This window comes from Maniola hyperantus, chromosome 20 (genome assembly GCF_902806685.2).
Source record: "Maniola hyperantus chromosome 20, iAphHyp1.2, whole genome shotgun sequence".
Classification (NCBI taxonomy): Eukaryota; Metazoa; Arthropoda; class Insecta; order Lepidoptera; family Nymphalidae; genus Maniola; species Maniola hyperantus.
Genome location: NC_048555.1, coordinates 12,769,801 through 13,058,158, shown reverse-complemented (window position 1 = coordinate 13,058,158; position 288,358 = coordinate 12,769,801). Strand labels below are relative to the sequence as shown.

General features: G+C 39.7%; 18 protein-coding genes across 29 annotated transcripts in view; 8 read left to right on the top strand and 10 right to left on the bottom strand.

Annotated features, from left to right (window-relative positions):
• The window catches only part of LOC117991625 (protein prickle-like), a 363,781-nt gene extending 295,284 nt beyond the window's left edge, over positions 1-68,497 (top strand). For all 4 annotated transcript variants that reach the window (XM_069505430.1, XM_034979220.2, XM_069505428.1 and 1 more), the window contains 2 exons: positions 50,672-50,875; positions 65,069-68,497. In XM_069505430.1, coding sequence (XP_069361531.1) covers positions 50,672-50,875; positions 65,069-66,103 — 1,239 coding nt within the window. In that variant the 3' untranslated portion in view covers positions 66,104-68,497. The remainder of the gene's footprint in view (positions 1-50,671; positions 50,876-65,068) is intronic.
• LOC138403756 (uncharacterized) lies at positions 21,168-25,364 on the bottom strand. The gene is made up of 2 exons (XM_069505539.1): positions 23,230-25,364; positions 21,168-21,354 (listed from the first exon to the last, which is right to left on the bottom strand). The coding sequence occupies exons 1-2, from the start codon at positions 25,299-25,301 to the stop codon at positions 21,168-21,170; spliced, it is 2,259 nt and encodes a 752-aa protein (XP_069361640.1). The 5' UTR covers positions 25,302-25,364.
• A 15,472-nt stretch (positions 68,498-83,969) lies between the features above and the next one.
• On the top strand, positions 83,970-184,174 carry LOC117991744 (small ribosomal subunit protein uS4). 2 transcript variants are annotated; one of them, XM_069505478.1, is made up of 4 exons: positions 83,970-83,975; positions 181,916-182,144; positions 182,632-182,818; positions 183,966-184,174. In XM_069505478.1, the coding sequence occupies exons 2-4, from the start codon at positions 181,922-181,924 to the stop codon at positions 184,138-184,140; spliced, it is 585 nt and encodes a 194-aa protein (XP_069361579.1). In that variant the 5' UTR covers positions 83,970-83,975; positions 181,916-181,921; the 3' UTR covers positions 184,141-184,174. The 2 variants fall into 2 exon arrangements, with proteins under 2 accessions (XP_069361579.1, XP_069361580.1); XM_069505479.1 differs by lacking the exon at positions 83,970-83,975 and adding an exon at positions 180,662-180,774.
• Positions 118,018-119,316, bottom strand: LOC117991687 (protein spitz-like). Its single transcript, XM_034979286.2, has one exon. It carries the CDS (start codon positions 118,976-118,978, stop codon positions 118,331-118,333), a length of 648 nt encoding a protein of 215 aa, XP_034835177.1. The 5' UTR covers positions 118,979-119,316; the 3' UTR covers positions 118,018-118,330.
• Positions 121,594-130,337, top strand: mrn (general transcription factor IIH subunit 4 marionette). Its single transcript, XM_034979284.2, has 11 exons — positions 121,594-121,848; positions 121,929-122,033; positions 122,808-122,939; positions 123,355-123,540; positions 124,049-124,121; positions 124,204-124,311; positions 124,618-124,701; positions 125,417-125,607; positions 127,125-127,239; positions 127,901-128,041; positions 128,920-130,337. Exons 1-11 carry the CDS (start codon positions 121,688-121,690, stop codon positions 129,061-129,063), a joined length of 1,440 nt encoding a protein of 479 aa, XP_034835175.1. The 5' UTR covers positions 121,594-121,687; the 3' UTR covers positions 129,064-130,337.
• LOC138403741 (cleavage and polyadenylation specificity factor 73-like) lies at positions 130,636-132,562 on the bottom strand. Its single transcript, XM_069505485.1, has 2 exons — positions 132,403-132,562; positions 130,636-132,037 (listed from the first exon to the last, which is right to left on the bottom strand). The coding sequence occupies exons 1-2, from the start codon at positions 132,508-132,510 to the stop codon at positions 131,918-131,920; spliced, it is 228 nt and encodes a 75-aa protein (XP_069361586.1). The 5' UTR covers positions 132,511-132,562; the 3' UTR covers positions 130,636-131,917.
• Positions 155,616-172,152, bottom strand: Cpsf73 (cleavage and polyadenylation specificity factor 73). Its single transcript, XM_069505560.1, has 14 exons — positions 171,960-172,152; positions 171,162-171,225; positions 170,329-170,426; positions 169,316-169,444; positions 168,568-168,745; positions 168,159-168,248; positions 167,157-167,307; positions 166,634-166,809; positions 160,794-160,923; positions 159,591-159,766; positions 158,811-158,951; positions 156,828-156,936; positions 156,157-156,341; positions 155,616-155,765 (listed from the first exon to the last, which is right to left on the bottom strand). Exons 1-14 carry the CDS (start codon positions 172,031-172,033, stop codon positions 155,616-155,618), a joined length of 1,851 nt encoding a protein of 616 aa, XP_069361661.1. The 5' UTR covers positions 172,034-172,152.
• LOC138403726 (delta(24)-sterol reductase-like) lies at positions 162,451-166,160 on the top strand. The gene is made up of 4 exons (XM_069505380.1): positions 162,451-162,794; positions 163,249-163,450; positions 164,529-164,796; positions 165,002-166,160. Exons 2-4 carry the CDS (start codon positions 163,262-163,264, stop codon positions 166,147-166,149), a joined length of 1,605 nt encoding a protein of 534 aa, XP_069361481.1. The 5' UTR covers positions 162,451-162,794; positions 163,249-163,261; the 3' UTR covers positions 166,150-166,160.
• LOC117991736 (protein KRI1 homolog) lies at positions 172,395-180,196 on the top strand. The gene is made up of 11 exons (XM_069505486.1): positions 172,395-172,663; positions 173,068-173,271; positions 173,730-173,857; positions 174,466-174,614; positions 174,824-174,968; positions 175,347-175,556; positions 176,218-176,353; positions 176,731-176,822; positions 177,284-177,565; positions 178,225-178,394; positions 178,786-180,196. Exons 1-11 carry the CDS (start codon positions 172,549-172,551, stop codon positions 179,912-179,914), a joined length of 2,760 nt encoding a protein of 919 aa, XP_069361587.1. The 5' UTR covers positions 172,395-172,548; the 3' UTR covers positions 179,915-180,196.
• Positions 184,175-185,225: 1,051 nt separating the features above from the next.
• On the bottom strand, positions 185,226-188,722 carry LOC117991741 (pyroglutamyl-peptidase 1). The gene is made up of 3 exons (XM_034979341.2): positions 188,362-188,722; positions 187,475-187,710; positions 185,226-187,057 (listed from the first exon to the last, which is right to left on the bottom strand). The coding sequence occupies exons 1-3, from the start codon at positions 188,581-188,583 to the stop codon at positions 186,847-186,849; spliced, it is 669 nt and encodes a 222-aa protein (XP_034835232.1). The 5' UTR covers positions 188,584-188,722; the 3' UTR covers positions 185,226-186,846.
• Positions 188,723-188,899: 177 nt separating this feature from the next.
• LOC117991735 (dnaJ homolog subfamily C member 2) lies at positions 188,900-194,305 on the top strand. Its single transcript, XM_034979332.2, has 3 exons — positions 188,900-190,036; positions 191,022-191,801; positions 193,823-194,305. The coding sequence occupies exons 1-3, from the start codon at positions 189,167-189,169 to the stop codon at positions 194,033-194,035; spliced, it is 1,863 nt and encodes a 620-aa protein (XP_034835223.1). The 5' UTR covers positions 188,900-189,166; the 3' UTR covers positions 194,036-194,305.
• Positions 194,306-198,254: 3,949 nt separating this feature from the next.
• LOC117991737 (uncharacterized) lies at positions 198,255-203,020 on the bottom strand. The gene has a single exon (XM_034979335.2). The coding sequence runs from the start codon at positions 202,619-202,621 to the stop codon at positions 201,335-201,337; it is 1,287 nt and encodes a 428-aa protein (XP_034835226.1). The 5' UTR covers positions 202,622-203,020; the 3' UTR covers positions 198,255-201,334.
• A 1,515-nt stretch (positions 203,021-204,535) lies between these two features.
• Positions 204,536-210,028, bottom strand: LOC117991740 (glutathione S-transferase 1-like). Its single transcript, XM_034979339.2, has 7 exons — positions 209,970-210,028; positions 207,415-207,553; positions 206,981-207,039; positions 206,539-206,680; positions 205,312-205,505; positions 204,710-204,807; positions 204,536-204,630 (listed from the first exon to the last, which is right to left on the bottom strand). Exons 1-7 carry the CDS (start codon positions 210,008-210,010, stop codon positions 204,536-204,538), a joined length of 768 nt encoding a protein of 255 aa, XP_034835230.1. The 5' UTR covers positions 210,011-210,028.
• A 614-nt stretch (positions 210,029-210,642) lies between these two features.
• On the top strand, positions 210,643-212,579 carry LOC117991743 (glutathione S-transferase E14-like). 2 transcript variants are annotated; one of them, XM_069505229.1, is made up of 5 exons: positions 210,643-210,754; positions 211,273-211,429; positions 211,589-211,786; positions 211,932-212,051; positions 212,206-212,579. In XM_069505229.1, exons 1-5 carry the CDS (start codon positions 210,684-210,686, stop codon positions 212,398-212,400), a joined length of 741 nt encoding a protein of 246 aa, XP_069361330.1. In that variant the 5' UTR covers positions 210,643-210,683; the 3' UTR covers positions 212,401-212,579. The 2 variants fall into 2 exon arrangements, with proteins under 2 accessions (XP_069361330.1, XP_034835234.1); XM_034979343.2 differs by having other exon boundaries at positions 210,737-210,867; positions 212,206-212,576.
• A 270-nt stretch (positions 212,580-212,849) lies between these two features.
• Eps-15 (Epidermal growth factor receptor pathway substrate clone 15) lies at positions 212,850-256,095 on the top strand. 4 transcript variants are annotated; one of them, XR_011237924.1, is made up of 19 exons: positions 212,853-212,932; positions 213,371-213,415; positions 215,139-215,273; positions 223,870-223,968; positions 226,353-226,511; positions 227,913-228,023; positions 228,281-228,517; positions 228,990-229,186; positions 229,799-229,955; positions 231,124-231,150; positions 232,168-232,329; positions 232,859-232,948; positions 234,430-234,627; positions 235,727-235,897; positions 236,452-236,595; positions 237,081-237,170; positions 237,921-238,091; positions 243,813-254,588; positions 254,659-256,095. XR_011237924.1 is itself a non-coding variant. In XM_069505424.1 (18 exons), exons 1-18 carry the CDS (start codon positions 212,906-212,908, stop codon positions 244,638-244,640), a joined length of 3,030 nt encoding a protein of 1,009 aa, XP_069361525.1. In that variant the 5' UTR covers positions 212,853-212,905; the 3' UTR covers positions 244,641-253,521. The 4 variants fall into 4 exon arrangements, 3 of the variants coding, with proteins under 3 accessions (XP_069361524.1, XP_069361525.1, XP_069361526.1); XM_069505424.1 differs by lacking the exon at positions 254,659-256,095 and having other exon boundaries at positions 229,008-229,186; positions 243,813-253,521; XM_069505423.1 differs by lacking the exon at positions 254,659-256,095 and having other exon boundaries at positions 212,850-213,415; positions 243,813-253,521.
• Positions 256,096-256,568: 473 nt separating this feature from the next.
• On the bottom strand, positions 256,569-276,392 carry LOC117991738 (uncharacterized). 4 transcript variants are annotated; one of them, XM_069505463.1, is made up of 4 exons: positions 276,369-276,392; positions 259,117-259,881; positions 258,358-258,588; positions 256,569-257,517 (listed from the first exon to the last, which is right to left on the bottom strand). In XM_069505463.1, exons 2-4 carry the CDS (start codon positions 259,870-259,872, stop codon positions 257,335-257,337), a joined length of 1,170 nt encoding a protein of 389 aa, XP_069361564.1. In that variant the 5' UTR covers positions 259,873-259,881; positions 276,369-276,392; the 3' UTR covers positions 256,569-257,334. The 4 variants fall into 4 exon arrangements, with proteins under 4 accessions (XP_069361564.1, XP_069361563.1, XP_069361560.1 ...); XM_069505462.1 differs by lacking the exon at positions 276,369-276,392 and adding an exon at positions 267,320-267,442; XM_069505459.1 differs by lacking the exon at positions 276,369-276,392 and adding an exon at positions 261,166-261,248 and having other exon boundaries at positions 259,117-259,898.
• Positions 263,902-267,384, bottom strand: LOC117991739 (uncharacterized). Its single transcript, XM_069505464.1, has 4 exons — positions 267,324-267,384; positions 266,200-266,964; positions 265,726-265,956; positions 263,902-265,014 (listed from the first exon to the last, which is right to left on the bottom strand). Exons 2-4 carry the CDS (start codon positions 266,953-266,955, stop codon positions 264,832-264,834), a joined length of 1,170 nt encoding a protein of 389 aa, XP_069361565.1. The 5' UTR covers positions 266,956-266,964; positions 267,324-267,384; the 3' UTR covers positions 263,902-264,831.
• LOC117992041 (nose resistant to fluoxetine protein 6-like) lies at positions 269,541-285,993 on the bottom strand. Its single transcript, XM_069505441.1, has 13 exons — positions 285,860-285,993; positions 284,818-285,163; positions 284,626-284,737; positions 284,278-284,362; positions 283,760-283,926; positions 283,528-283,606; positions 282,929-283,032; positions 282,174-282,347; positions 281,315-281,465; positions 279,802-279,994; positions 278,804-278,946; positions 277,522-277,688; positions 269,541-269,658 (listed from the first exon to the last, which is right to left on the bottom strand). Exons 1-13 carry the CDS (start codon positions 285,980-285,982, stop codon positions 269,655-269,657), a joined length of 1,848 nt encoding a protein of 615 aa, XP_069361542.1. The 5' UTR covers positions 285,983-285,993; the 3' UTR covers positions 269,541-269,654.
• Between the last annotated feature and the right edge of the window lie 2,365 nt (positions 285,994-288,358).

Sequence of the window (288,358 nt, the reverse complement as noted above, 5' to 3'; positions counted from 1 at the left end):
TGACAGTTGACACTTGACAGCTCTCTCGGGTCAATGCGCGGCAGATTCAAATTATGTGATCATAGACATAGATAAGTGATGACATTGACATAGACAAATAAATGAAGAGAAATAAATGGGCTTCCTAAGGTCATTTATATATATAGATAAAAATGAAGAAGGTTTACCTACGTAAAATATTCATACATATTTAAAATAATCTAGTTTGTGCGAAACCAGGGCACTGTACTTATTCATAGGTATATATATATATTCATTTCAACATTATTCATTTTCATTTATTTAGCATTATTATGTAAATATATTCTTAAAATTTTGCTTAACAGATAAGAAAAGGGAGCCCTATCTGAAAAAAAACTACATTACATACTTATTAACTTTTGAACGTATCCTAAATAATTTTCTATAGAGATTGTTATCGTAACTTAAGTTGTACAGTCTGCACGTCCGTCGCGTGTACTAAACCGTTCGGCGGTGAATGAGGGTAGCCTATAAAGCATATTGGGGTAAGGTAAAATATTGAGAAAGTTCTTAAAAGATACAAAATCAAAGATAAGTACTTAGCTTTTATTTGATCGTAACCCGTAATGTTTGTTTCTTTGCGCATTGCTGGCCAAACGCGGATCTACAGACTTCACACATCTTTGAGAACATTATGGAGAAGTCTCAGGCATCCAGGTTTCCTCACGACGTTTTCCTTCACCGTTAAAGCAATTAGTTAGAATTCCCGGGATCGAACCCGCGACCTCCCAGAGGCCGACGCGACGTCTGAACCACTAAACTACGTACTGTTTTTTTCAGATACAACTACATTTTTAAGAAAATTATGATTATTTTAGAACTTTGAGCCAATTCGAAATGTCTATCGAACTGAAACGAGATAAGGCATAAATTATGATATAAAATATCACCTAAATAAATAAAAGGAAAAGGTGAGTGACTGACTCACTGATCTATCAACGCACAGCTCAAACTACTGGACGGATCGGGCTGTTTGGCATGCAGATAGCTATTATAACGTAGGCATCCGCTAAGAAAGGGTTTTTGAAAGTTCAACCCCTAAGGGGGTGAAATAGGGGTTTGAAATTTGTGTTGTCCACGCGGACGAAGTCGCGAGCATAAGCTAGTAATTATTCATAAAGTAGTAAAAAATATCTTTCATGGTGAACTGTTACAACTAATAAACAACTCAGTATATAATTTTATTATAATGAACTAATAAGGCGGTAAAAAAGCTTTAATGGTTAAAATGAGCAGCGATAAGCCATCATGTTGTGGGGCGAGGTTACAGGTTACAGGTTACAGGTTACAGGTTACAGGTTACAGGTTACAGGTTACAGGTTACAGCTACACCACGGCACATTTAATATAGGTTTTAGTACATATTTAGGGCTTAGAAAATGACCTGTAATATAATAGGGTAGATTAGTATTGGCCATCTAGATTCTACTAGAATCTAGAGGTATGTTTATGTAAGAATAATATGAGATGAACACTAAATAATCTTAGCTTTTAATTCCTGTTCATCATTATCAACCGAGACGTCCACTGCTGGACATAAGTCTCTTGTAGGGACTTCCACACGCCACGATCTTGCGTCGCCTGAATCCAGCGGCACCCTGCGACTCGTCTGATTCGTCCTTCCACCTAGTGGGGGGTCTTCCAACGCTGCGCCTTCTCGTGCGAGGTCGCCATTCAAGCACCTTGGGACTCCAACGTCTACGGTCTAACGGTTTTTCGAACTATGTGCCCTGTCCATTGCCACTTCAGCTTCGCATTTCGCAACCCGTTGAGCTATACCTATCGGTTACTCTAGTGCTAATGCGGATCTCCTCATCTCTGCATTCAATCCAATTCTCCTCCAAACTCCGCGCATAGCTCTCTCCATCGCCCGCTGAGTGACTCTGAGCTTTCTTATGAGGCCCATAGTTAGCGACCATGTCTCGGATCCATATGTCATCACTGGCAACACGCACTGTTCGAATACTTTGGTCTTCAAGCGTATTTGATCACGTAGAGAAACTTCAAGCATTACTCTCTCCCGTCCATATGGTCCCAAAAACATAATTAACTTTCCTAGGAAACGACCAATACTCAACATCAGTATTGTACGTCGGCTAGGCAGAACGGCAAAACGCCGTAACGCACGCTACCCAGCAGGTACCTACCCAACTAAGTACTACCGCATTGGCACCCTTGGCACTGTGCCAATATGCTGTTTCGTAAATCTCATGTTAATCTAACTTACGGCCTAGCCTGACGGCCGTGCTTCCGAAATTGTTTTTCTGAAGGTCCTGATTATTTTAGTTATTTTTTCCCTCATTTCCACATGATATTCTTCAAAACTTTAAGCAAGAAGTAGGTAGATACGTCTTAAAATCCTCAGTTGAATCTAGCGAGTAGATTTTGGTTTTTAAAAATTTCGTGGAAACTTAGATTTTCCGCTTCATTTTCCTGGATAAAAGCAAAATAATAGGTACCTACCCCATATTCATAAGATATATTATTAGGTACTAGCTAGGTAGGTATGTTATTTCCATGACATAACGACACATACTATTTACTTATTATCACGTCATAAACACAAAATAACCTACCCATCATAGCTACCTGATGATCACCAAACGTAAGTAGAATAGAAACTGTTAGAACCAGATGGCAACTCAAATTCACCGAGGAAGACAGTTAAATCATTTTTTGCAACGACTTGTATGAACTTGTAACACCTTGAACCGTATCCATAGGAATTGCACCCCAAATGCACCATAGGTTAATGCATATTATAACTGCAGTGTAACATCAAAATGTTCCTAATAGGTAGAGAGCCAGTGACCATAATCATTAAATGTTGCTAAAAATAAATAGATACAAAATTCTTCATTACCATACATAACAAACATTAAAATACAATGGTAAATTAACAATATAATTAATGTTTAACAAATTAAAATATAATAATACTTTCGTAATTTAGTTGTAACTAGCGATCATTCATTTCTATGGGAATTTCAAAAAAATCAGCCTTATTCCTTGTCTACATTATAAAATGAACCTCTGTGCAAAATTTCAGCTTTCCATATAGCCAAGCCAAGGGCTAGGTCTGGACGTATATGAATCAGTAAATGAGTTCTGGACTTTTCTTTTCTGTTTAGATTAATATTAGTTGTAACACGGATTTTATAGGATGTACAAATGAAACGTACTTTGTAGTTACTCATAAGGCGAGAAAAGTCAAGTCACTTTTCAATCTTTTTGTATCGTATTATCTTTTACCTGCGTGAAGTACAGAATATTTCAAAAGTTCTGTAGTTTTTAAATGACTTATTTTATATCACTCGATAAAGAATATTAGCTATAAATTACTAATATGTATATTTTTTCTCCGCCAACTAAGGGAATTTTAGTCTTCTCCACCATTTCATTGACTTACACCAAAAGCCATAAAAATTCCATGCTGTTTTCGATTGAATATCATTATTATATTTGCTTCACCTCTAATATCTATAGTATGTCTTTTGCACTATTTTTGTTGTCTGGAAGAGATTGCTAGGTAGCGATAAGGCTGCCAAATTGTACCTGCATATATTATTGTTTTGCTTTGTAAGTATGTGTTTCTCTGTGTCTACTAATTTTGTGGGATATAATCTAAATATATAAAAGGAAAAGGTGACTGACTGACTGACTGACTGACTGACTGATCTATCAACGCAAAGCTCAAACTACTGGCCGGATCGGGCTGAAATTTGGCATGCAGATAGCTATTATAACATAGGCATCCGCTAAGAAAGGATTTCTGAATATTCAATCCCTAAGGGGGTGAAAATAGGGGTTTGAACTTTGTATAGTCCACGTGGACGAAGTCGCGAGCATAAGCTAGTAAAAGTATGAGGCTGAGGATGATCCGGTGTCGGGGCGAAACGTGTGTCGAGTGTGTTTTGGGATTTGTGTGGTGCTGCGTGGTGGTGTTGCGTATTGCTTGCCGAGTGGCTGCTTTGCCTGCATGGTTAGCAGCGGGAGGGCGGGCGGTGCATTTCGCATGCTGCATGTTGCATCATACAGATTCGACCTGTTTCAGCGGATTACAGCAAATGAAGCTTTTGGTTCATTGTATATCATGGACTTCCGCAAAGTAACGCCTGCTTCTATACAACAGTATATTCATTCATTCGTCAAACAAAGAAAAAAATTTATGTATCTAATCGTTCAAAAGTTTCTACCACCGCCTCTTGGTCTACAAGGTGTAGCAGTAGGTGGTACAAATGATACAGTTGCGGGTTCGCATTCAGTTTGCACCTTTCGCGAATTAATTCCACCCGCTTCCATCCATCTACCACCTGGTCTGGTCTGGTCGGGGGTCAGTCATTGCTTTTGTTGAATGTTCTAATATTATGGTGTTTTTTGTTACAGGTAAGCTTCGATTGTTGGTGAAATGATGACCGTAGTAGTATGTATTGTAGTTTTTAGTTTTTTTTTGAAGAAGAAGAATAATCTTCGTGGATACCATAAGCTGATGCCTGACTTCATTAAAGGTGGTTTACAGAGACATATGAAACCTTCCTTCAGTCTTCGTTCATTACTTCGGTTTAGGCACGAATGGTTTAGGTTCTCAAAAAATGACATTTAACTCTGTTCTCTCTGATTTTATGTTTCCGCTGCCTATAATGTGCTTTTTTGTTAGTTCAAAAACCCGAATGTAATAATTCAGTCCTTAATGGTGAAAGTATTTTCAAAATCGGTTCAATAGGTCCATTGATTACTTCCTACAAACAAACTTACAAACTTTTCCACTTTATAATATTAGTATAGATAACTACTATGATACAGTGTAAGTTTTCACAAGAGCATATAGGGGGGGGGGGGGGGGGGGATCTTAGGCCTACTATTAGCAATTGTTTAGTTTTGAGCGAATAATTTTGCTGCAAAGCGTAGCAACCAGCAACACAGACATCATTACGCAAGCCAGCGACCGGCGCGCAGTCTGCGTGACGCAGGTGCATCAAGTACCGCCAGCAATCACTGTAATCGAGTGTGAAATTACCGGGACTTCGGCCGCTGGGGCACGGGGGGTGACGGGGGGGTGACGGGGGGTGACGGGGGTTGCGATCGCAATCGTAATAGCATACTTTGACGTTGAGCGCTTATTACTAACTAACCTAGACATCTAAAACAATCTTACGCGGCTACTGGAGGACTTAAGAAGATTCTAGTGTACCTAATCCTACTTGTCATTATCATGTTCAACCCATCACCGGCCCACTATTGAGAACGGGTCTCCTCTCAGATGAACTACTAAGTACTACCTACCTATAGTACCTACTACGTTACGTAAAACGTAACTAATCATTTTTTGAAAGTCGGTTAAATAAGTAGCCTATATTACTCCTTGGTTAATCCTCTACTTGTCCGTAAAAGTCCCGTCAAAATAGGTCCAGCAGTTCCGAAGATTAGCCCGTTCAAACAGACAGACAAAAATTAAAGACAGACACTTCAATTTTATTGATTAGTCTAATTAGTCTAAATATATAAAAGGATTGACTGACTGACTGATCTATCAACGCACAGCTCAAACCACTGGACGGATCGGGCTAAAATTTGACATGCACATAGCTATTAAGACGTTGGCATCCGCTAAGAAAGGATTTTTTGAAAATTCAATCCCTAAGGGGGTGAAATAGGGATTTGTTTGTGTAGTCCACGCGGATGAAGTCGCGAGCATAAGCTAGTAAGTATATAAGATTTGATCACGTAGGTCGTAGAGAAACTCATAGCCTTTGAGCTTTATGAGGCCCATAGTTTAGCGACCATGTCTTGGATTGGATAATTATAATAATACTTACCTATTTATTTTCCATAGCGTGTTTTACACTTTTTTAATTGGTTAATAAATTAACGTTTTTCGTGGAATTAAAGCAATTTACTAAAGGGTAAAAATCAGTTGTTAGTCCAATGTATTTGAATTACAGTTATTGTATTGCTTACAAATACAAATATTAATGTAATAAATTAATGGTTTCTTAATTCATTTAATCTTTAATCTAATCTTTACATCTTGGTAGCAAATAGGTACTTGATATAATTAATATTTTGATATAAAATAAATGTTTTTTTATTAATGGTATGCAATAAAATAGGGTGAGATTATAAGAGCGGCCAGCGAGGCAAAACTCAATCTATGCAATGTCCTAGATAATGCACGTAACATCGCGGCAACCTGAGATTAGTATATAGAATATAGATGTACCAAAAAATAATGAGCCTCGATGAGATACCCAAGTATCTTTATAACAAGAGTGAATAGGCATCTTCTAGTTAAACGCATCCTATCTTAGGCCACATCATCACTTTCCATTAGGTGTAATTGTGGTCAAACGTTTGCCTATAATGAATAAAAAATGCCTCGTAGCTGTGTTACCCGTGGGCAATATTATGAGGAAAAAGTCCAATGTGACAACCCTGCTAACAGCTGATCGCGGTAATGAACTTGTAAAAAACGTCTGTGAACTAAACGCTTTTCAATCGGAAAAGAGATCGCATGCCCGATAGTGGGCCGGCGATGGGTTGAGCATGATGATGATCTTTAAATGCAAGCCACGAATTCTTTCAATTGTTATTCAATTTATATTTATATTAATTAGGATAAGCATAAAATTGTTTCATGTTTATTTTCATCTGATAACATTTAAGCCCATAAGGAATACCTAGATTGTGCGACAATCAAGAAATGGCCCCACTATACATTTTTGAGATTTCAATATTAAACGGCCAAGCCACTTTTACCAAAATGTAGGAATTGTAGAATCAGGGCTTATAAGTATAGTTATTTGTTATTTAATATTATAAATGTGATACAGTCAAGAGCACTTAAGAGCTATATACTTTGGACTTGGAACAAGCCCATGGGGGCAGCACAAATCGAAGCTCAGCTAGGGGCTTGGCTCTACTAGAGATCTCATAATCTTTAACATTGAAAGCTGTATGTACTTGTGAGTCTTGGCAACCTTTACATGAAAGTTTTTGGTGGGATACCTACATATTATAATTGTAGGTGCCACAACATGTGTCAAAAGAAAAAAAATTAAACATTAAAAAGTTTGCTGTGTTGAAGTAGAGACATTAAAACAAAATTAAAATACTAAATAATTAAAATTGTCACTAACCTCTCCTAAAATGTCACCCCATTCGGTATACTATAAAGTATTGGGAATGAAATGGGATTATGTTCATGTTACATTCAAAGCTAATTGGGTCTAGAACGTGTAAAATGGCGGCTGGTTTGGGCATTTGGATCGCAATTCTAATAATTAACCCTCGTTAAAGTTGTATGCTTGTAATGTGTTAAGGCTTATTTCGAGTAGGAACCTAATACCGTTTGTCACGAAAGGAAACGCTATGAATCTGGTTATTTTCAATTTCCATGCTACGTATTCTCGGTAATAAGACCCGCAACAGGGGTGCGTGGTTTATCGAAAATATTATAAGTACTTACCTACATTACGTGCTCTAATTTAAATGTAAAAAGTAAAGTACATAAAAGTAAAATTATTCTTTACTAGCTGCTGCCCGCGACTTGTATTGAGGTATCACTAGTCACTACCCATCTATATCTTCTTCTAAATATATAAAAGGAAAAGGTGACTGACTGACTGACTGACTGACTGAATGACTGACTGACTGACTGATCTATCAACGCACAGCTCAAACTACTGGACGGATCGGGCTGAAATTTGGCATGCAGATAGCTATTATGACGTAGGCATCCGCTAAGAAAGGATTTTTGATAATTCAACTCCTAAGGGGGTGAAATAGGGTTTTGAAATTTTGTAGTCCACGCGGACGAAGTCGCGAGCATAAGCTAGTAATATATAAAATTCAAAGTCCTGACTGACTGACTGACTGACATATATATCAACGCACAGCCTAAATCGCTGATTCTAAAGTCTATTCTTTGTAAAGAATAGGTATCCACAAAGAAAGGATTTTTCGAAATTTCACCCCTAAGTGGGTTAAGTGGGGGATGGAAGTTTGTATGAAAGTCCGTCATTTTTCAAGTTATTTGCATGAAAATTGGTATTTGGGTTTTCGGTCACAAATGAAGAAATACGTGTTTCAGGATTTTTGGAAAATTCGCCCATAAGGGTGGTAAAATAGGGGATGAAGTTTTGTATGGGAAAGTTTTAACTATTGATATTATTAACTTGTGGAAAGTAGGTTTTTTCTTGAGATTATGTGTCAGCCGAGAAACGGCTATGAGAAAATCCCCCCCTAAAGGGATGAAACGGGGGTTGGAAGGTTATATGTGTTATTCGGTGCTGTTCAGGGTGCGCGTCCTGATGTTATAATGTTTGTTTCTGGAAAAAAAATGCCATTTGTTTCCTGTAGGCCAGAAGCTAGTATGATTATAAATGCGAAAGTGTGTTTTTTTTGTTGGTTTGTCCTTCAATCACGTCGCAACGGAGCAATGGATCGACGTGCTTTTGCATGGGTTTAGTATCATGTAGATTATGAGAGGGACATAGGCTACGTTTTATCCCGGAAAAATTAAAAAGTTCCCACGGGATTTTTAAAAACCTAATTCCACGCGTACGAAGCCGCGAGCATTTCATATAAGTTTCCTTAATAAGCGAGCGTTTTGACGTTTGATAAAAAGTCGCTGATTTGACTAGTAGAATCGGATCATTAGTTCCGGAGATTACCTCTTAAATCCAAACTTACAACTTTTACCTCTATACTGTTGTCTGTTAGTGTAGATTCTTTTCATTTTCTACCTTTTCGGATAACTTTACGTGTTGTTGTTTGATCCAGTCTCCAGATCCGTGTTTTGGATGTAAACAAAACAATTACGTAGTCTGTCTGATAACTGATTGGATGGAAAGGGCCCGCTCTCGATAATTTGACGAATCACGCACATCGAATGAGCGGAATTATAACAATTTGCTATATTATTACAAGAATTACCTGCCAGTGATTATGTCTGCCTCAAATATTTTTATGTTTCTAACCTCCCCTACATCTTGCGATTCTACATTTTTAATGATCTGACCCGCCACGGTTTAGCTCGAGTGGTTTTTATGGTTCCGTACCTCAAAAGGAAAAACGGAACCCTTATACTTTATAGGATCACTTTGTTGTCTGTCTGTCTGTCTGTATGTCAAGAAACCTACAGGGTACTTCCCCTTGACCTAGAATCATGAAATTTGCTTGCTTCCGTTTGCAATGAATGCTTTTGATTCAGTTTTTTGCTCCTTCTGTAAAATTAAAATAATAGGTTTAACTGTAAAATATGAAATCAAATCAAATCAAATAATTTATTCAAAATAGGTACTTAATAAATTACACTTTTTGATTGTCGGTTGTTGGATTTGTAAGATTATAGTGGTGATAATTTTTACGCAAACTTAAAACTAAAGCTACGAGGGTTCCAAACGCGCCCAGGTCTGAGAAGAGCCCACAACAAATTTTTAAATATGAATTATATTATGCAAATATAAAAGTAAGTGGGTACAGTAATAATTATTGTGTGAATTATTATCGCATCTAAACAAATCTAAACGCATTATTTCGCTTTAAAGTCCGATTTAAATCCCGAATCAGAGTTAATAAACCTATATTTTATTTATCAAAACAAACACCTAAAGAGTTAAAAGGCAACCTAACACAACCAACTTATATTTGCAGTCAAAACAATTCAATATCAATACAAATTGTATGGAATTGATAATTTCGGAACCGCAAAATAAAAATTGTTTCGTAGCACAGTACAAAGTTATATTTGCAGACGTATTTTCGAGTGTGTGATATATTTTGTATGAGGTTTTTATTTTGTGGACGGTAATTAAAGGATAGTGTTGTTATAATGAGTGATACACTAACTAAATGGGTCAATCCATTATCTGTGGATCTGATAAGGGTCGGTCGAGTTTTGTTTTTGTTTGTTTTAATCGACGGTGTTACATTCCGATTGGGACGCGGAGGTGGGAATACTTTTGGATGTGCCATGATTTAATATGAGTTTTTTTCTCTTCTTTTCTTAATTTTTCTAAACTCTTAATTACCTACTTTATAGTAAAACTAGCTTTTCAGCCCGCGGCTTCGCCCGCGTAGCCTACAGGAAACAAATGGCATTTTTTTTTTCAGAAACAAACATTATAACATCAGGACGCGCACCCTGCACCGGCAAAACCTTCCAACCCCCAAACCCCCATTTCATCCCTTTAAGGTGGGGTTCTCATACTCGTTTCTTAGCTGACACCTAAACTAAATGAAAAAACCTACTTTTCCTACTTCCAAGTTAATAATATCAATAATTAAAACTGTCCCATACAAACTTTCATCCCCTATTTTACCACCCTTATGGGTAAATTTTCCAAAAATCCTGAAACACGTATTTCTTCATTTGAGACCGAAAACCCAAATACCAATTTTCATGCAAATAACTTGAAAAATGACGGACTTTCATACACACTCCCATCCCCCATTTAACCCACTTAGGGGTGGAATTTCGAAAAATCCTTTCTTAGTGGATACCTACTCTTTACAAAGAATAGACCCTCCTTTCATGTCTTTAGGACCAGCGGTTTAGGCTGTGCGTTGATATTTATATGTCAGTCAGTCAGTCAGTCAGGACTTTGAATTTTATATATATAGATTAAATGATTCCCGAGACTTTGTCCGCGTGGATTTAGTTTTTTTTAAATCCACTAGGAACTCTGATTTAAAAAGTTGCCTATATAAATTTCCGGGATACAAGCTACCTCTGTACTAAATTTCATATAAATAGATTAAACGGATGGGTCTTGATTATCCGGAATAAAAAGTAGCCTATGTCCTTCCTCGGGATGTAAGCTAACTTTGTACAAAATTTCATCAAAATCGATTAAACTGTTGAACTAGCAGACAGACATACTATCGCATTTATAATATAAGTATGGATAATGAAGGTAGGACGTACGTTATAAGTATTGTAAAATGCCTCATTTAACTCAGGATTTTAGAATTATCACTATTGTAAAGTGAGAAGATTATTGAACTTTTATAAAAAGGCAGACTGTAATTTTTGAACACACTTATACCTGCATACCTATCTATCTATAGCAACTGCTAAGCAACTGCTGAGTTTCTTACCGGCTTTTCTCAGTAGAATCTACATTCGAAACTGGTGGTACCTCTTGCAATTCACGAAGACGAGTGTACTTTACTTGTGTTTACGTCGTTTACACGGGCATTGCGTAAGTGTGTGTGCATGTCGGACCAATCAGTCGCGAGCAAGCGATGTCAAACGCACACATTTAGTGTACCTTACCTATACCGATACGACTTATACACAAGCATGAGCCACTCATCTTCGTGAGATGCAACAAATATAGTCACAAACGTAGCATAAGAGACACTAGTTGTCCTACATGAAACAAATCAATTTCGATCTAGATTTTTACCTCATCCACATGATTTTGAATCGGTTGCATTTCCAAGAACACAACACAATGATAGTCGCTTAGGCCGGGCGGGCGGCGGCGGCGGCTGGCGGGCGGCGGCGCGGCGGCGGGCGGCACCGCGGACCAAAACGAAGAAAAAAAACCAAAAATCCGACCAATCCACCATCCAAATGTACCTACAGGCGCCGGGCCCTCATCACAAACATGTAGACGCACTGGAAACGACATAGAAATAACTACGCTCTTTTTAACCGACTTCAAAAAAAGGAGGAGGTTCTCAATTCGTCGGAATCTTTTTTTTTTTTTTTTTTATGTATGTTCCCCGATTACTCGAAAACGCCTGGACCGATTTTGAAAATTCTTTTTTTGTTTGAAAGGGTATACTTCAAAGTTGGTCCCATTTCAATTTGGTGAAGATCTGATGAACATCTTCGAAGATAGATACTGGAACTCCTCAACGGATAAGAGTAAATTGCTCGCGATCAGTGTAATAGCTCAGTAAACAGTAGATTTTTAACCAGTCATAGCATAATTCCATGGGGCCACTAAAAATTGTGAAATAAAATTTTTTTACAAAAAAAATAAAAACCGACTTCGTTACACAAACACTAAAAATTGAAAAATAATTTAATTTATTACCGATTATATTATGTATACAAGAGTTAATATAGTTCCATAATAATATTTTTTGGGGTCGGTGCCAATGAGGTGCCATTGTGGAGTCCCATAAAAATATGAAGTCTAGACGATTCGCGCAGCTAAAGCTAATTGGCACCGGCACCAAAAAGTATTATTATGGAAAGTATTATGTCGGTTAAAAATAGGTAGCTGCCATTTGTACACTTTTTGATTGTCTATTGTTGGATTTGTAAGGTAATGATGTTATGGTGATAATTAATTATGTAAAGGTTTCAAACAAATGTTTTCAGAGTCTGTATGTGAGTTTATTTATTCCACCATAACTTCTAAATATCTGAACAGATTTTGATGTATACGATAGATATCGTTAGAATCCTTACAGTACGCGGCAGAAAATAATGTACATTGGCCTTTATAATGACATTTCGGCTTTGTAGAGCGTTGCCTCTGTCACTCACTCATACCTATGTGACTGTTTGTCGGTCTCAACGACAGAGACAATGCTCTACAAAACAGCTATCTCTTTCTAAAGGTCGATGTACATTTTCTTCTGCCGCGTACTCTGTTGTATGTACATACACTACACTGATAATTTATTTGAAAAATATTGATATGCCGGCTGTTTTTCGAATTTTCATTTTCACTTTCAAATGTGAAAAAGTATTTTGTGTGATAAATCAATTTAGCCTATTCCATAATCTGTACATCTGGGTAGAGCGTGCGGAGGCGCCAAGTTATCACAGCCCCGCCGTGGTGGTCAACTGGTCAACTGGTCAACTGGTCAACTGGTCAACTGAGATTTCGTTTACGATAACGATATACCCAGATACTGCCCGATACGACACCACTCGCTCTTGCCAAATATAAAACAAATACTTTCACATATTTTAATGTATATAACAGGTACATACATACCATGATTAATTTTTGTTTTTATTGGTCGATATTTCAACCCAATTGCACGGGTCTGGTGGTTTTCCAGCGAGAAGAACAAGAAAGAGGGTAGTTCGAGTAGGAGGGCCCTTGACAGCTCGAACTGCATCTCTCACAGCACCGCAGCCCCGTCGTGACCACGACCCGTGCAATTGGCTTGAAATATCGACAAATACAAACAAGAACCGGCCAAGTGCGAGTCAGGCTCGCGCAATGAGGGTTCCGTACTACAGTCGTATTTTTTCGACATTTTGCACGATAATTCAAAAACTATGATACATAAAAATAGATAAAAATCTGTTTTAGAATGTACAGTTGAAGACCTTTTATATGATACCCCACTTGATATAGTTATCTTACTTAGAAAATTTAAAATATTAATTATTAGTTCATGACCACAATTTAATTTTTTCCCCACGTGTCAGCTATAAGATCTACCTACTTGCCAAATTTCATGACTCTAGGTCAACGGGAAGTATCCTGTAGGATTCTTGACAGACAGACTGACAACAAAGTGATTCTATAATGGTTCCCTTTTTCCTTTTGAGGTACGGAACCCTAAAAATTAATCATGGTATGTACCTACCTGTTATATACATTACAATATGTCGTTAAACCACGAAATATGGTTAAAATACTTTTCATGTCAAATCGGTACTGACTACTGACTATTTTACCCCCTTGGGGCGATTACGCACTGCACTTCTGTCATCCGAGTTCTCTCCGTCATCCGTGAGAATATCTCGGATGTACCTCGGATTCGAATCGGACATTATATGACGTAGATATGTCAAACATGTCCATGGAATAGCTTTCATACAATAATAATGAATGCAAGAGTTGATATAGTTCTATGATGATATTTTTTGGGGTCGGTGCCAATGAGGTGCCATTGTGGAATCTCAAAAAATATAAAGTAGGTATAGATGATTCGCGCAGCTAACATACTAGCAGTGCTAGACAGAGACTCTGGTTACATAGACTAATTAAAATCTACATTAATAGGCTACTTGACAATTTTTTAAAGTTGGTCTTAAATGGTTAATATTTGTCCTATTATATCAAAAAAATTAACACTATATTTTTTTGCGCCCTAAAAACCGTAAAACTTTAATTTAAAAAAATATTTTTCTTAGACAGGTGAAAACACTGTCGGCCATGTTTGGCCGATAGATTATCTGTGCTCTGACGTCATGCATTTGTAAACAACAGTATAACCCTGGGTTATGCTGTTGTTTAACCCTGGGTTATGCTGTTGTTTACAAATGCATGACGTCAGAGCACAGATAATCTATCGGCCAAACATGGCCGACAGTGTTTTCACCTGTCTAAGAAAAATATTTTTTTAAATTAAAGTTTTACGGTTTTTAGGGCGCAAAAAAATATAGTGTTAATTCTTTTGATATAATAGGACAAATATTAACCATTTAAGACCAACTTAAAAAAATTGTCAAGTAGCCTATTGAAGTGATACGATGATACGAATAATGAAGCGAGTGTGATGAATGAATGAAAGTTGTAAACAATGGCTGATTATCCGCTGTCCCCTCGCCAGTCAATCGCATTGTCTAGTCTCTATGCCTACTCAATTACAAATGTGTCTGCTCCACTGACCTCTACTACACAAGTACGCTGGAACTGCGATTGCCGACCTATTTTTGGAGCAACTTGATTTTTGTTATTTCGACGACCTTCCTGGCGCAATGGTCAGCGCATTGTCTTATAAGTGGGAGGTCTCAGGTTCGATTTCCGGCAGGGTCAGTTTGGTCTGGTCTGGTAGGAAACTACGGCTGTGGATACCTGGATAATTACCACCAGCAAAGCCTTGCCGCCAATCTATTACGATGCTGTATAGAAACTGATAAAATTTAGTTATGAGTTTAATTAAACTGCCATACCCTTTCCAAGTCAGCTCGCTTCCATCTTATACTTCCATCTTATATTATAGGCTGCGTTATCACCTACCACCAGGCGAGATTTCAGAACTCGGAACTTTAGTTCCGTTAGTGATAAGAATCTGTCAATATAGAGTCAACACGAAGACCATTTGACACCGTGTTATTTAAATTTCGTTACGCTCGTTGGGGCGCCTTCGAAAACGTATAAAAAAATAAAATATATAACAAACAATAGGTAGAAGAGGTGTCCCATTTAATATGGCACACCTCTTCTAGCGTACTCGTACATATACATTTCAGTGGTCTGTTCGGAAGTTGGCTACGACTCGTGATGGGAATACACACCATACATACACCATACAGATTTATTGATCAAACTCGCTGCTGTCCATTTATAGACATTTGCTCGATCCTACTATTCTCAAACATGTTTTAGAGACAATAGGTACTAAGAAGATCCATTAAAAACCGGCCAAGTACGAGTCAGACTCGCGCACCGACCTACAGTCGTATTTTTTCGACATTTTGCCCAATAAATCGAAAACTATTATGCATAAAAATAAATAAAAATCTATTTTAGAATGTACAGGTAAAGCACTTTCATATGATACCCCACTTGATATAGTTATCTTACTTCAAAAATTGAAAATACTAATTATTAGTTCATGACCACAATTTAATTTTTTTTTGTAACGTAACCACAAATTCACGGTTTTCAGATTTTTCCTCTTATGTCTGCTATAAGATCTACCTACCTGCCAAATTTCATGATTCTAAGTCAACGGGAAGTACCCTGTAGGTTTCTTGACAGACCGACAGACAGACAGACAACAAAGTGATCCTATAAGGGTTCCGTTTTTCCTTTAGAGGTACGGAACCCTAAAAAGTGATTAGTAGTTAAAAATAGTGCATAATAATATATCTATCTATCTATCTTTAGTTCTAAGGTGATATAACGATTAGTCACAAATCACAATAGATCAAATTGGCAATAAAGTGGTTTCCTCCGGCTAACGGAAGCCCATGCAAATGTCGTCGCGTCGCGTCGCGTCGCGTCGGTGTCGTCACGTCCGCAGTCGCGCACCCTGGTCCCTGCTACACTTGTAAAATGATCATGAGCAGGGCATGACGGGAATCCGTAACTAATAGACTAGAGCCCGGGAGGGCCAGGCCTTCGGTACTTTATAAAATACATACAAGCTTCCTTACTAAGCGAGCTTTTGACGTTTGATAAAAAGTCGCTGATTTGACTAGTAGTCATCATCCCTATTGATTCGTAAAGAGCACTAGATTATTATTCCATCTCCTGATGATTGCTAACCTTTAAAGGAAAGGGACGAAGAAGAACTATGTATAAATAATAATTGATCTGCCAAAGGGAACCTACTAAGTCATTGTAACCACGTCCGTCAATCCGTAAACACTGAATTTCCTGAGAATAGGAATCAGAATGACGACTGCGCGATGACCGGCCAGGATAAGGGGCTATTTCCTATCGTATTACCACTCAATGCACTCACTATCGCCAGTTTCCGCCGCTGAGTGGCCGTTGACGTCAATCGCAAGACACCGGAATAGGGGTGACTAAGGCGGGATACTACGGACCAGTGTTTCCATGTACACGGTAATTACCGTAGATGCACCGTAATTCAGTCCTAATCTACCGTCAAGGTAAACATGCCATTACCTTGACCGTGTCACCGTCATACAAAAATCACGTTAAAAATTCATAATATAGTGCGTAATACGAGTACGAATCTCAGTCACGTTAGCATATTTCGTAATGGCAACATTTCTCTTGCTCTCGGTTAATCTCAGCAATCTATTTTCGTCCTTATTCAAGCAATTAGGGAGGAGTGAAATGTAAAATTATTGAGATTTAACAAAATATTAATATGAATAAATCCGTTTATGAAAAAGATATTGCTATGCTAGGAGAGTCAGATTCAGAATAATATTAATAATTGATTAAAAAGCAAATTCGTGACTTTTTTCTTTTAAAAATGACACGGTAATTTACACGGTATTCTTTTAGCTAATCCACCGTAATTTAATCTAGAAACACCGTAATTTTAACCCTTCAACACGGTAATTCTCGATTTACATATGGAAACACTGCTACGGACTACCTTTTCTAGGTTTTCAAAAACTATAAAAAGGGCCTATAGGGATAGCCTAGTGATTAAGACGTCGGCTACTCTACCATTCGGACGAGTTTCTGTCGGTCGAGATGTTTCCCAAGTCTACTCTATTCGGGTTATCCGGGGATCGATCCCGGGCAAGAACCTCTAAGTCGGAGTTATTGTGTTTTAAGCAATTAAGTATCACTTGCTAATGGTGAAGGAAAACATCGTGAGAAAAGCTGCATGCCTGGAGTTGTCGATAATGTTCTCAAAGGTGTGTGAAGTCTGCCAATTCGCATTTGGCAAAATTTAAGCCCGATATGTCCAGTAGTTTGAGCTGTGCGTTGATAGATCAGTCAGTCATTCAGCATTTCCTTTTATATATTTAGAATTTAGATGATGGACTGATTTAGATAGCTATTTAAAAACATAAACAAAAATTAATGATAAGCACCCTATAAACACACAGTGAGCACGAGCTACAATATCCTGGACAAAAAACTACTTATCAGAACATTTGTGTAAGACGCGTGGGGTCTTATCAATACCACCACTGTGCGTGATAAGGGGGGTGCATTCGACAAAATATATAATTGATAACCGTTGTGATAAGATTGCGCGCGCAAGGTGCATGGCATCAACGCGATTAGGATGACAAATATTGGTTTTTCTTTAAGTCACAATAGATGATTATTTAGTTGGATTTTTGTTTTTGTTATGTTCTGTAAAAGGCAGGTGCATTTTATATTGGTATCCATATTTGTACAGGCATTTTGTTAGAGGTTTGTTAAATTAGTTTCTGTTATTTAACATTATGTTATAAGGTTTCCCAAAACTAGGGTTTTAAACATTATTACAATTTACAAGACCAAGATTTGAACTATATTTAGGTTTATAAATCGTTATTACAGGAGGAGAGGTAGTGGCTCTCTCAGTCGTATTTCTCATTGAGGGTTAGGTTAGAGTTTCCTCACGATGTTTTCCTTCTCTGGTAAAACAAGCTACATCGCCTAATTCCTTAAAAACTTTTTAACGCCCAGTCCAAATTCTTGGACTTAGAAAATTGAATTTTTGTACAGTGATTGCCTATAAAATGTAGAGAAGAAATACGGCCAGATTTTTCGAAATATCGCAGACTAGTGTAACGTAGACTTAATCTTAGATCAGATCAGGTCCTAATTTGAAGATATTAACAAGTCAATGTTAGCAATAAAAGAGAAACCTGAACATTGAGGTATAACAGACATCAATTCACGTATGTATTACGATCCGCGTAGGTACATTATTTTTCACCGACGATAACTTCCCACGTGTCTGTCGATAGTAAATAGATACTTGCAGTTTCACCTAAACCAATCGAATACATCCAGCATAATCTACAACGTGCCCAGTCATAAAGTGTATAAACGAAAGGACGTGAAACTAGGCTCAAATATATCGTTAAAAAAATAAAAATAAAACCGAAAAAGATTTGTTTGCTAATACTTAATAGTATTCTTTTCCGATTTGTTTATTTTTGTTTTATGTACATGTTATCAAGTTATGAAATTTAAAAATCAATTTGAATATATAAAAAAACACGGTTATTTCATAGTTTTAGTTTTCACTTCTGTAGGCAGTCCACACTGACTGCCAAATTTTTATTACTTCTGATAGATATACTTTACATTTAACATCACAGGTATTTATTAACTCAACACATTGGGGCAAACAGGCTTATCTCATGTCCGAGATTTTTTGCACAGTGGGTCAAAATATCCGGGTGGACAAAACCCGTGGCGGACACGTAAGGGAATAATTGGACGCACAGGAACCTTGTCAATGTTTCCTTTGTGATCGCCGCCTTCCATCCATCACGGTTGTTTGTCAGAGATCAGGGCTATTCTGGTGAAATGGGCGTAAAATCTGTCGATACATCTCAATGGTTTGATGCTGTTTAGGGCGTAATTATTTCAGGGTTTTCGATCAAGCGAGATAATGATAGAGTAATCGTGCTGTTGGGTAGACTGTTAGGTTTATAGAATTTGGAAGGATAATGTAAAAATTTATGGATGAAAATATTTTTTTTAATTGCAGGATAGGCTTGCGCTTGACGACAGTTATGCAAAAAGGAAAGGCATACGCCTTACGTACGCTTAGGTAAGGTACGCTTACCTAGAAGATGCCTATTCACTCTTGCCTTGGTTTTTTATTCGATTACAAGTTAACCCTTGACTTTACTTAAGTTATACCTAAATCTATTTGTAGAAAATATGTGCTTGTTCCAATAAAACTAGGACAAATAAAAAAAGGTTTTGGCCAAAGATATGGTCTTAACATTTTTTTGCATTACATATTATTTGCGACATATGGCATGCTTTTAAATATTACTGTAGAGTGTAGAGTCTTCAGTAATATTTAAAAGCATGCCATATTATGTCGCAAATGTCGTCCACAGTTTAGAGGAAATGACACATTAGGTATGGTAACTAAAATAAGTACCTACTCTAACTAAAACATCAAGTTTTAGTCAAGATTAAACTATAGGCAGTAAACCAGTACCTATATAACAAAAAAAATATGTAGCTACCTATGATTTTTTTTCTTATTTAACAAATATCTAAACACTAGCACACTTGAACACTGTTGTTCACAGAAGTTCGGAAATTGAGTCACACGGCAAGTTACTGTTTCCGAATACTTTTAAAAGTTTTTTTTACGTTCGGTTACGGCCTTTTAACTCACAATTCTATTGAATTGGAGGTGTAAATTCAATAATACAGGAGTGTTACTACAAAAGGAATTTTGTCCATGCATTCCGTTATGGGCTTAAGCCCTCATAGCCCACCGGGGTATTTCTCCGTAGTTTTTAGGGTTCCGTACCTCAAAAGGAAAAACAGAACCCTTATAGGATCACCTTGTTGTCTGTCTGTCTGTCGGTCTGTCAAGAAACCTACAGGGTACTTCCCATTGACCTAGAATCATGAAATTTGGCAGGTAGATAGTTCTTATAGCAGACATAAGGGGAAAAATCTGAAAACCGTGAAATTAACATCACACGTGTTTAACATCACACAATTTAACGTGTAACATCACACAAAAAAAATTACTAATATAATTAGTATTTTCAACTTTCGAAGTGAGATAACTATATCAAGTGGGGTATCATATGAAAGGTCTTCACCTGTACATTCTAAAACATATTTTTATTTTTTATGCATCATAGTTTTTGAATTATCGTGCAAAATGTCGAAAAAATACGACTGTAGTACGGAACCCTCATTGCGCGAGCCTGACTCGCACTTGGCCGGTTTTTTAATATAGTTACAGATTTCTGTTTATTTACACATTATAATTCAATGTTTATTTACGGAATACATAGATGATACATAAGTTCCGCAAATTGCTATTGCGCTGGAACCATGTCTCATTAACATCGAAATTACCTACGTCATTTTGACGTCAGCTGAAATAAAAATATACCATCAGCTCGAAACTTCAGTCGTGCTGACGTCACTAAAATGGCGGCCACGCGCACTAGAAATTTGCGGGACTTATACCCGCAAATCGTCTACGTTGATTTAGGTTTTTAAAAATCCCGTGGGAACTCATTGATTTTCCAGGATAAAAGTAGCTTTCTATGTAACTTTCCAGGTGTTTAATACCCATGCAAAAAATGACGTCAATCCGTTGCTTCGTTGCGACCCGATTGAAGGATAAACCAACATACAAACACACTTTCACATTAAATTAGTAGTGATAGATTGACAGATTCTAATGGGCAGATTACACCTACCGAGTACACAGTGGCGTGCACAGGGTTTGAGGCCAGGGTAGGCATTAGTTAGGTAGGAACCTGTTTACTGGCAGGTCATAATGTAAAATTTGCATTAAGCTATTACAACTGGGGTAAGCACTGCATTTATGCCTCTATGACCGGCACGCCACTGCGAGTACAGTGGCGAGTCAGTGTCCTCGGCCGAGTACTCGGTTGGTATAAACACTTTAACGAGTGCAATTTCGCCGCAATTTCTCAGCCACAGCACTGTCTCGGCCGAGTGACATTTTACTGTCTCGCTTCACTACTCGGTAGGTGTAATCTGCCCATAACGATCGCCATCGACCGAGTTACCGGGCGACTGGTCGACCGTGGGTAGTAGCCATTATCTCAGCAACATGAGGCTAGAAGCGACGTCATGTGCCTGCCCCGAGCGCTGCGCGTGCGCACAGCTCCGCTGGTGCAGCTCGCAGCAGTAGGCCCGCGTGAACCCTTGCCCGCAGAACTTGCACTCAAACAGCTTCGGCAGTCTCCCACGTGCGGCCAGCACGTGTCGGCAGATGCAGCAGTCCCTGAAGTTAGAAAGACACGAAAACTACACACTCAGATTCTACTCCTGTGCTCAGATCCTAGATCAATCAAATTATTTATTGCTTACTAGCGACTTCGTCTGCGTGGAATTAGGTTTTTAATAATTCCGTGGGAACTCCTTGATTTTCCGGGATAAAAAGTGGCCTATGTCACTCACCAGTTCTTTATTTATACCCATGCAAAAACCACGTCAATCCTTTGCACCGTTGCAACGTGATTGAAGGACAAACCAACAAATCAACAAACCAACAAACAAACACACTTTCGCATTTATACTGATTTAGATTTAGGGGTGGTTCTTAGACATATTGCAGATATTATATACTTACACCCAAATATCTCATATACTAAGGCATGCAATATTTTCAAGGTGTACCCAGAACGCTAGTTAAAACAAAGACAGGTGGCAGTACTGATTATTATTGATATGATACCACAAAAAGAATAAACGCGAAAAAAATGTCTTATACTTTGTAAAAATTCACGATATTATATTGCAAATAAAACATCTGACTGACGCTAGAGGTCAACGAACGTTGCGTAAGTAGGCCACAAGGAGTCAATGCCGTGTCGTAGGTGGGGCATCGACCCCAGTTTTGCACGCTATACATTGCGGATTTGAAAAATACCGAATCACTAAAACTACAAAATGAGGCAAATGGTTATTGGTATTGGATTGTGTTTAGATAGTACTAGCTTATGCTCGCGACTTTGTCCGCGTGGACTACACAAATTTCAAATCCCTATTTCACCCCCTTGGGGGTTGAATTTTCAAAACTCCTTTCTATAATAGCTATCTGCATGCCAAATTTCAGCCCGATACGTCCAGTAGTTTGTGTGCGTTGATAGATCAGTCAGTCAGTCAGTCAGTCACCTTTCCCTTTTATATATTTAGATAACAATAACGCAACAATGCATTGTAGCCAATAGTGAGCGAGCGTCAACCAATCAGAGATGATTGCGATCGTGACATTGTAGCTGTCATTCTGCCGCAATCGAGCAGCAGTTCAAAGATACACATTCAGTCTGACGTGTCATAAACATCATTTAATATGTCACGCTTGTGTTAGCTTTACAGAAATGAAGACCTGCATTATCTACTAATGTAGTTTGTGTGTCTGTATTTGCATAATTGCCCCAAAGCACATTACAGATCGGGCGATAATCTCGCTGCGCAGGAAACAAGAAATTATAACAGCATAATACAATTCACTCGTTAATTTATATGATTTATATTTTATTTGTTTTCCTTCGCCGTTAAAACAAGCGATATTTTAATTGCTTAAAACGCACTTAACTCCGAAAAGTTAAAGGTACGTGCCCGGGATTGAACCCCTGAACCTCCTGAATAGGAAGCCGGCTTGGCTATCACTGCTTTAGTCTAGTTGTAAGGAATCCTGTAGCCTGAGAGTTCTCCATAATGTTCCCAAAGATGTCTGAAGTCTGCCAATCCGCACCGCGCCAGCGTGCTGGACTACGGCGTAAACCCTTCTCATTCTGTGAGGAGACCGGTGCTCAGTAATGAGCTGGCGATGAAATGATGACAGTGGCGACAATCCAGATCTGTTTCTATATAATGCATAAAAAATGACTTCTCACGCGCCATTTTAACTTTGTGTCAAATTTCATGTGAAAAGTAAGATTTTAATCCCTATTTAAAAGGTGAACCGTACTTTTGACATGACAGTTGACCCATAGAGTTAAAATGGCGCGTGAAAAGTCGTTTTGTATGGATTATACATCTAGTTGCCGACTACGGCTTAAGCCCTCATTTTGAGAGGAATCCGTACTCAGTAGTGGGTCGGCGATGGAGTGACCATGATGATGAATTGACCATGTTTTTTTTATTTACTTACCTCGTCTTTCCTAGATTGTGCTCTTGGATGTGGTCGCTAAGTGCAGACGGTTTATCGAAGGCGGTACCACAAATATTGCAAATGAAATGCGACTCCTCTTTTTTTACCGTTTGTGGAAAAGGGAGCAATGCTAAGTAGGAATGGTAGCTAATATTCTGAACATTAGATAACAACCGCATTAGCGCCTCCGTAGAAACTCTCAGCAGAGACAAGAAGTTAAAAGGATCTGTGTTCACAGCTATCGTCATTTTCTGCATAGGCATATGCTCTGGAGTACTGATCTCTTCGATTATTTCATTATTACCACCAGTGTGTTGTTTAGACAGAGATTTCGTTACTTCTGTAGAACAATCTCTTGTAGGAACTTCAAATGTTATATTTACAGAACACGGCTGGCTTTTAAAGAGCCTTTCTTTTGAGCAGAACTTGTCGATTTCTTTGAGTATTTCATCTATTTCCGATGGTTTTGGCGCCATACAAGGGTAAAAGTTAGAAGCTTCAATTGTACTTTCAGAACTGTCATTTATTTCACCACTAAACAATTTATCTGGTCTTGCTGTTTCAATCTTGCCAATTGTATCACTTCTATTCATATTAATTTTTTTATTTGTATTGTTATTTAATTCACAAGTTACAGGAGCAGCTTTGCTTTTTCGGTTTGACTTTTTGTTCAATTTGATTTCATCGATAAAATTATTTATACAGTCAATTAGGGTTTCGAGTTTATTTTCTATATTTACTAAAGAAATGGTTGTCACGTTATTTTCAGCATCTTGCTGTTTTTCTTCAATGTTGTTGTCAGATTCAAAAGTTTGTATCAATGCATGTATTACCGGATTTACGGTTTTATTTGTAGCCTTATTTTTAAATATGTTTCCATTCAAATAATTATCTGTTTGAACTGTGGCACTTTGAATACAAGTCTTTACAATATTTTTATTATTATCATTCGTAAATGAATGCTTCAAATTTTGATTTTCAGCTAAATGCCTCTTGTAGTAGTTTTTATTTATGAAATTATTTTCATGTCTGAAATTGTTATTACTGAAACGAGTATTCCATTTTTTTAAATATTCATTTCTCTGTCTCTCTCGTTCCAGTATAATAATTCTGCCTTGAGATGCAGTGGGATAGCAGTATGAGTTCGTACTATAAGGTGAGGAATAGTGATTTGAATATGCTTGAGGTTTACTTACATGTGGTCGTCGATCAGTGTAATATGTTGGTTGAGGTGGAACATAATATCCTTCATAGAAATCTTGTAGTAAATTGTTACAAGGTCTAGATTTTCGCCAAGCAAATCTGGTATTATTATAATCGTCAGTAGTATCTGGGGTTATATACTTTTCTGGTTCGTGTTGCTGATGGATCCACTGTGGTTCATTGTAACTAGCACCGTGCTTATTTTTTAAGTCATTTATGAAATTGTTCCACTTCACATATTCCCTTTCTCGCTGTCTAGTGATTGCTAAATTTTTGACTAATCTCTTAAGTCTAGAGTTTCTTTCCAATGTTTTGTATATAAACTCTCCATTGTAGAGACTTGCAACTGGGCGGCAATACGTCGTTTTATCAGCATAGAACTTTTCTCTTGAAGTTAAACCTGTTTGCTCATAAACATTTTTAAGATTGAAATTATTATGCTCTTTAAATGTGACTGTATGTCCAATATTTTCATTTAATGTAACATTTGGTTTCGTTTCGTTACTATTAATTACAGAACCATAATTATCCCTTTTGGGAGAGGCTGTATAATACTTGGGCTCAACATAATTATAAAAATTGTGAATAGATTGTGTAAACTCTGCGTTTTCGTTGAACAACGCTTGTTCATCCATTTTCTTCATTAAATTTTGATCGCCTTTTGTTTTTAACTTTGCATCTTTATATTTTTTTATAATATCATCTACATCTACACTATTATGAACTTGGTTTGTAAGTCCTCCACTATACTCTCCTCCCTCGTCAAATGTTCTAGGGGTTACATTATTATCTCTTACATTATAATTTTCAATAGCAATTGAGTGTAGTGACGACCTTTTCTGTGTATTTTTTCCACTTTGCGTATCCATTTCTAATCAAAACAAAGTAAGAATTTAAAATTCATCACAGAAAATTTTATGAACTAATTTTGGCATGGTATGGTCAGTTTTGAAGTGACTTTAATGACAATATTTTATTTATTATAAATGAGTTTTGAACAGCCATAAATTAAAATGAATTCTTTTTTGATAATACTTTTTCAAACAAGTCTCCCGTATTAGTGCGGATGGCCCAAGAATGTTGATATGGTAATAAATTGAGATTTTTAAGTTATAACAAAAATGCAAATAAACACGTCGGAGTCCTAATGCGCCGCTAACGAAACAATGTATTGGTGTTAAGGACCTTCACATTTGCAGAGGTGTGTGTGGCCCGAGTTTGGCCTCATCGTGATATGTTCAAGGTACTTAAACTAAGTCCGCAAGAATTGTCTAGGTTCCGTATGGTATTACCAACATAATTTAAAAACAATTCAAAAACTCATTCTTTATTGTGATATCAGGTTCAAGACGTCATTGCTATGGCACCTTCTTTCAGTCATCCTCGCAAAATCACAATTGTGATTTTGCGATGTATAGATAGATAGATAATGTATTGTGATGGATAGAAGCAAGCATAACTTTGCGGAAGTCCTTGATATGTCGGTCTCAACGACCGAGACAACGCTCTACAAATCTGCTATCTGCTAAAGGTCGATATACATTACTTTCTGCAGCGTACTGTACGCTTTCTGATGGTCACTTGCTGAATTTGCAACACAATGATGTAGTGGTGATGATTAATTACGTAAACTTAAAACTAAAGCTACGGGGGCTATACTCCCGAGTACTTTACTTAGTTCACCACGGTCCCCTAATCTGTGATAACACAGACCACCTAAAACTGGGCCCATAAAATAAAAATAATATGATAAAAGCTGGGCACTCGTAACTTACGCCTTATCGCCCGCTGTCGAACCGAACACTGCAGGAGCGAGCTGCCTTAATTATAACATTAAATTAAAATACCTACTGTTCATTTAAATTCCTTTTACCTGCTGGTGGCATTTGGTTATTGCTTTATCTTATCAATACCATTCGTTTGTTTATATTACAAGATAATTTTGATCTTGAACAATAAATGATAAGAGATTTGGATGCCAAATTCTAGTCTAAAAGCAATGCTTTGCCCTTGCAACGTAAATCTTGGTCGTCGCATTTATGACTTTCTTTTTCGAAAATAACAATTTTGAAAAAAGATAAATCTTGGTGGTCATTGAAAGGGTCTAAGCATTGTTCAAGTTTAGCTGAAAATAGTGGAAATTAAATTACGCAGAGATACTCTCTACATTTTCTATATATCTTTTCAATCAATCAACCTGCTTGCGTCTACTGGACATAAGCCTTCTCGAGAGCGCACCACTACACAGTCCTCCACCTTCCTCATCCACCCACATCCTTCTTGAGGTCGTCAGTCCAGCAGACTGGAGGTCATCCCACACTGCGCTTGCTGGTACGCAGTCTTCACTGTAGAACACATCTGCCTCAGCGGCCGTCGTTTTTACCCACTCCCAGTGTCATTTTGTTACTCCAACAGATTTCCTCGTTACGGATTTTATCTTTTTTATCACTTTTAGATTGTACGTACACAAACTTACTAACATCAAATCCTTATATGCAGACAAGTTCAGACTTGTATCAGACTAAAAAGATTCTTCAAGTGTAAAAAATATTTCCATCTCTATTCATATACCATGATAACTAGACAGGAGTCCGATCCCCATTCAATAACGTGTTTTTATTTTATTTAGATTGTAAGTATGTTTGCATTTTTATTAGATCCCTCAATGACACGCCTCGTTCGCAGGTTGTCATACGATTATGTAAATGCTCCAACAGAATATTCATTGTTAACCAACCCTTGTACGTTAACTTTATTTTCATTGTCCCGGGCTGTCTCTTGAACTTTTGAGGTCCGACATGACATCCCCGACGAGTTCCCGACGATGTCATTTCATTTTCATGTTCTATTGTCATCTAAATATTCTGGCAGTCTGTGAGCCTTTTCATTATAAAAATGTTATTTTATTATTTATTGCACATTGTACCTACCTACATCATCATCATGATCAACCCATCGCCGGCTCACTACAGAGCACGGGTCTTCTCTCAGAGTGAGAAGGGTTTTGGTCATAACCTACCACGCTGGCCATGTGCGGATTGGTACACATCACACCTTTGAGAACACTATGGAGAACTCTCAGGCATGCAGGTTACCACACGATGTTTTCCTTCACCGTTAAAGCAAGTTAGCGATATTTTAATTGCTTAAAACGCACATAACTTCGAAAAGTTAGAAGTGCGTACCCAGGATTGAACCCCCACCTATCGAATAGGAGGCGGACGTCATCACGGCTCCTCTATCAGGCATCAATAGTTTAACACAAATTATTCAAATGATTTTCAATTATTAGCCTATAAAATTTTATATAGCCACATTGCGTCATAATCAAACTGCTTTCATTTGAATTGCAAATTAGGTATCTAATTCAATAATCCCTTTCTATTATGCTTCCATAAATCAACCCAAGGCAACACCATAATTACAGACACTCATACATAAAAACCCCTTGTAGCTATCCAGCCGATTTCCCCTCCGCGACTTCAATAGTAATTCAATTACCCTTCTTGATGAACAAAAGTCATGTAAACAACTCCCGAGGAGAATAAAGGACGCCCTTCAAAGGGTCACCTTATAAAGTAGATGCCCCAATAACTTACCCTGCGGTACCCCCGTGGCCCGTACCGTTTAAACTGCTTACCAATTACCATGTTTCTTATAATCTTATTATGTTCGATATACATTACGTCTTTATTCAGAAGAAATAAAATACGTGGACGTATAAAAACTCCATTGGAATTCCAAGATTTATTACTGTTATACACAATCAAAGGCTTCTTAGTAATCAATTAGTAATTTGTTCCTTACCAGACGGAGCCGCTACGCCAAGGTGAAGGTCGGAGCACGCTGAGAGGCGTTGCCATAGTGAACCTCGTTTATAATGATTGCTGATTTATAATGATCTACGTATTCAATCCACTCTAATATTATAAATGCGATTATTTGTCTGTTAGTTACCTTTTCATTGCGTAACTAGTATTGATGAAGTAATGCACATAACTTGCATTCTATTTCCTGTCTGTAGAGCGTATAGCCTAAGGCCCTGACTAATAGAGCGTTCGATTAGAGCTATTTAGGCTAGATCATCTTTCAAGCCTAAAAAACTAAAGATTTGTAGCGAATATAAAGTCATACTTAGGTGTTTACTCAACAACCACACGGTGGTTTGTTGTATTTTAATTGATCAACCGCTGCACTGATCTAGATAAAATTTGGTTGTAGGCTGCTTTTTGTGGATCCTCTTTTGACTTTGCACTTGTGGATTTTAAGGTCTACAATTTACATCTCCTGAGGATGCTCCGGTGTCGGGGCAAAACGTGCGTCGAGTGTGTTTTGGGATTTGTGTGGTGCTGTGGCTGGTTTTTCTTGCGTGTTTAGCAGTGGAAGGACGGGCGGTGCATGTCGCATGCGGACAGCGGATTATAACAAATTGAGCTTTTGGTTCATTGTATATCATGGATTTCAGCAAAGTAATCAGTCAGTCTTCAGAATATTTTTTATAGCTACATATGCTTAGCATAATATGTAGCTATGCTTGCGCTCGATGCGCGCTGCAATCACTCGAAATAGTAGGTAGGTAATGATGCACTCTGTGTTAGGGTCATATACTATATTTGTATCGGATAAATTAGGTACTTAGGGTGAGATCTATAGAGCGCACTCTGACTTTGCTTAGACTTAAGACAGAGTTTAAAACGAGACAGAGCTATATCTCTCACATAAGTCTGTCTCGTTTTAACTCAATCTTAAGTCTGAGCAAAGTCAAATTCAGACTATTTTTTTTGATTCTATACACAATACACTGTTTTCTTGTAAAACTAAGGCTGAAATCTATACAGATTTCAGCCTTAGTTTTACAAGAAAACAGTCGATTTGAAAAAAACATGAACTCCACGCAGCTGAAGTCGCCATCATCATGTAGTATGAAGTAATTGTATGAGTACTCCTTGGATCTATGAGTACTTTGGCCAATAATTGGAGTAATTTGCTTATTGGTTGGCAATGTATGTAGATTCTAGTATTTGTAGAGACGTCTATTGAAAGGCAATAGGGTGAAGGCATTTGGAGTACACATCGTGAAACTTAATGAGCACAATGATCCAAATGTATTTCTAAAAACTGTAGTTATGACTGACTAAAACTACGTTTACTTAGCAACAACAACATGTCCCACTAGCATCTCTTTCTTTTTATACCCGACTTCGTCCGCATGGGTTTAGGTTTTTGATAATCCCGTGGGAACTCTTTGATTTTCCAAGATGAAAAGTAGCCTATGTCACTCTCCAGGTTCTCAACTATACCTATGGAAAAAACCAAATCGATCCATAGAAAGAAAGAAAGATTTTGCACGATAAAACAAAAACTATTGTGTACAAAAATAAATAAAAATCTTTTTTAGAATTTGCAGATAAAGCCCTTTCATTTCATATGATACCCCACTTGGTATAGTTATCTTACTTTGAAAATTGAAAATACATTTTAATATTTTCTTAAATGATGTAATCACAAATTGACGGATTCCAGATGTATTCCTTTACTTGTGCTATAAGCCTACCTATCAAATTTCATGATTCTAGGTCAACGGGACACACCCTAAAAATCATAATTTAATTCAACCGAATGAAACGAAAATGAAGAAAAAACACGACGTTAGGTTCGGCGCGACCGAACGAGACGAAACTATGTCATTGTATTACCATAATGGTTTGTCTACACGCTTACACGATTGTGCTCTAGTCGGAGGGGTTTATTTGATCTTATTATTCATAGGTAAGCACCATTGTATCGCGCCCAGCTTTAGGGTTCCCGCAACTTGGCGCCCAAGTCGTTGACGTAAAGAGTCTTGGTGGTTTAGTAGGTAGGACAGGACATAATATAGATTTTCACCAAGAGGTCACTGGTCATGTTCCCCTTCAGACATTTATCTAAATATCGTATATTGGCTGATCTGATACTTATGTAAATATCTAAAAATATAAATGGAAACGGTGGCTGACTGACTGACTGATCTATCAACGCACAGCTCAAACTCCTGGATGGATTGGGCTGAAATTTGGCATGCGGATAATTTTGTTCTCAAAAACTATTTTATCTCCTATTCCAAAATGCAAGCTATAATCTCTGTGAAAAAATCTATCAAAATCGGTTCAGCTGTGAGAAAATTTCCAATCATCATCATCATCATTGTCATCAACCTATCGCCAGCCAACTACTGAGCACGGGTCTCCTCTTAGAATGAGGAGGACTTAGCAGGCAATAAACTGCCACGCTGATCCAGTACGGATTGGCAGATTTCACACACTTTTGATTACATTATGGAATACTCTTAGGCATGCAGGTTTTTCACGATGTTTTCCCTCACCGTAAACACCTTAGTCAGTCAGTCAGTCAGTCGCCTTTATATAATATATTGGGTAGTATAAATACATGCAGAACCCATTCAGCGAAGGCGGTGCTGACAAAGTTTTTTCACACCATGGGCTTATGTGAGGAATGCGAAGTCGAAGAGATTACCGGAGTCCGGGCCGGCTCGTTGCCATGGTTACCCATTGTCATCGCCATGAATGAGTACAGCCATTGTGAGTTTTTTCGACAACCGAATGTAAGATATGGGGCATCATTTGTACTTGTTTATTAATCGTGCCGGCGAGTTGTCGTGGATTGTTACGTGACATGCTCTATCCATGCGATGTTTTAGCCTTCATGGCATTCCGAAAAGCTATTTTTGATTTGGATAGAGAGGACTATGCTTGGAGTTTCTCTACGTGTTCAAATCAGAAATGAGAGAACTAGAGTAACCGACATAGCTCAACGGGTTGCGAAACTGAAGTGGCAATGGGCACGACACATACGAGTAGTTAGTAAAACCGATAGACGTTGCTATCCCAAGGTGCTGGAATGGCGACCTTGCAGCGGAAAACGCAGCGTTGGAAGACCCCCCACTAGGTGGAAGGACGACATCAGACTAGTCGCAGGGAGGCGCAAGACTGTGGCGTGCGGAAGTCCCTACAAGAGAACTATGTCCAGCAGTGGACGTCTATCGGGTGATGATGATGATGATTTTTGATTTATAATGGTACCAGTAGAAATAAGTTTCTACACACTTCCTAGGTGGCAGATAGAGTTGGTTCCTAACACTTTTCAGTTTTCAAACTGAAACCGGAACCAACTTCCATCGCTTGAACTTCTATAGGTTTTCCGAAGTAGATATATGAACTAGGAACTAGGACTTTATAGATGTATGATCTCCACGATCAGGTGACCTAGTGTAGAGACGACTAGTAAACGACGCCGTTAGAACCTTTTTTGTTATTTCAGCTTCACAATCCTTTGAGCTATGTCGTCTACTCTGATTCTCCTACGGATCGCCTCATTTCTCATTTGATCACGTTGAGAGTTCTCTTCATCACCCGCTGAGTGGCTCCGAGCTTTCTTATGAGGCCGTCAGTTGGCGACGGTGTCTCGTATCCATATTTCATCACTGGCAAATGTTACTAAAGTAATGACGATTTAAGAAAACAAGGGGAAAACCATAGATGTCACCATAGCGTCACAAACACGGCTATCGGCAGATAAGCTGGCTCCCACGGCCCCTGACGCCCTGACCGTGCACGTGAAACATCACTGTTTCAGCGAACGAGCTTATCTTTCACTAGCTCGTGTCTTATTTACCTATACGTATATACATTAAAGCTATGCCTACGTCATAATATCTGCATGCCAAATTTCAGCTCAATCCGTCCAGTACTTTGAGCAATGCGTTGATAGATCAGTCAGTCAGTCAGTCAGTCACCTTTTCCTTTTATATACATATTTAGATGAGTCTGATTCCTAATTCCGTGGTTATACCTACGGAAATCTCCACTGGAGGCTTTAATTATCCATATTCATTAACAAACTTATCGAAAAGAATTCATCCAATTTAGTTTGTAATTACAGAACTCAAAATCAATTACGTTTCCAAAGTCAAGGTCGGGTCGGTACAGACTACAGATGCTGCGCATTCCACGCGGCGAGATAAATCTCCACACAAATAAAACGCGTCCCTAACACGGAGTACGTTTTAGCTGGCCTTATAAAAAGGAAAAGGTTTTTAGGGATCCTGGGCTAAACAAGAAAGACTCTAACATGAGAATTCATCCTCCATACTAATATTATAAATGCGAAAGTTTGTCTGTCTGTCTGTCTGTCTGTCTGTCTATAGGTGTTGGTCGGATGAATGGGATAGGCAGAAAAAAGATAACGCCTAAACTCTAACGACAGCCATCTTTCAGATGCAATGCAAAGGTTTTACCTGAAAGATAGAGCGGAGGGGGGAGGAGGTTTTTAGTCCGTAGGCCATTGTGGAGTCGGGCATGCCGGAGGCATCCATGAGGATTTTCTCCTCCCCGAACGAAAAAAAAAAAAAAAGGTGTTGGTCCAATAGACAGCCACGGAACCCTACCGTACGTGGGATCCGACACAACTTGACCGGTTTTAGTAATATACCTACCCAAAGGTTTGGTGCTTCGCCACGCCCACTAATACTAAGTTGAACTGCGTAAGATAGTTGGATTTATGGTAATTAGGTTTTCCCTTGTAACCCATGGTGGCATCAAGAATTTACAACATTGGTTGAGGGTACGAATTGGCCTCCTACAGAACACGGGTCTCCTCTCAGAGTGAGAAGGGTTTCGGCCATAGTCTACCACGCTGGCCATGTGCTGACGGCAGACTTCACACACCTTTGAGAACTCTCAGGCATGCAGGTTTCCTCACGATGTTTTCCTTCACCGTTAAACGAGTGATATTTTAATTACTTAAAAACGTACATAACTCCGAAAAGTTAGAAAACTCCGACTTCCGATTGGAAGGCGGACGTCCTAACCACTAGACTACCACAGCTTTATAACCCTTAATAAAAGGTAAAAAACTGTCAAAATAAATCATCAGGTAAGATTAGCAGCTTTAATATCTATGTACCTATGTACCTAACTACCTATTCAGGGAATGCGATCCGCAAAAACTCTAAAGAATTTTAATCGAAACTCCAAGGGTCTGACCTCTAAAGGATTGTGTTATCAATTATCATAATTTTGAAGATTGCTTTTGGCCCCACAATTGTAGGTATACCTTCATAATTCCGTATTTGACAACTAGTCAAATCAGTAACTTTTTATCAAACGTCAAAACGCGCACTTAGTATGCGAGCTACTATGAAATATTGAAATGTGACGTCACAATCATTTGACGTGCCTTTTTTTAGTTTAATCGATAATTTAAAATGGTTATTACACTCAAAACTAACAAAGGACGTAGATTTTACATATTTTGGAAGACCCTGTATTTTAATAATCACTGAGAAATAATTTATTTTTGACACAGGCAAATACCCAATTTGAACAGAAACAAAATTTCAAATTTCTGATTTGTCATCTCAATTACCACGCCACGGCAAAATAGCACGGCATTCTCACCACTGCACTATAAGGGTTAACCTATGGACGATGCTTTGTTTATGTAATGAAAATGATAAAACTAAATCAACACCAAACCAATCAATTAGTAACCGAAAGATCCAATTGGATTAAATTCCACACAAAAAAGGCCTCCAGACACTCATCCCATCTTTAAAGCAAAACCAATCTTAACAGCAAAAACATAAAGTTGATTTTTCGTTGAATTTGACGGTGAACAAAAAACTAATAGAAAGGCAATAGAGCCTCCACTTTTAATTATCGTTTACCGACCATTGTCTAAGCGTAAAAGATACTGATAAAAAACTGGCCAAGAGCGAGTCGTGTTCTGTATGAGGGTTCCGTGTCACCATGACATAATAGCGGTCTTGGACTAGGTACCTACCTACTTAATTAAGATTTTAACTAAATAGTGTTAAGAGGAGGAAAACACTTTAATTGAACATTGTGATCATCTTGTTTCTAAATTCAAATGTCATAATAATATATCCAGTAATTTTCGATAAAACAGAATTATGGTTGTGATAGAATGACAGATGCAGATGGACAGAAAGACGCAAGAGAAATCCAAGGGCAATCTAGGGTATAAAATGGAGAAATAAATCGATATCTATAGCTTAGTTTTCGATCTAGAATAATCCATCCATCCATACTTCCATACCATTCCATTCCATACATAAATGCGAAAGTGACACAAGTGTGTCTGTCTGTCTGTCTATCTGCTAGCTTTTCACAGCCCAACAGTTTAACCGATTGTGATGAAATTTGGTACAGAGTTACCCTACATCCCGGGGAAGGACATAGGCTACTTTTTATCGCGGAAAAATCAAAGAGCACCCACGGGATTTTAAAATCCACGCGGACGAAGTCGTGGGCATCACCACTTAATAAAATAATTATGTCGTTAGGATGGAAAAACGCGTGAGAAGTGTAACCTGTTGCTCGATTTCGGTAGATGACAGCTACAATATCACGATCGTAATCTCCTCTGATTGGTTGACGCTTCCTTACTATTGGCTACAATGCATTGTTGCAACAAAAATCGCACAAATTCAGCCAATCACAACAATTGGTATTGTAATAATGATTGATGCAGTTTTTACGAAATCTACCTACTGGACACACAGGGTCCCGTTTTTTTCTTTTTGAGGAACCCTAAAAATGTCCGAGGAGGAATATAGTTGTCGGTTTGGACGGCAATCCATTTAAAGGCGTAGATAGTAACTCTTTTTTGTGAACGCTTGAAAAAAGTGACGTCAGGCATTTGTCTGTATCGTGGAGATACGATTTATTTTCGTCATTTAGCGAAACGGATATTTTTTTTTTCAATTTCAATAGATTAGTCTGATTGTGTGCAAATGTTTTTGTATGATACTCTACAAATACAAATAAATAACAACTATCTATCTTCTTCTTCTTTCTGATATATAAAAGGAAAAGGTGACTGACTGATCTATCAACGCACAGCTCAAACAACTGGACGGATCGGGCTGAAATTTGGCATGCAGATAGCTATTATGACAGACATCCGCTGGGAAAGCATTTTTGAAAATTTAACTCCTGAGGGGGTAAAATAAGGGTTTAAATTTTACGTAGTCCCCGCGGACGAAGTCTCGGGCATAAGTGCGACAAAGGTTTTAATAATCAACATAAATTTTTACACTACTACCCAAAAAAGGAGTGTTATGTTTAATGTTTTTAGGGTTCATGTATGTCTGTATGTGAGTTTCTTAATTTCACTGGCAATTTTTTTTTAAATTTTAATATGGCGGCTCTATGGCGCCATTTTTAAATGTGTAAAAGCCTTCTTGGCAGGGCAAATAAATTATTTCAAGAAGAGATATAAAGATGTTAGATACAGCTAAAAAGTAATACGGCAATCGTATCGGGTCATCTAAAAGCTCTCGCTTAGTGGTCGAAGTGTTTTTTGTAAAAAAAGCGTAGTTTCGTAGATTTCATGGCAGCGCCGTTCCCACACGCGCCCGAGCCCGACCCCCGGGTTCGATCCCCATTTTTAGGGTTCCGTACCTCGAAAGGAAAAACGGAACCCTCTTATAGGATCACTTTGTTGTCTGTCTGACTCTGTCGTGTCTGTCAAGAAAACCTATGGGGTACTACTCGTGACCTAGAATTATGAAATTTGGCAGGTAGGTAGGTCTCATAGCACAAGTCAATCTATTGTTTTTTATTTTTATTTGGTCCATTTATAGCTGAAACCTGTTTTGTGTGCCTTTATAATAAAAATAAAAATAAAATAAAATAAAACAAGTAAAAAAATAAAAATTGTTCATGAACAAATAATTAGTATTTTCAACTTTCAAAGTAAGATAACTAAACCAAGTGGGGTATCATATGAAAGGGTTTTACCTGTACATTCTAAAACAGATTTTAAATTATTTTTATACATAATAGTTTTTGATTTATCGTGCAAAATGTCGAAAAAATACCAGAGTACGGAACCCTCGGTGCGCAAGTCTGACTCGTACTTGGCCCGTTTTTTTTTTGACTCCCTCCTCCTGTCCCCGGGATATCTTTTAACACGTTCATACTTGATTAGATTTCTTTATCATTTTCTTTTTTTCGTTTGGAGAGGAGGAAAATCCTCATGGATATAAGTCCCGCAAATTGGGTATTTTCCTACTTTTTAATTTGATAAATATTATTACTTTATTATAAACTAGTAAAAATATTTAAAAAAAAAAGTATTAAAATCCAACAAAGATTTATAAAGTTACCTACAGGCATTTTAATTTTGGAGTGGGAACTATCCCTTTCTCACAAAACGAAAATTTGTATGAAACCGCACGTAGCTACTATGGCATTAGTAGGTGTGACGTCAAACTGCTGTATCGCTATCTCTGTCTAATCACAAATATTTAAATGCTTATAACTTTTTGTTATTTGATCGATTTAATTAGTTTTTTTCAGTTTACGCCATTATTTTTATTCTAGTTTATAATAAAGTAATAAAAAAATTGGAGTCAAATACCAAATTGTTATTGAGTTGGAACCATATCCGTCATTTACTATATACCTTCAGCTCGAAACTTCAGTCTAGTGCTGACGTCTACCGTCTACGACTAAAATGGCGGCCACGCGTGTTAGCAATTTGCGGGACTTATACCACGGCGTTTCGGGCATGCCCAACTCCATTGGGATGCTGCCAATGGCCTACGGACTAAAAACCTCTTCTCCTCCTTCGCTCTATCGTTCAGGCAATACCTTTGCATTTAATGTGAAAGATTCTTTATCAAACTAAAAACATACCTACAAAAGCTTTGAGCTCTCAGTGTAATTTTTTTATTCCATTACAAGTTAACCCTTGATTGCGATGTCATGTGGTGGTAAGTGCACACAGGTGAGATCTATTGAGCGCACTTTGCTTTGACTTAAGATTGAGTTAAAACGAGACAGATTTATGTGAGAGATATAGCTCTGTCTCGTTTTAACTCTGTCTTAAGTCTAAGTCAAAGTGATATAGATCTCACCCTTAGATGGAAACGGGCTAGGGAAGGCGTGTGCAAATTCCATTAAACCCATATCCCTGATCAGTTCTTACATGGCATCCTACTGGCATGTTCTTGCCAGTGGGGTGGTGCCAGAAGCGTCGCACCCACCATGTTAACTTAAGTTAATTCTATAGTAACGTTAACCTGAAATATTACAATAGACTATAGAGCCCCTGAGGACTTGAATGAACTTAGAATTATAAGTCTTAAAAACAAGCATTTGCGATTTGAAGCTCGAAATATGGACAACTAGCTGATGCCCGCGACTTTGTACGCATGGATTTAGGTTTTAAAAATCCTTCTTTTTGATTTTCCGGGATAAAATGTAGCCTATGTCACTCTACTATATCCATGCAAAAAATCATGCATGTCTCCGTTGCGACGTGATTGAAGGACAAACCAACAAACAAACACACTTTCGCATTTATAATGGGGGTAGGTAGTGATACTTGAGAAACCTATGTCGTAAAAAATCTATATAAATCTCTTATCAAGTCCTCTCAAGTATTCCATTGATGAAAATCTCTTCTCTACATAGTACAAAATAAAGTCGCTTCCCGCTCTCTGTATGTATGTATGAACGCGTAGATCTTTTAAACTACGCAAGGGATTTTAATTTTCATTTCGATTTTCATCTATAGATAGAGTGATTCAAGAGGAAGGTTTAAAGCTATAGTTTAATTCACAAAAAATTTGAGATCCCTAGACAAATTGAAATAATGTGAATTAGGTCGGAAAAAATTCCTCTCATTTGAGAGTTTCCGAGGCAATGCCACCTCACTGACACCACATTAGCATCTACATTGCACCCATGCGAAGCCGGGGCGGGTTGCTAGTTTTAATATAAATTACAATTAGTGTGCAACAACATATGAAGTTTAACACGATGGGAAATATGAATATTTAAAGAGTACCGTTTTATTTGCGGCCATTGTATCCGAGGATATTAAACTTTGTATTACAATTGAGAATATAAAACACTAGCTGATCCCCGCGGCTTCGCCCGCGTAGATTTAGGTTTTTAAAGATCCCGTATAGCCTATGTCACTCAGGAATAATGTAGCTTTCTACTGGTGAAAGAATTTTTAAAATCGGTTCAGTAGTTCTAAAGATTACCCCCTACAAACAAACTTAACGACATTACCTCTTTATATAATACTAGCTGATCCCCGCGGCTTCGCCCGCGTAGATTTAGGTTTTTAAAGATCCCGTATAGCCTATGTCACTCAGGAATAATGTAGCTTTCTACTGGTGAAAGAATTTTTAAAATCGGTTCAGTAGTTCTAAAGATTACCCCCTACAAACAAACTTAACGACATTACCTCTTTATATAATACTAGCTGATCCCCGCGGCTTCGCCCGCGTAGATTTAGGTTTTTAAAGATCCCGTATAGCCTATGTCACTCAGGAATAATGTAGCTTTCTACTGGTGAAAGAATTTTTAAAATCGGTTCAGTAGTTCTAAAGATTACCCCCTACAAACAAACTTAACGACATTACCTCTTTATATAATAAATACAACGGGCCGTGCAGCAGAAATCGTAATATTTTAATTTCGCCATAACTTCAAAACCAAACGTCCAATTTTAATCATTCAAAGACCAAATATTATCTCCATAAACTGTTCTTAGTGATGAAATCATTTATTTTGATAAGGATTAATAGCATGAGTAAAATAAACGCGTTTAAATGTAGTCCAAAAAAAATTCAAGATTTTTAAATAAAAAAATGGTTGCTGTGCCTCACTCGACATAGATGGGTATAGTGTGTCGCGGACTTTTTTGTAGATATTTATAAGATCTACAATTAATTAGAACATTTTATGGTTCTATCTTTTATAGTTTAGGCAGCGTACGCAAAATAAGTAACTTTTCTGGTTGATTTTTTACACCTTGTGTCCGAAAAACCCAAATATCTTACGGAACCCTATTTTTTTCCAAAATAAAATATAGCCTATGTTACTCGTGGATAATGTAGCTTTCGAATGGTGAAAGAATTTTTAAAATCGGTCCAGTAGTTTTTGAGCCTATTCAGTACAAACAAACAAACAAACAAACAAACAAACAAACAAACAAACAAACAAAGTTTTCCTCTTTATAATATTAGTGTAGATAAGTACCTATATCTATCTAGCTTTGTTTAAAATCATCGTAAATGCATTTCAGTAAATAAATGATAAAAAAGAGTAATTAAAATTTAAAGAGTAATTTATTTTCTATTTTGAATAGGTAAATCATTTGACTTTGACTTTTTTTTTAGTTTTTTTTTAAAGAATATTAGCCATGTTAAATGACTAATATTCCCCTTTCCTCTCCAACTAAGCGTAAAGCTTGTGCTAGGAGTAGGTACGACAATAGTGCAACGGGCGGGGTTTGAACCGTCGACCTTTCGGTTTTCAGTCCACTCCTTTACCGGTTGAAATAAAGCTTCTTTTTAAAATCCTAGGCAACTTTTTCTCAATATATTTAACTAGTTTATACTCGCGACTTCGTCCGCGTGGACTGCACAAATTTAAAACCCCTATTTTACCCCCTTATGGGTTGAATTTTCAAAAATCCTTTCTTAGCAGATGTCTTTGTCACAATAGCTAGGTATCCGATCCGTCCAGTAGTTTGTGCTGTGCGGTGATAGATCAGTCAGTTAGTCAGTCACCTTTCCATTTTATTTATTTAGATACTCGTAGATAAACTCATCCATCACAGACTCTTGAGTTCTTTATAATATTAACACATCAAACTAATTATGGAAACATTATATACAGTTTTTTCTACTACCTAGAAAACATATGGTATGGTATGGTGGTTAATTAAAACTACCTGACTATTCATAAACACTTGTAAAAAGTTTACATGAATAAAAAAACATTCTATTCTATTCATAATGGTTATTATGAAGGTACTTAATAATATTCTTAATATGATGTGTCATCATTCATCACGGATTCATGTCTACTCGTATAAAAAGTTCATCAAACATGACCTATTGAATATTTTACATAATAATATAATTATCAACATTTTTAGCGGCACTCGAAATCATGGGGCCTTTGACAATTTCATCGTTTCGTCATTTGACATGGATTAGAGTTTTTATGGTTGTATAGCCAAGTAAACTGAATAATTAGCCCTCTAACAAATAAACCTGGAATAGCGGTGGAATAGTTATACTCTGTTTTGTCTTTTTCCTTCAAATGTCAAATTACTGATGACAGAGAAAGACAAAACAGAATATAACTATTCCACCGCTATTCCAGGTTTATTTGTTAGAGGGTAAGAGTATAGTTAGAAAAACAATAAAAGTATATAAATACAAGTATTAATAAATTATTTTTAAAAGTTCTTTTAAAAATAATTACGTTTTGATTAATTTTTTAAACTCACAAGTTATTTTAAACTCTCTTTCAATCCAGTTATATCAGCATAGTACAAATCTAGCTTTCCGTGATTTTTTCCGAATCTTTACTTTGCGTAATTTCACTGGGTTATTCTATAATATAATAAAAATGAATCACTAAATGTGTTGCTGATCGCAAATCTCGAGAACAGCTGAACCGATTTGGCTAATTCTTTTTTCATAATATTCCTTGAAGTACGGGTATGGTTCTTACGGAGAGAAAAATTTAAATAAAAATCCTGAAGAAGAATAGACTGTTAGGCGGTACGAAGTTCGCCGGGGCAGCTAGTAACATAATGTGGCTAATTCCTTTGTACATTTCATAATGTTGCTTGCGGAAAAGGAAAGCACTAGATTTAGACCTGTTAATTTAGTTTAGTTTAGCGATTGTGTACTAGAGAATCGGCCCCAATATTTCCAAGTAAAACTAGGTACCTCTCTACAACATCGACCACGCAGGTGGTCCGAACTGTTAGATAAATTAGCCAAACTACAATATTTGCGCAATAATTCTTCACGTATCACACAAACTCTGCCCTGTCATTACGTCGCCGAACTGTTTGTTATGTGCCGCGACTACACTACCAGTTTTTGCCAAATCTTCATCACCGACATCACTTTTGGAGTTTACACCTTAACTTTCAGCATATAGAGTTGATATTTCTTTAGCTTGGATACTAGTTTTTACTGCGTGCATCGTCAACAATTTTTAGTATTTCCTCCTTAATTTTTAGGACATAGAGTTTATTTTTCGTTAGCTTTTGTATTGTTATGATTGTCTTCATTCGTAAGTTGAACTGGACTAAGGGCCAGCGCGTGCCTGACCTTTGTTATTTTATAAAAGCTGAAAAATTCTCTGAGTATCGTCCCCAACATAGGGAGGAACGATCAGCGACTATGAAGTTTGGATAATGGTGGCTTTAGGAAATAACAGGTAAAAAAATCTTACGTCAAAAGATAAAGTCTAATTTTTTATATTTTCTTCGGAATAGTATTAGAAATCACGTCATGCATTGCCAGACATAGTGTCGTGGCAACCCCTTGCCAGACACCCTTAAACTCTAACAATTTATTAAACTTTAACGGCATCTAGCAGGGAGTTGCCACGACACTGTCTGGCAATGCATAACGTGATTTTTAATACTATTCCGATGAAAATATTAAAAAAAAATTAAGACACTACACTTTGACGTAAGATTTTGTACAACTTTGTTACCTGTCATCTCCCAAAGCCAATATGATCCAAACTTCATAGTCGGTAATCGTTCCTCTTTGTGTTGGTGACAATACGCAGAGAAACTTTCTGCTTTTATAAAATAAAGAAGGTCTGGCACGCGCTGGCTCTCTCGCTATGCGTCGGTGTCTTTTAAGTGATGGCTAGTTGGGAGATGGTCAAGAGGCGGGTGTTCGGAGATCAGTGTTTGAACTGTTTGATTTGCCGCAGTTTCGACAGATTAACGCCGGCAACCTAATAATCTACGTGTGATTAGTTTTTTGTATTATTATCTAAATACGGTCATTTCTCTTGTATCTCTACTGTGTGGTCCAGGGTCCTGCATCATCAGGCGTATTTTCAATCATCTTGTAAACGATAGATTGATATACTTTTTAGGATTCTATACCTCAAAAAGAAACAGAAACCTTTATAGCATCACTTTTTTTCTGTCTATGATCTGTCCGTCTGTCTGTCGTGTCTATCAAGAAAACCTAACCCGTTGACCTAGAATCATGAAATTTGACAGGTAGGGAGGTTTTATAGCGCTCCACCTTAGACTGCATCATCACTTACCACCAGGTGAGATTGCAGTCAAGGGCTAATTTGTATCTAAATAAAAATAAAAAATAAGTAAAGGAAAAATCCGAAAGCCGTGAATTTGTGATTATATTACATTTAAAAAAAATAGTGTTCATGAGAAAATAATTAGTATTTTCAACTTTCAAAGTAAGATGATGATTTCATATGATACCAAGTGGGGTATCATATGAAAGGGCTTTACCTGTAGATTCTAAAACAGATTTTTATTAATTTTTACGCATTAAATGGGCCCATGCCCAATTATTAATTTTTCACCGCTTCATAGAACAATATTTCTGCTGCGAGTAGCCGTCGCGTTCCAGTCACACCGAATAAACCTTAGTTGGCGATTAAAACTAACTTTATGAATTAAAATAGTGTAAGTCGTAGCGTAGACATCCCGTGACGTCACGTCCGCTTCCGCTCAGCTGATGGCGGCATGCACCGGGCACGTCCGTCACAACGCAGTGAAAGTCAAACAACCTGTGTTAGTCATAACCACATAACCTAGTGTATCTCGTCTTCCCAATTGAACAGTTCATTGGCACTCGCACAATCCGGTTGCTCGCTATTCATGACATGTTTACCTAATTAAAATGTCGTCATTGAAATCTTCTATCTATACTAATAAATAAAATTGAAGTGTCTGCATGTTTGAACGGGCTAATCTTCGGAACGGCTGAACCTATTTTGACGGGACTTTCACAGACAAGTAGACGATTAGAGGAGTTGTGTTTATCTACTCCGAATCTCCGAGATTTCTGAACCGCTTTGTGTAATTCTTTTTAATCGATAGAGAAACTTTGTGACATTGTCCCATAAAGAAAATAGATTCGATCCTCCAAAATGGGGTATCATATAAAAGAGCTTTACCTACTTGTACATTCTAAAACAGTTTTTTATTTATTTTTATGCATAATAGTTTTTGAGGTTTAGTGCAAAATGTCGAAAAAATACGACTGTAGGTGTAGTACGGAATCCTCGGTGCGCCTGTTGACACTTAGCCTGTTTTTTTAAAAATAAAGTCAGACAATAAAAGAGGGCCCACTATATTCTGCCTACAGCATGATATGAGGTTTGATTTTTGCTATTCGCTAATCAATTAATCATACATTCGCATAAGCGTATTCTTTTTCAACCTCACACAATAATTTTATTTTGTTATCTAATAGGTAATTATTACTAATTGCAGAAATTAGCATAGACTATGCAGTTCTTTTACCTAATAATAATAACTTACATCGTCTATATTAATGTTAGGTATGTTAGATGCATTGAGATAAAATTAATTAGAATTTTGTAGTGATATTACTCGTATTTAATTATATTTGGAGTTAATTTTTATTACAATTTTATGTACAAAAACAATACAATAGCTACAACAATTAATTAATTTATTTTATTGCTTTTTTATTGTTAAGTAAATTAGTTATAAGTATTTAAAGAAAAATGAATAGAATACCTCAAAATTAGCATGTAAAAAGACAATAATTTGAAAATTGTGTGCTGCAAATTTTATCTAAATTGAATATCTTTGAATGAAATTGTGTTAGATATAACTAATTAATGTGAGCATTTAAATAAATGGTTTTATTGTTCTTGTTTTAATTAGCATTAAATGAAAAACAAATCTAGGTAGAGTCGCAGTGGGAGACTGACAAAGGTCTGACACATCTACTTACGTCCATCGGCTGCATCATTTCTTGTTAGGTGTGATTGCAGTCAAGCCCGAGCCTATATTATATTTTTTTTAAAGTTCATGAGTATTATTAGCCGTGTGTCCGCCTCATATACGGGTGGTTGGAGGTTCGATCCCGGCCACGCACCTTTAGTTTTTAAGTTTCGTGTAAAAATTATCACCACTATATCATCTTACAAATGCAACAACGAACTTGCAAAAAGTGTAATTTATTACTTACCTATTTTGAATAAACCATTTAATTTGATTTGATTTGATTTGCACCTCTAACTTTTTAAGTTATTGTGCGTTTTAAGTATATAAATATCACTTGCTAAATAGCTTGCTTGCGTTAAAATGGTGAAGGAAAACATCGTGAGAAAACCTGCATACCTGATAGTTCTCCATAATATTTTCAAAGGTGTCATTCTCAAAAGTCTGCCAATCCGTACATAGCCAGCGTGTTGAACTATGGCCAAATCCTCATTCCGAAACGAGACCGGTTCTCAGTAGTTAGCCGGCCGGCGCAGCGACGTAATGATCATGATGATGATGATGGTCGTCCCATCGTCGTCACACAAGTCCGCAGTAGAGCAATAAAGCCACGGACGTAATGTCCAACATCACTTACCCGCTTGGCGCGCATCCAAATCGATTTTCCCGAGACGCTCCGATTTCGAGCGATTCCATTCTTTACATTCCAATACGCAACTTGGAGGGAAGCATCATATTTCAAATTGCCGTACAACTTTTTAACCTCACTGATGCATCGATGTGCTTTGCACTTCATAAATTAAAAAAAAAATGTTTTAATTTGACCAGCAAAATGATCATATTGGTGTTAGTAAGTACACGAAACTTAAACCTATATGTTAGTAAAATATCTATAATCGATTTGCGAGCACGTAAATCGATTCCTCTGCTTCATATTCCTCATTGCTGAGAGTAGTGACAACTTCGCTTTTCCATGAATTTCATAACGGGTAAGGTTTTTTTGGGATGATAATGCGATGAGCTCTTAGATCCTTCCGCATAAAACCTCTGCACATTTCTGAAATGACGCTGTCAGTGTGTACACACCTTAACACCAATACGGGGCCCACCATTACAATTAGACCTTCCCAGAAGGCCGCTACGTGTCTCGGGACGCATTGCGCGCATCGAAGTGCCTCGCGAATCCAAATTATACGAAAAAAACAGAAAAAGTGGAAAAAACTGACACCCATACGTGCCTGCCGACAGCCGACAGCCGGCCTCGTGGTGTTTGGGGAAACTTCATTCGTTACGCTCTACTAGATACCGCCCTACCTAAGAACAAATAGCTCCCAACTTATTGACCTAGTGTGTATTGTCTATTTGCAAAGATGCTTGTGTGCTATAAACAATAGTGTGACAATGGCCCCGATTCTCTAGTCTCTCTCTAAACTAAATTTAGAATATCTGCATCCTTTTCTTTTTACTAATGCTAAAAAAGGAACGGAACATGACTTTCACATTTAAAGACTCTAAATTTTAGTGCACAATACAAATTTAAACAGTAGGTTCGCGAGTGCGTGCTAAAATCACGGGTTTTACCATCTAAAAATTAAATTTGGAAATGTCAAACTGCTTCTGTCCTTTTCATATTACAATAGTAAGAAGAGGGTGCGAATACTCTAAAATTAGGTTGTGCTTAGAATCGGTGCCAATGACTTCATGTTAATATATTGTGCTTGTAAAAGTTTTGACATTGCGAGGCCTGCAACGTGAAATTCTTCATTCTTTATAAACTTATAACCTGTTTTTTTCGGTTCCGTGCTTATAACATATGTAAAGTTTGTCCATCTATTTCATCTCTACTTTCATCCATCCTATCATCCTACATCCTATTTTTTAACTCTCTCTTTAAACTTGGCGACTTTTGATCAAAACCTATTATAGCTTTAAGTTATCTAGTTATAATTATACACTAGCTTATGCTCGCTTCGTCCGCGTGGACTACACAAATTTCAAACGATTAAGTTCACCCTCTTAGGGGTTGAATTTTCAAAAATCCTTTCTTAGCGGATGCCTACGTCATAATAGCTATCTGCATGCCCAGCCCGATGCGTCCAGTAGTTTGAGCTGTGCGTTGATAGATCAGTCAATCAGTCAGTCACCTTTTCCTTTTAGGTATATATTTAGATTTAATTTGTGAATTTGTTCTGATTGGTCTTAGGCTTGGCGCCACATTAAACCAGCCTCACCGTTGCCACTGCGGGGACTGCGTTGACGCCTTCGGCCACCATGGGCTCTCCTGTTCGAGAAGCGCTGGACGCTTCTCCCGCCATAGTACCCTTAACGACATCATCCGGAGGTCCCTTGCCACCGCCCATGTGCCAGCTGTACTAGAACCTATTGGTTTGCCACGCAGCGATGGCAAGAGACCTGATGGTATGACGCTCGTACCGTGGAAGATGGGCAGGTCGCTTGTTTGGGATGCAACTTGTGTAGACACTTTAGCTGCATCCCACATTCAGGCGACCTCCTCTATGGCGGGTGCAGCGGCCATCAGCGCCGAACAGGCCAAGAGGCGCAAATATGAAAACCTCGATGGGAGCTTCGTATTCGTGCCTTTTGGTGTGGAGACCTTGGGGCCGTGGGGTCCGGGGGCTCGAGCTCTTTTTGAAGAAATTGCGAAAAGAGTTATCGAGTCAACCGGGGACCCGAGAGCTGGCAGCTACCTTGGTCAAAGAATTAGTTTGGCCATCCAAAGGGGTAATGCTGCCAGCATCTTGGGTACAATGCCTCGCTGCGGTGGTCTCGATGAGGTTTTACATTTAATTTAATTTATTTTAGTTTTATTTAATGTGGTTTTTTTTTAGATTTAAGTTTATTAATAGTTTATTTGTTAACCATTGATAATAAAATTTTACGTAAATAAAAAAAATATATTTGTGAACGAGGTAAATTGTGAACACTCCATACCTACTTCATCACTACCGATTATACCTAGGTAGTAGGTACGGAGGGTATTGGCTATTGCTAATATCTCAAGTTTGCACAACAATGGGTGTATTTTCTGATCGCTACAATAAACTCGCGCCTGTGCGATCGTACGGAATGTATGAATCAGGCTCGATCTAAAACACACGTGAAAGGGATTCCGCTGTGTGAGACACCACCTACCACCTACCACCTACCACCTACCACCTACCACCTACCTGCCTCTACCACTCATACCATACAAGAAAATGTTCAAAACATGATACTTTTTAACCGACTTCAAAAAAAGGAGGAGGTTCTCAATTCGTCGGAATCTTTTTTTTTATGTTTTATGTATGTTCCCCGATTACTCGAAGACGCCTAGACCGATTTTGAAAATCCTTTTTTTGTTTGAAAGGGTATACTTCAAAGTTGGTCCCATTTAAATTTGGTGAAGATCTGATGAACATCTTCGAAGATAGATACTGGAACTCCTCAACGGATAAGAGTAAATTGCTCGCGATCAGTGTAATAGCTTAGTAAACAGTAGATTTTTAACCAGGCATAGCATATTTTAATACCATGGGGCCACTAAAAATTAGAAAATAAAATTATTAACTCTTGTTACATAATAAATACAGTAATAAAATAAAATCAATTTTTAATTTTTAGTGTTTTTATAAACTCTTATGCCTCAAATACAAATAAACCTGTTCTTCTTCGTCCGTCCGTTACGTTGCAGTTGCGACAGCAACGCGACAGCAGTAGCAATGCGACAGTTTATAGCTCGATTGCTGTCTCTCTTCTTCTTCTTCTTATTTTGCTTTGTGATTGCTGTCTCTCTGTAGCCCCTGTTACATGTGACGTTTGACAGCAATGATAGCGAGATACGTAATCATCACCCCGCCGGTATCTTGAAGAGATTACCTCCCCCCCCCCCCCCCCCACGTCAACAAAAAAAAAAAGGCTATCACAGCTTCAATGCACAATCGCAAAGTGACTTTAGCTTATGGGTAGTCATAAGCATAGTATTATAGTAGTGGTTTTCCAAACTTGGTGAAGCGGGGGTCGAACCCAGGACCTCTAGCTTGTAAGGCCATGCTCGTCACATGGTGCTTCGGATTAGGAGCGAGGCCGCGTATTGTTCGCGTGCTCAGCCAAAATGATGTTTATACTTTATATGCTCTAATAAATAAGGCCGAGTACGCCGCATGAATTGTATATACTCGTATTTATAACAATACTTATTAAAAAGTCTGATTAAATATCCCAGGTTCAGCCCTTGATATGGCATCTTTTATTACGAATTAAACTTCAATAACTTAGCTGTGAATGGACTGTGTTACCTATACATGATACATCGATGTACCTATACATGATACATCGATGTACCTATACAGTTAAAACGAAACGTACATCTAAAACATAGTGAACAAATATGCAAGCCTGAGAGTTGTACATAATGTTCTCACAGGTAGGTATATGAAGTCTGCCAGTCCCAATCTAACCAACCTATGACCCGTATTTAGTAGTTGGCATGCGATGGGTTTACTTGAGATGATGATGATGTATATTTGTGTTGCACAATGCACAACCGTGCTGGTTTTTAGAACACTAGCTGATGCTCGCGACTTCGTCCGCGTGGATTTAGGTTTAAAAAATCCCATGGAGGTAACTCTTGGATTTTCTGGGATAAAGAGTAGCCTATGTCACTCTCCAGGTTTCAACTATACACATGCAAAAAATCACGTTGCTCCATTGCGGCGTGATTGAAGGACAAACCAATAAACCAACAAAAAAAAACACACTTTCGGCAAAATGCAAATTCACATGGTGGAAATACCTAAAACTTTTAAACGAACATTTTCAGGGATTTTTTTTTAATTTTGAGATAATCAAGATTTTCAAGTCTTTTTTTCAGGGCATTTTGAAAGTTCATGGGCGCAAGTCAACCACCTTAAAATTAAAAGCTTAATTGTTTTTAAAATATTGCCCCTTAATAGGTTGTTAACACTTTAAAGTCACGCTACGATTGTTGTAACAGTCACGAAACAGTGACTTGGCGATAAATCGGTACAAAAAGTTAATCTGGAAAACCTAGTCTGGTAGCTAAAGCCTATGAAATAATACACTCTTTATTTATTTATCCAGATACAAGTTAGCCCTTGATTGTAATCTCACCTGGTGGCAAGTGATGATGCAATGTCTAAGATGGAAGTGGGCTAACCTGGAAGGGGTATGACAGTTTTTTTTTTAAACCCACACTCCTTTGGTTTCTACACGGCATCGTACCGGAACCGCTTGGCGGCACGGCTTTGCAGGTAGGGTGGTAGCTAGCCACAGCCGAAGCCACTAGAATGATATACTACAAAAACCCTTGCCATGAATCGAACCCGGGACCTCCCACTATAAGACAACAGCGCTTACCACCAGGGAGGTCGTCAAACATTCATACCTAATAAGCTAACTAAAACCTACATTGTCAATGGCATTACTTGGCTTTTATAAACAACGATTTCTTACAATGTTCTTACGATCAACTGAAGCCAGGTCAGTTATTCGTAAGAAATACAACTAGAATATCGTACCAATTTCAAGAAGTTTCTTTCGCTAAAATTGTAGGGTTCAACAAGATGACGTAGTTTTTTTTTTTTTTTTTAAAGAATTTTAGCCATTTTAAATGACTAATATTCCCCTTTCCTCTACAATTAAGCGTCAGGCTTGTGCTAGGAGTAGGTACGACGATAGTGCAACGGGCGGGGTTTGAACCGTCGACCTTTCGGTTTTCAGTCCACTCCTATACCGGTTGAGCTATTGAGGCTCTAAAGTAGAGTAGTTATTAGGACGCATTAGCTATCCAGCAAGTACGAGTACGAGATTACAAGTGATTGTATTCACCGATTTGTGGCCGTAACACTAAAGTTAAAGTCAAAGCCAAAGTCAACTAGTTTATTCAAAATAGGTAATAAATTATACTTTTTGATGGTCGGTTGTTCGATTTGTAAGATGATGTAGTGGTGATAATTTTTACGCGAACTTAAAACTAAAGCTACGATAACCGCAATCATTCGTTTTTAACCGCTATCGTAAACAAATGCAAAAATGCATTAAAAAAGTGGCTGTCGCAAAATGTATTTTATTCTGTTGATGAGTTTTTAGAATTTAAGCACAAGAATTAGAATGAATTTGATTAAGTTATTAATATTATTGACTGACAGACATTTATATCTTTGACACAATATTATATTCTTATCTGATGTACTGCCTACTTTGTCAAAACATTTGTACGTCTGGGTTTCCTGACTGGATATGTTGGCAACTCTCTATTGTAAACACCTTGTCTTCCCATATTCACACAAATAAATTATTTCATTTCATTTCATATTGCATTTCATTTCAATATCTTTACATTGTCTAACTTCCAAAAAATTCCTTACGAGTTCGTTTGTTTTCTGTTGTCCAACAGTGTGAAGAGTCGATGTCAGCTGGTGACATGTGCGTGTCAGCGGCTCGCGCGGGCCCCTCCGCGCGCTGGCACCCTGCCTGCTTCGTCTGCAGCACCTGCCAGGAGCTGCTGGTGGACCTGGTCTACTTCTGGAAGGACGGCCGGCTCTTCTGCGGGAGACACCACGCTGAGACTCTGAAGCCACGCTGCTCAGCGTGTGATGAGGTGAGAATATCTAAATCATTTTAAATACATATTAAAAATTGCGGACCGGCAGGATTCGAACTTACGTCTTATGGGTTCGCGCCCGACGTCATGACCTCTAGGCTACGGTTCGCTTACTGCCAGTGACGAAACTTGTGATATGTAATATGTTCACTCAGTACGGAAGCGACTGTTAATGCCATCTAGTAGCGACGCTATGCAGCTTTCGAAAAAGGTGAGAATACTTATACTTGTAAAGAGGATATTCGTCGTAGATAACATCATCATCATCATCATCATCATCATCATCATCATCATGATCAACCCATCGCCGGCTAGTGAGCTGGCGTCTATAGTGACAGAGCACGGGTCTCCTTTCAGAGTGAGAATGGTTTTGGCCATAGTCTACCACGCTGGCCATGTGCGGATCGGTAGACTTCACACACCTTTGAGAACATTACGGAGAACTTTCAAGCACGATGTTTCCTCACGATGTTTTCCTTCACGCACATAACTCCGAAAAGTTAGAGGTGCGTGCCCAGAATCGAAACCCCGACCTCCGAATAGAAGGCGGACGTCCTAACTACTAGTAGGCTACCACAACTTAGATCTAAGTCCACAGCTCGTGCCACAAGCTGTTTGTGGATCTGATGTACACCTGCTCGTTGATTCGCTAACTCAGTGTCTAACACTAAATGATAGCCACCGAGGTTGGTTGGTTTTACATTGCTGCTTCACCGGGTGATAGTAAAATATTTTTTCGTAGAAAACCTTCAACGGATTAAAAAATGAGCATTCCAATATTATAAATGCGAAAGTATGTCTGTCTGTCTGTCTGTCTGCTAGCTTTAGACGGCCCATCCGATTAACTGATTTTGTTGAATTTTGGTATAAAGATAGCTTGCATTCCGGAGACGGACATAGGCTACTTTTGATCCTGGAAATTTTCAGAGTTCCCACGGGATCTTTAAAAACGTAAATCCACGGGGGCGTCGTTTAGTACACCATTATTTTTTTCAAAAAGACAATGGATAAAGGCGTAATCGTTTAACGATTTAGGATGAGCGCCAAACAACTCGTTCAGACATACGTTATGTTGTCACGTGCTCGATGGCCCCTACGCACTACAGGGTGGAGGGTTCCGCGATAGTATCGCAGTTCCGCAGGATATACCGCCAATTTCCTTCACCCTTCGCGAACACAATGATTGCCCACTTCACTACTTGATAGGTTTATCGATTAATAAGCAATCTATCCGTAATCTGTCGATAGCGACGTTGTTACTTCAGATTGTCTTAGATCATGAAATTGTTAGAGTTCCGTACCTCAAAAGCAAAAATAACCCTTGTAGGATCACTTTGTTGTCTGTCTGTATGTCCGTCGTGTTCGTCAAGAAAACCTATAAGATTAAAAATTAGTTAACTACTAAACAACTTAATACTACTAATAAACTTAAAACTCAAGACCGGGAGCCGCAGCAGAAACAGCTGAAAACGGCAAGCGGCGCAAGTAAGTATGCCTCTCTTATAGAGAGTTACATTTTTGTGCCGTTTGCCGTGGAGACCCTGGGGCCATGGAGTCTTAGTGCTAAAAAATTTTTACGAGACATTTCACCGCGATTAATAGCCTCATCTGGTGACAGAAGGGCTGGCTCATTTTTTGCGCAACGGATCAGCCTGGCTGTCCAGCGCGGAAATGCAGCCAGTATTCTTGGCACCATTCCACGCGGTCATGATTTATATAGTAATTAGATAAGGCTAGCTTTAAGTTTTATTGTAATAATAAAATAAAAAAAACTTAATACGTGTAAATTAGGCTTTATTGATAATAATAAATAACGTTTTTTTTATAAGAACATGATAAATTACAGATTGTATTATCTATTAGAAATTAAAATTAGTATTACTAATAGGTAAGTAAAAGTCTTAAAGATATATTGTTAATTACAGTCATAAATTTAAAGAATATCCTTTCGTCCGAAAAAGATCTGGCTAACCTACTCTCAAGTCGCGCCTAGCAAAGTTTTACTTCATCAAGGCAATTGTGCGTCCATTATTTAGCTGTCGATGTATTTTATACACGAATTTCCATGTCGAGTCCCTTGACCCCAACAGTTGCGGCCAATAAATCAAGTGGCCTATCAAACTGGCCACGGAGGGCTTTGTGAGTGGCCCGGGGAGGAAACAGCCCCCACCGGAAGCGATAAGGATTTGGGTCGAAAGCGGTTAACCCTCTTTTCACCCGACAACTGCAAATCCAAAGGGAGGATTATGGTTTTAACAGTCTTATCTATGTATGTCAATCCGCACTAAGCCCGCGTGGCAGACTATGGCCTTAACCCTTCTCTTTCTGAAAGGAGACCCGTGTACCAGTAGTGGGCTGACGATGGGTTGATCATGATATGATGATGTAAGTAGGTATGTTTTTATTTATGTGACGCCAAAACTATTGAGCCGATTTTCATTAATGAGATTTTGGCATGGGTGTAGTTAAAGACCTGGAGAGTGACATATATGCTACTTTTTATCCCGGAAAATCAAAGACTTCCCACAGGATTTCAAAAACCTAAATCCACGCGGACGAAGTCGCGGGCATCAGCTAGTAATAAAATATACCACGCGAAAGAAAACAATTTTAGTGTGGATATGAGAAAAAAATGTACAAGAAAAATCTATATATATATAAAAGGTAAAGGTGACTGACTGACTGACTGACTGATCTATCAACGCACAGCTCAAATTACTGGACGGATCGGGCTGAAATTTGGCATGCAGATAGCTATTATGACGTAGGCATCCGCTAAGAAAGGATTTTTGAAAATTTTACTCCTAAAGGGGTGAAATAGGGTTTTGAAATTTTGTAGTCCACGCGGACGAAGTCGCGAGCATAAGCTAGTCTATAATATATTGTGTTGCTCATCGCAAATCTCGAGAACCGCTGAGCCGATTTCGCTAATTTTTTTTTATAATATTCCTTGAAGTACAAGGATGGTTCTTACGGAGAGAAAAATTTAATTCAACCTCCCCCTCAATTTTCTAAACTCCACCCGAGCGAAGCCGGGGCGTGTCAGCTTATCAGTTAGTTATAAGTATTTCACAGTTTATTAAGAGTGATCGGGTTTTAGTTCTGATTTTTATCGGAAAGCCCTATGTTGACGTAAAAGCGCTAGGCAATGTTATTGATGGTACCAAATTTGTGGGTAGTTGTAATGAAATTACTAGGTTTTTTGTATAAACCTAGATTGTAAGAAAATTACTACTTACTATATTTCGTGTAAATATGTTTTAATTTCGGTCTTTCCTCGTAATTTCGTATGAACTCAGGCCAGGAACTCGATTATGATTGGGCTTATGGGGCCTGTGATTAGAGCTGTATAAAGTGGGCTTTTTATTATAATTTTTATAGCGCTAGAATTAAGTTTCATAAAACGTTACTAATTTAGCTACACTACTTTTAATCTTTATTAACAGACTGGTACGAATAACTCTTCAAATATAGTTTATATACCCATAATAAATAAGCATTAATTTACTAGTTCCGTTTTATTTTATTCTCTTACTTCGTCCGCGTGGACTACTCAAATTTCAAACCCCTATTTCACCCCCTTGCAAAGGATTTCCAAAAATCCTTTCTTAGCGGATGCGTACGTCATAATAGCTATCTGCATGCTAAATTTCAGCCCGATCCGTCCAGTAGCTGTGCGTTGCTAGATCAGTCAGTCACCTTTTCCTTTTATATATTCAGCCCCCCAATTGTGTAATAATAACCATTTCATGGCTATCGCAATCGTCAAGAATTCTGCCCTTTGATTGGCTGTGAAAAAATGTAAACAGCGAATCAACCAATCAAAGGGCAGAATTTCTTGACGATTGCGATAGCCATGAAATGGTTATTCTTACACAATTAGGGGGCAGATTTTCGCTATAACCACAAATAATAAAAATTTCAAAATGACAGCCATTAAAAAGTACATAATCTTGTACGATGGTACGGACGTGATTGAAGGACAAACCAACAAACAAACACACTTTTGCATTTATAATATGGGTACTGATATTGTCGGTAGGTATTCAAAATTACAAACAACTCAAGAAAATAATAATTAATGACTTTTTTTTTATTATTATTATTGACATACAAGAAAATTTACATATAATAGGTAGTACGCATTGTAAAAAAAAAACCACAGAGGTTTGACCCTCAATGCGTACGTCTGCACATTACATCATGCCTACTTTTGTCAAAAAACAAAATTTATTTCGATTTTTACAAAATTTATTCGAAAGCGATATGCAAATACAAAAACGATTACATGATGTAATTATTAGCGATGTCAGTTATTATAACACGGTACTTAGCAACTTTAAAAAGGCATACAAATTTCCCGGAAGAAAAGTTATTTCACTCAATTAGCTATAGAAATGCAAAATGCATTTTTGCGCGAAAGTAATTTTGAAATGGTTAAATTGTTAGCACACGTGAACGCATATATTCGGTGGAACATCATATTTGCATAGCTTTGTATTATTACGATTGTAATCTTTTGCTGATTATAATCTGTCTGATTCAAAGGGCTTTGTTTATTGGCTCACATATAGAATGTTGTATATTATACTTTATGTATACAGAAAGTATTCTGTATACATAAAGTATTGAGTTTTTATGTTTAATATTATATATACAGAAAGTATTCTGTATACATAAAGTATTCAGTTGTTATGTATATTATGTATACAGAAAGTATTCTGTATACATAATACTTTATGTGTTTATATTTATATTTGTATTCATGTACCTACTTTACACAAATGCAACAGGCAGGTGACAGGTGATTACTGATATGATACCACAAAAAGAAAACACGAAAAATCAATTTAAAAAATCCTATATTTTGTAAAAGTTCACGATATATTGCAAATAAAACATCTGACGGACGCTAGAGATCTGACTGATTGACTGACTGATCTATCAACGCACAGCTCAAACTACTGGACGGATTGAGCTGAAATTTAGCATGCAGATAACTATTATGACGTAGACATCCGCTAAGAAAGGATTTTGAAAATTCAACTCCTAAGGGGGTGAAATAGAGGTTTAAAGTTTGTGTAGTCCACGCGGACGAAGTCACGAGCATAAGCTAGTAAAATATAAAATAGTTAGGGGGAAGTAAGTAATATAAAGTGGGTTATAGCGGCCATACTGCGGGCAACCATAAATAATAATTAATTTCACAAAATTGTGTTATGCCGATGAGGAGCGATAGGTATGCGCGATTGTGGGCTCGTGGTGCTCGTGGAACATGCGACAGGGAACCCTAGCCAGCACGCTACACCTAATGCCCGCGATTAAACTATCGGTCAAGCGCGAGTCGGACTCGCACACGAAGAGTTCCGCACCATCATACAAGAAATAACACTTTTTAATTTCTGTTAATTTTCATGGCGGCAATTTTGAAATATTTATTACTATTTATTTATACTTCGTCCGCGTGGATTTAGGTTTCTTAAAAATCCCGTTGGAACTCTTTGATTTTCCGGGATAAAAGTTAGCCTATGTCCTTCCTTCTCCAGGATGCAAGCTATCTCTGTACTAAATTTCGTCAAAATCGGTTGAACGGATGGGCCGTGAAAGGCTAGCAGGCAGACAGACAGACACACTAGATCAGTCAGTCAGTCAGTCAGCTTTGACTTTGATAAATATATAGATTATATGTGGACTGTGGACGTATATGATGATGAATAAAATTATCTGAAAAAAATGGAATCTTTAATTATTAAGGTGTCACTTTTGTATTTTATTGTATTTTAACCTTGTATTTTATTTAGAAACAAAATTACTCGTACTTACATCGTAATTTAATGGACGAAACAAGGTCATCCGTTATGTAATTGACTCAATAAATTGATAATTTGTAATTAGCAACAAAATATTACGATGTTCACAATAATTACTGACCGCAAAGAGACCGCAAGTAATCTCATTAGTTAAATAAACGTTTAATTTGTGTTCGGCATACACGGCCATTACATACTAACTTTTTTCGGGAGGTCGTGTAACAAAAACCGGCCAAGTGCAAGTAGGACTCGCGCACCGATGGTTCCGTACTCGGGTATTTTTTTCGACATTTTGCATGATAAATCAAAGACTTAAATGATGCATAAAAATAAAATGTATAATCTGTTTTAGAATGTACAGGGCTACCTATATGATACAAAGATATGAAAGGGCTACCTGCACATTCTAAGTTGGTATAGTTATCTTTTTTATACTAATTATTTTATCATGAACACATTTTAGTTTTTTTGTGATGTAACTACAAATTCACAGTTTTTGCATTTTTTCCTTTATTTGTGCTATAAGACCTACCTACCAAATTTCATGATTCTATGTCAACTCACTAAAACTCTGTAAACGTACGGTGTATGAATCCATGCATTGTCGCTGCCCGGGATCGAACCCTCGACCTCCCGAATAGGAGAGGGGCGTCTTAACCACTAGGTTATCAGTCATCACCAATTTTTTTAAACGCGCCTAGTAACAAGAAATTATTTTATGTGAAACAAGTAAAAAGGTACGTGCGATCGCGGGTAGCGTGTCAGACGATCATAAAGCACGCCCCACACTAGCGACACGCGATGACAGCTCGCGATATGTGCGCCATAGGATTTATGCAGATATTAATTATCTTTTAATCTAAAACCATTTTTATCAACAGCAATTAGCTGATACCCGCTCTTTTAAAAATCCCGTGGGAATTCTTTGATTTTCTGGAATAATAGGTAGCCTATGTTCCTCTCCTTTCATTTATGTATGAAAAAGATCATGCCAATCCATTGATCCCATCTATGTAGATTTCTCAGTGGCACACGTGATTGAAGGACAAACCAACAAACCAAGAAATGGACACACTTTTGTATTTTATTTCAATTCAATTTCGATAAAATTTATTTCATTGATGCCCCTTCACTTAGCCCGCGCGGGGTTTTAAAAACCACGTAGGAACTCTTTGATTTTGAGTAGCCTATGTCTGTCCCGGAGTGTATACTGTAAACTAATTCTGTACCAAATTTCATTAAAATCGGTTAAACGGATGGACCATGGACACCATTTCGTATTTATAAAATTAGTAGAAAATAGTTATGAATTTTAGCATCATCAGCCTTTGACTTCGCGTGGATTTGATTTGGATTTTGGACTGCAACTCTCGTGAATAAGTAATGAATTAAAGTAGTTTAGCTATGAAACAAGTTTCGCCTGAATTGTTGACCCCACTGGGAACCTAGTTTTCGCAATCGAGCCCTTAAGTGTGTGCCATAATTTGCTAGAGGTCAACAATACTATTAGAAACACTTCAGTCTGTTAAACAAAACCTTAACCTTTTAGACACCTGGCTATAATTTTTCACCAAAATGTCAAGAACAATGCAGTGCAGGCGGTGCAGTGTAAGTACAGACAGCAATGCGGTATTTACTTATCACACACGGTGGTCTAGCGTAGGTAGGTACTCAGGGCATATAAAAAAACTAGTTTATGCTCACGACCTCATCCGCATGAACTACACAAATTTCAAACCCCTATTTCACCCCCTTGGGGGTCTAATTTTCAAAAATCTGCTGTCTGCATGCCAAACTTCGTGACGTGTTTAGTCGGTAGGAGTCCGACATAACCCCGGTGGCATCCATGATGGATTTTCCTCACGAGAAAAAAAAAAGGTAAGGTCTGTGAGAGTTCAGTCCGATAACGAAACAAACAAACCGTTTACTTACGTATTATATTATATTCTTACGTCAATTTGATTGAAGCTACTTTAAATAACTACACTATTTCTGCTTCAGTGATTAATAACCATTTACACAGGTTTTCCTGTACAACTTTAAAGGATAAAGTGAATATAATGAAAATTGGAATAAATAGGTAAAGCAATGTCTATGAATATCAACTACATACATACTTTAAAAAATGGTTGAAACTTCTAAAAAAGAAAAATACTAAGTAAAAGCTTACGTTTCGGGGGTGGACTAAAGTTTTTTGAAAATTATAGTGTTCTAGCGACCCGCCCCGGCTTATATTACCGCACGGGTAGCTTATTACAATTTTCGTAGCGATCTCTATTTTTAAGGTTCCGTAACTTTTAGGGTAACTTTGTTGTCTGTCTGTCTGCCTGTCTGTCGGTCTGTCAAGAAACCTACAGGGTACTTCCCGTTGACCTAGAATCATGAAATTTGGCAGGTAGGTAGAGCTTATAGCTGATATTTGGGGAAAAATCTGAAAACCGTGAATTTAGGGTTAGATCACACAAAAAAAATTAAATTGTGGTCATGAACTAATAATTAGTATTTTCAACTTTCGAAGTGAGTGACTATATCAAGTGGGGTATCATATGAAAGGTCTTTACCTGTACATTCTAAAACAGATATTTATTTATTTTTGTACATCATAGTTTTTTAATTATTGTGCAAAATGTCGAAAAAATACGACTGTAGTACGGAACCCTCGTTGCGCGAGCCTGACTCGCTTCTGGCCGGTTTTTTTAAATAATATACTAATACTAATTATTTGTTCATGAACACATTTTAATTTTTTTCGTGATGTAACAACAAAATCACGGTTTTCGAATTTATTCCTTTACTTGTGCACTTATAGGTTTTCTTGACAGACACGACGGACAGACAGACAGACTACAAAGTGATCCTATAAGGGTTCCTTTTTACTTTTGAGGTACGGAACCCTAAAAAATTAGAGATCTCTGCAAAAATTGTAGATGCCTGCAAAAATTGTAGTAAGCTATCCGTGGGAAGCCGGGGCGGGTCGTGCAGTCATATAGTCGTCCTATTATTTAATAATCACACACAGAGCTAGATCCGTGTAACAGCACACCATGATTCATACAAATTCCATCACAATCGGCACCGGCACGTGAGGAGCGCCTGCGTTGCGCACACGGCACACGGCACACGGCACACGGCACACGGCACACGGCACACGGCACACGGCACAGTGCAGCGCGACCACGTGGCTGGTGTTTCCTAAACACTCCTCTGCCACTACTACTATGTTTCTACCACGTGTCAAATTATAATGTCTCCTATCCGGATTTCCTGAAGCTGCGACAGCTTAGTGAATAGGAGATCCGCCTTCTAATCGGAGGTCAGATAAAATTCAACCCCTAAAGAGGTGAAATAGGGGTTTGAAATTTGTGTAGTCCACGCGGACGAAGTCGCGAGCATAAGCTAGTTAAAATAATTAACATTGCAGATATCTGAACACAGCGGTGAACTATTTATTAAACTGCGTTTCTCGAAATTATATTCGAAAGATCAATTTTGAGAAATTCTGGGCCGCGCGCCGTTGAAAATCAAACATACACATCATGCCTGACGTCACAATATATTCAAAACGGTGTTCAAAATTTCTCAAATATAAATTATAATTATAGTTAAAAGTTAAAGTAATTGTTGAAACTTCAGCGGTAGACAATAACCGCTTGATAGTGAGAGAGATAACGCGGCTCCCAGCGCCGGCATGCAGTGAGAGACAGGCGACCTATTGGCTCTAACCCAGGGAACAAGCCTCTTACAGAACTACTATAGTGTAGAGGTGGACTATTTCACAATTAGCATGTGAAAAATCACGTGAAAAGCCTTTTCATATTACGTAACACTTGCTACCTTACTTAAAGTAGCATAGCATGTGAAAAATCACGTAGCAACATCATTTATTACATTTATTTTAATTCCGCTTAATGGTTAGAGGAGAAGGAGATGAAGATAGAGCGTACGAGTGAGAACTCTCGCATTGCTAGATACCCTATTATAATAAGCCATTGTTAGAAAGTGTAGCAATAAATCGTTTGCGACGTTTCACTAAATGTGAATTTTCGGATCATAAGTGCAAAAATCCTTTTCAGTCAAAAATCGCCTGTGAAATATCAGCACTATTAATTAGTACCCTTATTATAAATGCGTGTGTGTTTGTTTGTTGGTTTGTCCTTCAATCACGTCGCAACGGTGCAACGGATTGACGTGATTTTTTTTGCATGGGTAGGTATAGATAAACCTGGAGAGCGATTGGCTATTTTTTATTACGGAAAACCAAAGAGTTCCTACGGGATTGTTAAAAAACCTAATTCCACGCAAACGAAGTCATGATCATAACTCAACAAACGATTGTAAGCGCGAAAATTGAAAAATCGCTCCGTGAGAAATCGTTTATGAAATCATTGTTAAGTAAAATAATAACTTCAACAAATGAAAATGATTTGCCAGTAAGTCCATCTTTACAAAATACACTTCGTTACTATGTAGTGTTACTGCGTTATCTAAAGTTAAATTAAAACCCATGTATGAAATGTGAGACCTAGATTTTTAGCACGAAATAACCATTGTTATATTCTAAAAGCCTTGTTTTTTCTGCTACACTGTCATCTCACATCTGTCAGACAAAACCACGTTGGAATTGTGTATTTAAGTACCTACTTAATTTTTGAAGAAAATAGTCAGATTCTAGCCGGCTCTCTTCATTAGGTTTAGGTAGTTGTAACTATTATATGGATTCACTATTAGATATACGGATTAGAAAAGATTGAACGTAAATTTTAACTACATAAATGAGAAAAAATATTGTAAAGAACAATTATTACAAGAACCTAAAAAATTTGGAATCACTACTATTACAAATGCGAAAGTGTTTGTTGCTTTATTGATTTGTCCTTTAATCACGTCTCTATGAAGCAACGGATCGACTGACAGACTGATTTATCAACGCACAGCTCAAACTACTGGACGGATCGGGCTTAAATTTGGCATGCAGATAGCTATTATGACGTAGGCGTCCGCTAAGAAAGGATTTTTGAAAATTCAACCCCTAAGGGGGTGAAATAGGGGTTTGAAATTTGTGTAGTACACGCGGACGAAGTCGCGAGCATAAGCTAGTTGTGAAAGAAAAACTCACATACATGAAAAATTACTTTTTTTTTGGCAGTCGTTTAAAAAGCAAATTTTAACATGTAGTTTGATAAATGAAAATGTCTGATATTCCTTATCATTCGGAACACGGCCAAAACAAGCCCTAATTCAAAACTACACACGTCTCATAATGTTAGCGCCAGCCGGCAGCCAGTTAGCGACAGGTACCGTTTTAAGGGTTCCGTACCTCAAAAGGAAAAACGGAACCATTATAGGATCACTTTGTTGTCTATCTGTCTGTCAAGAAACCTGTTACTTCCCGTTGACCTAGAATCATGATATTTGGCAGCTAGGTAGCTGCTATAAAGCAGACATTCGGGGAAAAATCTGAAAACCTTGAATTTGTGGTTACATCACACAAAAAAAAATGTGGTCATGAATTAATAGTATTTTCAATTTTCGAAGTAAGATAATTATATCAAGTGGGGTATCATATGAAAGGTCTTCACCAGTGCATTGTAAAACAGGTTTTTATTTTTTTTTATTTTTTTTATGCATCATAGTTTTTGAATTATCGTGCAAAATGTCGCAAAAATACGACTGTAGTACGGAACCCTCGTTCCACGAGCCTAACTTGCACTTGGCCGGTTTTTAAATATTAATAACTCTGTAGGCCACTAACGAACGTACGAAATGTATAACCTCGGCGTGGGAACCCATTGTGTCCAGGGAACTTTCCTGGGGTCGACCACTGAACCTAGTGATAACGTACAAAGCCCAATTAGCCATGTTTACCGGCTAATTAATTAGCCGAGCCGAATATGGATTAATTAGAGGGGGGCTGACCGAGCGCCGCGGTGAAGCTGACCCGATTTTGATGTCACTTTATTAGGGTGTTGAAAGTATTTGATTCGCTTAATTTCAAAGAGATGTGACACTTCCTTGGTTAAAATAGTTTGTTTTATGGTCGTTTCCCTTTGATTTGATTCTAGCTAATTTCTAAAATTTCCAAGATTTCTTTTAAAAATGTTGTTTATAGAACATCTGAGAAAATTACTTACATCTGGGAAATCTTGTATAAATATTAATAGGCACAGAGAATTCAACCTAGGTTAGTAGGTACGTTCATTTAAGCTGTGATAGCCTAGTGGTTAGGACGTCCGCCTTCTAATCGGAGGTAAGGGGTTCGATCCCGGGCACGCACTTCTAACATTTCTGAATTATGTGCGTTTTATGTAATTAAATATCACTTGCTTTAACAGTGAAGGAAAACATAACCTACACAGTTAATGCAATAAAATGTATTTTATTCTATTCTATTCTATCGTGAGGAAACCTGCATGCTTGTAATGTGACATGGTAGTCCTTATACGAACTTCAATTCCTACCTATTTTCCCTACCTACATAGTTCAACTTTTTTTTATAGTACAGTAGTAGTTTTTAGTATAGTTTTTATACTTTTTACATAGGAACACGGCGTGGAATCTAGTAAATTTCCGTGTTTTAACTTTTAAAAAACAGTGAGAATTAGTCTGAAATTAACATCATGTATCTAGATTGTAGATTTTTTTGTTATAAGTTATAACAGCTAATTTGTATAGTTGCTATAAACAACTAAGGTATAATGACTGCGAACGTGACGTCAATAACTTTAGGTCTTTGCCCCAATAAGTAATAGCGAAAATTCATTGTTATCATAATCACACAACTAACATTATAAATGGGTAAGTGTGACTGTGTGTCTGTGTGTCTGATAGCTTTTTACAGCCCATCCATTTAACCGATTTTGACGAAACTAAATACCTACAGCGGTGATACAGTGGTTATGCCTATGAGTATGACGTCCGTCTTCTTTTCGGGAGATCGGGGGTTCGATTCCGGGTACGCACCACTAATTTTTCGGAGTTATTTAATATTACTTGCTTTAACGGTGAAGGAAAACATCGCGAGGAAACCTGCATGCCTGAGAGTTCTCCATGTTCTCAAAGATGTGTGAAGTCAGCCAATCCGCATTGGGCCAGCGTGGCAGACTATGGCCTAAACTCTTCTCACTCTAAGAGGAGACCCGGCTCAGTAGTCGGCCGATAATGGGTTGATCATGAAGATGTACCTACAGAGATAGCTCGCATGTCGGAGAGGGACATAGGGTTACTTTTGACCCTGAAAATCAAAGAGCATCCAGGGGGTTTTGAAAAACCTAAATTCACACCGAAGAAGCCGCGGACATCATGACAGCATCCTGGAAACTGATATTGGCTACTTTTTACATAACTGCGGCGAAGCCCAAAAGGAGGGTTATGTTTTTAATCTGTATGTATGACCGCTTATAACTACTCAACGGCTCAACCGATTTTGATAAATGATAAGTCAATAGATTCGTCTAGATGGCAGAAGTGTCACTGGGTACATAAAAATCTTAAAATCAAAATGGCTGATTTTATACGCTTTAAGTAATGTGAACCGTGTGACCGTGGCGTGTGGAAGTCCCCACAAGGGACCTATGTCCAGCAGTGGACCTCTATCCGTTGATGATGATGATGATGATGAATGTGCAGGCTAAGGCAAACCGCAGTCGGGTTTTTTTGAATTACTTGCCATTCCAAAAAATCAAAAAGTTCCCACGAAATTTTTAAAAAACCTAAATCCACGCAAACGAAATCGCAGGCAACATCTAGTAATTTTATAATGATTACTATCGCCTTACTAATATATGCAATCTCCGCCGTCGACGCGCACATCTTTCGTTAGTTGCTTAATTGTGTATGAAAAAAATTAAATCGTTTCGAAACATTGCATAAAAAGTTCACAATGTATTCAAGAGGGTAATTAAGACCGAATTATTGTCCACTGTCATACGATACGACAGTCGTTACGCGGGTCATTTGTTTGGGTTCCGTACCCGAAGGTTGCCAACGGGACCGTATTACTAAGCTTTCGACAGCCGTCCGTCCGTCCGTCTGTCTGTCTCGTGACCCAGGGACATCCCTCCACCTCCCATGGCCCCACCAACTTCTCTGCTCTCAGGACTCCCGTTTGGTCTTAGTATTTTCCCGGGGCGCCTTCTTGACTCCCTATAAATTATTTTATTTCTACTGTGAACTGTAATAAACTGAGGGTTAAAATTATGACAAAATGTGTTTGTTGTCGTTATAACAACAAATAATAAAAATTTCAAAATGGCTGCTATGACAATTAAAAAAATTAAAAGAGTTATATCTTGTACGATGGTACGGAACCCTTCGTGTGCAAGTCCAACTTGCACTTAACCGATTTTTGTTCTGTTGCCTAATTGGAGCGTATCTTTCGCAGATCATCCTGGCCGACGAGTGCACGGAGGCGGAAGGCAGAGCTTGGCATATGAAGCACTTCGCTTGTGCCGAATGCTCCAAGCAGCTCGGCGGACAACGCTACATCATGAGGGAAGCGAGGCCCTATTGCTTGCCGTGCTTCGACAACTGCTTCGCGGAGTATTGCGACGCGTGCGGCGAGCCCATAGGCGTCGACCAAGGTCAGATGTCCCACGAGGGGCAACACTGGCACGCGACGGAACGATGCTTCGCTTGCCATACCTGTCGAGCGAGCTTGCTAGGTCGCCCGTTCCTACCACGAAAAGGAGCCATCTTCTGTTCCATAGCGTGTTCCAAAGGTGAGCCTCCCACACCGTCCGACTCCTCGGGCCCCGGTCCGCGGCCGCCTCGAGTTCCTCGACCGAGAAGGATACCGTCACCAAAATCACCGACAAGTAGATCGCCACAGAGAGAACCTTCCCCACACAATATAGATGCCGATTCAGAGCCAAGCGGCTCCATGGCGTTAGAAACCCCTCCGCCCCACCCCCCACCGCCACACGCTTGCCTCAGCCTAGATAGAGCTTTAGCGGATCTCAGGTTGGAACAATCCATGACGGAACACCAAATACAGCCTTCCCCAACTTCCGAGGAAATAACTGACGTTCCCGATTTGAATTGGAAGCCACCTCATCCTGTAGAAGCACAAACTGTCGTCACTCCTGGGCACTCCACTTCAATGCCGGAGCTAACGCTGGTTGACGGCAAAGCTAGGAAGCCTAGAGGAGGCAGAACGGTCAGGTTTTGTGGGGACGACAATGAAGCGTTTGAACCTGATGAACCGGTCAAAAAAGAGAAGGTCAGAGATGACGACGCAAATAGCTACTGCAGTACCTGTTCTTCGTCTTCTTCGTCGACGGAGTCGTATACCTTGCCTACTAGAAGAGCGTACGGGGGAGTTAGGATATCGTATGTTCCGAATGACGCCGTGGCGTGTGCGAAGCGAGAGAGGCAGAGGAAGAATGCCCAACACGATAAGAACTGCATCATTTCGTGATCTTGGCTCCTCATCGTGCCTCCCTCCTAGTGACATCAACCTCCGAGCGAAAGACTGACTTTTTGATAATTTTAACTCTATCCACAGAAAGAAGTTGGTATAGCGCTCTCTCTGTTACGTAATCACATACAAAAGATAGAGACAAAAATCTCAGTGGGTGCCGACTATTTTGATAACCAACTAATCACAAACGAAACTATGTTTTCTAATTTGAATTTCGAATGTTTTTGAAAACGTTTTCGAATTGAATTTCGAATGTTTTTTGAAAACATGTTTATGAGTTTGTGATTGGTCGGTGACCCAAAATGGTTAACGCCCACTAAGATTTTTGTCTCTATCATTTGTATGGGATTACGTAACAGAGAGAGCACTATACTACTTTCTTTACGCGGATAGCTAGTATCTACATATAGTTGTTGTAGCCCCCCCTACATGCCATAGTATATAAATAAATAGCATTATGTAAGAAAAATGTCTTCCTTGGAAAAGGGGTGTAACTGACAAATAGTATATTAAGCAGATGGCAATCGCAGGCGCATGTCGGTAACCATGTTTTGACATACACGCGGACATTATGCCTTCAGTATAAAAGGCGAAATTAAAGGATTTCGAACAAATCTATCTCATTCTATAATTGTATACTTAATCCGTCGCTGAATGCCATCACATTCGCCGGGATATACCTTTTCTATTGACGGATATCGAAAAGGGTTATTTTTTGCAAACATTAAATATTTTGCAAAAGGGGTTTAAAACGACCTCGGTGGTCGAAAATCCAGCTTTAAATTACCGAAAAATTATATATAAATATATAATTTTTTTATTTACATATCTATTCTAAGCTGAGCTGTGATAGCCTAGTGGTTAGGACGTCCGCCTTCTAATCGGAGGTCGGAGATTCGATCCCGGGCACGCACCTCTAACTTTTCGGAGATATGTGCGTTTTAATTAATTAAATATCGCTTGCTTTAATGGTGAAGGAAAACATCGTTAGTAAACCTGCATGCCTGAGAGTTCTCCATAATGTTCTCAAAGGTGTGTGAAGTCTACCAATCCGCACATGGCCAGCGTGGTAGACCATGGCCAAAACCCTTCTCACTCTGAGAGGAGACCCGTGCTCTGTAGTGAGCCGGCGACGGGTTGATCATGATGATGGTGACGATGATTCTAAGCTTCTGTAATACGTATATATACTCATATCGTGTTTGAAAAACGTTTAATTTAGGACATATCCCACTTTGCCAGTTAGATGTAAGGGTTTGTAATTAGTAGATAAGAGATTATTATGAAAATGTAAAGAGACTCAGTACAAAACTGCCTTGTATTATTTTGTAATACAATTTTTGTATGTCAGGAATGTGTGTTCAAATTGTAAATACGTTGTAAGAATAATAATTTAAGCTAGAATTAAGATTGCCTTAAGATTAGTTACAAATTACAACACATATGAGTTAAAATGTAAAATGAGAATTTTCTTCACTCAATCTGCAAATAATGACAATATTAGAAACAATACATAAAATCTGTTGACTACAATCTACTCCTCGTGCTCATATTTATGTTTTCCAATAATCTTCTCTATATATAAAAGCGAAATACCACTCGCTCATTCATACTGACTGACTAATCACGAAATCTCAGAAACTATAAAGCTTACAAACTTGAAATTTGGAAGGTAGGTTCTTTCTAGAACGTAGGTGTCAGCTAAGAAACGGATTTGAGAAAATCCGGCCCTAAGGGAGTCGAAATTGGCATTTAGGTATTCTGGGTTCCGTGCACTGACTGGGTGAGACTGAGTGAGTAGCTAGTTAGTCCTTTGCAGCGGGAAAATTTCTGATCTCATGAGAAACCAGATATTTTACGCGGACGAAGTCGCGGGCAACTGCTAGTTACTTATATTATGCATTTGTGGTAAATTAACTTAACACTATAAATTAATTATTAAATGCGAATATATTTAGAACTGGTTAGTGAAGGATTTTGTTGTGTTGTTTTTCGAGGAGTTGTTTCGTTTTCAATCTATATGCTTCCTACGTACCGTACAATAAGTAATTACTTGCGAAATATCTTCATTTATGTACTATTTATTTATTGCATCCACATTATTGTATTTTATAACCAAGCATTTAGAAAAACTACAAAGGTTTTCCAGTTACAATTCTCCCAAATTATCACTAAAAACTACTACCTAATTAGTGGGACTTTGAGATGAAAAACGTATGTAATTATTTCCTTCCTTTTTTTCTACTAAGTGTAAAATGTTCATCTGTGACTATTTTTGTTTTCTAAGTTAAATAGGTATTCAACTGTAACTATTGTAAAACTTGAATAAATATTACGTAAAGTTTCTAAGTTATTTGTAACTTCGAGAGAATAAAATGTTTTTGATAAAATGTCTATTTGTTTATTTAAATATCCTATGTCACTCGGCCCATAACAACGAATCAATTGACGCCTCATTCATCAAAATCGGCCCATTAGTTTAGCCGCTACATTGGAACACCCATAAATACAAACGTACATACATACATAAAGTGCCAAAATCATAACCCTTTCTTTTGGCTTAGCCGTAGTCGGGTGAAAAGGAATCGAGCGTTTTCTCTCATTATTTTTGATTACGACTTTTATAATACAGGGTGTAGAAATATGCATCATCATCATCAACCGATAGACGTCCACTGCTGCGAAGGTCTTCACAGCACACGTCACGGACTTGCGCCGCCTGAATCCAGCGACTCCCTGCAACTCGTCTGATGTCGTCCGTCCAACTTGGGGGGGTCTTCCAACACTGCGTCTTTTGGTGCGAGGTCGCCATTCCAGCACCAGGAATATGCATGACAAATGATAGTAAAGAGTAGGCAAGTACAGAGGGTACAGCTGGATTGGTCGCCATGGCCCGTATATAAACTGTTATCATTATGCGACACGACAGTTAGCATGTCCTGTGATCTGAGAAAGCGTTCCTCATTCAATACTGTAGGGCTGGCACACATTCAACAAATCAATTTATAATTTTAAGAGCTAGCGCGCATCAGGGTAACTTTCCGTATGTTTTTTTTTCCGCAAAATCTGTGAACTACATAGAAGCGCACGCACTGCGGATTTAATTCCGCACCGGATTTTGATACATTTAAATTCAAATTTACGGATTTCGTGGTGCGCGCTATAGCTCTATTTCAAACGTGAAACCCTTGTGAGAGTTTCATCATCATCGTCAAAACCCATTGCCGCTACGCTACGGGCTTTCTCTTAGAATGAGAAGAGCTTAGGCTGTTTAAGTGTAGATTTCCAAACTTCACATACCTTTGAGAATATAATGGAGAATGCCCACAGGTAATCCTCCCGAGCGATGTTTTCCTACACCGTCAAAAGTGCTTAAAAGCTTGACTCAGCTGGGAACAACACGACGTTGTTCCCAGCTGCGTAGTCTGCAAAAAAGGTTAGCATTCTTTTTTGCATTTCTTTTTTACTTTAAAAAGTGAATGTGGCAGCCCTATTGCAGAGCTACGGTGGGAAAGACGAATAATCATATAATGGCAGGCGGAAGACACGCGGAACCGCGCTGGGAGCTGACCCGTGGCCGCGCAGCTTAAGTAGCTGTTAAGAGCTGTTGTGTAACTACGTAATAGCTTAGCATGCAGATTGTGCCTCTAAGTTGTTCTATGAAGTGATTGCACGCTAATAAATAGGCCGTAAGTTGAAGATACACAATTTGAATAGAATAAGATAGATAGTAAGTGTTGATAGATTTTAGTGGTTAAGGGTTTAGTGGGAAGGTCGGGGTCGGGCACGGGTCTCCTCTCAGAGTGAGAAGGGTTTTGGCCATAGTCTACCACGCTGGCAATGTGCGGATTGGTAGATTTTACACACCTTTGAGAACATTATAAAGAACTCAGGCATGCAGGTTTCCTCACGATGTTTTATTTCACCGTTAAAGCAAGTGATATTTAATTACTTAAAACTCATATAACTTCGAAAAGTTAGAGGTGCGTGCCCGTGATCGAACCCCCGACCCTCGCTTAGAAGGCGGACGTCCTAACCACTAGGCTATTACAGCTTATTTACTTAAGTTCACTATTATTTATTTAAGTCCACTTTCAACCCTAACTAAAGCGGTTGAAGGGGTAAAACCACCCCGAACGTTTGTCAATTAATCACACGCTAATACCCCTAACGATGTGACAAGTTCATCAGGCCCGCCCGGCTGAAGGGTTAATTGTAATTAAATGTTGGGGGGTGCGGCCCCAAGGTCGCCGCGCCCCGAGGGTTGGGGCAGGTTGGGGATCATTATGTCTCTCACGCAGAAAATTACCAGGTAATGTTTAGAATGTGTGCAGTATTAGTTTAATTCAAAAAGATAAAAAAAATATTAAAGATACCTACAGTCAGTGTTTCCATGTACACGGTAATTACCGTAGATGCACCGTAATTCAGTTCTAATCTACCGTCAAGGTAATATGGCCATTACGTTGACCGTGTCACCGTAATACAAAAATAGGCCTTAAAGGACTGTTATCCAGGGCTGTAAAATAAATTAAAAAAAATAATAATACAAAAATCACGTTAAAAATTCATAATATAGTACTGCGTAATACGAGTACGAATCTCAGTCACGTTAGCATATTTCGTAATGGCAACATTTCTCTTGCTCTCGGTTTAAGCATCAAATCTCAGCAATCTATTTTCGTCCTTATTCAAGCAACTAGGAAGGAGTGAGATGTAAAATTAATGAGATTTAACAAAATATTAATATGAATAAATCCGTTTATGAAAAAGATATTGCTATGCTAGGAGAGTCAGATTTAGAATAATATTAATAATTAATTAAAAAGCAAATTCGTGACTTTTTTCTTTTAAAAATGACACGGTAATTTACACGGTATTCTTTTAGCTAATCCACCGTAATTTAATCTAGAAACACCGTAATTTTAACCCTTCAACACGGTAATTCTCGATTTACATAATATGGAAACACTGCCTACAGTGTATAACCAGAACGTTGACAAACGAAGACAAGTGATAGTACTGATGATAACTGATATTATGATACCACAAAAAACCGATTTTTTTTTTAAAATCCTATAATTTTGTAAAAGTTTACCATATAGGTATTGCAAATAAAACATCTGAATGACGCTAGAGGTCAACGAACTTTGCGTAAGTAGGCCACTCGGAGTCAATGCCGCCTCGTAGGCGGGGCATTGACCTGAGTTTTGCACGCATTGCGGGTTTGAAAAATACTAAATCACTAAAACTACACAAAGAGGCAAATGGTTATTGGTATAGGATTGTGTTTAGGTAGTATAACAATAACGCTAAGATTTGCTAGCGTTCTGTTCTGGTTACAACCTGTATACTAGATTTAAGCGGTGTTTAAGACTAGTGGTTAGGACATCGCGTCGTCTTTCTTTTCGGAAGGTCGGGGGTTCGATCTCGGGCATGCATCTCTAATTTTCGGAGCTATATGCGTTTAAACAATTAAATCGTGAGGAAACCTGCATGCCTGAGAGTTCTCCATACTGTTCTCAAAAGTGTGTGAATTCATCTACTGCGCCAGCTGGCAGACTATGGCCCAAACCCCATTCTGAGAGGAGACCCGTACTCAGGATATAGTCTACCACGCTGGCCCAGTGCGGATTGGCAATGTTACCCTACCCTTATAAAATGAAACATCATCGCCGTATCGCACGGTGCGCACAATTTAATGAGCTATCATTGGATGTGGCAGACCCCTCGCCGCAGCAGTCACGCTGCAGCACAGGTGGCGTCACGCTGCTGCACTCACCTGATCGAGCGAGCGATCGACCGGTAGGTATCGACTATCGATCCACTGTTACTCGATACTTTACACTACAGTCACTAGATCTACATCGGATTTTATCAATTTAAACTTTTTTAGGGTTCCATACCTCAAAAGGAGAAACGGAACCCTTATAGGATCACTTTGTTGTCTGTCTGTCTGTCTGTCAAGAAACCTACAGGGTACTTCCCGTTGACCTAGAATCATGAATTTAGGCAGGTAGGTGGGTCTTATAGCTGACTTTAGGGAAAAAATCTGAAAACCGTGAATTTAGACTTAGATCGCACAAAAAAAAATTGTGGTCATGAATTAATAATTAGGATTTTCAATATTCAAAGTAAGATAACTATATCAAGTGGGGTATCATATGAAAGTGCTTTACCTGTGCATTCTAAAACAGATTTTTATTTATTTTTATGCATCATAGTTTTTGAATTATCGTGCAAAATGTCGAAAAAATACGACTGTAGTACGACGGAACCCTCAGTGTGCGAGCCTGACTCGCACTTGGCCGGTTTTTTTCTTAAGTACAACCACTTCAGCACTTAAATATATACTGGTAGGTACTAGCTGATGTCCACGACACTGTCGGCGGGAAATTAGTTTTTAAAAATCCCGTGGGAACTCTTTGATTTTCCGGGATAAAAAGTAACCTATGTCACTCTCTATACTCATACAAAAAATCACGTCAATCCGTTGCACCGTTGTGACGTGATTGAAGGACAAACCAACAAACAAGGTGATAATAAAGTTGTGGGCTCTTCTCAGACCTGGGCGCGTTTGGAACCGTCGTAGCTTTAGTTTTAAGTTCGCGTAAAAACTATCACCGCTATATCATCATCTTACAAATGCAAACCGACTATCAAATAGCGTAATTTTTTTACCTACTTTGAATAAACGTTTTGACTCTGACTTTGAAGATGTGAAAATTCTAAAATATTTTATAATGGCTAGAGTCAAATGAGTAGAGGCTTTATCCTGTGTTTGAGAAGTACAAGCTTAAATAAATTTTGGTGGGTAGTTGTTAAAATTTGCCTAATACATTTTCGTGAGATATTCTAATAGTGAGCGAAATGCCTTCTTTATAAATAAATTTATAGGTTAGGAATGTGAGTCGCATGTAGATTGTAGATTCATCAGAACTGTGTTTTCATGTATTCTTTGGTTCTTTATCATCATAGTTTTAGATAAACAGGTTTACAATCTAGTTTTTCTATTCATTAATCTTAAATCGCTTAAAACTACATCATACATTACCACCAGTACCAGCCACTAGCCCATTTAGCACGAAAGTTGTATTCATTACATTTCTACACTTGTAATTGATGTGATTCTCTTAATTTATGGTATGCTTGTTGAATCGGAACTATTTCAGCCAATAGTGAGAGAGTCCGCCAATAAGAGGTGATAGCGATCATCTCTGTAGCATTTCAAACTTAAAATAGAAAGAGAAAAAATATTGTGGCTAACCCATCACATGCAATAAAATCCTCTTGACAGAGCCTATACTTTAGAGCCTCAATAGCTCAACGGGTAAAGCAGTGGACTAGAAACCGAAAGGTCGACGATTCAAACCCCGCCCATTGCACTATTGTCGTACCTACTCCTAGCACAAGCTTTACGCTTAGTTGGAGAGGAAAGGGGAATATTAGTCATTTAACATGGCTAATATTCTACTGCTTTGGTACTCAGACGCTGTTCTTGCACTTAGTTACGAAAATAAGCTAATATTGGGGCTGATTCTCTTGTACACAATCTCTAAACTAATCTAAAACGACACATCTAAATCTATTGCTATCCCTGTCATAATGTCGCTTGCGGAAAAGGATATCACTAGATTTAGACCTGTTAAGTTAGTTTAGAGATTGTGTTCAAGAGAATCGGCCCCAATGTCGGAATAATATTTTCAAACAAAACTCGAAACACCAAAAATAGCAATAAATAATAAAACAGCAAGTATTTTGTAATGAGGAAATATGTAAAGCATGTACTAAAAGTATTCTATGAAAATATGTTAGTTTGGCAGCAGTTAGTACTAACAATGAAATATTTGGACGGTTGCGGCAAGATTTAGCTCCTTGTATGCCAAGAATATTGCGCAACAATTCAAGGCATTTCGGTCTGAAATTATTTCTCACATTTAAATATTATTTTTAACCGTTGATTGCAGAACTCGGTGGCAACAAGGTTTAAACGGCTTTATTCACTAATCTCTTCTAATACAAATTCACTGGACCTGCAATTACTGAGCTGTATTTGAAGCAACTTGGTTTTCGCCATTTTGACGCTGATAGCAGTTGTGATATTTCCTTCTACATGCACGAAACGTTTTGCATCATCATTCTATCTAAATATATAAAAGGAAAAGGTGACTGACCGACTGACTAACTGACTGACTGATCTATCAACGGACAGCTCAAACTACTGGACGTATCGGGCTTAAATTTGGCATGCAGATAGCTATTATGACGTAGGCATCCGCTAAGAAAGGATTTTTGAAAATTCGACCCCTAAGGGGGTGAATTAGGGGTTTGAAATTTGTGTAGTCCACGCGGACGAAGTCGCGAGCATAAGCTAGTTTCTCATACGCATAGATAAGGTTTGAAATACTCTCCTGCAATTTGTGTTAGCTAACAATAGGGTCTTGGACTGTAGAAATAAAATGACATGATTTTTTGTATACGGTAGTTTATGTTGCTAAATCACATCATTTTATTACTACGGTCCAAGACCCTATTATACAATCCGGATATCCTTAAAACAAGAGTGAATCTTCCAGTCAAATGCGCCCATAGAGATAGTATACATCTTCTGCCGCATCATCACTATCCATCAGGTGTAATCGTGGCCAATAAAACACAGAGTTGTAACAAGCGACAAGTTCCACCACAGAGGTAGAGCTTGTCTATGAGTGCCCCTGATGTACCGTTGAGTTCCGACCACAGGGGATCGCATTACAGGGGGTCGACCTGTATCGATTCGTGTCCGTTCGCTTCCACCTCGCTATTTGGGTTTAATTATTAAGGTTTTAAGAAGAAAGTTCTACTGTTTTGTTTTCTCATTTTGTACGAACTTAAGTATAAATTACTGGCTCAAGTTACTACAAGAAACAGAAACAAACCAGCTAAGTTAGTGCTTACTAGTAGAGATGCTAGAGTCGTAATCGGATATAGGTACCACCACAAGATATTTAACGAAAGAAACGGCCGACTTTTTCAAGTTTCCTGACATTTTCTATACCTTTCCGTTACCATTTTTTTATTCAGGCCACTGTGCAAACACTTGACCACAATCATACCTGATGGAAAGTGATGATGTGGCCTAAAATGGGATCACTCTTGTTTTAAAGATTTCCGGATTCTGGATTGTAATTGGTAGGAAACAAAGATCGTGGAAGAGTATTCCATTACCTTAGCCATGCGTATGAGGAATGATGACGCAAAACGTTTCGTGCGTGTAGATGGGATGACGACGACATAAGGATGGAAACTCGCCCGACGTCTTGCGGTTCGGTGGTGAAATGGTGAAGAGGGGACAAGGTCGAGAAGTTCCTGAGCACACTCTAAGAAATATCGAATGTCCTATCGAATTTTTTTTTTCACAATTGTTAGTGACCGTATATTGTATTAAAATATGCTATGCTTGCTTGAAAATTCTACTGTTTACTAAGCTACTACACTGATCGCGAGCAATTTACTCTAATCCGTTGAGGAGTTCCATTATCTATCTCCGAAGATGTTCGTCAGATCTTCACAAAATTTATATGGGACCTACCTAAGTACCTACCTTGGAAGTGGAATTTTCAAAATCGGTCCAGGCGTCTTTGAGTAATCGGGAAACATGCATAAAAAAAAAGATTCCGACGAATTGAGAAAATCCTCCTTTTTGAAGTCGGTTAACACCATGACGTCAACCTCTGGTCATCGTCATCGCCGGATTATTCCACTGACAATGTTTCCACGGAAAATGCCTCGAAAGTATTTTGGAAAGACTAGTCAGGTAAAATATCAACATGGCTGTAGGCAGGCGCGTAAATACCTCATTACGTTCCAATTAAGGCGTTTAATTATACTAAACTAAAGTTTCTTTAGATTGGAAATAGCTATTAACATAATTGGTTCACAGAGTTCTCGAACTTTACTTACCTACTAAGTAAAGGAAATGGAGGGAGGGAAAGAAGTAAAAAGCTGTGATAGCCTAGTGGTTAGGACGTCCGCCTTCTAATCGGAGGTCGGGGGTTCGATCTCGGGCGCGCACCTCTAACTTTCGGAGTTATGTGCGTTTTAAGTAATTAAATATCACTCGCTTTAACGGTGAAGGAAAACATCGTGAGGAAACCTGCATGCCTGAGAGTTCTCCATAATGTTCTCAAAGGTGTGTGAAGTCTATCAATCCGCACATGGCCAATGAGGTAGACTATGGCCGAACCCTTCTCACTGTGAGAGGAGACCCGTGATCTGTAGTGAGCCGGCGGCGGTGGGTTTATCATTTAGCATTGCATGAATATGTCATTCAATGTTCTCAGCGTACATATTCAAAATTCTTTGATCTTTTATCGTTTTGTATTTTATGTCTTTTTTCTTGTACCTTTATTTGTATTTAAATTTATTATTAATCATCTAGTTAGTGTAAGTGGCATTGCCGTTCTAATTAGATATAAAATAAATAAAATAATAAAATAAAAATCATGATGATGATGATTAGTCATGTTTGTTATTTATTTTATCTTAATTCATTTTATTGGAACCTGCAATAAAACCATTCAGTCACCGGCGGTCAATCGAGTGCGCGAATTCCAAACAACTTGTCGCTTAGTTGGACAAAGTTGCAACTGACACAGCACGAGAATAAACGTGGAACCGTGTGGAAGTGAGTGGAGCCCTCACACAGTAGGTACTGCACCCGCAAGGACGTTCGGAAATGACTCAACTCACATCTTGTCTTGATAGCACAGTCCGGGAGCTGGCGACTGGAATATTTTAACATTTTTATATCATTTAATAGAAAGATGACATTACCTAATATTATATGAATAACATTAATAAAGAAGTAATTAAACTATTAATAAACTTAAATCCAAAAAAAAAAACATTAAATTAAAACTAAAATAAATTAAATTAAATCTAAAACCTCGTCGAGACCACCGCAGCGAGGCATTGTACCCAAGATGCTGGCAGCATTACCCCTTTGGATGGCCAAACTAATTCTTTGACCAAGGTAGCTGCCAGCTCTCGGGTCCCCGGTTGACTCGATAACTCTTTTCGCAATTTCTTCAAAAAGAGCTCGAGCCCCCGGGCCCCACGGCCCCAAGGTCTCCACACCAAAAGGCACGAATACGAAGCTCCCATCGAGGTTTTCATATTTGCGCCTCTTGGCCTGTTCGGCGCTGATGGCCGCTGCACCCGCCATAGAGGAGGTCGCCTGAATGTGGGATGCAGCTAAAGTGTCTACACAAGTTGCATCCCAAACAAGCGACCTGCCCATCTATATCATTTAATTTGTTTTAATTTTCAATATTTTTATAGTGTTGACTAATATCTATATAACATTATTCTTTTTTTGTAATCTACTTTCTAATATTTAAAAATAAATAAACTTATTTTAGGCATAAAACCCTGTGTTATTGAAATTTTGTGTTAGTATGGAAAATCACTTAATCTGTGTATTAACTACTTAGGTATTACCAGAATCACCGAAACTGCTGACGCCAGCGTCGCTACACCTCTCTAAATTACCACCAGTTCCGTGATTACGAAAGTTGACAGCGGGAAGCGGGACGAAAACGGCGCGAAAATGTTTACGATACTGTGACCCTCTGTGACCAAAGTGTGACTCATGTCATTCATAAGCATCAAAGCTTGAGACGTGAGCCGGGATTAACTAAGTATTTGCAACTTTTTTGGCGGTGAAAATACTATATAAAGTAATACATTAGAATTCCTACAACGCAACGTCCTTCATGATTCATCGCATCGATATCTCGATTTGCACAAGACAATATATCGTTAGGTATTTATTTAAAAACTGGCCAAGTGCGAGTCAGACATTCCGAACCAGTGGTAGATGCATCCGTCTATTCGAAAGTAGATACTTGTAAAAGTTTATTCAAATATAAACTTTTACAAGTATCTACTTTCGAAATGAAATAAAAATCTTTTTTATTCAAATAAAAAAGATTTTTATTTCTTTTTATTTCAGGCTCGCGCAACGAGGGTTCCGTACTGCAGTCGCATTTTTTCGTCATTTTGCACGATAATTCAAAAACTATGATGCAAAAAAATAAACAAAATATAGTTCCATGATAATATTTTTTGGGGTCGGTGCCAATGAGGTGCCATTGTGGAGTCTCATAAAAATATGAAGTCTAGACGATTCGCGCAGTTAAAGCCAATTGGCACCGGCACCAAAAAGTATTATTATAGAATTATATTAACTCTTGTATACATAATATATTCGGTAATAAATTAAGTTATTTTTTAATTTTTAGTGTTTGTGGCTAGGTATTGAAGTCGGTTTTTATATTTTATACTATGTAGAGATATTCAGCGTACTTGTAGTAGGTAGGTACACGTAATAGGCTACTTGACAATTTTTTTAAGTTGGTCTTAAATGGTTAATATTTGTCCTATTATATCAAAAAAATTAACACTATATTTTTTTGCGCCCTAAAAACCGTAAAACTTTAATTTAAAAAAATATTTTTCTTAGACAGGTGAAAACACTGTCGGCCATGTTTGGCCGATAGATTATCTGTGCTCTGACGTCATGCATTTGTAAACAACAGCATAACCCTGGGTTATACTGTTAAACTGTACTGTAAATTAAAGTTTTACGGTTTTTAGGGCGCAAAAAAATATAGTGTTAATTTTTTTGATATAATAGGACAAATATTAACCATTTAAGACCAACTTAAAAAAATTGTCAAGTAGCCTATTATTGAATAGCCAACTAACCACAGTGCGGCAGTTAATGTCTGGATTCGAACCCGCATCTGTCGAGAAAGATAATAATTGGGTATAACAAACGCACCGGTTCGCAAGTACTAGGCTTATATGCAAATGTTTTACTCATAAGTACAAGAATAGCTCAAAATAACCTCTCAGTAGGTCACACCTTTGTGTTATTAGGGCATGTGCATATTGTAACCTAATGTAGAAACGTATATTAATAGAAATGTGTTCTTCTTATTCCATTACAAATTATCCCTCACCTGATGGTAAGTGATAATGCAGTCTAAGATGGAAGTAAGGAAAATTGTTGTTTTATTACCATACCTAGCCTTTGTCGATTTCTAGCAGAAATCGATTTTCTACACGGCATCGGCATCGTAATGGAATACTAAATCGCTTGGCGGCACGGATTTGCCGGTAGGATGGCCTTATCGTCCCACCAGACCAGACCAGAGACAATTTAGAAATTATAAGTTCCCAAATTATAAGGGGCCGGAATCGAAGAAAACTTTTTAAAAAACGTTTTCCCCAAACGTTTGAAGGCATTATCTTACTACGCGTTAGGCGCCAGCGGTGAGTCAAGTGGCTGGTGATTGCGTGATTGCCCTCGATTATATGATTGCTTCTCGCTATGATCCACTCGCCACTTGGACACATCCTGCTCCCGTGCTCACGTGCTCACGTGCCCGGCGGCGCACGTAGCACGCGCGGTACTTGCCCGTTGTTATTGTACTCGCCCAAACCCTACCTCTGTGGGTTGAATAATGTTATACATACATTCAGTGTGTTTGCTGGTTTATTTTCAGCTAGCTGATGCCCGGGACTTCGTACGTGTGAATTTAGGTTTCTAAAAATCCCGTGGGAACTCTTTGATTTCCGGGATGAAAAGTAGCCTATGTCACTCTCCAGATCTTCAACTATACCTATGCAAAAAATCACGTCTATCCGTTGCTCCGTTGAGACGTAATTGAAGGACAAACCAAAAACCAATAAACAAACATACTTTCGCATTTTTAATAAGGGTACTGATTAATTTGGCCTCGCCCTCCAAAAAAAGATGATAGATGGGATTAGGTTTTTAGCACAGACCACCAAGTTAAATAGTGAGATAAGAGAAATGAGGTAATTTACCCATCTTCACAAAATATTGGTGACGCAGTGACGGATGAGTGTGGCTTATCTGTTATTCAGTTATTCACACGTGGGAAATGACCGAATAGGTACCGCACATATCTAGACTTTGCTCCCCAGACATTGCGTAAATCCTACTTCTTAGTACCTTCTACGTTAATCTGAACTGTGAATCATTTCTTACTATTTTTATTGATTTATCAAATTAACAAATCAAATGAGTATTACAATAAGTAATTAATAATTAATTCTATAAAATAAACAATTAAATTAAAACTAAAAAAATTAAATAGAAAACCTCATCGAGACAGCGAGGCATTTTACCCAAGATCAAACCATCGCCGTACTCACTATTATATTATCTTCTGTTCGGGTCTCCTCTTAGAATGAGAAGGGCTTAGGCCAAACTTCATCACGCTGACCAAGTGCGGATTGGCAGAGCAGACCTTTGAGAACATTATGGGGACCTTCATACAGGTTTCTTCACAATATTATCCTTCGTCGCTAAAGAAGTGATATTTAACCGAAAAGTTATAGTTGCGTACCCGGATAGACCCCCAACCTGCCGACTAGGAGGCGGACAACTTAACCACTAGGCTATCAGGCTCACCTTACAGATACTACAATAGAAAGTAATAAAATAGAAAGAGATCACCGCCATATGCAATGATCGTAAATTGTCAGATTGGTCACACAGCAATCACAACTGAATCAATTGGACGATCTGGGTTTGGCACGCTGCGCTGATCTGTTAAACATGGCTATTCTCACGTCGAGTGTTGCTATGCATCATCAATTCACCATGCATCATCGGTGACTGCGGTGGCGCCTCGTGTTGTTGGAATCGCTATTTTTAACCACTTTCTCATCTACACTAATCTACATCATCATCATGTTCAACCCATCGCTCGCTCACTACAGAACACGGGTCTCCTCTCAGAGTGTGAAGGTTTTTGACTATAATCTATCTAACACGCTGGCCATGTGCGGATTGGTAGACTTCACACACCTTTGAGAACATGGTAGGGAACTCTCAGGCATGCATGTTTCCCCACGATGTCATCCTTCACCGTTAAAGCAAATGATATTTAATTAATTAAAACGCACGTAACTCCGAATAATATAATAATAATATAACAAAACCTACTTATGTAAATAATTTGTAATACTAACATACTAACCCTAATTTTATTTTATAATATTAACTAACTACTAATCATAATTATTTTAAGTACTTACTCAGTGTAACTTTATGTCAAAAACTTTGTATGGAATTAAATAAAGCTTTATTATTATTATTATTATTATTATTATTAACTCCGAAAAATTAGAGATGCGTGCCCGGGATCGAACCCCCGACCTCCGATTAGAAGGCGGACGTCCTAATCACTAGGCTATCACAGCTTTTTTGGTATAGTGAAATATATTATAATGTTATTATGCGTGTGAATCAAACCTGCGATACCCTATTATGGCAACGGAAAAGCAGACATTTTTGATGACTATTATGACGATTGTAAGGACTTTTGCACCTAGAATGGTACTTCTCGTAAACAACACTAATTATTTCAACGAACCGCCGGTTTCCGGCAAAAAGATGAATAACGAAATTACGAATGCAGGTCAATAAAGTTTCAATAGCTAATAGCTGGTTTAGTGCGGTGATAGAGCCTAGTGGTTAACATTGTAGCCCTTCCATTCGGGGGTTCGGATTTCGATTCCGGCCACGCACCCTTAACTTTTCGGAGTAATGTGCATTTAAAAAGAAAATTAGGTAAGTAAATATTTATCACTTTCTTTAACGGTAAAGGAATACCTACATCGTGAGGTTTGCATGCAGGTTTCCTCACGATGTTTTCCATAATGTTCTCAAATGTGTGTGCAGTATGCAACATCTACACTTGGCCAGTGTGGTAGACTATGACCTAAACCGCCGGACGGTGAATTGATGATTAGTGTAAGGACTGAAACTAGAAATGTAGGTAGTAACTACATATTATTGCCTATTCCTGGTTTGTAACTAAAGCGGCACTTCTAATAGGAGCTAAGCCAAAACAGCTGTCTATTTTGTACACTTTCATCATCATCATCATCATCATCGTCGTCAGCCCTCTACTGAGTATGAGCACAGAATATACATATAATAGGGCTAGTATGAGTACGCACTTAACTCCGAAAAGTTAAAGATGCGAGCCCGGGATCTAACCCCCGATCTTTCGAGTAGGAGGCCGACGTGTTAACCACTAAGCTACCAATGCAACGCTATCGTACACTTTATTATTTACTAGCTTATGCTCGCGACTTCGTCCGCGTGGACTACACAAATTTCAAACCCCTATTTCACCCCCTTAGGGGTTGAATTTTCAAAAATCCTTTCTTAGCGGATGCCTACGTCATTATAATAGCTATCTGCATGCTAAACAGTCCGATCCGTCCAGTAGTTTGACCTGTGCGTTGATAGATCAGTCAGTCAGTCAGTCACCTTTTCCTTTTATATATTTAAGATTTTAAACTTCCTAGATTATCTGCTGCTTTTTTTGATTAGATTACATGTACCAGATGTGTTCAGCAGGCAGCAGGCAGGTACAGAAAGCCCGTAATCTCCTTTGTTTCCACCTCTGGGCACACGTGGCCCATTGTCCACAGTATTGGTGGCGCTAGGCGTCCACAGATAACAGCGTACCGTTGTTTAAATACAAGATAATGGCTAATTGACAAAGATTAGTAAGTGGAAACACAGTTTGTTTCACAAAAAGGCTTTTGATTTTATCTTTATAATCTGGTACAGATGTGGCGCTTAAAATCTTAGTTATTGGTATTATAATGGAATAAATCAAAAACTTGGACCTACCTATCCTTTTTGTACTAATAATTCATTTTGGTAGTCAAAAATCTGGAAATCTTATGGTGACCAAAGTCAAAGTCACATCATTTATTCGAAGTAGGTTCCACTTTTTGCTTGTCAATTGTTATCATTCATTAAGACGAATGGAATTTTCACTTTTCGGAGTTGTGTGTTTTACTTTTAAGTAATTAAATATTACATACTTTAACGGTTAAGGAAAACATCGTGAGGAAACCTGCATGTCTCAGAGTATTCTCCATAATGTCCCAAAGGTGTGTGAAGTCTGCCAATCCGCACTTGACCAGCGTGGTAGACAATGGCCAAATCTTTCTCACTCTGAGAGGAGACCCGTACTCTGTAGTGAGCCGGCGATGGGTTGATCATGATGATGATGATAATGATGACCAATATACAAATCTATCCAATTCTTCTTTTTCGTCGTAGCACTCTTGGCAGAGCGGTCGTGGTCATCACGAAGCAACGTGTTTGGGGGCAGATGTTATATGCCACACGAGCCAATTCTCCCTGCTGGCCGACAGCCTGGTACACTCGTGCAAAGGGCCGCCCACAACAGAGTTAATTTGGTCGGTCCATCGCATGGGCGACCTTCCCCGCCCTCTGGTGCCCTCCACCTTGCCATGCGCGACAAGTCATGCCAAGACGCTCGATGGAGTCACTCTCACGCCGGGAGACGTGTCCGAAGAACTTTAATATGCGACTCTGTTCTATCCGATTACCCATTCATAAAGTCAGAAGCATTCAATGAAATCGCCTCATTCACAAAATATTGCAAACATTTTTTGAGTCATCAATGAATCCTTTGCCCTACAATCTACACATCTACACCGCAACCACACGAGTAGTGCCGCAACACCGCCACACCGTGCGAAAACGCCATCTTCACCAGGGCTGTCAAATTTTGTTTATTTTCATGGAAGCGATCTAATCTTGACTCATTTTCCTGTACAAAAAATATTCTATGTCCTTCCCTGGGATGCAAGCAACTGTGTAGGTACCAAATTGTGTCAAAAGCGCTCAAACACATGAGCCGTGAAAAGCTACGAGACAGACAGACAGACACAATGTCATATAAATATAATATGCGAATTCATTGTTTTTTTTCCATCGAGTTACTAGTTGCAGCTTGTTTTAAAACTTTATTCATTGTAATTCCCAACGAGTCACACTGTAGCTTGGGTGTGACTCGATGGGATATTTTTTCGATCGATTCCCAACGAGTCACAGTATTACACGATTGGGTGTGACTCGATGGGATATTTTTTCGATCGATTCCCAACGAGTCACAGTATTACACGATTGGGTGTGACTCGTTGGGAACCCAGCCTATGCAGATGGGTACGGATTGGGGTTGTCAAATGGTCAGGAAATTATGGAAAATTGCTCTAACAGACTTGACAATGACAAAAGCTCTTACTAAAACCTAGTTATATTTGGAAATTGCAGCCATAGTTTCTTAATCTAGCTTTTTATTAAATTCGTAGGTAAACAGGTATTTAAACTTTGAAATGATAACCTAATTTTGATACCCTCGAAATGGATCTCGTGTACCTGGTAACCATTTATCCCAGAATTGTCAGACAGGTTTGTTTCGTTTGTCTAGTGGGTACAATAGATCTGTCACCTGCGGTTTGGAGTTGGGCCAATTAGGCGAATCCCATTGTTCTATTTACTAGTATTTTAGTGTTTTCGGCGTGGGAACGGGTCTTCTAAATACATTCCTTGCCATTGTACAGTCACGTCGCGATGAGACAATTTTACGGACAGCGCCAGTTCCTATTGTTAGTTTACTCGTCCTAAGTATTTCATACTTCCATTCACATAGTTTTTTCGAAGGCTTTTTCTAATATCCGTTTTTTTAATTCTCTGACAGGTTTGCGCATGACAACAATCCCGAACCTGTATGTAACCTGTCGATAAGTTAATTCGACGTGACAGATAACAACATTGCTTAAGTTTAATTTATTTTAAGGCCTAGATAGACTTCTTATAGGTGTTGCTGTAATGTGAAAGTAAAGAACTACATATTTTTGTAATTTTTTCAGTGGTTTCAGGAGGTAAGGAAACCTAAAAAAACTAGAAGAAATATTTGACTATACTATCTTTACTCTGTGTGTGAATATAGTTAGGTAGGTAGGTATAACATAAACAAAGGTGTTTCTATGAGTTGCAATAGGAACAGCGCGAGCTGACCTATATTGCGTAGGTACAGACTAGGTGTAGATAGTCCAAGAGACAGCAGACACATTTACAAGTCATCGGATACATAAACAAAACAAGTCGTAAATTAATAAAAAAATTAAAAACACCACTGGCCAAAAAATAACTAAAAAGTAAAAAATCACGTTTGGAAATAGCACCATATAGTCACCAATTTCCAAAAAAATTCAAAAATAATAATAAATAACAACGTCACTTGGGATGATTCTAAAATAAAATCCCGTGGGAACTCTTTGATTTTACGGGCCAAAAGTAGGTAATATCCGTTCCCTGGGATGTAAGCTAACTCTGCGCCAAAGGAGACCGACCATCTCCCATACATCATTGGGTCCAGAACTTGAACCGTTACAAGTTCCAAATTACTTAGTGTGATTTTTTTGATAAAAATATCTCCTTTTGACTGCTTTAAGTTCAGTTTGAGTGACAATTGCATAATCAAGATATAGGTATGGGCGCAAATCCATGGTTGTCCAAGGTTAGGTTGCGTTAGTTAATGCGTTCTTTGAACACTATCTTTGCATAATTAGACGACTAGTGAACTGTTTGAATTGATTTCCGTTAAATACATAAAATAATCTATCTATATATATAAAAGGAAAAGGTGACTGACTAACTGACTGACTGACTGACTGACTGACTGACTGACTGATCTATCAACGCACAGCCCAAACTACTGGACGGATCGGGCTGAAATTTGGCATGCAGATAGCTATTAATAAAAGGAAAAGGTGACTGACTAACTGACTGACTGTCTGACTGACTGACTGACTCACTGATCTATCAACGCACAGCCCAAACTACTGGACGGATCGGGCTGAAATTTGGCATGCAGATAGCTATTATGACATAGGCGTCCGCTAAGAAAGGATTTTGGAAAATTCAACCCCTAAGGGGGTGAAATAGGGGTTTGAAATTTGTGTAGTCCACGCGGACGAAGTCGCGAGCATAAGCTAGTCCAACATAAAATTATAAAACATATCCTACTGTACACCATCCCACTATACAATCTACATTTCGACAAAAACACAGACATTTCCGTCAATATTTTTCTATATAAATATAGAGAAATATTGCTAAAGCAACTGCATTTTTCTAATTATTTTTTGTGATTTTGGTTTACCATAAAATAAAGGATTTTTCCAATTTTTTTTCTGTAACAAGACTGGGCCCAAAACTCGGCGGTCTCCTTTCGTCTGAAATTTGGCCGTGAAAAGCAAGCAGATGGACAGTCAGACGTGACACTTTCGCTTATTTTATACAATTAGGTATACAATTAGTATTATTTTAAATTGGATAAAACTTACAGCAGTCATCTCTTGCGCCATAGACAGGTAGTGTCGTAATTTACGTAGACGCCCTTACAGAGTACATTCACCACAATTTACTATTTTAGTTATTCTAAAGTATTTTATAATTTAGATATTGCAGTTTTTACAGTCGCTGTGCGTAGGCAGACTTGTAGCTAATCAATTATTATATCTGACCTAGACTACGTATTAATTATTACACGACTGCCAAAAAAGGAGTGTAATGTTTTGAATGAATGAATGATTTATTTATTCAATAAAATGCAGGTACAATAGGTTGAAATAATGTCTGATGAGCCCAGGGTGAGCCTTAAACATTATACCACTGTAACTGGTGTTTGAATACCTATTACCTTAAATTAAATTAAAAATATAAAAATAAGTAAGGATTGAAATATAATGTTACTATACCTACATATTTTCAGGGATCGTACTTATATGTGATTTTTTATTCCGCCATAACTTCTAATATTCCTGAACAGATTTGGATGAATGGGTTGTCGTCAGAATCCTTACATCATCCCAAGATACAGTGCGACAAGGCTATTTGGCGCGTGGCGAAAATCGGAACTAACGTTGCCGTCAAGTCTCCCCTTTGTTCTTCTTCTTCTAAGCCTTTCTTCTCTAACAGCGCCCTCCTGTCAATGTCATTCAAGTGCCAAGAGAGCCTTGTCGCACTGTATATAATTTTTTGAAAAAAAATCAAAATGGCGGCTGTATAGCGCCATTTTCAAAATATGTGAAAAATTTTACTCTTGTCAGTAGGATTCAGGAGTTCAAGAAAAATTTCAATTGCAATGTCATATAATTTATAAAGTACTAGGTACCTACTAAATAACAAGATTTTCCGCTTCTTTCCAAACAGCTGGAGCCCCTACATCGGTGTCGGCGGAAAACTCCTCCTACGCGCTTCCTTGTCTAGTGTGGTCTAGTAAGGAAGTTAAGTCATCGAAATCCACATTTACCAAACCAACATAATCTGTAGGTAATATCTATTACAAAAGGGCTAGGTACGAGCAGCTGATGCCCGCGGTAACTCTTGGATTTTCCTAAGTAAAAATTTTTTTTTTTTTTACTACCTACCTACATAATTATGTATTTTTAACATTAATGTTAGATATTAAGTACAAGATTGTGACACTTAAATACCTACCATTGTAATTAATGTAAACAGTTGTAACTCTCGATATTTAAGTGAACTATTGTGTTCTTTATTGAGAAATAAATGTCTTTAAACCGAAAAAGTAGCCTGTGACCCTCTCCAGGTCTTTAAATATATTTATGGAAAAAAAACCGGCCAAGTGCGAGTCAGGTTCGCGCACCGACTACGGTTAGGTACTAGGTACCTACCTAGGTACATGGGGAATTTCATTCAATAGGTAGGTTCAATCGTCAACAATATAATCGTCGCCTCTATAATGGGGAGTGCTCTGAAGAGTTGTCTGATCTCATTCCAACCTCCTTTTTCGACAACCGCCCCGCACGCCACCGCAAACAATTCCACCCTCACCACCTGGGCGTCTGGTGCACTTGATCACCCGTTGTGCCAGATCCTTTTTTCCACGCACATGCAAACTGTGGAATCAACTCCCTTCGACGGTGTTCCCATTACATTACAACATGGGGTTATCCAAGGGGCGGACCAACAAATTGCTGAAAGGCCGGCAACGCATCGGTGGTTCCTCTGGTACAAATGTTCATGGGTGGCGGTAATCACTTAACATCAGGTGACCGGCTGCTCGTATGCTCACCATTTTTATTAAAAAAAACCGGCCAAATGCGAGTCAGGCTCGCGCAATAAGGGTTCCGTACTACAGTCTTATTTTTTCGACATTTTGCACGATAATTCAAAAACTATGACGCATAAAAATAAATAAAAATCTGTTTTAGAATGCACAGCGGAAGACCTTTCATATTATGATATCCCACTTGGTATAGTTATCTTACTTTGAAATTTGAAAATACTAATTATTAGTAATTTATTACCACCAATTAAATTTTTTTGTGTGATGTAACCACAAATTCACGGTTTTTAGATTTTTCCCCTAATACCAGCTATAAGACCCACCTACCTACCAAATTTCATGATTCTAGGTCAACGGGAATTACCCCTCAAGAAATCTACAGAAGACAGCCGACCTAGACCTAGACCTAGAGAAGACAGACAGACAGAGAGACAGACAACAAAGTGATCCTATAAGGGTTCCGTTTTTCCTTTTGAGGTACGGAACCCTAAAAATTATGTTATAGTTGATGATGTAAGTAAGTAACAGCGTTTCCCTAGATGTGCCAAAAAGTTGAGGCCGCGTGAATCATAGAGTTTATAGTTACAGTGTAGACGGTGGTCCGTAGGCAAATCGCCGGCATCCTGCTTACGACAATTGGTGTAATGGCGCCGCTTCCCGCGCAAAAGTGACGCGCGACCAACATGGCCGCCCGTGCCGCCGACAAAGTGACACGTTCGGAAATTGAATAATCATATTATTATTTTGTCAGCTACACTCCTTGCGTAAGATAAGGATACTAAGATAGGTATAGATAAGGAGTAGGTACCGAAGTAAAAAAACCGGCCAAGTGCGAGTCACGCTCGCGTATCGAGCGTTCCGTAGTACAGTCGTATTTCGACATTTTGCACGAAAAATCAAAAACTATGATTCATATATATAAATAAAAATCTGTTTTAGAATCCACACGTGAAGCCCTTTCATAATATGATACCCCACTTGATATAGTTATCTTACTTCGTAAACTGAAAATAGGTAGGACTAATATTATTAGTTCATGACCACAATTTAATTTTTTTTGTGTGATGTAACCACAAATTCACGGTTTTCAGATTTTTCCCCTAATGTCTGCTATAAGACCTACCTACCTGCCAATTTCATGATTCTAGGTCAACGGGAAGTACCCTGTAGGTTTCTTGACAGACCGACAGACGGACAGACAGACAGACAAACAACAAAGTGAGTTTTTCCTTTTGAGGTACGGAACCCTAAAAATGTAGGAGTTTTGTATTCCGTGGACACTTCTCTCCGCACCGCCCGCTGCGGGCGATAAGACGAAAAAGTTGTATAGTATAGTATATTGAAAAAAAGTTGTCTAGTGCTGACGTCACTAAAATGGCGGCCACGCGCATTAGCAATTTGCGGGACTAAATACCACGATGGCAATCAAGCGCGAACGTCACATAAATAAAAGTTATGTCATAATTTGTAATCGTTGTGAATGTTTATGGACAGACATCCCACGAAGGCGATTAAAATCGCATCACCAAAACAATCAATATCGAATGAACTAAAATATTTCCAATACGTTATTCAGATAACAATCGGATGTATTTTAATAGAATTTTTATTGGATTCCAAAGTCAACTAGGTCGTTATTGTTAATGTTCCGTACTATGGAATCACCTCCGTGTCTGCCTGTCTGTCTGTCACAGAAAAGCTGTACATCTGAAACTAAGCACATATTATTGTACCTACACAATTCTTAACACATCTAGGTACCTACATCAGAGTCGGCACAAAAATCTAGTTAAATCCTTTTCCTCTGGGATAATGCTCCCTAAGGGATAGCAATTAGCTTATATCAGTAGATTTAGATTAGACTAGCCTATTCCCGCAGCTTCGTCCGCGTGGACTACACAAATTTCAAACTCCTATTTTATCCCTTTAGTAGTTGAATTTTCGAAATTTTGGTTTTGGTACAATTTATATAATAGGCACAGTAAGTTTGTTTGTATAATGAGTAATCTCTGAAACTACTGACTCGATTTTGAAAATTCTTTCCCCAGTAGAAAACTGCATGACATATAAGGCTATATTTCATTTCAAAAATTAGAGATCCCTACGAAAATTGCAATAAGCTACCCGTACGAAGCTGGGGCGGTTCGCTAGTAGAGAAAAACAGGTCAAGTCGGAGTGTAGTCAATGAAATAATGAATGAAGTCATACATAAAACGTGTTGTGTGATTGTGGGCTGTGGGCTGTGGCCTGTGGCCTGTGGCAGACGCGAGTCGAGTCGAGCGCTGGAAAGCATCGGGCACCGCGACTCCGTTTAGAAAACTGAGTAAACAGTGCGAGCTAAATCTCTCACGGCAGAGGCTTCGACTAGGGTGACCACGACTAGAGGATTACAATCACAGAAATCTTAGACTAAGTATAGTATTGTATTTCACGAAGGCCAGTGACTCATGCTTGTGTTTAAGTCGTATCGGTATAAGTAAGGTACAGTAAATGTGTGCGTTTGACAGCGCTTGCTCGCGACTGATTGGTCCGACATGCACGCACACTTACGCAATGCCCGTGTATTTGATGTAATCACAAGTAAAGTTCACTCGCCTTCGTGAATTGCAAGAACTGTAAAATCTAACGGTTACTTACTACGGGCACAATACATATTATAACTAACTAGCTGATGCCCGCGACTTCGTACGCGTGGATTTAGGTTTTTAAAAAATCCCACTGAAACTACTGTACCGATGCAAAAAATTACGTCGATCCGTTGCTCCGTTGCGACGTGATTGAAGGACAAACCAACAAACAAACACACTTTCGCATTTATGCCCAGAGAGAAAGAAAGAAAAAAGAAACGTGAAAAAGAAAAGATGACGTGACGCGAGAGCTCAGTGACTCGTCAACTTGTGACTTTTTTTTTGTATAACCTGCCGCAGCGTGTAGATATAATCTATGTTACTGAAGCCTTTCGGAATTCAGCTTTTCGGGAGCCTGGAAGTCGTCGAATCTACAGCAGGCGGCAAGGAATATTGTACATCGAGCTTTAGAAAGCGATAGCGGCTTCGTAGTTCGTAGAGCGGTGTCTCTGTCCTTGAGACCGACAAAACGTCACATAGTTATGAGTGATAGAGACAACGCTCTACGAAGCCGAAATGTCGTTTCTTGCCGGCTACTGTACGAGCGTTGATGTTGCCAAGTGGCTTATTTATTTTTATAAAGTTTAATGTTTTCAAGGGTTATGAGACAGTCCGCGAATGCCGTGAGGGCTGGTCGCCGCAGCTCCACCGCCAGCCTCGCGTGGGAGACACCATGGGCCGTACAAGGCGCGGTGACGTCACCACCGGACTGGCTGCGGCCTGTGACGTTGCACATGCTTCCATGAGATGATGCATCGCTCGAAAGTCGAGAAACAAATCATTCTATATCCCAACTGGTTGTAATGTACCTATAATTACTATAGTACGCGACAGGTCGAGATGGTAATCGGGGTAGGGACGCCCCACACACCCGCTGCGCAAACCTGGTGCGTGATAACGCGGGTGTCGGGCGGGTGTGCGGGGCGTCCCCCCACCTCATACCCTGATTGTCATCTCGACCTGTCGCGTACTATAGGCACCACAAGCTACACCGTCACAGTTCAGAACAGTTATAGAACTAACAAAACGTCGAGGCTTCGACGTCACTGGCAGGCGTCAAATGTTAGTACATATTTTGACGCAGGTAGACCTAAAGCCCTATTTTTCTTTGATTTTACGTTACCATAGCCTAAATATTTGACATATCGTCGGTTCAGTATCAATACTTCTGTTAGCCAAGCCTGAAACTATCCCTGTTTATCCTGTTACAAACCAAAGATAAAACCTTTTAAAAATGCAAAAGTATGGCGAAAGTGTGTTTATTTTCGGGTTTGTCCTTCAATCACGTCGCAACTCAACGGAACAACGGATCGACGTTTTTTTTTTTTTTTTTTTTAATAGATATAGCGAGCAAGCGAGCAGGCGGGTCACCTGATGTTAAGTGATTACCGCCGCCCATGAACATTTGCAGCACCAGAGGAGCCGCCGATGCGTTGCCGGCCTTTTAGGAATTTGTTGGTCCGCCCCTTGAATAACCCCATGTTATAATCTAGTGGGAACACCGCCGATGGGAGTTGGTTCCACAGTTTGCACGTGCGTGGAAAGAAGGATCTGGCGCAGCGGACAGTCGAAGTGCACCAGACACCCAGATGGTGAGGGTGAAATTCCTTACGTGATTTTTAATGAGTAGGAGAGTGACATAGGCTACTTATATCCCGGTAAATCAAAGACTTCTCCACACATAATAATAATCACTACCCCTATTATAAATGTGAAAGTGTGTTTGTTTGTTGGTTTGTTGGTTTGTCCTTCAATCACGTCGCAACGGAGCAACGGATTGACGTGATTCTGTGCATGGCTATAGATAAAGACCTGGAGAGTGACATAGGCTACTTTTTATCCCGGAAAATCAAAGAGTTCCCACAGGATTTTTAAAAACCTAAATCCACGCGTACGAAGTCGCGGGCATCAGCTAGTGAAGAAATAATAACTAAATTCCGACATTCCGCTCGATTCATAAAGCACAAACAAAAGATAGAGTCTATGCCTACTAGAAGAAAGAAAAATAAGAAAATAGCTCCTGAGAAAATTAACAGAAGAAACAGATTTCAATCATTAGACCATCATTAGACCTCCTAGAAGAAAGAGTAGACGACGAGACAAAGCTAACCAAATCTTAAATTTGTGTCGTGCAAAAGTGTTAAATGCGATGAACGTGCGAAGCGATTTTGTGAACAGTTACTTGAGACATTTTACGCTAAATGAGATTAAACTCTCCAATTAAATATCGACTCTACATTACTATAGACGGAGAATTCATAATAGATAGCTCCGTTTTCTTGACACTGGGCTTACCACTGTAAGCAAATATAAGGAAAACGAAAAAATACTTGTATAACCGAAAGATAATTTCAGTAGAATTATAAAAAATAGCAACGCAGGACCATAACATTTCATTATTGATTGATTTTAAGTTTTTGGGATCCCACAAAGCGTTGAAAGCTTACAAGTTAAAATTACTAACTAGATGATGCCCACGACAAGTAAAATTGTGTCAAATTTAATGTCAAAAATACGATTTTAGTCCTTATTTTACAGGTGAAATCAAGGGTGAAATCCTTACTTTTGACATTTTGACAAGACAGTTGACACATAGAGTTAAAATGGTGCGTGAGGAGTCATTTTGTACGGACTATACATTTTTATAAGTCCCGTGGGAACTTTTTGATTTTATGTCACCCTCCACAGGTGAGTTACTGTACCTACATATAAGTTCTTTGTTGATTATACTAGTTAGGAAGGTCAAACCACTAACCAGTAGTAAGATATTTTTAAAGCTTGTGTCGAAAGTTTAATTTTTCTAGAATCTAGATGTTCAAAATGTATGGCTGTGGAAATACTTGCGGCATTCCGAACCAGTGGTAAATTAAAACTACCTGACTATTCATAAGCACTTTTAAAAAGTTTACATGAATAAAAAAACATTATATTCTATTCTATTCAAGAGACCTATGTCCAGCTGTGGACGTCTACTGGTTAAAACGACACGGATGATGTCAAATAAATGACAAATTTACTATGAAAAAAAAACTACGACACACGAATTTCAGATAGAGCAGTGGTATTTCGTAAATTCTAAACAATATTTTCCAGACAATAAAGTGTTTATGTTATATCTCGATCACAATCGCTGCCCGCTGTAAACAAAATAATGTCAATGCCTTTGATAGATTGTTTACAACTACCGCTGCCCATTGTACAAGACCTCTAAACACTAGTTTTTTCTTAAATAATTGTCTACAAATCAATCCATAATATGAAAGAAAAAGCTGACTGATTGCCTGATTGACTGACTGAGTAAACGCATTTTCCAGCGATTAAAAAAAAGCTATTATGACGTAGGCAGCCGCTAAGAAAGGATTTAAAAAAAATTCAACCTTAATCTAAGGGGATAAAATAGGGGTTTAAAATTTGTGTAGTAGGTACATGTGGACGAAGTTGAAACCATAGTAGTTGAATTTTTTTTTTAATGCAGCAGGGGAAAATCCTCATGGACACCCGTAGGTAGAGCCGGACTCTTACCGGCTAAAAACCCCTGCTGTCTTCTTGTTGACCGTGTACCCGCCTTTCAGCCTACAACACAGCAACATTCTTGTCTTTTACTCTTTTCCTCTTCTTTTTTCTTCGTCTTCCTTTTCCTTCATTATTATTTCAGCAAAGTCTGTTATAGCTGTCCAGTTTTTCTCATTTTCCAGCATTTTTTCTATTAGATTTTCTACTGTTATGTCTCCCATTCTACTGACGATCTCTCTTCTCTCTTTTTCCCACTTTGCACATGCAAATATTGTGTGCATCGCATCATCAACTTCGCTGCAGTAAAAACATCTAGCATCTTGTCTTTTACCAATGCGTACGAGGAAGTCCATGAATATCCCGTCCCCTGTTAGAAGCTGCGTCAGTCGGTAAGACAGTCGGCCATGTTGTCTATTTGTCCATTTTTCCAGGTTTGGAATGAGACAATATGTCCATCTACTTTTGGTCGAGCTATCCCACTCTCTTTGCCATCTTGCGAGGGTTTCCTTTTTCGAGGTTTTGTAGTATCTGTGTATAGTAGTTGAATTACATTTTACCTTAAATGATTAGGTAGGAATTATAAAGACTTAATGTCTTTGATTATGAATCATGGGCGTGTACCTAGGAAGTACCCTGTAACTAAACCAGTAACTACACAAATGTTGTTATGTAAGTGTTCTCTGGGGTGGCCCTGAAGATTCGACCTTAAAGAAGGTGCTAACGAATACCACAGATAACAAGGTACTAGGACACAATAACGAAGCAGAAGGTAAACGAATATTGATCTAACATAAATTAAGTTAAATTTTGAAGGGAACGCAGGATCATTGAACCTACCTGATCGCGCCTCGCGCCCGCATCGACTCAATCAAAGGGAGTCATATCATGAAGATATGCTAATTCACTTCGCGAAGACAAACCTAACGAACGTCTGGTAGGTAGCTACTAGCTAGTAAGGTTATTATTATTGATTGCAACATGGAAGAAAAACTACTTTAGTCCAGGTGTAACTACTAAAAGAAGATGCGAATTGCGAAGGCATAGTTAAGTAATCATTAAGAATGAATGAATGAATTACTATGCTTTATTGTATCCCAAGAGAGAAATGCATATATGCAAAATAAAATAAACATAGTTCAATTGGCGGCCTTATCTCTTTTTTATCGATCTTGAGGCAACCAAGTCAACCGATAGACGTCCACAGCTGGATATAGGTCTCTTGAAATGACATCTACTCACCACGGTCTTGTGCTGTCAGAATCCAGCGGCTTCTTGCGACTCGTTTGATGTCGCCTATCCATCTAGGTCCTAGTAGGAAGTCTTCCAACGCTGCGCTTTCCGGTGCGAGGTCGCCATTCCAGCACCTTACGGTTTTTCAAACTATGTGCCCTGCACATTGCAACTTCAGCTTCGCAAGTCGCAACCCGCTGAGCTATATAAGTTAAACTACTACATATCTACTCAATCTCATCTATGATCTATCTACTAGTTATTACTTAAACTTAGTCAAATGATGTTCTAAAGTACCGGTCCCCTTACAACCTAATAAAATTTTACCTACGTAAGTACTCTAAAAACGCCGTAAAGGAATCATTTTATCTCGTTACACAAAGTAGATAGAGGCCGATTCTCTTGTACACAATCTCTAAACTAAACTAAATTAAGAGGTCGAAATCTAGTTGCTATCCGTTTCCGCAAGCAACGTTATGAAAGGGATAGCAATAGATTTAGACGTGACATTTTAGTTTAGTTTAGAGTTTGTGTACAAAGGAATTAGCCCCAATGTCCTAGAAAAATGAGCTAAAATATAATTTCCTTCGCCACTGAGTCACAGGCCACAGTCATAGTCCGCAGCCTAGTTAGTAGCTAGTTGTAATACCTCAGCTATGTGACAATGTGGGCCCTAATTGGACATAGCACCGAGGTATATCCGTGGCCCTACCGCGGTTGTTTGACAGCTACAATGTCACGATCGCAATCATCTCTGATTGGTTAATGCTCGCTCACTATTGGCTACAATGCATTGTTGCAACAAGAATGGCACAAATTCAGCCAATCAGAACAATTGAGATTGTAATAATGATTGATGCAGGTTTTAGACAATCGCCCTACAGATCTCTACGATATAGTCACGCGACTTACTGGCACTGGTCTCTCTTTAAAAGTACTATGTGATCTATTGCAAAATATACTTAAGTAGATATTTAGGTGCTGTCTACCTCATCGTCGTGGAAATTACGGCCATCTCACACGTTTCTATTTTCACGTGGAACAAGCTTTTTCGGAGAAATTTAATAAACAGTACCTAATGTCAAGCTCCAAGTGGCAAGCTATCTCTGTGTAATCAGCGACGAAGCTTTTGCTTCATAATTATTGTCATAGAGCAATGAAACGATGACCTTCGAAGATTTCCACAAGAGACGATAAGCTTTAGGAAAGACTTCCTTGTTGTACTTGTACAATAAAACTGTGTTTTTTTTAAAAAGCTCTGTAACTTAGGCAGCTGTTGTCTCTCCGCTGAGGAAAAAGATTCTAAGTATACAGGGTTAAATAAAAAATAACAGAAAGCTCTCAGCACGTAATTGTTATCATTACAACTAACAACTTATGTTCTATGACTTTTTTGAAGGACAAAAACCCTAAAAATAGGTAAACTCGCTCAGCTTAGGGGAATAGTTAGGTTCCTAAAATAAAAATAGTCAAGATATAAAACCACGACAAGAATAGACTCATTAAATCATCTTCAGCTCTCTAAAAATGTGCTAGCACTAACAAGGTGTTACATCGCAGAACATTCCTTCAACGACTACTTAGCAGGAAAGTTGGAAAGGAAACAATCGGTAAGATCTGAGGCCATCTGAGATGCTATGTGCTGTTAGCGGTGACGCGGCGTGGGAACGATGAGGCTCCAGGCTGTCTAGATTGAGGCTGAAATATATGCTGACGTAAGTAGCCGACTTCGGGAAAGGGCTTGTCTTAGTTGTCCAAGTATCAACCCTTTTATGCTATAAGTCCCGCAAATTGCTAATGAGCGTGGCCGCCATTTTTGTGACGTCAGCACTAGACTGAAGTTTCGAGCTGATGGATACGTTAGTATAATATTCTGTGCTGATGGTATATTTTTACTTAAATATGACGTCAAAATGAGGTCATTTCGATGTTAATGAGACATGGTTCCAGCGCAATAGCAATTTGCGGGATTTATATTAGTCAATATCCGCGACTTCGGGATTTACTAGGTTTGTAAAAATCCCGTAAGAACTCTTTGATTTTCCAGGATAAAAAGTAGCCTATATCACTCTCCCGGTTTTTGGCCTTAGTTTATATTTTGTCATCCTTAATTCTATGGCTTGCCTTGGTTAATTACATATTTTAACCAATTTTGTATGTTTTTAGGGTTCCGTACCTCAAAAGGAAAAACGGAACCCTTATAGGATCACTTTGTTGTATGTCTGTCTGTATGTCTGTCGGTCTGTCAGGAAACCTACAGGGTACTTCCCGTTGACCTAGAATCATGAAATTTGGCAGGTAGGTAGGTTTTATAGCAGACATTCGAGGAAAAATCTGAAAACCGTGAATTTGTGGTTAAATCACACAAAAAAATTAAATTGTGGTCATGAATTAATAATTAGTATTTTCAATTTTCAAAGTAAGATAACTATATCCAGTGTATCATATGAAAGGTTCACCTGTGCATTCTAAAACAGATTTTTACTCATTTTTAAGCGTCATACCGTCTATGGTCATACAGTAAGATTGACTTAAAACGAGACAGATTTATGTAAGAGATATAGCTCTGTCTCGATTTAACCGGATAGTTTTTGGATTATCGTGCAAAATGTCGAAAAAATACAACTGTAGTACGGAACTCTCGTTGCGCCAGCCTGACTCGCACTTGGCCGGTTTTTAGGGTTTTTTATTTAAGTCATAAAGTTTAAATTAAACAATATTATGATGTATTTTTAATATTTTATTAGGTATCAATATTTGGCCGACGCTCGTCATATGATACGTCCATGCATTACCCCATGTGGGTAGACGAGCAGTTATGTGGCCGTAAACGCGGCGCTTACGTCACTTGCTCCTTCCTCACTCCTCAGCCTCCATCACTTGATGGCAACGTATACGACCTCCGTGGCGCAGTGGTCTTATAAGTGAGAGGTCCTGGGTTCGATTCGTGGCTAGTTACCACCCTACTGGCAAGGCCGTGCCAAGCGATTTAGTGATCTGATACGATGCCATGTAGAAACCAAAGGGGTATGGATTTAATAAAAACTGCCATGCCCCTTCCAGCTTAGCCCGCTTCCATGTTAGACTGCATCATCACTTACCTCCAGGTGAGATTGCAGTCAAGGGCTAATTTGTAACTGAAGAAAAAAACCGGCCAAGTGCGAGTCAGGCTCGCGCACCGAGGGTTCCGTACTACAGTCGTATTTTTTCGACATTTTGCACGATAATTCAAAAACTATGATGATGATAATTTATACAAGAATACATTACCAGCGCTGTGGTCTTATTAGTGGGAGGTCCCGGGTTCGATTCCAGGCTGGGGTTTGGGCTAATTAACACCCTACCGGCAAAGCCGTGCCGCCAAGAGATTTAGTGTTCCGGTACGATGCCGTGTAGAAACCAAAGGGGTATGGGTTTAATAAAAACTGCCATACCCCTTCCAGGTTAGCCCGCTTCCATCTAAGGCTGAATAAATAAAAAAAAATTGGTCTTAGAAATGCATCGTCTCCTTAGTATGTAGGTACTATCAAATGAGATCACAGTCAAGGGCTTGTAATCGGAAAGAACACACACTTGTTCCTAAGGAGCTATCAAAAAAACCCCTTTTTACATGGATAATTTCGCTGATGACTTTCAAGTTCGACAACTCATCTGGACCAATTAGCTTTTTATAGCAGCGCATGCTGGATGAGGCCACTCGGCTCAACAATGGCGTGTCAGCGCGCAGGTGTCACGTGCGAGAGGATTTTTTCATCCCTCCTGCGAGCTCGCGTTCGAGGACCTAAAAACTGCTACAGACAGACGGTACAGCCACGGTAATGTTATCTATATATTACCGTGGTGCAGCTTCACTTTTCTTTTTTTCTTTTCAGCGTTCCGTACCCGATGGAGTTGTGAATAGTGGTTAGGACGTCCGCCGACTAATCGGAGGTCGGGGGCTCGATCCCGGGCACGCACCTCTAACTTTTCGCAGTTATGTGTGTTTTAAGTAATTAAATATCACTTGCTTTAACGTTGAAGGAAAATATCGTGAGGAAATCTGCATGCCTGAGAGTTCTCCATAGTGTTGAAGGTGTGTGATGTCTACCAATCCGCACTTGCACCTGTCGGGAATCAAACCCGAGACCGCACACTTATAAGGCCACAAGCGTTTTTTTTGTGAAATGGTGATAATAAAAAGAATACCCGGCTGAGTTTGTTGTGGGTTCTCCTGAGACTTGGGCGCGTTTGTGGGTTCTCCTGAGACTTGGGCGCGTTTGGAATCCTCGTATAGCTGTAGTTTTAAGTTTACTTACGTAATTAATTATCACCAATTTTTTATTTTTATTTTTAATATTCTTTATTGTACACCAAAAAGAAAAGACACAAAAAGAAACATGTAAAAGAAGAACATACAATCAGCGGCCTTATCGCTGTGAAGCGATCTCTACCAGGCAACTAGGTTGAAGAGGATTTAAGGGCTAGTGAAAACTGGGTTTAAGGTGTACGTAAGTTGTTAGGGAACATAAAGATAATAATTATAATATAAGTAATATGTACCATCTAATAGTGTACAATAAATAGTACCTACTGTAAATAGATGATTTTAATTTTTTGCGTTCTACCACTGCGCCAGGGAGGTCGCCGCCGGCGCCGGTCGGTGTATAAAACAACATGCCCACAACCGCACTTGCAATATCAGCATGATCTATGTTGGTGTTTGTCGCACGTGCCGCCATCTGGCGCAGGAAGAGGCACTCGAGCGCGCAGGGCTTCGCCACTCCGCACTCCACGCCGATCGACAGGCTGACGCTAAACGAGCCAAGGGGGCTCGCGAAAAACGCGCACAACTGCAAAAACTAAGTTTCGAGACTAATCCTTTAAAATGCAAGAATTAATTAAGTCTATGCTATTAAGACTATGCTATTTGACGACCTCCCTGGCGCAGTGGTGAGCGCTGTGGTCTTAATAGTGGGAGGTCCCGGGTTCGATTCCTGGCAGGGGTTTGGAATTTTATAATTTCTTTTCTGGTCTGGTCTGGTGGGAGGCTTCGGCCGTGGCTAGTTACCACCCTACTGGCAAAGCCGTGCCGCCAAGCGATTTAGCGTTCCGGTACGATGCCGTGTAGAAACCAAAGGGGTATGGGTTTAATAAAAACTGCCATACCCCTTTCAGGTTAGCCCGCTATCTTCTTAGACTGCATCATCACTTACCACCAGGTGAGATTGCAGTCAAGGGCTAACTTGTATCTGAATAAAATAAAAAAAAGCAGCATTAGACATTTTTAGGGTTCCGTACCTCAAAAGGAAAAACGGAACCCTTATAGGATCACTGTTGTCTGTCTGTCTGTCTGTCGGTCTGTCTGTCAAGAAACCTATAGGGTACTTCCCGTTGACCTAGAATCATGAATCTTCCATCTTAGACTGTATAATCACTTACCACTAGGTGAGATTGCAGTTAAGGGCTAACTTATATCTGAATAAAAAAATAAAAAAAAGCTTCATGGCAAGAGTGGATAGGTATTAGGTATCTTTTTTTTAAATCACAGGATAGACTTGCGCTTGACGACAATGCGTTAAGGAAAACAATAATGGTATTGGAGCGCGCTAGCTTAGAAGATGTCTCACTCTTCTTTCTCTTCTTTGTAACTCATAAAATAATTTAAACTCAAAATCAGCCGTTGACGGGTTAGCTGCGTTTACTTGCGCTGCAGCTCGGCACTCGGCAGTAGGCACAGGTGCTGAAGGAAAAACTGACGCGACTGGTTTGTGCACTCGGAGATATTGTTGCGGGATCGATCGCCGCATTGTATCGGCTATTTGTGCGCGTGCTTGCCGCCCGCCACTCGCCAGCCGCCACTCCTACAGGATCATGGTATATTTTAGAACTTTGCCCTGTGCGTGAAGTAAAAAGTTGTACACTTATAAGTAACCAATGACTTCTATGTACATATTTTATTATACATACATAACTTGCAATATGCCCGCAACCTATCGTCTGCGTGGACTACACAAAATTCGACCCCTCTTAGGCGTCGAATTTTCAAAAATCCTTTCTTATAAGTACCCGTAGTACAAGATTTTACGTCTCACCAAACGAAACCAAATTCGAGAGTCGAAATACTTCCGCGTTACAGTAACCTGGATCTTAAATTCCTTGTTTTAAAGCTCAAGTTTGTCTACACTTCTACAGCCAGCGCTCCAAGCGGAAACATTGCGAAATTAAAATCAGTGGCATTGAATATTTGACTTCAATTCAAGGCTGTTTAGGTCCATTTTACTGTAACGCGGAAGTATTTCGACTCTCGAATTTGGTTTGGTTTGGTGAGACGTAAATTTTGTACTACGGGTACTGCATAGAAAGAGGGTAGTTCGCTACTGGCCTTGACAGCTCGAACTGCATCTCTCGCAGCACCGCAGCCCCGTCGTGACCACGACCCGTGCGATTGGGTTGAAATATCGACAAATAAAAACAGAAATTAATCGTGGTATGTATCCGTAATATTCATTAAAATATAATCCATTATGATCATGATTAACTCATCGCCAGCCCACTACAGAGCACGGGTCTCCTCTCAGAATGAGAAAGGTTTGGCCATAGTCTACCACTGGAGAACTTTCAGACATGCATCAAACCGTTATAACCTAATTCGAAGGTTCATACTTCATACTAAGCATACTTAAGTATAAAGGAAGATACAGTTTACTCAATTATGGATAAAGTGTACCTACCTATATAAACAGTAGTGGCTGAATGTCTCACGAAAGTGGAGCATCCAAATGAGCCATTTGTCATGCAAAGTCGCCGCCGCCATTAGTGTGCTAATGATGAAATCATGCCGAAAATTAACCAACTACAATAATTCAATAAAACATCCGCAAACCAGCACTTCTGGTTAAAGTGGCTGCAGATGTGCCAACAAGTCGGCAGCCGACATGGTTCCTATAATAGCTTTATACTCTATCCCATACAAATGACATAGACCATTTTGAGTGGCCACCCAATCACAAATGAACCTATGTTTTCTGTACTACTCTATTAGAGAAACTATGTTTTCATAAAACATTCGAAAACAGTTTCGTTTGTGATTGGTTGGTGACCCAAAAGAGTTAACGCCCAATGAGTTTTTTGTCAAGTTGTCATTTGTATAGGATTACATAACTGAGAAAGCCCAATATAACTGGTCTCCGTGGATATAGTATAGTCTAAGGGGCAAGGGCTAAGGAGTGGATACAGAAGGCAGTATTTATTGAAAATGCACCTAAGTTTAACGAGCTTTACCCTTGAGCTTTGATTTCCGGTGGCCTAGGTCCTGCCAGAATGAAAGAAATATAATCTTCGGTTAAGTAGGTACTTAAAAACATTATTCGAAGTCCAAGGCGGTTAAATGTAGGTGACCCCGCACCGGAAAACGCGGCGTTAGGAAAGCCCCATCTGGGTAAATGTAAGAAAGAAAGAAAACTGGTTTATTCATCTTATGCCTAAGGTACAAACACACTTAAAATTAATAGTTAGTAGATAGTAGTTAGTAGATAATAAGAAGTACTTAATAATTAATTAAATCTAAAATGTGACGAATAACGATCGATCTTAATCGAGTGGATGGGAGCTGTAGTACTTGGAAATTCTTTCATCAGTGGATGAATGGATATCAAAGTGATAGCAATGAGGAAATAGGGGGTTGATATGAATTTTACGCACAACAGGTGCAAACGTTTAAGTGCGGAAACCAACCCAGAGTGAACAAGTAAGAAGAGGAATGAGTCGAACCAACTGATAGCGTTGGAAGTTGGCACGTCTATAGATGCTACAGTAGCCAACATAATGGATTCTCCGGTTGGATTTCACCAAGCGACTATCAGCGCTGGGTTTAGTGTAACACGGTGCACTATGGCTTTACTTGTTAAGGCTTAGGATGTTCAGCGATGGGCCACGACTATCGTACAGCGAATATCGTAGTATGTACCTCTGAAGTCTGAAGCATTAACGAATCATTGCGTTTGATAAGATATTTCTTTACAGACTTAGATATGGTAGTCTTCTTTCATGAGGCAACGAAGAAGGCAGTCAGTGAGGAGTGAGGACGTATTTTCAAACGTACCACACTAATGTGACGATCACGGCACTAGCGATTCGATTACTTGAAGGATGGAAAAGGATTTTTAAAAATTCAAGCTTACTGACTTTCTATCAACGCACAGCTCAAATCACTGCATGGATCGAGTTGAAATTTGACATGCAGATAGCTATTATGACGTAGACATCCGCTAAGAAAGGATTTTTAAAAATTTAACCCGTAAGGGGGTAAAATAGGGGGTTGAAATTTATGTAATCTCGAGTTTAAGCTAGTAACAAAATAAAGCTTATTAAATAAATAAATAAAAATATTTTTCATTCAATTAAACTTTTAAAGGGTCTCTTGAATCGTCATAATATATATATATAAAAAAAAAAAATGCATCTACCACTGGTTCGGAATGCCGTTCCTACCGAGAAGAACCAGCATATTAGAGTGTTGTAATGTAAGACGCTGGTACAAGAAGGTCGTGGCCGGCAAGGTAAGCGGTTACCGGTGATGTAGTAGGAAGCTTTTCGCGGAGCATAATGACAAAGTGGGCCAGACACGTAGGCATGTTAATTGTGCTATAGTGTTGTAAGCCGCTGCTACATGAAGGTCGTGGCCGGCAAGGTAAGCGGTTACCGGTGATGTAGTAGGAAGCTTTTCGCGGAGCATAATGACAAAGTGGGCCAGACACGTAGGCATGTTAATTGTGCTATAGTGTTGTAAGCCGCTGCTACATGAAGGTCGTGGCCGGCAAGGTAAGCGGTTACCGGTGATGTAGTAGGAAGATTTTCGCGGAGCATAATGACAAAGTGGGCCGGACACGTAGGCATGTTAATTGTGCTATAGTGTTGTAAGCCGCTGGTACAAGAAGGTCGTGGCCGGCAAGGTAAGCGGTTACCGGTGATGTAGTAGGAAGATTTTCGCGGAGCATAATGACAAAGTGGGCCGGACACGTAGGCATGTTAATTGTGCTATAGTGTTGTAAGCCGCTGCTACATGAAGGTCGTGGCCGGCAAGGTAAGCGGTTACCGGTGATGTAGTAGGAAGCTTTTCGCGGAGCATAATGACAAAGTGGGCCAGACACGTAGGCATGTTAATTGTGCTATAGTGTTGTAAGCCGCTGCTACATGAAGGTCGTGGCCGGCAAGGTAAGCGGTTACCGGTGATGTAGTAGGAAGATTTTCGCGGAGCATAATGACAAAGTGGGCCGGACACGTAGGCATGTTAATTGTGCTATAGTGTTGTAAGCCGCTGGTACAAGAAGGTCGTGGCCGGCAAGGTAAGCGGTTACCGGTGATGTAGTAGGAAGATTTTCGCGGAGCATAATGACAAAGTGGGCCGGACACGTAGGCATGTTAATTGTGCTATAGTGTTGTAAGCCGCTGCTACATGAAGGTCGTGGCCGGCAAGGTAAGCGGTTACCGGTGATGTAGTAGGAAGATTTTCGCGGAGCATAATGACAAAGTGGGCCAGACACGTAGGCATGTTAATTGTGCTATAGTGTTGTAAGCCGCTGCTACATGAAGGTCGTGGCCGGCAAGGTAAGCGGTTACCGGTGATGTAGTAGGAAGATTTTCGCGGAGCATAATGACAAAGTGGGCCGGACACGTAGGCATGTTAATTGGACGCAATGACCACTGCGCGAGCGCCATTTAGGAAGCCGTGTGGGCCGAGCGACGCTGCGTCTCTAACCGCCACCAGCCTCGCGGACCCGTCCAACTGTACCGTGCCTGTTTGTTTGTTTTTGTTCCGTCATATCTACTAAACAAGGTATTCATCATCATCATGATCAATCCATAGCCGGCACACTACGGAGCACGGGTCTCCTTTTAGAATGGTTTGGCCATTGTCCACCGTGCTGGCCAATTATGGGTTTGTAGACCTCACTTACCTTTGAGAATATTATGGAGGACTTTCAGGCATGCAGGTTTCCTCATGGATGTTTTCCTTCACCGTGCAAAACTTGAGTCAATGCCCCGCCTACAACGCGGGATTAACTCCGAGTGGCCTACTTACGCAACGTTCGTTGACCTCTAGCGTCAGTCAGATGTTTTATTTGCAATATATCAAAATTTTTTACAAAATTGTAGGATTTTTTCATTTTTTTTTCGTGTTTTTTTTGTGGTATCATATACCACAAAAAATCATATATCAGTAATCATCAGTACTATCACCTGTCTTCGTTTTTGGCCGGGTTCTAGTTACACCCTGTATACAAAATGTTAGTTAGTACTCAGAAGAAGCTTTAGGAGGTCAAGTGACGCTGGCGGCAGCGACGCTCGATGTGTTCATTCACGGTTCCGCCGCAGACCTCATCAAATACTTAATGTTTTATTTCCTACGTTTTGTTCGGATAATGGAGACGAAACGTTTCGATTGTCTGCTGAGTGCTGACATACCTCATTTGTGCTAATTAATTTTTTTTTTTTTTTTTTTATTGATCACGTAAATTTCAATAATACATTTTAAAATAAACAGTTCGCCATCCTCTAGAAACTGTTAAAGTTTATGTGAGGATGGCGAGTTCGCGTTATACAAATTTAATAAAATCTAGGTAAAAAACTGTTATAAAAATTAAAAGCTGTTAATTAGTGCATATTTGTACATATAAAATATCGTTACATGAAACACTTCCTAGACCTAGACTAGGCATCCAAAGAGGCACCTAGATCCAGGAAGTGCCTCTTACAATTTCTTATAAAAATCGCTCTTTTACTGTAGGTATTTTGCAGAGTTACAGGTAAGTTATCTACACTTCTACACTAATAATATTATAAAGAGGAAAACTTTGTTTGTTTGTTTGTTTGTTTGTTTGTTTGTTTGTTTGTACTGAATAGGCTCAAAAACTACTGGACCGATTTTAAAAATTCTTTCACCATTCGAAAGCTACATTATCCACGAGTAACATAGGCTATATTTTATTTTGGAAAAAAATAGGGTTCCGTAAGATATTTGGGTTTTTCGGACACAAGGTGTAAAAAATCAACCAGAAAAGTTACTTATTTTGCGTACGCTGCCTAAACTATAAAAGATAGAACCATAAAATGTTCTAATTAATTGTAGATCTTATAAATATCTACAAAAAAGTCCGCGACACACTATACCCATCTATGTCGAGTGAGGCACAGCAACCATTTTTTTATTTAAAAATCTTGAATTTTTTTTGGACTACATTTAAACGCGTTTATTTTACTCATGCCATTAATCCTTATCAAAATAAATGATTTCATCACTAAGAACAGTTTATGGAGATAATATTTGGTCTTTGAATGATTAAAATTGGACGTTTGGTTTTGAAGTTATGGCGAAATTAAAATATTACGATTTCTGCTGCACGGCCCGTTGTATTATATAAAGAGGTAATGTCGTTAAGTTTGTTTGTAGGGGGTAATCTTTAGAACTACTGAACCGATTTTAAAAATTCTTTCACCAGTAGAAAGCTACATTATTCCTGAGTGACATAGGCTATACGGGATCTTTAAAAACCTAAATCTACGCGGGCGAAGCCGCGGGGATCAGCTAGTTCATTATATTTGCTAAGATATATGAACATGTTCTAGTTCCATACTTATTATTATTCTTAGGTAATTTAAACTTCTTGTAGTTTGGTAAGATGCGCAGCTTTCTGTTTCTCTCTTTACATGTTAGGTGCTTTATGTTATGATATTCTTCTTTCAGGATCGCCAGGCTAACCTTACTTAGCACTTACTTACGTACTTCAATTTGCCAATTCTAATTTGGTTAAAGAATTAATGTAGATGCATCATTCACCTACTTTTTTTTATTCACGTACAAGTTAGCCCTTGACTGCAATCTCACCTGGTTGTAAGTGATGATGCAATCTAAGATGGAAGCGGACTAACCTAGGAGTATGGCAGTTTATATTAAACCCATACCCACACACACACACGTACGTGGTGTCTACACGGCATCGTACCGGAACGCTAAATCGCTTTGCGGCACAACTTTGCCGGTAGGGTGGTAACTAGCCACGGGCAAAGCCGCCCGCCAGACCAGAAATTTAGAAATTATGAAATTCCAAACCCCTGCTGGGAATCAAATCCAGGACCTCTCATTAATAAGACTACTTACTTTACCACTGCGCCAGGGCGGTCGTTAAAATATTGTATCTTGACTTACCTACTTATTACTTTATCTGTAGTCTCTACTTGGTTGAGAGAGAGGTCGCCAAAGACACAGTGATTGGACAATATCACTACACATATTATAAATGCGAAAGTGTCTTTGTTTGTTGGTTTGTCCTTCGATCACGCCGCAACAGAGCAACGAATCAAAGTGATTTTTTGCATGGATGTAGTTAAAGACCTGGATAGTGACATACTTCTTATCCTAGAAAGAGAATTAAAGAAGCAGCTTTGACCGAGTGTTAACATAATTCATTTGGAAAAATAACGGTTGATAATGATGATGATTTATGATGATATTATTATCTAGATTCTAGTACTTAAGTATCTCACTAGATAATAATAGATTTAAGTACTTAGGAAAGAGCGAACCTTGTTTCGCACGCATTTAATATTACCCAAAAACCTGTCTGTGACAAATTTTTCGTCGAATTGTTCTTCGCGCTTATTATTTATAGGATTTTTATAAGGATAGCTGATACTAGATGAACATAAATTATATCTATACGGTCTGAACTCTAACTTAGGTACTTATAGTGCATTCAATATTAACTGGTGTGTTTCCACTTGAGACCGTCGTCGTGGCGGGTGAATTCAAAGTATCAACACTGGTTGGTTTGCAACAAAATATTTATGGTTGAATCGGCTCCTTTAAAACTGAATGGGCTCTATGAGTGTTTGGTTTATTACCCCTATTGTTTACGTGGCATGTTTAATGTAATTCTATTGTTATTGTTAACGACGGTCTCCAGTGGAAACACGCCAGTAAATATTGAATGCACTATACCAAGTGACGGAAGAATTTGAAATAGACGAAGACTGAAGTTGCCTGCATGGGCTTCGAATATGGAACCAGACATCTTATAACGTTCCACGCGTTCACTGTGTATAAAACACAGTTATAAAAATCTCTAAAATTGTATTTACCTAAATGTTAATTGCAACCAATTTAACCTATTTTGAGGCTTGGATTTAGTCAGTATAATCTGAGGCGGTTCTGCTTGGCTTCCCCCGAAGCATGTCGAGTATTTGTTGGCCGTCCGTCGTTCCTCGTTACACAGTGTTACGTAATTTACCACATTGCTGCCGATCACAACATTAACAAAAAATATGACGTAGTGCTAGATTATTCATACAAATATTTTTATCTCCGCTTTTCAACACATTAACCTATATTTTATGTGAGTAGATTACAACTAGGATTAATGATTGCGTATGTGATAGTAAATTATTTATCATGCAATTTTTAGGTGCATTGCAACTCTACCAGTCTAATTACATAGGTAATTACCTACCTGATATGATGAAATGTGGTGAAATTCAAGAAAAGTGCAAATTTCCAGTCTTATGGGCATTTCTTACAATGTTATGACTACATTATGAAAAATTAGGCAATAGGTATCTCCTTTCAATTTACTGTAGAATATTTTACTGACTCAAGAGTCAAGACTAGTCATCTTTTCGGACTAATGGTAAAAAGTCTTGCAATAAGTTTTCATTTTATTTCATTGCAAATATTTAAGTAGTAGATTAGATTAGCGCGATAAATAGGGCCAAACTTGGCGTCATTAATAGATCTTATTAATTTTATTCACAGTTAGGTTAAGTTTTGAACTGTATACAATTTATTATGGCAATAAACAGCTACTTTTCAAAGTATATTATGCCGTAAACTTTTTAATCCCTATTCACGACACGTCGACATCCTGCCCGCTTCCAGCAAAACGTTCCTCCTTCATAAGTATAGCTGTTAGTTTAGTATTGAACTCCGAAAAGGGCTTTAATCTACATAGCTCGTCTATTTCGGTCGTTGTCCATGAATCGGGATGTAGTGAGCATTTTGTTCGGGTATTTCTGGCGGGGCGCGGCAGGTTTTCGGGGAATGTCAACAAACAACGGGCACTCATTCAATGAACTCTATGCTACGCCGGTGGCGGACCGGTCCGAGGGTACCTATTCATAAAAATGCAGCGGGATCTTCAATGGACTGCCGAGTGTAGAGCGTCGAGAGACGCACGTACTTGATCCTTTGTGTTTTGTAGGGATATTCGGTGAGATTTGAGATTATTGGAAATCTAAGACTATAGATCAGATTCTGTATTCTGAGGACTATAGTAAGAAACCATAGAACTATAGAAGAAATTTATTGTAGGTATCCCATGTATTGTTAGATTAAGAACTTTAGCTCATTAATTTTTGCCAAAATTCGACTATTGATCTGGTAAACACCTACGTAGGTAGGTACTATAAAAATCAATCAATACTTATAATAAAACTGTAACAGGTCAAATTCTGTACATTGAAGATATTTTGAAAATTTTTTTTCGAGGGCACTCTATAATCGATACTGAACCCAAAACTGTAATTTTTTTCATTTTTGTCTGTCTGTCTGTCTGTCTGTCTGTCTGTCTGTATCACGGCCGCGCATCACGCTGAAACTACTGAATGGATTCCAATGAAACTTGGTACGATTTGAGGCCATACTATGAGGAAGAATATAGGATACTTTTTATCCCGAAATTCAGCATGGTTCCCGTAGGAGAGGGGACGAAAGTCAAAATGTATACTGAGTTGTAATTCATTAACGCGTAGTCCGATTTCATTCATTCTTTTTTTGTTAGAAAGGGGATATTTTAAAGATTGTTCCGTAAATATTTCAAGGTCATCGGTTTTTAACCGACTGTCAAAAAGGAGGTGGTTCTTTTTTCTACATCGATTTTTTCGAGGTTTCTGGACCGATTTGCAATTTTTTTTTTAAATCAACAAAAAAAGTTTACGTCGTGGTCACATAAAAAATTCTGGATTCAGCTTCTTAATCCTGATGCTGCAGGGTTACTGCCCGCCTGGGTTATCAAGATTCAGGAAGTGTTCATAGTGAATTCATATTGTAGGTACCAAGCAACGACTTTATTCTCAGACTTCAAGTCTCAACTCCTCAATCCTGATGATGTAGGGTACAGCACTCCTAAACTATAATGTTTCAGGAACTGCGGATGATGCAAAATTATTTTAGGTACCAAGCATAGGCTACATCATTGAACTTCGGATCCTAACTCCTCAATCCTGATGCTGCAAAGTACTGAAGTCCTAAATCGTGGGGATTTTAGAATTTCTGATAGTGAATTTATATTTAAAAAAAAATTAAAAAATTTGAATCGACTGTTAGGCGAAACGAAGTTCGCAGGGTCAGCTAGTACTTATCTATATTTATTAGGTAGGTATTGCAACTTGATTTTTTTTATATTAAGACAGCAGGCGGGTCACCTGATGTTAAGTGATTACCGCCGCCCATGAACATTTGCGGTACCAGAGGAACCACCAATGCGTTGCCGTCAACGCATTGGTGGTTCCTCTTCCTTTCCTTTCAGGAAATTGTTGGTCCCGTCTTGAATAACCCATGCTGTAATCTATTGGGAACACCGCCGATTTTTTATACATGCTTTAGGTACAAAAGTTCGTCCGAGTTCTAAGTTTTCAAACTATGTTTTGTACCTACTGTAGTCTGTACACTCTGTACTGTGTACTTTTTTAAATACTTAGAACGTTAGATATAGATTAACTTTAAGTATAAAATGTAAGCCCTACATTGGATTTCAAACAGATTAATTATTGCGGTAGATTTGTACGCTTTCATTTGCGTGTGACTCGCGTAGATTGCTGTCACGTGACACTTATATCAGGCCGTGATTTCCCCCTGGTTTTAGTAAGAAATAAATAAAATCTACCTACTTAGTTGTTTGTTTGTCTGAAAAATGTCTTTATTAAAAACTAGATGATGCCCACGACTTCGTCCGCTTTGGATTTTGCATTTTAAAAATCTCGTGGGAACTCTTTGATTTTCCGCGATAAAAAGCCTATGTCTTTCCCAGGGCTAACTAAGCCAGCTCTGTACCAAATTTCGTCAAAATCGGTTAAACTGTTGGGCCGTGAAAAGCTAGCAGAAAGACAGACAGACAAACAGGCAGCCACACTTTCGCATTTATAATGTTAGTATGGAAGTATGGATGAACAATAAAAATACTTAAATACATAGTTTATGCCCTTGGCCAGCGTGGCAGTCGGCAGACTATGTTCTAAAACCCTTTTCATTATGACAGGAGACCCGAGCTCAGTAATGGGCCAGCAAAGGTTTGTTGATAATGATAAAGCAATTGAATTTAGAAAACAAACAAAATTAGTAAGAGTTAACTACGTATACTTTCTTAATTGTGTAGAGACAAGTTCCTGCTTTGATTTACCTACCATAAGAACACTCGTCACCTTTTAAACAAAAAAACAAAATCAAAGTTCATTCGTTTAGGCGCTACGATGCCACAGACAGATAAACAGCTTATAACACCCCTCTGTTTGCGTCGGGGGTTAAAAAGAGATGGATTACCTGACTTTTGACCATTCATAAAAATATTCTTCTTCATACTTTGCTTAGTGTGGGACGCCCTCCAGCACGATGGACCGACGATATAAAGAGGCTGGCGGGAAGTGGCTGGATGAGGAAGGCTGAGGACTGGGTGTGGTGGCGCTCTTTAGGGAAGGCCTATGTCCAACAGTGGACGTCCACAGGCTGATGATGATGATGATGATGATGCTTTGCTTTGGCTTTCAGTATAATTTCCGCAAATTGCTAATGCGCGTGACCGCCATTTTAGTGGCGTCAGCTTTAGACTGAAGTTTCGAGCTGATGGTATATTTTTATTTCGGCTGACGTCATTTCGATGTTAATGGACATGGTTCCAGCGCAATAGCAATTTGCGGGACTTATAGTATTAAAATATTAAAGTGTGTGATAATTTGATAAACGTTATCTTTAAACTAATAGAAATAACCAGCGATATTGCACAATACACCGAAAGCTGTAGGCGGCGCGGCGCGGCGCTGCGCCGGCGCAACTCGAGCCGGCCGCAAGGCAGTGACGTCGGCGGTTTACCCAACCACTCATTCAAATATTTGCACAACTTTGATTTTATTGATAGATGATAGAAACATGCTACCTATGTACTCACATGTTATAGTCCCCGACAGCTTGAAATGGCAACCGGGGTATGAGGCGGGGGAACGCCCCGCACACCCGCGCTCGCCTGCACCGAGTTAACGCGGAGGCTGTGCAGGTGTGCGGGGCCGGGGCGTTCCCTCCCCGATTGCCATCTCGACCTGTCGCGTAGGTTCTATATGTACCCAAGACGCGATGTTCCCACTAGATTACAACATGGGGTTATTCAAGGGGCGGACCGACAAATTCCTAAAAGGCCGGCAACGCATCGGCGGTTCCTCTAGTGCTGCAAATGTTCATGGGCGGCGGTAATCACTTAACATCAGGTGACCCACCTGCTCGTTTGCTCGCACTATTAAAAAAAAAAAAAAATAATAATAAATAAAATAATAAATAAAAAAAAATAAAAAAAATAAAATTGATTTATTTCAGGTTAACATACCCATAATAACAACTTTGAAATTAATAAAAGTAAAATAACAATACATAAAATAATTAATAAATAAAAATAAAATTAAATATCTAGTACCTTCTCTCCGGCATTGGTACTGGAACATGTCTTTCACAGCAATGCCGAAGATAAGGACAGTCGAGTCGGGCTGCAATCATCTGCAGAATGGTGTTGGGGCTGTCCCGCACTCTGCGCACCAACGACGCGCACCGCTTGCGAACATTAGTATAGAAGCAGTCGATGCGCGCGTCCGCAAACATGCAACAAAAAAGACGCGACGAAAGCGGTGATAGCATAGTGGTTAATACTTCAGCCTCGTATTCAGGTACCTGGGACAGGTTCGATCCCAGTCATGCATCTGTTTTTCTTCACCATCAAAAAACAGACAGACAATAAACTGATCCTATATTATGGTTTCCTTTTTGCTTTAGAGGTACGGAACCCTAAAAGCGCACATACCACTTAAAAGTTAGACATGCGTTCACCCGGAATCGAATCCCGAATCCCCCGAATAGGAAGCCGAAATCTGAACCACTAGGCTATACCTACCTGGTTTTTATATCTATTAATGTAACTAACAACTGTAACAGTTTTTAACTAAAGCAGTTGTATTACCGACTACCGTCCTTTACTTTTAAGGCAATCAATAAAATTAAGATAAGATAAAAAAGAAAGATTTTTTCATTCTAATTACCTAATCGTAATAATTAACTCTTGAGATGAATGTTAGGTAAAATATCGTAACACAATTATTATCTACTTCAATACCTATTTCTAATTAGCAAAAAGAATCTTTCGGTCTTTATTCCAAAAGCAGGTCAAGATTAAAATGATTATCGAAGAATCTGTATTGGTACCTACGTTAGTTTTGGTATGATGGCCTATAGTCGTTAGAAAGCGTACATTGTTACCTATAAGGTACCTGTTCAAATCCTGGATAGAGGAAACTTTTGAAATCTTAAAACCCATTGCCGACCCGCTATTTAGCACAGGTCTCCTCTCAGACTGAGAAGAGTTTCAAGGCCATAGTCCTCTGCACTGACCAAGTGTGGATTGGCAGTCTTCACACATCTGACCCTTGAAAACATTATGAAGACCCTCAGGCTCGCAGGTGTAAAATGTAACTGTTAAAAAATTAAACGCACAACTCCAAAAAGTTAGATGAGCACGTGGGATCGAACGCCGGACCTCCCGAATTGGACGCCGCCGATGTTTTAACTGCTGGGCTATCAGGATCACCGCTTTGAAATAAAAAGTTGTTTGTCCTTCAATCACGCCACAACGGAGCAACGGATCGACGTAATTTTTTTGCATGGATATTATAGTTAACGACATGGAGAGTGACAGGCTACTTTTATCCCGGATAATCTCCTAGGTTCCAATGGGATTTTTTTAAATCCTAAATCCAAGCGAAATCACGGGCATCAGCTAGTAAAATGTAACTACATATATGGACTTGGAGTGATTGATACATCTAAAGGTAAAGGTGATTGACTGACTGATCTATCAACGCACAGCTTAAACTACTGGACGGATCGGGCTGAAATTCAGCATGCAGATAGCTATTATGACGTAGACATCCGCTAAGAGAGGATTTTTAAAAATTCAACCCTTAAGTGGGTAAAATAGGGGTTGGAAATTTGTGAAGGCCACGCGTACGAAGTCCCGGAAATACGCTAGTTTTAAAATATAAGATCTTATAAGTTCCTAAGAGTCACTTTATTTCGATATCTTTGATCAGAAGTGGGATAAAAGAAACTTCACTTCACTTTCAGTACTTGTAAGTACAGTAAAGTTGTTACATTAAAATCTCAATCGAGCAGTGCTTTATTTCGGCAAGTTTCACCAGAAGAGATCAAATATTTGTCGAGAAGCTTCGATATACTGTACAATTCAACGCATCTTTGTCCATTCACGGCAGATATAGCATTATGGCGCTAAGGTGTAGGTGGAGACTGGATGGAGGTGCTCGGCCGGACCGAATCAAATACATTTTTTAAGGATTTAGTTTCGTATAATTTTCTTTTAACAAATAATGATCAATAGAAAACTGTATAATTAACAATGTAGGGGTAAGTCCCATTTGTTCTACAGAACTTGAAGTCACCGGACAAAATGGGACAATTTTATCCTAATTTATTCCATAGAACAATTGAGATTTTTCTGTCAATTTTTCTATAGAACAAAGTAAACAAACTTTTTTTTTTGCTGAACGGGACTCTAAAAATGATCCTGATGACTATCCGCCACGAAAAAAAAGTTTTTTATGACGTCAATGACAAGCAAGTTCGAGGTGAAATGCTAGTATGTAGACTGTAGTTATGGAACAAATTAGGATAAAATTGTCTCATTTTGACCGATGACGTCATATTGTATGGAACAAATGGGATTTACCCCAATGTAGCGTCTTAACACGTATTTCAAAATTATTAGCGATGTAGGTAATATTTTACATAATATACTTTGGAATGTTCATATAGACGATCTCATTTGAACCGACATACACGAGGACTTTGACATACATCAGAAACACAACATACTTGGGAACTGACACGTCGGACGATACAGTCAGTTAGTTAAAATTGCCATATGGTCTGGAATAAAAACAGACCCAACTTGTCAGTTTCCAAATATCACTGAAATAGACAAGTACAAGTACGCTGGAAGAGGTGTGCCACACAAAATTTTATTTTACAGTTATTTGTTGACACTATTTTAACCGATGCCTCGTCAGTCATCTCTAACATTTAGTTCCGTGTACGCTCACATGATATCATTGCTGTTACCAGCGCCTAAATGACGAATTTGTTGCTTCGAAAAAAAAAACTCGAAAAAAAAACTTGCCGAATTGAGAACCACCTCCTTTTTGGAAGTCGGTTAAAAACAGGTCGGCAATCGCAGGTCCAGCATACTTGTATCAGTAAGAGGTCAGTACCAAAAATGCATTCGAGGACACAGTACAGAAACGAATTTGCGATTTTTTTGTGTCGCCCTGCAGTGCGAGCCCGGGAACATAACGACAGGTAACAGAGCAGACAGCTGACATGAGCGAGACACAGGCTGAGATGTATAGAGCGAACTTTGACTTTGCTCAGACTCAAGACATGAGTTACATTGTTGAAATAAATCTGTCTCGTTTTAACTGAAACTTAAGTCTGAGCAAAGTCAGGCTGACATATAAGCTAACTTCGACTTTGCTCAGACTTAAATCCAAATTGCTGACAGAAATCCTTGGGTTTGCCTGGTAGAGATCGCTAATAATAAGCACGCCTATCGCCTATCCTACTTGTCTGTTTTTTCTTGTGTTGGTACAAATAAAGTACATAGTAATAATAAACCTGTCTCGTTTTAACTGAAACTTAAGTCTGAGCAAAGTCAGTATGCCCTATATATTTCTGAGTAGCGTCAGAAACGGAAACAGAAGCGGCGCTCGCATTGCAGGGTTACAGTTTAACACCATCCAATGTTTTACGATTTTTACAATAGGCGAGATTCACAATGAGACTACAATAGGGAATACGATAGCGATGCCGTGCTTAGCAAGGTTTAGAGCAACCGTTAATGGTTATTAGCATGGATACATACACCCATGGATACAGCACTCCTAATACCTATTGGGACCAAAAACCTACTTATCTCTTTCCCACTTCGACCGCTCGCTGAGCGAAAGCAAGAGGTCAGACACCAGTAAGAGTGCCAGAATGGTACTAAATTCGTATTTTTTGGATCATGTTCATACCTTCGTATTCGTATTTTCGTATCCTTGTCAGACTTAATTAGGATTGATTTTCACTTTTTTACACTTTAAAATTTCGCCAAGGCAAATCCTAAGTATCCACAGTTCAAAATTCAGCAATTAACTGTTTTTTGACATTTTGTTTCTACATAAGGCGCAGCAGCGTCATATCTTTTTAAAGTTTTTCTATCTTTTAAGGGTCTTGTGCATAGGATCTGCCACATATTCATCTGGCAACGCTGAAGTCAGACCTCTTGCTCTAATTTGTTAGTCAAAGTGAGATAGGGTTAAATAGGTATGTGCTCCAAGGGGGTATTAGGACCGTCGGATCCACCTTTATCATACATTCATGGTATTAGGCGAGTTGGATGCGGCTGATGGGTGATCATCGAGTTTAACTAAACAAAGCAGTCAATAAATAAACGTTCATAAATATCTAATAAATACCTACACGGGCTATATTTACAAGAAGCCTTCCATGAGGGCACGTCTCAGCCTTTAAATGAATATAATACAGCGCTATCCCACCGGGATATCAGGTATAAATTAAAAAATAAAGTAAAGCTGCCGGCTTAACACTCGTATTACAAATAATACTGATCCGCTGATGGAATGTGCTGCGGCTAGGAACTGCGCCACGGGGCTCTGCAGCCAATTCATCACATTATACAACTATAGTACACCACCACGCCGGGCGGAGGCCGCGCCCGGCACACTATACAATGTACACCGCCGGCACCGTGCAGCGGCGCCGGCCCAGCGGCCCCACGGACCTTTAAACATTTGCTACAGTACAAACAATAACATGCAGTGGAACCAGAGGCACCGCCGCCGCCGCGCCCCTCCCGCGCCGCCCTACCCCTCCGTCAGCAGTTCCATGATGCACAATCCAATAAGAACTTTGCACCACTAACTGACAGCGAGACTGGCATCACAGCACAGGAGGGACGTGGCTGCTGCCCTGCGTATGGTGCCAACAATACTGCCCGCCTATATCTAACAAGCAGTGTACTGCAACAATAGCTCGAGTTATCTGCATCATTTGTGGGAATTTAGAAAAAATGTTTCTAAAATAAATTTACTACGTAGGACCAAATAAAAACCTTGGTTCTACGTAGCATTCTTTTTTAGAAACATCAGTTATTGAAAATTCTCACATTTTGAAGGAAGTAACTCAATAACTACTTGATGCACTTAACTGCTTTTTAGATATAGGGCGGCAGAATATACAACTTAACAGCTCTGCCTTGAAGCGAGTAGCATAAGTATAGGGTCCTCCCTAACCTCACGAGTCCAATACACTGAATACCAACAAAATAATACAGATTACATTTCACAAACACCGAGGAGAGGACTGGAATTTGACAAACGCAACACTCCCGAACGGCTCGGATTCATATGTACAAAGAATTCCTTCCAATAAATTATGAGCTCCGTAAATTAATTATCACATAGATTGAACCACCCGTCTCCACAGGCTAACTGTAGGCGCACAGCGCGTCGGAGGCGCACAGGCGCGCCGCGCCGCGCGGCGCCACCGCCACCAGCTGCACGGGGCCCGGCAGCGGTGGAGGCGCCTTGCCGCGCCGCAGCCGCAGCCACGCGCCCACGCACACCAGGATGGCCAGGAACACGGCCACCGTGGCGCCGCCCGCGATGGACGCCGTCTCCATCAGCAGCTGGCGGCTCGTCAGCACGTACGAGTCGTCCAGGTCCTTGAACTCGCAGCGCGGGCCCACGAAGCCGCTGCGGCACTCGCAGTTGTAGATGGGGCTGTCGGAGATCACCACGGTGAAGCACGCGCCGCCGTTGAGGCAGTAGTACTCCGAGTAGTCGGGCTCGCACTTGAACGTGGGGAAGGTGACGTTGAGGCGCGGCTGCGGCGGCCGCGGGCGCGCCGGCCGCGCGGGCCGCTTGCTGATGCTGCTGCTGCAGGCGCCCGCCGGCGGCCATGCGCCGCACAGCACGGCCAGCCACCACCACGCTACCACGCAGCGCATCGTCCGCTCCGTCCGACCGGGAGGCGCGAGCGACACCACTTTGACATTGGACGGTGACTTAGACGAAATCCGAGAGGCGATGACATGACCGCTTTCGAATTTCGAACTCGAACCCTTCGCTCGCATCCGCGTCGACGGGCCGCCCAGACATGTTTCCTGTGTCAACTTTTTTTACGTCGACGATCACTCGCTCATGACGGAGGCGCGGTTTCTACGAGCGCCAGAGATATCGCATCGATCCCTCGGCGAGCATGTCGCAAGTTTAAACACTGAACTGCTTCGTACACTTTGTTCGTGGCTTATGATCACAAACACACAATGTCCCGTTCGAGATGATACACACAAAATGGTGCTAAGCGAAACAAAATAGCACTGTGCTCGGCGAGTTGTCTATGCGCGACTGACGGAAGGCGTCTACTGCATCCGCCATCTGCCGACGAGAATGAATGCCGTGAACTCGCCGCGGCCCGCACTGCGTCGCTCTGTGTGCGCGCCGTGTTTGTATTTGGAAATATACTAGTGTGCGTTAAAAGCTAACATGTGTGCGTACACTTTTTTCTTTTGTAGGGGTCGGGACAAAAGAGATTAAAAAAATCCCATTGGTGTAGGCTTTTATACGGGCACTATGTATTTCATATAAAAAAAACTGGCCAAGTGCGAGTCAGACTCGCACACTGAGGGTTCCGTACTACAGCTAAATTTTTGGACATTTTGCACGATAAATAGAAAACTATTATGTATGAAAATAAATAAAAATCTGTTTTAGAATGTTCAGGTAAAGTTCTTTCATATAATATGATAGCCCACTTGATATTATGTTGATCTTACTTTGAAAGTTGAAAATACTAAATATTTTTTGACGAAGATATTTCAATTTTTTTGTTGTGATGTAACCACAAATTCACCGTTTTCGGATTTTTCCCCTTACCTACGTGTGCTATAAGAGTTAAGACCCTACCTACCTACCAAATTTCATGATTCTAGGTCAACGGGAAGTACCCTATAGGTTTCTTGACAAACTTTTAATGACACTTTAAATTTTTAATTCATCAGCAACTGCCAACATCTTTATAGCGAAAAGCTTGAAGAGAGTTTAAAAAAATATAGAAGTAGGTAGTTAGTTACCAGTAGTTACCTACCTACCTAATTATAGATGAGTGCTTGGTGCTACCTACCAATTAGATGCCCTATCAATTTGCCGTTATTAAGCAGCTTTCGCTGATGCATCTTAAGCCCGGCACTGACGATACATCCAAAAGGACGTGGTTAAAATGAATACGTCCAAAAGGACGGCGTCCAATTATTTGGCACACTCACGATGGATCCATGATCACGTCCTCGTGCTTCGAGTTTTCCAAATGTTTGTCTAATCTATTAGATCTACGTTAGGTACATAACTGAGAAATGAAATAATTCGTATATTTTCATCAGTCATATTTTTTTATTTAAATGGTTTCTCAAAACTTTAACTATCTATAACCCGCCCTTTACCTGACATCAATATTCGATGTACTCTGTGCCTGACATTGGCTAATCTGTGTAAAGCCAGAAAAAACAAAAAAAAAAAAAAACCCCCGTCCTTTAGTTTGGCTCGTCTTGGCGTCTGATATCACGTTCTTTCTGTTCCGTGGATATGTGAACCTGTGATCACCACGAACTACCCAGTACCCGCAGACTTTTTATCAATTACCTACCCATCCATCACAGCTGTGTTTATTATTTTGTTTGCTTATGAACGGGACTTTATTTTTCAACCCAAAGCTATGGTTATTCATCAGTGGTAAAAATACAAATTTAAGTATTCTAGAATCCGGAGCCAAAAACCAGTTAAAATCTATGGATGTTGTCTACGGTCAAGGTTGTCAATGTCAATGAGATTGACAAGTAGTGATGGGATGGGATTAGGTCGGGATCTGTACCAAAATACCAGAGCGTCAAAGTACAAGGTGGTACAACTACAAAATATACTTGGGCCAAATAGTTACTAAGGCTTAAAATACTTGCTTGAAGTATTTTGATCTCTTGATACTGGAGTCGAGTCAACCCAATTTGGGTGGGGTCGTGTGGGTTCGTAAATTATACCAGCCCTCCGATTGTGTAAGAAAAATGTATTCATCGTTATCGTAATCGTCAAAAATTCTGCTCTTTGATTGGTTGATTTGCTGTTTACATTTTTTCACAGCCAATCAAAGGGCAGAATTTGTTGACGATTACGTTAACGATGAATACATTTTTCTTACACAATTGGGGGCTGGTCCACCCTTGGATGAAATACTTAGCTCCAAATTCGAGTCAATCATTTATGTGTGCATGTGTCAGTTTGTCACTGTGTGCATTATCTAGGGTTGGGACGACGAATTTAGGGATATCGATATTACAGCTAAATAACTTCTCTATTTTCAGATGATGGAACACACTCATTAAATTTATATGAACATAGGTATTTAGAAAAAACATTAAATCTATTCTAATATTATAAATGCGGAAGTGTGTTTGTTTGTCATACCTAAAACATAGAGGTAGCAGAGGTAGCCAGGCTACCTCTATGTTTTATACTATATCTATGGGTGCGGCTATATTTTTTACAAACCAGGGTAGGTAATTTATTCTTTGAATCTCATCAAATACCTAATCGACTAAATACGTCTGAAATCTGAATACGCCCATCCCATCCCTAGACAAGAGAGAATGACATTTTCTGTTGGTTATTGTCAACTTCATTCATTATTTGTTTTTTTAAAGTTTTTAATGCAATTTTGCAAATTACAAGCGCACTGATATTATATTTTGAAACATAAATTCAGCTATAATAAATGAAATTCATGATTTGACTCTATGTCCATCATGTCCGAGTCGTCTAAATCTTCGAAGTCTTCGAACTTAAATTCGTCGCCGACTCTTCAGTGCAAGGACCTCCACGAATATTTAAAAAGCCGCTCGGCTCAGTTTTTAGAAACTCTGTATAATTATCCAACAATATGCCTTGCAGTTTACCGGTAAGAATGTAAACCTGTATAATTAATGTAATCAATATATTTTTAAAGGTTAGATGAAATGGTATCTATCATTGTTGCAGGGAGCTTCCAGAGCTAGCGCGACACTTTGTAATAAGGCTTCTGTTTGTGGAGCAACCTGTGCCACAAGCTGTGGTGGCTTCGTGGGTGTCACAGACACATGCTAAGTATGAACTGAGATAGCTAAGTACAAAGTAAGAGTACATGAGTAACTTGAGCATTTGATTCTCGAACACTGTAAAAATCGCTAGACAAATGCTAGCAAAATCCATGAGAGGGATAACTGCTCTAGAATTGGCTAAATGTCCATATTTGCAACATCTAAATATATAAGAGGAGAAAGTGACTGACTGACTGACTGATCTATCAACGCACAGCTCAAGCTACTGGGCAGATCGGGCTAAAATTTGGCATGCAGATAGCTATTATATGGCTATTATGACATATGCAGTAGGAGTTGTAGGAAAATTATACAGTTTAAGGTTCTGTACCTCAAAAGAAAAAACTGAACTCTTATAGGATCACTTGACACTTCGTTGTCTGTCTGTCTGTTGTGTCTGTCAAGAAACTTACAGGGTACTTCCCGTTTAGCTAGAATCATGAAATTGGCAAGTAGGTAGGTCTTATAGTAGGCATAAGGGGAAACATCTGAAAACAATGAATTGGTCATTACATCACAAAAAATGATTAAAATATGTTCATGAACAAACAATTAGTATTTTCAACTTTGAAAGTAAGATAACTATATCAAGTGGGGTATCATATGAAAGGGCTTTACCTATACATTCTAAAACAGATTTTTGTTTATTTTTATGCATAATAGCCGAGTAGTAGGTCTAGGAACCCTCGGCGCGCGAGCCTGAATAGAATAGAATAGAATAGAAACACTTGGCCAGTTTTTTACCATTTCCTTGCCATAATCAGTCTTCATTTTGTTCCAGGGAACAGAGCAAGGCATGTGAAGCATTGTCGGAGCTGTTTGTGTGGCAGGAGGCACCCATACCCGGGGGACTGCCGGGCTGGATGCTCACACAGTCTTTCAAGAAGAATCTCAAGGTGGCTTTACTGGGAGGGTGAGTTATCTATACCCATGTAAAAAATCACGTCAGTCCTTTGTACCGTTGCGACGTGATTGAAGGACAAACAAACACACTTTCGCATTTTTTTTTATAAAAAGAATATTAGCCATATTAAATGACTAATATTCCCCTTTCCTCTCCAATTAAGCGTCAGGCTTGTGCTAAGAGTAGGTACCACAATAGTGCAACGGGTGGGATTTGAACCGTCAACCTTGCGGTTTTCAGTCCACTCCTATACCGGTTGAGCTATTGAGGCTCAAGGCTGAGGCATTTATAATAAGGGTACTGATAGTCACAACATTCTCTGTACATTTCAGATGGGTAGACTCACTTGACAATCTGAAGGCACTCAAAAAATTGTCTATTCCTACAATTTGACTGATTTTTGTTAATTTGTGTTCCATTTCAGAGGTCGCCCATGGAGCATGTCATCCTCCCTAGAGCCAGATGGCAAAGCGCGAGATGTCGCTTTCCTGGATGCATATGCACTGGAGAGGTGGGAGTGTGTGCTGCACTATATGGTGGGGTCGGCACAGACTGAGGGCATCAGTGCTGATGCTGTGAGGATTCTGCTGCATGCAGGGCTTATGACCAGGTATGTACAAAAGTTGTTGCTGGAGCATGTCATCCTCCCTAGAACCGGAATGCTCTAAGGTGAGAGTGTAGCGACTTCAGACTTCACACACCTTTAAAAACTTTATGTAGGACTTTCAAGCATGCACGCTTTCCTCGCGATGTTTTCCTTTCATGCAAGTCACATTTAATTTCTTAAAATGCACATAACTTTGAAAAAATAAACAAAATAAAAATATTTTATACTCAACTAGCTGATGCCCGCGACTTCGTCGGCGTGGATTTAGGTTTTTAAAAAATCCCGTGGGAATTCTTTGAATTCCCGGGATAAAAGGTAGCCTGTCACTCTTCAGGTCTTTAACACCCATACAAAAAATCACGTCAATCCGTTGCACCGTTGCGACGTGATTGAAGGACAAACCAACAAACCAATAAACAAACACACTTTCGCATTTATAATAAGGGTACTGATTGTCTGTGGCTATTTTGTCTATGATCAGTGTTGCCAATTCTTTTTTGTTTGTTTTCAGGGATGCCGAAGATGGCTCCGCAGTAATAACTAGGGCTGGTTTCCAGTTTCTACTGCTCAGTACTGCTAAACAGGTATTATAGCCTCTTCCTATTGTAATATTCTGATATTCTATTAGAAAACACTACATGTTAATTATTTCTAATTTGTATGTAGGTGTGGCTTTTCCTTCAACACTATCTTCATACTGCGGAGAAGAGGAGTTTGAGCGCAGCAGAATGTCTGGCGTTTCTGTACCAGCTCAGTTTCAGTACTTTAGGAAAGGTACGTTTATTTATATTACGAAATGTCACTGTTGAATGTAATTAATCAGTACCCTTATTATAAATGCGAATGTGTGTTTGTTTGTTGGTTTGTCCTTCAATCACGTGGCAACTGTACAACGGATTGACGTGATTTTTTGCATGGATATAGATAAAGACCTGGAAAGTGACATAGGCAACATTTTATCCCGGAAAAAGCCAAGGGTTCCCACGGGATTTAAAAAAAAACTTAATTCTCACGCGGATGAAGTCGCGGGCATCAGCTAGTAAAATATAATAATTAATTTAATTTATATTGTGTTTGCAGGACTACAGCACAGAAGGCATGAGTAACAACATGTTGGTGTTTCTGCAACACTTGAGGGAGTTTGGTCTGGTGTACCAGAGGAAGGTGAGGACGAGGAGTTATCTAATAGAGTCATCGCCGAAAACGTGGGAATTAAAAAAAAACTAATGTTTCTAAAACAGATTACTATGTAAGACCAAGGTTTTTAGTTTGGTGGTACATACTAAACTTTTTTAGAAACATCAGTTTTCCTAAAATCCCGTATTTTTAGCGACAACTCTTAAACTATTTTGATTTCATTAATTTATTTGTATTCATGTACCTATTTACATAAATTCATATTTTGCATATACATATTCGGATGTTGTGCAGTTAACGATTCTTGAGAAAGGACGGCAGTCCAGTTGGCTGGTTTTTTGTTAAATTCAACAGAGTAATAGAAATTCTTCAGGTAATATATTTAACGACCTCCCTGGCGCAGTGGTGAGCGCTGTGGTCTTAATAGTGGGAGGTCCCGGGTTCGATTCCTGGCAGGGGTTTGAAATTTTATAATTTCTAAATTTCTGGTCTGGTCTGGTGGGAGGCTTCGGCCGTGGCTAGTTACCACCCTACCGGCAAAGCCGTGCCGCCAAGCGATTTAGGGTTCCGGTACGATGCCGTGTAGAAACCAAAGGGGTATGGGTTTAATAAAAACTGCCATACCCCTTCCAGGTTAGCCCGCTATCATCTTAGATTGCATCATCACTTACCACCAGGTGAGATTGCAGTCAAGGGCTAACTTGTATCTGAATAAAAAAAAAAAAAAAAAAAAATGTTGCAGCGCAAAGCGGGTCGCTTTTACCCCACGCGACTCGCCCTCAACATTACCTGTGTAAAGGACGGCATCGCCCCGCTGGACACCACGACCACTAGTGGGTACATCATCGTGGAGACCAACTACCGAGTGTATGCATATACGCAGAGCAGTCTACAAGTGGCCTTATTGGGGCTTTTCACTGAACTCATATACAGGTACAGTCCTTGCAATTCACGAAGGCGAGTGAACTTTACTTGTGGTTACGTCGTATATACGGACATTGCGTAAGTGTGCGTGCATGTCGGGCCAATCAGTCGCGAGCAAGCGCTCGCAAACGCACACATTTAGTGTACCTTACATACCGATACGACGTAAACACAAGCATGAACCACTCTGCCTTCGTGAAATGCAAAAACTATAACAGCAAAGCGTGTCGCTTTTACCCCACACTCAACAAGGTTTTAGAAAAAAGTAAAAAATAGAGCATTTCTTCTATGGCAATTAACTACTCAAGGTGTTTTATTCACTTAGAACGCAAAAAGGCAAAATACCAAAATCAAAATGTTTTGCATTTTGATTTTGGTATTTTGCGTTTTGCATTTCACGAAGGCCACTGACTCATGATTGTGTTTAAGTCGTATCGGTATAAGTAGGGTACACTAAATGTGTGCGTTTGACAGTACTTGCTCGCGACTGATTGGTCCGACATGCACGCACACTTACGCAATGGCCGTGTATACGACGTAACCACAAGTAAAGTTCACTCGCCTTCGTGAATTGCAAGAACTGTAACTGCATAAGTAATCTTTAATTGTCACGGATTCGGATTGGATAAGTTTGCTGTGTACAGTGTGCCAGCTTTGTGTACAGGAAGGCTAAAGTTACTAGAATATGGAAGACTCCTGATATACAAGACAATAATAAAGCCGATATGGTCATATGGCATAGAGCTCTGGGGATCAGCATGTGACTCCAATATTCAAATCGTAGAAAGAGCTCAAAATTACATTTTGAAACAACTATCCAACGCGCCGTGGTTCTTGCAGATATCGGAACTCCTAAACTCTTAAATATCAACACAGTAAAAGAAGAAATTAAAAGCTATAGTTGCAACTACAAAACAAGACTTACTAACCATCCAAATCGCCTGGCAGTGCAGTCGACTAAGAGCCCTCGCCCACGGCGACTTTTTGTAGCGATGCTGTCGCGCGTTTACTAAACGCACGCCAGCATCACTACTAACGCGTGTTAGTCGCATTTGCAACGTGCTACTGCATCGCGACTGTATCGATGCAAACGCGCGACTTTGTCGGATGACATCGGGGGAAGAACGGAGGGAGGGTGGCGCGTGAATAGAGAACCGAGCATCAGTGCAACATTTTTTCTCGTTTGCATCGACACAGAAGCGCGACAATATCGCGTTTGCATCGCGACTGAATCTGAGACCGTGGGCGAGGGCACACAGCTAGCGACCGCTTCGCGACTGTATCGATGCGGACGCGCGACAGCATCGCTACTGTATCGCTACAAAAAGTCGCCGTGGGCGAGGGCTCTAAAGAGAAAGCATATACTGGATAATTAGCTGAGACTCATGGAGTTTTCCCGCTGGGGAAGTTGTCTCCAATCACGCCAACCTGTCCTCCAACCAATCTGCTCATAGTCCACCGACTGATCGCATGATAAGGCTCTAAAAAGTATATGGAAGACAACATAATTTAGTCCGGTTTGGCAGGTTCCCAAACGTGGTGGTGGGAGTGCTGACCCGCGAGTCGGTGCGCGCCGCGCTGCGCGGAGGCATCTCGGCGCAGCAGATCATACGGTACCTCGAGCAGCACTCGCATACGCAGGTACCTGACTAACGTCATGTAAAACTGCCATTAAAGAGGTCAGGTCACGGTCAAGCACGTACAGTACGCGACCGAAAATAATGTACATCGACCTTTAGAAGGTGATAGCAGATTTGTAGAGCGTCGTCTCTGTCGTTGAGACCGACAAAACGTCATATAGATATGAATGACAGAGACGACGCTCTACAAAGCCGAAATGTCATTCAGGGCCGATCTACAGTGCGACAAGGCTCTTTTGGCGCGTGGCGAAAATCGGAACTAACGTTGCCGTCAAGTGTCCCCTTTGTTCTTGTTTGATTAGTCTAACCCTTTGGTCTCCAACAGCGCCCCCCTGTCAATGTCATTCAAGTGCCAAAAGAGCCTTGTCGCACTGTACATTACTTGCCGCGTACTGTACGTTTTTATTTTTTACTAGCTGATGCCCGCGACCTTGTCCCCGTGGAATTAGGGTTTTTATAAATCCCGTAGGAACTCTTTGATTTTCCGGGATAAAAAGTAGCCTATGTCACTCTCCAGGTCTTTATCCATACCCATGCAAAAAATCACGTCAACTAATTGCACCGTTGCTACGTGATTGAAGGACAAACCAACAAACAAACGCACTTTTGCATTTATAATATGGGTAGGGATTTGTGTAGTAAGACCGTAATCGTGTGTTTAGATGCTGAAAGCGGACACGGGCGGCGTGAGGACGGCCTCGGTGCTGCCGCCCACGGTCGTGGACCAGGTCCAGCTGTGGGAGAGCGAGCGGAACCGGTTCACGTACACCGAGGGGGTTGTGTACAACCAGTTCCTGTCGCAGGTACTTGTGACTAAACTACTTGATTTGCTTCAAGTGTAGGTAAAAACACTATCATAAAAAAATATATATAACAGAACTCTAGGATCGTCTTGTTTCCTTCTATTGGGCGTTTATCTACAGGGTTATTATGTTGGCTAAATAGGAACGCGGGATACGATTCTACGAAAGTCTTTTCTCTTACCTTACCTTTGCACAAGTTTAAAAAATCTATTAAAAATATGCTCCTGAAAAAAGCATATTACACAATTGAAGATTATCTAAATGATAAAAGAGCGTGGATTTGACCTGCAGCTCGTTCCAGCAACGCACAAGACTGCAAATACTATTTTATACATGGCATAATCTTGTACCTATATCAAATATTTGAAAGGAGCAACCGCCGAGTTTCTTGCTGGTTCTTCTCGGCAGGAATGGCATTCCGAGCCAGTGGTAGATGCATCCGACTATTCGTAAGCACTTGTAAAAGTTTATACGAATAAAAAAGATTTTCATTTCATTTCATTTCTTACCATATTGATTTTCTTACGTCTCCTTGGTAACGCGCAGACTCCATCAACGTCGCTAGATAACGTTTGCGTTCTGATTTATACCGAATCAACTCTGACATATAAATATGTATAATTCAACTTGCTTATGTTCTCGACTTCGTCTGCGTGGACTACACAAGTTTCAAACCCCTATTTTACCCCATTAGGGGTTGAATTTCCAAAAATCCTTTCTTAGCGGATGCCTACATCATAATAGCTATCTGCATGCCAAACTTCGGCCCGATCCGTCCAGTAGTTTGAGCTGTGCGTTGATAGATCAGTCTGTCAGTCAGTCAGTCAGCTTTTCCTTTTATATATTTGGATAAAAATTAATAGTTGTATTATTTGCAGGCAGAGTTCGCAGTGCTGCGCGACTACGCGAAGGGCGCGGGCGTGCTGACGTGGCACAGCGAGCGAGCACGAACCATGGTGGTGACGCGCGCCTCGCACGACGACGTCAAGCGGTTCTGGAAGCGGTACTCCAAGGCCTCCTAACCTGACATACCTCTATCCAGTAGGCTTTATCTAGTAGTGACTCTAAAGTCTCTACCTCAGTGTGCTCAGGAACTTTTCGACCTTGTCCCCCCCTTCACCATTTTACCAGCGTACCGCAAGACGTCAGGCGAGTTTCCATCCTTATGTCGTCATCATCCCATCTACACGCACGAAACGTTTTGCGTCATCATTCCTCATACGCATGGCTAAGGTTTGGAATACTCTTCCACGATCTGTTTCCTACCAATTACAACCCGGGTATCTTTAAAACAAGAGTGAATAGGCATCTTCTAGGTAAACGCGTCCCATCTTAGGCCGCATCATCACTTTCCATCAGGTGTGATTGTGGTCAAGCGTTTGCCTATAACGAATTAAAAAAAACCTGATCAGATCCTCTTCTAAGCAAGCGCGCTCCAACCTAGACCCCATCATTGCTTTTTATCAAGCATGATTGTCGTCAAGCACCTATCATGTGCAATAAAAAATAAGAAATGAGGAGATCGGTAACAGTAACAAACAACTCAGCGGGCTGTGAAGCTAAAATGGCAATGGGGAGGACACCATGTTCGAAAAGCCGATAGTTGTTGGGGTCCCAAGGTGCTAGAATGGGGACCTTGCACCGGAAAGTGCAACATTGGAAGACCCCACTAGGTGGACAGATGAAACGAATCGAGATTTCTGGAAGCGATACTCCAAGTCCTAACTGACCTACTTCTACACACTAGATTTAGATTTTTACCTAGTGACCCTAAAGTCTAAAACTCCTCAGTGCTTGAAGACCAAAGTCTTTGAACAGTGCGTGTTGCCAGTGATGACATATGGTTCCGAGACATGGTCGCTAACCATGGGCCTCATAAGAAAGTCACTCATGCGGGCGATGGAGAGAGCTATGCTTGGAGTTTCTCTACGTGATCAAATCAGAAATGAGGAGATCCGTAGACTAGTCGAAATTAAATTTTGCAGAACGCCAAAAAACTAAGTATTAATATAATCAATATCTACGGTTCCGTACCCGAAGAGTGCCAACGAGACCCTATTACTAAACCTCCGCTATCCGTCCGTCTGTCTGTCAGCGGGTTGTATCTTATAAACATAGTAGGCAGAGTTGCAATTATCTGACTGTATTTATTGCCGCCATAATAGTAAAAAAACCCAAGATAACGAAATCGGTCGTGATTATGCCGAAATGTATGTAAAGAATATTGTTATAACTTTGTTAAGATTGAGTAAATAAGCAAGACTGTAAAATAATGTAAATATATTTTGTTTATTAATTTGGAGTTTCATTGTTCATAACTAAATTGTCCGCGACCTACATCCCCTCGTGGACTTATTTTAATATGGTACAGGTCTTGCAATTCACGAAGGCGAGTGGACTTTACTTGTGGTTACGTCGTATACACAAGCATTGCGTAAGTGTGCGTGCATGTTGGACCAATCAGTCGCGAGCCAAGCGCTCGCAAACTACCGATCCGACTTAAACACAAGCACGAGCCACTCGCCTTCGTGAATTGCAAGAACTGTATCTATTTTATTATGTTTCAAGTCCAGGATATAATAAAATAACAAGTGCATAAGTTATCAATTTAATCATTTCATTTAACTTATATTTACACTTAAAAGTTAACCTATACAAAATGTGTACAAACAGTATCATTTCATTCACTATAAGGGTCAATTCATATTGATAGTCGAAACGAAGCAAGCGCAGGCCACATTGGGTGCGAAGCGAAACGAAACTATGTTCGTTTCGCTTCTCTCATGTCGCTACTGCGTTTTCATACTTCGGTTTACATCACGAACTACAGAGCTAAACTAAGCCAGCGATTCGTTCCTTAGTGAGCGAACGAAACGAACTTAATTTCGTTTCGTTTCGCTCCCAATGTAGCCTGCGCTTTATCTAGAATTTTACTTATATTGATCTCTATTGTTCTAGTTTCTTGCTGGTTCTACTCGGTAGGAAAGGCATTCCGAACCAGTGGTAGATGCATTTGACGATTCAAAAGTACTTGTAAAAGTTTAATAGAATAAAATATATTTTTATTTATTTATTTATTGGCTTCGATTCTGCGTCGATGTGAATCAACCCTTAGCATGTAACAGTACAGAGCTCTTGTGCACTAGAAAATTATATTTTACTAGCTTATGCTCGTGACTTCGTCTGCGTGGATTAAAGAAATTTCAAACCCCTATTTCACCCCCTTAGGGGTTGAATTTTTAAAAATCCTTTCTTAGCGGATGCCTACGTCCTAATAGCTATATGCATGCCAAATTTCAGCCCGATCCGTCCAGTAGTTTGAGCTGTGCGTTGATAGATCAGTCAGTCAGTCACCTTTTCCTTTTATATATTTAGAAGATTTTTGTTAAAACTTTGTGACACATGCATATAGGATGCCTTGGTCGTGCATGATGTTTTTTTTTTCTCCCGCATGAAATTATAAATCATTCATCCATCCATTTAATCTTTAGAATCCATAGTCTTTTTTATATTTTATTTGTTTTTTTAGTCTTCTTTTGCGGGGACCGTAATCTTTGGTAACACCAAGAAAAATTGGACTATAATGCGTAAAAATGACTTCTCACACGCCATTTTAACTTTATGTGACAGTCATGTCAAAATTACGATTTAATCCTTAACCCGTACTTTTGACATGTCAGTTGACCCACAGAGTTAAAATGGTGCGTGGAAGTCATTTTTACGGACTATACACATATTTTGCTTTGTGGCTTTTAATTATTGGCTTCAATATGTTCTTGGATTCTGCTGGGCTAAGTACACAAACGCTTTAAATAGTATCACATCACTCCACTCCACTCCCCTTCGCTCCGCGTCGCGGAGGTGGGGGGAAGGTTGTCAGGAGGTGAGCGGAGTGGGGGGCGGCGGAGGTTTGACCGGCGCAAGCGCAGCGTATAGCTTGCTGAGAGCCGAGTACACTGTTCGCTCTAGGCCTTCATCTTCTGTGCATTTCACTTCCTGTAAACAAGGGACCGTCTATTATTACACATCATCAACTACCATCGCTGGCCCACTACTGAGCAAGGATTGTAACAAAGAGATACTATACTAACTTTTTTCCATGGATTTGATAAAATCTAAATACATATATATAAAAGGAAAAGCTGACTGATCTATCAACGCACAGCTCAAACTACTGGACGGATAGGGCTGTTTGGCATGCAGATAGCTATTATGACGTAGGCATCCGCTAAGAAAGGATTTTTGAAAACTTAACCCCTAGGGGGTAAAATAGGAGTTTCAAATTTGTGTAGTCCACGCGGACGAAGTCGCGAGCATAAGCTAGTTGAATCATGTATTAGGTAAGAGTTTAAGAGTGTTACCATAGCGAGGAGGTCGATGTAGGCGCGCTTGCCGTCCACCTCCACATGGAGCTTGTCTCCTTTGAACATCTTTGGTACGGAGTCTTCGCCGAACATCTCTTGCAGCATCTCGATTACGCACTCCTGTCCCAAAGTACAAAAAAAATATCAAAACAGTAAATCGATGCCGTTTATGTGGGCATCGTAGCCTCCCACCAGACTAGAGGAAATTTAGAAATTATTAATTCCAAATTTCTCCTGCCGAGAATCGAACCCGGGATCTCCCACTGGTAAGGTCACAGCGTTCACCACTACTGCGCCAGGGAGCACTTGTTTTGTAGGACCTGTAGTACTCTGAGCAGAGTAAGTCGGCTGGGGCCGCGGACATAGGCTCCGGCATCTTCTAGGCAAGCGCGCTTCATCATAGGCTGTATCATCACTTGCCACCAGGTCTGATTGCAGCCAAGCGCTAGTCTATAATATAATAAAAAAACAGGTCGGCAATAGCAAGTCCAGCGTACTTGTGTCATTAGATGTCAGTACTTGGCAGCCTTACAGTGCGACAAGGCACTCTTGGCACTTGAACAACATTGACAGGGGGGCGCTGTTGGAGAATAAAGGCTTAGACTATTCAAACAAGAACAAAGGGGGCACTTGACGGCAACGTTACTTCTGATTTTCGCCACACGCCAAGAGGGCCTTGTCGCACTGTACATTGAACTCCGTCCAACCCGTTGCACGTTACCTTGAAGTGCATGCGGTCCAGCTTGGGCGCGAGCGGCAGGTGCGAGGGCGCGGGGAGCGAGGACGCGGCCAGCACGGCCGCCACCACCGCGTCCGCGTACATGTCCGACACGGGAGCGGCTTGCCACTGTATACACAGTTGTGAGACTAGTCGTCCAACCCGTTGCACGTTACCTTGAAGTGCATGCGGTCCAGCTTGGGCGCGAGCGGCAGGTGCGAGGGCGCGGGGAGCGAGGACGCGGCCAGCACGGCCGCCACCACCGCGTCCGCGTACATGTCCGACACGGGAGCGGCTTGCCACTGTATACACAGTTGTGAGACTAGTCGTCCAACCCGTTGCACGTTACCTTGAAGTGCATGCGGTCCAGCTTGGGCGCGAGCGGCAGGTGCGAGGGCGCGGGGAGCGAGGACGCGGCCAGCACGGCCGCCACCACCGCGTCCGCGTACATGTCCGACACGGGAGCGGCTTGCCACTGTATACACAGTTGTGAGACTAGTCGTCCAACCCGTTGCACGTTACCTTGAAGTGCATGCGGTCCAGCTTGGGCGCGAGCGGCAGGTGCGAGGGCGCGGGGAGCGAGGACGCGGCCAGCACGGCCGCCACCACCGCGTCCGCGTACATGTCCGACACGGGAGCGGCTTGCCACTGTATACACAGTTGTGAGACTAGTCGTCCAACCCGTTGCACGTTACCTTGAAGTGCATGCGGTCCAGCTTGGGCGCGAGCGGCAGGTGCGAGGGCGCGGGGAGCGAGGACGCGGCCAGCACGGCCGCCACCACCGCGTCCGCGTACATGTCCGACACGGGAGCGGCTTGCCACTGTATACACAGTTGTGAGACTAGTCGTCCAACCCGTTGCACGTTACCTTGAAGTGCATGCGGTCCAGCTTGGGCGCGAGCGGCAGGTGCGAGGGCGCGGGGAGCGAGGACGCGGCCAGCACGGCCGCCACCACCGCGTCCGCGTACATGTCCGACACGGGAGCGGCTTGCCACTGTATACACAGTTGTGAGACTAGTCGTCCAACCCGTTGCACGTTACCTTGAAGTGCATGCGGTCCAGCTTGGGCGCGAGCGGCAGGTGCGAGGGCGCGGGGAGCGAGGACGCGGCCAGCACGGCCGCCACTACCGCGTCCGCGTACATGTCCGACACGGGAGCGGCTTGCCACTGTATACACAGTTGTGAGACTAGTCGTCCAACCCGTTGCACGTTACCTTGAAGTGCATGCGGTCCAGCTTGGGCGCGAGCGGCAGGTGCGAGGGCGCGGGGAGCGAGGACGCGGCCAGCACGGCCGCCACCACCGCGTCCGCGTACATGTCCGACACGGGAGCGGCTTGCCACTGTATACACAGTTGTGAGACTAGTCGTCCAACCCGTTGCACGTTACCTTGAAGTGCATGCGGTCCAGCTTGGGCGCGAGCGGCAGGTGCGAGGGCGCGGGGAGCGAGGACGCGGCCAGCACGGCCGCCACCACCGCGTCCGCGTACATGTCCGACACGGGAGCGGCTTGCCACTGTATACACAGTTGTGAGACTAGTCGTCCAACCCGTTGCACGTTACCTTGAAGTGCATGCGGTCCAGCTTGGGCGCGAGCGGCAGGTGCGAGGGCGCGGGGAGCGAGGACGCGGCCAGCACGGCCGCCACCACCGCGTCCGCGTACATGTCCGACACGGGAGCGGCTTGCCACTGTATACACAGTTGTGAGACTAGTCGTCCAACCCGTTGCACGTTACCTTGAAGTGCATGCGGTCCAGCTTGGGCGCGAGCGGCAGGTGCGAGGGCGCGGGGAGCGAGGACGCGGCCAGCACGGCCGCCACCACCGCGTCCGCGTACATGTCCGACACGGGAGCGGCTTGCCACTGTATACACAGTTGTGAGACTAGTCGTCCAACCCGTTGCACGTTACCTTGAAGTGCATGCGGTCCAGCTTGGGCGCGAGCGGCAGGTGCGAGGGCGCGGGGAGCGAGGACGCGGCCAGCACGGCCGCCACCACCGCGTCCGCGTACATGTCCGACACGGGAGCGGCTTGCCACTGTATACACAGTTGTGAGACTAGTCGTCCAACCCGTTGCACGTTACCTTGAAGTGCATGCGGTCCAGCTTGGGCGCGAGCGGCAGGTGCGAGGGCGCGGGGAGCGAGGACGCGGCCAGCACGGCCGCCACCACCGCGTCCGCGTACATGTCCGACACGGGAGCGGCTTGCCACTGTATACACAGTTGTGAGACTAGTCGTCCAACCCGTTGCACGTTACCTTGAAGTGCATGCGGTCCAGCTTGGGCGCGAGCGGCAGGTGCGAGGGCGCGGGGAGCGAGGACGCGGCCAGCACGGCCGCCACCACCGCGTCCGCGTACATGTCCGACACGGGAGCGGCTTGCCACTGTATACACAGTTGTGAGACTAGTCGTCCAACCCGTTGCACGTTACCTTGAAGTGCATGCGGTCCAGCTTGGGCGCGAGCGGCAGGTGCGAGGGCGCGGGGAGCGAGGACGCGGCCAGCACGGCCGCCACCACCGCGTCCGCGTACATGTCCGACACGGGAGCGGCTTGCCACTGTATACACAGTTGTGAGACTAGTCGTCCAACCCGTTGCACGTTACCTTGAAGTGCATGCGGTCCAGCTTGGGCGCGAGCGGCAGGTGCGAGGGCGCGGGGAGCGAGGACGCGGCCAGCACGGCCGCCACCACCGCGTCCGCGTACATGTCCGACACGGGAGCGGCTTGCCACTGTATACACAGTTGTGAGACTAGTCGTCCAACCCGTTGCACGTTACCTTGAAGTGCATGCGGTCCAGCTTGGGCGCGAGCGGCAGGTGCGAGGGCGCGGGGAGCGAGGACGCGGCCAGCACGGCCGCCACCACCGCGTCCGCGTACATGTCCGACACGGGAGCGGCTTGCCACTGTATACACAGTTGTGAGACTAGTCGTCCAACCCGTTGCACGTTACCTTGAAGTGCATGCGGTCCAGCTTGGGCGCGAGCGGCAGGTGCGAGGGCGCGGGGAGCGAGGACGCGGCCAGCACGGCCGCCACTACCGCGTCCGCGTACATGTCCGACACGGGAGCGGCTTGCCACTGTATACACAGTTGTGAGACTAGTCGTCCAACCCGTTGCACGTTACCTTGAAGTGCATGCGGTCCAGCTTGGGCGCGAGCGGCAGGTGCGAGGGCGCGGGGAGCGAGGACGCGGCCAGCACGGCCGCCACCACCGCGTCCGCGTACATGTCCGACACGGGAGCGGCTTGCCACTGTATACACAGTTGTGAGACTAGTCGTCCAACCCGTTGCACGTTACCTTGAAGTGCATGCGGTCCAGCTTGGGCGCGAGCGGCAGGTGCGAGGGCGCGGGGAGCGAGGACGCGGCCAGCACGGCCGCCACCACCGCGTCCGCGTACATGTCCGACACGGGAGCGGCTTGCCACTGTATACACAGTTGTGAGACTAGTCGTCCAACCCGTTGCACGTTACCTTGAAGTGCATGCGGTCCAGCTTGGGCGCGAGCGGCAGGTGCGAGGGCGCGGGGAGCGAGGACGCGGCCAGCACGGCCGCCACCACCGCGTCCGCGTACATGTCCGACACGGGAGCGGCTTGCCACTGTATACACAGTTGTGAGACTAGTCGTCCAACCCGTTGCACGTTACCTTGAAGTGCATGCGGTCCAGCTTGGGCGCGAGCGGCAGGTGCGAGGGCGCGGGGAGCGAGGACGCGGCCAGCACGGCCGCCACCACCGCGTCCGCGTACATGTCCGACACGGGAGCGGCTTGCCACTGTATACACAGTTGTGAGACTAGTCGTCCAACCCGTTGCACGTTACCTTGAAGTGCATGCGGTCCAGCTTGGGCGCGAGCGGCAGGTGCGAGGGCGCGGGGAGCGAGGACGCGGCCAGCACGGCCGCCACCACCGCGTCCGCGTACATGTCCGACACGGGAGCGGCTTGCCACTGTATACACAGTTGTGAGACTAGTCGTCCAACCCGTTGCACGTTACCTTGAAGTGCATGCGGTCCAGCTTGGGCGCGAGCGGCAGGTGCGAGGGCGCGGGGAGCGAGGACGCGGCCAGCACGGCCGCCACCACCGCGTCCGCGTACATGTCCGACACGGGAGCGGCTTGCCACTGTATACACAGTTGTGAGACTAGTCGTCCAACCCGTTGCACGTTACCTTGAAGTGCATGCGGTCCAGCTTGGGCGCGAGCGGCAGGTGCGAGGGCGCGGGGAGCGAGGACGCGGCCAGCACGGCCGCCACCACCGCGTCCGCGTACATGTCCGACACGGGAGCGGCTTGCCACTGTATACACAGTTGTGAGACTAGTCGTCCAACCCGTTGCACGTTACCTTGAAGTGCATGCGGTCCAGCTTGGGCGCGAGCGGCAGGTGCGAGGGCGCGGGGAGCGAGGACGCGGCCAGCACGGCCGCCACCACCGCGTCCGCGTACATGTCCGACACGGGAGCGGCTTGCCACTGTATACACAGTTGTGAGACTAGTCGTCCAACCCGTTGCACGTTACCTTGAAGTGCATGCGGTCCAGCTTGGGCGCGAGCGGCAGGTGCGAGGGCGCGGGGAGCGAGGACGCGGCCAGCACGGCCGCCACCACCGCGTCCGCGTACATGTCCGACACGGGAGCGGCTTGCCACTGTATACACAGTTGTGAGACTAGTCGTCCAACCCGTTGCACGTTACCTTGAAGTGCATGCGGTCCAGCTTGGGCGCGAGCGGCAGGTGCGAGGGCGCGGGGAGCGAGGACGCGGCCAGCACGGCCGCCACCACCGCGTCCGCGTACATGTCCGACACGGGAGCGGCTTGCCACTGTATACACAGTTGTGAGACTAGTCGTCCAACCCGTTGCACGTTACCTTGAAGTGCATGCGGTCCAGCTTGGGCGCGAGCGGCAGGTGCGAGGGCGCGGGGAGCGAGGACGCGGCCAGCACGGCCGCCACCACCGCGTCCGCGTACATGTCCGACACGGGAGCGGCTTGCCACTGTATACACAGTTGTGAGACTAGTCGTCCAACCCGTTGCACGTTACCTTGAAGTGCATGCGGTCCAGCTTGGGCGCGAGCGGCAGGTGCGAGGGCGCGGGGAGCGAGGACGCGGCCAGCACGGCCGCCACCACCGCGTCCGCGTACATGTCCGACACGGGAGCGGCTTGCCACTGTATACACAGTTGTGAGACTAGTCGTCCAACCCGTTGCACGTTACCTTGAAGTGCATGCGGTCCAGCTTGGGCGCGAGCGGCAGGTGCGAGGGCGCGGGGAGCGAGGACGCGGCCAGCACGGCCGCCACCACCGCGTCCGCGTACATGTCCGACACGGGAGCGGCTTGCCACTGTATACACAGTTGTGAGACTAGTCGTCCAACCCGTTGCACGTTACCTTGAAGTGCATGCGGTCCAGCTTGGGCGCGAACGGCAGGTGCGAGGGCGCGGGGAGCGAGGACGCGGCCAGCACGGCCGCCACCACCGCGTCCGCGTACATGTCCGACACGGGAGCGGCTTGCCACTGTATACACAGTTGTGAGACTAGTCGTCCAACCCGTTGCACGTTACCTTGAAGTGCATGCGGTCCAGCTTGGGCGCGAGCGGCAGGTGCGAGGGCGCGGGGAGCGAGGACGCGGCCAGCACGGCCGCCACCACCGCGTCCGCGTACATGTCCGACACGGGAGCGGCTTGCCACTGTATACACAGTTGTGAGACTAGTCGTCCAACCCGTTGCACGTTACCTTGAAGTGCATGCGGTCCAGCTTGGGCGCGAGCGGCAGGTGCGAGGGCGCGGGGAGCGAGGACGCGGCCAGCACGGCCGCCACCACCGCGTCCGCGTACATGTCCGACACGGGAGCGGCTTGCCACTGTATACACAGTTGTGAGACTAGTCGTCCAACCCGTTGCACGTTACCTTGAAGTGCATGCGGTCCAGCTTGGGCGCGAGCGGCAGGTGCGAGGGCGCGGGGAGCGAGGACGCGGCCAGCACGGCCGCCACCACCGCGTCCGCGTACATGTCCGACACGGGAGCGGCTTGCCACTGTATACACAGTTGTGAGACTAGTCGTCCAACCCGTTGCACGTTACCTTGAAGTGCATGCGGTGCAGCTTGGGCGCGAGCGGCAGGTGCGAGGGCGCGGGGAGCGAGGACGCGGCCTGCACGGCCGCCACCACCGCGTCCGCGTACATGTCCGACACGGGAGCGGCTTGCCACTGTATACACAGTTGTGAGACTAGTCGTCCAACCCGTTGCACGTTACCTTGAAGTGCATGCGGTCCAGCTTGGGCGCGAGCGGCAGGTGCGAGGGCGCGGGGAGCGAGGACGCGGCCAGCACGGCCGCCACCACCGCGTCCGCGTACATGTCCGACACGGGAGCGGCTTGCCACTGTATACACAGTTGTGAGACTAGTCGTCCAACCCGTTGCACGTTACCTTGAAGTGCATGCGGTCCAGCTTGGGCGCGAGCGGCAGGTGCGAGGGCGCGGGGAGCGAGGACGCGGCCAGCACGGCCGCCACCACCGCGTCCGCGTACATGTCCGACACGGGAGCGGCTTGCCACTGTATACACAGTTGTGAGACTAGTCGTCCAACCCGTTGCACGTTACCTTGAAGTGCATGCGGTCCAGCTTGGGCGCGAACGGCAGGTGCGAGGGCGCGGGGAGCGAGGACGCGGCCAGCACGGCCGCCACCACCGCGTCCGCGTACATGTCCGACACGGGAGCGGCTTGCCACTGTATACACAGTTGTGAGACTAGTCGTCCAACCCGTTGCACGTTACCTTGAAGTGCATGCGGTCCAGCTTGGGCGCGAGCGGCAGGTGCGAGGGCGCGGGGAGCGAGGACGCGGCCAGCACGGCCGCCACCACCGCGTCCGCGTACATGTCCGACACGGGAGCGGCTTGCCACTGTATACACAGTTGTGAGACTAGTCGTCCAACCCGTTGCACGTTACCTTGAAGTGCATGCGGTCCAGCTTGGGCGCGAGCGGCAGGTGCGAGGGCGCGGGGAGCGAGGACGCGGCCAGCACGGCCGCCACCACCGCGTCCGCGTACATGTCCGACACGGGAGCGGCTTGCCACTGTATACACAGTTGTGAGACTAGTCGTCCAACCCGTTGCACGTTACCTTGAAGTGCATGCGGTCCAGCTTGGGCGCGAGCGGCAGGTGCGAGGGCGCGGGGAGCGAGGACGCGGCCAGCACGGCCGCCACCACCGCGTCCGCGTACATGTCCGACACGGGAGCGGCTTGCCACTGTATACACAGTTGTGAGACTAGTCGTCCAACCCGTTGCACGTTACCTTGAAGTGCATGCGGTCCAGCTTGGGCGCGAGCGGCAGGTGCGAGGGCGCGGGGAGCGAGGACGCGGCCAGCACGGCCGCCACCACCGCGTCCGCGTACATGTCCGACACGGGAGCGGCTTGCCACTGTATACACAGTTGTGAGACTAGTCGTCCAACCCGTTGCACGTTACCTTGAAGTGCATGCGGTCCAGCTTGGGCGCGAGCGGCAGGTGCGAGGGCGCGGGGAGCGAGGACGCGGCCAGCACGGCCGCCACCACCGCGTCCGCGTACATGTCCGACACGGGAGCGGCTTGCCACTGTATACACAGTTGTGAGACTAGTCGTCCAACCCGTTGCACGTTACCTTGAAGTGCATGCGGTCCAGCTTGGGCGCGAGCGGCAGGTGCGAGGGCGCGGGGAGCGAGGACGCGGCCAGCACGGCCGCCACCACCGCGTCCGCGTACATGTCCGACACGGGAGCGGCTTGCCACTGTATACACAGTTGTGAGACTAGTCGTCCAACCCGTTGCACGTTACCTTGAAGTGCATGCGGTCCAGCTTGGGCGCGAGCGGCAGGTGCGAGGGCGCGGGGAGCGAGGACGCGGCCAGCACGGCCGCCACCACCGCGTCCGCGTACATGTCCGACACGGGAGCGGCTTGCCACTGTATACACAGTTGTGAGACTAGTCGTCCAACCCGTTGCACGTTACCTTGAAGTGCATGCGGTCCAGCTTGGGCGCGAGCGGCAGGTGCGAGGGCGCGGGGAGCGAGGACGCGGCCAGCACGGCCGCCACCACCGCGTCCGCGTACATGTCCGACACGGGAGCGGCTTGCCACTGTATACACAGTTGTGAGACTAGTCGTCCAACCCGTTGCACGTTACCTTGAAGTGCATGCGGTCCAGCTTGGGCGCGAGCGGCAGGTGCGAGGGCGCGGGGAGCGAGGACGCGGCCAGCACGGCCGCCACCACCGCGTCCGCGTACATGTCCGACACGGGAGCGGCTTGCCACTGTATACACACTTGTGAGACTAGTCGTCCAACCCGTTGCACGTTACCTTGAAGTGCATGCGGTCCAGCTTGGGCGCGAGCGGCAGGTGCGAGGGCGCGGGGAGCGAGGACGCGGCCAGCACGGCCGCCACCACCGCGTCCGCGTACATGTCCGACACGGGAGCGGCTTGCCACTGTATACACAGTTGTGAGACTAGTCGTCCAACCCGTTGCACGTTACCTTGAAGTGCATGCGGTCCAGCTTGGGCGCGAGCGGCAGGTGCGAGGGCGCGGGGAGCGAGGACGCGGCCAGCACGGCCGCCACCACCGCGTCCGCGTACATGTCCGACACGGGAGCGGCTTGCCACTGTATACACAGTTGTGAGACTAGTCGTCCAACCCGTTGCACGTTACCTTGAAGTGCATGCGGTCCAGCTTGGGCGCGAGCGGCAGGTGCGAGGGCGCGGGGAGCGAGGACGCGGCCAGCACGGCCGCCACCACCGCGTCCGCGTACATGTCCGACACGGGAGCGGCTTGCCACTGTATACACAGTTGTGAGACTAGTCGTCCAACCCGTTGCACGTTACCTTGAAGTGCATGCGGTCCAGCTTGGGCGCGAGCGGCAGGTGCGAGGGCGCGGGGAGCGAGGACGCGGCCAGCACGGCCGCCACCACCGCGTCCGCGTACATGTCCGACACGGGAGCGGCTTGCCACTGTATACACAGTTGTGAGACTAGTCGTCCAACCCGTTGCACGTTACCTTGAAGTGCATGCGGTCCAGCTTGGGCGCGAGCGGCAGGTGCGAGGGCGCGGGGAGCGAGGACGCGGCCAGCACGGCCGCCACCACCGCGTCCGCGTACATGTCCGACACGGGAGCGGCTTGCCACTGTATACACAGTTGTGAGACTAGTCGTCCAACCCGTTGCACGTTACCTTGAAGTGCATGCGGTCCAGCTTGGGCGCGAGCGGCAGGTGCGAGGGCGCGGGGAGCGAGGACGCGGCCAGCACGGCCGCCACCACCGCGTCCGCGTACATGTCCGACACGGGAGCGGCTTGCCACTGTATACACAGTTGTGAGACTAGTCGTCCAACCCGTTGCACGTTACCTTGAAGTGCATGCGGTCCAGCTTGGGCGCGAGCGGCAGGTGCGAGGGCGCGGGGAGCGAGGACGCGGCCAGCACGGCCGCCACCACCGCGTCCGCGTACATGTCCGACACGGGAGCGGCTTGCCACTGTATACACAGTTGTGACACTAGTCGTCCAACCCGTTGCACGTTACCTTGAAGTGCATGCGGTCCAGCTTGGGCGCGAGCGGCAGGTGCGAGGGCGCGGGGAGCGAGGACGCGGCCAGCACGGCCGCCACCACCGCGTCCGCGTACATGTCCGACACGGGAGCGGCTTGCCACTGTATATACAGATATTTTTTGAGTTCTGTACTATGAATGAAAAAACGGAACCCTAACGGCCTGCGTGGACGAGGGACTATATAGTCCGCAAAGGACAAAAAACCGGTCCGGTCAAGTGCGAGTCGGAAGAGGAAGAGTTCCGTACAAGAAATATACAAGTTGTTCGCGCCACAGGCATTTAGTGACGTTTGATTTTGTGTATGACAAAAGTCGTTAGTCATTGTAAAATCATCGTCAAAAAAAGACAAATTTTTGTGCAAAATAAAGTAGTGTGAACCAAATCAAACTAAATATACAATTTTAATTATTTTAAAACAAAAAGTTTTAAAGTTATTTAAGAGAATAGATGAAAATTTTCGTATGCGGAAGGATCTGGACACCCACTATTATTATCCCAAAAAAAAACTCCACCATTATGTGATCAATGGAAAGAGGTCGTTACCTCTTTTCAATCTCACTCTCTCAGTAATAAAACAAAATACAAGTAAAAGAAAACGGTATTTTTTTATTAATGCAAATATTTAAACTAGATGGCGTTGTATTAATTTAGATTGCGGTAGTGTACCACGTTCGCGCTTCCATTACTTCGTACAGCTTCTTGTAGTGTGCAAGTTTATTGGCGACAAACGATAGAAATTTATGAAGAGATGCTTAAAGAGGCATCTTCCAGACTTCCATTGCGAGTCGACATTATTGTTGATTTGAGATAGGGATGAGACATACTTGCTAAATTCAATACCAGGGCTTCCAAGTATACGTAAAAATACCAGGCTCTAAAACCAGGTTTTAAAATACTTTAAAGTATTAAAAGCATAGAAAATCGGACCGTGTTTTCATATGTATTAGGTGCACAATCCTATTTGTGATGAAAGACTTGCAAGTTCGAAGCCCCGGCCCTTCTCATAACCCTTACAGTACGCGCGGCGAGAGTTTGGCTTTGACCGTTATTGCGCAGAAATCAGAAATTGGGTATCAACGGGCAATTAGTGGGGTGCGGGGCGGGTGTGTAGGCGCACGCGGTGCTCTGATTGGCGCTCCACTGCTCCAGTCGTTCCCTGCCTCTGTTTGTACAATCACGTTCACAAGTGAATTGCTATTTTCGTTAATTGTTTATTATATAAGAATCTGAATAGCACTGCTGCTAAGACTTTTTTTTAATGTTAACTTTTGTATTTAATAATTATTTTAAGTTTTCTTTTGTTTGTATGTACCAATTTTACATGTATCTTGGAATAAATAATTTTATTAAAAAACAATTATTTAGAATTTTCATCGCTGTCTCTGTAAACTTTAAAAGGAAATAAACATTTTATATAAGTAAAATAACTATCAATAGTTTTAATAAATGAAGAAGTTTATCTATTTCGTATTATTTTCTAGCATTATTACCACTGTACATGAATTTTGACCCACTCAAATATCCAACCTGGTACATAAAAAAGGAAAAGTATTGTGTGCGTGACAGTACCCATGCGCAGTAATCCCCTCCACCCGAAGGTCAAAGCCAAACTCTCGCCGCGCGATCTGTACTTTTGGCTTTGCCGTACTCAGGTAAAAAATACGTTGAAGGTCGAAGTCTTTTTATGGCATATGAAATCGATCCGTGTTCTCATACATATAAAGTCCACAATCCTATTTGTGAGAAATACTTGCAAGTTCGAAGTTTTTTTACTGCTGTAAGGGTGGTAAATTGGGCGGAATAGAAATATACCCGGATACGGAATAATCTACCACCTTACAAAGATTAGAGGAAAAAAAAAAATAATTTTAATTTACTTTACTTGATCTATCTACCTAGTAAAGAATAGAAGCTAGCCGTCGACTCCCTTGTAATGCATATGAGGTGTTATAAATGAAATTTGCTAGATGTTAGGCAAAATTGTTTTTAATGTAACTTTTACCGGGGTCGCTTAATACATAATGATGGCTAATAATGCTTAGTTATTCTAGCTTAATGCCAAGACTTAATTTAGATACATTAGAATGCCTTAGGTAGATAGTACATAAGATCTATGTTTTAAATTTAAGATGCCATTGGCATGGAATAGACAATGACACAGTAAAATTCATAAAATTGTTTCAAAATAAAAGCTCAGTAGTAAAGACAGGGTTCTTACTGTACACATACACTAAGAAGGTTCACTAAACTGTTCCAGGATACAAACATTTGCTTACTTGTAGGTGCGAAGACTGCAAGGTAGCTGGACGGCATCGGCCAAGCTCCCAAAACTCGATTTAACTTGATTCTTCACAACCGAAATGTTTCATTACAAAGATTTTCACCAAGTCTTATCCATAGAAATTAAGTTGCCAACGTGAATGTGCAAAAGAAATAAATACGGAAAACGAAAGCAAAAAAAACGGAAAACCGAAAACTAAAAACGGAAACCCTGCAACAAAGAAAAAACAAGATTATAATTTGTGCTGTGTGAAAATTTCGACACGTGGAATTTTCCCGATCAAACACAACTCACCTATTGAACTCCTGGCCACCAATGGTTTTCAGGAGTCCACCCACAACCCATTATCCTCATTTATTTGGGAAGGTAAAATAACTGGAACTGAAAGGGAAATCATGAAATTAGGATTTTCTCTAACCAAACCGCCATTTTGTCGAATCCACATTACTTGATTTTTCACTCACCATAATTGATGAAACATTGAAATACGTTAGGATGACTAAATTTATAACTATTGTATTTTCCCAGGCGAAGCCATGGGCGAAAAGGAGTGAGATTTTCCTGGAACGAAAAAATTCGTCTTCACATGTTGACTCCAGAAAAATTCTAAATCTCACCAATCGGTGTTGCCAGACGCAACCCGAGTGTGGCCGCTCTCATTTAGTTTGATCATGAAGCCAATTCATTTTGAATATTTGCGGAACCTAAGGATATATTATAAGAACCGTTTTGTTAATGACTTAACAATAAACAAATGATATTATGGTTTTATTTAATTATTTTGTTTTATTTTTACGACAATTGACAACGAAGCAAACGCCATCTATTGTGGCTCGAATGAACTCTGAACATCGACCCACGCGTAGTTCTGCACCTTGATGCTAGGTGGCACCAACATACTTTGAACAAAATTGATTTTTATTAAAAACGAAACGCTAGTTAGTAGTTCAAAATTTACAACGTCACAATACTTCCCCTCCTACGAAAAGGTTCAACAGGTTGAACCACGCTGCCCTCAGCGTCATCCAACAACTACTAACAATTTGCCTGAAACAAACAAGAAAAACACAGAAGTTACGCGTGAACGCACATCTACTACTAACAAGGAAAATTGTCTAACAAAATAAATATACTGATAACAGTGTAAGGTTTTATACATTATACTTAACTACACAACCCTAACTTCTAAAAAGAATATATACAAAAAACTTCATGGTGTCTAAGACACTTGAGTGGAAACATCTTGGCATCATTCTTCAGCTGACTGATAGAATGCGTCTAGGCCTACGGTGGTTCACTCTTTTAAACTACCATCGTAATATTTGTTACTCAACAAATACGGAAAATCTGGTTGTGAACGGGTCCATCTGATATGGCAACCGTTCTCTATCCCATTCGGAAAAATAAAACCGAATCAAAATCGGAATATGAGAAAAAAAAAACGAAATAACTCTCCTAGAAAATAGATCTCGGAACAGAATCGGAAAAAATAACAGAAATGATCCATTATCTAGAAGGAAAACGAAAACAAAACACAAAACCCCCCCTTTTCGTTATCCCCAAAGTACGATATTTGCATTTTTACTTTCTCAACCGGTTGGTCTACCACAAGCATTCCAATCATCACATATTCATCCCTACATACATCCACTACATTCCTCCTCAACTGAACCATGGTAATGTAACTGTTAACTCAGAACATCACTACACTCATACGAATTCCTAATTGAATATTGATAACTTAAATATTCAAACAGTTTAGACCAAACTAAGTAATGGCAAATATCTACTTCTTAATATCCTTAATATGCCAAGTGCCTATTGGGTGGTTGTCAGCTACTCTAACTAGTTCGTAAACCAAAGGTGACAAAACCTTGACAACCCTGCACTTTTCATACTTAGGTGCCAGCTTAGCTGCGAAAAAATTTGTAGCGTCGCTTTGTGGATAGGTCTTTTTCCACACTATATCCCCAACAGAATAGCTTGCAGACCTACGCCTTAAGTTGTAATGCGTTGCATACTCTGCATGAGCCTGAAACAAATTTCTCCTAACCTGACCAAATATGTCCTCCAAAGTTCCAAACTTTCCTGCGTATTCCTCCCTTGGAATTCCGGCCTCGTACTCCTTATCCGTGTCCTTATAGAAGGAACCATTTAAAACCGGTTCTCTAGCGTGGACAAGGAAGAACGGGGAGAATCCAGTGGATTCATTAACCGCACTGTTTATGGCGAACTGGACCTTGTACAGGTTTTCGTCCCAGGACCTGTGGTTATCTTTCACAAAAGCGGCTACAGCAGTCATAACAACCTTATTGTACCTCTCAACAAGGTTAACTTGCGGAGTGTACAGTGGTGTGTAGTGTAATTTCGGAATATTATAACGCTTAATGAGATTACGGAATTCAGATCCTGTAAATTGGGACCCATTGTCCACAATCACAGTCTCTGGAACACTATGGTTCAAAAATACAAAATTCTCTAGCGCTTTAACAACAGCGGCACCTGTGGCACGCCGTAACGGAAACAACATTGTATATTTCGAAAAACAACACGTCACCACCAAAAGAAATGTAAATCCTGATTTAGACCTAGGCAAAGGTCCGACTAAATCAGCCGAAATGACCTGAAAAGGTCTCTCGCAGACTTTAGGCTTCCCAAGCAGACCTGGAGTGGCTGATGTCGTGTGTTTATACGCAGAGCAAGTATCACAATTCTTAACGTACTCAACCACGTCCTTATACATACCACGCCAAAAATATCTGAGGGATAATCTGCGATGAGTTTTGAACACACCAAAATGACCTGCAGTTGCATCTGCATGGTTTTGTTGCATAATTCTAAGGATGTCGTTCTTGTGGACTACCTCTTTCCAGTCGAACTCACTGAGAAGCTGGTATTTACATTTACTGTAACGATATAGTTTATCGTTCAAAATACAAAAATTCGGAAAATTTGCTGGATTGATTTTACAGCCATTAAATGTTTTGTCATACCAGTCATCTACCAAAACTTGTTGACTAGAGTTATCATTACGATCACCAACTACATCTACGTGTATGAGTCTCGACAAGGTATCCGGAACTACATTATCACAACCCTTCCTATGTTCGATAACAAAATTATACTGTGATAATCTACAACCCCATCTGGCGAGTCGTCCTGAGGGATTTTCTAAATTTAAGAACCACTTTAGGGATGCATGGTCTGTGATAATTGTGACTGGCTTGGAACCAAAATAAGCCTGAAATTTCTCCACTGCAAAAATCACAGCTAGAGCCTCGCGTTCCGTCGCGCTGTAATTCCTTTCGTTTTTATTTAGGCTCCTACTGACATACGCAATGGGATGATCGCAACCATCGGTTTCTTGCGTCAGCATACCGCCAACACCATATGCAGAAGCATCACAATGTATTTTGAATGGTTTTTCAAAATTCGGTACCGCAAGAACAGGTGCGGTTACCAACGCATTCTTCAATGTATTAAATGCTACCTCTGCCTGTTCGCTCCACTCAAATTTAGGTGCGTTCTTTCCTTTACTCGTTAGTCTATTGAGTGGTGCAGCGATGGTTGAAAAATTCCTAATAAAGCGCCTGTACCAAGAACAAGTGCCTAGGAAAATCTTTACCTCCTGTGCAGTTTTTGGGGTCGGAAAGTTCAAAACTGCGGCAACTTTTCCAGGATCTGTGCGTAAACCAAATTCATCCACTATATACCCTAAATATTTCAAAGAGTTTCTAAAAAAATTACATTTTTCAAAATTTATGGATAGTTGAGCCATTTTTAGTTTATCCAGAACTCTGTTTAATAAAATTAAATGGGTTTCAAAATCAGCAGAACAAATAACAATATCATCTATATAACAAAATACTATTCCATTTTCAATATCACTACAAAAATTTTGATTAAATAACTGGTCCATTAACCTCTGCTGTCGTGCTGGTGCACCGCATAGGCCAAACGGCATGACTTTAAATTTGAATAACCCTCTACCAGGAACTGTAAAACTGGTTTTTTCCTGAGAGTCGTCAGCTAACGGAATTTGCCAGAAACTTGAACTTAAATCAATCGATGATAAAAACCTTGCCTCTTTCAAGCTATCTAGAATTTGTGGAATGTACGGTATTGAGTATGAATCCCCCTTTGTCACTGAATTTAATTTCCTGCAATCTAGGCAAAATCTCCAGTCTCCATTTGCCTTTTTCACTAAGATTGCTGGGTTATTCCAAGGGCTTTCACTCGGAGTAACTACGTCCATTTCCAGCATCCTATCTAACTCTTTGCTTAAAGCTTCCTTCTTTTCGGGAGAAAGTGGATATTGTTTTATTTTTATTGGCAAGGCATCACCGGTGTCAATAACATGTTCAATTAATTTTGTTCTACCCAATCCAATTTTCTCTGAAGAAATATCTAAAAATTTATTTACTACAGATTGGGCTAATTCTTTCTGTTGAGATGATAAGTTTTCAAAAGAAGTGATGGTATGAATTTGTTCATTATCAATCGCACAAATATTGTAAAATTGAGAAGGTGCCTTAATTAATTCTAAATTATCAAAAATGCCAGGGGCTAACTGAAATGTTTTCCAAAAGTCACAGCCAAAAATAACATCCGCTATTATAGAGGGTACTACAAAAAATTTTATTATGTGAGTTACGGAATTATAAGTAATCGGAATAAACATATAACCCATGCAATCAAGTTTGTCTCCATTTGCCACTGAAAATGTGGTATCAATACTGCTATGCAATTTATAACCGAATCTCAAAAAAACCTTGTGCGCCTGGTTACCCAAAATTGACGCGCAAGCACCGGAATCTAGTAAACCTGTAATCTCAAAACCGTCAACAAAAACCTTTAAATATGGCCTAAAGTCTCGTTTATCCACTGAATACAGAACTGTGTCAGGTAAAAGGGATGTTTTGTTGTTAATGACCAAGTTCTTTACTTGTGTCTCTGCACAGTTCTTACTAATTAGTTTTTTGAATTTTTGTCCGGAGCGGGTTTACTAATCGCCTTTTTACTACAACTTGGACATGTCTTTACTGTAAAGTTCTGACGTCCACACGAAAAACATCTAATAAATTTCGGAACTGTCCTGCAAAATTTAAAGGAATGGTTACCCTTGCCGCACTTGTAACATAGTTGTTTATTTGTTTTCGTAAAATCAGTGCCTTTACTTGTATCAACCTTAGGTGCAGGTGTGACTGAAAGTGTGTTTATCTGTTTTGTCACTTGTTTGTAAGCAAACTCTGAACTTAAAGTTGCCTTACTGTTAGTAGGCTCAGAAAATAAGGCGGAACGCTGCCTCGCAGCCTCTAGTTTGCGACACTTTTCCTTCAACATTGCGACAGACTTAATGTCAACAAGAGCTAATTGTTCTGAGTAAAAAGGGCGAATATTATGTAATAAAATTTGTAACTTTTGTTCTTCGGAAAGTGGTGTTGACAACCTTGAAAACATGCCAAACATTACAGCGAAATAGATAGACACAGGTTCTTCAGAGCCTTGTGTTCTTGCTCGAATTTCACCTAGCAACCTGTAGTCATAATCTACTGCATCAAATTCCTCTAAAAATAAAGTTTTCAATTCTGACCAAGACGAAACTTGACATTTGTTGCCTCTGTACCATAACAATGCTCGGCCTGTAAAAAGATGAAATGCAGAAAACAAATAATTTTCCATCTGAAACGCCATAAGATCTTTTATATTCCTCAACGCGTTCGATGAAACTGCGCGGATCACCCTGTCCGTTGAAATGTAACTTCCACTTGGCAACATTTTTATCACCAGTGCAGTCAACGGCGGTACTCTCGGAATCCAGTGATTCGTCGTGAGACGACTCATTGTCAGCATCTAATCTGGAAATCAAACTCTGCAACTTTGTATGTAATTCACTCTTCCTACTTATTAAGCTGAGTTCGGAACACTGTATTCTCAAAATTCTAAAGTACAAATGTGAAGCTAAAGCTTTAGACCTACAGAGGGCATGTCTATCTTTAGTGTCAGAACACTTTTTTAATAAATCTTCTAAGTCTTGAAGTTTTTTAGTAATAACCCCTAACTCACTTTCAGAAGAGAAATCTGTCTCTAAAATTGATTCAGAAGGAATTTCCTGAATTAATTGTTTAACTGTTTCTTTAAACCTAGCACTGTAGGTGCTGGAGTTTCGGAACGAATGGATACCTCATAACACAATTCGTCCTTCAAAAGTGAATGAAACTGGGCAAAAGTCTGTTCCATTGTGTTAAGTCAAAACACATTTAACAAAATATCGAGCTTGTGTAACTGTCTATGTTTAGCCTTATACCAATTGGTTAAACACAAACACAAAAGAAGTTATTTAAACTATTAAATATACACAAGCAAAATACACAACAAAAACAATATTCTTAAGTCTATCCTAACCTATTTTATCAATTATGTTCCTATTCCAAAATATTGTTAATAATACAAGCACATATTATTACTATAGTAAACAAAATATAACAAAATAAACTTCCCAAAATTGAATAAATGATTGTAAGGTGCAGTATCACCTTTATGAGTACACAGTGTGTTACAACCTTTACAATTACAAAAGTAAACAGGCAGCAAAGTTGCAATGAACTCTGACTAGCATATTATCTTTCAAAAAAAAACAAAGAGATTGTGCAATGGTTTGATGGCTGTTACTTTACACTTTTAACACATAACCTAAAATACAACAAAATCTGTTTCTAAATGTCACTTTAAACTACCAGCATTCAATTAAACTTAACATGTTTTGTGTGTGAAGTAGCTTTTATCATAACCTTAACACAGCTCTAAACAAAATTTCAACAAAATAATGAAGTATCAAGTCACTGACAAAAAAAAATTGTTCATAACTTCATACTTAAACTTAATGTAATCTCTGAATATAGTTTATATATTTAGTTTCACAAGTTGTAACTCTTAGTATTTATAAATGTATGTGTGTAACTAGTTAACAGGACATAGCGTTTCAAAACTTTAATTATACTAGGTTACCGGAATTTTCAAACATAAGATGTACTTACTATTGAAAGCAATACCCAACAACAACTCAGTTAAGCAATGTTTATTACTAAACTGAAGGCAAACATTCACTTATACACCTCCAAGGTAAGTCGATAACATAATTAAACGGCATAAGCACCATTTATAATGTGTTAATTAAATAAGAAAAAAAAACCAATGTTGGACTATACTCAGAAAATTACTTAAACTATCAAACAAAATTTCTAACTATTAGTTATTATTTAGTTAGTTAACCATAAAAACAGCTTAGTGCTCTTTGCAATGTGTCACTACTTAGAAAATTGTACAATCAGCGGAGTACATTTCATAAAATTCACAAAATTTCTCAAAATATACTGAAATAACTATATAAAAAAAACGTTCGGGCGCCATTTGTAAGGGTGGTAAATTGGGCGGAATAGAAATATACCCGGATACGGAATAATCTACCACCTTACAAAGATTAGAGGAAAAAAAAAAATAATTTTAATTTACTTTACTTGATCTATCTACCTAGTAAAGAATAGAAGCTAGCCGTCGACTCCCTTGTAATGCATATGAGGTGTTATAAATGAAATTTGCTAGATGTTAGGCAAAATTGTTTTTAATGTAACTTTTACCGGGGTCGCTTAATACATAATGATGGCTAATAATGCTTAGTTATTCTAGCTTAATGCCAAGACTTAATTTAGATACATTAGAATGCCTTAGGTAGATAGTACATAAGATCTATGTTTTAAATTTAAGATGCCATTGGCATGGAATAGACAATGACACAGTAAAATTCATAAAATTGTTTCAAAATAAAAGCTCAGTAGTAAAGACAGGGTTCTTACTGTACACATACACTAAGAAGGTTCACTAAACTGTTCCAGGATACAAACATTTGCTTACTTGTAGGTGCGAAGACTGCAAGGTAGCTGGACGGCATCGGCCAAGCTCCCAAAACTCGATTTAACTTGATTCTTCACAACCGAAATGTTTCATTACAAAGATTTTCACCAAGTCTTATCCATAGAAATTAAGTTGCCAACGTGAATGTGCAAAAGAAATAAATACGGAAAACGAAAGCAAAAAAAACGGAAAACCGAAAACTAAAAACGGAAACCCTGCAACAAAGAAAAAACAAGATTATAATTTGTGCTGTGTGAAAATTTCGACACGTGGAATTTTCCCGATCAAACACAACTCACCTATTGAACTCCTGGCCACCAATGGTTTTCAGGAGTCCACCCACAACCCATTATCCTCATTTATTTGGGAAGGTAAAATAACTGGAACTGAAAGGGAAATCATGAAATTAGGATTTTCTCTAACCAAACCGCCATTTTGTCGAATCCACATTACTTGATTTTTCACTCACCATAATTGATGAAACATTGAAATACGTTAGGATGACTAAATTTATAACTATTGTATTTTCCCAGGCGAAGCCATGGGCGAAAAGGAGTGAGATTTTCCTGGAACGAAAAAATTCGTCTTCACATGTTGACTCCAGAAAAATTCTAAATCTCACCAATCGGTGTTGCCAGACGCAACCCGAGTGTGGCCGCTCTCATTTAGTTTGATCATGAAGCCAATTCATTTTTGAATATTTGCGGAACCTAAGGATATATTATAAGAACCGTTTTGTTAATGACTTAACAATAAACAAATGATATTATGGTTTTATTTAATTATTTTGTTTTATTTTTACGACAATTGACAACGAAGCAAACGCCATCTATTGTGGCTCGAATGAACTCTGAACATCGACCCACGCGTAGTTCTGCACCTTGATGCTAGGTGGCACCAACATACTTTGAACAAAATTGATTTTTATTAAAAACGAAACGCTAGTTAGTAGTTCAAAATTTACAACGTCACACTGCATAGAAAATTGGACCGTGTTTTCATATGTTTAAGGTGCACAATCCTATTTGTGAAGAAAGACTTGCAAGTTCGAAGCCCCGGCCGTTCTCATAACCCTTACTTTTGGCTTTGCCGTAGTCAGGTAAAAAATACGTTGAAGGTCGAAATCTTTTTATGACATATGAAATCGATCCGTGTCATCATACATATAAAGTCCACAATCCTATTTGTGAGAAATACTTGCAAGTTCGAAGTTTTTTTACTGCATAGAAAATTGGACCGTGTTTTCATATGTTTAAGGTGCACAATCCTATTTGTGAAGAAAGACTTGCAAGTTCGAAGCCCCGGCCGTTCTCATAACCCTTACTTTTGGCTTTGCCGTAGTCAGGTAAAAAATACGTTGAAGGTCGAAATCTTTTTATGACATATGAAATCGATCCGTGTCATCATACATATAAAGTCCACAATCCTATTTGTGAGAAATACTTGCAAGTTCGAAGTTTTTTTACTGCATAGAAAATTGGACCGTGTTTTCATATGTTTAAGGTGCACAATCCTATTTGTGAAGAAAGACTTGCAAGTTCGAAGCCCCGGCCGTTCTCATAACCCTTACTTTTGGCTTTGCCGTAGTCAGGTAAAAAATACGTTGAAGGTCGAAATCTTTTTATGACATATGAAATCGATCCGTGTCATCATACATATAAAGTCCACAATCCTATTTGTGAGAAATACTTGCAAGTTCGAAGTTTTTTTACTGCATAGAAAATTGGACCGTGTTTTCATATGTTTAAGGTGCACAATCCTATTTGTGAAGAAAGACTTGCAAGTTCGAAGCCCCGGCCGTTCTCATAACCCTTACTTTTGGCTTTGCCGTAGTCAGGTAAAAATACGTTGAAGGTCGAAATCTTTTTATGACATATGAAATCGATCCGTGTCATCATACATATAAAGTCCACAATCCTATTTGTGAGAAATACTTGCAAGTTCGAAGTTTTTTTACTGCATAGAAAATTGGACCGTGTTTTCATATGTTTAAGGTGCACAATCCTATTTGTGAAGAAAGACTTGCAAGTTCGAAGCCCCGGCCGTTCTCATAACCCTTACTTTTGGCTTTGCCGTAGTCAGGTAAAAAATACGTTGAAGGTCGAAATCTTTTTATGACATATGAAATCGATCCGTGTCATCATACATATAAAGTCCACAATCCTATTTGTGAGAAATACTTGCAAGTTCGAAGTTTTTTTACTGCATAGAAAATTGGACCGTGTTTTCATATGTTTAAGGTGCACAATCCTATTTGTGAAGAAAGACTTGCAAGTTCGAAGCCCCGGCCGTTCTCATAACCCTTACTTTTGGCTTTGCCGTAGTCAGGTAAAAAATACGTTGAAGGTCGAAATCTTTTTATGACATATGAAATCGATCCGTGTCATCATACATATAAAGTCCACATTCCTATTTGTGGAAAATACTTGCAAAAATACTTGCATAGAAATTCGGTCCGTGTTATTCATATGTATAAGGAGCACAATCCTATTTGTGAAGAAAGACTTGCAAGTAAATTCCACCCGCACCAGGGCGCCCTACTTCCAAGCAAAGCCCTGGTTTTAAAACCTGGTAGCGTAAATACGTCTCATCCCTAATTTGAGAATTGGGATTTGGGAGTCGCACAGGCATTGCGTTAAATGTTGATGCGCCCGCCTTCGTTCTCTCTGGTCCTAAAAGTCTGTACGGACCTGAGCTGCGCTGCGCTGCAGAGTGTCAAAATATTATTTCTATCCTTTAGTATGGTGCATATCGCACTAGAGCGGCGCTGCACAGTGCTTCACCACGCGTTGCTGCGCGTACGGCTGGAGAGAATATTGTGAAGCGCAGCGCAGCAACGCGAAGTGCAGCGACGCTAGTGCGACAAAGCCACCGGCGCGTCGCGTTGCTTCAGTACGCGTACGTCGCTCGAATAAGATACACGCGCATCGTGTTATATATATAATACGTGATTTTAACTTTTGGCACATGCCGTGTTCCTATGCAAAAGTCCCAACCCCTAGGAGGATGTCGATTTCTCGCCCTTCCCCTCTTCACTGTCGCTCATCTTGCGACGTTGTTGCTCGGACGCGATCGGGTGTAGAAGTGACGCGCAAGTTACGCGAGCTGCCGCTTACTGCAGTTGTAGTGCGATAGGTACCGACGCGCCGCCTGAAGTGACGCGTCTGCAGTGCAGCGCAGCGCAGCTAAGGTGCGTACAGACCTTAAGTCTGCCTGACGCATGCCATGTGACGTGGTACAGAGATTTCTATGTACACCGCCAACGCAACGCACCGTGTGGCTTCACTTATATCTCACCTCGAGTGTCACGATAGGTAGATCCAGTATGAGATCCAGACATCCGTACAGTCTCCAGCGCGAATCGGTCAGGAACTCCACCGGGCCGGCCAGGCGCAGCACGGCGTGACGTAACAACGCAGCGGAGCCGCCGTACGACACCGACACTCTCTGCGACACCTCCGACTGAGAGAGCTCCGTGTACTCTAATAAAAAAAAATGCTTAAAAATATTTTTTCCAAATTGCGTATAAGTCCCGCAAATTGCTATTGCGCTGGAAACATTTCTCATTAACATAAATTAAATGAAAATACTAATATGAAAAAAAAATTATAAAAAAAAATTTAATTAAACATTGAAATAACGTCATCTTGACGTCACCGAAATAAAATATATACCATAAGCTCGAAACTTCAGTCTAGTGCTGACGTCACTAAAATGGCGGCCACGCGTATTAGCAATTTGCGGAACTTATAGCAAAATAATCAAAAAGTTGGTTTAACATATTTTTTCCATTAAAGCGCAGTTCGGCCTGCTTCACGGCTCTGGGTTCTAGTTATTTGGAGTCATGGCAGCAAATTCACGGGTCGCTATTGGCCGTTTACGTAAGACGTATTGTCAATGATCTACACGCACGCGCCATTCGTGGTGGACTGTTACCAAATTATTTTATAGTTTTCTCGAATACTCACTGTTGAGATCTGAAGGCGCCAAGATGTGGTAGTTGAAATTCCTCTTCACCAGGATTCCTTGCAACTCTTTGCCGGGCTCGGGGGGTTCCATCGCTAGCGACCCCATCACCTGTGGAAGTACCACCGTAGGTTTGAAGAAGGATTTGGTTTGAAATAAAAAAAATAGGTCTCAACAGCGACGCGTTTGCGAGCTGAGTCCCTGTGAAAAGGGACCCCGGATGGGTTCGAAACTAGTTGGGCTTAGGTCGACTAAATACGTGAGTAAAGCTGGAATAACCTATACTTATACCATAATATTATAAGCTGTCGAAACCTGGTTGCATGAACTATCACTAAAAGAACATTCTAAACTATGGGCTAACACAACAGACTGTAGGCAAGCCAAAGAGGCTTTTCCTAACATAGACAAACGTCAAACTAACAAACTACTCCGCCTGGACAGAGGTAAACTTAGGAAGGTGGTGGGACTCATAACAGGGCATAGCCCACTAAACAAACACCTTTTCGTTATGGGTGTCACCGACAGTCACATACGACATATGGGGTAAAGCGGCAGATATTGGGAGAATTTTTGTATTACAAAAAAGGGCAATACGCGCAATTTATAACTTAAGACCACGCGATTCCCTTCGAGAGAAATTTAAGGAAATAGATATCCTTACTGTAGCCTCTCAATATATTTATAATAACATAATTTTTGTAAGACAAAATATTCTTAGTTACAAGAAAATTGGTGATCTACACAATAGGCTAACTAGAAACAGAGACAAACTTGCAGCTCCTGCCTTCCGCCTCAGGAAAGTCCAAAAGTCATTTGTGGGTATTGGTATTACCTTTTATAATAAAATCCCGCAAACTATTTTGGACTTACCTTTGCACAAGTTTAAAAAATCTATTAAAAATATGCTCCTGAAAAAAGCATATTACACAATTGAAGATTATCTAAATGATAAAAGAGCGTGGATTTGACCTGCAGCTCGTTCCAGCAACGCACAAGGCTGCAAATACTATTTTATACATGGCATAATTTTGTACCTATATCAAATATTTGAAAAGAGCAACCGCCGAGTTTCTTGCTGGTTCTTCTCGGCAGGAAAGGCATTCCGAACCAGTGGTAGATGCATCCAACTATTCGTAAGCACTTGTAAAAGTTTATACGAATAAAAAAAGATTTTCATTTTCATTTTCATTTTCAGTCCTCTATGCAGGGTCTGCATGGAGGTCGATGAAACACCGATGCACGTGCTCCTGAAGTGCACGGGCGTAGCAGATCAACGCGAACGCCATTTAGGTTCCCCGACCTCACTCCAAGAAGCCCTCGGCAACCTGGGCGGTCTACTCGGCTTCTGGAGCGAGCTTGGATGGCTGGAGTGAAGACTTCGGCGGGGAGGGGCGATGCAAGCACAACAGACGGAAACGTTTAAGTGCGGAAACCAGCCCAGAATGAAGAAGAAGAGGAAGCTGTCGAAACTTGATCCAGTGTTTTGCATGATTGAGATAGTGATAATTTGCTGGCAAAGCGTAAAATCAGATTTAAACGTCCAAAAGTTTATTAAGAACTAGCTTATGCCCGCGACTTCGTCCGCGTGGACTACACAAATTTCAAACCCCAATTTCAACCCCTTAGGGATTGAATTTTCAAAAATCCTTTCTTAGCCGATGCCTACGTCATAATAGCTATCCGCATGCCAAATTTCAGCCTGATCCGTCCAGTAGTTTGGGCTGTGCGTTGATAGATCAGTCAGTCAGTCAGTCAGTCAGTCACCTTTTCCTTTTATATATATAGATACCAAAAATGATTTAGTTGAACCACAGTACCCGGCAGAAAAGTTTCGTCCGCGTTGAACACAAACTTCAAACCCCCTTAGGGGTTGTGTTTATCTGCATGCCAAATTTGAGCCCGATCCGTCCAGTAGTTTAAGCCTTGCGTTGATAAATTATAGTCAGTCAGTCCGCTTTTACTTTTATATATTAAGGACCCACCTTGGCAGTCTTGTCCCCGCGGAAGGTGAGGCACAGCTGCTGCGTGTTGCGCGGCGTGTGTATGGCCAGCTTGCCGCGGTGTTCCCGCTGCAGCGCCGCCTTGAGGCGAGACATCTCGTTCTGTTCCCCGTGCACTAGCACCTGACAATACCGATAGATTTCATCTTAATCAGTGTTGGAAAAGGTTTATTTAATGTTTAGCGACAGAATATCGTCATGTAGCGATTTGGTAACAGCATTAAACCTCGATTGCGTTGCCTCCAATCCTTCAACCCAAGAATCTGTACCAAAACCTAGCGCAGTATCATCTGCATATGATATAATTTGAGCCATTCTTAATAAGAAAATCAATATAAACAAGAAAAAGAGTGGATCCCAGTTAGCTGCCTTGAGGCACCCCATGCGATCTTTAATAGTGTAAAAATCTACTCTTACACATTGGAATAGGACTGATAGGTAGTCATTAAATAGTTACAGCTGAAGGCCTCTGATACTGATTCATTAAAGCTTATTAAGTAAGACAGGGATATATACACTATCAAAGGCCTAAGCTAAATCTAAAAAGATACGCATGTCTTAGCCAAAGTATCCAGTCCAACACTTTGGAATCAGTCTGATAGGTCATTAAATAGTTTTAGCTGAATGCCCCTGATAACGATGCATTCAACCATATTAAGTAAGACACAGTATACAATAATAAAGGCTTTAGCCAAGTCTAAAAAGTTACACATATCTTAGCCAGAATACCTACCACATCGTAGCCTGCATATTAGCACTCACCACATGCGGCGGCTTCAATATGTTGATGAACTCTGACGTCTGCTGGTAGTCCGTGTGCGCAGAGAACGAGATGTAGTCCACCGACATGCGCAGCGGCAGCTTCTGACCCGACATCGACGTGATCTCCTCCGGCTCCGACAGAATCGTCTTAGCCAGGGTACCTTCCACGCAGTATCCTGCAGAGGGAACATCACTACCGATATTATAAATACGAAAGTGTTTTTGTTGGTTTGTCCTTCAATCGGAGTCACAACGGAGCAACGGGTCCATAGAATAGGCATCTTCTTGGCAAGCGCGCTCCATCTTAGGCTGCATCATCACTTGCCATCAGGTCTGATTGCAGCCAAGCGCTAGTCTATAAAAAAAAATCCACTACCAGGGTCAATACTTATACCATTCCATTGTTCAAACGGTCATCTTCATAGTTTCTTACTTAGACTAAGGAGATTTCTTATGTTGACATAAAATAATGGCGTTTTACAGTTCAGTACCGCCGGTTCCACAGATGGTACTACAGTGCGACAAGGCTATCTTGGCGTGTGGCGAAAATCAGAACTAACGTTGCCGTCAAGTGTCTCCTTTGTTTTTGTTAAGAATAGTCAGCCTTTGTTCTTAAACAGCGCCCCCCTGTTAATGTCATTCAAAGATTCAAAGATTCAAAGATTCAAAGATTCTTTATTTGCGGAAACATTTTACAACGAGATGTTATTACATAAAATTGTCCAGTAGAAATGTTTCGCCTTAAATATTAGGCATGCAAAACAATTAGTAAACCTAGTAAAACAATAACTATAAGTAATTTGACGCACGTTGTCTTTGTCTATGGTAAAATTCAAAATTTAAAAATGTCTAAGTTGAAAAAAATTCGTTAATGTTATATAATGTCTTGTCTATTAAAAAATCATGCAATTTATTCTTAAATTTATTTATATTATTACATTTCCTTATCTCCCCTGGTATCTTATTATATATCTTTACCGCCATGACACAAACACTTTTGTTAAGGAATGAGGTTTTGTGAGTGGGAAACCGAAACCTGTCTTTACAGCGTTCTCGGTTAATTCGAACAAACAAATTTTCGTTATTTCTTAAAAATAGATTCAGACCTTCATTCAAGTGCCAAGAGAGCCTTGTCGCACTATACTACGGCCGGTTCGTTCATGCGCCATCTGTTGGGATAAATTGGTAATAAGGTATTCTCACCTGCAATGATGACGCCGTTCTTAGGGTCCGTGCACCACGACTCGAACAGCTCCCGAGACAGCCCCGACTGCATCATGCCGGGGGACGCCATGATCACGCAGGGGCCTATGTCCTCAAAGTGGTCGATACCCTGGAAATATACAGGGTGTAACCAGAACGCTGGCAAAAACTTAGCGTTATTGTTATGCTACCTAAACATAACCCAAAACCTATAACCATTTGCCTCATTTTGTAGTTTTAGTGATTTAGTATTTTTCAAACTCGCAAAGAGTAGCGTGCAAAACTCGGGTCAATGCCCCGCCTACGACGTGGCATTGACCTCGAGTGGCCTACTTACGCAACGTTCATTGCCTTCTGGCGTCAGTCAGATGTTTTGTTTGCCATATATCGTAAACTTTTACAAAATATAGGATTTTTTAATATTTTCCGTCACGTTTTTTTTTGTGGTACGGTATCATATCAGTAATCATCAGTACTATCAGCTGTCTTTGTTTTTGCCAGCGTTCTGGTTACATCTTGTATGTTATTGAAACTAGTAGAGATCCTTCGAATCACAAACCATTTTGTATCACCACTAACATTTAGTTCTGAGTATGCTCACATGACGCTCACTGCTGGTGTCCGTGCCGAAATAGATCAGCAATAGCAAGCCCAGCGTACTTGTAATAGTAGAGGTCAGTGACTTGAGTAGATCAACTTTTAAAGATAGAATGATGTTATAATATTATGTATAGCACGTGACAGGCCGAGATGGCAATCGGGATATGAGGCGAGGGGACGCCCCGCATACCTGCAAGTCACCCGCACTATCCCGCAACGGGTTAGTCACCCGCACTATCCCGCAACGGGTTAGTCACCCGCACTATCCCGCAACGGGTTAGTCACCCGCACTATCCCGCAACGGGTTAGTCACCCGCACTATCCCGCAACGGGTTAGTCACCCGCACTATCCCGCAACGGGTTAGTCACCCGCACTATCCCGCAACGGGTTAGTCACCCGCACTATCCCGCAACGGGTTAGTCACCCGCACTATCCCGCAACGGGTTAGTCACCCGCACTATCCCGCAACGGGTTAGCGCAGCTGTGCGGGTGTGCGGTTCGTCTCCACCCCCATAGCCATCTCGAATCATCCATACTAGATATACTTCCATACTAATAGTATGTTCCCACATTATAACATGGGGTTATTAAAGGGGCAGACCAACAAATTCCTAAAAGGCCGGCAACGCATCGGCGGCTCCTCTGGTATTGCAAATGTTCATGGGCGGCGGTAATCACTTAACATCAGGTGACCCGCCTGCTCGTTTGCTCACTATATCTATTAAAAAAAAAAAAAAAAAAAATTATAAATGCGAAAGCGTCTGTCTGCTAGCTTTTCACGGCCCATCCGTTCAACCGATTTTGACGTTTGGCACAGAGATAGCTCCATCACAGGAAAGGACATAGGCGGCATACTGTTATCCGAAAATCAAAGAGTTCCCACGGGATTTTTAAAAACCTAAATCCATGCTTAGGTACATCATCTAGTACATATATAATATAAGCACAGTTTATCCTTGACATTGCAACCGAAGCACGCGATACATCTCTGAATACATCTAATCAAACCTCGAATTACAATCAAGGTCAACTAAGGTTTTAGCAGTCGACATATTATTTCACGCCTGTATTTACCGATTGGTACCTAATTTCATATAGCTTTTTAACCACGGATTTAATTGTGTTTATTTAAGTAGATATAGTCCATATTAGTTCAAAATCTTAGTTTAATAGATTTAAATCGATTTTTTATCTTAGTTTACTAATTAACATTGTGGTAGCCGGCGCGATATGCAAAGTCTAGCATCTATTCGCTATTAAAATTATCTTCAGTTATCAATTGAATTTTTCGTGTCTTTAATTGTGATTATTTTATCACAGTTTCGAATTCGTAGTGTCAATGCCAAGGTTTAGTGATTATTGGGAATGTTTTTGAGGTTATAAAGCCAAAACATCTTTATGTAAGTACAGATTTACAAGATATTTAAATATATAAAAGGAAAAGGTGACTGACTAACTGATCTATCAACGCAGATAGATCAGTAAGTCAGTCAGTCACCTTTTCCTTTTCTATATTTAAATTAGACTAGCTTATGCTCGCGACTTCGTCCGCGTGGACTACATAAATTCCAAACCCCCATTTAGCCCACTTAGGGGTGGAATTTTGAAAAATCCTTTCTTAGTGGATAGCTTCCTACTCTTTACAAAGATCACATTCTCCAAATTTCATGTCTCTACAACCAGCGGTTTAGGCTGTGCGTTGATATATAAGTCAGTCAGTCAATCAGTCAGTCAGGACTTTGAATTATATATATATATATATATATATATATATATATATAGATTTAAAGGCAACTTGGTACCTAAAATAATTTTATCAAAGTTAAATATAATTAAAAGAAAGTATATTTTCAGATTATCCACAACCATGTTACCGGGTTGGGTCAAGAAACGTTTAATCCAATGGTTAGAAGACCATCGAGAGTTCGTAGTGTGCGCGTTTTGTTTGCCAGCGAGTTTCCTGTTCACTGTACTTCTACAGTTTCGAGCTTTTATAAGACGACTGACCAGCGATCCGCAACGCCATGACAGTGCAGTGCGGGAAATACAATCAAAAGTGAGTCAAGTACGCGACAGGTCGAGATGGCCATCAGGGTATGAGGCGGACCCCGCACGCCCGCACAGCACCAGAGCTCGCCCGCACCGGGTTAGCGCGGGGACTGTGCGGGTATGCGGGGCGTTCCCACCCTGATTGCTATCTCGACCTATATACTATATTATATACTACTTCTATTCTTCAGATCATGATCAACCCATCGCTCGCCGCGCCGGCTCATTACAGAATACAGGTCTCATGTCAGTATGAGATGGGTTTGGCCATAGTCCACCACACTGAAGAACCACCTTTGAGAACATTATGGAGAATTCTCAGACATGCAGGTTTTCTCACGATGTTTTCCTTCACCGTTTTCACTTGCAACAAGTCATCTGAAAATTTTCTATACTAAAAAAATTCTGTTGTCTTTCTCTTAATTAAATTTAGAGTATTGCATCTTTTTCTTTTTTAGTGCATGCTACAAAAAACAATAGGCTCGCGCCTGGCAGCTAATGTCACGAGGTTTGACAATTCTAAATTAACTTTTAACCTGTCAAACTGTGTCTGTCCCTTTCATATTATACTACTAAGTTGTGCTCAGCTGCTCGATTGCTGTAGAATGACAGCTACAATGCCACGATAGCAATCACGTCTGATTGGTTGACGCTCGCTCACTATTGGCTACAATGCATTGTGGCAACAAGAATCGCGCAAATTCAGCCAATCATAACAATTGAGAATTGAGATTGTCATAATGATTGATGCAGGTTTTACGAAATCGACCTACAGAATCAGTAATGACTATCCACAGATATCTTCAATGTCGATATTTCAGTGTCAAACACAATTCATACTTATTGTATGATACTTAGAAGATCCGTAGGAGAACTAGAGTAACCGACATAGCTCAACGGGTTGCGAAGCTGAAGTGGCAATAGGCAGGGCACATAGTTCGTAAAACCGATAGACGTTGAGATCTCAAGGTGCTGGAACGACCTCGCACCGGAAGAGACGAAGAAGGGCAAGAGACCTATGCCCAGCAGTGGACGTCTATCGGTTGATGATGATGATGTATGACACTTTTGACACTTTGTTCAAGGTCCAAAACTGGAACAATCTATCTCCAAAAGACCGTCGCCTCCTATGCACATCGCGACCCAACTGGTTATCTCTAAGCACCACATTCTTCGAGAAGCACCTTCACCACCAAGTCGCAATACCGCTGTATGACATATTGGAGCTGGATGAAGAGGCGATGACCGTGCGGGTGGAGCCCATGGTGACCATAGGGGATATAACGGAGTATCTGATACCTAGAGGATATTCCTTGGCTGTTACTATTGAATTGGTTGATGCTACATTGGGAGGTACGGCATTTTTTTGTTAAATACTCTTCCACGATATGTGTTTCCTACCAGTTACAACCCGGGTATCTTAAAACAAGAGTGAATAGGCATCTTCTAGAACTGGTGGCAAGTGATGATGCAACCTAAGATGGTGCGCGTTTTATTCTATCCCGTTTTTCATCAGGGAAACAATCTATTAATTGCAATTTTGTGTTTAACATTACAGGTCTTGCCTTCGGAACTGGCATGTCAACACATTCGCACAAAGCGGGGCTTTACCATGAAACCATTACAAGCTACGAAGTGGTTCTAGGCGATGGCTCCCTGGTTACCGCTACAGCAACCAATGAGCACTCCGACCTCTACAAAGCTTTACCCTGGTGCCATGGAAGCTTGGGCTTCCTAGTCGCTTTGACCTTGAAAATTGTCAAAATAAAACCCTATATAAAAATCAAGTACATCCCAGTCGAAGGACAAAAGACCTACTGTAATATGCTAAGAGACATTTCAGGGGCTAACCAAGCTGAACCAACCTACCATCCCGATTACGTAGAAGGGACTATATTTAGCAAAGATAAAGCAGTTATTATGACTGGGGATTATTCAGACTATGATACGAAAATCACTGTAAACCATTGCTCAAGATGGTACAAACCCTGGTTTTACAAACACGTTAAATCTTTTCTCAAAAAGGGAGAAAAGGTAGAATTAATCCCTTTAAGGGACTATTTGTTAAGGCATAACAGACCAATTTTCTGGGTCGTAGAAGACATGATAAGTTTTGGGAACGATCCAATTTTCAGAACATTATTCGGCTGGCTTCTACCCCCTAAACCAGCATTTCTTAAATTCACGACCACCCCAGGCGTCCGAGCGTACACTTTTACCAAACAAGTGTTCCAAGATATTGTTCTACCTCTACAAGAATTAGAGAAACAAATTGCAGTTGCGAGCGAATTGTTTGAAAAATTTCCTCTCCTAGTTTACCCGTGCAAAATAATTGATCACGGTCCAATGTCGGGTCAGTTACGTCGACCTCAAGGGAAGTACATAGTTCCTCAAACGAATTACGCAATGTACAACGATCTAGGGGTCTACGGCGTTCCTGGGAAGGTAAAAGAGAAGAAACCGTACAACCCAGTTGACGCAATGAGGAAGATGGAGAAGTTCACACGCGATGTTGGTGGTTATTCGTTCTTGTACGCGGATATTTTCATGACAAGGAAAGAATTTGAGGAAATGTTCGATTTAACGCTGTATGAGGTTGTGAGGAAGAAATATAAAGCGGAGGGTGCGTTCCCGCATCTGTATGATAAAGTCAAACCGGAAATTGATGTATTCGCGATCGGTGAAGAGAATTCTATACAAGGGTAGTAGTGATTGAATAAAAATATTGTAATAATCAACTCGTATTTTTTGCAACCAGAAAACCAATTTTTTTTTAACTACTTCAGCAGCTTTAGCAACAATTTTTTAAGTTTTATCAAAAGCAAACCCGGATTTAGAAGGTTGGCGGTGTTACACCCCTATACAGTACGCGACACAAAGTAATGTAATCGACCTTTAGGGTGACATTTCGGCTTTGTAGAACGCTGTCTCTCATACCTATATGACGTTTTGTCGGTCTCAACGACAGAGACAATGCTCTACAAATCCTTATCTCCTGCGTTATTCTGCCGCGCACTGTAAATAGCTTGCATCCTGGGAACAAATATAGGATACTTTTATCCCAAAAGACAAGGAGTTCTTACGGGATTTTTAAAAATCCTGGCTGGACAAGAAAGGCTGAGGTCCGGATGTGGGAGACCTATGTTTAACAGTGGACGTCCGCTTGAAATAAAGTTTAAATGGCACTAACCTTCAGGTTGGATATATGGCGGAACACGAAGGGGTTGTTGACGGCGATCTGGCGGCGGATGCGGTCGTTCATGGCGTTGACGTAGGTCTGGTACACCGCCATGCACTTCTTAGCGAGTGATGATGCGTAGTAAATCGGGATGTCTTGGAGCTCCGGGTGGAATGACCAGAATTCGTCTGGAAGGGAATCATCAAGTTAAAGGGTAAATAGTTACCCTTCATGACTTCAATTAGTATAATAATTACCTAGTATTGTCAATTTTCAAAATAAGGTTACTATACCAAGTAGGGTAATCATGTACATTCTAAATCGATTTTTATGCATAATAGTGTTTGATTTATCGTGCAACGACTGTAGTACGGAACCCTCGGTGCACAAGTCTGACTCGCACTTGGCCGGTTTTTTCCCCACTTTAAACAATTAAAATCCCACCGCTGCCACCATGTTGTGTTAATGAAACACGTATCGGATGACAAGTAACTTTGTTGTTAGATACCCACAACGCTTAAATCACTGTTGTTACCCAAAATAAGCAGCAACTCCTGCGCACGTCCCAAAGCGAACACGGGAATGAGGCACCGCCCTCCGCGCTGCACGATGTCGCTCACGAGCCCCGTGAACCGACTCTCGCGCTCTTCGCGCTTTTCGTGAATGTGTGTTCCGTATGTTGATTCCTGAACACATAAGTGTACCATTTAGGCCGTCTATTATCAGAAAATGTCTGCCAGAAAAGTTGAAAATCTACCGCCCACCGGAAAGAACTCAACTCTAACATTTTGTACGACCCCTTAGACTCTAAGTTTGAGATTTATAGAGCGTATTTTGACTTTGCTCAGACTTAAGATTGAGTTAAAACGAGACAGATTTATGTGAGAAATATACATCTGTCTAGTTTTAGCTCTGTCTTAAGTCAAAGCAAGTCCGAGTGCGCCCACAGATTTCATCCTAAGTGAGTACTCTAAGATGGGAATCGACCGAAATGCGAATGTTGAGATGGATGAGTGGTATGACAAAAATGGATAAGATAATGTGGAGAAATTTGAAAGTAGCGCCAGTGGTGGAAATTATGAGGGGTAATAGGCTGGCATGGTATGGGCATGTAATGCAGAGAGATATCATTAGAAGATTTTTTTTTTTTAAAAATAGAATATTAGCCATATTAAATGACTAATATTCCCCTTTCCTCTCCAATTAAGCGTCAAGCTTGTGCTAGGAGTACGTACGACAATAGTGCAACGGGCGGGATTTGAACCGTCGACCTTTCGGTTTTCAGTCCACTCATATACCGGTTGAGCTATTGAGGCTATGAAGAAGAATGTTTAATATGCATGTGGAAGGAAAAAAGAGTGGAGGAAGACCAAAGGTAGATGGATTGCATGAAAGAGGGGTTGATAAAATAGATGGGGTGGCGTGGCGTTGACGGATGACAGAAGAGAGTGGAAGAAAAAATCATGTTGTGCCAACCCTACAAAGCGTGGGATAAGAACAGGAAGAAGAGAATTTAAAAAAAATTTAAACCACTTACAGTAATAAGAACGTCTGGATGTACGGTGGGGATTTCAGCCGCCATTAAATGCCGATCTTCTTGTCTTGAGAAATCACCTGTGTATAGTACCTGAGGGCAAAACATAGACCTTGGTCAGGTAGTCGACCTAACATAGGCCGCTCTCTCTTGCACAATTGTATAGAAGTGAAAAGGACACACTATGATCGTGATTGGTCAGAAATCTTCAATGATTAATATCGTTTCATTACAAGCTGTGAACCTTATAAACGAAAACAAATACCGTAACACTAGCAATTTCGATCATAAACATATAGGCCGCTCTCTCTTGCACAATTGTATAGAAGTAAAAAGGACACACTATGATTGTGATTGGTCAGAAATCTTCCATGGTTAGTGTTTAAACATTTCAAGCTGTGAACCAAATTACCTTAACACCAGCAATTTCGATCATAAACATGGCGGCTCCCAGCACATGGCCAGCGTTGTAGGCCCAGAAGCGAACTCCGCGGACGTCCTTCTCCTCGTGGAAGTTGATGGTCTCTATCCGGTCCATGGAACCTTCCAGATCCGACTCTGTGTACAGCATTTGCTCTGTTGAAATGTTGCTGCAATGAGAAAAAAGTTATTTAGCACAAAAAGTGATATGAAAATACAGCTAAAAACTTTTTTAGGGTTCCGTACCTTAAAAGGAAAAACGAAACCCTTACAGGATCACTTTGTTGTCTGTCTGTCTGTCTGTCAAGAAACCTACAGGGTACTTCCTGTTGACCTAGAATCATGAAATTTGGTAGGAAGGTGGGTCTTATAGCTGGCTTTAGGGGAAAAATCTGAAAACCGTGAATTTGTGGTCACATCACACAAAAAAATTAAATTGTGGTGATAAACTAATAATTAGGTAGTATTTTCAATTTTCAAAGTAGGATTACTATACCATGTGGGGTATCATATGAAAGCGCTTTGCTTGTACATTCTAAAACAGATTTTTATTTATTTTTAGGCATAATAGTTTTTGATTTACCGTGCAAAATGTCGATAAAATACGATTAAAGTACGGAACCCCCAGTGCGCGAGTCTGACTCGCACTTGGCCGGTTTTTTTAGATAAGATACTTTAGGAATTATAAATTTCTGATGTCTGATTTGATTACATAGATTAGTTACTCATAATATACTCACCTAACTTTAATATAATCTGACACCAGCCACCGGTAAATGGCTTTAGTGGCGTGGGTCATGAACACTCGACCCTTGAACGAGGTCTTGGTGAGGAACCATGGCAGAGCGCCGCTGTGGTCCAAGTGGAAACTGAAAAACAAACAAAATTTTATTATTTTGAACTAAAAATACAAATGCTTAAATGGTCAATTTTTTTTTTTTTTAATAAGAATATTAGCCATGTTAAATGACTAATATTCCCCTTTCCTCTCCAACTAAACGTCAAGCTTGTGCTAGGAGTAGGTACGACAATAGTGCAACGGGCGGGGTTTGAACCGTCGACCTTTCGGTTTTCAGTCCACTCCTTTACCGGTTGAGCTATTGAGACTCTTAAAATATGCATGCACTTGCAATTATGGTCAAAGATAAGTTTATTTGTAAAAATATGATTACATAGGTGGTAAATATGGAACCAAAGTTCATCATATTTTACCATTTCTGATCATAATCAGCATAATCATAATCATTTATTGACTGATGTACAAATATTTATCAAAATATTAAATTACAATTCAAACTAATAATCAAGAAACAATCAAATAAAATAAACTCATCCAATGACTAGTTAACATCTAATGATTTTAAGCTTATTTTCGCGATTTAAAGACAGAGATGATGAAAAGAACTAGAAAGAGGGTAGTTCGCTACTGCCCTTGACAGCTCGAATTTGATCTCTCCCAGCGCCGCAGTCCTGTCGTGACCGCGACCTGTGCAATTGGGTTGAAATATTGACAAATAAAAACTTAATTAATCGTGGTATGTACCAGTTATCTAGGTACATTAAAAAAAACTAACATCTATTCCATACTACTATAATCCTAGAAAAAATAGCTGTTCGGTTTAAAATTGCATTTATTATTTGTGCATGTAAAATAGTAAGTCAGTAGCCAATAAACGATGAACTAAAGTAGACGTGTTTTCTTTCTCCTGAAGGCCAACTCAAGTGAACCTTATTGCAATAACGAATAGCCTACTGTGAAATTAATAGCAAATCCACTTCATCAGCCTCTATTAAGTCCACAAAGGGCAACGCATCCATTCCAGATAGTCCAGGGTGGATTCCACAGTCCAACTGGAAAGAAAAGAAATGTCTTTATTTCATGTAGGACAAAGTGGGGCACTTATGATATACCTATCAGGAATCGACTATCACCATCATCCTCATGATCAATCCATAGACATCTCACTACAGAGCATGGGTCTCCTCTCAGTATGAGAAGGGTTTAGCCATAGTCCACCACCCTGGCCAACAGATTGGCCGACTTCAATATACATACATGAATTAATTTTTCACCACTAGCTGATGCCTGTGACTTCGTCCACATGGAATTAGGTTTTTAAAAATCCTGTTGGAATTCTTTGGTTTTCCAGGATAAAAAGTAGCTTATGTCACTCTCCAGGTCTTTATCTATACCCATGCAAAAAATCACGTCAATCTGTTGCACCGTTGTGACGTGATTGAAGGACAAACAAGAAACAAACACACTTTCGTATTTATAATAAGGGTACTGATAATCAACCCATAACCGGCTCACTACTGATCATATCTCCTCTCAGAATGAGAAGGGTTGGCCATAGTCCAAGTACAGACTGGCAGACTACACACACCGCCGAGAATATTATGGAGAACTCTCAGGCATGCCGGTTTCCTCGCAATGTTTTCCTTCATTGCTAACACTAATGATATTTAATTGTTTAAAATGCACATAACTCTGAAAAGTTAGAGGTGCGTGCCAGGGATTGAACCCCAGATATCCCAGAAATTAGGTCAAAGTCAGGCTATCACAGCTTCTGTTGTCATGCTTACCATTATTTTCTTTCCTTTGAACTCTAACATAATACAAGACCGACCCACTTCTTGACCAGCCCCTCTGCAACAACAATATTAAGTTAGTATATCAGTAAATCATTTTCAGTCAGGTAGTAAATCATTTTGTCTGTCTCAATGACAGAGGCAATGCTCTACAAAACCTCTTCTACAAAAAATCTTTGTTTCTATAGGTTGATGTACCTACATTATTTTCTGTTACATACTGTAGGTTTTTAAAGGGTTTAATTTTCACAACAGAGAGAGAAGTGAGAGTATCTGTTAATGTGACGCATCCCTGCATATATCTGATGTACCAATGTACCCTCAAAACTATATGGGAAATTCAATTGGTGGACAAATTCCTTAGACTCCAACACATTTGCGGTTCAGTTTGTCCCATTCCTATTTCGGGTGGTCACAGATGAAAATGTTACATTAATTGTATGCTTTGTTTTTATCTGTGATTCCGACAACAAATAAATGCATTTTCTTTCTTTCTTGTGATGATTAGCAGATGTTCATCAGCAGCGGTAATCACTTAACATTAGATGATCGCCTGCTTGTTTGTTTCCTGTTATTTAATACATATTAAGCAAAGAATTAAGTAATTGGAATTCTTTTTCAAACAAAATTTGTTAACATTTATTAGTCTCAAAAATAACGAAATTATTACATTAAACCGCTATTTTTATAATAAGTCTTATGTATCCGGTCTTCGTTATTATATTAATACAACAAAAAGGAATAGTTGTGTAATTTCTATGCAATAAAATAGAGAAAACACAAGTTATTTACAAAGGTCTGATTGTGAGTTGATCGCTCTCCTCCAGAGGCGCAGTGTCGGTCCCCTTCCGTGGATTAGTAGTCATATTAATAATATTTGATTACACTTTCTTTAAAACAATCAATACATTTGTTTTAACAATATTTTAGTAGAAAAATTAAATTCCTTTTGAAAACAACACGAACACGCTTCCCGGCAAGTCATCACACACCAAAGAGAAAGAGCAACCATCAACGAGTAAACCAATACATTACGTTCACTCTAGAATGACAGCTACAATGTCACGATCGCAATAGCCTCTGATTGGTTGACTCTTGCTCACTATTGGCTGCAATGCATTGTTGCAACAGGAATAGCCTAAATTCAGCCAATTACAATATTTGCAATCGTAATAATTATTGACAGCAGTCGAGATCTATGGTCGAGACGATTTTTTAGGTTGCTTTTGTGTTGTGACTTGTGAAGTTGTGTTATTGGTTATCATTTATCAAAATTCAAAGGACCGTGCCTGTGCCATGCTTTGGAGTTTTCGGTTTACTAACAATATTATGTTGTCACAATTTATTATTATCCAATGGTGAATGGAACAGTTTATAAAACATGTCTAAAAAGAAACTCTTTGATGAAGACTCTGAGGAGGAATTGGCGATCAAAACTGAGAACGCGTATGCCAAAAAGTACGATGCTTGGCGAGAAAAAGAAGAATTGCATAAATGTAAGTGGATCTTAATCCTATTTCTTTGATTTACAAGCCTTTCAAAGTTCCTCTACTCCATTTTTCTCTCGTAACATAAGGTGTAGGTAAACAAACCCTACCAATCATAACAGCCTGTCTATTTTTAAGGTTCCGTACCTCAAAAAGAAAAAAAGGAACCCTTATAGATGTCTGTCTGTCAGTCTGTCCAGAAAACCTATAGGGTACTTCCCGCTGACCTAGAATCGTGAAATTTGGCAGAACTTGGCCAGTTTTTTATTTATTACTATGTAGTGGTGGTGGGATTCCTCTTTTTTTACAATCATCTCAAGAACCAAAGACCAAAACCCCTGAATAGGAAGCAAAAGTCTTAACTAAATCCTTGTAGTATCACCACTCATTATACTACTATGGAATTCTTACAGTGGAACAGAAATATGGCTCAAAACCTTTGAACTCGGATGCCTCTTCATCGTCTGATAGTGAGGATGAGAGTGATGAGCCAGTGGAGGTCTCCGAGGAGGTGGAGAAGCAGTTCCTCAAGACCCTGGCACTGTTGAAGACCAAGGACCCACGGATATATGACCCTAACTATAAGTTCTTTGATGAACAACTTGAAAAGGAGAAAGGTAACATTACTGTTTGACACCAGAGTGAACTAGAGTGGGGGAACTCTCGGTTTGATCCTGAATCCATGATATGCCAAATATTAGGCTACTAGTTGATGCCTGTGACTTTGTTCTAGTGGATTTAGGTTTTCAAAATCCTGCGGGAACTCTTTGATTTTCCCGGATAAAAAGTAGCCTATGGCACTCTCGAAGTCTTTAACTAGACCCATGTAAAAACTCACGTCAATCCGTTGCTCCGTTGCGACGTGATTGAAGGACAAACCAACAAACACTTTTGCATTTATAATATGGATTGGGATGATGATGTGAAATCATAGAAAAGTTGGGCTACCTGTGTCAAATGTATTTATATTAATACTAACTTGATGCTTGCCAGTGACGTCGAAGCCTCAACGTTTTGTTAGAAGTTCCCTAACTGTGGTGACATGTTTGTTTGATATTATTTTTTTGGCTTACAGAGAAGGAACCAGAAACTAAAAAGTTGACATTTGGTGACAGTGATGATGAAGATGATGAAGATCCAAACATATTCAGCATTGAGAAGAAAGCTGAGATTGACCAGCCTGATGATGACAAAGGTGCTAAAGTAAGACAAGAGTCAAATCGTAATGTTTTTTCCACATAGTCTGTGACAGGTTGAGATGGCAATCAGGGTATGAGGAGGGGTGATTCCCCTATTGCTATAAGGGTTCCTTTGTTCCTTTAGTTAGAGGCACGAAACTAAAAAACTATTTCACAGTATCACTTAAACTATCAAAACTGTTGGAGCAACTCATTCCGAAGCTGATTCAAAAGCACTTTTAGAATAGAATAGAATATATTTTAATCAAGTAGACATATTACAAGTGCTTTTGAATCGTTAACTAGTTTAATTTACCACTGGTTCAGAATGCTGTTTCTTTTTAAATGTTTACTTGATTAAAAATCTTCTATTTCAAACCATTAAGGTGGACTGTGGTATGCAACAGCGACACGCGATAGTAAGGAAGAGATCTATAGAGCGCACTCAGACTTAGCTTAGACTTAAGGCAGAGTTAAAACGAGACAGAGCTACATCTCTTACATAAATCTGTCTCGTTTTAATCTTAAGTCTGAGCGCTCTATAGATCTCAGCCTAAGTGTCATGTGATGATTTGTGTCGCGCGTCGCAGTCGCTTTTAACTTTTGACGCAGTTAACTTTGCATGGATTTCAGGAAGACAAGCTGAAAGACTACCTCATTGGGAAAGCAGAGCACGTAGATCAAGAGTTAGAGAGTGACCTGGCGCCGCTGCGGGCGTTGTGGTCCGACCCTAAGATTAATGATGGAGAAGCTTTCCTTAGAGACTATATTCTGAACAAAAGGTAAGGCTAAGCTTTCATTTAACTTCATACTATACCAATATACTAAATGTGAAAGTGTGTATGTCTGTCTGCTAACTTTTGACGGCTTATCTGTTTAACCGATTTTGACAAAATTTGGTACAGGGATAGCTTGCATTCCAGACATTTCAATATTGTAACTGGCCAAAATTCAAACCTATTAAGTAGTAAAGTAATTATAATATTTGCAGGTATTTAGAAGATGGCGATATAGGTGAAGCAGAAGATAAGGTCAGAGATGATGCAGATCTGGAGGAAGATGAGAAGCAAGTGGAGGAGCAGGGCAAGTTCGAGCGCGCTTACAACTTCCGCTTTGAGGAGCCTGATGACGAGTATGTGAGTATCTAACAAGACCGAGACCTGGTGAAGCAGAAGACGAGATCAGAGATGATGCAGATCTGGAGGAAGATGAGAAGCAAGTGGAGGAGCAGGGCAAGTTCGAGCGCGCTTACAACTTCCGCTTTGAGGAGCCTGATGACGAGTATGTGAGTATCTTACTAGACCGAGACCTGGTGAAGCAGAAGACGAGATCAGAGATGATGCAGATCTGGAGGAAGATGAGAAGCAACTGAAGATAGGTTAGTATCGCCGACAGACACGTCAGATAGACAGACCGACAGGCAGGCAGTTGCTCCGTAGGGACAGGATGAAAGAACTAACTAACAAACAAACACTTTTGATACAGATGTAAACAAAACAACATTTTGTTTCCAGCTGAAACGTTTCCCGCGCACAATGAACTACATCCGCCCCAAGGACGAGCGGCGCTCGCGCAAGCGCGCCGACCTTCGCACCAGGAAGGAAGAGGAGAAGAAGCAGAAGATGGAGGAGATAGCGCGGATGAAGGCGCTCAAGCTGAAGGAGATCCAGGAGAAGATCGCTAAGATCAAGGAGGTCACTGGCAACCAAGATCTGGCTTTCCAGGTGAGCTTCCGGGGGAGCCCCCCCCCCCCCTCCCCTCACCTTTATGCATCCTCCCGGAAGTGGCGCAGATGAAACACGTTGCTTCCCAAATTCTCAACCTCGGACGAACCTCCATAACTCTTTGAGTTTTTAACCGAGTTCCAAAAAGGAGGTGGTTCTCAATTCAGCCCAATTTTTTTTAAATCCCATGACTTAGATGAACAGTAACCCTGCAGCATCAGTGTTAAAAAGTGGGATCCAGAAATTTTTTGTACCATCTTCTCATCAACTTGCTCTATTGAGTAAATTTTTTTTCAAATAGGTTCAGAAATTTTGGAGAAATCAGTGCATGTCAAAATTATTGGTGACATAAGTGTGCATTAATGTATAACGTGTACATTACTTTATACATAAAAAATAAAAATGATACCTAGGTGTATTTCTTATACATTTTTTTAAATATTATACACCAGCGCTTGGCTGCAATCAGACGTTTATTATATTTATTTTATCATAATAAAACCTTCTTGAAAATATATAAATTACGTTACCAAAATTGGTTCAATTAGTCTTTGAAATATTCGCGGCCATATGTACATACATTTATACGTTGAACTGGTTGAACTGGTTGAACACAAACCCTCTTTTTCGAAGTCGGTTTAAAAACTATGTTGGATTCCAGGATGCGGACATAGAAGGCGACTTCGACCCGGAGGAGCATGACAGACGAATGAAAGCACTGTTTGATGAGCAGTACTACGGGGATGCGGATGACCAGAAACCGCAGTTCCCCGACTTGGATGATGAACTGGAGATTGGTGAGATAGCCCTCTCTGCACCGTGATTCTCATTGCTGAGGGTCATGACCATTTTCGGTCGATTCCCGCATGCCCTAGAACCCTGCGTAGATTTAAGTATTTTGAAAACCCTGTGGAAACTGTCCTTCCCCTTCTGTCTGTGTACCAGTAATTCTATCATCTAATTAATTATATCAATTGTTGAATTTGTAAGATAATTGATGTAATGGTGATAATTATGTTAACTTAAAACCAAAGGATTATGGTTTCAAATAAACAAACCCTACAACAAACTCAGCTGGGCTTTTTATTATCATCATTTGACAATATACATTTTCACTAGTATGGATTACAAGATTTTTATGATAAGCTGTCAATCGATTTTTATAAAATTTCAGAAAATTGGGAAAAATACGATCACCAGGAATACAGTAAACAAAACAAAGATGTGGATGAAGACGATCCTCACTGTGAAGATGAAGATTTTAATGTAAGATATATTTTTAATTTTATTAACTAGCTTATTCCCGCGACTTCGTCCGCGTGGACTTCACAAATTTCAAACCCCTATTTCACCCCCTTAGCTTAGGGGTTGAATTTTTAAAAATACTTTCTTAGCGGTAGGCGGATGCTTACATCATAATAGCTATCTGCATGCCAAATTTCAGCAGCCTGATCCATCCTGTAGTTTGAGCTGTGCGTTGATAGATCAGTCAGATAGATAGGTCAAAAGGTGACAGACTGACTGACCGACTGACCCAGTCAGTCAGTCAGTCAGTCTGTCACCTTTTCCTTTTACATATTTAGAAGATTTCTTTTGGCATAATATGTTGTGACACCTATTAATAATGTGTGTGTGTATAGATTTAAATATGGTAAAGATCTAACATTTTTATGGTTGTCCTAATAAAATATGAATTGAAAATATTACTATACAAAAAAAATTCACAGATGGACGCAGACTACGACCCGAAGCAAGCAAAACTGGATCTTCTAGAAGAGTTAAAACGCAACATGGGCAAAAAACGCCGGAACCGAAAACGGAAATCCAAATTGGCCCAACTTCTGTCGGACGACAAACCCAAGTTTGTGCCCGACCTTCAGAAGAAGTACTCGGAGTTCATGGAGGAGTACTACAAGATGGACTGCGAAGATGTGATTGGAGGAGACCTGCCTACTCGGTTCAAGTATAGGGACGTTGTTCCTAATAACTTTGGGTTAACTATTGAAGAGGTAACTTTATCTATCCTCTTTTTTTCTTCTTTAGTACCGTTGTGATTTGAAACTCACCACATCAAATGAGTCCGATTATACTATTTTTAATAAATACATTAACTGTATAGAAGCAGGCGTTATTTTGCAGAAGTCCATGATATACAATGAATCAAAAGCTTATTTTGCTATAATCCGCTGAAACAGGAAATGCACCGCCCGCCCTCCCACTGCTAAACATGCAGAGAAAACCAGCCACCAGGCAATACGCACCACCACCACGCAGCAGGGCGGGCGGTGCATTTCGCATGCTGCATGTTGCATCATACAGATTCGACCTGTTTCAGGAGATTATAGCAAAAATAAGCTTTTGGTTCATTGTAAATAAATTAACACTTTAATTGCGGATCACCCACTATCGGCCTTACCCACATAGTGTGCCTAATTACATTTTCATAATGTTGCTTGCGGAAAAGGATAGTACTAGATTTAGACCTGTTAATTTAATTTAGTATAGAGATTGTGTACAAGAGAATCGACCTCAATGCTTAAACATTATGTGTACATTAAAAACTATGTCTCTCTCGCTGTTTTTCTACGCATTTAACGTGTTAATAATCTTATGTCGTTTCTAAAACATCAGTTTAATAGTAACGCTACAATTCATATTTTGCTTGTAGATCCTTCTAGCAGACGACAGAGAACTAACGCAATGGGTGCCTTTGAAGAAGATCGTCAAGTATCGGCCGGAGAATGTGGAGAGAGGGGATGTGAACACGTACTCGCAGAAGGCGGCCGACGAGAGGCTCAAGAAGAAGATCCTGCCCAGTCTGTTTAAGGAATTGCCTCAGTAAGTTTGTGATAGGAATATTATTTATATTTGTAGTAAACAAGTCGTAATTAAAAAACGGAACCCTAAAAATTAACTTCAATGGCGCCGTAAAGCCACATTGATTTTATTTCAAAAAATTATAGCCAGTGTCACTCGGGATGATGTAAGGATTCTAAAGATCCACCATACATCCAAATCTGTTCCGGCATTTATAGCGGTATGAAGCGGGGGACGCTCCGCACTCTCGCACATCACCCGCGCTTTCCCGCACTGGGTTTGCGCGAGGGCTGTGCGGGTGCGGGTGTGTAGGATTGCTATCTCAACTTAACTCCAAAAACCCTATTGTTGTCTACAATGATATACATTTGTAATTTTTAATATTGATAAAAAATACTTTGACTAATTGCAGAGAACCAGAAATAGTAGTACCACCAGAAGAAATTAACAAAAAAAGAAAGAAGAAGAAGAAAAAGAAAAATAAAGAACAAGATAATCCAGACGAAACAGACGATAACATTATTGGTGAGGACAACACTGCTATCCAAGACATTGAAGAAAGTGATACGATTAATAGAAATGAACAGGTATCCAAGAAAAAGAGCAAAACTAAACATAAACATGGTTCTAACAAAGAAGGCAACGATAATGAAGCTATGGAGTGTTCAGTAAATGATGTTTATAGAACAGAGGACAATATTGAGAAACCTAAGAAAAAGAAGAAACGAAAACATGATAGCTACTCTTCAGAAAATATCTTCGCAGAGTTAGATACTGGCAACATCAACCAAAACTATATAGAAGATGGAATTAAACGAAAAATAGGAGAAGAGCCTGCAAATAGTGCTGTTAGCAATGATTTAAGTAAAGAAATCAACTTAAAACTTAATAAAAGTAATGGATCTAAAGAAAATAAAACATATAAAGAATTCACTACTAGTGAAATATATAAAATTAAATCAAAAGATAAAAAACAACGAAAAGAATCTGTAAATAGTCAAATTAGTAACACTTCAGATATTAATAATGAAAATAATACACAACTTACTAAAAAGAAAAAGGCTAAAAACTCTTTTACAGTGGATACTGTAACCAATGAAGCTCCGACTAAAGTCACAGATGAAAAAGTTAATGGACAAAAAGGCGATAGAAAGAAAAATAAACACGAAAGTTCTTTCATTGTTGAAACATTAAATGAACAGAAGGATCAAAGTAGTGTAATTAATAGTCAACAAGTTAAAAATAATGGAGCGAAAGGTGCTGATATAAAGAAAAATAGTTTGAAACGTAAATTAGAACGTGTTTTAAGCACCAACATTCCCAAAAAGAAACAGAAGAAAAATAAAAATAAACAAGAAAATAATTCGCAAGTTAACATGAGTAAAAAAGATAGTCAGAATAAGTTTAAGAGAAAAAATAAAATGTCCAGTACAAATGAAAAGTCAAATAATCCTTTGAGCAATTTATCTGATGAAAGACTCAAAGCTTACGGTTTGAATCCGAAAAAGTATCGAAACTTCTTAAAATACAAGAAATTTTAAATTATTTTGTACTGTTTTAGCGTTTAAACTACCGTGAGTGATTTCCATTATAAATAATATCTGTCCCGGCTTACTCACGTGTGTAGTCGACGTTAGCCCGACTAGTTTCGAACCCATCCGGGGTCCTTTTTCAAGAGAGTTTTTATTATTATTTTGTACTGAACTGACAGTACCTGAAAAATTACTGATTACATGATTGATTATAATAATTAATAATTATCTTAAATTACATTGTCAGAGATATTGAGTATATTTATTAATTAAAATTAAAACAATCCTGTTCATTTACACTTTATTTATTACTAGATGACGCCCGCGACTTCGTCCGCGTGGATTTACGTTTTTTAAAATCCCGTGGGAACTCTTTAATTTTCCGGGATGAAAAGTAGCCTATGTCCTTTGCCGGGATATAAGCTAACTCTGTACCAAACTTCATCAAAATCTGTTGAACCATATAATATTAATAGTATAGATTGAAAAAAATTCATCCTCAAGTCAAATGTGATTATAATATATATTTTTTTTTAATTTGATAATTAATTATGTTTATACTTGATTATTCATTTTTCAAGACTAGGAATAGCATCGTGATTAGAAGTAAATTGTGAAGAAATTAGAGAAATTCAAAATCGATCTTACGAACATTTGAAATTGATAGTGTCAATGAATTGCTGTGATGAATTGAATACAGTGCACAAACGCATAACCAGTGTAACGAATACGTTTTAGCAGTTGGCTGCATTGCTAAACAGGAAATGAGTGAGAATGTATTATGATTAAGGACCATAGACAACGTGAAATACATTTTGATTCTGTCATTTTGAAATTTGTTCTTTTTCGGCGGGTGGCGTTAGTTGCAGGTGTGTTTATTTAATAATTTCGTATTTCCTATTGTCCATTATTTAAAATATACTTTCTTTTGAGGCTGTCTATTTATGTATGAATGAATAGAGCAGAATATTAACCCAATAACTTAATTTATCTCAGGATGAAAACTGATTTCAAAACATAACCTCGTAATGTACCTATCCATGTATTTCATTTTGCGATTTTAGCTTATTTTGTGGTTTAACGACATTATAATGTAGATAACAGGTACATAGACATACCACGATTAATTTGATATGTATTTACCTACCCGTTACCCACATTAAACCTAATATAAGTACCTACTTAAGCTTAAATTTTATATTATGCCTTTTAAAAGTAGAACCGCAGCCTCCATAGGTTGATGTTTGGGAAAAAAAGGCGACAGTAATGCCACGTGCTAATATTCCCAAGCGTATTAATCCAGGTGCTTTCTTGTTCATTGTCTCTGCACCTGGTATTTGACGTTTGCAACGGCTAGTGGCGACATACTCTCCCCAACAAAATATAAATCTATAAATTTTTTGGTTAGATGATTCTATCTATGCATTACACGCTCAATATTTGTCATGATAGGTATTTGAAATAGGTATGAGATGTGTTGTGAAAGAACGTCAGTAATCTGCTTAGCATAAATGCCATGAGCAATATGCATGACAATCATATAAATATGCAAAAGGAAAAGCTGACTGACTGACTGATCTATCAATGCACAGCTCAAACTTCTGGACGGATTGGGCTGAAATTTGGCATGCAGTTAGCTACTATGATGTGGGCATCCACTAAAAAAGGATTTTTGAAAATTTGACCCTTAAGGGTGTGAAATAGGGGGTTGAAATTCATGTAGTCCACACTGATGAAGTAAGTTGTGGGAATATTAATGATATTTATGTCAAACTTATTAGCTACTAGCCTTGACTGCTGTTTGCGTGGACCATACTCAAATTGCCATTGACCTCAAATTGGATTGCTATCTGTTCAGAAAGCAGATTCTACTGAGACAAGCTGACAAGAAATTTTGCAGTTGCTCTTTTCAAATCATAAAAGTTACAATATTATCAATCTACTAACAGCAATAATGTTGTGAGTAACGCTTGTTGCTTGTAGTAAACGTTCTATTTATGTGTTGACTAGCTTATCATGGTTAACAACCGGGTGCCCTCGGTCTTCTCGAAGACCTATGTAACCCCCCGGCGTCCATTCGAGAAGGCTCGTCTGGACCAGGAGTTGAAGATCATTGGAGAGTATGGGCTGAGGAACAAGCGTGAAGTGTGGAGGGTCAAATACACCCTGGCCAGGATCCGCAAGGCTGCCCGGGAGCTGCTCACCCTGGAGGAGAAGGACCCTAAAAGGCTTTTCGAAGGTATTTATTTCCACAGGATTATAGTAGGATCACTTTGTTGTCTGTCTGTCAAGAAACCTATAGGGTACTTCCCGTTGACCTAGAATCATACAAGGCAGGAAGGTACGTAGTATAGCAGACATGAGGGAAAAATCTGAAAACCGTGAATTTGTGGTTACATCACAAGAAAAACAATTTTGATTTATTGTGCAAATAGTCGATAAAATACGATTGCAGTACCTTAGTGCACAAGTCTGACTCGCACTTAGCCGGTTTTTTCTAGGCAAGCGCGTCTTATCTTAGGCTGCATCATCACTTGCCACCAGGTCTGATTGCAGCCAAGCGCAAGTCTATAAATTTAATTTAAAAAAAACGAGTGATGAAAAAAGAACTGGCAAACCTCTTGGCAGAACAACCCTGTTGAAAAATATTTACTGATGATCAAATACTGTTGCACCTTATACAACTTTAGTTATATAATCACTAACATAACTAAACTATGAACCAGGTAACGCGCTGTTGCGTCGTTTGGTGAGGATCGGCGTGCTGGACGAGAAGCAGATGAAACTTGATTACGTTCTGGGTCTCAAGATTGAGGATTTCCTGGAGCGTCGCCTCCAGACTCAGGTGTTCAAGGCTGGGCTCGCTAAGTCAATCCATCACGCGCGTATCCTGATCAGGCAGAGGCATATCCGGTAATTATTCTATGTATTTGTTGTCATTTTTGAAGTATGACATTTTGGACGCGACTTTCATATCATTTCTTGGACAGAAGTAAATATTATGTTCGCGTTGATTCTGTTCATATTTTTGGCATTTCGTTAGAAACTTAGAATTCAGTCATTTATTTCTTTTGAACTTACTAGTTCGCCCAACTTAAAATTTTAGCACATATTTCTTATACAACAGTTAGCAGAAAGTCTTTCTTCTGTAGTTACTAAAAATCAGCCCTTAATATATTTCTTATACAAAAGTTATTAGAAAGTCTTCCTTCTGCAGTTCGTTGAAATCAGCCATTAATGGTATTATTTGTAAAAACATGATAATAAACGCAGGTAACGACGTGGCAGCTCACTCGACAGCTGCTGGCTTTACTGATTTGTTCCTAAGACCACTTGATCTTCAAACCTGCTTTGAGATCAATGTCTTGAAATTTATGAGCTCTTTATGAGTAATTCTCAGGTAATGTATTTGCATTCCATTTAGTAGTGACGCTAAAAACTTTATAGTACAGTACGCGGCAAAAAATAATGTATATTAACCTTTAGAAAGAGATAGCGGTTTTGTAGATCATTGACGCGTCGTTGAGACCGACAAAACGTTACATAGGTATGAGTGACGTGAGACAACGCTCTACAAAGCCGAACTCTCTTTCTAAAGGTTGATTATTTTCTGCTGCATACTGTAACAGTGATGGAAATAATATGCTATGATAAGATAGAGCTTGACTAATAGCTGTAATCTGTTGACATTCACAGATTTCCGATAGATTGAAAACTTAATTAGCTGTGGCCAAATCTAAGAGAAACAATTAGCTGTGGCCAAATCTAAGAGAAACTTTTAGCTGTGGCCAAATCTAAGAGAAACAATGTAGCTGTGGCCAAATCTAAGAGAAAAACAGTATCAAAATTGGTTCATCAGTTTGAGTGCTACAATGCCACAGAGAGTAGTCAAAGTTCCTCCTTTATAGAGTTTCGTATCTCCAAGAGAAGAATCACTTCATTGTGTCTACCTGTCAGGGGAATCAAAACCTAAGGATTCTTCCCATTGACCTAGAATCATGAAATACATGAAAATTATTCGAAAACGAAGGTCTCTAAACATGTAATTGTTGTATTCCAGCGTCCGCAAGCAAGTGGTGAACATCCCGTCGTTCATCGTGCGGCTGGACTCGGGCAAGCACATCGACTTCTCGCTCAAGTCGCCGTTCGGCGGCGGCCGGCCGGGCCGCGTCAAGCGCAAGAACCTGCGCAAGGGCCAGGGCGCCGGCGCCGCCAACGACGAGGAGGAGGATTAGACCATCAATACAATAAACTTTAATATTTACATCACGAGGTTGTTTCATTTCGTAAAGGTGGATCCACGTACGCGCACGACCCGTGCACGCAACACACCAAACGCACATGGTCACGGCACGGTCTGTGCACAGTTATGCTTTTGGCGTAATGCGTCGTGTTTGTGCACAGTTATACTTTTGGCGTAATGCGTCTTGTTTGTGCACGTTTCTGCAGTTAGATGGGCGAATGATTTTTAGGTAGATATGTGAAGAATTCACAAAAAAACAAACTGCATTCGATTTGCGAATAATTCGCAGTTCTAGTTATCAATTTATTGATTGTTTAGTTATCGAATAAATTATTTGAATGGAACTCAAAACTGCGCGTACGTACTCTGGTGTAGATAAGTGTACATATTTTATTCACCTCGTAATCATGCGTGACGCACATACGTGGAAAGCAACCGCAACGACTTGCTGTCTACAAACGGAGTGCAGAGTGCGTGCATATGCTAGGCCAGCGAGATGCATACGGGCTATGACCGGCTGCTTTGCACAGCCGCCTCGGTTTCATTGCAAACAAGGCTGTATGATTTCATGAAGGTGGTTCGCCTGTGCGTTTTACGGCCTACAGGTGAACCCCCTCGTGGACTCTCACTTGGGCCGATTTAGCGACATCTAGCGTCCGATTGTTGCCTGCCAATAAAAAAATATTTTGTTTATAAAATATATAATTCAAAATAGGTAGTTACTTGACTTAAATTAATGAAGAGCAATAAATCATCAAAACTTCCTTCACCAGTTGAAATTATAATGTACCTAATACCTATACACAGTGTACGGGAGCGGTGTGCAGGCTCGACCGTACCAAAGGGGAGATCTCCCACCGAGCGGTTGGTTGTGCTCGGTAGCGCCAGCTGGGCCGACGGTTATGTCTTGAAACTTCTACATATAGTCCAGATTGCAGAAAACTCCGTTAGTGCGATTGCTATCGGCGGTACATTTGTTCGGGACTACGTCATCGATTGAACAGCGCCATCTAGTTTCTATTGTGGTAACCGCTACACAGGTAAAAATTCTTTGGAATGTGCTTACAAACTAATACATACTTATATAAACATTTAATAACAATAAAAAGTAGGTACAATTATTTCTTACAAATCAAAAGCGAGACCTCCAAGCCTAATAATTTTGACACATCAATTTGATTAAATAATACGTATAGGTATACTTCATCATCATCATGATCAACCCATCACCGGCTCACTACAGACCACAGGTCTCCTCTCAGAGCGAGAAGGGTTTTGGCCATAGTCTATCATGCTGGCCAAGGACGGATCGGTAGACTTCACACACCTTTGAAAACATGAAGAACTTTCAGGCATGCCGGTGTTTTTCTTCACCGTTAAAACAAGTGACATTTCACTAAAAACGCACATAACACCGAAAAGTTATATTTACTTAACATTTATTTAACAATTAATAATTAACAATATTATCTAGGTTTCATATATCTATAGCGCAGGGTGGAACCACAGTACATTCAGTACTTGATTCTCCTTTACATATTTTTTTTTGATACTATAAAATTGATTCAGATAAATTGCATTCTCTACTTAATTTTGCATACCTACACTTTAAGTACGGTACCGGAACCTTCGTCGCGCGTTTGTGTATGATAATAATATATCCTTATGACAAAATATAATATAAAATGTATAACAATTCACATATGTGTACAGGGTTAAATGAAAAATATCAGAAAGCTCTCGGCACGTAATTGTTACCATTAAAACTAACAGCTTTTGTTCTATAACTTTTTTAACTCGATATTTTGTGAAATATCAAATATTCAATATTTTACCGCCGACAGGTTTCTGATATTTTTTCTTTAACCCTGTATAATATTTTTGAATAATATTCGAATTGATCAATTTGTCCTACTGAAGTCAGAAACATTCAGCTTTTGCAATAGTTGGTCTGTTCTAAACAATGATTGTGCGTCTATGGTTGTACATTTGAGTAATAATAATATGTTGTATTGCGACTTATTTGTAATTTTCATGATAGTGTTTTACCTACAATTCAAATAATTTTAAATACATTAAAAAATGCGTATCCGGCAGGATTGGAACCTGCATCTCCCCTGGGTATTGCAAACTGAAGTGAACCGTGACTTACTGGTCAAATCAGCTCCGGAATCAAACCTGTTAAGTAATAGGGAAGTAATGAAAATGGATTGTATGCTATATGCTATGTATTATAGTTAAGTGTCTACTTTTTACCAAGCTATTATACTAATCGCGATCGTTTTGCTGTTATCCGTTGAGGAGTTCCGTCCCCTATTTACGGAACTGTTCATCAAATCTGCACCAAACTTAGATGACACCAACATGATAGTATAACCTTTGTATAGCAAAAAGAATTGCGAAAATCGGTTCACATTTAACGGGAGTTGTGGAGTAAAATCGATAAAAAACTTGATCCCTTATCCCAAAGAATCCCTAATTTTTTTCGGGATAAAACTACCCTATATGTTAACCCGGACTATCAGCTACCACTGTACCAAATTTCATGAAAATCCGTTTACTAGTGAAGTGAACCGTGACTTAGTGGTCAAATCAGCTCTCCTCCTCCTCCCCTGTCTCCCCTGGAGGAGACACAGGCTAGAATTCTTTCAGTTCTGCAATTTCTGATATGTATTTAAAATTATTTAGTAGGTATGGTTTATTCTAAGGAACATTTGTTTTGCATCTTTTCCGTAACTTCATTGGCAGAATCCATCGTAGATATCTGTTCTAAACACAACTCCAATATCCTCTCCAAGGCCTTGGCGGACTGGTCGGAGGAGTAAATATTCATATCTGGCACATGGACGAAAAGGGTTCTAGTGTTGTCTACACTGAGGGATGTGTAGTAGATGTACTCACACAGGTACCTGAAATAGAGAAATACAATCATTAGTAAATCCATACCCATACTAACATTATAAATGTGATCTGTCTGTCGTGTCTGTCACAAAAATATTGGGTACTTCTCGTTGACTTAGAATCTTGAAATTTGGCAGGTAGTTAGGTATTATAGCCCAAATAAAGGAATAAATCTGAAAACCGAAATTTGTGGTTACATCATACAAAAAAAATTAAAATGTGTTCATGTAACAAATAATTATTATTTTCAAAGTAAGATAACGGTATCAAGTAGGGTATCATATAAAAGGGCTTTACCTCTATATACTAAAACAGTTTTATGCATAATAGTTTTGATTTATCGTGCAAAATGTCGAAAAAAATACCCGAATACAGAACCCTCGGTGCGGGATTCTGACTCGTACTTGGCCGGTTTTTTTTCTTACCTTCCAGCATCTCTGGAAGTGATAGCACTTGTGTCCATCTGTGGCTTATCATTGTAGTCTTTGCATATTCTCTCAACATCTAGTTTAGTGTGTATTCGTATGGCTCCATCGGCAGTGCACGCTTGGTTGGCGGGGCATTTGTCAAAGTAGTCGAGTTTTTGGTAGCCTTTCCTGTGGGCCTGAGTCTCTAGGGTTATGTTGTGTGCTATCTGGGATACACCCACATGGATCATCAGCTAAAACATTGAAAAGTAATTTATTACAAAACTAGCTGATGCCCGCGACTTCGTCCGGGTCAGGTTCAAATCAGGTTTTTAAAAATCCTGTGAGAACTCTAATTTTCTGGGTTAAAAAGTAGCCTATGTCAATCTCCAGGTCTTTATCTATACCCATGCAAAAAATCATGTCAATCTGTTGCACCATTGCGACGTGATTGAAGGACAAACCAACAAACAAACACACTTTCGCATTTATAATACCCTTATTATAATACAGATACTACTTCAATCCACATAGCTAATATTTTAGTAATCATCTAGTCATTTTTAAATTTGAAAGTGTGTTTGTTTGTTATACTGGTTTCTTTACAATTCGAAAACTTATTTAGTCAAGCAGGAGCTTGAGTTCAAGAATGAAGCAGGTTTAGATAATAGATCAAGCCTTGTTTGGATCCTGCTATCACCAGCAGAAACAACAAATTGGAAATTTGCTAGCTACTTGTTGCCTCGTAGCAACAAAATAAATATTATTTTATTTAAAAAATCCTTTAGAAATGCAATTGCAGAAGTCCAAAATGAGATAAAAATATAGATATTCGAGATCCCAAGAAGTGTTAACCGGTTTAAGGGCTGCTTAGCCACTCTTATAAGTGTGTATTTTATAGGTACCTTGGGAGAATGTGTTTCCCAGAGTGCTGGAACGAATTCGTCCACGTTCTCATACGTGACGGGAATCTCAAGCTGCACCAGTTCTATATTATGCTTATTCTCTATTTCTTCTTTATTCATAGATCTCACAGCTTCCCAGCTTGCATTCACTGGATGATTCAAGAACGGCCCAAAACCTGTCACTAGTACTATTGGCTTGAAAATAGAATCTAGGTCGTTCATTATTGGGTTAAAGTCTTCAATAATCACGTCTTAATGCTAACTAATAAACGTGGATTCTATCTTGCACTATTTTGGAATCCTAAATAATTGGCAATTTTAAATTTTTTTATTTGATTTTGACGAGGACTAGTCAGCTGATGCTGATCGAGATAGATAAAGTAATGTTGTCTATGGTTTTTGTATAGCTTTTTCAAACTCGTAACTTTACAACTCGTAAAAAGTTAAAACCATTCACTCATTTCATCTTTGGTCTATGGATTTTTATTTATGTCTGTGGTTAGAGTTTTGATTGGTCGACGGTTTTGACTTTTGCATCATTTGACATTTCAATTTTCGTATTTTTCGGAAATTGATGCTCGTGAAAAAGAATTCAATGGCGCTTTCCAGAATTATTTACAAATTATAATGAATTCTCATAGTTTTTTCTCATTTTTGTTAAAACAATAGTGCAATTTTGTTTATTTATTTAAATATTACCAATAAAGTTTTCATTATCAGCAACGTGAACTTGACATATTGGCTGTTTACCTCGCTTTTAGGTTATGTTAATAAGGAGTTCTTTATTGAATAAATCGTTTAAACGATGACCGAGGGGGACCCTGGGAGCAATTGTCGAGTCGTAGCGATACCATGCTCGTTCGTGAAGCGGAAAGTGGAATGTGCCGGAGGCGCGTTCTTGAAATATTACAATGTGAAGTGTCACGGGGAAGATACGTCTCTGCTCGCCTCCAAGGCGAAAGACAAGGCTGAAGGAATAATCTTCGAGGATGACGTGGATTACCTCCGGAGTTTGGATCCCAAAGAGTGGAAGAAGCAGGACCACTATGCTGTGTTAGGTATCAAAAATTTGCGTTACAAAGCCACAGACGATGATATCAAACGCGCGTATAGACAGAAAGTACTCAAACACCATCCCGATAAGCGTAAAGCGTTAGGAGAAGAGGTACGTAGCGATGACGATTACTTTACATGTATAACTAAAGCATATGAAATCCTCGGTACACCGAAAAGTAGAAGATCATATGATTCCGTTGACCCAGAAGTTGATGATTCTATTCCGTCTACTAGTGAGATAAAGAAAGATGGGTTCTTCAAAATGTTCGGCAAATGTTTTGAGATCAACGCACGTTGGTCGGAGAGAAAGAATGTGCCTTTACTCGGAGATGAGGACAGTCCTCGTGAATTTGTGGAGAAGTTCTATTCATTTTGGTATGAGTTTGATTCTTGGCGTGAGTTCTCTTATTTGGACGAAGAGGAGAAAGAGAAAGGGTCTGATAGAGAGGAGAGGAGATGGATAGAGAAACAGAATAAGGTAGCTCGGGCTAAGCTAAAGAAGGAAGAGATGGCCCGAGTGAGGAGTTTAGTTGATCTTGCATATGCCAATGATCCCAGGATACAGAGGTTCAAGCAGGAGGACAAGGATAAGAAGTTGGCTGCAAAGAGGGCCAGGCAGGTAATAATAAGTCTACATATATTCCTAATGTGTAAAATGAAAACATTTTGAATAATGTGTAAAATGTAAAACCATCAGTACCCTCATTATAAATGCGAAAGTGTGTTTGTTTATTGGTTTGTCCTTCAATCACGTCGCAACGGTGCAGCGGATTGACGTGATTTTTTGCATGGGTATAGATAAAGACCTGGAGAGTGACATAGGCTACTTTTTATCCCAGAAAATCAAAGAGTTCCCACGGGATTTTTAAAAACCTAATTTCATGCGGACGAAGTCGCAGGCATCAGCTAGTTTTGAATAATTTTTATTCAAATATGCTTCTGGGGTTTCTTATATTGAATTATTGTACTTGGTACAAGAAAACACAATTTTTCAAAAAAAAAATTTTTTGTATTATACTCATATTTTGTAACTAGTTACTCCTACACTGTCTGTGAGCATTGTGATATTTAGTGCCTTAGATGTACCCCTACACTATACCTATACAGTACATTCAACTTTTTTGTATCTATGTATTTTTTGTCAGGAAAATGCATTTATGCATATTTAATGCTAAACAGATTTCACAACTGTTTACACTATTAGCTGATGCCACTACATTTGTGTGGGTTTAGACTTATAAAAAAATTTAATTTGAAGTCTAATTTCCCAGAATAAAAGAATACTAGCTAGCTGTTCCGCTGCTCGATTGTGGTAGAATGTCACAGCTACAATGTCACAATCGCAATCACCTCTGATTGGTTGATGCTCGCTCACTACTGGCTATAATGCATTGTTGCAACGAGAATTGCACAAATTCAGCCAATCACAAAAAATTAGATACCTAATTAGTTTATTATTTCACCAAATAATTACTCACAATAAAAGAAATATCATTAAAGTAGACAAATTAGATTGTAATAATGATTGATGCAAGTTTTACGAAATCAACCTACAGCTGTGAAAAGGTAACACACACTTACATACTCTCTTCTCTAAATTCCAGGATGCAGTGCAAGCTAAGAAAGCAGAAGAGGAGAGACTGATAAAGGAAGCTCAGCTCGCCAAGCAGAAGGCCGACGAAGCTGAAAGGGCGAGACTGGAGGTGGCCCGCGCTGAGCGCGAAGTGCAGAAGAAGAACCTGCGCAAAGAACGAAAATCCCTCCGAGATGTCTGCAAAGCTAATAATTACTACGCCACCGATGAAAACGAGACCGTCACGCACATGGCTGCCGTAGAAAAAATATGTGAAATGCTTAAACTAAACGAATTCCAGGATTTAATTAAAGATTTGGAAAGCAACGGACGCGATGCGTTCATCAAAGCGGTGAAAGAATCAGAGGAGAAGTTAGAAGCAGAACGCAGGGCTTTGTTCGAAACTAAAAAGGCAGAAGAGCAAAAGGCCAAGAAAAGCGCGGCCCTCAAAGCTCCGATAGAATGGTCGGTGGAGATGACTCAACTGCTAATAAAAGCTGTAAATTTATTCCCCGCAGGGACCAACCAGCGTTGGGACGTAGTGGCTAACTTCTTAAACCAACACGGTACGTTCACGGATGATAGACGTTTCAATGCGAAGGAGGTTTTAAACAAAGCGAAGGATTTACAAAGCTCAGATTTCTCCAAAAGTAGTCTCAAGAAAGCAGCTAACGAGGAAGCGTTTGACCAATTTGAGAAGGACAAGAAGAAAGTAGTGAATGTAGTTGACGACAGCGGCATCTCACAGAACGATGTTCAGCCCAAACTAGTTAATGGTACAGCAAAACCCAAAATCAATGGAGATATCAAGGTATCATAATAGTTTCTGTAATATAATAAACTAGAGGATGCCCGCGACGTCGTCTGCGTGGACTTAGGTTTTTTAAAATCCCATGGAAACTTTAATTTTCCAGGATAAAAAGTTGCCTATGTAAATTTCGGGGATGCAAGCTACCTCTGTGCTAAATTTCATGTAAATCGGTTAAACGGATGGGCCTTTAAGAATCCTGTTTGAACTCTTTGATTTTTGGGGATAAAAAGTAGCCTATGTCCTTCCCTGGGATGGAAGCTACCTCTGTACCAAATTTCATCAAAATCGGTTAAACTGTTGGGGCGTGAAATGCTAGCAGACAGACAGACACACACTTTCGCATTTATAATATTAGTAAGTCTACTAAGTATGGAAGTATGGATTAGCTAACCTGCCCAATGGTGAAGGAAAACATAAGGAAACCTGCATAACTTGAGAGTTCACATTATTGCTCTTGGTGGTGTGTGAAGTCTGCCAATCCACACTTGGACAGAGTGGTGGACTATGGCCTGTATACCCTCAGTAGTGGTTTACAATTTTTGTTTCTACACAATATGTTGAAATTAGACAAGCATAAAAAACCGACCAAGTGCGAGTCAGACTCGCACACAGAGGGTTCCGTACTACAGTCGTATTTTTTCGACATTTCCACATTTTGCACGATAAATCAAAAACTATTATGCATTCAAATAAAAAAAATCTGTTTTAGAATGTACACGTAAAGCTCTTTCCCCCACTTGGTATAGTAATCTTACTTGAAAGTTGAAAATTTATTTGTTCATGAACACATTTAAATTTTTTTGTGATACAACCACAAAGGTTTTCCTTACATGTGCTATAAGACCTACCTACCTTCCAAATTTCATGATTCTAGGTCAACTTCTAGTTTGTTATAATAAAATACTGTAAATGAAGTTTTGAAGAAAGAAAACTAGATGGCGCTAGTAGAAAATTTAGTCGCGTGTTTGTTTGCTGCCCGAGACATCACATAAGCCAAGTGGTTTGAGTTCTCGCTCCTCACGATTAAGTTTTCCTTCACCGAATGGTTTTATAACCATTAATTTTTTTTAAACGCTAGGTATGCCTCGCATACTCGAGCGTTCAAAAATCAAAAATAATTATTATTTAAATTTAATTGGTCAAGACTGCAATCTGACTGACTATACTAGTGAGAGCTGAGTGTTAAATATTTTGTAAATATTTAAATCTCACTCAGCTTTTTATTTAGGTCATCTACATAACTAGGAATTAGTATTTGATACTTTATAATTTTGATTGTAATATTGTATTTCGTACTAGCTTATGCTCGCGACTTCGTCCGCGTGCACCACACAAATTTCAAACCCCTATTTTACCCCCTTAGGGCTTGAATTTCCAAAAATCCTTTCTTAGCGGATGCCTGCCTCATAATAGCTATCTGCATGCCAATTTTCAGCTCAATCTGTCTAGTAGTTTGAGCTGTGCGTTGATAGATCAGTCAGTCAGTCAGTCACCTTCTTCTTCTTCTTCTTCATTCTGGGCTGGTTTCCGCACTTAAACGTTTCCGTCTGTTGTGCGTAGTCAGTCACCTTTTCGTTTTATGTATATTTAGATTACGTACGTATTACGTATTTTTAGACTAATTTTATTGATACCATGCGTTTTCTATTCGTTGTACATAATTTTAAAAAAAATACTTTTCAGTGCTTTTGAAGTTGGGTTTAAAGTTATTTACCGACTTCCAAAAAGGAGGTGGTTGTTTTAAAAACCTTGATCTGATCTGAGTGATTAAATTTTTTTTTTTTTTTTTTTTTTTTTTTTTTTTTTTTTTTTTTTTTTTTTTTAAATAAAGAATATTAGCCATTTTAAATGACTAATATTCCCCTTTCCTCTCCAATTAAGCGTCAGGCTTGTGCTAGGAGTAGGTACGACAATAGTGCAACGGGCGGGGTTTGAACCGTCGACCTTTCGGTTTTCAGTCCACTCCTATGCCGGTTGAGCTATTGAGGCTATAACTGCTAATTTTAATTATTGTTCTCAAGGAAAAGGAATCCAAAGAGGACCGGGCGTGGACTAAAACCGAGCAGGAGCTGCTGGAGCAAGCCATCAAGACGTTCCCGGCGAGCACCCCGGAGCGCTGGGACAAGATCGCGGCCTGCATACCCAACCGCAGCAAGAAGGGCTGCATGAAGCGGTACAAGGAGCTGGTCGAGCTGGTCAAGGCCAAGAAACAAGCTGCGAACATCGTCAAATAAATATTGCTCTATTATAATATAAGCCGCACTTAGAAGACCATGAACAAACCGGTTTTAGTTTATCTAATATGGGATATTATCATCTATATCGCAATATTCAAATGTGCTCAGAATTGAGATAAATATCGTGATAAATATACATTGAACCAAACGCTCAACAAATATCGTGATTAATATTGACTGCGTTTTTGTACACCTTATACGAATTCACGATATTCTTTACTTACCTACGCGGTGTCCTGTGTGAGCGACGAATACTACGCGACGCGACGCTGCGAACGCGACGAACGCGATCAACGCAACGGCATACCTGGCCGGCCTATATGGCAGTCTGTGTCTCGCGTTCGTCGCGTTCGCAGCGTCGCGTCGCGTAGTATTCGTCGCTCGCGCAGGACACCGCGTTACTGATTCTGTGACGTTGATACGTAAAGAAAAATATAATTTGACGCCATACTTGCACCTCTCAACTCTAAACCTATAAATTACCCGTAAAAATATCAGAATTTAAAAAAACTAAACTCACTATTTAAATTAAACAAACACAAAGACAATTTTTTCTGATCATAAAAATATTAGCGTAAAGTATTCGTTGAAATAATCTTGTTTCTACTTCATTCAGAAATAATGACACGGCGCCGATTCTAATGTCTCTCTAAACTAAATTTAAACTATCTGCATCATTTATTTTCAATATTGCTAAAAAAGGCCGCAAGATGAATTTTAAATTAGATCTAGCGCACACCACGGTGCAGCGATTTGCAGTGCGTTTTAAGGTGGTTTGATACAATATCCGGCCGCGAAAATTCAAATTTTTGTTCCTGAAAGATAATTTTCTGAATTTTCCCAGATAATGCACAAATATGAAGTTAATGAGTATTTTTGACCAAAGTTTTTATGGAAAAACATGTGGATGCATAAATGTTATGCCCGCAAAACTCATTACCATAAGCCTTCGATGTATGATTAGTGTACTATTTTCGAAAAACTAGCTAAAATTTGAATTTTCGCGGCTGGATCTATCAAACCACCTTAATATACCACCACCACACCACCATATTTCATTCATTTAATTTTAAATTAAAATGAATTTGAATTTAAATGTATGAAAATCCGGTGCGGAATTAATTCCGCAGTGCGCACGCTTCTATATAGTTCTATAGTTCACAGATTTTGCGGAAAAAACGTACGTTTTACCATGGTGCGCGCTAGCTCTTAACGACTTAAAATACTGCTATTGTACAAATTTAAACACTATCTAAACTCACGAAGTTTGACAGTTCTAAATTAAAATAAGTTTGTCTGTCCCTTTCATATTATATTGGCAAGAAAATGATGTGAATACTCTAAATGTAATTTAGTTGCTATCAGAATCAGTGCCATTGTGGGTTCACAATCTCTAAACTAAATCTTATAGCTATCCTTTTCTGAGGGAGTATCATGAAAGTGACAGTAATACATTTAGATCTTTGGTTTAACTTTGTGTACAACAGAATTATCCACTCTTTGTACAAGCCTCTTCAAACTAATTTATACTTTTACTAGCTTATGCTCGCGACTTCGTCCGCGTGGACTACACAAATTTCAACCCCTATTTCACCCCCTTAGGAGTTGAATTTTCAAAAATCCTTTCTTAGCGGATATCTACGTCATAATAGCTATCTTCATGCCAAATTTCAGCCTAGTAGTTTAGATCCTAGCCTTCTAGTTAGTAGATCCGTCTAGTAGTTTAGGCTGTGCGTTGATAGATCAGTCAGTCAGTCACCTTTTCCTTTTATATATTTAGATTCATCCAAACAAACAAATATAGTTTTGCTATAGAAATAAATAATATATCATAATATGTATTTTAACCAAAAAATTTCAACATAATTATGACGTTGGTTCCTCTGTTTTTTTTTTCATTATGTAAACTAAAATCTTGAAATTCTTTTTTATTAATCCTTACGAACTTTAAGTCCTTACGAACTAAATTTAACAAAGTGTTTAATAGCCGTGTTATTTTTATTACTATGGACCGAAATTTTTGTGATCTATAAATTATATGTATTTATTAGATTTTTTTTGAATAAAAACTTTCGGTTATATTTGTACATACATTTGCGGAATAAAAAATGACTAAAAATTGGATGAAATAATTTTTTGTAAAAATAAAATATATTTGAATGCAATTGCACCTGCCTTATACCTAAATAAAAATAAATAAATACATTTAAGTAGTCCATTGTATTATGATACTTGTGTAAACTAGAAATTAATATTTAAAAAAATTATCCATAGTATGTTTTGTAAACAACATATCGCCAATTTTTACCCGACTATAAAAATGCTCGCTATAGATATGTATGTTAGCTTTAAGCTTGTACACTACGCGGCCGAAAGTAATGTACATCGGACTTTAGAATGACATTTCGGCTTTGTAGAGCGTCGTCTCTGTCATTCATACCTATATGACGTTTTGCCAGTCTCAACGACATACATTGCTCTATAAATTTGCTATCTCCTAGGTCGATGTACATTACTTTCGGCCGTGTACTTAATTTTCTTTAATTTTTTTTGATCTCGCAAATTAATGAAGTAAATTGATTTATGAATTATGACGTCATGCCAAATCCAACATGGCGAACAAGAACAACATACGGAAGGATAAAGTTGTAGTCGGGTTTTAGTTTTTGAACTTTATAAAGTAAGTTATGTTACGGAAAATTACAAACAAAACTAATATAAAGTGTGTATTTATAGCCTTTAATAGACAATTTAAAAATCCTAAATATTCAGTTGTACCATCCAGACTCGGGTTAACCATAATGCAATTTAGGCAACATGTCTATGGGTCTGGTAGCTTTTAGGGGTCCCAAGGTGAAATTTTAAAATTTAAATTCTGCTATGAAACTGATCGCATTTACGTCGATTTAGGATTCGTTTTTAAAAGACAAAAAAATTCATAAAAATTAAAATGTTCATATTGTATTGCAGAAAATGGGTAGGTATAGTAGCTGACAGGTCGAGATGGCAATCGAAGTATGAGGCGAGGGGACGCCCCGCACGACACCCGCGCTCGCCCTCACCGGGTTAGCGCTGTGCGGGGCGTTCCCTCCCCGATTGTCATCTCGACCTGTCGCGGACTATCCTTCCCACGATTAATTTGGTAATTTTTATCTGCCGAAATGATTTTAAAATCATTAGTTCATAAAATGTTTGTTACCACTGAACAACAAAGCATAGAATATTCCATACGGTCCATTTACGTATGGAAATTTACCATGGTGGGCATGTTATGTACCGCATGCGTCTTCAACTCGATTGTAGCTCCGTAACTGTCGTTTTGAGTCGGCCAATGAAATAACCTGTTGCGATTTACGCTAATTTAATTGGTTGGAGATACGTGTTTAACAGACGTGAGTTTGTGGTCCCTATTTTCGAGTGACAATCATTAGAAACGCGGTTTCTATGCTTTGTCGTTCACTGTTTGTTACTTAATCATTTAAGGTTTGGTAGCCCCAACATTTTCCTAAGGCCATGGTTTTATCCCGACTCTGGGACCATCCTGTATGTAATGTATTAGCTTAGCATTGTGTTCGTGTGTTCCCTTGTTATCTCAGCAACAATGTACGCATAACTGATTAATGTAATAGTAGAACTCAACTCATATTTTTGTATTGTATTTATTTTTATTTTATGCGAAGAATGAATATAGTCAATTGGAGATTTCATTTTTGTTTTTATTTAACTTTTGGATACTCCATTCTATACCTGTAGTCGACGATACGTTGAGACTGGAGGGTAGATCGGTACTGCCCATGATAGCTCGTACTTCATCACTCGCAGCACCGCAGACCACGACTCATGCAACGGAGTCAAAATCGACAGTTAAAAATCGCCTAATTAATCGTGGTATGTACCCGTTTTTAACCAACTTCCAAAAAGGAGGTGGCTTTCAATTAGGTCCGTTTTTTTATACCTACCATACAATGGGGTCGATTCTCTTGTACATAATCTCTAAACTGAATTAACAAGTCTAAATCTAGTGCTATCCTTTTTCGCAAGCAACATTATGAAAGGGATAGCAATAGATTTAGACGTGCCATTTTAGTTTAGAGATTGTGTACAAGAGAATCGGCCCCACTATGCCGTTAAACCACGAAATAAAATCATGAGTTACGCGATGCGTTGATTATGATGATGATGTGGTAGGTTTATAAAAACATAGAAAGAAAACCAATTGTTTTATAATATAATAATTATTTATTAATCAAAAATTAAATTAATCATCATTGTTCGAGTTTGGTTCGGTTTCATCATTTAAGGCACGCACAAGGCCATCCGTTGCAGTTAAAGCTAATCATTTCTTACAGTAATTTAATATTATCATTATATGTATTTGTAAAATGAATGTTTCAACTATACCCATAGTTTTATTTAGTTACCATTAGTCTCTACTTCGAGACTCTGATGCACATCATCTGCTACTGCCCTGCTCTAATGTATCACGTTAGAACACGGCAGGGTTTGACGACCTCCCTGGCGCAGTGGTCGTAGTGGGAGGTGCCGTGTTCCATTCCCGGCAGGGGATTGGAATTTTATCATTTCTAAATTCCTGGTCTGGTCTGGTGGGAGGCTTCGGCCGTGGCTAGTTACCATCCTACCGGCGCCCGCTCCAACCTGTGCTGCAGGCTTAGTAACTCACAAGTCACAGGGGACATGGAGAGTCTCAGACAACGGCAGTAGCCTTGCTTCACAGTTTCTGATATGTATTATAAATCTCTAGATGTTCTACAACTGATTATTCTATCCAGGTTGAATTAATTTTAGTTTTAAACACATTCATTTTACAATCAAAACTTTACAAATAATCTTACAGAATTTCGCCTGTTCAGAAGAGGCTTAAATTATTGAGATTACTATATTGAAAAATTCGAGAGAGCTATAATTATATTCGAGTATGAGATAAATCTAAATTAAGTAAGTATAAAAATAATATTTCAAAATAGAAAAAAGAGCACCAAAAAACTAAATAATTGTTTTGATTTTTAATCCGTATTATTTTTGTTAACTTAAATCAATTCTTCGGAAAAAAGACAAAATTCTACTGCTCGGAATACTTCGCGTTAACAAGGTTAACTTTATATCAATCAGTCTTAGCTTTACAATTTTTAAAATTAAGTACGATAAATCGAAAAAATACTCACAAAAATTATATTCTACTGGATGTCTTTAAAAGTGACCATTTGGTCAAAACAAAATAGCTATCCTTCCACAAAAAAATTATCCTTAAAAGAGTGACAAAACATATTTGTGCAAAACAATTACAAGGTTACTTATTATTAAAAAAATACTCCAAAACCTAATTTAAAATTCAAATACAATCACAAACAGAAACATTATTTGTGGTTCAAATGAAACTAAATTTAAATTTAACACACTTTTGAAAGTTAAAAGACCCGTGTAATTGGCATAAAAAGAAAGTTCAAACTGAATGAAGTAATTATGCATACAAATTAAATTACTCTCCTATTTTCATAAAGAATCAAACATCGAAAAAGATCTCTATATTGAGAGCAAAAGAAAACTATTAGAGAAATCACAAATTTGGAATGTTATAGAGATTACTTAAAATTAAAATGGCATCTATACTGCCTATATATATATGTATATATCTTACAATTTAAGTTGCAAAAACATAAATGGCTCATTGGTTCAAATCCTGCAGGTACTTACTACAGAGTAAATAAAGTATAAATAAGTTCTTAAGAATTAAAATGAAAAATATTTGAGTTACATTAATTAGGTAATAAAAAAATAAAATACTGGGTACATAAGTAATCATATTTGAGTGTTTGAGATTCAAGTAATTTTAAAATGAAACGATATTCAATATACAATTTTTTAAAAGCAAAGTTGTTATTTATTCTGTGATCATTCAAATCCTTTATTTTACCTCTAATCTTAGTCACATCCTGCAGATAAATGACTATTTGACGCACATTAGTAGTAAAAGTCTCTTTCTTTTACCACAAATGTCGGGAGTTAATGAACTTTCATTATTAACTGAACATTAAAAATTGATATAATCTTAGTCACACCTTTAGCTAAATGACTATTACACATACAAGAGAAGTAAAAGTCTATACAAAGACTTTCCTTTACCATAAAAATGTTGGGAGTTATTGAACTTTCATCTTTAATTGAACATTACAAATTAATATAATGTTAATCACACCCTGTAGCTAATGACTATTACACATACAAGAATAGTAAAACTCCTTACAAAGCCTTTCTTTTACCATAAAATATGTTGGGAGTTATTGAACTTTAGTCATTAAATGAACATTAAAAGTTTATTATTGTAGAAAAAGCAATCATCATACAAAGGGAAAGCAAGAGACATTGAACTTTACTGTGAAAACTAAAAGGTTGATTGTCCATTAGCAACCAGGCACCCAGTGTTTATTCAGATGGTAAATTCTAAGAATAACTGTGGCATCGCCAAGTGAGTGATTAGTGATACTGATTACTAATTAACTGTTTACTGTCCCAGTGGACAAGGGAACTGTTATCTCAGGGATGTGGCTAAATCTTCTAAAAGACAGTTTGGGACATCCTCTCTCAGATGACTTTGGTCACACTTTTACCATCCTATTAACTGCAAAAAATAGTTTAAAAACTATCCCCAAAAAATATGGAAATTTACGAAAACTGATCTCCCATGGATTTCACGAGACGGGATGACAGGTCCTTAAAAAAGGTTCTAGCACCCTCGCCCCACGAATCCATGGTCTCCACTCCAAAAGGCACAAATAGAGACATATTAGTCTGGCCATTCAACAAGGTAACGCAGCCAGCGTTCTGGGCACCCTGCCTCATTACAATGGTTTAGATGATATTATTTTTGATTAGCAGTTTTAATATTTAATTGTTATATGCTTGTATTTTATTTATATTATTATTAAAATTAATTGGAAAACTGATGATTTAAAAAAAAGTTTGCTACAATAGGACTTTTCATATAATTTATGTACCTACCAACACCATGTTATTAGATGCCAAAGAGTGATGTCTCTCACTTAGAATACCCACTATGCAGACTAAAAACCTTGGTCCCAAATAGTCATAGCAGTGGTCCTTTATAAAAACTTTTTTTAGTTTTTGAAATTAAAATTCACACGTTTACAGGTGTTAGCTCAAAAAATAGCTTTAAGTTTTTCAGTTAACAGATTTTAGATATGGTAGACTTTGACAGGACTAAAAAAGAAACAAAAAAAGAGTTATATTCCTGACACTGTAACACTATTCTGTGGCTCTTTACTGTATCTTGCATCCTCTTCTTTTCTTCTGCATGTCAGCTTGCTTGCTCTTTTTCTTAGCAAGTCCTTCAGCTGTTATGTCAGATATTACTGACAACCGTTTCGATGGATCCGGTCTTTCATACCCCTGTTGTGGGGTGGAGTGATCAGGAGGGTACGTGGAGCTGTATAAATTGTTATTTTCACTGACACTGTGCGGCATTGACGTGTGAGGGCTGTTTGGACTGTCGGTCAGTACATTATCTGTGGGATAGTGTGACGCTGGCCTAATGCTCACTGGGTCTGGAAACCGAGGCTTCTTTCCAGTAGAAGGCGGTGGTGGGGGATGTCTGTGGTGAATTGAACTGTTCTGTTTGTCCGTATCAAAAGATTTGCAATGCTTGTGAGATATATTCAAATTAGATCTGGATGTGCTCGGTTCTTGCGGGTAGTATTGTTTGGATATTTCTTTGGATAACAATGCACTGTCTTTAGACTGAATATGCTCTCGTTCAAACGGTTCAACGTAATTTAAATCAGAGTCAACAGATTTGCAGAGACGTAATCCATCTCTAGGCCCCATTCCTTCACGGATCATGTCTCGTGGGTTGCTGTATGCATCACATAGAGTAGCTTGAGGAGGTTCCGGCAGAGGCATTTGCTGGAGTCTTTGCTGCTTCTTGAGTAGAGCTTTCTGTTTAGCTTTTTCCTTCGCCCGTTGCAGTTTTTTGTACTCTCGTTGCTGGAGTAGTCTAGCGAGCTCCCCGTCCTGGGCTTCCACCGCACATTTCATGTCAGCAAGCAAGACGTCTTCACCTTGGACTTCGTGGCTGAGTGCTCGGGCTAATCTGGCATCTCTTTCTTCTTGCTCTAGACGCAACCTCATCTCCTCGATCTCAGCTGCAGATAAGCCTAGCTCTTCGGGGTTGATGTCTGGTGGTGGGAATGCTTTGGATGAGCACGGTTGAGGTATGGGAGGTGGTTCTGGGTTCTGTTTGTAGCGCTGCCTGCGAAGGTTGATCTCCGCCATCTCCCTCGCGATCTCCGCGTCGATATCCGCCTGTCGACGGCGCGCCAGCTCCCGCAATTTGACCTCATGCTCTATATCGCGTTGCTCGTTCAACGCCAAAGGGAAATCTTCTCGGATCTGCTGGTTACGGTACCTGTTTTCGCAGAGATGAGACGAGATCTCGCGGTCCTGCAAGTGATGCGCGAGCGCACCGTCCGTGCGCACTAGCCACTGCTCCCGTAAGTCGGTCACATGCCCGATTTTGGGCATCGTATCACTCGTTTTTACACCCGACATTTATATTCTATATCATAATCATTGTTTTACACGAATCCAATATTAAATGGGCCTGAACGTGTGCTACGTAGAAACTAGATAATCACCACGAACTTAAATTTATGTTGAAACTTGTTTAAAACACGGGTGTAATCGTCGAATACCTTTCACAATAAGTAGAAAACTTTCTTCGCTACACGTGAGAATAAGCATGCACTTTTTACGATTCACAGCGATCTATCTCTGTGTGAACAATAGCTTTGATAATCTACATAATTAATTACTGAACTTGCACCTTGCTACACCACTCGAACCAACACAAAAAATCCCTCCTCCTCACAACAAAATACAAATTCAAGAATTCCAATTAATTTTGACATCAATGGCCATGACAGGTGAATTCCTCGAAGTGATGTGCCAATTTTTAACATTGCTAAATCGATTATAAAATCGATTCAATGTTAACGAAGTAGTTTCAATAGTAAGTCTTTCCTATCTGTATTATGTGCCATAGACAATAGAATTCTTCTCTGTATAATATTCCGTGCTCATAATATACGGGCTGTGCCCTGTTTATCAAACATTACAAGTCTACAAGCTCACAAGTTACAAGTTACAAGAACTTTTTTACAAACTCTTGTAAATTATGTTTATCAAATAATTTCACAAGACTTGTAGGATTTTACAAGACTTGTAGAACTTGTATTTTTAATTTATACACTTTATTTTTGCTAAATTGCAAAATAATTTTTCAACCGTAATAAATGTCGATAAAATAGAAATTACGGTACCATAACTAGTCAAGTTATTGTTAAAAATAAAACTTTTTTTCAAATTATTTAATTTTGTGTTAAATAACCTATTTGTAAAACCTATTGCTTCTTATTTTATTTACCTACCTACTTCTATTTATTCTATTTCGGTACCTACACCAACAGGAAGTACCTATACTATACATTATTTTTCATGAATTAAGGTTAGACTTAAAATTTGGAAAAATAGATAGACTTTAAAAAATTTCGCTATTCGAATTCAATGACTTATATGTAAGTCATTGTTCGAATTACACCGCAAAAAATGGAGAAATCTGATGCGAAAGTTACAATTATTCTTCAATTAAGTAATTCGTGACAAAAAAGATATTTTATTTGGCGCATTTACTGATAAATTATCTAAAGACCAAAAAATAGCAGAGTGGAAAGAGATACTATTGCTATGTCAGTCGCTTGTACTTGTATCTGCCGAAAAAGATTATGCCAGCATACTCGTATGTACATGAGACACGTTTTGGTCAAATTTAAGAAGAGCAACATTGATAAGTTTAATAAAATTACACCTTTGAATTATTTTATAGTTATTTTACCTATTTACTACTAGGTACTAAATAATTTAATTATTCTTTTATACAATATCATACTTGCATACAACTTGTAAAATAAATTAAGAGTCAACAGAGGCTCTCCAACCTTTTCGTTACAAGTTACAAGCTACAAGCTACAAAGGCATTTTTGATGAACAAAACCACAAATACAAGTGTGAAAAACACTTGTATTACAAGTGATATTACTCGTAGCTTGTAGTTTACAAGTGTAGTTTTGATAAACGCATTCTTGTAAAAATGCACAAATTTACAAGAGAAACGCTTGTAATACAAGACTTGTAACGTTTGATAAACAGGGCACTGGTCTAATTTTGATGCGGTTTATCTAGCCGTCTTACGTCTAGCGGTAGCTTTCAACTCTAAATTAATTTATCTACTCTGGCATGTTAGATTTTTCTCTATAGGTATTCTTATTCATTTTCTCAATTAGGTACAAGTAAAACAGATTTAGTCCGCAAAACATTTAAAGTTAAAACAATAATTATGAAAACATTATTTTATAAAAAATAATAGAGTTGGGTAACCAGGTACCCTACATAAATAATTTGGAAGAATTACGTTTCAGCCAACTTGGCACCTGTTGATCGTCTCGTCAGTGAAGATCGTGGGCATTTCTTATTATCTTTTGAGTCGAATCCATTACCAGTATCTGGGAAAATACAAAACCTGTTTAAGAAATTTTCATTCACAAAATATCATACATCGAAAAGTTTTTGGTCATCTCTTACCAATTCTTTTAGTGAATTCATTAAGTCCTTTCAGATTTCCTGTCGTGTAAAAAGGTTCTTTAGACATTCGGAACATCCAGCTTAATAATACAGGAAACCTGAAAAAAATCGCATAAGCCTTGGTTAGTAATGTTTTTAAAATGATTAGTTATGCCACTACTTAGTCTTCTCTGTCATAATAAGGAGTAGAAGGTTGGGGAGGAGCTGGCTCTAGAGTATTTTCCGACGGTTTCTGGAAATCTTCATCGCTGACACCGTCAACGATGAAGAAAAAGAAACAGAATACGTTGACTAGACTACGAAGTACGGAACTCCGTAGTCAAGTCAACGTAGTCTAGTTCATGTGGAATTAATGGGACAACGTTAACAGGGCACTGTTCCAAGCATGATGACGTTGTTTTAGCGCTCAAAATCAACAAGCAAGTGAGTTTAGTTGGTCGTACATATAATGGAACCGCCAGATGCTTCAAACACCACAGAGACTTGCCTGCTAATCAGAACGCTGCAAAGCATACACAAACAGCCGTCTACACGCTTGCTGTTTGCTGGTGCGGGCATAATGATATATTGATATATTTTGATTGATAGGGTAGACTGCTTACTTGTCTTTATCCACCGGTACCAAAACATGTAGCGTACTGATGGTAGCCATGATGGCGATGTCCCCAAGCGTCATGTTGGCGCCACTGAACCACGAGCGACCTTTCAGCATCGTCTCCAGCTTCCGATACGCATGTTCTACCTCTTGTGCTTGCTGGGGCATTACGAATCGGCAGTTTTCATATAAAATTGGGTACTAAAAATTAAAAGACGAATAAGCCCGTAAATTGATATTGCGCTGGAACCATGTCTCATTAACATGAAATGACGTTATTTTGACGTCAGCCGAAATAAAAATATACCATCAGCTCGAAACTTCAGTCAGCTGACGTCACTAAAATGATGGCCACGCGCAGTAGCAATTTGCGGAACCTTATAACTAGTTAAGTATGCATTTTTTTACTGGCCGAAAGCTCTAATGTTGAGACTAGCTGTCTCGCCCCAGCTTTGCTAGAGTGAAATAGCTGAAAATCCTTAACGAGGATCTACACTTTACCTTATACATACTTAGATAGAAATAACCCAGGTACACGCAAAATTTCTTAACCCGGTGGTGGTTGGAGCTGTATTTTCATATTATTACATTAGTATAGGCTTGTAATAAATTATCTCTGCTATAGGTAGGTCACTTTCAAATTCATCTTTACTCAATATAGGTCACTTGAGGGCTGTGGCACTTATGCTATGGCGAGACTCAAGTCTCTCTCACCAGTTTGGAAGCAGTTCTAATCTACAGTTTACCAAATGGACTTTAGTTAGCACTTATTGAATTCGATGTGGACGGATGAGGTCTTGAGATCCGAAAGTCTTCACCTCATCCTTAAGAACCGATGCAGCGTATCATGGAAGGCCAACGAATGTTTGCTATCCAAAGGCAATTCCTTTATTGGCACCTGTTGGGTGGACATTACCTAAGTCCAAGGAAACCCCCTACCATTAATCTTTAATCTAAATATATAAAAGAAAAAGGTGACTGACGAACTGACTGACTGATCTATCAACGCACAGCTCAAACTACTGGATGGATCGGGCATGCAGATAGCTATTATGACGTCCGTTAAGAACTTTTAAAATTCAACCCCTAAGGGGGTGAAATAGGGGTTTGAAATTTGTGTAGTCCACGAGGACCAAGTCACGAGCATAAGCTAGTGGAATTAAGAGAAAGACGTCATTATTCTCAGTAATGAGAAAGATTTCTTCAAATAATTGTAGCATTAATTAATACTTACAGCACAAGAGCGATAATGTGGATAAAGGATCCCGCTATTATAGTGCAACAGTTGGTCGACTATCGCGCGACCAGCCGGATTAGTGGGTAGTAATTTTTCACAATCGCAATAACGAGAAGCTATGTAAGTGTTTATAGCGTGACTGAAATAGGATAAAAATAATTGCAACAAGTTACAGCGACGGGCATACATTTTGAAAAATGCACAGTAGGTATCTACTTGATTTGTAGATCTCCTTGACAGATTGAAGTTGGCATGAGGAAATTTCTACTGCACGGGTGCATGTGATTGGTTGGGGTAATTGACCCCTCCACTTCACCGCTTTTTGTTCAAAATGTTTGTGGATCATGTTGTACATACCTAGTGATGATATTTAAGATAAATTATACAACATTGAAAGAAAATACAAATAAGATATTATTTTGATTTAGTTAGAAATTACCTATCGCATAATATAAACTCCCCATCCTTCAAAATCGGTAAAGTTTGATGTGGATTCATCTGAAACAAAAAAACATTTTGTACGACGATTTAGATACATAGATATATATATCAAATGTTTACCTTATGTAAATAGGCCAAGAAGAGCCTTCAAACATCCATGAGCTCTTATAATTTTATTAGAACACTAGCCTAGACGATTTTTTTAAATAATAACAATACCTAGCAATTTTTTTTGATTACAAATAATTTGTCTACGCACTGCAATAAGATCGGTAGCCCGATGTTCAGCCTTGTCCATGTCGACATCGATTTCCGTGAGGCTGACGTTCATAGCGTCGAGGCCGATCATGACGGTGCAGCACGCCGGGCTGGTGTCTGACTTACACAGGGTGCAGTGGCTTCATTAAATATAAATAATGTTTAACTACGCACTGCAATAAGATCGGGAGCCCGATGCTCAGCCTTGTCCATGTCAATATCGATTTCCGTGAGGCTCACGTTCATAGCGTCAAGGCCCATCATGACGGCGCGGCACGCCGGGCTGGTGTCCGACTTCCACAGGGTGCAATGGCTTCATTATACATAAAACAAAAACAATGTTATTTCTAATTTTTTTTTAAGACTCTTAAGAGATCGAAGGAACACGTGCCTCCACTAAAGAAGTCTGATGGTAACTGGGCTAGAAACCCATTAGAAAAAGCGGAACTATTTGCCCAATTCCTGCAAGGCGTGTTTAAACCCAACGACCCACATGTCTCGCATCCTGAAGACGAGATCCATGAATTTCTTGAAAGTGATCACCAAATGTCGCTTCCAATGCGACCAGTAACACCAAGGGAAGTTCGTAAACACATCAACAATTCAAAGTTGAAAAAGGCGCCTGGATATGACCTCATAACAGCAGAGGTTCTAAAAGAATTGCCAAGGAAAGGAATTGTACTGATCACAATAATTTTCAATGCAATACTACGATTACAGTACTTTCCTTTGGTTTGGAAAGTTTCTATTATAAATATGGTAGCTAAGCCAGGAAAGCCCCCAACGGAAGTCTCATCATATAGGCCAATAAGCCTCCTTCCGTTACTATCAAAATTGTTCGAGAAAGTAATTCTACAGCGTCTTCTTCCAGTCTTAGAAGAACAAAATGTAATACCAGCTCACCAATTTGGTTTTCGTGCCCACCATGGAACAACTGAGCAAATCCATCGAGTTGCACACACAGTCCGCCAAGCATTGGAAAGGAAAGAATATTGTTCAGCTGTATTCCTAGATATCCAACAGGCCTTTGACCGTGTCTGGCATAAAGGCCTACTTTATAAATTGAAACACTGTATACCGAACACAGCATATATGCTTATGAAGTCCTATTTGTCACAACGGATATTCCAGGTCAAGTGTGATGACAGTCTATCTAGTTTCTATGCCATTGAAGCGGGAGTACCACAGGGATCTGTACTGGGCCCTGTCTTGTATACCATCTACACTGCCGACTTACCTGTGTCAAAGGATGTGATCACAGCGACATATGCTGATGACACTGCTCTACTTGCCTGCAGCAATGACGCCAACATTGCTTCGCTTAAACTGCAAGAACATCTCAGCAAAATAAGTTCCTGGCTAAAAAAATGGAGAATAAGAGCTAGTGCATCGAAGTCAAACCATATAACATTCACTTTGAAAAAAGGAGATTGCCCACCTGTCAAACTAGACCAGACCATCCTACCTACGCAAACAACAATTAAGTACCTAGGTATGCATTTGGATAGAAGGCTAACCTGGAGAGATCACATCAAGGCAAAACGTGATCAGGCCAACTGGAAGTTCCGAGAACTATATTGGCTGATAGGTCGACAGTCCTCACTAAGCTTTGAAAATAAGCTCCTCATATATAAATGCATCATCAAACCGGTATGGACGTACGGCATCCAGCTCTGGGGTTCAGCTAGCCACTCAAATATTGAGATACTCCAGCGCTTCCAGAACAATGTTTTAAAGGTCATATGCAACGCACCGTGGTTCACAAAAAACTCCGAAGTGCACGAATACACAGAAATCCCCACGGTAAAGGAGGAAATAGACAGGTCACTTGAGGCCTACAAACAAAGACTTGAGCGTCATAAAAACAGCCTGGCAGTCCAACTTCTGGATGCCAGTAACAGCACGTTCCGCCTTAAGAGGACAAGTTTGGCCAGCATAATATAGCATAATAATTCATATTGAAGCAGGGATGTCACATCGCTGGATGTGCAAAGCCTAAACTGTGAACATTTACGAACCTCCAATCTGTTTATAGTCCAGGGACTGATCGCAGATAGAAGAGAAAGAGTGAAAAAAAAAAAAAAAAAAAATCTAATTTAACATAGTAGCAGTGTAGTACACGAGCCGAGAATAAAGGCTCGGTATCCATCAAAGTGGAAATGGGAGGAGATGTGTTTAGCAGACCAATCAGGTCATTTTAGCATTTAAACTACCGTGAGTGATTTCCATTCTAAATAATATCTGTCCCGGCTGTACTCACGTGTGTAGTCGACGTTAGCCCGACTAGTTTCTTAGACTTTTTGTCAAAACCGCGGCGCGTGCGCGAACGGACTCCCTTGAAAAAGGACCCCGTATGGGTTCGAAACTAGTCGGGCTAACGTCGACTACACACGTGAGTACAGCCGGGACAGATATCATTTAGAACCAATCAGGTTATTGATAGATGACGTGGTAACAATATGTTAATAGTCACTTAAGTATTATTTTCTTGAGCACGATCTCAGCAGAAAACTGCGTGTGCAGTTTGAAATCTATTTTTGTGAATACAAGAATGTGAATTATGATAGTAAGTAAATAAATAAATGGAAAATATAAATGAAAGAGTACCTATTCATCGAAATCGATTCTGATTTGTCGGAAATATGGTGCAAAAAACAAACGCTTCAATTAAGAACTGATCATAAACGGAGAGAACTAAGCATGAAAGGAGAGATCTAATTATAACTTACAATAGCGACGTGGATAAGTTTTTAGCACCGAAGTTTCCCATTATCAGCACATATTCTGGATTGTTATCTGTTGTGCAAATAACTAGTAATTTTAAATTACTTCACTGATTATACTTTTAATTCTTTAAATTACCTAATATTATGAGTAATTAAAACTTGTAATTTTTATAAAAATTGACAAGGATTTTGTCATTTATATTTCAACTTCAATCATCTGAGATTTTCTTCTCCATAAATTACAGAAATCTCTATAATAATAGGTAATACACACATATCCATAGATTTTAAGCCTCCTAGCCATCAAACTATGATTAACAGCCTTGGATTAACAGCTATTAAAGCTATTTTAAGATCTCGGACTTCTATCTATCTTATGGGCGCCACGATGCCCAATTAGCGCAAGAAGAACAATTTTGACAGGACCTCAAATTTTAGAGATAGGAATTTTAGAATTAGGCTTGGAATTCTTAGGTAGGTACCTACCTACTAAGTATTTTATAAATCTTCCTTTTAAAAGACTTGACAAAACCTTGGAGTCCTCTTTACCTCTAAATAATTCAGTAGGTAGGCCACCTGGCGGATGGAATGAAATTGATTATTAATATATTGAAATAAAGTCACATAGCTCTCAAGTTTCAAGTTGCGCCCTCCATTCGCTTGTTGTTATCGGGACTAGAAACAGCTAATAGGTACGTATCTTGTTTACCTACAATAATGCTGATGTTACGTTCAATTCATGGAAGTGCATGTAAACAGTTCAGATATTACAATTGCAGCACGGTTAAGTAAGTGTTTCCGGTTATTACATTACATTTATTTAATACTTACTTAATTTAAAATATGTTTGATGAAATATGAATAATCTCATTATTTGGATTGTGTGGCTTGAATGAAAATGGTGAGAAAACCCATAAAACATTCATTATGATTTCCCTATTGTATATTTATGAATTACTATTGTTTATCGTGCAGTACCCAGGCACCCTTTTTAGTTTCTGGAGCATTGTCAAAAAATAAATTGCACTATAGAAAATCGAGCAGCACCGGTGCAAAGGTGTGTTCGGTGGAGATAATCTGATTGGTCTCTTTCAAAAAGTATAATAATATACAGGGAACACTAGATGATAGATATTGATACATCACAACGATCGAGCTGATAAAACTATGAAAACCATCTGTTGAAGATTTCTCCTCATAATTTCAGTGGACAAGCACCCTTATTTGTCTTAAGGCAAAAAAGTGAACTGTGACATAGGTGCAGGACATGTGCAGGACTTTATTTATAAACTTTTTTTTGAAACAGGACTGCAGGGATTCGAGGGATTCCTATTGTTTATGGCGATGAAATATCTCCACCAGTGAGATTTGTTACGATGACGGCATCTTTTTTAGGAATCGAGTTAAATTTTCGCAAAATTGATTTATTTCAAAATGAAAATAAGAGCGAATCTTTTATGAAGGTAGACGAATATGTTATTATTTTATTCAAAATAGTTTTATTGTTGATTTTCTAATCAACATAATTAAAAAAATATTAGTTGTTCGTATAAAAAAAATATTGCTATGCATTTTTTAACCTGAAAATTTTATAAAACATCAAATGATTTTATATTTTTCAGATTAATCCTCTACAGAAAGTACCAGCAATGGTGGTTGGAGATGTTACGATATGCGATAGCCATGCCATTGCTAGCTATTTTTGCCAGATTGGTAACGATACTCGTCTCTACCCAGACGAACCACTCCTCAGAGCCAAAATTAATCAAATGTTATTTTTTAATTCTAGTACTTTGTTCCGGATTGATAGTGAAATATTCGTAAGTAATATAATTCTAATTAGTTAGTTAGGTTTCATTATCATGTGGCTGTGCCATCTTTGAAATAAAATATTAATGTCACGAAATAATATAGTTTTTAGACAAAAATATTTAGAAATAATATAGGTATTTATTATGTTTACAGACAGCATATTTTTCTCAACAATGGCCCATTAATGATAAGAAAATAGAAGAATGGCTATCGGCTCTTGACTATTTAGAATATCAATTAAATATTAATAATAATTGGTTAGCCGATACCAAGGTGAATATATGATTATTATTATTATTTTCTAATTTTGCAGATAAGTATTAACTTATCACGTACAGTTATTGAAAATAAAATAATATAGGTAAGTAGTTATCATCAATTTTTTTTAGAAAATATTAAAGCTATAAAAATATACTTGACTTTCCAGATGCACCTATGCGACATATGCACAGTGCCTGTGGTCACATCAATGTCACAACTAGTGCCATTAACAGAAAGACACCCTAAAGTAGCACAATGGACAAAGAAGTTCGAAGATTATCCATTTTATGAAATAAATAAAAGAGGCTTGGTGGCTTTGCAAAATTGTATTGATGTGATGAAGAATGTTTATGATAATTAGCAGTTTTTAATAATTGTTAATAGTTAAATTGAAAATAAATTAAAAAATAATGCCAAATTTTTCCTATTGGTAACTTTGTTATAGGATAAAAAACTTGACTAAATAAAAAATTATTTAATATTAAAAAGTCAACGCAACAAAGCAAAGCTCCCAGAGCTCTCAGACAATAAGATTAATTTGTTTCATTTTTTGCCATTTAGACTCTCTTTACTCTTTCTAAAAGTAGCTTTAGAACCATCGCTTTAATTATTTGGTAAATAATCGTGCATAATATTAAAGAACAGCCATACAGACTTTTACTTTTTGTTACAGTTACAGTAACTACGTAAATAAATTAAAGTTATAGTTGTAAAATTACATCTATTTGTGGGAATCGATACTAAAATGATACATCGACTATTCAGAGAATCGTAGAATGGACTATGTGACATCACTACGCCGACTGAAATGTCAAATCTCAATTGTCTATGCACCCTATTGATTGGTCGACGAGGAGATGTAAAAAATGGCTGCCTTGCCTTCTCCTACTCAGGTAGAATTAACGCAAATTAAATTACTAGTGTAGTGATTATTAAACTGTTTTGCGGTCTCAAATGATGTTTAATAAATTATCTACAGTTTAGTGAGGTTTGGTTAATAGAAAAGAAGTTGGAACAGTACTATATTCCGCATCGAAGTGTGCGAACTCTAGACGGATTACGCTGCTACTAAAACTAATAATTTCTCTAGTTTTATACTATTACTATTAAAGATTAGCAGTTATGACAATAGTGTAGTGATTATTGATGGTGTTAATTCAAATTGCAGCCCTCTAGCTGCTTAGATATTCAGTAAATCGGTTTAGTTTTGCGCGAACATTGAATGTCAAGAACACTATAATATGTCACACCCATATAACGAATGAAAATAGTTGTGTTAAATATAATTATATCGTGAAATCGTTCTCAAAATGTGGATTGAACCATTGCAGGTGGCAGGGACCCACAGTTCTATATACGAAGCTTACTATCACCAAGTGAGTATGTTCTACTGTCCTTCATAGGACTTACTTTGATGTTTTAATTGAGTACTGTGTTATCCTCGTTAATATTTTAAAATACAAGGAACAAAGGTTTTAGTTATGAAGGTTATCATAAAATCAATAAATCAGTAAGTATGAGATTTGTATCATTGTCTGGATGGTTTTATGTCTTGTAAGTTGTAACTTTAATCAACTTCTGACATAATATATCTTTTCCATTTACTCATCTCTTAAGTATAAGTTCATATAATCATCTACATAATATGTTAATTAACATAATACCGCTAATAGCTCTTATGTTATGTACTGGCAAAAGTGTATGATAGCTTAAAATTAACACTTTTCAAAATTGTTAGGTATTAATTTGAGATACTTAATATTTGTTAAGGACTTAGGTACTTGTAGCAGTATCTTTTATTTTTTAATTCGTAAGCATTACGAATTACATATTTTTAGGGCATAATGATATTCGAACTATTTCAACTGTGCTTTGTTTTCTCAAGATGAAAGTTTCTATGTCCAATGCAAAAATTCTTATCTCTGTAAAAAACCTTTTAAATTGGTTAGCCTTGAAAGGTAACAGACAGATTGAAAAAGTGCATAGTTATAATATTAGTAGAGAGAGTTTTTTGGGGAAATATATTTTTATCAGTACCGAGGTATCATTGAGAAACAACCTCCAAAAATTTTATCTCATTACTTATCTATCTTGTTTGCTACATTTAAGTTCTTGTTCTTACTGTGAGAATTTATCATTTATCATTGATAAGAATCACTGTTCACATCTTTTGCGAGAAAACTGATAGAAGTTCTTTAGTTAATCACATTTTATGACATGTCCATCTGAAATCTACATCGTGGATTTTAAAAAAAGGTAACAGACCAGTGTTTATTTTTTAAAATGAACTTCAGTTATAATTAAATAAAAGCTGGCAAAGTGCGAGTCAGACTCGCGCACTGAGGGTTCCGTACTATAGTCATATTTTTTCGACATTTTGCAGGATAAATCTTAAATACCCCACTTGGTATAGTAATCTTACTTTGACAGTTAAAAATTCTAATTATTTGTTCATCATTGTTCAACATATATTTTTTTTAATGATGTAACCATTAATTCACAGTTTCGGATTTATTCCTTTCATCATGATCAACCCATCACCGGCTCACTACAGAGCACGGGTCTCCTCTCATAGTGAGAAGAGTTTTGGCCATAGTCTACCACGCCACCATGTGCAGGATTGGTAGACTTCACACACCTTTGAGAACATTATGGAGGCATGCAGGTTTCCTCACGATGTTTTTCTTCACCGTTAAAGCAAGTGATATTTAATTATTTAAAACGCACATAACTCCGAAAAGTTAGAGGTGCATGGCCGGGATCAAACGCCCGACCTCCGATCAGAAGGCGGACGTCCTACCGACTAGGCTATCAGAGCTTCATTTATTCCTTTACTTATGCTATAATACCTACCTATCTACCAAATTTAATGATTCTAGGTCAACGGGAAGTACCCCATAGGTTTTCTTGACAGACAGACAGGCAACAAAGTGATCCTATAAGAGTTCCTTTTTCCTTTTGAGCTATGGAACCCTAAAAAAAATATTCTGTTATATCTTGTGCAATGGAACCCTTCGTGTTCGAATCCAACTCACACTTGGATACTTTCTCCTCCTAATATATCTGTTAACGGCTATGAATGGTACATATATATTCCAGGTGGACCCAAATGGCACCGGTGCGATCCAGGCGCTGGACGCCGCGCGCTTCCTCAAGAAGTCGCGCCTCAGCGACGTGGTGCTCAGCAAGATATGGGACCTGTCCGACCCCACCGGCAAGGGCTATCTGGACAAAGTGAGTTTTTTTATTCCTATACAAGTAAGCCCTTGACTGCAATCTCACCTGGTGTTAAGTGATGATGCAGTCTAAAATGGAAGCAGGTTAACCTGAAAGGAGTATGGCAGTTTTTATTAAACCCATACACTTTTGGTTTCTACACGGCATCATACCGGAACGCTAAATAGCTTGGCGGCACAGCTTTGCTGGTAGGGAGGTAACTAGACAGAGATTTAGAAATTATAAAATTCCAAACCCCTGCCAGGAATCGAACCCGGGACCTCCCACTAACAAGACCACAGCGCTTACCACTGCACCAAGGAGGTCGTCAAACAAGGAGTTTATTTCAAACAAGATGATGCATGATTGAATAAAATAGAATAGAATAGAAATATTTTCATTCAAATAAATTATTATATATATGTATTTGAATGAAAAAATAATAATTATTATATATATTACTAGCTTATGCTCGTGACTTTGTCCGCGTGGACTACACAAATTTCACACCCCAATTTCACCCCCTTAGGGGTCGATGCCTACGTCGTAATAGCTATCTGCATGCCAAATTTCAGCCCGGTCTGTCCAGTAGTTTGAGCTGTGCGTTGATAGATAGATTGATAATTTTTATATACTTAAAGATTATACTTTCTTACCTACTAGACTTCTTTATACCTACTAAATCATCTAATAAATTGTAGGCATAGAATAAAGAGTAAAACCTATAATGTTAGTGTTACTCTAACGCTAAAACCGCACGGCGGGGGCGTGTAGTAAACATTTTACGTTCGCATCCATCAAATTACGAAGTTATTACGCAATGGCCTATAGGTACAAGAAACATCACTTTGCAACTAGAATATTTACATCTTAGAAATATTGAAAAAGCTGACTCTGGGGACATCTGCGTCGACTGAGTCTTCCTTGAGAGCTCTTAGAATTTCCGGGATAAAAAGTATCTTACGTCCGTGTCCGGACTCCGGGATGCAACTTGCAAGCATAGACATTTAAAATGTCTTTTAGCTCGGTTTAGCTGTTGAGCCGTGAAAATTCTTGACTTAAAAGTACCAGATATACCAAAAGCCATGAATGAACCAAAAGCTTAATTTGCTATAATATGTTGGCTTAGCTCTCTATTGTAAACACCTTGTCTTCCCATATTCATACAAATAAATTATTTCATTTCATTTATAATTCGCTGAAACAGATCAAATCTGTATGGTGCAACATGCAGCATGCGACATGCCTGCCTACTGCTAAACATGCAGGAAAAACCTCACAAAAACACACATACAAACATTCGCTTTTATAATATTTTATTTTTATTTTGTTTATTTGAAAGTAATCAACAGCGTAAATACATAATGATTATTTAAATTTAAATCTAGGTATAACAGAAGGCCAAAAGAGATTACTTAAAATTATAATTAAACTATTTTAACAGAATAGATTTAGAATAAATGTAGGTATATACAATAATAAAATAAAATTACAACAGTGTGTGTATGATTGTGTGTGTGTTATGTGATATGCAGGATTTTTAAGCCTGTAACATAATCCTCAACGCCAATTTGTCCTACGTGGCTCCTAGAAATTATAATCTAAGGAAATGGGAAAGGGTATTCCGTTCACATAGCAAAGTGCGCGTTAGGAATTGAGAATCTCGCTAATGAAAAGTCAAAGTCAAAGTCAAATGATTTATTCAAAATAGGTAATAAATTACTCTTTTCGATAGTCAGTTGTTGGATTTGTAAGATATAGTGGTGATAATTATTTCGCAAACTTAAAACTAAAGTTACGGGGGTTCCAAACGCGCGCCTACCACACTCGCACTGTTCGACGATTTAGACTTTAATCTGGCTTGTTTGATTCACTCACCATAAATGGCGTAAGTATAAAGTTGTAGGCAATATGAAAAGAACCCTCGTCTAATGAGCACGTAAAGGGCACTCGAGACTGCTCGCGTGCGGGCTCACTCACATGCAATAGGGGTTAGGGTCACACTTACCATGCTACACATGTAAGAAGTTAAGAATCTCGCTAATGAAATCGTGCGCCTCTCGCCGTCACTCGCACTGTGCGACGATTTAGATTTTAATCTGGCTTGTTTCGCAGTCTTGATTCACTCACAATAAACGGCGTAAGTATAAAGTTGTAGGCAATATGAAAAGAACCCGTCTAATGAGCACGTAAGGGGCACTCGAGACTGCTCGCGTGCGGGCTCATTGCACTCACATACAATAGGGGTTAGGGTCACACTTACCATGCTACACTATATCACTAAACACTTTATATTTTCCTAGCAAGATTTTTATTAAGGGCCCGCTATCACATGAACTATGAAATTCTGAGATTTCAACCTCCAAATTTACCATCATAGGACGAACTTTCATATAATTGAATACATGTTTAAAATAAATCAATCTTTCGTATTGACCTTTAATGTATCATATTTACAAAATCTATTTTATTTATTTTGTTGTGTCCAATCTCCCGCACCTAGTTTTAATTAAATAAATAACAGACTCAACTTTGAAGCCCTAAATCTGTCCTAGAAAATCATCTAATTTACTGGAAAAAATACCTGAATATCAGAAATATAGTCTTATTGACTTATTATGTACTAGAATATGGATTTTTAATCACATTACTGGGTAAAAAAAAAGAACTGTTGCTAATTTTCACGAACAAATCAACAAACCAACAAACATACACACTTTCGCATTTATACCTATGTATAAGGGTACGGATGCGAAAGTGTTGTTTGTTTGTTGATTTGTTGGTTTGTTAGTTTGTCCTTCAATCACGTCGCAACGGTGCTACGGATTGACGTGTTTTTTTGCATAGGTATAGATTAAGACCAGGGAGAGATACATAGGCTACTTTTTATCCCGGAAAATCAAAGAGTTCCCACGGGATTAAAAAAAAATCTAATTCCACGCGGACGCAGTCGCGGGCATCAGCTAGTGCTAAAATAAATAAAAGTTAGTCTATTGTTAACAAGAAAGACGCCGCGCCTCGCCCCCACACTGGTCTGCGGGTGTGCGTTGTACTTAAGTCGTCCTATTTCCTATTTAATATATTTTCGGGTTATAGTCGACATGCTAAGTTAGGCCGAATGTGAAATTGGGCTGTCGCCCAAACTTTATGTTGAATGCGGCCGTTGTGATACTTTACTTGTTCTAACCTAATTTTATTTATAGGGTTCCGTACCTCAAAAGGAAAAACGGAACCTTTATAGGATCACTTTGTTGTCTGTCTGTCAAGAAACCTACAGGGTACTTCCCGTTGACCTAGAATCATGAAATTTGTCAGGTAGGTAGGTCTTATAGCAGACATTCGGGGAAAATCTGAAAACCGTAAATTTGTGGTCACATCACACAAAAAAAATTAAATTGTGGTCATGAACTAATAATTAGTGTTTTCTATTTTCAAATTAAGAAAACTATATCAAGTGGGGTATTATATTTTGAAAGGGCTTCACTTGTGCATTTTAAAACAGATTTTTATTTATTTTTATGCATCATAGTTTTTGAATTATCATGCAAAATGTCGAAAAAATACGACTGTAGTACGGAACCCTCGTCGCGCGAGCCTGACTCGCACTTAGCCGGTTTTTCGGATAGCGCATCAAGTTTACACTTCGGCCGCCAATTTATTTTAGATGCGGTTTATACGAAAAAGCGGTGATAGCCTAGTGGTGTAGAGTCGTAGATGTCGCTCGACCTCTTATTTGAAGGGTTCATCCCGGGAACGCACCTCTAACTTTTCTGAGTTATGTGCGTTTTCTTCTTCTTTTTGTCCTTATCCCACGCTACGTGGGGTCGATACAACATGTCTTCTTCCACTCACTTCTGTCATCCGTCAACGCATTATCCGTATCTTTTACACGCATATCCTCTTTCACGCAGTCCATCCACCTTTTCTTTGGTCTTCCACCCCTCTTTTTCCTCCCACATGCATATTCAACATTCATCTAATGGTATGATTTTCTTCCCTCGACGTTGCCCATACCATGCCCGCCTGTGTTATGTGCGTTTTATAAACCAAATAATATTGATAGATTTTTTTAAAAATTTCTCTTTAAAAAAATATTGGGAATCGTAGGTATTCTGGTCATTTTAAGAGGCTCATATTTGAATTGCTTTGCGAGGGAGGTCTAGGAATAGGTAAATGTAGCGTACCGCGTAGCCAGCCGGCCCGTCTGTATTCCAATATCGAGTCGAGTCGAGGCCCATTGGAAGGGCCCTCGACTCCCGTTTTATGAATAGTTTTCTTATTGAGTGGAAAATTACAGATAGCAACCTAGTTTAAGGGCTTATTCCACCTTCCTAAATAAGACATCCTAAATGGTATAGTATATATGGGCCTCATAAGAAAGCTCAGAGTCACTCAGCGGGCGATGGAGAGAGCTATGCTTGGAGTTTCTCTACGTGATCAAATCAGAAATGAGGAGATCCGTAGGAGAACTAGAGTAACCGACATAGCTCAACGGGTTGCGAAGCTGAAGTGGCAATGGGCAGGGCACATAGGTTGTACAACCGATAGACGTTGGGGTCCCAGGGTGCTGGAATCCGGAAGACGCACTGTTGGAACTTTGCCACTCAATGGTATTTTCCACGTATTTTTAAGAGTTATATTTGGATGAAAAATCGATGTAGGCAACTTTGCCCGCCATCAAAATAGAACTGGTTTAAATGTTAATTTATCCAAAAAAAAAAATTACATAGCGAATTTGCTTATAAATTGCTTTTTGGGCAAAGTATCATTAAGTGCAAAGTTGGTTAGTTTGACGGTAACTATACCATTTAGGACGTCTTATTTAGGAAGGTAGAATAAGCCCTTTACTAAGGATTTCTCTTTATGACGTCAACCTTTTGTCAGGCCGAGTACAATCCGAACCCAAAATTCAATTAGATTGGAGATATCTCCTTTCTCCAGTCTAATTTTGTTTTTCATTTACTTTTAAGTAACTAGGTATCTCGTCATAAATGGTAATAGCCTAGGCCCTAGTGGTTAATATTATGTCGGCCTCCCAGTTGGAGGGTCCGGGTTTCGATCCCGGGCACTCACACACACACCTCTGTGTAACTTTTCGGAGTTATATGCTTTTTAAGCAATTAAGTATCAATTGATTTAACAATGAAGGAATACGCAAGGAAACCTGCATTCTTCATATTGTTCTCAAAGGTGTGCCAATCCGCACTTTGCGTTGTTCTTATTTTATATTCATTTCAAGTAGAGCAAGGTGCCTGAAATGGCATAGGTAATCTTATAGAATTAAGATGTATAAGTACCTACAGTAATATGGTGTTGATTGAATGCCCTATTGCCGACACATTAATTAGGTATCCGCACCTCTACTAAAGGAAACTATTATGCATTAAAATAAATAAATATCTGTTTTAGAATGCACAAGTGAAGCCCTTTCATATGATACTCCACTTGATATAGTTATCTCATTTTGAAAATTGAAAATACTAATTATTTGTTCATGAACACATTTTAATTTTTTTTTGTGATGTAACCATAAATTCACGGTTTTCGGATTTATTCCTTTACTTGTACTATATGACCTACTTACCTACCAAATTTCATGATTCTATAGATCAACGGGAAGTACCCTATAGGTTTTCTTGACAGACACGACGGACAAAGTGATCCTACAATGTTCTCTTTTCCTTTAGAGGTAGCGAACCCTAAAAATGAAAATTCTACTACACTCCATCTGTTTGCGTTGGCCCTCAGTCTTCAAGGCTTCGTGTCTGTCAGGCTGTCAGTCAGCACCACTATCAAATGAATAATTAATTAGGTAATTGTTGCGAGTGATAGTAAAAGTTTGTTTGATAATACATTAATATCATAAGATGACCCAAAATCATCATGATCAACCCATAGCCGACTCACTACAGAGCACGAGTCTGATCTCAGTATGAGCAGGGTTTTGGCCATAGTCTACCACGCTGGCCATGTGCGGATTGGCAGACGTCACACGCCCTAGACCACCAGCCTAGACCTCATCATTGCTTTTCAAAAATTGCAAAAAAAAAACCATTGAAATTATTATGGAGAACTCTCAGGCATGCAGGTTTCCTCACGATGTTTTCCTTCACCGTTAAAGCAAGTGATATTTAATTACTTAAAACGCACATAACTCCGAAAAGTTAGAGGTGCGTGCCCGGAATCGAACGCCCAACCTCCCGAATAGGAGACTAGGCTATCACGGCTTTTTACACATATCTACCTTAATTTTAATTTTACAATTTACTGCATCAATTTTGAAGGCTTGGAGAAATCCTCGAGTTGTAACTCTATCTAACTGAATGAATAATTAATTAATAATTACGAGTGATAATAAGGTGTAATTTGAATGGAAGTACGTGTGTGATAATCTATACTATTATTATAAAGAGATAAAGTTTGTAAGTTGGTTTGTAGGAAGCAAGCTCTGGAATACTGAACCGATTTTAAAAATTCTTTCGCCAGTAGAAAGTCACATTATTCCTGAGTGACAAAGGCAATATAGCCTTTTATATTTTACTAGCTGATGCCCGCGACTTCGTCCGCATGAAATTAGGGTTTTTTTTTTAAAATCCCGTGGGAACTCTTTGATTTTCTGGGATAAGTAGTAGCCTATATGTCACTCTCCAGACCTGTGTCTATGCCCATGCGAAGTCACGTCAATCCGATGCACCGTTGCAACGTGATAGAAGGACAAACCAACAAGCAAACACACTTTCGCATTTATAATAAGGGTACTGATATATCTTATTTAAAAAATATATTGATATCTAGTAATAAGCTACCCGTGCGAAGCCGGGGCGGGTCGCCAATATATTATACTCCATTGACTCAAGCCATAGTTGTTGGTGGGGGAGGATGTGTACCGTGTTATAATTTATATAGTGCGTGTTGCGAGCGGAGCGAGCCCCAAATATTTCTTGTAGCGTGAAGTAATGTACCTACCTAATGCACGTGGTCATGAAATTCAAGATTGCCTAAACTCTATTCTTCCAAGTTATTGCCTTAATCTAAATATATAAAAGGAAAAGGTGACTGACTGACTGACTGACTGACTGACTGATCTATCAACGCACAGCTCAAACTACTGGACGGATCGGGCTGAAATTTGGCATGCAGATAGCTATTATGACGTAGGCATCCGCTAAGAAAGGATTTTTGAAAATTCAACTCCTAAGGGGGTGAAATAGGGTTTTGAAATTTTGTAGTCCACGCGGACAAAGTCGCGAGCATAAGCTAGTTAAAAATAAAAAGCCTTCAAGGCTTCGAGCAATCCTCGAGTAGTCACTATCAAATGAATGAATAATTAATTATTGCGAGTGATAATGTATGTAATATGGATGGAAGTAGGTATGTGTGATGATACGTATTATATAGATATTAGGTAGTATTGACTCAGTCCACAGCGGCTGGTGGAGGATGTGAGCCGTGTTTGGTTACGTGGTGATAGCTGTTATCAGTATGTCTGGTTCAATGAAAACATTCGTTTATTGAAAAGTGTGAGTTTTTGAAAATATTTTATTTTATCATCCCCATTGTAGAGAATGACGTACAGTACCCGTAGTACAAGATTTTACGTCTCACCAAACCAAACCAAATTCGAGAGTCGAAATACTTCCGCGTTACAGTAAACTGGACCTAAACAGCCTTGAATTGAAGTCAAATATTCAATGCCACTGATTTTAATTTTTGGAGCGCTGGCTGTAGAAGTGTAGACAAACTTGAGCTTTAAAACAAGGCCTTTAAGATCCAGTTTACTGTAACGCGGAAGTATTTCGACTCTCGAATTTGGTTTGGTTTGGTGAGACGTAAAATCTTGTACTACGGGTACAGTACGCGGCCGAAAGTGATGAACATCGGCCTTTAGAATGACATTTCATCTTTGTAGAGCATTGTATCTGTCACAACATTATGACGCGTTGTCGCGTTGTCGGTCTCAGCGACAGAGACTTTCTACTTTTAGTCGCGTGTTGTAGCTACGTTGCGAACTAGAAACAGAACTAGCTGATTTTGGCGACTTTTTGCGGACTAATTTAACGTGCGAAACAATCCATAACCAGACTAGATTTCGTCAACGGTTTCTACCACGCTGGCCACGTGCGGATTGGTAGACTTCACACACCTTTGAGAACATTATGGAGAACTCTCAGGCATGCGCGTTTCCTTACGATGTTTTCCTTCACCGTTAAAGCTAGTGATATTTAATTACTTGAAACGCGCATAACTCTGAAAAGAACAGGTGTGTGCCCGGGATCGAACCCCCGACCTCAGATTAGAAGGTGGACATTGCTTCCTGCGAAGTTTCATGATTCTAAATGTTGTATAAAAGCAGGCGTTACTTTGCAGAAGTCCATGATATAAGTACAATGAACTAAAAGCTTAATTTGCTATAATCCGCTGAAACGCTCGGTCGAATCTGTATGGTGCAACATGCAGCATGCGAAATGCATCGCCCGCCCTCCCGCTGCTAAACATGCAGGAAAAACCAGCCACCAAGTCAAGTCAAGTGCGTCGAGTGTGTATTGGGATTTATGTGGAGCTGCGTGGTGGTGGTGCCTGGTATAAGTTCGTCTGTTTGTTTGTTTGTTTGCAGGCGGGGCTGTTCGTGGCGCTGAAGCTGGTCGCGCTGGCGCAGGCCGGCAAGGACATCAACATGAGCAACATACACTCCGAGACGCCGCCGCCCAAAGTCGTGAGTCTTTTGTTACTAGACTATACAGGGTGTAACCAGGACGCTAGCAAAAACTTTAACCTAGCGTCAGTCAGATGTTTTATTTGCAATATATTATAGTAAACTTTTACAAAATTATAGGATTTTTTTATACGTTTTTTTTTTCGCGTTTTTTTGTGGTATCATATTAGTAATCATCACTAGGTACTATCACCTGTCTTCGTTTTTGCCAGCGTTCTGGTTACACCCTGTATGTAAAGAGAAAATTATTGGACTATACAGAAACTTAGATTCGGTTTCGGACGAAAGGCCTATGTCCTTTTAAAAGTTGAGACTGCGTTTAGATACTAGATAGTTAATATTGGGGCCGATTCTCTTGTACACAATCTCTAAACTAAACTAAATTATCAGGTCTAAATCTACTTGCTATCCTTTTCCGCAAGCAACATTATGAAAGGGATAGCAATACATTTAGACGCGTTATTTTAGTTTAGTTTTGAGATTGTGTACAACGGAATTAGCCACATTATGGGTCTAAAAAACGCAAGAACTCCTAACTCCGTTATGCTACAAACTGTATGGTTACAATGCTACAGTACGCAGCCAAAAGTAATGTACATCGATCTTAAGACAGCAAATTTGTAGAGCGTTGTCCCTGTCGTTGAGACCGACAAAACGTCATATGGGTATGAGTGACAGAGACAACGCTCTACAAAGCCAAAATGTCATTCTAAAGGCCGATGTACATTACTTTCGGCCGCGTACTGTACTTTATTACAGTAGCCAGACAAATCGATCTGGAAAGTCCTCAAAATGACGTGGTTAGAGCTCTTAAGAGCACTGTTTATCCATGTTTAATAGCCCGTTGATTTAGTGGTTCGAGTCGACGGCGTTGCAGACATGGAGACTTAAATTATCGCATAAAAATCAATTCAATTCTAAATTGACGTAAAACTTTTTCTTCGTTCTTCAAAATCTAGAGCTCTGGTGCATTAACTTTAACATTAAAGATTAACATCCTTAACGTTTAATCGCCCCTTGTATTAGTATACTCCCGACTCGAGTCGACGGGGCTGCAGATAAAGAGACTTATTATTCGCATGAAAATCGATCAAGTTTGTCTCGATAATGTAATCGCCCAGTCAAATTGATATGGAAAGTTGCCGTTCTTCAAAATAAGTAGAGGCTAGAGCCCTTTAAAGCACTATTTAGCCCTAACGTTTAATAGCCTCTTGATTTAGTAGACTCTTGACTCTTGTCGCCTGGGTTGCAGACATGGAGACTTCATTATCGCATGAAAATCGATTCAGTTTGTCTCAATAATGTAATCGCTAGACATCGTTGTGCAGTACGCGGCAGAAAATAATGTACGTCGACCTTTAGAATGAGATTTCGGCTTTGTAGAACATTGTCCCTTTACTCATACTTACGTGACGTGTTGTCGGTCTCAACGACAGACATTGCCCTTTTTTCCAATGGTAAAAATATAATTACGCATCCCGCACAAGAGCGGGTATGTGGGACGCACTGGCAATTTTTTACAGCCCTCAAGCATACCCACTAAAAACCCAGCGGTATCGTCTGCGTCAAGTATGAGGTGTCTCAGGATCCCGGATATCGGATGCGACTGAGAAGAAACAATGCTCTACAAAACCGCTCTCTCGTTCTAAAGGTCGTGTAAAAAAGTACATGTTCTTTAAGAAACCTAGAGGCTAGAGCCCTTTAAAGCACTATTTGACTCTTGACTCGAGTCGCCGGGGTTGCAAATACGGATACTTCATTATCGCATGAAAATCGATTCAGTTTGTCTCGATAATGTAATCGTCAGTCAAATTGATATGGAAAGTTGCCGTTCTTCAAAATAAGTAGAGGAGCACTATTTAGCCCTAACGTTTAATAGCCTCTTGATTTAGTACACTCTTGACTCTCGTCGCTGGGGTCGCAGACATGGAGACTTCATTATCGCATTAAAATCGATTCAGTTTGTCTCGATAGTGTAGTCAACAGACAAATCGACGTTGTTCAAAATTACTAGAGGCAGCCCTTTAAAGCACTATTTATTCCTGACGTTTAATAGCCTCTTGATTTAGTACACTCTTGACTTAAGTCGCCTGGGTTGCAGACACGGAGACTTCATTATCGCATGAAAATCGATCCATTTTTGGCTTCGTGCCAGTGTGATAGTGTTTTATTTGCAAACTCCAATTGTACTGCCATAATTTATATCAGCAGGACTATTCACGAAATTATCAGACATCTTGTAGGCTTTAGGTATTCGTGCAACGAAAACTGAAACTCATTACAGGGTAAATGGATTATCATTTATCTATTTATAATTTTTACTAGCTTAGCTCTCTCTATCGCCCACTATGAGACTTCACAGTAGTGTTTGTGAATGTTTCCAGGGCGAGTTGCCCAAAGTGCCGCCGCCTTCAGCGACGCCAGCCACCGCTCCCGCCCTGGCGCCGCTGAGCGACTGGAGCGTCAAGCCAGCGGAACGCGATAAGTACAGCCAGCTCTTCGACTCGCTGCAGCCCAGCAATGGACTCATTCCCGGGAACAAGGTCAGTGACGTGGGCTTATACAAAAAGCTTGAAACACCTTCATCAAATTGTAGTATTATTTATTCAACCAAGAAAATATTGCACAGTACAAAAACTCCTTAAATCTAATGCACAGAAAAGGTATACGAGACAATACCATACCATACCAGACATACCAGGTATTGAAACCTAAATGGAGTGCTTTGGCATCCGTACTAGGAAACCTGTGTTACGGGCACCGCAGCCTTCCCACAGATCCAAATTAAAATTTTGGCTAATTGAATGACAATATTAAGTAGGTGTGTGTGTGTGTGTGTGTGTGTGTGTGTGTGTGTGTGTGTGCGCGCGTGTGTGTGTGTGATGTATTGGAGCGCAGGTCCTTGCCAAAGTGTGTCTGAGTTCGCGTAAATCGGTTCGCAGCGAAGTCCACCCTTCTGGACAAGGTCTTTGAAGACTAGCGCAATGAAAATGAAAATCTTTTTTTATTCGTATAAACTTTTACAAGTGCTTACGAATAGTCGGATGCATCTACCACTGGTTCGGAATGCCTTTCCTGCCGAGAAGAACCAGCAAGAAACTCGGCGGTTGCTCTTTTCAAATATTTGATATAGGTACAAGATTATGCCATGTATAAAATAGTATTTGCAGTCTTGTGCGTTGCTGGAACGAGCTGCAGGTCAAATCCACGCTCTTTTATCATTTAGATAATCTTCAATTGTGTAATATGCTTTTTTCAGGAGCATATTTTTAATAGATTTTTTAAACTTGTGCAAAGGTCGCGCCAAAATAGTTTGCGGGATTTTATTATAAAAGGTAATACCAATACCCACAAATGACTTTTGGACTTTCCTGAGGCGGAAGGCAGGAGCTGCAAGTTTGTCTCTGTTTCTAGTTAGCCTATTGTGTAGATCACCAATTTTCTTGTAACTAAGAATATTTTGTCTTACAAAAATTATGTTATTATAAATACCTATATTGAGAGACTACAGTAAGGATATTTCCTTAAATTTCTCTCGAAGGGAATCGCGTGGTCTTAAGTTATAAATTGCGCGTATTGCCCTTTTTTGTAATACAAAAATTCTCCCAATATCTGCGGCTTTACCCCATATTAAGATTCCATAAGACATAATACTATGGGATATACAATACTGCGGGATAGGAAAGTTAGTGGGTTATCAGTGTCAAGCAGGCCCAGGCTTTTACAACCCACCACCTCCCATGGCCCCATCAACCTCCCACCACCCGGTTATATGGGCCGAAACGCGGGAGGGCGCCCGTTCGGTACTTGCTCGGTGGCTCTTTCCCGGGGCGCCTTCTTGACTCCCTACAAATTCTTTCTATCCTTTCCTTGTTCCTTTTGTCTTTCTCCCCTTTCTGGGGCAGACGTACACACAAACGCAGATATATAGAGTTATGTTTCAGGTGAAAGGTGTGTTGATGGAATCAAAGCTCCCGCTGGAAACCCTGGGCAAGATCTGGGACTTGGCCGACCAGGACAAAGACGGCATGCTCGACAGGCACGAGTTCATCGTGGTGAGTAGAGATTGTGGACATGATGTACATTATAAATGCGAAAGTGTGTTTGTTTGTTGGTTTGTCCTCGATCATGTCGCAACAGAGTAACGGATAGACGTGATTTTTTGTATGGGACCTGGAGCGTGACATAAGACTACTTTTATCCCAGAAAATTAAAGATTTTTAAAATTCATGCCATCGTCGTCTGCTACTGCAGTTTGCCTTCTGCGGCGTAGCACGGAATCGCGCCTTATTGTAATTATTTTTGTTCCCAGGCAATGCATCTAGTATATAAAGCATTAGAGAAACACGCCGTCCCGACTACCCTGCCCCCGGAGCTGCGCGCGCGGCCCGCGCGCCCGCCCTCGCGCCCGCCCTCGCGCCCGCCGTCGCGTCCGCCGTCGCGCCCGCCGTCGCCGCAGCCGCGCGCGCCGCCGCCGCGCCCCGTGCCGCCGCCGCAGCAGCCCCAGTCCAACGCCTCGCTGCTGGAGGGGCTGCTGGACTTGTCTAGTGTGAGTATCATCATCATCAACTAATAGCGTCCACTCCAACAAGACTATGTTCACATAGGTCTCTTGTTAGGACTTTTAGACGCCACGGTCTTGCTCCGCCTGAATCCGGCGGCTCCCTGCGACTTGTTTGATGTCGTCTGACCAGTGGTGTGCACAGGGTTTGAAGCCAGGGTAGGCATTAGTTAGGTAGGAACCTGTTTAATGGCAGGTCATAATGAAAAATATGCATTGAGCTATTACAACTGGGGTAAGCAGTGCATTTATGCCTCTATGACCTGCACGCCACTGCGTCTGACCTAATGAGGGTCTTGCGGTGCTGCACTTTTGTTGCGAGGTCGCCATTCTAGTACGTGGACCACGACAATCGTGTTTTCGAACTATGTACCTTGCCATGTAGCTATGTCGGTTCTCCTACGGATCTCCTCATTTCTCAATCATCAGTTCTCAATCTTATTTCCCGTTTAATATCTAGGATGGTGTGTGTCCGCAGCCCCCCTCCCCGCTGCCCCCCCCGGCGCAGTCGTCGTGGATGTCCGCGGCGGACCGCGCGCGATACGACTCGCAGTTCACGGCCGCGGACACGGACATGGACGGGTTCGTGTCCGGCGCCGAGATCCGGGACGTGTTCCTCAACAGTGGCCTGCCGCAGGGCACCCTGGCGCAGATCTGGTGAGTTGTTGAAGCTCTAACTATTGGGCACAGTATAAGGAGAGACACAGTACTCCGATGCCTTCGATCACGACGCCGCGTAGAAACCAATAAGGGGTACGGGTTTAATGAAACTTTCACACCACTTCCAAGTTAGCCCGCTTCCATCTTAGACTACATCATCACTTACTACCAGGTGAAATCGTAGTTAAGGGCTACTACTGCACGGGTTTTGCTGAAATTTGGAATGGAGAGCTTATATCCTGAATTGATATAAGCTATTTTTTATCCAACAAAATCGCAGAGTTGCCGCGGGATTTTTAAAAACCTAAATCCACGCGAACGAAGGCGTGGATAGTAAATCTAAATATATAAAAGGAAAAGGTGACTGACTGACTGACTGACTGATTGACTGACTGATCTATCAACGCACAGCTCCAAACTACTGGACGGATCGTGCTGAAATTTGGCATGCAGATAGCTATTATGACGTAGGCATCCGCTAAGAAAGGATTTTTGAAAATTCAACTCCTAAAGGGGGGTAAAACAGGGGTTTGAAAATTGCGTAGTTCACGCGGACGAAGTCGCGAGCATAAGTAATACATAAGTTTATTATTCTCTATAATTTCCCAGGGCACTCTGCGACACAGAGGGCGCGGGCAAGTTATCGAGGGACCAATTCGCGGCAGCCATGTGCTTAGTGCAGCGCGCCCTGCGCGGCGTACCTCCCCCGGCGTCTCTGCCGCCAGAACTGCTCGCCAAGCCCAGTGTGCAGCCACCACCGCCGCCGGTAAGTGATCACCGTAACCTTGTATTTTTTAATTCCATTACAGGTTAGAACTTGACTGCGATCTCACCGGATGGTAAGTGATGTTGCAGTCCAAAATGGAAGTGAACTAACTTGAAAGGGGCTTGGCAGTTTGATGAAACCCATACATACCCCTTGTTGGTTTCTACACGGCATCGTACCGGAACGCATTGATGGCATGACTTTGCCGATAGGGTGTTAACTAGCCACAGCAGAAGCCTCCCACCAGGCCAGACCAGAGATAATTTAGAAATTATAAATTCCCGAATTGCCCCTGACGGGAATCAAACCCAGGACCTCCAACTAATAAGACCACAGCGCTTACCACTGCGCCAGGGAGGTCGTCAAAAACGATAGCAATGAAATCGTTAATCAGTATCAGTTATATCTATTTTATTTGTGCAGTGTACTGTATTGTTTGTTAGTTAAACGTTAGTTAACGTTTCTTACATCTGCCTATACTTCTCTTTGGGAGCATTAGGTTTTTTATATGTAATGGCATCATTATCACAGTTAATAAAATTAAATGTAACAGAAAGGAAAATACTTAAAATTAGCCAGATCATCTTGTAATAGAATAATTGGTTTTACGATTTTTGAGTTTGTACCTGTCAAATAATTATAATTTTTTATATTCAAATTAAGAATTATTATCAAACTAACTTATGCTCGCGACTTCGTCCGCGTGGACTACAAAATTTCAAACCCCTATTTCACCCCCTTAGGAGTTGAATTTTCAAAAATCCTTTCTTAGCGGATACCTGCGTCATAATAGCTATCTGCATGCCAAATTTCAGCCCGATCCGTCCAGTAGTTTGAGCTGTGCGTTGATAGATCAGTCAGTCAGTCAGTCAGTCAGTCAGTCAGTCAGTCAGTCACCTTTTCCTTTTATATATATAGATTATAGATAATATGTAGATTATTTTTACACGAAAAAGTTTTTATCTTGTATACCCAGTGTACTACGCTAAAGAAATAAATACGTTTGTCTAAAACCATCTTCGCATTATTGCCTTTCTAATGAAACTGGTTTGTGGCACATCGGTTGGATGGTTTCAAAGTCTATAACGGACATAGATAGACACATTTTTTGTGTTTTACACATTTTTATCTTGTAATATTTTTTTCGTTTCCCGCAATCCGAAAACAGGACAAATTAATTCTGGATGCGCCTATGGTAAGTGCAAATATTTGCTTGCTTTCATTCTACACACTACAGAAGATTTTTGAGAGTTTTATCCATGCTGGTTTCCTAAAATCAATTCAGTAGCAACGTTGCACTGAAAATAACTGATGACAATTCGCTAACTCAGTGATCAACACTGAATGACAGCCACCGAGCTCATTTGACATTTATTTTTAATCCATTGAAGGCTTTCTACGAAAAATTATTTTAGTATCACTCAGTGAAGTAGCAATGTAGAATCAACCTATGTCAAATGAGGGACGTTATGATAGATAGATTACCATAAAATATAGGTTAGGATTTTACCAGGAATTTGTTGCAACTTTGTTCCGATGTTGTTGCTCGTATTTGATGTGCTTCATGTTTTTAATGTTAAATGGTACCTTTTCGCCGAATGCCATTACCCGTAGTACAAAATTTTACGTCTCACCAAACGAAACCAAATTCGAGAGTCGAAATACTTCCGCGTTACAGTAAAATGGACCTAAACAGCCTTGAATTGAAGTCAAATATTCAATGCCACTGATTTTAATTTCGCAATGTTTCCGCGTTTGTGTTTGGAGCGCTGGCTGTAGAAGTGTAGACAAACTTGAGCTTAAAAACAAGGCATTTAAGATCCAGTTTACTGTAACGCGGAAGTATTTCGACTCTCGAATTTGGTTTGGTTTGGTGATACGTAAAATATTGTACTACGGGTACAGGTCACTAGATCACTTAAGACCAGCGCAAAAAAATGAAGCTGAGTGTAGTCTCTTTGATAACTACGTACCTAAACTAAGATTAATAATTTTGATACACCGTGCACGGGGAAATTTATATATTGCAAAAAAACAAAGGTCTACGCTAGAGCGTGGTTGGGCTGCAGCGTGCTGCCGCCCCTATGCCAAAGTAAATAAAGCTTAGTTTGAGTTGTTATCAAGAAAGATGTTGCGCCTCAGTTGTGTCGGTGTGCCTAGCGCCTTTCGCCTGAAAGCAACACATGGTAAAGGCTTGCTCTCTTGTCATCAGAAACCGGAGCCCGTCAGCCTGGGCCCTCAGCCGACTCCGGAGATGGAGGCGATAGCGAGGGAAGTGGACGCCCTGGCTCGGGAGCGTCTGGCGCTGGAGGCCGAGCTGGCGGCCAAGCAGAGGGAGGTTACCGTCAAAACTGGCGAGGCGGACAGTCTACAGGTGAGTATACACCGTCACCCGACTCTGGAGATGCAAGCGATACACATAGGGGAACACACAACTTCAAAACAACGTCTTCGGCGAAGATGAAATCTCTGTTTTATTTTGTCACTCGGACGTGGATTCCTTCGCGAGGACCCAGCTTCGGCGATGTATGGGCTAGTCAGGTCCAAGAAACTCATGCGTCCGAATTCCGAACGTCATCGTCATAGGCCGGTAGAGCCTCTCAAGAGTTGCTCTTAGAAAGAGGTTGCATTCCAACTTTTCAAGCTATTTGCGATTCACATTCTGGCAGAGCTTCTTCACTGGCCTCCATTTGTCGCGCCTCATTGCGCTTACGTAGTAATGTGTACCTTTTAAGCCTACGTGGAATGGGCCCTGAAGTCGCCGCAGATTTGCATTAAATAGCAAGCCTGGTAACCTAACTTAAAGTACCAGAAAATCCTCGTACATGTTAAAAATCTTTTGGGAATCACAACCGAATTTTCTAAGAATAACAGTTTGAACATAAATTTTGTGATTGTTTCAGAGCGAATTGGATACTTTAACGGCTACATTAAAACAGTTAGAAAATCAAAAAGGTGAAGCGCAGAAAAGGTTAAACGATTTAAAAACACAAGTGAGTACAGAGAACACTTCCTCAATCTCGTTTCGGCTTATACATATTTTATAGGTCGAGATGTCTTCTCAGCTTATTTATTTTATTGTAAAATTATTTTTAAGATCTTCATGGATAAGTTTTTTACATTTTTAAGATCTTGTCTTGTCTTCAGTTGGCTTACAGAATTGGCACTGCCACACTTCTATTTAGTTATTAAATCCCAATTTGACATTCACAATGTGTACATTATGGTGTCTACCAACGACCTAAAACTACGAAGATTGGAGAAACAAGTATAAACACACCAGAAGTGAATTTAAATATTTGTCACGACGCGCAGCGGCTTATCGAGAGTTTTACCTTTTATGATAACCTTACTGCAATATTAACTTGAGTAGGGCACAATTGATATTGCAACCACTCAATCAAAAATGGCGACCTAAACACAAAAAGCATTTCATAGTCGGTCGAGTCTCGCGTCAGAGCGAGACTAGCTGAAAATTCATCAACCACCCGTATTTATACAATCTATTCAAGATGGCTGTCTCGCAATAGAACATGCTACTTTCATTTCAAAAGGGCGCCAAATACAAAATGCTATAACACAAGAATGATTAAAGATGGTAATTTGAATAACCTTCCTCCACCTTATAGAAACCTCCAGACTTCTGGCGCTTTTAAAGTAAAATTCAAAAAACATCTTTTAAATATTCAAAAGTTACAGATTTAGTTAAAATTAATTTAATTTATTTATCTTACCAAATTTCACTTTCTCATCCACACCTTGCGAGCTATCCTATTTTATTTAATTAATTTTTTTCTTTACTATACAAAAAAAAAAAACTATCGTACAATTTTCCTATTCTTACAATTTACAACATCTATTTCAATGTATTATTTCTTATTTCTTCTTTTATGTCCTAAATCACTTTAAATTTAAAAACTTTAAACACTTTATTTCATTTTATTTATCCATTTACTCGCCAACTTTATATATTCTATGCCACTGACGTTTATAGGTAATAATTAAAAGGCGGTCACTGAAAATCAGCGTTGGGGCGTCTGGTACCTTAGATATTTGCTCTAGAGGTTTGTGTCTGAGGGGCCCGACGTCGCAACACAAGCTGAGTGGCCTACCTGTTCGAGGTGTTGCACTGCTGAACAGGACGATATTGCCTACACCATGTACCACCTATAGGTACCTGTTTATTCGAGGTATATATACCTCGAATAAACATTATTCTATCTGTCCCGGCTTACTCACGTGTGTAGTCGACGTTAGCCCGACTAGTTTCGAACCCATCCGGGGTCCTTTTTCAAGGGAGTCCGTCCGCGCACGCGCCGCGGTTTTGACTGCGGGACGCACGTGCCGCTGCCCGTAGAGCCCGTTGTGTTGTGTAGAAATCACTCACGGTAGTTTAAACGCTAAAACATTATTCTATTCTATTCTATTCTATTCTATTCTAATTTGCTATAAAAGCATGTAAAAAAATGTGTAGGTGGACAAACTGCGATCGCAAGTGTCGGCGCAAGAGGCGGCCGCGGCGGAGACGGAGGCCGAGGTGGCGGCGCGGCGCGCGGCCGCCCACACGCTCAAGGAGAAGGAGCGCGCGCTGCAGGCCGAGGCGGCGGGCGCCGAGGCCGAGGCGGAGGCGCTCACCGCGCAGCTCAGCAAAACCGTCCTCGCTGTCAGCCAGGTGAGCTTCATCATCATCATCGCTAACCGGGGTTAAACATGAGGTAATCACTTAGCATTGTGTGTGTCTCGTTAAGAGCTTACTATATTTTATTTTATTTTATTTTATTTTATTTTATTTTATTTTATTAGATATGCCAACGATAAACATTCACAAATATTAAAAACATGTCACAAACAATTCCAGTCCTACTACAATCATCAATTATAGGCATATACTGCATTACATAAGTCTCCGATTGTGTTAACAATAAGCTACCTACATTACAAACTTTTAACATTAACTACTAATTAATAAATATAATCTACAGCTAAATTAATAGATACAATTGCTTAATTAATGAAATTAGTTACTCATTGCATAAAAATTAATTAAATTAGATAAGAGTCAGATAACGATAACAATTTAAGGATTAAAGATTACTATAGAAATGATCCTATGAAGTAAGAAGGAGCTTTGGAGAGATTTGGGGGAGGCCTACGCCATTGAGGCGACTAACGCGTGACTGAATATATTACTATAAGTGACTTAAATATAACATATAAACATAAATTTTGACATTAGAAACTAATTTTATTATGACGATGAATGAACTGATATATTTTTATGAATTGATATTGTTTCGAATACGATGAATTTATGATCAAAAATGATGTAAAAATAAATAAATTATTGTAATAGGGGATATAATTGGAATTAACGTATTAGACAATAAAGGCTTTTTTATTTTATTTAATCACTTAGCATTAGGTGACCCATCTGCTGGTTTGCTCGATATTTTTAACAGACTTCAAAAAAAGGAGGAGGTTATCAATTCGACTGTATGTTTTTTTATTTTTTGTATGTTTGTTACGCGATTACTCCGTCAATTATGAACCGATTTTGTTATAAAAAAAATTAATACACATCTATAATATAGTCTCTTATAGGAACTTTTACACGCTACGGTCTTGCGCCGCCTGTATCCAGCGTTAGCATAAAATACAGGCAATTCATTGTTGATGTCTTTACTACACAAATCATACTCAAAAGTTTTGCTGTACTGACTGTCAGACGTCACCAAACGTCTGATATTTTTGACCTTATGATTTGTTCACAGGCGAAAATCAAAATTAGTCACCTAGAAGAACAATACCAGTCGCTAACATCGGCAGTAGAACAGTTGTCGGCGGGCGGCGCCGCTGCGGCGGGGGTGCTGACGCTGCAGCCGCTGCACTCCGAGCAGCATCTGCAGCAGCTCGTCAGAGGCAGCACACCCAATGATGCCGTCGTAAGTTGCACTCTAGCCTATGTAGCTGTGTACAAGTGTACAAGATTAGCCTATTAGAGAGATTAGAGCCTAAGAGAGAGCCTCAATAGCTCAACGGGTAAAGGAGTGGAGTGAAAACCGAAAGGTCGGCGGTTCTAACCCCGCCCGTTGCACTATTGTCGTACCTACTCCTAGCACAAGCTTTACGCTTAGTTGGAGAGTAAAGGGGAATATTAGTCATTTAACATGGCTAATATTCTTTTATAAAAAAAAAGAAAAAAAGATGTGTGGGAACAGTGTCTGTACTCGATTGACTAGATCAGCTTAAAGAAATTCTCATACGCCATCCAAGTTACAGTACGCGGCCGAAAGTATGTACATCGACATTTAGAAGGAGATAGCAGATTTGTAGAGCGGAGTCCCTGTCGTTGAGACCGACAAAACGTCATATAGGTATGAGTGACGGAGACAACGCTCTAAAAAGCCGAAATGTCGATCTAAAGACCGATGTATATTACTTTCTGCTGCGTACTGTAGCTCGCTTCCATCTTATACTGTAAATATTCCATCCGTAGGATGACGATTCGTTCTCAAAGAACGAGTTTGGAGCGATGAATGGAGGCAGCGGGTTCGCCTCAGACCCCTTCAAGGACGCGGCGTTCTCGAACCTCCCAAGCAGTGACCCCTTCGCGCCCGCGGGAAGCACGCATTCCGCTAAGGTATGCGAACCACTTTTTTTACCCTTTCAGTGCAGCTCGGCAAAGCTTTCAGATTGGGTTAACTTGTAGTAAAATGAAAAAAAGTTATAGTATACGGAAAGACTTTTTAATCACTGCCCAAATTTCTTTCAGGCAATTTTTTAGTATATAAAGACCCCATTAATAAAAATTACGGTAAAAAAATCGAAAAGATTTTATCGATACGGTTACAGAAAGTAGAAAATAATCAGAAATATGGCGTCAATCATTCATTCCCTTTCATTCAAAATCTTTCAATTGCACATCTGAGAGAGACTGACCCCCATGATACGGGTTAACCTAGTTTGGGGGTCGAGGGTAATTTTAAGCAAAATTGTAATTGGAACAAATAAAGATTTGTTTATTTATTTATTCAGACACATTGTGTATAGTGTGTGAGTGAGACGGAAGAATGGGGCCGCCTCGTTTCGATTTCGTTTCTTGATTGGCGCGCGTTTCGTTTCCAGGATGCGTTCGGCAACGACGCGTTCGCATCGAACGCGGACCCGTTCGCCGGAGACGCCTTCACGCCCGCTGAGCCCGCCAAACCAGCGGATGTGAGTTGCGCACTTATGTATGTTTTATGTCCGTGGACGTCCACTGTTGGACATAGGTCTTCCATAAAGAGCGCTACCACACCCGGTCCTCAGCCTTCCTCATCCAACCACTTCCCACCAGCCATTTGACGACCTCCCTGGCTCACTAATGAGCGCTGTTGTAGTCTTATCAGTGGGAGGACGCGGATTCGATTCCCGGCAAGGGAAATAGGGAATTTCATAATTTCTAAATTTCCTCTGGTCTGGTCTGGTTAGCCACCCCACCGGGAAAGTCGTGCCGCCAAGCGATTTAGCGTTCCGGTACGATGCCGTGTAGAAACCGAAGGGGTATGGGTTTAATAAAACTGCCATACCCCTTCCAAGTTAGCCCGCTACCATCTTAGACTGCGCATCACTTACCACCAAATGCTGCTTGATAGCAGTCAAAGGCTAACTTGTGTATGAGTATAAAAAAAGAGTTTGATCATACTCCACTGACCACCACGCTGGCCAATTGCGAATTAGCAAACTCTCAAGCATGCAGGTTTCACGATATTTGCCTTCACCATTAAAGCAAGTGATACTTAATTGCTTAAATCACACATAACTCCGAAAAGTAGGTGCGTATTCGGGATTGAACCCCTGACCTAGGAGGCAGTCGTCCTAACCACTAAGTTATCATAGCTAATGACAAAATTATATTCTAAAACAATTGCAATAAAATTCTATTTACAATGTCTACGCTTTGCCTCAATAAGAACCATAATACAGGGCGCGTGGGAAGCGGACCCCTTCGCAGTGCTACACGCGCCCACGAGGAGCTCCGTGGGCGCGGCGAGCGCAGGCGGCGTGGGCGCGGGCAGCGCCGGCAACGTGGGCGCCAAGCGGCACAAGACGCCGCCGCCGCGCCCCGCCCCGCCGCGCCCCAACCCGCCGCATAAGGTACGGGTCCACGCTTGTTAGCCTAGTTGTAAGTTCATTGATGAGCGAAGCGAGCTCTCCGAGTCTACTTGGGGGAATTTGTTCGTATCCGTCTGTCTTATAACTTCTTAGTTAAGTATACGTCTTCAAATAGGGATGTTGCCAATATCAAAAATAAATTATTTCTCAGTAATTATTAAATACATAAAATCGGTAAATGTTCCATAAAGTTTTAGATATATTGTGTCAGCCCACACAATTAATGTCCTGTAATGCTGGGAAAAGCTATTTAGGGAAAAAACTTTTCATAAAAACTAGTATATGGAACTAGCTAGTAGATTTTTGGGTTACATGCCATTATCATCAGCATCATAATTTCATATGAGGGGTGCAGTTTTCTTCATGATGTTTTTGAAATATTTTTAAATTAGAGTTAGATGTATCAATATTTAAATTTAACGAAATTTTTTAAGGTGTTTTAATTAAAAATATGTAATTGATTTTTATTTTTTTGTTAACCAAAGTTGTTTTCAGATTATGTTCTATTTGCCCCCCCTATATCCCAACTAGTACATAGCGGCATGAGTAGCCGGCGTATACGACGGTACTGATTCTGAGCGCAACTAAATTTTAGAGTATTCTCATCTTTTTCTTACCAATGTAATAAGAAAAGGACAGACAAACTTTTTTTTTTAAAGAATATTAGCCATGTTAAATGACTAATATTCCCCTTTTCCTCTCCAACTAAGCGTCAAGCTTGTGCTAGGAGTAGGTACGACTAGGAGTAGATTGTGCAACGGGCGGGGTTTGAACCGTCGACCTTTCGGTTTTCAGTCCACTCCTTTACCGGTTGAGCTATCGAGGTTCATTTTTTAATTTAGACCTGTCAAACCTTATGACTTTAGGTGTCAATCGTGAGCCTATTGGTTTTTGTAGAGTTCACTAAAATTTAGAGTGTTTTAATTCAAAATTCATATTCCGTCCTTTTAGCAATATTCAAAAGAAAAAGATGCAGATGCTCTAAATTTAGTTTTAGAGAGCAACATCAGAATCGACGCCACGTTAAAGCTAAATGATATTTTTTTTATTTTTGACCGCTGCAGAGAAAGTAAAACTAAATGTATGTAAACGTTGTATTGTATGTTATTACTGATTAGATTTAGAAATGCACGTCTTTTTTCTTAAAGTTAGAGAATGGCATTTTGGTGAACAATAGTTTATTTTTTCGAAAATTTTCTGCCATTTTGTGCTGACGTGCTTTTTTAGTGGTTAGTTTTGTTTTTGGTTTTTTTTTACTTTCTCTGTTGCGCATAATGCCATTCTCAAATTTTTTTAAACGCACAAGGTTTTGAAAGTATCGTAGTTTTGGATAAAGTGTAATTTTAATTTTATATTTCTTAAAATCTTAGCGCGTCATAAGCCCGATGTCCACCAAAGCGGAAAAGGACAGAGATTTGTTTAACAAATCTATACTAATAAATAAAATCGAAGTGTCTGTCTGTAATTTCGAAATAACTAACCCAAATTAAGCTCGTATGGTTATTCGAACTGTACCATAACTGAATCACACGTTTTTAAAATTCTTGTCTGTCTGTCTGTCTGTTTGAAAGGGCTAATCTTTAACGGCTGAACCGATTTTGACGGGATTTTCACAGACAGGTAGAGGATTAATCATCAATCATATTATTGATCATGACGTATTAATTTTTCACCAAAAAAAAAAAACTGATTGCTCTGCTAATCATTTCTTCGCGCATTTTCGCTGTAGTGGATACTGGGCCTTAAAGTCTATAACGCTTTCCATCTCAAAAATTGAAATATATTTAAAAAATAAAGGAAAAATCTTATTAATTTTTGTCTAACCCTTTAGATACTTTCAAAATAGATATAAAACTCAAATCAAATAATGATAATTCGATCAACAAAAAAAATCACATATTAAACCTAGAGGTTTTCTTTTAAATTTGCTACCGTACGTAAAAAATATATGTTTTTAACCGACTTCCAAAAGAAGAGGTTCTCAGTGCGTTTAAAAAATTTGAATTGAGTTTTAGCCAAGCTTCACCTAGCGCTGCTTTTTGGGACAAGCATTTTATTTGCATTACTGATAAACGTATTGTTTATCACTTTTCATTTCGTACATTGTTTTCCATTATTTATGCTTGCATGCTACACTAGCGTATTGTGGTATAAGTCCCGCAAATTGCTATTGCGCTGGAACCATGTCTCATTAACATCGAAATGACGTTATCTTGACGTCAGCCGAAATAAAAATATACCATCAGCTCCAAACTTCAGTCTAGTGCTGACGTTACTAAAACGGCGGCCACGCGCATTAGCAATTTGCGGGACTTAAAATGAAACTATATATATATATATATATATTTTTAGTTTAGTTGAATTCATGTTAGTATTATAAATGCGGAAGTGTCTTGTCTCTCTGTCTGTCTGTCACTTTTTCACGGCCCATCCTTAAAAGATTTTGACGAAATGAACAAAGGCTACTTTTTATTCCGGAAAATCAAAGAGTTTTCATGGGATTTTTGAAAACCTAAATCCACGCCAATGAAGTCGCGGTCATCCAGTATGGTACATCATAAAAGCCATAGGTTGGTCTATGTCAATTAAAGATATTTGAAGTTAAAGCCTTTCTCCATTTATCGTGCAGAAAATTAATATTCTAATAGTGTTATGTAGTGGTAACTTTGCTTGGTAGTTTGAAGATGAGAGTTTGGTAGTTCATGAAGAAATATAGGATTTAGAGGTGTACTGCTTGACAGAGATGGCTGCCGATCCGCATTTGGCCAGCTTAACGGACTATGGCCTAAACCCTTCTCATTCTGTTAGGAGACCCGTTCTCAGTAGTGGGTCAGCACGGGTGGATGATGATGATGAGCCAAAGTATAGTCAAACCGGCCGGCTAAGGGCTAATAGGAATGAAACTTTTCAAAAATAGTGTTTTACATTTTGAACGGTCCTAATGCGTGCAAGTAAAATTCAACCTAAGAACTACTTGTTCAAAGCTAAAATAAATTTGGTTGTCAAATAAATGTATCTTTAAATGGGCCATCATAACTGCATGCAAGTTAAATACTTATAATATAATAATGAAACAAATAACTCAAATAAGAAGATATTTATTTATTTATTTTATTATAAAGGCACACAAAACAGGTTTCAGCTATAAATGGTCCAAATAAAAATAAAAAACAATAGATTAAGATCTAAGCGGTAACCCTAAATATGTGTACACAACAATTCTTAAATAAATATATGCACTAACTAACTGATAAGATACAATTTATAAAAACACAGAAAAAAGAAATACAAGAAAATTAACTATGAAAAATATACTTAAAGTGGAGAAGATGCAAAATGTTGATTAATATGTTTTTTAAATGTGTTCAAATTATTATTAAAAATGTCAATATTACGGTTAGCTGTGAAAAGATCATTGTACAGGCGACACATACGGACAACGGGATTGTAAAAGGAAGTATTGTTCTTATATACACTAAGGGCAAAAGTTCTAGGGTTTCTAAATCGGACATTATAATTAATATTAATCAACGACAGCAATACGGGAGAATCTATTTTGGAGTGAATAATCCTATGTAGAGATATTAAATGATAATACTTCCGGCGAAATTCTAAAGTTCGTAACCCAAAGTGTTTCAGTCTGTCGTGGTAAGGTGTGCGCCTATGGCCGAAATGATGCCGATAAGATAAAATGCGAATAAATTTCTTTTGTACGCTTTCTAAGCGATGACAATGAACTGCATAGTACGGAGACCATATTACAGAATTATATTCCATTATACTTCGAACCATGGCTTGATAAAGATGTATCGAGCTAGAAGGCTTTTTAAAATTCCTCGTCGATCTTAAAATAAATCCTACCAGTTTGTTACATTTGGCAATTATGTATTCGTAATGATCTCTAAACGTCAATTTGTCATCAAATATGACACCAAGATCCTTAGCCGATGTCTTTCTTGTGAGAGTTTGACCTTTCAAAGAGTAATTAAATTCAATCTTCTTAGACTTTCTTTGAGTAAAGCTGACCACAAAACATTTATCAATATTAAGACTCATATGATTATCGGTGCACCAGTCAGCAACAGCGTTCAAATCATCTTGAAGACAAAGAGCATCATTTATATTGTCAATTGATTTGAAAATTTTGAGGTCATCGGCATAAAAGAAACTCTCACAATGTAATTTGTCTACAAGATCATTGACGAATAGGTTAAAGAAGAGTGGACCTAAGAGAGAGCCCTGCGGGACACCCGAGGTGATAATGGTTGGTGACGATACATGCCCTTTAATGGCTACTAATTGTGATCTCTTAAGTAAGTAAGATTGCACCCATCGTAAGAGGTTGCCACAAATACCATAAGCACCTAGTTTATGACAAAGAATTATATGATTGACCTTATCAAATGCCTTGGAGAAATCGGTGTAAATTGAGTCTGTTTGACCTTGCCTAGCAAATGACCTGCAAATAAAATTTTTGTACTCTAACAAATTAGTCGTAGTAGAGCGATTTTTAACGAAGCCATGTTGTTTGGGTGTTATGATAGGGAAAACGTGATGGTAAATACTGTCGTATACAACCGACTCTAAAATCTTTGAAAAACAGCATAATAAACTAATTGGATAAAGATATTAAAATATTGAAGCAAAGAATTAACAATGATGATAAAAATATTTAAAAAAATCTATGACTCTTATATCTAAACATTAGAATCAATATCATCAATTTCACTTTCTGAACTATCTCTCAATTCATAATTTTTTAAGGCTAAGGCCTTTTTGTTGTATTTTGTCAGTTCTAAAGAAGGACTGATCGGGATTTCCGGACTTCCGGGTTCTGTTTGTTGCAACCCTGTAGTAAAATTTTTAGCAACTCTATTGAAATTATTAATGACGTGATTTGACATTGAACCTTAACGCAAACAGTTACAGTAGCGTTTCGAAAGTGTAAGTACTGACTTATGATCTTTTGGAATATTTTATCTAGTTAACTTTTATGGCTCTTAGCCCTTAGATGGCCGGCCGGTTTGACTATACTATCAAAACAGTTATAAAAGGCGGAAAGTTGGATTATGTTTAGAAAGTGGATAATTTTAGTTTTGACTGGGGTTATAAAAAGTAGACAGCTTGTGGTTAGTATTGTTGTTAAAGGTGCTTTATATGTGACTTGCATGATGTCCTTTTATATCTTGTTTATTTAATTTCTTATCGATTGATTTAATATTTATATAATGTTCTAATTTTCACCGAATACCTAATACTTTTGTGTAAATAATACTTCTAATATCATTTTACTTATGTAACTTGACACTAGTAATAATACGAAACTTTAACTTAATCAACGTCATTTAAAACCAGCATGTCATACCATACTGTTACTTTTGTCCAAAATTCTAGTTAAACTGACCTTTTTTGTTGGTAAAGAGTTTGTTTTTTCCTGTACAACTCTGATAATACAATTCTGTAAAATTTTTACTAGTGTCTGGTGATATTCTAATATTCGTAACTAATTGTTCATTATCTCATCACACTTGTCCACTAACATACTATATGCTAACACGCTCGTGCTTGTCCCCACATTGCAGCGCTAAGCGGACGCGGCGGCGACTCTTGTGCGTCCCCACCCCCCGCCCCCCCCTCACGCGACCCCCACCCCCCCCTCACGCGACCCCCACCCCCCCTCACTCACAGTTTGTGTTCGCCCAGAACCTCCGCAAACCCGCCCTCGACTTCACCGAGGACCCCTTCAAAGACTACAGATACGAGGACCCGTTCAATATCGAAGACCCCTTCTCTGACGTCACTGACTCAAAAAAGATCGACCCCTTCGCGAGATCGACGTCGGCCGCCGGTTTCGCGACCGAAGACTTCTTCACCCCCTCCTCGACCGTCAACGGCCTCGCCGCGCCGGACCGAGCTAGCGGCAGAGTGTCCGCCCCGCCCGACCCCTTCACGGCCGCCAAGGCCAACAACAACGACACCTGGGCCGCTTGGCCCACGGACAACTGGGCCATGGAGGACGCCTGGGCCAAGCCCGCGGAAGACGCCTGGACCGACACCTCCAAGACTTCCACCGCGACCAAAACATCCAACACGTCCAAAACCGGCTTCACCAGCGACTGGAAGACCGACAATTGGGCCAACAAGACCGACAACACCTGGTCCAACAAAACAGACAATTGGGCGACGGATTGGGACTCGAACGCCAACACTACGAACAGTAATAATAAAAACCTCAACGAAACGTGGCCGACGAATACATTACCGAGCAAAAAGGAGAAATCTCCAAAGCCGGTAAAATACGCGAGGTCGCTAGTCCATACAATAGGAGGTATAGGAAGGACGAGACACAATAAGGACAAAAAGGCTAAACCCGTCGAAGCGAAGAGCTCAGAAGTGATTCCCTCGGAAGAGCAGCAGTTGGCGTGGGCGGCGGCAGAGTCCAAGCGCTTGAACGAGGAAGCGGAAGCCAGACGAAGGCAGGAAGACGCAGAGTTGCAGCTAGCCCTGGCCATATCCCGACAAGAGAAGTGACATAAACCTTCTCTGTTCTCGGTCAAAAGACAGAACCGCACTTAACGTGTATTGAAAGGATGGAAACAGTAGGATAGCTGTCACGTGTGAATTGGTAAGAGGACCATGTTGGCGTGGACGATGAATCTTGCCTTAGGAATGCTCGAACTTTTGCACTAAATTGTATGATTTCATTTCACTATGTATAGCCTCGCATGACCGTCTGTATACTCTATACATGGAGACAAATTAGTATGAGACACTCTCTGTTACGTAATTCCATATAAATGACAGAGACAAAAAACTCGAAACTAGAACTTCGATGTTTTTCAAAAAACATTCGAAGTGAAATTCGAATGTTTTTTAAAACAATGGCGTCGATTCTCTTGTTTTTCTCTAAACTAAATTTAGAGTATCTGCATCTCTTTCTTTTTAACATCGCTAAAAAAAAGAACGGAACATGAATTTTAAATTTAAAGATACAAAATTTTAGTGCACGCTACAAATTTAAACAATATGCTCACGACTGGCAGCTAAAGTCACGAGGTTTGGCAGTTCAATTAAATTTAAAACTGTCAAACTGTTCTTGTCCTTTTCATATTACATCGGTAGGAAGGGGATGCAAACACTCTAAAATTGAGTTGTAATCAGAATCGTTACCATTGTTGTCGAATTAAATTTCGAATGTTTTTTGAAAACATGTTTGTGATTGGTTGGTGACTTAAAATGGTTAACGCCCACTGAGTTCCGTGTCTCGATCATTTGTATAGGATGACGTAACAGGGAGAATCCTATACTAACTTTTCTCTGTTGATAGAGTATAGAAAACTGTCGCGGATAAAATTACGGATTTTGTGACCGTAGAATCGAAAAAAAAAAACATATTTTATATATCTATGAATAACAATATTCAAAGAAATGTAACCCTCATATCATAATGATGGCATTTTTGGAACCATAACGCATACCAACATACAGACACTCACACACACTCAACGTTTACTTTCATCATCATCATGATCAACCAATAGATGTCCACTGCTGGACATAGGTCTCTTATAGGGACTTCCACACGCCACGGTCTTGCGCCGCCTGGATCCAGCGGCTCCGTGCGACTCGTCTGATGTCGTCCGTCCACCTAGTGGGGTCTTCCAACGCTGCGTTTTCCGGTGCGAGGTCGCCATTCCAGCACCTTGGGACCCCAACGTCTATCGGTTGTACGAACTATGTGCCCTACCCATTGCCACTTCAGCTTCGCAACCCGTTGAGCTATGTCGGTTACTCTAGTTCTCCTACGGATCTCCTCATTTCACGTATAAACATTCCAGAAGTGAAGTTGAATATTAACCACGACACACAGCGGCTTATCGAGAGTTTTGCCTTTCATAATAACCTTACTGCAATATTAACTTGATTAGGGCACAATTGCTATTGAAACCACTCAATCAGAAATGCGACCTAAACACAAAAGCATTTAATAGTCGAATGAGTCTTAAGAATCATCAAATACTCGCTTTTATACCAATCGATTCAAGATGGTGATGCAACACATCACGTGACGTCTGTCAGAGATAATTAATTATTATAAGTGCGCTTACACACGTTTACTTTACATTTCGTTAATATTGTTAGCAGTAGGTACTATTACCAATTCTCGTGTTAAATATATCGTGGCGGTTATGCTTGCTGACAAATTCGTTTGAATCTAATGATTTTCGTAATTAGAAAATAATCGGCTAGTCATTTGGAAGCCAATCAATGTGTCGAGCATTATATTCATATTTTAATTTTAACAATTAATATTTTTTTTGCACGAATGGCCTAAATCTTTGTAATATAATACATATATTATGTACAGTTTTTAGTTTTATAATTGTTTATTAAATATTTGTTCTCAAGATTTTTTTGTGAATTTTTACCAATTTTTCAGTATGAAGAAATACGAATTAAAGACTCGAAATAATACTTCGATAATGTTGCATAGGTAGTCTTTTTTTTATTAATTTTAGGTTTTCCGTTATGTTTCGAGTATTGATGGGTATGGTATGTAAATTTAGGAAAAATGTCGACTAGTATACCAAGAATGAATAAAGAAAGAATACCTAAAAAATTTGTATTGCTATTTGTATTATTAGTACGAAATAATGAATATATTGCAAAAATATGAATGTATGTTGTAATATTAGTTAATCCCAGTTTTAATTAATATAGTTTTAATTATACAGCTGCTATAAAAAATATAAAAATATTTTCATGTTATTGTAGTACAAACATTTTTTTTTGTTTAGTATGGATTATTATCACTCTTAGTTATAATTTAAATGAAAGCATTTCTCAAGGAATCATGTTAAATTATGTTTATGTTTGAATTAATAGATAGATATAGTTAATTCTGAAAAGTGCTGCTTTTTGCTGACTATAAGGGTGTGGTCACACTAGGTGTATAGTTTGCAACGGATCGTTGGTCTGAATTATAATCCGCAAAGTAACGCATGCTTATTATATGCTACAACTAGCTTAATATGTTCGCGACTTCATCCGCGTGGACAAATTTCTAACCCCTATTTCACCCCCTTAGGGGTTGAATTTTCAAAAATCCTTTCTTAGCGGATACCTACGTCATAATAGCTATCTGCATGCCAAATTTCAGCTCGATCCGTTTAGCTGTGCGTTGATAGATCAGTCAGTCAGTCAGTCAGTCACCTTTTCCCTTTTATATATTTAGATATATACGCCTGGTGATACCACACCCAAGATGCTTTTGTATACTTATATCTTTTTTACCACCGAATGTTATAAAAATCATACCTACTCAATAATCATTTAAACCACGAAATAAGTCTAAAACATGATTGCGTTCTTGTGTATAAAGTTCTTATAGACTATAATATTAAAATAAGTACAAGCATAACGCATAACTGAGGAGGTTCCTGCGGTAGTGAAGCGGTGCGGGAGGGCTGTGATGACGTGACGCGAGAGCTCAGTGACTCGTCTACTTGTGACGTCACCCTCCCGCATCACTCTACTACCGCAGGAGCCTACTCAGTTATGTGCTATATAGTCCGTATAAAATGAGTTCTCACTTGTAATTTTAACTCTATGTGTCAACTGTCATGTCAAAAGTACGGTAGGTCGATTTCGTAAAACCTGCATCAATCATTATTTATTGCAATCTTAATTGTTGTGATTGGCTGAATTTGGGCGATTCTTGTTGCAACAATTTATTGTATCCAATGGTGAGCGAGCATCATCCAATCAGAGGTGATTGCGATTGTGACATTGTAGCTGTCATTCTACCGTAATCGAGCAGCTGCTGCACAATTGAGATTGTAATAATGATTGATGCAGGTTTTACGAAATCGACCTACAGTTCACGTTTAAAATAAGGACTAAAATCGTACTTTTGACATGACAGTTGACACGTAAATTCGAAATGGCGTGTGAGAACTCATTTTGTACGCATTACACTTGTAATTGTGTGTTTGAATGTCAAACGTTTCTTGGACTGTACTTGTGTCTGGTGCCTTCAAGACGTCTTCAGTGCTTATATCCTGACTTCCAGAGTTCTCGTATCTGTGTTTTAGCATCGAACGGCGTTCTAAACGAATGTGAACCTTATTACGTGTTAGGTAAAGACGATAATAAGATATCAAGTCGGATATGCTAATTGCTAAGTACCTTCAATTATTATAATCAGAGTTGTGTAAGCATCTATAAATTATACTATTTCTATAATATGTTCAATATGTTTATACTTTATACGCTACATCCACCACAAACGAAGCTAAGCTGGTAATAGCTTAGCTTATTCCACATTCATTATTATCATCATTATCAACCGATAGACGTAAACTGCTGGACATAGGTCTTTCAACTTTCACAACCTACGGTCTTGCGCTGCCGCCATCCAGCGGCTCCCTGCCATTCGTTTGAAGTCGGCTGTTTACCTAGCAGGCTGACTTCCAACGCTGCACTTTGCCACATCTTTATCAGTTGATATTTTTTTAATGTATAGATGAATCCAAAATCTTCCTTTATGTTTCTGTCTGTGCCGGCAATGAATTCGTACGGGAGCGAAGGCGCGGGCGATCGCTAGTCTATCAATAATCTGATTGGTCTGCTAAACACATCATCACTTTGGTGGATAGCGGGCTATACAGCCTGAGACGTGCCGTGTTAAAATATGAGCTGCATCAAGTTGGTTGAGAAGGGCCTATATGCTAGCTTAGCTTCGCTCGCGGTGGATGCGGCATCTATCAACTCGTTTTCGTACCAAATTGGTAGTTGTTAGCTTATCTACGTAGTGTAACGACGGGCAACACTCGCTTGCGCACGGGCACTTGCCGCGAGCCGCCTCCGTACAATAACTATACTTTAGTATGCACGCTTGCAGAGACGAACACTACCATTTTTGAGACGACTTCAAAATAACCTAATTTAAAATAATCGACTTCAGTGCGTTGTACGTAGAAACCAGTAGTTGTACCAGAGGAATTGTAGGATTTTTTGAGGGAATATGGTACGCAAGGTTTAGAAGGTTCGGAGGGTCCGTTTGTTAAGGACAAAATCGATTAGGAACAGAGAATTAGATCCAGGTCGATTGGAACAAGAAGTCGATTATTTTTTCAATTCCATTATTGCGATGGCAACACTAACATTTCTATAGTGCATACATTTTAAGAAAGCACTCGCTATATTTGCTCTGTGTGTCAACTGTCATGATTTTAGTCCTTGATTGGTAAACCGTACTTTAGACATGACAGTTGGCATAGAGCATATATGGCGTAAATGTATGCATTATACCTACATGTATTGTATTTATATAAAAAAAAACTTAATAACTTGTCTCAGCAAGCCCTAGTTGTTTAGGTAAGTGATTATTGTAAATGTAAACTTAATGATGTAATAATACTATTAATACCAACGTGTTTATGGGTAATATCCTAAAGTTGTTATCTCTTTCTTAGGCGCTGTTGTTCGTGGCTCCTCGGTCCGCGTGGACGCCATTTTTTGTCGTTTCTCGTGGTGTTGCCAGTGAAATTGTTTTATAGTGCGCACATTTTGAGAACTCACTTGCCATATTTGTTCTGTGTCAACTGTCATGTCAAAAGTACGGTTCACCCTGAAACTAAGGACTAAAATCGTCGAATCGCAAATATGGCGGGTGAGTTCTTCAAATTTATGCATTATGTATTCTCTGTATTTACACTGTCAAAGATTATATTAATAATAATTATTTCATGATTGTGTAATTTTAATAAACACTAATTTTTTTTTTTTTTTTAATTGTGTGTAAAAAATAAATGCGTTGTAAATTTCGTAGATTATATTTTGAACAAAAAAAAATCCTCAGTCAATTTGTATATTTGTTTTTCCCAATTAGATAGTTATAATATTTATGTTAGTTAGTATTCAATATTTATAATTATTCTAATATCTAAGTCCACGTGGCCCGAGCGACCCGTGTCTGTTATCAAAAAATATATATTATTACGTACCTTCAATGATAGCGGATTAATACAATAATATTGATACATGAGTTCTCGGCGTTGAGTGTATATGTGTATTTAAAGCTATAAATAAAGTAAATTTGATAAAATTACGTTAAGGGACGCTTGGTGGCCCATTCGTTGCGCCAAAACGGATTCGACATGATTACACAATGTTGCCACATTTGTATCGTGCATTCAAAATAAACTGGCGTGTTTCCACTGGAGACCGACATTAGCAATGACAATAGGATTACATTCAGCATGCCACGTAAACCAAACACTCATAGAGACCATTCATTTTTAAACGTTTGTAAGAGCTTTATACAATGATCTATGCGTTTTGGCGTGATGGAGGGGTCCTGAAGGCAGGTAGTGACGGTGCGCGGGGTTCGTATCGAGTGCTCCTCGAACGGGACTTAGGAGGCTGTGCTGCACATGCCCCGTATGTTTAAACTGTGGCGTTCATGTTGAGGCAAACACAACACGCGTTCAGGCGTTCACACAAGGCGAATGGGCTCACGAAACAAATGTTTGGTCAATATTTTTGAATTTTGTCTGGCAACCTGATAACTCGTCATTAACTCTTCTTTCGACGGCACGAAAAATAAAAAAGCGAATTGTACCCAAATGGCTGTGTTAATCATTCCTTCTATACGTCCGCGTCGTAGCGATTAGCGATGAAAAGACGTTCTTGCCAGTACAGAAATAAATCGAAACGAAGCAGCGCTAATCGTTCCGTTTCACCCACAATGTGCATAGCTATATGTATAGTGTGTAAGTGAGGAGTAATTGACGCTGCCATTTTTTTTTTGGTACAAAGTAAGACTTGTGCCGTCAATAACGTGTGCGGACTTGCGCGGCAGTTCAGACTCATAACTCGATAGGTTTTAGACATGTTTAGAGATTATTGTCTGAGGCAATGGGCGAACCCTAAAGCCTTAAAGGGCTGACATCCAGGGTCGTAAAATTAATTTAAAAAAAAACCCCTACTTCTGTATTCGCTTGGTAGGAACGCACTTACGTGTTATGTATTTGCCTCGAAGGAAAGGTTTCAACTTTGAACATGCGAGGGATCTATGGCACGCGCCGCGTAAGTTCCATACGAGGGGGTATTGAATATGATGGGAGCATGCTTCTCTTTCGCACACACTGTACTCGAGTAAGACAGCAATATAGATTTTGTAACGCTATAATATTATCAGTATTATTCGGGACCGCGCGCCTAGTTTAGTAAAAAGAATTATCTATTTCTATTGAAGGGTTTTTTCACAAACTAAACGTAAAAGGTAGACAGGAAACGAGCCTTAAAAAAAATGAGACTAACCAATTTCATACAGAAGCATACGCATTGCAATTTGCACGTCTATTTTCGCGATTCTTGTCTACCTTCATTTTTTTACATAAGTCTGTGTTTCAATTATCAAAAAATACGTGTTGAATATCGATTAATATGTGCACGGTTGTGCACATATTAATCGGCACGGCACGAGTTGATTCGGAACGGCTAAGCTTTTTTGCTCGTATGTACCTACCTACTTTCTATTTATACTCTATCCACGGAAAGAAGTTAGTATAGCGCTCTCTCTGTCACATAATCCCATACAAATGATAGAGACAAATCTCAGTGGGCGTTAACCATATTAAGACCCCACCCAATCAAAAATTGTTTAAAAAAAATCAATATAACAAAAATAAATACCTACTTGAAATTTAATTAGAAGGCATAGTCTCGTTTGCGATTGGTTGGTGATTCAAAATGTTTAACGCCCATTAAGATTTTTGTCTCTATCATTTGTATGACAGAGAGAGCGCTATACTTATATCCGCGGATAGAGTATAGTGTCTGTAATTGTTTGATGCACTTAACCGGTGTTGCCAGGAACAACCCGTTGTGGTAGCTATAGGGAGTCCAATATATCTGTATGAATATAAATTATTGAATCGTAAGCGAGAAATATTACTTGATTCTGCTGGTCGCATATTTATCATCACAAAATTAGTTAAAATTAATTCGTTGTTGTATTAATGTAATAATAATAATTATTATAGTTAACGCATTTATTGAAGTTTTATATTTTGAATAGTTTATTGTACTGAATGAACTCGTTCGTCGCTTTTGATATGCAACGAATATCGTTTATATAACTCTCGAATATCATTCCAGTATATTAATTATTAACCTCGATATTTACTTCCCACTGTTTTTTTTAATACCTATAACCGGTATAGACGCCCGTTTTAAGCCACCATTTAATTTACATTTTCATTAAATGTCAAATAAAATTAATTGTAGAGTGACAGAATATTGCCAATTTGAATATTCGAATAGGTTGTTGTTATTCAAAGTTTACGTTATTCACGATAATGAATAGTTCCTTTGTACTAGCGTTCTGGTTTGAATAAAATGACTTAAATATAAATAAGCCTTTTCATTGCGATCACATCAGTGGCTGGATTTACGGTGTACTGCAATTAGGTGTTAATTCGGTGTACAAAAATCTCTTAACTAAACTAAATTGATAGGTTTATAGGTAAATAGTGCGTTTCACAATTTTTCTTACGGAAAAAGAGCACTGCTTTTTGGCGTATCAATTTAGGTAAGTTTAGAGATTTGCGTGCAATACTTTTTATTTTTAAAAAGAATATTAGTCATGTTAAACGAAGCGTTAAATGCAATGAGGTGCATATTTGGCTGTCCACAGGTATAGTTATCCACAAGTATAGACTTTGATATAATATAGGTCCTCCATAGATCCCGACCTTAGTCTCATTTAAGCAAAACTGAAAGATCGACCGAATTCTAAATGGCAAATATTTCGTCAACTTTTTTTGCCATCCTATGAAGTAATAGGATTCGTAAGCTATCATCGAAGTACAATGTTTCATATCAAATGCTGCGCGCATTCTGGAAATTGTGACGAATAAACATTATCAGTCCTCGTAATTGTATTTAAATATAATATAGTATCTATATTATTTAGCAGAGTAGCTTATTGTTGATTAGAGTCGTTTTAATAATATTCTGTCCTTGGGGCTAAAGTCAAATCTAGCACCAGACAAGGAGGAACTGAGGAAATATTCCCGTTACCCTATTAAAATATTAGGTGTCATATCTATTTACGGGCAAAGCGCCGAAGAGACAGTAAGGTAACTTTAAAATTGACTTCGGAATTGTTGTTTTCTGGCGGTCACTATAACATAGTAATCCTAAAAGGACAGAATATTTTGAAGATAATGAATCCTGATAGGAAATGGCTACATTAATAATTTCATATTATTCAACCGTTAGTATTAGAGTCTACAATTCAATAAGATGTATACTTAATATGTTCATATCTATTGGATCTTTTACTTAGAACGTTGTATGCTGTGCAACGTTTAAATTAAAGGTTATCAATATGCAAATAATTCACGATGTCTTTATTCAGAAACAATGTTTTAATGATCTCTGTTGGAAGTTACAATGTTGCCAGTTCGCGTTTAGCTGTCATAGATTTTATCACTACATATCGTTAGTGTCATCCCTCCTTTTGAAAGCTTTTATAGTATTCTGTTACTGTTTGTAGACATTTTATAAGACCAAAAGTTTTTTAAGCGCCTGTATGCGCTAATTGTGACCTGCAATAAGCTTCTAAAGATAATTTCGGCGTGGTCTTTGGGTTATGAAAACATGTTCATAACGCTAAACTTGAAGTATCATGAAAATTCGTATAATCAATTTAGTATCGTAAATTTGTACATTTGATACGAATCGGTTACAATAATTATTATTTATGCACTAGATAATGCAAATTTAGAGAAAGGTTTTGTATTAGGTAATTTATTAAATATTAAATGTTTATATGAAAGCGAGCAACTTATTGTAATTATAGCAAGGAGCTGACTCTTCTGTCATCTGTCGATATATTTCTTATGAATAACGCTATGAAAGACTAGTTTTGAATAATGAATTTGAATAAAAGTTATTCAAAAAGTCATTGACTTTTTTATTGCTATACCATTATTGCGTATGCAATTGTTATTGTTTACTGATTGTATGGTACTCAAAGTTGCGTATGTTTACTAATATTGCAAGAGTATCTGTCAATCAGCAAAATTTGGCAATACCTAAGCTGTATGATGGTAAATGTCAGTAAAATGTATGCAACATGCAATTTTGATACCCCGTGAAGCGTTGAATTTGCATTTTTGACAACGATTTTGACAGACGGTTGTCGGTGTTGCTATTCGACCAAAATTAGCTACTAAATAAATCGTCAATGAGGTATGAATATTGTATAATGTATTTGTTGTAGAGTGTAGATGCACTGTCGACCTAAAATGTATGTAAACTACGTGTTATTTTTGATTGGCTGTGTTATGTTGCGATGTTATGAGACTTTATTTTCGAGTAAGTTAAATACCTACCTGGTTACTCGGCGTTTTTCAATTGCGGCTCGATTTTAACTTTTATACGAACAATGGTTCTTTGGTTGTGGTTTGCAAAAGTTGATAGATGAACTATAGTCGACGCATTTTAAACTGAGTCAGATAACTCGACGACTCAGTTTAAAATGCGTCGACTATAGATTTACTAAAAAGCATGCATTCAAATCATCAAACAACAATATAACATAAAGAAGATAATATTTTATTGTTATATATACAAACTAAAAAAAATAAAAATAAAAATAAAATAAACTCTAACATAAATTAAATTGACAGTAATAAAACTAGTGTTATAACCATATAACTTTCATAATAAAACTGATTTTAGATCTGTCAATTTAGTGACGACAATAATTTGTTGAATAACCGAATATTCGAACATACGTATTCGGTAAAAATCTAACGCGTTATTCACGTTTATGACTATTAATAAATTATTCATTTTTTATTCATTGTCTTAGATGAAGTGTTCGAGTAACTAATGGTGTCTGAATAATTTGAATATCACAATTAATATTTTGTAAATTGTATAAGAGTTGTTCGTATTAATGTTGAATAAGCATAGGCAATTAGAAAGCGTTCCTTTTACTTTATTTTTGATGTTGTAAGAGTAAAAGCTGAAAGGTTTTGACTTTAGCATAAGATTGAAAAGTCTGTGTTTTAAGAATAGGATGTTAATTTGGAAACTGTAATGGACCGGCTCTTGTATTACGAAACTTGTTGCTATTGCATTGCGATCGTCGCAATTGCTATTTGGTATAAATCTTTGTCATTCTTTTTTAATACATTCGCGTCAATAGCTCAACGGTATGGAATTAACTGAAATCAGAATGTCAGTTTCAAGCCTTATCAATTGGACTATTGTCATACCAACTCAAAGTGCAAGTTTTAAGGTGGACTTTTGAGTTGAGGATTTGTGGCGTCAGTGACGCCGCGAAGTCGCGGTGTCGCTGAGTTCGAATTTACATTTGCTTAGTACCTACCCACATTATTCTGACATCATGTCGCGGCGTCACTGATGCGGCGCCTCTGACGCCACCGCAGGAAGTCATAGATTCTCGACTCGAAAGTTCACTTTTAGGGTTCCCTTATATTTTGAAAACTTTTTAGCATGAAAAAAAATCTCTCACGCTGTGGTACAAGGAATGATTATAGATATTTTAAATTTAATAATTATTTTATTTTTATTTTATTTTACGTAGTAGTAGAAAAAAGGATTCTGATTGTGAATTTCATTCTAGTGTAAGAGTGAGATCTTTATAGCGCACTTTGGCAAGTTTCGGTTAAAACGAGACAGATTTGTACCAGCGATATACAACGCTGTCTCGTTTTAACAGTGTCTTTAGTCAGAGCAAAGTCAAAAATATGTAGATCTCAGCATAAGAATGATTGCGATCGTCGCGATGATTGCCACGACGTTTTGTGATAGAGGCCGGTCAGGTACGGCGTGCCGCACTCGTCATTGCCCGCTGGGAATATCCATTGTAATGAAACTATGATATTATATTAATATGAAAATAATTCCTGAGATAATAAAATGAACAGCATACTGTATACACGATGTGTTTTATTTGTACACTAACTCATGCCGTAGGTATATCAAAACACAAATACTAGGACAAAACCTAGGTATGCCCTACTTACGTGGGAAACAATTCATCAAATTAAGTGTATATATATAGAAAGAGAGAGCAAGCGCGTGCCAGACTTTCGTCTAAATACATCTAAACTAGCTTATGCTCGCGACTTCGTCCGCGTGGACTACAAAATTTCAAAACCCTATTTCACCCCCCTTAGGAGTTGAATTTCAAAAATCCTTTCTTAGCTGATGCCTACGTCATAATAGGTATCTGCATGCCAAATTTCATCCGATCCGATCCAGTAGTTTGAGCTGTGCGTTTGATAGATCGAGTCAGTCAGTTCAGTCAGTCATTCAGTCAGTCATCACCTTTTCCTTTTATATATATAGAAGATATATAAAACGAAAAGGTGACTGACTGACCTTATCAAGGCATAGCTCAAAACTAACTTGGACCGATCTGGTTGAAATTTAAGCATGCAGATAGCTATTATGACGTAAACATCCGCTAAGGATTTTGAAAATTCAACCCCTAAGGGGTGGTAAAATTTGTGTAGTCCACGCGGACGAGGTCGCGGGCATAAGATAGTTATTTTATAAAAGCTGAAAGTTTCTCTGCGTGCGTGTGGGACAATACGCAGAGAGACTCGCAGCCTTCATAAAATTACGAAGGTCTGGGACGCGCTGGCTCTTAGTTTAGTAGTACCTAAATGTCTAAATAAGTGTTTTGGTTAAAAAAAAAATTGTAGGTGTAAATATTTTTTATAAAATACAACTTTTATCTTAAAACTAAAATAATCTAACTAGTAATACTTTTAGGTACCTACCTAGTTAAGATTTTAAAATTCATTATTCATATTTAACATTTACTTACTATTTATAGCTAGTAGTTACATACTCTTTGTTTATAGCCTGACCAGAAAAAAAAGAGGAAAAATAAAATACCTACCTCGGCAATCGCCATATTGCGGAAAATCCGTGGAACTGAGTTATATTGACCGTTCAATATGACTTGACCCCTGACGTTATATTGGCACCATTACAAATCACGCAATAATAAACCCCTATCAACTAAAGAATAAAGCAAACTAAGCAATGGTGCCAACATGACTGCAGGGTCAAGTCATAGTGAACGGCGCAAGTGACCATAGATCATAATCTAGCGGCGCCCCCAGGGCAAGTTTTTTGAATTTTTCTGGTCAGGCTTTAAAACGTCTCAAATAATGCCCATTGCTACGAAATCGTCCACGATATCGTTGAGCCGCTCCTTGTACAGGGTGCTCGGGTTGAGCGCGAAGTCGGTGATGGCGATGTCCTTGCTCACGGTGGGCGCGTCCTGTTCGTCCACGGTCACCAGTAGCAGGCAGAACATAGCTGTCGTCAGCCCGAAAGGCATCACCTGAAATGAAAAAAAAACTCAATTTTCCGTTCCGTACTCGAAGGAGGACGGTCAACGGAACCCTATTCTGTCTGTCTGTCTGCGGTCTGTATCTCATAAACCGTAATAGATAGAGAGTTAAAATTTTCACAGTGTGTATAAGTCCCGCAAATTGCTATTGCGCTGGAACCATGTCTCAATAACATCCAAAAGATGTCGTTTTGACGTCAACCGAATTAAAAATATACCATTAGCTAAACTTCAGTCTAGTGCTTACGTCACTAAAATGGCAGCCACGCGCATTAGCAGTTTGCGGGACTTATATTCCTATTGCCGCTATAACAAAAAAGTAATAAAAAATTCAAAATGGCCGCCACTGTTTTCTGATTTGGCATACTTCACTCCGTTAACAACTGCTACATTCATATCATACACTTTACCTACGCTAGCGCCAATTTTGAGGGTTTTTGAACTATTTCAACTTTTTCCACTTTTCCTTCATAAGAGATCGTGCTCCTTGCCATATAATGTAACCTGCACGATGGTGCGGAAACCTTCGTGTGCGAATCCGACTCGTACTTGACCGCTTTTCTACAAGTATGATGGTGACGACTTGACGTGGTAAATTAAAACTACCTGACTATTCATAAGTACCTACTTGTAAAAAGTTTACATGAATAAAAAAACATTCTATTCTATTCTATTCTGACGACATCTTAAAAAATGGCAATCGAGGCGGGAACGCCGCACAGCCCCCGCGTTAACCCGGTGCAGGCGAGCGCAAGTGACGTGCGGGGCGTTCCCTCCGCCTCATACCCCGATTGCCATATCAACCTATCGCGGACTATTAGGTACACATACCTTTTGCAACTCATAGTCGAAGTCCTCCCTCGGGTATATCTCGTTAGGATCGAGGTCGAATCTCCGGAGAGCGGCGCATAGTTCCGTGTAGTACAACTCCAAGGTCTGCTTGAAATGGTTATCGCGGAACTTCTTGTCCGAACCAGTGAAGATGAAGTACATCAGGTCCAGGATAGGATTACCGCGCTGCAGCGTTTGGTAGTCAATCGAAATTATGTTGACGGTGCCATCCTGAGAAGGTTTTTATATCTTTACAAAATATGCTAGCGGAAAGTGTCAACACAAGCGCAGCGAGCGGAAAATTATTTTAATAACTGAACCAGTCTGCGAAAGTTCAACTGTCCTGTCTACGTCAGTACTCAGAACAAGCGTAGAGATTGTAAACTTTCTTTGGTCACATACCTAGACACGACGATCTCTCCATTGAACGTCTAGTAGTTCAAGGAAGAGTAGAGGGCACCAGCGCAGCGGGGTGATTCGCTAAGTCAGTGTTCAACGATGATTGATAGGGTTTCTACGAAAAATAATTTTAATGTCAACCAATGTACAACCAAACAATGTCCAATGAGCTCTTGACTATGATTCATCGTTGGACACTAAGTTAGCGAATTAGTAGACAGAGCAGTCAAGAGTGCAACGACAAAGAAGAGATTCTAATTTAAGATTTATTTGATGTCAATAAAAAACGATTAAGGTTCAGTCTGATAACCGAATCGTTAACAGTTCAAACCCCATCCGTTGCACTAAGTTTAAACTTACCTCGTTAACCTTGTGCATCAAATTGCTTGGTCTGTAGTCACCATGACCTATCACAGGCCGCTTTATGGGCTTGTAGAACATCACCATGAAATCTCTGTCCTCTCTTATTTTCTGGGCGAACTTAGAAAGACGTTCCTTATTCTCCTCCCGTGTAACTTCTAGAGCATTCGTGATCACAGTGGCCAAGTAAGCCATGATGCCGTCTAAAGCATCAACCATTGATATTGTGTCAGTTGCTTTAAACCCTTCCGGATCCTCGATAGACCAAGCGATTGATAAAGCGTGAAGTTTTGCTAAATTCTGAATACTTTTCGACGCATACTCCCAATCTATTGACTTGAATCTGTCATATGTGATGTATCCAGATGCTGACAAATCTTCTAAAACTATCGCTTCTCTTAAATACTCTTCACTGCTGCTATAAAACTTGGGAGTTACCAGTCTATGTTCTTCAGGAACGTTGTGCTTTTCCTCCAATTCTTTATATTTTGTCAGTAAAACATTGTATGCAAAACTCTCTATTTCGAAGATTCGGAACGGTGCAATGCTCCTCATTTTTTCTCCCGCTACTGCTACTTTGACGAATAACTTGAGCTCCTCTTTGTTCGGCGCCGAGATACTGGCTTGGTATATAAAGCTAGTGTAGTTGGCTCCACCGCTTGATATCCGCTTGGCAGATATCTGACAATCTTCGTAGCCTTGTTCCTTGGCTACTTTAGCGAGGATTTCGTTGAGAACTTCTTCGGCTTCCGACATCGTGGACTGCTGCAAGTGGAATGTTGCTACGAAATTTAAAATATTATCAGGGTTAACAGAACAAGCGATTGATAACAATAGTAATAATAATTGTTTTACATGTTAAGTAAGCGACATGTACGATACGAGAAATCGTATCGTTCGCCTTTTATATTATAAACGCGGACGAAGTTCGTGCATCAGCTGATGTCTGAACTTCGTCCGCGTGAATGCAGATTTTTAAAAATTTCGTGGGAATTCTTTGATTTTCCGGGATAAAAAGTAGCCTCTGTCACTCTCTAGGTCTTTAACTTTCGTATAATATATAGGGTAGTGATAGTTTGTAAGTAGATACACACCGAACCAACGAGTGCTAGAGTGCTAGATATTTCCCACCAGTATAAAATTTTCTACAGATATATTTTATCCTTCAGCAGAATATATATAGGTACCTACATAAGCTGTGCTGTGCTAGATAATGTTCGTCAAGATGGGGAATCGGTTTGGCCGTCCAGTCAAGACTAGGTTGTCGTGAGTCGAATTCAATGTTTTACGCCTGGTATAAAAGCCATTCGCTAATTGTGCAATAACAATGATAACGGATAATACGTGATAACGGATAATACACGGATGTAAAACATATACCTACATGTTGTCCAAAACAAATGACTAAAGATTCAAACTGAAAGATCCGATATTTTATATGTATAAAGTCTAATTTTTTTTATGTTTTCTTCAGGATAGTTATTAGGAATCGCGTCATATATTGCAGGCACTTAGTGTCGTGGCAAGCCCCTGCCAGACGCTCTTAAAGTAACTTTTGACGTAAGTTTTTACACCTTTATTACCTGTTATCTCCCAAAGCCACCCATAAACCAAAAAAATGTTCCTCCCAGTGTTGGGGACAATACGCAGATAAACATTCAGCTTTTATAAAATAACGGAAGTCTAGCACGTGTTGGCTCTCTCTCTACAACAATTATTTTACGCTGAAATAAACTAAACCATGCCATCCATCCATACTAATATTATAAATGCAATAGTGCTGTATGGTATGTCCCTCTGTCATGTGTGTCTGTCTGCTTAGTTTTTACGGCCCATCCGTTCAACCGATTTTAACGAAACTTGGTACAGACACAGGTAGCTTGCATCCCAGGGAAGGCCAGGACATCTAAGCTACTTTTTATCCCAGAATCAATCAAATCATTCAATCAAGAGTTTTCCACAGCATTTATAAAACCGAAAACTTACGCGGACCAAGTCGCGGCTATCACACTAGTAATTAATAAAACTGAAAATTACTTAGCTACTTACCTAGTAATATTCAGAATTCAACTGTTTCATACGTCCAAGCTATCCTATTATTTTTAGAGATTGTTTAGTAAACCCGAGCTCAGCTTGTCGCGGCTAAAACCTTGAACTAAACTGAATGATGATTCAATTCCTCGCGCGAGATCGCAGTCGCCGCATGTAGTCAGGAGGTAAATAGGGTATTGTGTGCTTACATACTCGACGATCCGATATTTCGAGATTATAGAGGGTAAGTCGGGGAAGATGGCCGCTAATAAAATAAAGTTTTTTATTAAAGACAAAATAACCCAGTAGGTTTTTTTTTTTTTTTAATAGATATAGCGAGCAAGCGAGCAGGAGGGTCACCTGATGTTAAGTGATTACCGCCGCCCATGAACATTTGCAGCACCAGAGGAGCCGCCGATGCGTTGCCGGCCTTTTAGGAATTTGTTGGTCCGCCCCTTGAATAACCCCATGTTATAATCTAGTGGGAACACCGCCGATGGGAGTTGGTTCCACAGTTTGCACGTGCGTGGAAAGAAGGATCTGGCGTAGCGGACGGTCGAAGTGCACCAGACACCCAGATGGGTGAGGGTGAAATCCTTACGGTGGCGCGCGGTGCGGTTGTAGAAAAAGAGGGTGGAATGAGGTCAAAAAGCTCTTCAGAGCACTCCCCATTATACAGGCGATATACAATTCATAAAATATACAATAAATATAAAATGAAATGAAGTAAAGTAAAATGAACTACAGGTATATATAAAAAATTAAACTAACTGAATGTTAAATAATATGATATATTAGACCATTATTAATAATATAGAATATTATTAATATTAGAATTGCATAAAAAGTCTAAAAACAACACTTTTCTATATTCCCATACAAAAGATTCGTAATAATACTTAAAGTCAATTTAATACCATACCATAAAGTTTAAGTGTTAGTGGAGGGGTTCCGGGAAGTTCTCTTAAAGAATCGACTGTTAGGCGGTACAAAGTTCGCCGCGCAGCTAGTTTGAAATAAAAATGTCGAGTGACGAAAATAGCAGCAGTTAATTTAACTGCGGAAACTATTGGTGCTCAAAGTGTAATAAATGATTTGCGCTCAGAACTTTTAAACACAAGATAGGTAGGTTCCTATTTAAGCATACTTAGATTTTGATTTTGTTATCTTGGGAGGTGTGAAAAGTAGAGTATTGAACTTGAGGGGTAATACTATCTGTCTGGACGCCCTTAACCCCGCGCTTCACTCAAGATTCTAGATACAACACCCTCGCTACGCTCCGGAGTTACTCTAACATTCCTCGTTACGCTTTGGATTTATCCCGGCGCCCGTGACATTACCTCCATGTTGAATAATCTACTATTATTCATCATAATTATTAAGTGCGACTTACCGATAATAATCATCATCATCATGATCAACCTATCGCTGGCTCACTGCAAAGCATGGGTCTCCTCTTAGAGTGAGAAGGGGTTTGGCCATAGTCCACTATGCTGGTCCAGTGCGGATTGGCAGACTTCACACACCTTTGAGAATATTATTAGTACTATTATATATTCTGTGACATTATGGAGAACTCCCATGCATACAGGTTTCTACCCAATGTTTTCCTTCACCGATAAAGCACCTCACCACACAGCACCCAACAAGCAATCATCTGCTCTACGGTATCATTTAAATTTAAAAGATAAATAAAAAAGTCGTGTCGTGGACTTTAAAGGAGCTTTTTATAGTAATTTGGTCTTGACTCTTGATGGATAAAAAATAGGTAGGTACCTACCTAATATCTTTTTGTTGGCTTAACTTGAAGATCAGTCTTGGTTTTTTATAGAGTTTCTTGCTGGTTCTTCTCGGTAGGAAAGGCATTCCGAACCAGTGGTAGATGCATCCGAATATTCGAAGTACTTGTAAAAGTTTATTTGAATAAAAGATTTTTATTTTATTTATTTTATATTATATACTTACTTAGCTGAAACGGAGTCGAACAAGGCGTCCAGACGTGACGCAGCAGGACGTCTATACTCTGTAGACATACGATTTGTAAATGTAAAACAAGGAACTAAAAAAAAGGAACAAAGGAAAAAGGAAAGGAAAAAAACTAGGAATAATCTCGCCACTGCAAGGCGCATAAAATGCGCCTTGCAGTGGCGAGATTATTATGCGCGGCATGTCGATGGCATTAGCGACAAGTGGCGACGCGCTGTGGTTGCAAATGTGTAAATCCATATTCCATCCATATTACTCCATACTTGTAATAAATTATCTCTGTCATAATTAAGTGTATAGAGAGAGAACCAGCGCGTGCCAGACCTTCGTTATTTTATAAAAGCTGACAGTTTCTCTGCGCAACTAATGTCCCTAATACGATGGAACGATCAGCGACTATGAAGATTGGATCGTGGTGGCTTTGGGAGATTACAGCTAATAAAGGTGTAAAAAAATCTTACGTCAAAGTATAGTCTAATTTTTATTTTATTTCGGAATGGTCACAGATATACACAGATATGCAACTAGCGTGGCCCCTATAGTCCCTCTCGCTCAAACAGAGGTACTTACTTGTGAAATATTATTCCTTCTATTTTACGTTCGCTTCGGCTAATGTAGCCTATTATACTGCAACCCACCATTGCACAATAACTTTATAAACAACAAAACAAGCCAATTATTTCTTTAAATACTACTTGTCAACCTCACTTCACGTTGTTTGTCAAGATCTCACGTTCAAATACATCAGACATCTTGACAAACAAAAAAGTGGTCATGGTGATAAGGAGGAAAATAATAATCATTTAGTCACGTACTAATAAGAGCTTAAATGTCACATTAGTTTGGGCTACTTGAAACAGGTATTTGTTCTGAGAGAATAGTATAGAAGTCACGTCATACATTGCGTCAAGGCCCTGCCAGACTCCCTTAAACTTTAAATTAAAACTTTAAGGGCGTCTGGCAGGGGGTTGCCACGTTACTATAATAAGTGTCTGGCAATGCATGGTGTAATTTCTAATACTATCCGAAAAAAAAAAAAAAAAAAGACTTTAAACTTTGACGTAGGTACCTACTTACGATTTTTTTTACACCTTTAATAGGTACCTGACTTGTACCTGATATCTCCCAAAGCCACCACTGATCCAAACTTCATAGTCGCTGATCGTACCAACGAAATAAAATATTGTTTTTGTCAAAAAAAATATACATTCATTAATATTTTTATAAAATATAACCTTTATCTTAAAATCAAATAACTTTTATCTAAAAACTCATAGAATCTAACGAGTAATAGTTACTTGTAAGATATTTAATATTCATTTAAATAACATTTACTAGGTACCTACTCGTATTTATAGCTTGACCAGATAAATAAAATACCCTTGTTTGAACAGTTGTTAAATGTTTAACCATTTACGGGGCACTTAAGAAAATACATCGCCAGTCGCCATATTGCGGAAAATCCGTGGAACTGAGTTGTATTGACCGTTCACTATAACTTGACCCCTGACGTTATATTGGCACCATTACAAATCACGCAAATAGTAAACCCTATTTTCTAAAGAATAAAGCAAACAAAGCAATGGTGCCAACATGACGGCAGGGGTCAAATTATAGTGAACGGTGCAAGTGACCATAGATCATAATCTACCCCCCGGGCAAGTTTTTTATATTTTTCTGGTCAGGCTTTAAAACTTCTCAAATAATGCCCATTGCTACGAAATCGTCCACGATATCGTTAAGCCGCTCCTTGTATAGAGTGCTCGGGTTGAGCGCCAAGTCAGTGAAGGTGGCGTCTTTGGACACTGCGGGCGCGTCCTGTTCGTCTACGGTCACCACTAGCAGGCATAATATGGCTGTCATCAGCCCGTAAGGCATCGCCTGAAATGAAAAAAAAACTTTGTCAATTTTCCGTTTCGTACTCGAAGGGGGACGGTCAACCCTAATACTAAGCCTCCGATGACTGTCCATCCGTCTGTCTGTCTGTCCGCAGGCAGTATCTCATGAACTATATATCTCATGTAATAGGTAGAGAGTTAAAATTTTCACAGTGTGTATTTCTATTGCCGCTATAACAAAAATCTATCTAAATCTAAATCAGCCTGCACTTTCCCACGTCTGGGCAAAGGCCTCCCTCCGATCCCTTCACCGTATTCCGTGCCTATTCCGTGCCTCTTCAGGCCACGTAACCGTAAACTTATCTAATTCATCAAGGCAACGTCGCCTCGGCCTACCACGCTGGCGTTGATAGCTCTGGGGAGTCCAGAAATAAGCAGATTTTGTCCATACCTGAGCCATTTGGCATACAGCACACGAGACCTGACCAGTCCCATTTGAGTAAAGCGGCTGCAAGGCCAAGTCGGCTACTCGCGTTTTGGAACGAATAGCAGAAAACCTTCTATCTGCTAGTTTAATTCCAAGTATGCTGCGTTCCATGGCTCTTTGGCAAACCTTGAGCTTGGACTTTTGAGAGTTCGTCAGGGACAGGGATGGCGTGGAAACCTTTGTGTGTGAGTCCAGCTCGTACTTGACTGGTTTTTCACTACAAAACACTACAATGTTGATGGTGACGATGATGTAAGTACACATTACCTTTTGCAACTCGTAGTCGAAGTCCTCCCTCGGGTATATCTCGTTAGGATCGAGGTCAAATCTCCGGAGAGCGGCGCATAGTTCCGTGTAGTACAACTCCAAGGTCTGCTTGAAATGGTTATCACGGAACTTCTTGTCCGAACCACTGAAGATGAAGTACATCAGGTCCAGGATAGGATTCCCGTACTGCAGCGTTTGGTAGTCAATCGAAATTATGTCAAGGGTGCCGTCCTGAAAAGGTTTTTAATGTCTTTACAAAATATATGCTACCGGAAAAATATCAACACAAGCGCAGCGAGCGGAAAACTATTTCAATAACTGAATGAGTGCACGAAATTTCAAGTTCCACCCGTTTCTTGTTAGGATAAGATTGTAATTTTAATTTAGATAATTAATTGTTCAAACCCCCATCCCTTGTACTAAAACTTACCTCAACAGTTCAAACCCCATCCGTTGCACTAAGTTTAAACTTACCTCGTTAACCTTGTGCATCAAATTGCTTGATCTATAGTCACCATGACCTATCACAGGCCGCTTTAAGGGCTTGTATATCATCACCATGAAATCTTTGTCTTCTTTTACTTTCTTGGTGAACTTAGAAAGGCGTTCCTTATTCTCTTCCCGTGTAACTTCTAGAGCATTTGTGATCATAATGTCAAAGTAATCTTTCATGCCGTCTAAAGCATCAACGATTGATATAGTGTCAGTTGCTTTAAACCCTTCCGGATCCTCGATAGACCAAGCGATTGATAAAGCGTGAAGTTTTGCCAAATTCTGAATACCTTTCGACGCATACTCCCAATCTATTGACTTTAATCTGTCATATGTGATGTATCCAGATGCTGACAAATCTTCTAAAACTATCGCTTCTCTTAAATACTCTTCACTGCTGCTATAAAACTTGGGAGTTACCAGTCTATGTTCTTCAGGAACGTTGTGCTTTTCCTCCAATTCTTTATATCTTTTCAGTAAAACATTGTATGCAAAACTCTCTGTTTCGAAGATTCGGATCGATGCATTGCTTCTCCATTTTTCTCCCACTACTGCTACTTTGACGAATAACTTGAGCTCTCCTTTGTTCGGCGCCGAGATACTGGCTTGGTATATAAAGCTAGTGTAGTTGGCTCCACCGCTTGATATCTGCTTGGCAGATATCTGGTAATCTTCGTAGCCTTGTTCCTTGGCTACTTTAGCGAGGATTTCGTTGAGAACTTCTTTGGCTTCCGACATCGTGGACTGCTGCAAGTGGAATGGTTCCATGAAATATAAAATAATATCATGGTTAACAAAAAAAACTCAAAAAAGCAATGACTGTTTTTATCTAAGTAACATATTTTACGATAAAAGAAATCATATTGATTGCTTTTAATATTATAAACCAGCTGACTTCGTCCGCGTGAATGCCGGTTTTTAAAAATCTCGTGGGATTTCTTCGATTTTCCGGGATAAAAACTAGCCTCTGTCACTCTCCAGGTCTTTAACTTGCGTATGTAGATATAATATGGTAGTGATAATAGAAACACACCGAATCAACGAGTGCTAAGCTAGCGAGGGAATAGTACCTACCTAGGGAATAGTAGTAGTATAAATATACCTACGTATATTTTCCACCAGTATAAAATTTTCTGCAGATAATATTATCCTTCAGCAGAATATAATATTATAGGTACGTCCAAGCTATCTCTGTGCTAGATAATGTTCGTCAAGATGGGGAATCGGTTTGGCCGTCCAGTCCAAGACTAGGTTTGTCGTGTTATAAAAGACATTTGCTAATAAAATTATTATTGTGCACTATCAATGACAACTGATAAGACGTGATAACAGATAATACACGGATATAAAATATATTAAGTATACCTACACGTAACTGAAAGATCCAAAATCGATAGGACATTATTATTATGTCGACTTTCGTCACATACGTTGCTCAACTTCAATTATTTAGTAGTAGTAGTCGGGCTACCTAATACTTATTAAGTAGCCCGACTACTACATTACAAGTTGAATAACCGAATATTTTAACATACGTATTCGGTAAAAATCTAAAGCGTTATTTATGACTAGCGATCCGCCCCGGCTTCGTACGGGTAGCTTATTACGATTTTCGTAGCGATCTCAATTTTTTTAAAAAATATTAGTACAAATAGCTGATGCCTACGATTTCGTCCGCGTGGATTTAGGGTTTTAAAAATCCTCTGGGAACTCTTTGATTTTCCGGGTTAAAATTAGCCTATGTCACTCTCCAGGCCTTAGACTATACCTTTGCAAAAAATCACGTCGATCCGTTGCGATGTGATTGAAGGACAAACCAACAAACAAACACACTCGCATTTTATGATATGGGTAGTGATAATTTAGGGATATGAACAAAATATGGGTATGAATGTGTTATACCCATTGATGTTGGAATAGTATTTATTATTCTAGGGTTATACCTATTAGAATCCTATCCTACCGGCGACTTTGAGAAGTTATACGCGAGCTTCAAATGAATGTGTGCAATTTATACTTGTAATAAATTATCTCTGTCATATTTTAATGTATAAAACGGGTACATACCACGATTAATGGTATGGTTTTATACATTAAAATATGTCATTAAACCACGAAATAAGCTTAAAATCATTATCTCTGTCATAATTAAGTTTATAGAGAGATGGCCAGCGTGTGTCAGACCTTCGTTATTTTATAAAAGCTGACAGTTTCTCTGCGTATATAACGTCCCTAATATAGAAAGGAACGATCAGCGACTATGAAGATTGGATCGTGGTGGCTTTGGGAGATAACATGTAATAAAAGTGTAAAGAAATCTTACGACAAAGTATAAACTAACTAGTTTATGCTCGCGACTTCGTCCGCGTGGACTACACAAATTTCAAACCCCTATTTCACCCCCTTAGGGGTACAATTTTCAAAAATCCTTTCTTGGCGGATGGCTACGTCATAATTGCTATCTGCATGCCAAATATCAGCCCGATCCGTCCAGTAGTTTGAGCTGTGCGTTGATAGATCAGTCAGTCAGTCACCTTTTCCTTTTATATATATTAAGATTTTTTATATTTTCGGAATAGTATTAGAAATCACGTCATGCATTGTGTCCAGGCCCTGCCAGACACCCTTAAATTTAAAAAAATTTAAGGGTGTCTGGCAGGGGGTTGCCACGACACTATAATAAGTGTTTGGCAATGCATGGCGTGATTTCTAATACTATTCCGAAGAAAATATGAAAAAATAGATATACTTTGACGTACGTTTTTTACACCTATATTACATGTTATCTCCCAAAGCCACCATTGATCCAAACTTCATAGTTGCTGATTTTTTCTACGAAAAAAAAGATTTTGGTCAAAAAGTTTAATTTTTAAAATCAAATAACTTTTATCTTAAAACTAATAGAATCTAACTAATAATACTTGTGAGATATTTAAAATTCATTTAAATAACATTTAGGTACTAACTATGTATAGCCTGACGTACGGCCTTACGATACGCCATATTGCCGAAAATCAGTAGAACTGAGTTATATTGACCGTTTACTACATTACTATTACTTGACCCCTGACGTTACATTGGCTCTAGTTATTATGTTATTAGATATTCCTATGGCACTACAGTACAAATCACGCAACAATAAACCCTAACATCTAAAGATTAAAGCAAACAAAGCAATGGCGTGACCATAGATCATAATCTAGCGGCGCCCCCAGGGCAAGTTTTTTTTATATTTTTCTGGTCAGGCTTTAAAACGTCTCAAATAATGCCCATTGCTACGAAATCGTCCACGATATCGTTGAGCCGCTCCTTGTACAGCGTGCTCGGGTTGAACGCGAAGTCGGTCAAGGCGGTGTCTTTGGTCACGGTGGGCGCGTCCTGCTCGTCCACGGTCACCAGTACCAAGCAGAATATGGCTGTCATCAGCCCGTAAGGCATCACCTGAAATGAAAAAAAAACTTTGTCAATTTTCCGTTCCATACCCGAAGGGGGATGGTTAACAAGACCACTTGACGACCTCCCTGGCGCAGTGGTGAGCGCTGTGGTCTTAATAGTGGGAGGTCCTGGGTTCGATTCCTGGCAGGGGTTTGGAATTTTATAATTTCTAAATTTCTGGTCTGGTCTGGTGGGAGGCTTCGGCCGTGGCTACCGGCAAAGCCGTGTCCGGTACGATGGCGTGTAGAAACCAAAGGGGTATGGGTTTAATAAAAACTGCCATACCCCTTCCAGGTTAGCCCGCTATCATCTTAGACTGCATCATCACTTACCACCAGGTGAGATTGCAGTCAAGGGCTAACTTGTATCTGAATAAAAAAAAATAAAAAAAATATAAGCTTCCGCTGACCGACCGTCCGTCTGTTTGTCTGTCAGCGGGCTGTATATCATGAACCATAATAGGTAGTGTTTTTTCACAGAGTGTGTATTTCTATTGCCGCTAAGAAAAAATCTATATCTCTATCGTTAACAACTGCTATCACTCGTACTGTATGGGAGCGGTGTGCAGGCTCGACCGTACCAAAGGATCTTATCCATCTGAGCTATTGGTTTTGCTCAGTAGCGCCAGCAAGATCGACGACTAAAGTTCGTACTTGAAACTTCTCAGTATAGTGTAGATTGCAGAAAACTTCGTTAGTGCGAGTACTGTTGGGTGTACATTTGTTCGGGACTACGTCATGAAATGTTATTGACTGAGTGGCGCCATCTAATTGCAACTGAGGCGACCGCCACAATACCATAAACTTTTCCTACGCTAGGGCCAATTTTGAATGTCTTTGAACTATTATTTACTGCTAGTACAGCTGGCCATTTTTTTAATTTTTCCCCGATAAGAGATCGTGCTCCTTACCTCTCCAATCCAATCCAATCCATCAACCTGCGTCCACTGCTGGACATAGGCCTTACCAAGAGCGCACCACCAAACACGGTCTTCCGCCTTCCTCATCCATCCTTTAACTCTACACTCCATATACTCGTATTATTATAACCTACCTACACGATGGTGCAAAAACCTTCGTGTGTGAGTCCAGCTAGTAGTTGACCGGTTTTTCACTACAAAACACTACAACTTTGATGGTGACGACGATGTAAGTACACATACCTTATGCAACTCACAGTCGAAGTCCTCCCTCGGGTATATGTCGCTAGGATCGAGGTCAAATCTCCGGAGAGCGCTGCATAGTTCCGTGTAGTACAACTCCAAGGTCTGCTTGAAATGGTTATCGCGGTACTTCTTATCCGAACCAGTGAAGATGAAGTACATCAGGTCCATGATAGGATTCCCGCGGTGCAGCGTTTGGTAGTCAATCGAAATTATGTCGATGGTGCCGTCCTGAAAAGGTTTTTAATGTCTTTACAAAATATGCTAGCAGAAAATACCAACACAAGCGCAGCGAGCGGAAAATTATTTCAATAAGTAAATGAGTCCACGAAATTTCAAGTTTCACCCGTTTTTGTTAGGATGAGATTGTAATTTAAATTTATATATTTTGATCTCAATAAAAAAACCGGCAGGGTTCAAACCCCATCCGTTGCACTAAGTTTAAACTTACCTTGTTAACCTTGTGCATCAAATTGCTTGATCTATAGTCACCATGACCTATCACAGGCCGCTTTAAGGGATTGTATATCATCACCATGAAATCTCTGTCTTCCTTAACTTTCTGGGTGAACTTAGAAAGGCGTTCCTTATTCTCCTCCCGTGTAACTTGTAGAGCATTTGTGATCACAGTGTCCATGTAAGCCATCATGCCGTCTAAAGCATCAACCATTGACATTGTGTTAGTTGCTTTAAACCCTTCCGGATCCTCGATAGACCAAGCGATTGATAAAGCGTGAAGTTTTGCTAAATTCTGAATACATTTCGATGCATACTCCCAATCTATTGACTTTAATCTGTCATATGTGATGTATCCAGATGTTGACAAATCTTCTAAAACTAACGCTTCTCTTAAATACTCTTCACTGCTGCTATAAAACTTGGGAGTTACCAGTCTATGTTCTTCAGGAACGTTGTGCTTTTCCTCCAATTCTTTATATCTTTTCAGTAAAACATTGTATGCAAAACTCTCTATTTCGAAGATTTGGAACACCGCATTGCTCCTCATTTTTTCTCCTGATGCTGCTACTTTGACGAATAACTTGAGCTCCTCTTTGTTTGGCGCCGAGATACTGGCTTCGTATATAAAGCTAGTGTAGTTGGCTCCACCGCTTGATATCTGCTTGGCAGATATCTGGCAATCTTCGTAGCCTTGTTCCTTGGATACTTTAGCGAGGATTTCGTTGAGAACTTCTTCGGCTTCCGACATCATGGACTGCTGCAAGTGGAATGGTTCCATGAAATATAAAATGATATCATGGTATAATAATTGTTTTTACAATCAATGTTTGATAAGTGACATGTACGATAAAAGAAATCGTATCGTTTGCCTTTTATATCATAAATTAGCTAATGCCTGCGACTTCGTGCCCGTGACTGCATATGATAATGAATAGGGGATGAAATAGGGGTTTGAATTTGTGTAGGCCACGCGGACGAGCTCGCGAGCAGAAGCTAGTTATTAATAAGGCGTTCCAGTCTCCTCCGTTATCCATAAATGGCTTGGCAAATTCGAGGCATACTTTCATCAAATTTTTCAGCGTAGTCACGGGATAATGATCTCCATATGGCTTTATGTTGCGAGTAAGCTCGGCGGCGGTTAGTACTTTTCTCCTCGAAGCTTTAGCTTCATCAACGACCAAACGTTTTCAACTGGGTAAGCGTCCGGAGATTGTGAGGGCCAGTCTAATACCTCGATGCCATTTTCTTGTTACCGGGTGGTGCATAGACGACTTCGGTAATTAGGGTCATTGTCCTCTCGTAATATCCATGATTCATTTTGGTCTTGGGAATAGCTATCGGGCAGATGGTAATAATGCTTTCTGGTATATTTGATTCATCTTTACAGCCCAGATCAGTCTCTTTTCGATGAGATTTTCAGAGCGGCATGTGAAGCGGTTTCTTTAATTTGCTTCTATATTTTAACTTTATCTCCACTAAACGTCTTCGAATTATAGCTAAAGATATGTTTAGCCCTATTTTTTTAAATTTTTCTTGCGCGGATCGCAAAGACATTTTTAAAAACAGATGAGTTATCGGCTTATCTTCGGCGCACGACGTCTGTCTAGTTTCACCACGTTCGTACGAGAAGGTCATCGACATGTTTTGCTTCCCAACATCGGAAAGTAGCCTATGCTTGGATGAGCCTATGTCACTCCTTGGTTAATTTTTTACTTGTGTGTGAAAGTCCCGTCAAAATAGGTTAAGCCTTTCCGAAGATTACCCGCCTCAAACGTGTAATTTAGTTATGGTACAGTTCAAATAACCATATGAGCTTAATTTGAGGTAGTTATTTCGAAATTACAGACAGACACTTCAATTTTATTTATCAGTATAGATATAGATAGTATAGATACTTCTATATATATTATAAATAAAATTGAAGTGTCTAGCTGTAATTCCGAAATAACTGCCTCATATTCAGCTCATATGGTTATTTGAACTGTACTATAACTAAATCACACGTTTTTTAAATTTTTGTCTGTCTGTCTGTTTGTCTTTTTGAACGGGCTAATGTTCGGAACGGCTGAACCTATTTTGACGGGACTTTCACAAACAAGTAGAGGATTAACCAGGGAGGATTAACCATCTTTTTTAACCGACTTTTAAAAAAGGAGGAGTTGTGTTTTCCACCTATGTACACCGAAATCTCCGAGATTACTGAACCGATTTGCGTAGTTCCTTTTTGGATCGATAGAGAAACTTTGCAACATTGTTCCATAAAAAATTGGATTCCAACTCCTCAATCCTGATGCTGCAGGGGGCCCGGTCACCTAAACTGATGGAATTCAGAAACTGTCGGTTATAATAACTTAACATTGGAGGTATCTACCAAGTGAAGACTATCATTGAACTCAAGGATCCATCTCCTCATCCCTGATGCTGTAAGGAATCGCATTCTTAAATCGTGGCGATGCCACGGGATTTTTAAAGAATCATACGTTTAAATGTTTTTACGAAATTTGGTACTGAGATATCTTGTATCTCGGGGACGGGCTACCACGGATAGGCTACTTTAGTCCTGGAAAATCAAAAATTTCCACGGGACTTTCAAAAACCTAAATCCACGCGGGCGAAGCCGCGGCATCAGCTAGTAGATAATAATAATGTAGGTATATATATATATATCTACACTATATATATATATATATATATATATATATATATATATATATATATATATATATATATATATATATATAATATATATTATCTATCTACACTAATATTATAAAGAGGAAAACTTTGTTTGTTTGTTTGTTTGTTTGTTTGATTGTACTGAATAGGCTCAAAAACTACTGGACCGATTTTAAAAATTCTTTCACCATTCGAAAGCTACATTATCCACGAGTAACATAGGCTATATTTTATTTTGGAAAAAAAATAGGGTTCCGTAAGATATTTGGGTTTTTCGGACACAAGGTGTAAAAAATCAACCAGAAAAGTTACTTATTTTGCGTACGCTGCCTAAACTATAAAAGATAGAACCATAAAATGTTCTAATTAATTGTAGATCTTATAAATATCTACAAAAAAGTCCGCGACACACTATACCCATCTATGTCGAGTGAGGCACAGCAACCATTTTTTTATTTAAAAATCTTGAATTTTTTTTGGACTACATTTAAACGCGTTTATTTTACTCATGCTATTAATTCTTATCAAAATAAATGATTTCATCACTAAGAACAGTTTATGGAGATAATATTTGGTCTTTGAATGATTAAAATTGGACGTTTGGTTTTGAAGTTATGGCGAAATTAAAATATTACGATTTCTGCTGCACGGCCCGTTGCGAAGTGGGCGTCACCAAGGCGGGGGTGCGCGTGCGGGAGGGGAGTTTAGATCTATGACTATGAGTAATTCGGCAACAAATGAAGCTATGAAGAACCTATGTATTTCAGGATTTTCGGAAATTCAACCCCCACCTCGATTTTCTAAATTCCACCCGAGCGAAGCCGGGGCGGGTCATATATTATATATCTACACTAATATTATAAAGAGGAAAACTTTGTTTGTTTGTTTGTTTGTACTGAATAGGCTCAAAAACTACTGGACCGATTTTAAAAATTCTTTCACCATTCGAAAGCTACATTATCCACGAGTAACATAGGCTATATTTTATTTTGGAAAAAAATAGGGTTCCGTAAGATATTTGGGTTTTTCGGACACAAGGTGTAAAAAATCAACCAGAAAAGTTACTTATTTTGCGTACGCTGCCTAAACTATAAAAGATAGAACCATAAAATGTTCTAATTAATTGTAGATCTTATAAATATCTACAAAAAAGTCCGCGACACACTATACCCATCTATGTCGAGTGAGGCACAGCAACCATTTTTTTATTTAAAAATCTTGAATTTTTTTTGGACTACATTTAAACGCGTTTATTTTACTCATGCTATTAATCCTTATCAAAATAAATGATTTCATCACTAAGAACAGTTTATGGAGATAATATTTGGTCTTTGAATGATTAAAATTGGACGTTTGGTTTTGAAGTTATGGCGAAATTAAAATATTACGATTTCTGCTGCACGGCCCGTTGTATTATATAAAGAGGTAATGTCGTTAAGTTTGTTTGTAGGGGGTAATCTTTAGAACTACTGAACCGATTTTAAAAATTCTTTCACCAGTAGAAAGCTACATTATTCCTGAGTGACATAGGCTATACGGGATCTTTAATATTATATAAAGAGGTAATGTCGTTAAGTTTGTTTGTAGGGGGTAATCTTTAGAACTACTGAACCGATTTTAAAAATTCTTTCACCAGTAGAAAGCTACATTATTCCTGAGTGACATAGGCTATACGGGATCTTTAAAAACCTAAATCTACGCGGGCGAAGCCGCGGGGATCAGCTAGTATTATATAAAGAGGTAATGTCGTTAAGTTTGTTTGTAGGGGGTAATCTTTAGAACTACTGAACCGATTTTAAAAATTCTTTCACCAGTAGAAAGCTACATTATTCCTGAGTGACATAGGCTATACGGGATCTTTAAAAACCTAAATCTACGCGGGCGAAGCCGCGGGGATCAGCTAGTATATATATATTATAGTATAGAGTATAGATAGTAGGTATAGATTAAGATTAACATGGCTAAATATTCTTTAAAAAAATGTCACTACCGATATGAGTATTATAGGTCTATGACCGATATCAAATAATTCTGTACCTAATCTCATGTTTTATACCAAAAATACCTGAGTACACGTGTTCTCTACCTCCAGATTTTTCGCAAATTATCTGGATGGCATTGGCACATCTCTGGTAGATAATGTGTTATCTATGGTGGCACGCAAGATAAAGTAACAATTTAGGCTGATACAATAATACCTGCGACAGGTCGAGATGGCAATCGAGGTATGAGACGGGGGGAACACCCCGCACACCCGCACGCCACCCGCCCTGTCGCGTACCTACCTACTAGCTCTACCATTATAATTATAGATTAAAGGATTTCTATTATAAGTACGTAAGTATATCCGGAACTTTGTGCTCTGACTAATCAAAATAAAGCTGGAAACTAGGTAGGTAGGTTATAAGTTATAACTTACCTAGTAGTTAAATGTTTCAGAATTCAACTCTCCAACGTTAGAGAATATTGTTTAGTAAATCGGAGCACAGTTTGTAGGCCTTGTAGCGGCTAAACCTTGAACTAAACTGAATGTTGATTCAATTCTCGCGCGAGATCGCAGTCGTACAAAAAATTTGTAAATGTAAATAGCGTATTGATTGTTATTATATATTCTGTGGTATTCGACGATCCAAGATTTCGGCTAAGGTCACATTATATTATGTGCCAAGCTTAGAAATAAGTTAGGAGCTATCTATTGTGTACAGGATTACACACACAGGAAAACAGCGGAAATTAAAACTTCTTCCATTGAATGGCGACTAATAAAAATTAAGCAACACGTTCGTTCGCTACGCGACTCGCGCGGTGATTAATTAGGCACCTCGTGGCGCGTCTCTCGCAGTGTGGCCAACTGCGAATTGCGATATAGTTTGCAATAGGTCCACTAGAATCGCTTGGGTCTTGGGTCAGCAATAAGCGTGGCCTTTTGTAATGTTGCCTTGGCCTGTACGCAACTGAGCTGCGCTGCGCGTCACTGCGCGTCGCGCCACAAAGCGTCAAAATATCATTTCTATCATTTTGTATGGCGCATATCGCACTAGAGCTGCGCTGCACAGCGCTTCACCGCATGTTGCTGCGCGTCGCAGCTGGAGAGAATATTGTGCGCGGTGCAGCGACGCTACTGTGACATACCCAGCGGCGCGTCGCGTCGCTTGACGCTTTACGCCGCTCGAATAAGATACACGCGCATCGTGTTATTTAGTGTACAGGCGGATGAAGCCGCGGCTATCAACTGTTTAGGATATTTTTAATTAAACAAGAATTTCAATTTATTTTATATTTATGTACAGATCGGTAACATAAAACTATTTTTAGGGCTCCGTACCCGAAGTGTGCCAGCAGGACCCTATTAATAAGACTCCGCTGTCCGTCCGTCCGGCCGTTCGTCTGTCTGACAGACTGTCTCTGCTTGTTACAGATAGAGAGTTGGAATTTTCACAGAATGTGTATTTCTGTTGACAACAAATACCTACCTACTGAAAATTTCAAAATGGCCGCACATGAAATAAAAAAAAAAGTGTTATTTCTTGTACGATGGTACGGAACCCTTCGTGTGCAAGTCCGACTCGCACTTGACCGATTTTTGAGTGTTGTTGTCATCAGGCTGGTAGTGTTGTCTGCGCTGGTCGGCGATGTGGTAGAGGTACTTGGTGAGCTGGGTGAAGGGCGCCTCCACCAGCACCCACAGCGGCACCGCGCAGCCCAGCGAGGCGGCACACACCCGTGCGAATGTTACCAGCTGAAAAAATATATTAGGATTTTCAAGCAAGCTAAAGTTCGAAAATACGATCAGCCTTAGTATTTACTAGCTAATGCTCGCGACTTCGTCCACGTGCTCTATACAAATTTCAAACCCCTGTTATGAACATCGATCTTTAGAAGGAGACAACAGATTTGTAGAGCACTGTCTCGGTCGTTGAGTCCGACAAAGCGTCATATGGGTATGAGTGACAGAGACAACGCTCTACAAAGATGAAATGTCATTCGAAAGGTCGATGTTCATCACTTTCGGCCGCGTACTGTATCTTGACCTATAGATCTCGACGGTAGAGATAATATTGGCTAATATTTCTCGATAGGAGCAACAACCATCGAACCAATTACTGTTCTAAACCTAGGCCATTATATACAGACCATTCGGTGAACAGAAACGAAAAAACTGTTTAAATATTTAGTATCATCATCATCATCATAAACGTCCACCGCTGACATAGGTCTCCTGTAGGGACTTTCACACGCCACGGTCTGCCGCCTGAATCTAGCGGTTCCCTGCGACTCGCCTGATGTCATCCGTCCACCTTGTGGGGCCTGGCAGGTCTTCCAACGCTGCACTTTCCGGTGCGAGGTCGCCATTCCAGCACCTTGAGACCCCAACATCTATTGGTTTTTCGAACTAGGTATGTGCCGTGCCCATTGCGCCACTTCAGCTTCGCCACCCGTTGAGCTATGTCAGTTACTCTGGTTCACCTACATATCTCCTCATTTCTGATTTGATCACGTAGAGTAGGTACCTCCAAGCATAGATCTCTCCATCGCTCGCTGAGTGACTCTGAACTCTAGCTGACTCAGGCCTCAGGGCACAGATACGGTCAGATGCTGAGAGCCATAATGTTGAGAAGGGAGGATAGAGAAAAACAAGAAAAAAAGGAGAGAGAGCAACCAGAGGGTCAGCACGAAGTAATGTTACACGGTTCCGTGCTGATCTCGCAGAGGGGGAGGTCTTTTTAGTCCGTGCGAGTCGGACACACCCTGTCGATAAACAGAAGTCCATTAGGGATTTTTCCTCCTCCTAGAGAAAAAAAAAAAAAAAAAAAAAAAGGCCTCAGGGTATATAAAATATACATAAATACCCACCCCGTCGTAAGGGCCCATTGTGACGAGGCTGGTTGCCGTGGAGACGTGTATCCTGAAGAACGCGAAGTGCACCAGAAACATGCAGTAGGCCAGACGCCCGGGCACCGCCCACACCCTCCACTCCACTATGCACCGGTAGAAACCTGGAAACAATATTCAACATCATTGTTCGCGATGATTCCGTCAGTAGGTACTAATTTAGTTCGAGAAAAGATTCGATTCAAAATACGTGCAAAAAAAGGGACCATCGTGTTTACGCCAAAGAACAATAGGCTAGCATCGAAAAAGTGTAAACATCTATTGTCTGCGTAATTTATGATCCACTCGAGATTTCTCGAATAATCTGTGAAAGGGACGGGCGTATAAGATAGTAAGGGACGGACATAGCCCCGAAATCGTATATAAGCGGACGAATTCGACGACGCGGCAAGTTTTGTATTACAGGGGAAAGAGTGCGAATCAGAACAGTGAACGCTCTTAAGTGAATAGTGAATATTATAAGTGTTAAGTGTATTTAGTAAATTGAAGATATTAATTGTGATTATTCTAAAAGTGGACAATAAAGTGGACCTTAATTTGAATCAGTCTTTAAGTTTAAGTAGTCGCACGTACCTTGTTAGATATACCTACTTACCCGCCAGTGCTAAGTGTTCAGTACGTTACAATCATCATAAAATCTAAATACATAGAAGGAAAAGGTGACTGACTGACTGATCTATCAACGTACAGCTCAAACTAAAGGACAGATTGGGTAGCGCGTCATAATAGCTATCTGTATGCCAAATTTCAGTTTAAACTTTTGTTAGGTTTTGATTCCCTGACGGGCCTTGCCAGACAGTTTTTCTTTGGAGATACGGAGAACTTTCAAAAGAGCAACTGTTGATTTTTGGGCAGCTTAGTAGAATCTGCTTTCCGAATCGATGAACACATAACCACTCCTTTATGAAGTCGGGTCATAAAAAGACAGGTAAAGTCGACAAGATTCAAGAGGCACTCACTCTCCATTTTGAAAATCATTCCACATATCAGCAGTGCCATGAGAACCCCGAACAAGGGCTTGGCCACAGTGCCGTACAGCAGTCTGATGTACAAGGGGTCTCTCGGAGAGTCCCGGTAGAACACGCCGCCAGACAGGATGATGGCCAGCATGAGAGGGAAGATGGCCCAGTAGAGGACGCGGTACTTGTAGTTCTGCAAAACGAACACATCAAACTATTAGTTTTACTGAATAAGCTACCGCAGTCAATACAAGCCATGCCGCTACAAATTTTTAAGGTCAAACTTAAGGACTGGCTTGTGGCGGTTACCACAATAGAAACTAGATGGCGCTGTTCAATCGATGACGTAGTCCCGAACAAATGTACCGCCGATGGTAATCGCACTAACGGAGTTTTCTGCAATCTGGACTATATATAGAAGTTTCAAGACATAACCGTCGGCCCAGCTGGCGCTACCGAGCACAACCAACCGCTCGGTGGGAGATCTCCCCTTTGGTACGGTCGAGCCTGCACACCGCTCCCGTACAGGCTTATGGAAAAATTTTTCTATAGTGTAAATGATTATATGACCCATTAATGTAGATTTGACCTTAACTGTTTTGTTGCTGTTGTAGGATAATTATTTATATTTTATGATAACTAATTTATTTTTTAAATTATTATTGACATCGACATGCGTTTTTAATGTAATAGAACAATTTGCACACTAAGTTATTGGTTGAATGTGTTAGAACAAAATAGATTTAAGACCAAATTGTACCACATTCTAGCAAATAAACACTATTTCTATTTCTATTTCTATTTCTGTAAGTCGATTATGCTGACTCCTCAAAAGAAAAATATTTTGTTTCTTTTTACTTAGGGTTTAACTTTTCGGAAACTATAAGAACTGTACTGTTGAAACTTAGTAAGTAGACGTATTCTGTGAACCGCATTAAGATTTTCACACAAAAATAGAAAAAAAGCAATGCATTTTGGGGGTCCCCATACTTAGAACTGAAACTCAAAATTTTTTTTTCATCAAACCCATACTTACGTGTGGAGTATCTATGGATAGATCTTTAAAAATGATTGAGGTTTCTATTATAATTTTTTTCTTTTCTAAACTGAATAGTTTGCGCGAGAGACACTTCCAAAGTGGTGAAATGTGTGCCCCCCCTCCCCCCACTCTCCCCTGTAACTTCTAAAATAAGAGAATGATAAAACTAAAAAAAATATGTGATGTACATTACCATGCGAACTTCCACCGAAAATAGGTTTGAACGAGATCTAGTAAGTAGTTTTTGATTTATCGTGCAAAATGTCGATAAAATACGATTGTACTACGGCACCCTCAGTGCGCAAGTCGACTCGCACTTGGCCGGTTTTTTCTTTTATAATTTCTCAATCTGGTGGGCGTTAACAACTGTAACACAGTTTCTAACTAAAGCATTTCTTACCGTTCTTTACTTTTAAGGCAATCAATGTAAAGAGAAAAATAAAGTTTTTTTCATTTTCATTGAATGACATTTACCTTATATTGATCGAAGTGGACATTATTCTTCTGGCAGCGGTACACGAAGTAGCCCAGCGCCATGCCAGCGACGTAGCTGGCAACGTTGGTGTGCCAGCGCCGCGCCAGCGCGGTGAACGTGGCGTCCGTCGCGAATAATATCTTGGCTTGCCTGAAAAATACGAACAAATAATGAGTAATCTAGGGGCCGATTCTCTTGTACACAATCTCAAAACTAAACTAAATTAACAGGTCTAAATCTAGTGCTATCTTTTTCCGCAAGCAACATTATGAAAGGGATAGCAATATCTTTAGACGTGTCATTTTAGTTTAGAGATTGTGTACAATGGAATGTCAGTGAAAATAAAGTGTACCTAGTTTACACAGTGCGAGTGATCTCTGATTTTTTTTGCTATCGAGTGAGATATCAAATGAAAGAGGGGAAATTTCTGAGTTCATAAATATAAATACAGGGTGTAACCAGAACGCTGGCAAAAACGAAGATAGGTGATGATAGTAGGTACCTACTGATGTTAACTGTTATGATACCATAAAAAAAACGCGAAAAATATAAAAAAAATCGTATAATTTTATGTAAAAGTTTACGATATATCTATATATATAAAAGGAAAAGGTGACTGACTGACTGACTGAATGACTGACTGACTGACTGACTGACTGATCTATCAACGCACAGCTCAAACTACTGGACGGATCGGGCTGAAATTTGGCATGCAGATAGCTATTATGCCGTAGTCATTCGCTAAGAAAGCATTTTTGAAAATTCAACCCCTAAGGGGGTGAAATAGGTATATGAAATTTGCGTAGTCCACGCGGACGAAGCATAAGCTAGTTATATCAATAACATAATACTTCTTACTCGGGCACAACCATGAGAATCCCATCCAAGTCTTGCCAGTAGATCTGAATCCCGGGGATGATGACGCCGACGGTGAACATGGCAGCCAGGACAGTCTTCTTGTGTGCTGACCCTCGCAGCAGCACGTGCAGCACCAGGGCGAAGCAGTGCAGCTGCATATCTACTGCTAGATACCTGTAAAGAAACCGGCCAAGTGCGGGTCAGACTCGCGCACTGAGGGTTTCGTACTGCAGTCGTATTTTTTCGACTTTTTGCACGATAAATCAAAAACTATTATGCATAAAAATAAAAATAAATCAGTTTTAGAATGCACAAGTGAAGCCCTTTCATATGATATGATATAGTTCGAAAGTTGAAAATGGCAATATTTGTTCATGACCACAATTTAATTTTTTTTGTGTGATGTAACCACAAATTCACGGTTTTCAGATTTTTCCCCGAATGTCCGCTATGAGACCTACCTACCTGCCAAATTTCATGATTCTAGGTCAACGAGAAGTACCCTGTAGGTTTCTTGACAGACCGACAGACAGACAACAAAGTGCTCCTATAAGGGTTCCGTTTTTCCTTTTGAGGTACGGAACCCTAAAAACCGGCCAACTGCGAGTCAGACTCGCGCACTGAGGGTTCCGTACTACAGAAGAAGTAAATGGTAAGAATCACTTTTGTTAACGAACCGCAAAACTAACTTTGTTGGTAGTCGTTCACTTAATATCAAAAAACTTTTCAGATTTTTCGATGTGGATTATCCTTACCATGTCTGCATCATGCACTGCGCATTGCTGATGTTGTTGTTGAGGTACATCAGGTACGCCCACCAGCGACTCCTGCAGTCCGCCATCTCTACACCTCCTGATATCTGAAAATTAGCACTGAAATGAATAGAAACAATCAAACTACTTATAATAAAAATCAAATAATTTATTCAAAATAGGTAATAAATTACTCTTTTTGATTGCCAGTTGCTGGATTTGTAAGATAATTTTTACGCGAACTTAAAACTAAAGCTACAAATTCAAAAGATAAGTCTTTATTAGGAGTGATTTATAATTTCTTGAATTTTTACGAACCTCCAATCTGTTTATAGTCCAGGGACTGATCGCTGATAGAAGAGAAAAAGAGAGAGATTTTTTTTTATTTTGAATTTTTTAAACTTAAAGAAATCAAAAAAATAGAAATTTAATGAAAACTCAATAAATCCTACTAAGTATAATAAAACTATTAAGTAATGTTTCTCAAATGTTAATTATTACTATGAAAATTTAAATGAAGAGTTACTTTATAGAATGATAGTTGAATTTAGAGCTTTCTCCATTGTTAGAAATAGAAAAAAGGAAATAAAAGTTACACTTACCGACCATAATGGCCCTTGTCCTACGAATTTGAGCCACGTAGCCATTAAAGCCAACACAACTGCTAATGCCGGTGTTAGTCTTAAACAATAAAATAAAATATTAAAAAACCGACCAAAAACACTATTTTATTTATTTTTATTTTAAGCTTTTTAGTGTAAGAACTCATTGCTTGGTACCTAAAATATTAATTCAGCAGATGGTTCTCGTATAATATACATTTTCAGCTCTTACCTAATGTATCTCACAAGTATTCCTAACGGTATCACATTCCAATTCAGATTCACCTTCTCAGAGATAAGTTCTATTTTGTAAATAAGCAAAAATGCAGATACGACCAAATAAGTCTGCAGCACTATAGAACCGTTCAGTAAAATGTATTGCGGTATACTGTAGTAAGCCTAAAAATAAATTTAGACATTTTCAGTTATTTATTTACGTAAATCATCATCGGCATCAGTAAATTAATGTACCACTGGTATGTAAACTTCTATTTTCTCTATAAACTTTTCTCTAATATAATTATTATGATAGTAGATATTTTATGCTGCTTAAGTCATTTCCAAATATCACTACGCACCACACCACCTTTGGAAATGGTTTCAAGAAAAATCAATTCCTATCAAAGGCTGGAATCTAATACCACTTGGTGATGACCATGGTATTATTATAACCACCAGCTCAGGGGTTTTTGATTCATTCGCTATTGTTAGTTTAATTATTTTTATAATTGTAAGTCAATAGATACGTACCAGTTCTAAAGCATGTGAATTTTTAATAGTCTGTAGAAATGGCCAAACACAATGCGCCATGATCACTCCTGCCATAATGATACACCTATTAAAAAACAACACAATATTACGAAGAAATAAAAAGTTAAAACATAATTTCTCAAAAAAATAAGTCATCCAAAAGATTCAAAATGTAGTTTAAAAGAAGAAAGTACTATATTTAGAAATCAAGTTAGCCCGCTATCAACTTAGACTACGTCATCACTTACTATAAGGTGAGATCGCAGTCTAGTTGTAATCGAATTAAAAAACGAAAATTTAATAATGCTGTGTAAATGAAAATAGAATAGGTATGAAATAGTTACACACTTTATACAATGTAATCCCGCAAGGCTTTGTAATCTAGGATCCGAATTTTTCTTCATCGAATTAAGTTTCTTCCAGTTTCGATTTATTGCAAAACACGACAGAAATGTGGGTCCTAAAATAATTTTTTAGATGAAATGCATAAAATGACAATATACTTAACTGTTTTTTAACTAATTACCTACAAGAACCTACCTTTACATTTCTCCACTTTAAAATAGATTTCATTGAAGCTTCCTATAGCATTCACCATCAAAATTGCAAGCAGCAAGGTACCTACCATAATATCAGCAAAATCTATGTCAATATTTTTATCGGACACGCTTTGACAATCATGGTTATTTACTCTTGTTTTTAGTTTATATCCGTTCCATAAAGATTCGTTGAGGCATCCCTCAAGGAAGTCTGTTGACACCTCACTTGTATTTCCTCTATACTTTTGGCAATTTGGATAATTTGCAATTGAATTTGGGGTAGCTATTAAGCATATGCCATATCTTAGATTTGTGTGATTAAAATGAGTTCTTCGTAACGAGTATTCCTAAAACAAATCACATTAATTCGATTTATTGATCAACATTGTGCTAAAGTTCAAGGACCGATAATAATGTCGATGACCATCCAAGTTTTATGTTACATGAATATGATTATGGTGGAACATGAATGTTGAGCGAAATGTTAATATTTCAATAAGTAATACAAAAAACCAGCTCTGTAACCAGTTTACAATATTTTGGTGACATTTAAAGAATGAGGATATTTTTGTGGGACAGGCCTCCTAGAAGCTCTATAGTAGAGCTATTTTAGGCTAAGGATAAATCTAGCGGTAATCGCTAAACAACGTTAAGATAGATCCACACCTGCGCAGGCACAGGAACCGTGGACACAACACACATCGAACGCCTATGGAAGCGTCACTGTGCGCACGTGCACGTCTTGAACGGTATTTGCCGACGAATAATCATCCTGACTCCTAAAAACTCACGAACATATTGTGCATGCCGTGATTTGTACTAAATGCAAGCGAACCGCTCACAACCACTCGTGAACACGTCCACATTATATTCTTACGATGCACCTTGTGTGCACGGTTTGTGTGCGTGCGCAGGTGTGGACTAGCCTTTACAAATTACAGAGAAATTTCACCAAAATTCAGTGGCAAAGCACGCCGCTTAGTTACACGCTTTTTTTAAAGATTTCTGCGATTTGATTTGTGCTTTATGAGTTAAAGTTGTACCTGTATCATATCAAGCAGTTCACTAGGGGTGTCAGAAACGAGACTGAAATGTACAGTGCAGTACAGTCCGCTCGGTTCTTGTAGACAGCCCTCGTAATCGTCCATATGGTACAGTGCGGGCATTTGATCATATTCAGTATCTGAAACAAAATATGTACTTACTAGCTGATGCCCGCGACTTCGTCCTCGTGGATTTACGTTTTTCAAAATCCCGCGGGAATTTCTTTGATTTTCCGGGATAAAAAGTAGCCTATGTATGAATCCAGGTTATAATCTATCTGCATTCCAAATTTCAGCCAAATCCGTTTAATAGTTTTTGTGTAATTTAGTAAAAAACATTCAAACATCCAAACATCCACACTTTCACATTTATAATATTATGAGGATTTGTTTTAAGATTAGATAGTACCTAAATAATAAGGTATGGATGACTTACCATTTAAATAATAAATAACTCCAACGCATCTCTTGCAGAAGAATATTAGAAAAATCACAGTCACTTTTAACTCCATTTTTAATTATTTCAGTGTCCACAAAAAGAAAAATGATCACCAAATATTTTACTAATAAAACGTAATATTTTTTGTTGTAATATACCTATTGTAGTTCACTTAAAATCAGTTTAAAACATAAATAAAGCAAAAATATATTCATATTAGGAATTTATAATTATCTTTCCACTAATCTTTATAGGGGCATAAGGAAACATTTAATTTGTTGATCCAATAGAACAGACAATCTCGTCACGCTTGCGGATACAATAGAAGCACAACTTGTCAACACCTTCGTTTATAAGGAGCGTGCGTGGAGACACCAAGTCTAGAGATACCGGATAGAGCACTCTTAGGGCCAACGCATATAGACGGAGTCTCTAAGCTTTAAGGCGCGCCTAGACAAGTTGCGCGTCAATAGTTGCATAACAAAAACTACATATAATGCGCGACAGGTCGAGATATGAGACGCCCGGCACATCCGCACGTCACCTGCGCTCGCCCGCACCGGTTTGGCGCGGGGGCTGTGCGAGTGTGCGGGGCGTTCCCTCCCCGATCGCCCTCTCGACCTGTCACGTACTAGGCTATAAAACACAAACATAAGAATTATAAAAGAAAAGTGTTATATACTTACATTTCTACATATAAAACATATTGGTTTATGAGTACACAAAAATGTTACAAAACGTACATAATATGGTAACCATTATGATTATTATGCATTACATTCGTCGAGGAATCCAAAAAAGCCTATGTTGCAGTACGTAGTATCGTAGCAACGGCGTAGACCCGGCGTAGCTGCTAAAATTAAGCCTTCAGTTTGACCTAAATATGTACCTATATTCGTCAGTTGGATTCATCCAGCTGCTCGATGGCGGAAAAACTGCATCAATCATTATTACAATCGCAATCGTTGTGATTGGCTGAATTTATGGTATTCTTGTTGCAACAATACATTGTAGCCAATAGTGAGCGAGCGTCAACCAATCAGAGATAATTGCAATCGTGACATTGTAGCTGTCATTCTTCCGCAATCGAGCCACCGATCTTTGATTTGAACTGTATTATATAAATAACCAACGAAGTCTTTTTTTGCCTTTTGACTATAACAACGATGTACCTTGTCATTATAATATAAACTAGCTTATGCCCGCGACTTCGTCCGCGTGGACTACACAAATTTCAAACCCCATTTCACCCCCTTAGGGGTTGAATTTTCAAAAATCCTTTCTTAGCGGACGCCTAGGTCATAATAGCTATCTGCATGCAAAATTTCAGCCCGATCCGTCCAGTAGTTTGAGCTGTGCGTTGATAGATCAGTCAGTCAGTTAGTCAGTCAGTCAGTCAGTCACCTTTTCCTTTTATATATTTATTATAGATGTGTACTTTCTGTGATACCAAATAAAATCTTTTTCTTTCTTTCTTTCTACCAAATTTTGGTTAAGAAGATTGTGAAAAGGTAAATACTTAGATATAAAATTTCGCATTTATAATATTATTAGGTACTAGCTGATCCCCGCGGCTTCGCCCGCGTAGATTTAGGTTTTTAAAGATCCCGTATAGCCTATGTCACTCAGGAATAATGTAGCTTTCTACTGGTGAAAGAATTTTTAAAATCGGTTCAGTAGTTCTAAAGATTACCCCCTACAAACAAACTTAACGACATTACCTCTTTATATAATACTAGCTGATCCCCGCGGCTTCACCCGCGTAGATTTAGGTTTTTAAAGATCCCGTATAGCCTATGTCACTCAGGAATAATGTAGCTTTCTACTGGTGAAAGAATTTTTAAAATCGGTTCAGTAGTTCTAAAGATTACCCCCTACAAACAAACTTAACGACATTACCTCTTTATATAATACAACGGGCCGTGCAGCAGAAATCGTAATATTTTAATTTCGCCATAACTTCAAAACCAAACGTCCAATTTTAATCATTCAAAGACCAAATATTATCTCCATAAACTGTTCTTAGTGATGAAATCATTTATTTTGATAAGGATTAATAG

Excerpts from the sequence above, each read along its gene's own strand:
- LOC138403756 (XM_069505539.1), bottom strand. The coding sequence starts at position 25,301 with ATGGATACGCAAAGTGGAAAAAATACACAGAAAAGGTCGTCACTACAC. Across the intron at positions 21,355-23,229 it reads CACAATCTAGGAAAGACGAG|GGACTGCTGCATCTGCCGAC; the intron begins GTAAGTAAATAA and ends TTCTAACTTCAG.
- LOC117991687 (XM_034979286.2), bottom strand. The coding sequence starts at position 118,978 with ATGCGAGCGAAGGGTTCGAGTTCGAAATTCGAAAGCGGTCATGTCATC.
- mrn (XM_034979284.2), top strand. The coding sequence starts at position 121,688 with ATGTCCATCATGTCCGAGTCGTCTAAATCTTCGAAGTCTTCGAACTTA. Across the intron at positions 122,940-123,354 it reads AAGGTGGCTTTACTGGGAGG|AGGTCGCCCATGGAGCATGT; the intron begins GTGAGTTATCTA and ends GTTCCATTTCAG. Across the intron at positions 123,541-124,048 it reads CATGCAGGGCTTATGACCAG|GGATGCCGAAGATGGCTCCG; the intron begins GTATGTACAAAA and ends GTTTGTTTTCAG.
- LOC138403741 (XM_069505485.1), bottom strand. The coding sequence starts at position 132,510 with ATGCTGCAAGAGATGTTCGGCGAAGACTCCGTACCAAAGATGTTCAAA. Across the intron at positions 132,038-132,402 it reads ACATCGACCTCCTCGCTATG|GAAGTGAAATGCACAGAAGA; the intron begins GTAACACTCTTA and ends CCTTGTTTACAG.
- LOC138403726 (XM_069505380.1), top strand. The coding sequence starts at position 163,262 with ATGTTACCGGGTTGGGTCAAGAAACGTTTAATCCAATGGTTAGAAGAC. Across the intron at positions 163,451-164,528 it reads TGCGGGAAATACAATCAAAA|GTCCAAAACTGGAACAATCT; the intron begins GTGAGTCAAGTA and ends ACTTTGTTCAAG. Across the intron at positions 164,797-165,001 it reads GGTTGATGCTACATTGGGAG|GTCTTGCCTTCGGAACTGGC; the intron begins GTACGGCATTTT and ends TTAACATTACAG.
- Cpsf73 (XM_069505560.1), bottom strand. The coding sequence starts at position 172,033 with ATGACTACTAATCCACGGAAGGGGACCGACACTGCGCCTCTGGAGGAG. Across the intron at positions 166,810-167,156 it reads GGAGTTGCTGCTTATTTTGG|ACGAATTCTGGTCATTCCAC; the intron begins GTAACAACAGTG and ends ATTCCCTTCCAG. Across the intron at positions 156,342-156,827 it reads GGCGCCTTCAGATCTCAACA|AGTACACGGAGCTCTCTCAG; the intron begins GTGAGTATTCGA and ends TTTTTTTATTAG.
- LOC117991736 (XM_069505486.1), top strand. The coding sequence starts at position 172,549 with ATGTCTAAAAAGAAACTCTTTGATGAAGACTCTGAGGAGGAATTGGCG. Across the intron at positions 175,557-176,217 it reads ACCAAGATCTGGCTTTCCAG|GATGCGGACATAGAAGGCGA; the intron begins GTGAGCTTCCGG and ends GTTGGATTCCAG. Across the intron at positions 176,354-176,730 it reads GGATGATGAACTGGAGATTG|AAAATTGGGAAAAATACGAT; the intron begins GTGAGATAGCCC and ends ATAAAATTTCAG.
- LOC117991744 (XM_069505478.1), top strand. The coding sequence starts at position 181,922 with ATGGTTAACAACCGGGTGCCCTCGGTCTTCTCGAAGACCTATGTAACC. Across the intron at positions 182,145-182,631 it reads CCCTAAAAGGCTTTTCGAAG|GTAACGCGCTGTTGCGTCGT; the intron begins GTATTTATTTCC and ends ACTATGAACCAG. Across the intron at positions 182,819-183,965 it reads ATCAGGCAGAGGCATATCCG|CGTCCGCAAGCAAGTGGTGA; the intron begins GTAATTATTCTA and ends GTTGTATTCCAG.
- LOC117991741 (XM_034979341.2), bottom strand. The coding sequence starts at position 188,583 with ATGAACGACCTAGATTCTATTTTCAAGCCAATAGTACTAGTGACAGGT. Across the intron at positions 187,711-188,361 it reads GGGAAACACATTCTCCCAAG|CTGATGATCCATGTGGGTGT; the intron begins GTACCTATAAAA and ends TCAATGTTTTAG. Across the intron at positions 187,058-187,474 it reads ACTTCCAGAGATGCTGGAAG|GTACCTGTGTGAGTACATCT; the intron begins GTAAGAAAAAAA and ends TCTCTATTTCAG.
- LOC117991735 (XM_034979332.2), top strand. The coding sequence starts at position 189,167 with ATGACCGAGGGGGACCCTGGGAGCAATTGTCGAGTCGTAGCGATACCA. Across the intron at positions 190,037-191,021 it reads CTGCAAAGAGGGCCAGGCAG|GATGCAGTGCAAGCTAAGAA; the intron begins GTAATAATAAGT and ends TCTAAATTCCAG. Across the intron at positions 191,802-193,822 it reads AAATCAATGGAGATATCAAG|GAAAAGGAATCCAAAGAGGA; the intron begins GTATCATAATAG and ends ATTGTTCTCAAG.
- LOC117991737 (XM_034979335.2), bottom strand. The coding sequence starts at position 202,621 with ATGTCGGGTGTAAAAACGAGTGATACGATGCCCAAAATCGGGCATGTG.
- LOC117991740 (XM_034979339.2), bottom strand. The coding sequence starts at position 210,010 with ATGGGAAACTTCGGTGCTAAAAACTTATCCACGTCGCTATT. Across the intron at positions 207,040-207,414 it reads GGGCTCCCGATCTTATTGCA|ATGAATCCACATCAAACTTT; the intron begins GTGCGTAGTTAA and ends TTTTTGTTTCAG. Across the intron at positions 205,506-206,538 it reads CACATTATCGCTCTTGTGCT|TACCCAATTTTATATGAAAA; the intron begins GTAAGTATTAAT and ends TTTAATTTTTAG.
- LOC117991743 (XM_069505229.1), top strand. The coding sequence starts at position 210,684 with ATGCTGATGTTACGTTCAATTCATGGAAGTGCATGTAAACAGTTCAGA. Across the intron at positions 210,755-211,272 it reads TACAATTGCAGCACGGTTAA|GACTGCAGGGATTCGAGGGA; the intron begins GTAAGTGTTTCC and ends TTTTTGAAACAG. Across the intron at positions 211,787-211,931 it reads GGATTGATAGTGAAATATTC|ACAGCATATTTTTCTCAACA; the intron begins GTAAGTAATATA and ends TTATGTTTACAG.
- Eps-15 (XM_069505423.1), top strand. The coding sequence starts at position 213,350 with ATGTGGATTGAACCATTGCAGGTGGCAGGGACCCACAGTTCTATATAC. Across the intron at positions 223,969-226,352 it reads AGACGCCGCCGCCCAAAGTC|GGCGAGTTGCCCAAAGTGCC; the intron begins GTGAGTCTTTTG and ends GAATGTTTCCAG. Across the intron at positions 234,628-235,726 it reads CCGTCCTCGCTGTCAGCCAG|GCGAAAATCAAAATTAGTCA; the intron begins GTGAGCTTCATC and ends ATTTGTTCACAG.
- LOC117991738 (XM_069505463.1), bottom strand. The coding sequence starts at position 259,872 with ATGTCGGAAGCCGAAGAAGTTCTCAACGAAATCCTCGCTAAAGTAGCC. Across the intron at positions 258,589-259,116 it reads TGATGCACAAGGTTAACGAG|GATGGCACCGTCAACATAAT; the intron begins GTAAGTTTAAAC and ends AAACCTTCTCAG. Across the intron at positions 257,518-258,357 it reads TCGACTATGAGTTGCAAAAG|GTGATGCCTTTCGGGCTGAC; the intron begins GTATGTGTACCT and ends TTTTCATTTCAG.
- LOC117991739 (XM_069505464.1), bottom strand. The coding sequence starts at position 266,955 with ATGTCGGAAGCCAAAGAAGTTCTCAACGAAATCCTCGCTAAAGTAGCC. Across the intron at positions 265,957-266,199 it reads TGATGCACAAGGTTAACGAG|GACGGCACCCTTGACATAAT; the intron begins GTAAGTTTAAAC and ends AAACCTTTTCAG. Across the intron at positions 265,015-265,725 it reads TCGACTACGAGTTGCAAAAG|GCGATGCCTTACGGGCTGAT; the intron begins GTAATGTGTACT and ends TTTTCATTTCAG.
- LOC117992041 (XM_069505441.1), bottom strand. The coding sequence starts at position 285,982 with ATGCCCGCACTGTACCATATGGACGATTACGAGGGCTGTCTACAAGAA. Across the intron at positions 281,466-282,173 it reads ATTCTCATGGTTGTGCCCGA|GCAAGCCAAGATATTATTCG; the intron begins GTAAGAAGTATT and ends CGTATTTTTCAG. Across the intron at positions 277,689-278,803 it reads CAATGGGCCCTTACGACGGG|CTGGTAACATTCGCACGGGT; the intron begins GTGGGTATTTAT and ends ATATTTTTTCAG.